Source organism: Microcaecilia unicolor, chromosome 10, assembly GCF_901765095.1.
Source record: "Microcaecilia unicolor chromosome 10, aMicUni1.1, whole genome shotgun sequence".
Classification (NCBI taxonomy): Eukaryota; Metazoa; Chordata; class Amphibia; order Gymnophiona; family Siphonopidae; genus Microcaecilia; species Microcaecilia unicolor.
The window spans coordinates 111,157,379-111,445,736 of NC_044040.1; the positions used below are offsets into that span (position 1 = coordinate 111,157,379).

Below are 288,358 nucleotides of genomic sequence, written 5' to 3' on the forward strand. Positions count from 1 at the left end.
AGAACTATATCTTACTTGGAAAAATTATATACATGCCCTTGCGCCTCGTGCCCGTAGCTATATTGTTAACCGGTTGGGGGACCCTCGCATTCCTACATGACAAACTCTGTAACATAAAAGGTGGCCTTACATCCCTGTGACTAAGGAAACTGATGCCTCAGGGGGGAGGGGGGAAAGGGGGGGGAGGAAAGAAGTACAATAAAGCTAAAGTGGATGAGGAGGGTTGGGGGGAGGGGAGAAGGGGGGTATTTCAATCCATATTGAGAATAAACATCCAGCGCACTGTGGATTTTGTTAAGGGCTGCGATAGGGTGTTATAATGCGCTGGGAATTAGTTGATGATGTTTTTGATAACTTTACTATCAGTTTACATACATAACATAGATGGATAGGGACAAAAAGGAGGTTCTCCTGTTAAAGTTTAAAAATTGATGGCGATTTTTGTTTATATTAAAAGATAACTTGTTGTATTAGGTAGAAGTTTACCTGTACATATTATTTACAATGTTGGCTTTGTGTATTTGGAACTGTCATCAATAAAAATTGTTTAAATAGTAAAGCACACTGTACGAGGGCAATGTCCTCTTCGTGGCCTGAAACGGGTGTCTTTTCTTTTCAAGAGATCTGTCATGCGGCTACCTGGGCTTCTCAGCTCTCTTTTGTGCGGCATGACAGGCTGGATGTGGCAGCGCGGCAGGATGTGCATTTTGGAGCGCAAGTGCTTGCTCGCGGAGTTGCCTGTTCCCACCCTACTTAGGGAGTACTTTGGTACATCCCATCAGTTAATGGATTCATCTGCTGTTGATGACAAGGAAGGGAAAATTAGGTTCTTACCTTGATAATTTTCTTTCCTTTAGTCACAGCAGATGAATCCATGATCCCTCCCTGTCTGACTTTAGTTTTGTACAGATGTTGCATACAGACATTGTGCCTCATCAGGAGTACTGAAGACAAGCTATCAGAGTTACTACATGCTGTTTTTATTGCAGGAGGTTGATAACATCCCTCCTTTGTTTGGTTATTGTTCCGGTTCAGGGGCGTTTGTTCTCTATGAGGAAAGTTTATGTTATTTTGCCTTTCTTATTCACTCTGCTTTGGAAATTTCATATACTGAAGGCAGGGGGGGCTGGGTGGCCAGGAACACCATGTGCTTTCAGTAGGCGGATACAACCCATCAGTTAATGGATTCATCTGCTGTGACTAAAGGAAATAAAATTATCACGGTAAGAACCTAATTTTCTCTTTTACTTTAGGGATGGGTGGTGGAGGTCTGGAGCTGAGAGAGTACCTGGGGTGACAGTGTTTTTTCAGGGTTCAGATGTGAGTTTTTTGCTGTTGAAAGGAGTAATTTAGTTGGGATTTTTCTGTTAAAAATAAGAGATCCAAAGCCCTAGACATAATCCATATCCTGCAATTTCTTTAAATGATTTTGTGGGAGGCTTACCTTTTTCAAGAGATTAATTGGGAAATGGCCTTGAATGCAGTTCTGCCACTTCTTTTCAGGGGTGTTCTTTGCCAGGCAGCTGCAGGGAGGAGGAGTGTGAGCCTGGAGCAGAGCACAGAACAGTTACACTGTTCCCTCATCTAGCCCCTCTGCTGTTGCTCCTTCCCCTGGCTCCACAATTTCATTTTCTTGTTGTCTACAAATTAAACTCTGCCTTTTCCCATATGAAGCCAATTATTTGTAGGCTAATGCCATAGGTTTGTTTGGGTGGGGGACAAATAAGTTGTGAGTTTTTCTAGAAAGGAGGGAAGGGCATTTGTGGGAGAAATGGGCAGGGACCTGTGAGTAGATTAAGTGTGTGGCTGTGGTTATCTTTAGAGACAGGGAGAGGTGGGGGAAACAATGGTCTGGATATCTGATAATCTGGTGGACGGTAGTACAACCCTACCTACTGGGGCACAGTAACCACAAATGCCCTTCCCTCCTTTCTGGATAAACTTACAACTTATTTGCCCTCCACCCAAATAAACCTATGGCATTGGCTTCATATGAGAAAACAGAGCTTAATTTGTAGAAGGGCAGTAGTATCTGATCTTGCTATCTTAATCAAATAGGACAATTGCAAAAATTACTATATTGAATATGGGGCAAATGAGAGAAAGATAAATCTACTGTGTAAAGATATAAAATAGAGGAATAGTCTATTAACCTGAAGATATTTTTTTTTTCTGGGGGGGTGGGGTGAATAGGATTTATTGATGACATCATTCAACCTTCTACTACGCGTTTGCGAATTTGTCGTGACCTGGATATGCTGGCAAGCAAAAAGCAGATCAACCCCTCGAAGAAGCATGCTAATATCCCTTTGTAGTTCCCCATCCTCCCCAAGCCCTCTGCTCCCACTAGAGGCACACTAGCATCCTGTGTAACCAGAAGATGCATTCTAGGAGGACACCCCCCCAATCATACACTTCGAAGAGCATACTGATGAGCTCTTCTTCCCTCATGGAAACTAGTCAGTATCCTGTATAATGCCACCCTCTCCCTCACATGAAACACAAGTAGAAAAACATCCCTCTGCTGTGGATCACAATGAAATCATATGAGTGGGGTAAGTGGCATGTCAAAATGGGGGGTGGGGGCTGATAAGGTACAAACCACATACATTGGAAAGGAAATTAATACCGGGGACCTACTAATTTGATACACTGGTCTGGCTAGTAGCACTTGCTATCTGGATAAGTGCTGCTGACTGGTGCCATCCACTGATTTTCAGTGGCACTATCAAAGAGAAGGTTAGGAAGATGGAATAGGCACAAGGAGTAAGGGCTTGGGGAACAGAGAAAGTACAAGAGAGAGAGAAACTATCAGGATAGTGCCAGGGTGGAGTAAGAACTGAGTTTTTCAATACATTTAATATTCACAATATACAATGATAGTTTGCAAATAATTTTTGCTTCACAGTTAAATGAAAGTTGTCATCACCCACAGTGGTGAACATGAGTTAGGATAATTTGATTCTCTTGTTACCCTTCTCACCTTTGGAAGTTTTCATGTAGGCTGAGTACCAGAAATGTGCTGCACAGCCCTCAGTTCCATAGGTGGGTGCATTTATGACTGCTTGAATGTGTTTTAAGGAAATGTGGTATGGGTATTAATAAATATTTAAAGTTTAAATTTCTTTCTTTCTCTTTTCTGCCTTTCTGTCTGTGTTTGTTAGGAATAAGTGAATCAGTCTGATTGTGTTTGTTTCTAAAGTTCAAACAATAAAAAATATTCTACTAGGAACAATTCTCAACCTGCGTGTCTTGCTGTTCTACCCCAGTTTTGTCTCCTTTCAGGACACTGCCGTCTCTACTGGGCCATTGGAGTGTCCTGTATGATCCCCCATCAGCCTTTGCAGGACAAGTGCATAACCTGTAGGAAATCTTGCTTCCACATCAGCCGTGGCTGTTCATTCCTTCTTTTGGCAGGTGAGCGTACTCAAATCATTCAGGCAGGCCCTACTCTAAAACTGATCTCAATCATCACAAGGTCAGCATCAGAGCTGGACCTACCATTACATGCACGTGCAGTTTTAGAGTAGGGCCTGCCTGCATGTTTTGAGTATGCTTACGTTCAAAGAGAAGGAAAAAGGTTGAGAACTACTGTACTAGAGAAAACTTTCACCCAGAAAGGTTAGGAAGTGTCTTATTATCTAGGAGATTAAGACACTATAGAGTCATGTTACATTCTAGATCCATACATCATGAAAAAAACATCAGTGATCCATTTTAGGAATATGATAGGTGCTAAGTTCCATACAGAGGAGATGGCCAAAAGAGCAGCTTGGTGCCAAGAAGGTCTTTGAAAAGGTCCTTTATTAACAACAGCTCACATAACATACAAAAGAAGAGTACATTTCCACTCAAGGGACTCAAAATGGGTCATGTTTCAGCTATACTGCTTGCATCAAGATTCCAGAATAAATCTAAACCAGAAAAAGCTAAATTAAAAACTACATACCCTGTTTCCCTGAAAATAAGACATCCCCTGAAAATAAGACCTAGTAGAGGTTTTGCTGAATTGCTAAATATAAGGCCTCCCCCGAAAGTAAGACCTAGCAAAGTTTTTGTTTGGCCCCGATGGGACATGGACACAGAAACCTTAATTTTTTTCGCTGCAACCCAAAGACAAAGTAACGTAAAAGAAATGCAAGAAACAAGACTGAGGTGGAAAATCTATCGTCCAGCGGACTCCTACCATCCTCCTTCACGCTTTTGTGAAGATCAACTACCGGTAAGTGAGCCCGGAAAGAAAAGAAACATCCCCCTTGCAGAAATAATAAAAGAAAAGAAATTGAGTAACCGAGCCCTTTCGGTGCTGCTCTATCGCCCAAGGGCTAAGTCAGACTAGAAGGATGGGAAGTGTTGCGAATGTACAGGAGGAGCGCATAAAGCACCACCAACGGGGAATGGAGCTACCATAGAATTTTTTTTTAAACATTTGTAATACGGTAGGGATGATCCTGCACCCTAAGCCCTCTCACAACCTCCCGAGACCCCCAGCCAGAGCAGCCCGGCCCCACATTCCATTACCTTCCCTAGTGCATACCCCTCCTCCATTCCCGGCCAGGGCAGCTCTGCTCCGCTCGAGTCCTGCGGTCACTGTGGGCAGATAGGCGAGCCACGGCCTACTCCTGCAGGATACCGCCCCCCACTTCAATACTGTTCCCGACCGCCACAGTCCCCCTACTACTCCCAAATAAGACATCCCCTGAAAATAAGACCTAGCACATCTTTGGGAGCAAAAATTAATATAAGACACTGTCTTATTTTCGGGGAAACACGGTAGATATCAAGCAAAAATGAGAAACAGGCTGACAGGCTTTAACAAACATACACAGCGTATTTAAAAGAAACAGATTAGAAACTAATCTTCATGATTAAAATAGTTTATGAATACATAAGAAACACATAAAAACTAGAATAAATAATATAAAAAATAGAATAATACATAAGAAAAAAAATATATATATATACATATGATTTAAAAAGTTGAAAACTGACATACCCATATGAGCACATATTGAATATAAAGTATGGAACCTATATGAAAAAACAAAAATGAACAATGACTAAAGCAAAATCAAGCCAAGATGTAAAATATATAGGCGCACAATGTGTAAAACAAAATTTCATAAGGGCTCCTTTTACAAAGACACACTGATTGCAAATAAGCCCAGAATTTCTAGCACGGCTTTGTAAAAGGAGCACAAATAGTATAAGTGCACGTGTTTAGAAACATTTTATGAAAAAAACGCTAAATGCGTAAGCACATAAAAAATAAGAATATATTCTTTAAAAATATATTAAGTCCACTATACTGAGAATGAGAATATGATGCCAAAAGTATAATAAAAAAAAGTGATACCAATTATGTAATAAACTGCGCACTCACAAAGATTTGTATAAAATATATACAAGTGTATGTGAAAGCGTGACTCAAAAATGGCAGTGTTGTACAGTAAAAGACAATGGTGATACACAAATGTAGTGCTATAATGCTTACAAAATAAAGATAATCCAAAAAGTTATTCTATGTGGACATGAAAATGGAATGGGGAGAGGGGCGCTAGGTGAACTGAACAACAATATATTTAAAACTGAAAAAGTTTTTCAAAAAAAGTCTGAAATAACTTGGGGCCCCTTTTACCAAGCTGTGGTAAAAGGGGCCTTGCAGTGGTGTCAGCACAAGGATTTGCCGCACCCCAAGGCTCCCTTTTTCTGCAGCAGTAAAAGGATTTTTTTTGAAACAGAAATGGCTGTGCGGTAAGTTAAGCAGATGCCGCACTGCCATTTCCTGGGGGAGCCCTTACAACCTCCTATTTAGGAGTCAGTAAGGGCTCCCACTCTAATCTGGCAGTAACCAGACTGAGCAGGGTGCTGCCCATTTACAAACAAAGGAAAAAAGTGGGTGATGGGCCACGAGTTCCAGAGTCTGGAGAGTTAATTTTGAGTTTAAAAAGTGTTTATTGAAAAAAGACTCAACACAACTCTGTGTTTCAGGCAACAGGCCTGCTTCAGGAGTCTAAAAACAAACATACATATATAGATAAAAAAAATCATATATAAATAAATTATTAAAAACAATCATAACATACATAAGTGAAAAGTTAAAAACAATTATAATGTACATATGTCAAAATAACTAGTAGAACATCAATTAGGCAATTATTTAAAAGATTAATCTATATGAAGATGAAAATATATATCTATACAAAATATATATCTATATATACAGTATATATTAGGAATATGCCAAATCCACACAGGTAAAATACGATAGAGATTGTGCAGAGAACCCCAGGGAAACTTACTAACCTGTCTTCAAGAGAGAATGGATAAACATCAAAGTTCCAAATCTGAAGAACTTCCGATATTTGAGCAAGCAGAGTGGTCTAAAAAAATATATTTAACATCTTATTGAATGCAATCTGTATATTTGCATGTGTGTATGTTGTTTGAACAAAGAAGAAGATGCAGATACAAAAATACAATGTGAACATTGGTATAAAACTTTAAATTACATAACACACTGTATGAAATAACCATATGTGCCTCTTAAATCTGAAGTGGAATAAGATATAATTTATTAGGATTTATTTACCGCCTTTTTGAAGGAATTCATTCAAGGAGGTGTACAGTAAGAGTAGATCAAACATGAGCAGGAGGCAATTAGAGCAGTAAAAATATTTGAACAACAATACAAAGTATGGCATGGTATACTACTTGCAATGACAACACAATATGTACTAGAACATTATAATTGGTAGTGATGGGTAAGGCAAAGTTGTAACATATAGATGAGTAAGAAAGTAGGAAGAACTAGAAAGTAAGGTGATTGATTTGAAGAAAGTTGCACATGAGGTCAGAGAGATGGTTAAATATTATCTCAGCTAGGGTAGGAGTGGATAAACATGTCCCGCTGCAGTATGTGCAGCCTGAGTCAATTAATGGATACCTAAGTAAATATATAGAAGAGAATAATACAGTGGGGGAAATAAGTATTTGATCCCTTGCTGATTTTGTAAGTTTGCCCACTGACAAAGACATGAGCAGCCCATAATTGAAGGGTAGGTTATTGGTAACAGTGAGAGATAGCACATCACAAATTAAATCCGGAAAATCACATTGTGGAAAGTATATGAATTTATTTGCATTCTGCAGAGGGAAATAAGTATTTAATCCCTCTGGCAAACAAGACCTAATACTTGGTGGCAAAACCCTTGTTGGCAAGCACAGCGGTCAGACGTCTTCTGTAGTTGATGATGAGGTTTGCACACATGTCAGGAGGAATTTTGGTCCACTCCTCTTTGCAGATCATCTCTAAATCATTAAGAGTTCTGGGCTGTCGCTTGGCAACTCGCATCTTCAGCTCCCTCCATAAGTTTTCAATGGGATTAAGGTCTGGTGACTGGCTAGGCCACTCCATGACCCTAATGTGCTTCTTCCTGAGCCACTCCTTTGTTGCCTTGGCTGTATGTTTTGGGTCATTGTCGTGCTGGAAGACCCAGCCACGACCCATTTTTAAGGCCCTGGCGGAGGGAAGGAGGTTGTCACTCAGAATTGTACGGTACATGGCCCCATCCATTCTCCCATTGATGCGGTGAAGTAGTCCTGTGCCCTTAGCAGAGAAACACCCCCAAAACATAACATTTCCACCTCCATGCTTGACAGTGGGGACGGTGTTCTTTGGGTCATAGGCAGCATTTCTCTTCCTCCAAACACGGCGAGTTGAGTTCATGCCAAAGAGCTCAATTTTTGTCTCATCTGACCACAGCACCTTCTCCCAATCACTCTCGGCATCATCCAGGTGTTCACTGGCAAACTTCAGACGGGCCGTCACATGTGCCTTCCGGAGCAGGGGGACCTTGCGGGCACTGCAGGATTGCAATCCGTTATGTCGTAATGTGTTACCAATGGTTTTCATGGTGACAGTGGTCCCAGCTGCCTTGAGATCATTGACAAGTTCCCCCCTTGTAGTTGTAGGCTGATTTCTAACCTTCCTCATGATCAAGGATACCCCACGAGGTGAGATTTTGCGTGGAGCCCCAGATCTTTGTCGATTGACAGTCATTTTGTACGTCTTCCATTTTCTTACTATGGCACCAACAGTTGTCTCCTTCTCGCCCAGCGTCTTACTGATGGTTTTGTAGCCCATTCCAGCCTTGTGCAGGTGTATGATCTTGTCCCTGACATCCTTAGACAGCTCCTTGCTCTTGGCTATTTTGTAGAGGTTAGAGTCTGACTGATTCACTGAGTCTGTGGACAGGTGTCTTTCATACAGGTGACCATTGCCAACAGCTGTCTGTCATGCAGGTAACGAGTTGATTTGGAGCATCTACCTGGTCTGTAGGGGCCAGATCTCTTACTGGTTGGTGGGGGATCAAATACTTATTTCCCTCTGCAGAATGCAAATAAATTCATATACTTTCCACAATGTGATTTTCCGGATTTAATTTGTGATGTGCTATCTCTCACTGTTACCAATAACCTACCCTTCAATTATGGGCTGCTCATGTCTTTGTCAGTGGGCAAACTTACAAAATCAGCAAGGGATCAAATACTTATTTCCCCCACTGTATGTATGTGTGCTTCTGTGAATATTGAGATGGTTTTTATATAGTGAGTGTACTGTAAGTGGAGGAAGTGTCTGAAATAATGATGCAAAGTAAAATTATGCCTTACCTGATAATTTTCTTTCCTTTAGTCACAGCAGATGAATCCAGAAACCAATGGGTTGTGTCCACCTACCAGCAGGTGGAGATAGAGAACCAAACTCAAGGGAGCTATACCAGCCGGCCAGCCCCTAAGCTTTTTAGTATATGTCCCATCACAAAGCTGTAGAAAATATAACTTTATAACAATCAAAATTGCCAACTTCCTCACAAAAATGAACCATAAACGAGCACTTTGCAGCGCAAACTGCCACTTAACAGGTTAAGTGGCGCAGGGCCGAAGCGACAGGCAGAGATCCGGAATCTCAATGCGTGGTTGAGACGATGGTGCAGAGATGAGGGTTTTGGATTTGTCAGGAACTGGACAGCATTCTGGGGAAGGGAGAGCCTATTCTGATCTGATGGGCTTCACCTTAACCAGGGTGGGACCAGGCTGCTGGCGTCAACATTTAAAAAAGAACTAGAACACCTTTTAAACTAGAAACGGGGAGAAGGCCGACTTGCTCAAAAGCGCATGGTTCAGGATAAGGTAGCTTTTGAGGATATCACCCAAACAGGGAAGGAAAAGTTCCTTATAGTTAAGGACGTCAAAGAGACTGTAGTGGATCAGATGGCCTTCAGTAAAAATAATAACAACCAGGCAGAAGATAGCGTATTAATAATGCCATGTATTAAACATGATATAAAGGAGTCACGTGATGCTAGGCAGCGGGTAGGACGCCGCAGGATAGAGCTCCGAGGCCCCTGTAGTAAAATCTACCCCTGACAGCACGAGAAGTGATTTTTGAAACCCAAATACAGCATAAACAGGTTTGGAACAGTGGAGCGGTCAAAACAGAGACAATCAATTATAAGCACGATGGCCTCCAAAGCGCAGAGGAAAGAAGGCACACGAGGGCGAGCAGGGGACAGCAAGATGGTGGACACCGGCCCCTCGGCAGAAACTGTGAGCTCTGTCTGGGCAGTGGAAATTGCAGCGGAGGTCTCGCAGTTGCTGGAGAGCTCTGTAGATTTAAAGTTACAAAAGATTGCGGAGAAACTGGACACAATGGATGGCAAACTGGAGGGGTTACGCACCGATATGGTGGGATTTCAGCAAAGACTGTCTGAGGTTGAAGATCGTTGCACACAGCAGGCAGGCCAGAACGAGGAATGGCGGAAGAAGTTTGTGCAGATGGAACAGAAATTAGAGGATTTAGAGAACAGGGCGAGGAGGAATAATCTTCGGCTGGTTGGACTCCCTGAGTCCCTGAGAGAGGTCGATCTAAGAGAATTCCTAGAATCCTGGCTGCCTAAAATATTGCAGCTGAAATCCCTGGAACAAACTTTGAAAATAGAGCGGGCACATCGCCTAGGTCAGCAGCGGCAAGAAGCTGGGCGCCCGAGGGTTGTAATATGTAAAATTCTTAATTACACCCATAAGCAGGAAATACTACGTGCCTGGAGACAGATTGGCAAAGTGATATATGAAACGCATAATATTTTATGTTTCCAGGACTTCTCTGCAGCAGTGGCGCTGCAGCGAAAACAGTATGGGGAAGCAAGCTCGGAGTTGTTCAAGAAGAGAGCTCGATTTGCTTTACTATATCCAGCAAGGCTACGGGTGCAGCAGGATGGTAAGCCCAGATTTTTCAATTCACCGACCGAAGCTCTGCAGTATGCTAAACAGCTGACTGGCAGTTCAGAGGCTGAAGCGGGAGAGAGGGCACACAGACCGAGCTGAAGCTGCGAAGAATGAGAGCAACTAGTTTGGAGCGGATCGAGAAGCACAGGAATGCAAGAGGAATTCATTTGAATGTTAAAAGGACAGGGCAAGAAGCTAGCCCTTCGCTATAAGAGTATGTAGCATGGGAACATTCATCTGTTACTGAGGGGAGGGGGCCTGATGTTGAAACTGTAAGCACATGCATATTGTTGACTGTTGGGGCAGGCATGTGTAAGTTTATGGTTGGTTTATAGAGATAGCATAGCAACGATGTTTTGTAGTAGTTCTAAGGAGATGGGGTTTCTACTAAGTTCAGCCCATAGTTGTGCTGTGAGGGAGGGGGTGGGGCAGAGCCATGACTAGTTCTCTAGAGAGAACACAGAGAGGAGGTTTAGGGGGAGGGGTCAGAGAGGGAAGGGGGAGGGGTTGAGAGGAGGGGGGATGTTGGGTTTGGTTTGTTGTTTTGTTTTTTCTTGGTTGTTGCTCTTCTTCCTAATCTTCAGGAAAATCATTTGGTGGCAGAAACAAGTACGGTGGGGATCGGGGAGGGCACCCAAGGGCTGGGGGGTGCACTCTCAAGATTGTATAGATAGAAGTTGGATTTGCAGTGTAATAGATGGGATTGGTGGGGCTCTTTAAATTAATATCTTGGAATGTGGGGGGGGGGGTCTCATCGCCCATAAAGCGGAAAAAAATTTTGCAGGCATTGAACCGGCATAAAGCGGACATCGCATTCTTGCAGGAGACGCACTTGACTGCCATGGAGCATGATAAATTTCACCAAGGTTGGGTGGGAGGAGTGGTGGGTTCCCCAGCTTGTAACAAAAAGGCAGGGGTAGTAATACTTTTTCGTAAGGGATTGCAGCCGTCCATTAAATTGATCAAGAGGAGTACAGAGGGCAGATACGTATTAGTAGAGGTGGAGTTGGGGGGACTTACCTATATTCTCTGCAATGTCTACGCGCCTAATGTATATGATAAAAAATTTTACAGGGAGCTTTTCGCATTGTTGTCCTCATACCAAGGGGGTAATATTATTTTAGGAGGTGACTTCAATACAGTGTTTGATCCATTGGTGGATAAGAGCAGTGGGTTGGGACAGGGGCAACGACACTATGAGAGAGGTCTGCCTTTTTTGTGTTCCACCTTGGACTTGGTGGATGTTTGGAGAGTCTTGCATCCTACAAGTAGGGATTATACCCATCTATCAAGGGCACATTCTTCCATGTCCCGTATTGATTACCTCTTTCTCTCTAAGGCTTTATTCTCAAAGGTGGTAGAGGCAGAAATCGGACCTTGTGAGATCTCAGATCACTCTCTCCTATGGGTGATGTTGGAAAGAGTAGGGGGGGGTAGGAAAGGGAGGAGGTTGGCGATTTCCACTGGAGCTCTATAGTGACACGAAGTTTCAGGAATTCTTGGGAGGAAAATGGAGAGAATTTGCGGATCATAATAAGGCACATGAGGAACAGGCTAGTTTATACTGGGAGACTGCAAAGACAGTGATGAGAGGAGAGATCATTGCCTACAAGGCGTGGGTTAAGAAAAGACGGGCTATAGAGATCATCTGTTTGGAGCGGGAGGTAAGATTCAGAGGATAAAGTTTGGAGGGGACCCAACGGGAGAACAGAAGCTAGCTTATCTGGCATCCCAGAGAGAATTAAATGAATTGCTGCATGAGAGAGTACAGAAATCACAACAATACTATAAACATCAGCTTTTCATGTATGGAAATAAGGCAGGGACTTTGCTGGGGCGTTTAATCCGAGGAAAGAAAGGGCCGTCTGGAATTCTGCAGGTGAAAGGGCAGGGGGGCACCATGCTGAGGTCTCCGCAGGAAATAGTGGCAGGGTTTCAGAGGTTCTACGCAGAGTTATATCAGGAACAGACGGAGTTGATGTCGGATAGCATGTTATTTCTGGACAATATGGAAATCCCGAGGATCTCCCCGGCTCAGGCAAAGTTTCTGAATGCGCCCATTGTAGAAGGTGAATTAATGTTGGCGTTGCAGCAGAGTGACATGCACAAGGCGCCAGGCCCTGATGGATATGGAACAGCGTTTTATAAGATGTTACGGGAGCAGGTGACACCTCCTTTGTTGAAACTGTTTAACTCCTTGGCCAGGTCAGAACCGGCGCTTGATGCCTTTAATACAGCGAAAATAATTGTACTAGCAAAGCCAGGGAAAAACCCAGAGGAGATGGGGTCTTATAGACCAATCTCCCTGTTGAACTGCGACACCAAATTGTATGCGAAAATTCTGGCAAATAGACTGGCAAGGGTGCTCCCAGATATCATAGCATCGCCACAGGTTGGTTTCGTGAGGGGGCGTTCAGTGGTAAGTAATGTGAGGGCTCTCATAGCTTCGTTGGAAAGGGTGGGGGAGCAGAAAACGCCTTCTCTGCTGGTCAGTTTTGACGCAGAGAAGGCATTTGATCGAGTTGCATGGCGGTTTATGTTTGCGGTTTTGCAGAAGATAGGTGTTGAGGGGTTTTTCAGAGATGCAGTGGGGGCCCTTTATTTGAATCCGCAGGCCTACATGTGGATCAATGGAGAAAGGTCCCAAGTATTTCCGATAAGGCGGGGCACGCGCCAGGGGTGTCCTTTATCCCCGTTGTTGTTCGTCCTTACGTTGGACCCCTTGATTAGAGAGATAGAGTCTCACCCTGAAGTGAAGCCGTTCAAGGTTTCGGCTTTTGCGGACGACATATTGGTACACCTTACTGATCCCAAGAGATCCCTGGGGGCTCTGATGGAATTATTCCAAGAATATGGGGACTACACTGGTTTTAAAATAAATGTCTCTAAATCCCTAGCTCTTACGGCCTCAGATACAGTGAAACGTGAATGGGGGGAATTCTTTCCCTTAAAATGGGCACAGCAACATTTTACCTATTTGGGGGTGCAGGTGACTCTGCAGACTGCAGATTTTTATCATTTAAATCTTACCAGGTTGTTGGAAAACATGCGAGAGCGGTTGAGAAAGTGGGCAGTATTGCCGCTTACGCTTCATGGGCGGGTACAACTGTTCCGAATGGTGGAGTTCCCCAGATGGCTGTATACGCTTCAGGTGTTGCCATTACGTTTACGTAGTGCAGACATGCGGCAATTTTATAAACATCTGCGAATTTTCATTTGGGGGGGAAAGAAGCCTAAGCTCCCCATGGGCTTATTGTTAGGATCTTGGAGAGTGGGAGGTATGGAGGGGAGGAAGTGACGTCAGCGGAGCGAATGGCTGCTTAAACGCTGAGCTCCAGCACACCCGCGACTAGAAAGCACTCTCTCTCTTCCCCACGGCGGCGAATTAATAGCCAACTGAGTTATGAGAGATACCCTGGTTGCGGCAAGGAAAAATTCGGGATGCAGGCGAACGGAGGAGCTGTGAATCTCACGCAATTCGCGTTTGAAGGCAGTGCGACGCAGAAAAAAAAGATGGCGGATCAGCATGCACTGACCTCGTGCACACAAGACTCGGCGCCAGAGTTATTCACCTCTCAAGAACAAACAGACAGGTTGGGAGAAATCCTGCCCGAGTTACGGGACTGGCTGCAGGAAATAAGATCTGATCTGAAGGTGGTTCGGGAGGAACTCACGAACCTGGGGGCCAGCTTGCGAAGAGAAATCGCGGAGATTGGCCAAAGAGTGGAAGAAGTAGAAACACGAATGGAAGACCACACGGAGGCTTTGACAGCAGTTGAATTACAAGTCTCTGATATTAGCTTGGGGCAACAACAAATCAATGATAAGCTTGAGGACTTAGAAAACAGGAGCAGGCGCTGCAACCTCCGTTTTCGAGGCCTACCAGAGACTCCTGCCTACCGCGAAGCTGAGATTGTGGTACAAAAAGTGGCTAGTGCTCTACTATTGATGGATGGAACTGAGGTGAGCCCAGATGACATCAAGCTGGAAAGGGCACACAGGGCACTGGGCCCGGCAAGACAGAACATGCCCAAAGATATCATCGTGTGCTTTCGAGAATACGGGATGAAGGAGAAAGTGTTACAAGCAGCTCGCAAAAGCACAGATTTTAAATGGGACGCACACCGCATAGAGGTATACCAAGATCTGGCAGCGGCGACATTAAAGCGGAGAGCTGAACTGAAGCCGGTCACGGCGAAGCTACGGGAGATGGGCATACGCTATAAATGGAGACATCCCTTTGCACTGGTATTCTACAAAGAAGGCAAAATGCAGCAGATCCGAACGAGGGCAGAGGCACAGCAATTTTTTCCAGAGGGGCTGGCCGAGATCCCACCGAGTGCAGGAGGAAAAAGAGGACACTCGGGAGGGAGGGCTACCCAGCCAAAATGGCAGCGAGCAGGGCGCAACAGGCTGCAGAGACAACAATCAGCAAACCGTCTGACTTGAGCTTCTCGGGGCTGAAGCGAGTAGACTCGGCGGTTGGAGAAGACAGCCCCCGTGGCGTGCTGAGGGGACTGAAAAGATGACTGAGTGGTATAAAAAGAGGGGTATTATAGAATTGCATGGGAAGAGGATTGGGGTGCTTAAAGTTTCAATCTCACATGTATATAGTTGAAGTTATGTGTTAATGCTAGGAAAGAATGACAATAGGGTGTGGGGGAGCCACTTCCTTCACGGGTAGCACCTAGCAAACTAAGAGAAGAAGGGTGCTTAAAATGTATGAAGAGGAAAAGGTGGGGGGGGGGGGGGGAGGGAAGAAGGGGGAGGGGGAGGGAGGGAGGAGCAGACAGATATGATATAATCAAAATATGGGGGATCTCGTTGAGATGGCAAAAGGGAGCCTGGTTGTACGAACAATATGAAAGCAAATGTCATGGCTATTAACTGTGTAACGTTGAATGTGAGAGGGCTTAACTCCCCGCAGAAACGCAGCCAGATGTTTAGAGAAATGTTACGTTTGAAGGCAGATGTTAGGTTCCTCCAGGAGACGCACTTGAAGCGCGGGCATGAAAGATTGGTCAAACATAAACGATATCCCTTAATATACTATGCATCTAACATTGCAGGGACCAAAAGTAAAGGGGTCTTAATAGCGCTTTCCAGTGCGTGCCCATGGAATGTGAACGAAGTGATACGGGATCCCGGGGGAGGTATTTGATTCTAGTGACCTCAGTGCTAAATGTGCAGTACACACTGATAAATGTTTACGCTCCCAATGAAGACCAAGGGGGGTTCATAAAAGAACTAGAGGGAGTGATTCGGAAGAGAGCTAAAGGCCTTCTCTTGATTGGAGGCGACTTTAATGTCACCTTAAATCCGAGCGTAGATAACTCGGGGGGGACAGCAGGATATGCCCAAAAGGATAGAGAGGCGATGAGTGAATGGATGGCCCGAGAGGGCCTTATGGATATCTGGAGGGAGATCCATGGGACTGAAAGGGACTATACATATTTCTCCCCTAAGCATAAAACGTACTCACGCATAGATTACTGGTTGGGGGAGGAAGCCTTTCGAGGCAGAATTTGTAAGACCAGGATCGAGCCTTGCTCCTGGTCAGATCACTGCTCGGTCAGTTTAGAGCTTAGCCTTATAAGAGAGAAGAGGGGTCGCAGGAATTGGCGTATGAATGAAGCACTTTTGTTGGATCCTCAGCATGCACGTACAGTGGAGAAATGTATTGAGGAATACATTATGTTGAATGACAATGGAGAGACACGTCTGGTGAGTGTATGGGAAGGTATGAAAGCGGTTGTACGGGGTCATATCATTGCGCTGCAGTCTCATATAGATAAGGAAAGGAAACAGGGAGAGGCCACAATGCGGCAGCAATTAGACGACTTGGTAAAGGCACATAAGGCAGACCCCGCGGATAATGCGCGAGAGGGGCAGATACAACAACTACGTAGACAACTTAATGAGACCCAGTTAGCTGAAATAGCAATTCAGTTACAAGCAGCGCAACAGGAACACTTTGAATTCGGGAATAAAGCTAGCAGGTTATTGGCCCGTAAACTGCAAAAGCGAACACAACGTAACTCTATAGCTGCTATAAAGTCTGAAGGTGGAGAGTTGTACACCTCCACAGGGGCTATACAACACGCTTTTTGGGAATATTATGGCCAGCTCTATGAGAGGGAGTAAACAGCAAATAGGGAAGAGCAGGAAGAGTATATAAAGGACTTGGGCATACAGGGGATCTCAGAGAGGGACCGGGAGGACATCTCAGCGCTAATAACAGTAGAGGAAGTGGAAGAGGCGATAGCGGGGATGCCTACACATAAGGCTCCAGGCACAGATGGCTTCCCAATCAGATTTTATAAGATGTTTAAGAAATGGCTTGCCCCCCTGCTAGTAAGGGCGATTAGGTCCTTCGACGAGGAGCACTCACTGCCATACTCTTGGAGAGTGGCAGAGGTAGTATTGATCTTGAAGCCAGGGAAGGACCCGCAGCAGTGCGCGTCATACCGACCCATATCTCTGTTAAATAATGACTATAAAATCTTTACTAAAATTCTGGCCAATCGACTGAGGGGGATAATGCCTCGCTTGATCCATCAAGATCAAACAGGGTTTATTGAGGGACGTCAAGGCAGTGACAATATAAGAACCCTGCTACATGTGATCCAACAGATTGAGGAAGAAGGGAGCCCAACGCTGCTGCTCTCGATAGACGCGGAGAAGGCCTTTGACCGTGTGGACTGGGCCTTCCTGCAGTCTTTGATAGAGAGGCTGGGCATGGGTGAGAGATTCGATAAGTGGATAAAGCTTATATATGACAAACCTTTAGCCCTACTAAAAATCAATGAGGGGTTATCCGAGCCGGTCCAACTACATAGAGGCACGAGGCAGGGGTGTGCTCTGTCTCCCTTACTGTTTGCATTGTCGATAGAGCCACTGGCCAGGAAAATTAGAGAACATGCTGACATTAGAGGGGTGGCTCGGGGCTCCCGCGAGCATAAGATAATGCTCTTCGCTGACGATATCTTACTGACTATATCGGACCCGGTGTTATCATTGCAGAGGGTGATGGAGATATTTGCGCAATATGGGAGGATGTCAGGATTCAAGATCAATATGACAAAATCTGAGATTCTAAACCTGTCAGTAGACCAAGATGTTATGCGAGAGATAAAGCAGCGTTACCCATTTGTTTGGGCACAAAACTCTATTAAATATTTGGGAGTGCAGATAACAGCAAAAATAGACCAGCTATATCAGGCAAACTACCCCCAAAAAAGTAAAGAACTATTTTTGGAACTAGATAGATGGGAAGCTATGACAGTATCATGGTCGGGTCGAATTAATGCAATAAAAATGATTATACTACCCAAGTTATTATATATGTTTACGGCCCTACCGGTGCCTATTCCGCGTTCCTTTTTCCAGCAACTACATAGAAAAGTGTTTGCCTACATCTGGAAAAAGAAACCACCGAGAATCCGTAGGAGAGCAATGCACCACCCCCCAGCATTGGGGGGGATGGGCGTCCCTGATTTCTTTTTATACTATCAAGCTGCTCAACTAAAAATTTTGGCTGAATGGCAGCCCAGTAATAATAAGAAATGGCTTCATTGGGAAAGGGCATGGATGGGCACTAAGTATTTAGGCAATGTGTTATGGGGACCGAGACAACAGATTTTAACAGCTCTTCGCAGGGTGCCGGGGGGACTAGCTCATCTGCTTAACACGTGGCTACAAATTAGAAATAGAGTGTTTCCTGAAAGGCAATATTTCTTGCAAACGGCTATAAGTGAAGCCCCTGGTTTTTCTCTAGGGGCGGAGGAAAAAACCTATCAAATGTGGGCCCGCAAAGGGTTATATAGGTTGGGTCAATTGTGGAAGAGAATGCGGTGAAAGATTTTGAGATAGTGAGGGAAGAATATGATTTATCCGCCAGGGACCTGGTGTATTACCACTGTGTGAGGGACTACATCCAGAAGAAATCAAGGGATGAGCTGGAACTGGCGGAGACGGGCTTAGAGCGGGCGCTAAGAGAAGGAGGAGGGAAGGGATGTATAACTAGACTCTATAAGGCTCTTTTGCTTATGTACTCCCCGATTGACTTTTACACAGACAGATGGGAGAACACGATACAAAAGAACTTTTCTATAAGTTGGTGGGCCAATAGCTTTAGGTTCCTGTTGCGCACATCAATCACTCAGCCGGTGGCAGAAAGTGGATACAAGATATTGTTCTGGTGGTATTATACGCCATTACGCCTCCACAAGATCTATCCGAAGGTATCCAAAAGCTGCTGGCGTGAATGTGGGGGACAGGGATCCTTTTTACACATCTGGTGGGAATGTCCCAAGGTACGCACCTTTTGGGAACAAATTATAAAGATAGTCAATGAGTTGGGTACAGGGGGCTATACACGCCAGATAGAGTACTGCCTGCTACACGCCCGTCCAAAAAAAACCAGAGTGCAAGAGCATAAGCTTGTAGTCCAGATATTTGCTGCGGCCAAAATGCAGCTGGCAAGGGCCTGGAAAACACGGGAAACTCCACCCTTGCAAAGAGTGGGATATAAAGTCGAGTATATATACCAAATGGCAAAACTGACTGCGATGAGGAAAGGTTTGCTAGGGGTGTTTCAGAAAATATGGGGCCCTTACGAGGAGAAACGAGAAAAAATCTGGCTCCGGGGGGGAGGGGATTGAAATGAGGGGGAGGAGGGAGGGGAGGGAAGGATGAGACAAATGTGAAGAAGGAATTATGTAATGTTGGTAAGATAGGATACATGATGTTTTTCAGTAGTAATATATTCCTTGTGTGACTGTATGAGCAGTGATGTCTCCATATTGGTGTAAAATTTACATAAAATCTTTAATAAAATATGTTTAAAAAAAAAGAGAGTGGGAGGTATGGGGGTCCCGGATATTAAGCGCTATAATCAAGCGTGTCTATTGCGGCACTTAGGGGATTGGTTATTAGATGGGCAGGACTACACGAACAGGAAATTAGAAAAGGAAAATGAAAATTGGTGCAAGAGAATAGGGCAAGTCGTGTTGGCAGCTGAGGTCTCATAGCTAACGTACTATGTTGTATAACCATTTATAGATGGGGGTTTGAGCTGGGAGACCTCTATGTTTGATGTTTGCTGATATATGTTTTTGATGTAGTGTATTTTTATTGATACAGTTTGTTCATGGCTACACTTGTGTATTTCTCTTGCCAATAAAGACTGTTAACAAAAAAAAACAAAAAAAAGAAAAGGATTTTTTCCATCCTATCATCTGTATTTTTTGTTACATGGTCCAAAGCGAATGGTGCCAGCTACATTTAAGGACAGTTTATTGTTAGGGCCCTTGAGGGCGGTCTGGAGTGATCTCACTGGATATTGGGGCTTGTCGTCGGAGGTTACAGATCTTTTGCCATTGCAGGGGAACCCATTATTTTCACCTAGCTCAGAGAATCCAGTATTTCGTAGCTGGGCCTCATTGGGAATCACACGGTTGGAACACGTGTTGGGGTTGAGGGGAGGATTACTGAGTTTAGGTGCTTTGGGAGTGGGGATAGATCTTAGACACGAATTTGCTTACCAACAATTGGCACATTATGTTAGGACCCTCAATCAAGATCAGTTGAATAGTGGACATGGGAGGAAGTTTAGAGAGTTCTTTAAGGCAGTGCCAGGGGACCGACTCACTATTTCGGGTATATATAGGATTCTATGGGAGGTAGGGCCTGACAAAGATGTGAGGGCAGTCGAGGCGCATTGGGCGCGAGATCTGCAGAGATCCAACTTGGAAGTAGATTACAGGAAATTAGTGTCCCGTATTCCGGCGGTATCAGTCAATGCTAATCTTAGAGAATGCCAATATAGAATTTTGTACAGAGCTTATATGTCTAAAGTGCAGGTATTTAAGATGGGGGGGGGGGGTGTCAGACCCTCTTTGCTCCAAGTGCAGGCGGAAGGAGGGGACATTCTTTCATTGTCTCTGGGACTGTCCTTTAATACAAGCCTACTGGAAGAAGATTTTTAAGTATTTAGAAGGGTTGTTGAAATCTAGGATTCCTCTTTCTTCATCAGGGATCTTATTGGACAAATTTGAACTATTTGGTTTCCAAAAGAGAGGCAATAGCCAATTCATACGTAAAGCTTGCACTTTGGGGAAGAAGTTGATCATGAATAGGTGGTTGAGTGCGGATCCCCCTGATTTTTGGTACTGGAGAAATCAGCTACATGATCTTTTGCTGCATGAGCGGCGGGCGGTGGGACCCTACCCGAAGACAAGAGTGGGATTTTTGAGAATCTGGCGACCTTATATACAATCTTTGTCTGTTCGGGCGCGTAGTTTAGTATTAAATGGTATGTGAGGGCGGGGAGAGGGAGCGGATTAGGAGGAAGAGGTTGGTTTTTTTTTTCTTTTCTTTTCCCTTTTCTTTTCTCCTTTGGGAAGGGGGGGGGGGTTGGATAGAAGTAAGGGGAGGGGGGGAGAGGGAGTTTTAGATGGTGGGATAGGATACCTGGTTAGGAAATTCAGTTCTTGGTTCCCAGACTTATATGGGTGGGCTCGATATTCTAAGAATCAGTAGTAATATCAACATTGTATAATATGAGATTCTAATTGAAATTAATATTTTAGGTAATCATTTTACAAAATATGCATCCATGTGGGCTCTGGAGATACCGATTTGAGAGAGGGGGAGGAGAGAATCCTACAAGGCATTGATGAAACACGCTCCTGATTACTCACATGAGAAGGCTAAGTTGTTAAACTAATTGCTTGTAGAATTTTAGAAGCTATGTTAGTCGAGTCATGTTGTTAATAGGATTTCTTTATCTCCTCATTTAATAATACAAATGTAAGTCTATTGGTTATGGCACAATGACGGGAGGGGAGGGAGGGAGAAAATGATAAAATATTGATGATACAGTTCTGGATATGTATATAAGTATGCTGTCTTATTTCAAATGTCATATTTCATGGTTAAATTATATAATCTTGAATCATCAATAAAAAAACTGTTGAAAATAAACATGATATAAAACTGAGCAACAAGCGTGCATTGAAATGTCTATACACAAATGCAAGGAGCCTGAGACATAAAATGGGAGAGCTGGAATACATTGCACACAATGAAAAATTGGATATTATAGGAATCTCTACAAATTATATCGTAGTGATAAGGTTGATAGGATTGGAGGAGGGGTAGCACTATATATTAATGAGAACCTTGACTCTGATAGGCTGCAAATATTGCAGGATACAAAACCACTATTAGAATCTTTGTGGGTCAAAATTTCACATGAAAAGGGAAAATAATGGTGACAGGAGTGTACTACCATCCGCCTGGCCAGGACAAGCAGACGGACGCAGCAATGTCAAAGGAATTTAGGGAAGCAAATAAAATGGGCAATGTAATAATAATGGGTGATTTCAATTATCCGGATATAGACTGGGTTAATGTAACATCGGTACACGCCAGGGAGGTAAAATTTCTTGATGAAATCAAGGACAGCTTCATGGAACAGAGCTGGTTCAGGAGCCGACAAGAGAAGGAAAAATACTGGACTTAGTCCTTAGTGGAGCTCATGATCTAGTGCAGGGGATAACAGTGATCATAATATGATCAGTTTTGATATTGGCATTGAAGTAAGCGAAGTTAGGAAATCAAATACACTAGCGTTTAACTTTAGAAAAGGTGATTACAATAAAATGAGAAAAACTGAAAAAAAGACTGAAAGGAGCAGCTCACAGGGTAAAAAACTTGCATCAGGCGTGGATGCTGTTCAAAAACACCATGCTAGAGGTACAGGAGAAATATATTCCGCGGATTAGAAAAAGAGGAAAAAAGACCAAACGTCAGCCGGCGTGGCTAAACAGTAAGGTAAAGGAAGCCATTGGAGCCAAAAAAACAATCCTTCAGAAAGTGGGGAAGAGAACCAACTGGAAATAACAAGATAAAACATAAGGAATGCCAAGCCAAATGTAAAGCGGAGATAAGGAGGGCAAAAAAGTACTTTGAAAAAAAGCGTTAGAAGCGAAAATACATAGCAAAATTTTTTTTAAATACATTAAAAGTAGGAAACCAGCCAAAGAATCGGTTGGGCCGCTGGACGAAAATGGTGTTAAAGGGGCAATCAGAGAAGACAAAGCCGTAGCGGAGAAATTAAATGAATTCTTTGCTTCGGTCTTCACCGAGGAGGATTTGGGTGGGACACCAGTGCCAGAAAGGGTATTTGAAGCGGGCGAGTCAGAGAAACTAAATGAATTCTCTGTAAACTTGGAGGATGTAATGGGTCAGTTCTACAAACTGAAGAGTAGTAAATCACCAGGACCGGATGGTATTCATCCCAGAGTATTAATAGAACTGAAAAATGAACTTGTAGAGCTACTGTTAGTAATATGCAATCTATCCCTAAAATCAGGTGTGGTACCGGAAGACTAGAGGGTAGCCAATGTTACGCCGATTTTTTTAAAAAGGTTCCAGAGGAGATCTGGGAAATTATAGACCGGTGAGTCTGACGTCAGTACCGGGCAAAATGGTAGAGGCTATTATTAAGAATAAAATTACAGAGCACATACAAAAACATGGGCTGATGAGACCAAGTCAACACGGATTTAGTGAAGGGAAGTCTTGCCTCACCAATCTACTGCATTTTTTTTGAGGGGGTGAACAAACATGTGGACAATGGGGAGCCGGTGGATATTGTGTATCTGGATTTTCAAAAGGCATTTGACAAAGTGCCTCATGAAAGACTCTTGAGGAAACTGGAGAGTCATGGGATCAGAGGTAGGGTTTTACTATGGATTAAGAACTGGTTGATAGATGGGAAGCAGAGAGTAGGATTGAATGGTTAGTATTCTCAATGGAGAAGGGTAGTTAGTGGGGTCCCGCAGGAGTCTGTGCTGGGACCGCTGCTTTTTAACATATTTATAAATGACCTAGAGATGAGAGTAACTAGTCAGGTAATTAAATTTGCAGATGACACTAAATTATTCAGGATCGTCAAGTCACAGGAAGAGTGTGAAAGATTACAGGAGGACCTCGCGAGACTGGGGGATTGGGCGTCCAAGTAGCAGATGAAGTTCAATGTTGACGTTTAAAACTTCTGCTCAGTGTGCTGCGGCGGCTAAGAAAGCGCACAGAATGTTGGGTATTATTAGGAAAGGGATGGAAAACAAACACAAGGATGTTATAATGCCGTTGTATTGCTCCATGGTGCGACCGCACCTCGAATATTGTGTCCAATTCTGGTTGCCGCATCTCAAAAAAGTTATAAAGGAATTGGAGAAGGTGCAGAGAAGGGCGGCAAAAATGATAAAAGGGTTGGAACGACTTCCCTATGAGGAAAGGCTAAGAAGGTTAGGGCTCTTCAGCTTGGAGGGGTGAGGGCTGAGGGGTGATATGATAGAAGTCTAAAGATAATGAGCGGAGTAGAGCGGATAGATGTGAAGCGTTTGTTTACACTTTCAAACAACAATAGAACCAGGGGACATAAGATGAAGCTAGAATATGGTAGATTTAAAACAAACAGGAGAAAGTTTTTCTTTACTAGGCGTGTAGTTGGACTCTGGAACTCGTTACTGGAAAATGTAGTGACAGTAGCTGGCCTTACAAAGTTTAAAGGGGGTTTAGACAGATTCCTTAGGGAAAAGTCCATTGAACATTATTAAAAATTAATTAAATTTTTTTTTTTTTTTTTGGGGGGGGGGGAGGAGGTTGCCGGGTTCTTGAAGCCTGGATTGTCCGCTGTCGGAGACAGGATGCTGGGCTTGATGGACAATTGGTCTTTTCCCAGTATGGCGGTGCTTATGTTCTTATGTTCTTACTAGTAAAACAGGCCCGTTTCTGACACAAATGAAATGGGTGCTATCAAGGTTTTCTTTGGAGTGTGTATGTTTGAGAGAGTATGTGTGAGATTGATTGTGTGTGAGAGAGAGAGAGTCAATGTGCGAGTGTGTGTGTGTGACAGAGAGAGAGTGAGACTACTGGGTGCAAGTGTGTCTCCTCTGTCCCCCCTCCAGCCACCCAGCAATTCTCCTCTGTTCCCTGCCCCCCCTCCAGCCACCCAGCGGGTCTCCTCTGTTCCCTGCCCCCCCCCTCCAGCCACTCCTCCACTTTAATCAGCATATATTAAATTCCCCCCATGTGCTACAGAAAAGCACCAGGCACATCCTAGATGATAAAACTGACCTCCAACGTTCTGAAGCCGAGAAAGTGAAGCCTTCAAGCCTTGAAGCATTCGTGCGCTCTGTAAGGCTCCATCTCCTCAATTGACAACACGTAGGTCCGGAACGTTGCAGGAATGCTTCAAGGCTTGAAGGCTTCACTTTCTCGGCTTCAGAACGTTGAAGGTGCGTTTTATTATATAGGATGTAACTCCAACATATTCCAGCTCCAAGAGACACAAAGTGTTCAGACCACTCATAAAATTCTTCGTTACTCCTTTGCTCCTTTCTTCTTAAAACAAGAGTTCTGATCTGCACAATGGAACAAAAAATTCAGGGAGGGATCCTGGATTCATCTGCTGTGACTAAAGGAAATTAAATTATCAGATAAGGTATAATTTTACTTTCCATAGCGTCGTCAGCAGATGAATCCAGAAACCAGTGGGATGTACCAAAGCACTCCCTAAGTAGGGTGGGTATTCGCTGCACCCTGCGCCAACACCGTCGCTCCAAATTGCACGTCCTTACAAGCTGAAACATCTATTCTATAATGTTTTGAAAATGAATGCAGCGATGCCCTAGTAGCTGCGTGACAAATCTCTGCCAAAGAAGAGGGTTCCAGTTTCCGCCCACGAAGTAGCCTGAGCTTAAGTCGAGTGAGCATGTAGCCCCACCAGAGGCAATTGACCCACTAGGATGTAAGCTGAAGAAATGGACCTGCTAGCAAAACGAAAACATGGTCCGAGCGTCTAAAATCGTTGGTCACCTGTAAATCTCGCATAAGAACCCTTCGAACATAAGCTTGAGGGAATGAAAATGGACTGGATAATCCTCCAGCTTAAAGGCAGGAAAGAAAATCTCCTGATTGACATGAAAAGCTAATGGCAGAAAAGAGGAAACAGTCCTCAACGTAACCCCAGCTTCCGAAAATCGAAGAAAAGGGTCCCAGCACGAAAACGCCTGAATCTCCGAAACCCTGCGCACTGACACCAGGGCCACCAAAAACACTGTCTTAAGCGTCAGATCTTTCTCTGATGCCTTACGCAGAGGTTCAAAGGGAGCCTGCTGCAGTGCTTTGAGCACCACATTTAAATTCCAGTTCGGACACGGAAGCCGACAGGGGGGCTTAAGATGGAGAACCCCTCAGAGAAAATGTGCAATATCCAGATGGGCTGCAAAGGAATTCCCAGCAAGGCGACCTCGGTAGCAAGAAAGAGCCACCAGCTGCACTCAGTGAATTGTAAGCCGAACCCTTCTGGAGGCCTCCCTGCAAAAAATCTAGCATCTGAGAAACCAAAGTCCGAGAGGGATCCCATCCCCAAAGGGTGCACCAAGCCACAAAGGTGCACCATACTCGAGCTTAAGCCGTCATGGTGGAACGTTTATGAGCCTGCAGCAATGTAGCTATAACATTCTCAGAATAGCCCTTTTTCCTCAATCTCGACCTCTCAAAGGCCAAGCTGTAAGACCAAAGTGGGAGAGATCTTCCATCAGAACTGGCCCCTGATGAAGAAGATCCGGTGCTAAAGGCAGACGAAGAGGTGATCCTACTAACAACCGGATCAGATCTGAATACCAGGGTCGCAGAGGCCAAACCGGAGTCACCAGGATCACCAACCCCTGGTTTCTGCTGATCCTGTGCAGAACTCGGCCAGTGAGTGGCCAAGGAGGAAAAACGTACAACAGTCTTGCAAGCGGCCACAGTTGAAGTAGAGCGTCGAGCCCTGCCAAGTCGATTTCCATGCGCCTGCTGAAGAATCAGGCCACTTTGGCATTCTGGCGAGATGTCATGAGATCCATCTCCAGCCAGCCCCAACGATTGTGAATCCGTTGAAATGCGCTGTCTGACAACTCCCACACTTCTGAATCCAGAAGGTGCCGACTGAGAAAGTCTGCTTGAACATTCTCCTGTCCTGCTATGTAAGCTGCCGAAAGAAGCTGAAGATGAGTCGCCACCCAAGAAAGAATTTTTCTCGCTTTGGCCTGCAAATCTGGACTGAGTCCCACCCTGCCGATTGATGTAAGCCACCGCCGTCTTGTTGTCCGAGAGCACTCGGACTGCGGTCCCCAGAAGACTGTCTCGAAACGCTAACAGCGCATTCCAAATCGCCCTCAACTCCAGTTGATTGATGGGCCAGGTCGCTTCTTCCGTCGACCAACTGCCCTGCCCCTGCGCATACCGCAAGAAACAGTGAGCCTCCCAACCGAGGAGGCTGGCATCTGTCACCACTACCACCCACTGAGGGGACGCTAAGGGCATCCCCCATTTCAAGTGGGCGGGTAGGAGCCACCAAATCATACTGGCTTGCGCCTTCGACAACCAAGGAAGACGTTGAGAGTAATCCTGCGAAACTGAAGACCCAACGGCTCAGAAGGGCCAGCTGTAGAGGACGCATGTGCACCCTGGCCCACGGTACCACTTCGATCTATCTCCATGGGCGTTTATGTCCGAAAACGGGTACGTGAAGAGGCGGGACAGACCGTGTTTTCGAAAAAATGGACGTTTTTCAGCTGGGCATTTGTTTTTTTTTTAGCAATAATGGAAACTAAAAAAGCCCAGCTCAAAAACGTCCTAATCCGAGCCATTTGGTCGTGGGAGGGGCCAGGATTTGTAGTACACTCGCCCCCCTGACGTGCCAGAACACCAACTGGGCACCCTAGAGGTCAGTGCGGTGGACTTCAGACAACGCTCCCACATGCATACCTCCCTTACCATGGGTGCTGAGCCCCCAACCCCCCTCCCCCAAAACCCACTACCCACAGATGTACAACACTACCATAGCTCTTAGGGGTGAAGGGGGACCTACATGTGGGTACAGTGGGTTTTGGAGACCTCCCATTTACCAGCACAAGTGTTACAGGTAGGGGGGGATGGGCCTGGGTCCACCTGGCTGAAGTGCACTGTGGTACCCACTAAAAGCGCTCCAGGGACCTGCATACACGCAGGCCTCTAGGACTTGTTGCTGCTATATAACATTGGCACACCAGTTGACAACTGAAGACTAATCTCTCCGAAAACGTCCTTTATTAGAATAAGCATGCTTACTCACAGTTAACTGCAGATTAGAGGTTGTGCCCCACTGGCAACGAGTCTCCCTGGTACTGAGATGAGCAGTAGGTCAGAGCTGGCAGAATGGTGTACAATCAAAAAATGATTTATTAATGGAAAAACAAATTGCACAATATGTATACACACAAACAGCCCGACACAGGCCGTGTTTCGCCCAACAGGGCTGCCTCAGGGGCTATAAAACAATAATAAGATAATAAATTGAAAATTAATAATAAAAAATAATAATAATAAAATATATAATAACATATATATTGTTTGTACTACATATATACAGCTGATTTCAAATGGTATCAAAACATATAGCAATATGTAAACAAATCATACACAGATATCTGTATAGAATATATGTGTGATTATATAACACCAAAATCCCAGCATAAATTTTACTTAACGTGACATAACTAGACAGACATATACAATTTGTGGTTTATAGTTTATGCCTTTATTGAAACCATAAAAGCCATGCACAATGTATAGAATATTGTGAAGATTATTAACATAATATAATGTATAAAATGATATTAAAATAATATTAAAACCATAACAAATAAATTGTCTTAAAACTTCCACAGACATAGCCCAAGTAGGCAAAAGACACCCACCTACACAACACACTTTTTCTGTGAAGTGTGATGAATATATGTTGAATGTACTCGTATTAACTAAAAAAATAAATAAAAAACCAAAAATAGGTTAGAAATAATTAGCATATGTACGAGCAAAAATGTATGAATAATAAAAGTGACGCAAACGTGATATATGTGTAGACAACTCACATATAAAGAAGCTCGCTTTGATATGAAAAAAACAGCTGGATCAGGGATGCCGAAAACCAAAATGCTGACCTAATAAAACAAGGGTTAAAATCTTTGTTTAAGTAGTATGTGCAAATCAAAGATTGCAAGCCCTGCTCATAGAAAATAAAGAATAAAGAATGCGTGTGTATATAGGGAGAAATTAAGTGAGAAAATACAGCATAATATATTGCAAAGACTAATGGCATCTTTATATACTGGTTGTGTTGATGCCCTAAACCAGATGCCTTACAGATTAAAAGCCTTAAAGAATAAATAACTATTTGCTTGTAGTGCTAAATCAAGCATTATATAAGCCAAAAAACAACAGTTACTTACTCCTAGTCAATCCAACAGTCACATATCTCTGATCGCGCTGAAAAAAAGTGATGACGAAGAGCAGAAGCTAAATAGTAAATCTAGAGGTCAAAGATCGAAGTTCATCATTCATACCGGCTCATACAAAAAAAGAAAAGGAAAACAAAACTTCTGTATCAAAACCTTAAGTATTCAATCGTGTAGTAAAAAAATGAATAGTACATCTAAAAAAAGTCGGATAGTTCATTTGAAAATTATATACTAATTACGGGTTATATTTGTGCATAATTAAATGATGTCACAATATATAATATAATATACGATAGAGGTCGAGCTATTCCAATAAAAAAAGAACAAACAAACATTTAACCTCCACAATATGAATAAAAAAGCCAAAGGGGCAGAGATGACAAATATCCTCCACAATTTTGACAAACCAGCCATATAGCGAAAAGCGAAATCAAAGAGGTTAGAGGTCAGAAACGCCAATAATAGATCCGCACAGAAATACATCAAACAAAAATTGCATCAATTGTAGAAAGGACAGATCTAGACTTGCGGGCATACTGAAACAATGCACTATTAAAAAAATACACTATTAAAAAAATATATCAATTTGATGAAATTCGCTCTAATGAACAAATTATGTGACGTCACACATATCGTAACCAGACTATAAACATAGAGAACATAGGGCACTGTTCAGGAAGGGGTGAAAAATAGCAAAAATTGCAGAAAACACCAGATGTAATAATGTTATCTGATAAAAAGGGGAAGCTAAGCGAACTGTGATTGGATAAAAATAATTAAATAATTAACGCACTTGATGAACGCTATTAGACAATCTGCTTTTTTTGGAGGATATATAGAATACCCAAAGTAATTTACTATGACATCTATAATTGGAATATGAATTGCTGTAAAAAAATGTGATATAAGCACTTCAGAGGCTACATTATATAATTCTCAACGCCAAACAGTGACATCAATAATGCTTGATTTAGCACTACAAGCAAATAGTTATTTATTCTTTAAGGCTTTTAATCTGTAAGGCATCTGGTTTAGGGCATCAACACAACCAGTATATAAAGATGCCATTAGTCTTTGCAATATATTATGCTGTATTTTCTCACTTAATTTCTCCCTATATACACACGCATTCTTTATTCTTTATTTTCTATGAGCAGGGCTTGCAATCTTTGATTTGCACATAATACTTAAACAAAGATTTTAACCCTTGTTTTATTAGGTCAGCATTTTGGTTTTCGGCATCCCTGATCCAGCTGTTTTTTTCATATCAAAGCGAGCTTCTTTATATGTGAGTTGTCTACACATATATCACGTCTGTGTCACTTTTATTATTCATACATTTTTGCTCGTACATATGCTAATTATTTCTAACCTATTTTTGGTTTTTTATATATTTTTTTAGTTAATACGAGTACATTCAACATATATTCATCACACTTCACAGAAAAAATGTGTTGTGTAGGTGGGTGTCTTTTGCCTACTTGGGCTATGTCTATGGAAGTTTTAAGACAATTTATTTGTTATGGTTTTAATATTATTTTAATATCATTTTATACATTATATTATGTTAATAATCTTCACAATATACTATACATTGTGCATGGCTTTTATGGTTTCAGTAAAGGCATAAACTATAAACCACCAATGTCTGTCTAGTTATGTCATGTTAAGTATAATTTATGCTGGGATTTTGGTGTTATATAATCACACATATATTCTATACAGATATCTGTGTATGATTTGTTTACATATTGCTATATGTTTTGATACCATTTGAAATCAGCTGTATATATGTAGTACAAACAATATATATGTTATTATATATTTTTTTATTATTATTATTTTTTTATTATTAATTTTCAATTGATTATCTTATTATTGTTTTATAGCCCCTGAAGCAGCCCTGTTGGGCGAAACACAGCCTGTGTCGGGCTGTTTGTGTGTATACATATTGTGCAATTTATTTTTCCATTAATAAATCATTTTTTGCTTGTTAAACGATCTGCTCTGTTCGTGTTCCATCTTGGAGTTTGCAGACCGTCTGCCTTTGTGCTTTCTTAGAATGGTGTACAATGCCCTCTTTCAGCCACATTCAAGGTAAGAACTAAGGGCCAGATGCACTAAACCTAACGAGCCTACAACTTGCGTTTTAAACTGGTTCCAGCCAGTTTAAAACACAAGTAGTTTACCGGGGGCATGCACTAAGGGCATTTTCCCTGTCACGGTAGCAGGCAACGAAAACGGAATGCAAATTATCCAAAGGCTATTATAATGAGATACACTACCGTTTTTCCGATTCCCTTACTGTGGGAACCCTAACGAGAGGTCTGCACCTCTCGTTAGGGCTCCTGTGAGGGAATCGTAAAGGAAAAGGGCCCCAAAAAAAGGTAAAAAAGAAAAAAAAAAGCAGCGAGCGCACGTGAGGGGCGTCCTTTATGGACGTACTCTGCCTGCGCTTGTGAGGGACGTCTTTTATTTGTCTTTTCGCCGTTTTTTTTTTTTGTTTGTTTTTCAGATTTGTGTCCCCGGCGCTGCTCACCTTCTGTAGCTGTGCGAGTCGATCCAGAGTTCGGGACGTCCCTTTCCATTATGCTCCTCTTCCAGGTCTCTTCAGCCAATCAGAGTGCGTTTAGCTGACACCAGCAAGCTAGATGCGCTTGATTGGCTAAAGAGACCTGGAAGAGGAGCATAACCGAATGGGACGTCCCGATTCTCCGACTGGCTACCGAGGTAATGGTGAATGCAACGGAGCTACAACGAGTAGCTCATTTGCATTCACTTTTCTTAGTGAATTCTTGTTCCCTACCGATTCCATAGCGAATCGGTAGGGAACGGGAATTACCGACGACTTTAATGCATCTGGGCCTAAGTTCTGTAACGTGGCTAACACGTGAAAGGGATCTAAAACTGGCTTACAAAAATGGCCACTACCTCATGGACTACCGGAAACAAAACAGGGCACACTCTGACCCAGTAAGCAGGTGGAAAAGCACCATGGGAGTAGAGCCTACCAACTACCAACATCGTGAGCATTTGCCACAAGCTAGTGGAATCACGGAGCCCAATACCCTACACCCACCACAATGCATTGCTGATGTGACTCTGCAGTGCGCATAACAGAAAAGGTGTCACACTCACCCGAGAGCCACATCAGAACCAGGGAAAGGCTGTCACAGGATAGAACACATTCTGCTGTCATGGAGGTGGGTACGGCATTTGAGGCTGGAAAAAAACGTTTTTTAAAGTGGGGGGGGTTTGGTGGGAGGGGGTTAGTGACCACTGGGGGAGTCAGGGGAGATCATCCCCGATTCCCTCCAGTGGTCATCTGGTCAGTTGGGGCACTTTTTTGGGACTTGTTCGTGAAAAAAAAGGGTCCACAAAAAGTGACCCAAAATCGCGGTAAAAACGCCTTTTTTTCGATTATCAGCTAAAGACGCCCATCTCTCGTCGGCCGATAACCACGCCCCAGTTCCGCGTTCACCACGCCTCTGACACGCCCCCGTCAACTTTACCCGTTTCCGTGACGGATTGCAGTTGGAAACGCCCAAAATCGGCTTTCGATTGTACCGATTTGGGCGCCCATCTCCCGATTTGGGTCGCAATATAGGCATTTTTCTCTTTCGATTATAAGCAGGATAGTGGAACTGGAAAAGGTGCAGCGAAGGGCGACTAAAATGATAGTGGGGATGGGACGACTTCCCTATGAAGAAAGACTAAGGAGGCTAGGGCTTTTCAGCTTGGAGAAGAGACGGCTGAGGGGAGACATGATAGAGGTATATAAAATAATGAGTGGAGCGGAACAGGTGGATGTGAAGCGTCTGTTCACGCTTTCCAAAAATACTAGGACTAGGGGGCATTCGATGAAACTACAGTGTAGTAAATTTAAAACAAATCGGAGAAAATTTTCTTCACCCAACGTGTAATTAATCTCTGGAATTCGTTGCCGGAGAACGTGGTGAAGGCGGTTAGTTTGGCAGAGTTTAAAAAGGGGTTAGACGGTTTCCTAAAGGACAAACCACTACTATATGGACTTGGGAAAAATCCACAATTCTGGGAATAACATGTATAGAATGTTTGTACATTTGGGAAGCTTGCCAGGTGCCCTTGGCCTAGATTAGCCGCTGTCGTAGATAGAATGCTGGGCTCGATGGACCCTTGGTCTTTTCCCAGTGTGGCATTACTTTTGTACTTATGATTTACCTTCCGGAGGTTGAGAACAGATCGGAACGACCCCCCTGTTTTCTTCTGGACCACGAAAAATATGGAATATCGACCTGTGTGTTCTTCGAGCTTCGGCACAAGCACGATGGCTCTGATGGACACTAAGTCTCACACAGAGGTTAGAATTGCGACAGAAGTAGCCTGCCGGGACTCCAAGAAAGAATCTCCAACCTGAGTGGCAAATTCTATTTTGTAGCCTTCCTTGATGACTTCGAGAACCCATTGGTCTGAGGTAATCTTGGTCCACTCTTGGAAAAATAGAGTCAACCGACCCCCTATTTTTAAGTCCAACGAGTGGGCCGGCGCCTCGTCATTGTGAAGGTCGAGAGGCTGCTCCCTGTCGAGCTCCGGACCCAGCTCCTCTTTTGTCTGAATGAAAGGAATTTCATTGCTGAAACCTAGGCCGCTGGAAGGCTGGAGAAGGTCTACTTGGTCAATATTGTCTGAAATCTCTAAACCGAGGCCTGAGCGAGCCGAGGGCTTGGGTCTGTCTTCCGGAAGGGGTTGAGATTTGGAATCCCCCAAATCCTTAACAATCTTTTCCAGCTCCTCTCCAAAAAGAAGTTTACCTCGAAAGGGTAACTTAGACGTTGCTTAGGTGCCATGTCTGCAGCCCAATGCTGAAGCCATAGCAACTTACGATTGGTGACTGCCAAAGCCACACTGTTGACCGAAGCTCTCACCAAACATATAATGCATCCACTAGGTATGCTAGAGCCACTTCCATCTTAGGAAGGACTGACATCTGGCAGGAAGTCCCGGGCTCCTACTCCGCCAACAGCTGTAACCAATCAAGGGAAGCCCGAGCAGCGAAGGAACTGCACACGGAAGCTTTAAGAGCCAAAGTCAAAACTTCAAATGCTCGCTTCAGCATCGCTTCTAGCTTTCTATCCTGCATGTCTTTAAGCGCCACCCAGCCTTCCACCGGAAGGGTAGTTTTCTTGGTGACCGCTGTCACCAAGGAATCGACACGGGGCAGTTCAAATCTCTCTGCCTGACTGGGTTGCACTGGATAAAGGCGAGCCATAGCTCTAGACACCCGCAGAGGGGCATCCGGCTCCAACCACTGCGCCGTGATAATCTCCTGGATGGCCTCATGTATGGGGAAGGCCTTGGACAGTCTCGTGCTAGCCATGTGCACATTCACAGCGGCAGCATCTGGCACCTCAGGGTCCTCAATGTGCAACACTTCCAGGGCAGAAGAAATGAGAGAGGAAAGCTCCTCCCTGGGAAAAATCCGTACTGCGGTCTGGTTCTTCCACGGTGATCTCCCCCTCCTCTAAATCCTCTGTGCCCGAGGCCCTTAGGGAAGATCCGGAACATCCAGGAAGAGAGGGGGTGACAGAAAGCAGTCCAATAGAACCCGCGTCTGAGCCAGAATCTCTGCCGTATCTTGCTAAGGATGTAAAAAGAATTGAAGCGGTGCAAAGAAAAGCTACAAGAATGGTATGGGATTTGCGTTACAAGATGTATGAGGAGAGACTTGCTGACCTAAACATGTATCCTGGAGGAAAGGAGAAACAGTGGTGATATGATACAGACATTCAAATATTTGAAAGGTATTAGTCCACAAACGAACCTTTTCCGGAGATGGGAAGGCGGTAGAACTAGAGGACATGAAATGAGATTGAAGGGGGGCAGACAAGAAAAATGTCAGGAAGTATTTTTTCACGGAGAGAGTGGTGGATACTTGGAGAATTTGTTTATTAATTGAAACGGAAAGCAAAATTCAATACATTCCATCATGCCATTAGAAACCAGCCCCGCTATACTTTTATACAAAATTACAAAAATACAAAAAATTCCCTCCCCCCAAATCCCCCTCTTCCTCCCAACACAAACAGTCAACACTATTTCAGTCTGACATGTTTCCACCAGACCCCAAAGGTATTTACCCCCACCTCCACCCGTTCCCATCGGGCCACGTCTTGTACCGCTCGGACCACGTCCCAGCTGACCTATTCAGCAGACCTACACTCCTGGCGCAGGGACACGCTGCAGCGGGCCATCCACAGGCAGTACCGGATTATAACCGATATCAAAAAGGCGGTACCTGGCTCCAGCCGCCCAGTCCCCTGCTGTCTCCCATACACCCAGTCTGCAGAGGTGTAGGATGTGAAGCTGGGGATGGCCAGCAAGGCAGCCACTCTCCTGCAGACTATAATGGAGAATGGGCATTACTTAAGGAAGTGGTCCATCGTCTCCACTTGGCCAACACATTCCCCCCTCGGGCAGTTTCGGTCCTGCATGCTTCGATACATATTTGCCCTGACATACAGTTTACCATGAAGGGACAGCCAGACAATGTCCCTGTACTTGTGCGGGATCCGTCTGGATGAAATGAAGCGCAGGCCCTGCCCAGCACGGGCCCCAGAGCATCCCGCAGAGTCAGGGGAGAGGAGAAGCGCTGGGAGCGAACCCTCTCCACCTGAATTTCCCTCTGCCCCGCCCTTACTTCCTCACATGTGATATCCCACAGCCGAACCAGCTTTACTAGGGTGCTGTAGTATCCCACGCCCTCCGGGAAACCCTTCCGCAACTGTACCACCCTCCCCCCAACCAAGGGCCCCAAAATCCCTCCCACCACTGTATGACGCTTTGCGCCTACCCTGGGGCATTCTGTCCCACCGCCCTTCCAAGATTGAACTGGATGAAGAAGGAGGAGAATAGCAACACTGGGTTTACCATCCCCACCCTCCCCTTCCTCCCGTGATCGGTAAGTAATATTACGTTTTACCGGGTTCATCCTGTTCCCCCACAAGAGTTGGAAGAACACGCTGTACAGTGCCGTAAAGCAATGTTCCGGCAGGAGACAGATGTAACTCAAGAAGAGGAACATGGGGACCACCTGGGTCTTCAACAACCGGACCCGGTCCGCCATGGGCATCCGCCACCCCTTCCAGCGGTCCACCTTCTCCCTCGCCTCCGATATCCTTTGTTCCCAATTCTCCTGCCTGTAATTCCCCCCCCCCCCCCAAAATACACTCCCAAAATCCGCATTCTTTCTATCCCTGCCGGAAACCCACCCCCCAGGTTGAACCGCCGTCCCTCCGGACCCACCCACAAGCTGGTACTCTTTTCCAAGTTTACCTGTGACCCCGAAGCCAGGGAGTACTCTGCAAGGGTCTCCCGCAGCATCCTCCCCTCCTTACGGTCCGCCACCCAGACTGTGACATCATCTGCATATGTGATGACCCTTAGCACCTTCCCTTTGCCTACCTCCACCCCTCTAAGCCCTCCCTCCCTCCCCCCCTTCCCAGCCTCCGCACCAGGGGATCAATGGTGAAAGCGTATAGCAGGGGGCTCAACGGGCACCCCTGCCGTGATCCCCACCTCCGCCCCCTCCATACATTCACCAGGGGAAAGAATCGCGCCTGCAGTTGCGCGATCCATTCCCCCGGAAAACCATAATGTTCCAGGACCTTCCACAAAAACCCCCACTGCACCCAGTCGAAGGCCTTGTCCTGGTCCAAGTCCACGACCAACCTACCTTCTCCCACCCGGCTACGTTCCAGGCCCTCCCTCACCCAGGCCACTGCCTCCAGCACCCCCTTCCCGGGACCCCGCACCCCTGCAAGACTGCCAGCACTTCCCCTGAGACCTTCCTCATCCATGCGAGACGCATGTGAGCGACGATCTTCCGGTTGCTATTCAATAGTGCTATCGGCCACCAATTCGCCACGTCCTGGGGGTCCCTGCCTTTGCTAAGGAGGACCAATGCCAATCCACCCACAGACACAGGCAAGGAGCCCCGTGTTCGTGCCGCCTCCCAGATTTCCAACAAGATCGGCGCCAGCTGATCTCTGAACCGTTGGAAAAACTCCGCTGGGAGTCCATCCGGCCCCAGCGCCGTCCTGTGCCGCAAGGCCCCAATGACCTCCTCTACCTATCGCAACGTCCATGGCTGCAACAAGACCTGAAGATGGGGCCCCCAGTTACCCACCCCCGGGGTTCCCTCGATGTACCTCCCCATGGCCTCCTTCCCCAACTGTTGGTCCGAGAAAACCCGCCCAAAGTGTGTCCCCACCACCCGCAAAATACCTTCCCTGGACTCTTGGAGCACTCCCCCCTCATCCCTTAACCCCTCCACCACCCTCCGCTCCCTTCTTTCCTTGCAGCAGTCATACGGGTCGGGGTTGAGCAGTTTTCCGAAATCCCGCTCATAGACGAGGGAAGAGTACCGGTTGTACTGTACCCTTTCAACCTCCTGCTGCAATGCCTCAATGTCCTCCCTCCTCCCCCCCCCCCCCCTGGAAATTAGATTGTCCCTTCACTTCCTCAGGGCGGTCCCCAACCGGGTGACCTCCCTTCCCTGCCGTCTCGCCTGACGAAGAAAGAACCCCCTGGTGCGGTGTTTCAGTACTTCCCACCAGTCCCCTAGGGAAGGGAAGACACCCTGGATGGACACCTGATCTGCCAGGAACTCCAGATACTCCCGGTGCAACACCCCCTCCCCCAACCATTTCAGATTCAATCTCCAGAATCCTTTCCCCAATCCGTGAATCCTCCCTCCCCCCAGCTCGACCATCACCATCCTGTGATAGGAGAAATAAACCTCCACCACCCTCGGTGCCTTCCCGCACGCCCTTCCCCAGACTAAAAACCGGTCGATTCTGCTTCTACAAGTGCCCCATGCAAAAGTGAAACCCAGCCCGTCCCCCACTATCCTCCTTCCTCAAAATTGTGTTAAAGTCCCCACACACACACACCAGCTGCCGTGAAGTGTATAAATACGGCCTAATCTTGCCAAACAGTGCAGACCTTCCCCGCTTGCTTTGTGGTCCATAAATGTTAATGACCCGCAAAGCCACCCCCCCCCCCCGCAGTATCACATCTAACACCAGACACCTACCAATTCCCAGCTCCACCACCCTTTGAATCTCTACTTTATAGTTCTTAAAAAGGATGCCTACCCCCCATATCGTTCCCCAGCCAGACCCCAGATAGAGGGTCCCCATCTCCAGGCCTGCTTTGCCCGCCGAACATCCTCCAGCATCTGCAGCCTGGTCTCCTGAAGAAGAAAGCAGTCCGCCACCACGGCAGAGAGGCCATCGAACGCCAAGCATCTTGCCCTCTGGGAGGCAACACTAGCCACATTAAGTGTGGCGAATGTGAGCAGCAGTCCCGCCATCATTGTGCCCTTCCACACCCCCTCCCTCCTGGCTGCCTTCCCTCTGCTCCAAACTACCTCCAGGGGTCCCTTCCCTTCCCCCTCCTCTTCCTCCTCCGCCCAATCCCGGACCCATAGCTCAAACATCCCCCCTATCCTTGCTTTCTTCCTTCCCTTCTTCTTCTTTTCTTCGCCCACCACCCTCCCTCCCTGGGAGTCGTCAACTGACCCGCCCCCCCCTCTCCCACCCCTCCTACCCCGTCTGCCACCCCTGCTTCAACCCCTTCCATCAATCCGGCCTCCAACCCTTCCTCCCCTCACTAACCTTTATCACTGCATCCTTTCCTACCTTCCTTTTCTCCCCCGCCCTCCCTTCGGCACCCCCCGACCCCCCAACCTCCCCCTCTACCATTTCCCCCTCTTCGTCCCTCAAAGCCTTCCCCCCCTTCTTCTTTTCCATCCTCTTACCCGCCATTCCCCTTACAGCCTCTGCCATGCTTCCCAATCCGTCCTGCCGGCTACCACCATCCTCTGCGTCCTCTCCTGCCAGTTCCTCACCCTCTCCCTCATCTTCCAATCCCCTGAATCTGTTCCCCACTTTGAACCCCATTCCTGTCCCCCTTCCCCCCTCCTCCCGTATCCCCACCCCCTTTTCTTGCTGTTGTTTTTTGGACACCCGCGTCCAACCCTCGTCTTCCCCTTCCTGCTGCTTCCGACCCCCCCCCCCCCCCCCCCCGCCACTCCCTGTCCCTCCTCAGATCCTTTCCCCCCCACCCCGGGACCCTGATCTCACCCTGCTTCCCCTCTCCCTCTGAACTGGGCCGCCCCTTCCCATGTCCTCCTCTCCCCCATTATGGGAGGCCCAAGGGCAAACTCTGAATGCATGCCCCAGACCCCCACACAAATTACACCGGATGGATGTACAGGACTCTGCGGGATACTCCTTAGACCCGTACTGGGCATGACATACTAAAATGCCTGAACGACCCGCATTTGTGACACTGCCACGGCTGCCCCTTATAAAAGCACAGGATCTGATCCCTGCCGATGAACGCCGCGGAGGGAATGTGCTGGGTCACGTGCCCTGCCTGCTTCAGCCTAACCTGCGCACCCCATCCCCCTGCCCACACCCTACTGGGGTCAGGGAGCTTGGACAAGGGGGTACGCAATTTTGCGTACCGCTGCAGCCAGAAGGCCAGGTCCGCCCCCGATATGGATTCATTTCGGACCAGCAGGGTTACCTGCACCAGGTCAGGTCTGCTGATTGGTACGGCCCTGAAGTTCTTCCAATCCCCTTTCCCCCTCACCCCCTCGTATCTCTACCAGAAGACCTCCATGCCTCGCTGGGTTAGAAAACTAATATCGTACTCTGGGATATTCACCGGGTGGATACAGGCATAGAGGTCCTCTGGGAGAAATCCTAAACCCAGGACCAACCTCAAGGCTGCATCCCTACTTGGCATCCCCCTCCCCCACCCATCTCAACTGTACCACATTCCTCCGTTTAGGAACCTAGCCCCCACCCCACCCTTCCCCCACCCTTCCCCACTACTTCCTGCCCCCCCCCCAGTTCCCCTGTGCCCGCCCCCTCACCTACTACCACTGCGAAAGACGGAGCCCCTCCCCCCCACCATCCCGTCCCCCACTCTCCCTTTCCCTCGGACCTCCCTCCTCATGAACAGTGCCCCCCCTTCTTGCCCCTTCCGGGCCCCCACCTTCCCCTCTATTCCCCCAAAAGCCCCCTGTCCCCCCTCCCCCCTTTCCATCATCATACATTGAGCCCCTTCCCCTTGAACCCTGATATCCATCTGCTCATTTTCTCCTTCCACAGCCTGCCTGCATCCCCAGCAACCTGTGTATTCCTTACCAGAGGACTTTCCTCGTCTCGATGCCCCTGCTCCCCACCCCCCAACCCAGCCCTCCCCCCAAGATCCAGACACTCTCCCTTCTCTGCCCTGCTATCCAGCCCCCTCCCCCTTCCACCCTATCCCCCTCCGCCTGGAAAGAGTTCGTATCTAAAGGACCCACAGTCAATGCCTTCGCTATACTCAGCCGGGCTGGCGCCTCCCAACACTCTCCATGACCTGCGATGAAAACTGCGTCTCTCTGTTCTTCCAGCTCCTCCAGCCTCTTTGCTCCAGTTTCGCTACCCTCCTGACAGGAACTCGCTCCTCTGGCGTCCCGATTGGCCAGAACCGACTGCTCAGTTGCACTGAGTGGGCGTGGCTTCCCTGCCTTAGGCTGTTCCATGGCTTGGCCTACCTCACGCAATGAATCCTCCAGTTCTATCACTGCATTGGCCATCTCTGCCCTCCGTTGCAGCTCAACCTTGTCTGCGTGTCCCGGAATTGCTCTTCCCTTTGCCACTTGCAAGGTTCCTCCCGCTAGGAGACCGCTATCATTCTCTCTTAGCACTACTGGCTCCCGATTGGCTGGGACCTCCTGCTTTCCCGGACTTTGTGAGCGTGGCCTCCCCGTTTGAGCTGGTGGTGGCGTTTTCAGCACGCCACCCGATCCTGATGCAGTCGAGGGAACGAGGACCACCTGTGGCTGCAACTGCTTCTCCATGCCACTTGCCAAATGTTCTTGATCTGGTAAGCTGCCCTCTTTGTCCTCACATGCCTCCACCATGATTTCTGCAGAAAACACTGTAACTCCTGAAACTCCTGTTTCTGTTTCTACAATTTGAAGTCTTTGCCTGACCTTCTCTCCGTACTGCTTTCTGTCACAGATTTGATGGACTGTACCACCTCCGCGGAGCCACCTCCAGTCCCGTCTGCGCCGGCAGCCGCCAGGAGAGACATGGACTGGCTAGCCAGGTACTGCATGTAGTTCAGTGTATGTTGGGTGCTGAGCCCAGGGAGCTCCCCTGATGCTTGAGTGTTCTGGGGTCCAAAGCCTGAGCTGATTCCCTCCTGCTCTGTATGCTGCTGCCACTGAGCAGAGGCTGACGGGGCCTGTCCCCCTGAGGCCATCCTTTCTCTGTTGATGTATACTTCTCTCAGAGGGTTCCCAGGGCCCTTTTTCAGTACCCCCATCTGCTGTTCTTTTTTCTGGAGAAGCTTGAGTAACCGGGTTACCTCTTTCATATAGTTCTTGCAGTGTTCTGCTGGGGCCAGTTTGCACAAGGCCTTTGCCATTTTAACACGCGTCCCCAACTCCATCACCTCCTTTTCTGTGCTCCTTATTTTCCTCACCACTTTAATCAGGCCGCTGGCTGGGTCCTCTGGATCCGGGCAGCAGTCTACGAGATCTTCCTCCTCTGAGGAGTCACTGTCCTCGCTGCCTTCCTCCTCCGACACTGGTAGGGCCTCCCGGCAGATCTCCATTACTAGGTTACCATTTTTTGTCCAACAAAAAGGAGGACACTTGCCCCGCCCCTGTCACACCCTCGACCAGCCCCCTGTCACACCCTCGCTCCACCCCCTGTCACGTTTTCCCCGCCCCCGTCACATACCCTGTCACCCCCCCCCCCCCCCACCTTATTACTGCCCTGGTGGTCTAGTGACCTCTTCAGGACAGGAAAGAGCCCCCTCTCTCCTGCCCAGAGCGCTGCCCTGCATGCATCCTTCCTGTTGGTGATCCTCAGCGCCGATTCAAAATGGCCACCGAGAGTTGAAGTGACCTCGCGAGACTTCAACTCCTGGTGGCCATTTTGAGTCAGCGCCGAGGATCACTAACAGGAAGGATGCATGCAGGTCAGCGCTCCGGGCAGGAAAGAGGGGGCTCTTTCCTGCCCCAAAAGCGGAAGAGGTCACTAGACCACCAGGGCACTAGTAAGTAAGAGGAGGGGAGGCTAGCAATTTGCCCATTTGTCCGGACAAACGGGCAGATTGGCAAAACCCACCCGGTTGCCTGGACATGCCCTCAATAAGAGGACATGTCCGGGTAAATCCGGACGTATGGCAACCCTATTCCTGTGTGGATAAGCTGATGGGACTAGAGTGAGTAAGTAAGTGAAAAAAACATGCAGTACTTCTAGAGCTCCTTCTAACCCGGGATAGTAGGACTGGGTTACACATGCAAGGAAGGACTTGTAGCCTTGCTTTTCTTAGGTAATCCAATGGGGACATTTCTTAGGGAATCCAGTGGGGAAATCAGAACCACAAGTCTCTTGCATGCAATGGGGTAAGCCCAGGAGTAGCAAGGGGGTCCAATGGCAGTTAGGAGAGCTGGCGCAGCCAAGTATTTTCAATCACCTGAAACAAGCTCTCATTCACTCTGGCAGTATTTATTTAACCTTAAAAGCTCCCTTCCCTCTTCTGTAAGGTTGTTATACAGCGCTCAGACCAAACCACTCAAAAAGCTTCTCAAAAATTCAACTAATGGTTTAACAGCTTTCAGAAAGCTCAGCTGCAGAAATGTTTTATCCTATAGATGTATACTATTTTTTTTTTCCTGAACTCAGGTTTGACACAGAACTTCCCTTTCCCTGGCTTCAAAACATTAGATCCTGGAATGCAATCCTTGAGAAACGAATGCAGACACGGTTCAACTATTTCACCTCCTCAGTTATCTCCCCCCCCCCCCCCCCCCCCCCCCACCCCCAAAAGACAAAGTAACCTGGCTGGTAGGTTTCCATATGAATGGAAATGAAGGTCAACAAACAAATGTATGTTATTTATATCTTACATGTATTTAAGAAATGCATCAAGTTTGCCAGAGGGAATTTATGGCCAGAAATGTTTTCCTATCATTAATTGTAATTCCCTCCCCCTTCCCAGGATACAAATGCACTGAAAGGCACCCAAACCTTTTACCTTTTGGCGGGGTTTTCCTGCACTAGTCCAGAGGCTCCCAAAGAAGGAGACCAGCTTAAGCCTTTCAGAGAAGACAAGTTTCTTTTCCTTTCCTTTCCATTGCTTAGGGAAGTCAGAAGCAGGAAGACAGCAGCATAAGAGAGGAAGCCATTGACTACTGTCTTGGGATTTATTTATTATTATTTTTTAATTCCAGAATTAAAAAAAAATTAGAAAAGCAAAAATCAACCCTGCTTCATGACATCAGCAGTGCAGAAGGCTGGTCCTCTCTCTCTCTGTGGTCAGTGAATACAGCTTTCTGCTTTTTGTTTATTGTGGTCAGAAATTAGCAGCTGCCTGCTGAGGGGCAAGGATAGCTCATTCATTCAGAGGCCCACTAGTCATTGCTGCTACTTAACTGTCCCTGTGGAAGGCTGAGGGACTGGAAAGTTTACATTTATCACAGGAGTAAGGGGCCTGCGTGCAGGAGGAAGGTCGGAGGATATCAGCAATCAGCTGACTGGGGCTGGCCACAGATGCTGCACGTCTCGTGCGTCTGTTTATACCATAGGGCAGGAGGACGGAGGGGAGGAGTCAGGACTCAGTAGGGTTACCATTTTGTGTCCTCTGAAAAAGAGGACACATGTCACGCCCCCTACCCCGCCACGCCACGCCTCATGCCCCGCCCCCCACCACGCCCCTTCAGGTCCTCGTTCCGCCCCTATTCCCGCCGCCCCCCCCCCCCCCCCCCACTTACTATCTAGCCCTGGTGGTCTAGTAGCGTCTTCTCTTCGGGGTAGGAAAGAGCCCCCTCTTTCCTGCCCGGAGCGCTGCCTGCCCTTGCCTGCTGCATCCTCCTCGGTCTGGCTGGGGATTCAAAATGGCCACCGAGAGTTGAAGCGGCCTCGCGAAAGAGTTCAACTCTCGGCGGCCATTTTGAATCCCCAGCCAGACCGAGAAGGATGATAGACAGGGGAGGCAGCGCTCCGGGCAGGAAAGAGGGGGCTTTTTCCTGCCCCGAAGACGTCACTAGACCACCAGGGAACATGGTAAGGAAGGGGAGGGGACGGGAGACCAGACCCACGGCGCCGATCGCCCGCCCACACGCCCACCACACGCACGCGCCTGCCCGCACCCGCGCCCACGTTTGTCCAGAAATCCGGACAAACGGCGCGGGCAAAATCCGCCGGACGCCCCGGACATGCCCTCAAAAAGAGGACATGTCCGGGGAAATCCGGATGAATGGTAACCCTAGGACTCAGAGAAGAAACCCAGACAAACCCAGCAAATTGAGAAATCCGCCCGGACTCCCCACAGTGTCCTCAAAAAGAGGACATGTCCGGGGAAATCCGGACAAATGGTAACCCTATCCATTACCTCCTCCCTCTCCTCCGACCAGCTCTTCTCTGGGCCCTCCACCAGCTCTCTCCCCCCCCCTCCCTCGCTAGATGGCATGCGGCTGTGAGGGGGGTACCGGTCTGGGTTTCTCCCTTGGAAGCCTGCTCCCTTCGGTCCACAGGACTTCTTTTTCTCCTCCCTGAAGCACCGCCGGAGAGGGGACCGCTTTTCCTGGTCCCTGGCCCCAGGGGGCCCCATGGCCTGGGGCTTTCCTAAGGAACTCTCCCCAGGACCCCTCCTCATCCTCGGGGAAGGAGCTAGGCCTCACTCCATTCCCCCCCCCCCCCCCCCCCCCGGAGACCTGCAGAGCCTCTGGCAGCACCTCCTCCTCCTTCCAAGTCTAAACAGCAACTAACTTGGAATGCCCTCCCGCGGGAGGTGGTGGAGAGGAAAACGATAACGAAATTCAAAAATCATGGGATAAACATAAAGGAATCCTGTTCAGAAGGAATGGATCCTCAGAAGCTTATCGGAGATTGGGTGGCAGAGCCAGTAGTGGGAGGCGGGGCTAGTGCTGGGAAGACTTCTACGGTCTGTGCCCTGAAAATGACAGATACAAATCAAGGTCAGGAATACACATAAAGTAGCACATATGAGTTTATCTTGTTGGGCAGACTGGATGGACCGTGCGGATGTTTCTCTGCCATCATCTACTATGTTACTATGATCTAGCCCAAGAGGCATCAGACCTCCATCCGCACCCTCTAGAGACACTACATGTCCCCCTAAACCAGCCAAGGGAGGAGGAGGAGGAGGGAGAGAGCTCTTCAGCAAAAAAAAAGTCTGACGCAATAAGAGGATGAATTCAGGAGAAAAGCCTGCCCCTGGATCAGCCACGCTGCCCTCCGCCGCAGCAATCATTCTAGAAGGACCAGATCCCCTAGAGACATCCTCAGTCACCACACCAGTGAAATCCCTACGTTTTGGGGTCACAGGAGTCTGAGCAAGCACCAGAGAACCAGGGGAAGAATCAGACGGTGATTCCAAAATGGCGGTCCCTGCGCAGGAAACTGGCGTGCCAGAAGAAAAGACCCCCGCATCTCCTCCGCTTAACAGCCCGCAGAGCAAATACCCACCGTCAACCTGCACTTCCCACAACGGGCACAGCGCTTAACATTTTCGGCTGCTATAGCGCGATAGTAAAGATGGTGGTAACAGAGAGAATCAAAAGCTGAGCAGCCAGACAAAATCCCTCAATCTCTGAATGCTGCCTCTGTAGAACAGCAGCCTGTCTGAGCAAAGGAAAACTCCCATACAGCAAAAGGAGCAGGAACAGAGCACTGTTTGAATCCTTTTTTTTAATTTTTTTTTAAATGAGGAAGTTAGCACAGAGAAGCCAAAGGCACAGGGGGAGGGACTTTCATAGGGTGAAGCAGGGACAACAGGCAGGCAAGCCAGTATGCTTCTAAAGGGGGTCAGAGGCCACACGGAGGGGCATAATTGAATGGGGATGCCCATCTATAAGGGCGTCAATCTCTGAGGAAGGCGCCGCGAAGGGGCAAGGCATCCTGTATTATTGAAACAAGATGGGCGTCAATCTTTCGTTTTGATAATACGGTCGGGGACGCCCAAATCCCAACATTTAGGTCGACCTTAGAGATGGTTGTCCTTAGGTCGTTTTTGAGATGGTCGTTTCTGATTTTCGGCGATAATGGAAACCGAGGACGCCCAGCATTTGGTCATGGGAGGAGCCAGTATTCGTAGTGTAATTAGACTCTGGAATTCGTTGCCGGAGAACGTGGTACGGGCGGTTAGCTTGACGGAGTTTAAAAAGGGGTTAGATAGATTCCTAAAGGACAAGTCCATAGACCGCTATTAAATGGACTTGGAAAAATTCCGCATTTTTAGGTATAACTTGTCTGGAATGTTTTTACGTTTGGGGAGCGTGCCAGGTGCCCTTGACCTGGATTGGCCACTGTCGGTGACAGGATGCTGGGCTAGATGGACCTTTGGTCTTTCCCAGTATGGCACTACTTATGTACTTATGTCCCCCTCACATGCCAGGACACCAACCGGCCACCCTAGGTGGCACTGCAGTGGACTTCAGATATTGCTCCCAGGTGCATAGCTCCCTTACCTTCAGTGCTGAGCCCCCCAAAACCCACTCCCCACAACTGTACATCACTACCATAGCCCTTAAGGGTGAAGAGAGGCACCTACATGTGGGTACAGTGGGTTTCGGGTGGGTTTTGGAGGGCTCACATTTACCACCACAAGTGTAACAGGTAGGGGGGGGATGGGCCTGGGTCCGCCTGCCTGAAGTGCACTGCACCCACTAAAACCTGCTCCAGGGACCTGCATACTGCTGCGATGGAGCTGGGGTAGGACATTTGAGGCTGGCAAAAATGTTTTTTAATTTTTTGGGGGGGGGGGGAGGGGGTTGGTAACCACTGGGGGAGTCAGGGGAGGTTATCCCCGATTCCTTCTGGTGGTCATCTGGTCAGTTCGGGCACCTTTTCGAGACTTGGTTGTGGGAAAAAAGGTACCAAGTAAAGTCGTCCAAATGCTCGTCAGGGACGCCCTTATTTTTTCCATTATCGTCCGAGGACGCCCAGCTCTTAACCACGCCCCCGACCCGCCTTCGGTACACTGCCGACATGCTCCCGTGAACTTTGGTCATCCCCGCGACGGAAAGCAGTTGAGGAAGGTCCAAGTCGGCTTTCAATTATGTCGATTTGGCCGACCTTGAGAGAAGGACGCCCATCTCCCGATTTGTGTCAGAAGATGGGCGTCCTGCTCTTTCGAAAATAAGCTAGACAGTCACCGCTGGTCTCAACTGGCTACCAGCCCAGGAGACTACATAGGCCCTGAAAATATCTAGGAGCTGAGACAGGTCCGTCTACCACCTACTGGAGATAGAGGTATACTAAAGAGCTTAGGGTCTGGCCGGCTGGTATAGCTCCCTTGAGTTTGGTTCTCTATCTCCACCTACTGGTATGCGGACACAACCCACTGGTTTCTGGATTCATCTGCTGATGACTCTATGGAAAGTATTCATAGTGATACTAGCAGGAACTAAGTTGAACCAAAATCATATAATCTAGAAAAGCAATACCAGGATACTGTCAGATGGAAAGGACAACTGTGTGTAAAATAACAAGACTGTGGAAGAAGTAAGTAATATGAGTGACATGTATTCGTGAGAATAGAGCCGCTAAATAAAAATGTGAAGCGCAAGAGTGTAACATGTAAAGAATGTCATTGATGATTGACGTAAAAATAGGTCCACTGAGGAACTGAAAATAGTGTTGTATAAACAAAAGTGGTGTAGGATATACAAAACCACTAGTTCTTTTGAAACTGAGATGCAGTGAAAAATAGAAAATCGTAAGATGATAAGAGTATCTAGCCAGAGCAGTTGTCATGTAATCTGACGGCAAATTCGGCAAAATTAAAAATAAAATGAAGCCAGAAAATGAGTGATTAGCAAAAACTGCGTGTCTGTGTCAAACATCTAAAGACAACCATGATAGAGGTGGACTCGGGGAGATGTGTAAAGCTCCGCTGTCGTATTACAGTCAGGACCATAATACACTGATGTGCGATAAACTATGTCAGATGCACAAGGCGGGACTGGTCGGATATACAAACAGATGTGGTGTTGGAAAAAAATAAAATGAAACGATCTTACCTTGAAAAGGTAAAATTATGTATCATACCTGATAATTTTCTTTCCATTAATCATAGCTGATCAATCCATAGACTGGTGGGTTGTGTCCATCTACCAGCAGGTGGAGATAGAGAGCAAAGCTTTTGCCTCCCTATATGTGGTCATGTGCTGCCGGAAACTCCTCAGTATGTCGATATCAAAGCTCCATCCGCAGGACTCAGCACTTAGAGAATTACACCCACAAAGGGACACTCTGCCCAGCTCACCACCGCCGAAACGGGGGAGGGGAATTAACCCAGCTCATCCCCACACAAGTGGGGGAGGGGAATCCATCCAGCTCATCCCCGCAGAGCTGGGGAGGGACACCACCCCGCCGATACGGGGGGATCTGGCTTATCCTGCAACCACGGGAGGAGCTGACTGACCCTAACACCGCCGAAGCGGGAGGGGTACAAAGCTGCCCTACAGCCGCACGAAGCGGGAGGGAGCGTCGGCAGAATTTAGGTCTCAATCCAGCCCCGTAAAACAGAGGGGAGAGGAATGCAGCAGCTCACTGTAACACAAACTCGTCTCAACTCTTGAAGAATCCAATTGAAAAAACTTGAACACGAAGTCCTCCTGAACAAGAACTGAAGACTAAACTTGACCCTGAAATGCAACCAGAATATAACCAGTACAGATATCTGGGAGGGGCTATGGATTGATCAGCTATGATTAATGGAAAGAAAATTATCAGGTATGATACATAATTTTACCTTCCATATCATCATGCTGATCAATCCATAGACTGGTGGGATGTACTCACCCAGGGCGGGACATTGAAATCCCTGACCGCAACACTGAAGCTCCAAACCGGGCCTCCGCCCGAGCAGCCACAGTCAAGCGGTAATGCCTGGAGAAGGTATGGGCCGATGCCCAAGTTGCTGCCTTGCAAATCTCTTCCAAGGAGACGGACCCGGCCTCTGCCATCGAGGCCGCCTGAGCTCTAGTGGAGTGAGCCTTCAGCCGGATAGGCGGCACCTTCCCCGCGGCCACATAAGCCGCTGCAATGGCTTCCTTGACCCATCTTGCCACTGTAGGCTTAGCAGCTTGCAGACCCTTACGAGGACCTGCAAACAGGACAAACAGATGATCCGACTTCCGGAAATCATTGGTCACTTCCAAGTATCTGATGATGACTCGTCTCACATCTAGATATTTGAGAGCAGAGTACTCCTCTGGGTAGTCCTCCCTACAAAAGGATGGGAGACAGAGCTGCTGATTCACATGGAAGCGAGAAACAATCTTGGGCAGGAAGGAAGGCACTGTGCGAATAGACACTCCTGCCTCAGTGAACTGCAGAAAAGGCTCTCGACATGATAGGGCCTGGAGCTCGGAAACTCTTCTGGCTGAAGTGATAGCCACCAAAAAGACAGCTTTCAACGTCAGGTCTTTCAGAGATGCCCTCGACAAGGGTTCAAAAGGCGGCTTCTGCAAGGCTCTTAGCACCAGGTTGAGATTCCACGCAGGCACCACTGAGTGCAAAGGAGGGCGCAGGTGATTAACTCCCTTGAGAAAACGTACCACATCTGGCTGCGAAGCCAGGGAAGCACCCTTCAGGCGGCCCCTGAAGCAAGCCAGAGCCGCTACCTGGACTTTAAGGGAACTGAGCGACAGGCATTTCTCCAGACCTTCTTGCAGGAACGCCAACACTGAAGAGATTGGAGCAGTGAAGGGAGAAAGTGAACCTGCTTCACACCACGCTGCAAAGGTACGCCAAACCCTGGCGTAAGCAGCAGAAGTAGAGCGCTTCCTCGCTCTCAGCATAGTGGCGATGACCTTGTCTGAGAAGCCCTTCTTCCTCAGATGCTGCGGCTCAATAGCCAGGCCGTAAGACCAAAGGGGGAGGGATCCTCCATCACCACGGGACCCTGATGCAACAGGCCCTGCTCCACTGGCAGACGCAGAGGGTCGTCCACTGAGAGCCTGATCAAGTCCGCATACCAGGTACGTCTGGGCCAGTCCGGACCCACCAGGATTATCCGGCCCGGATGCTTTGCCACCCGGTCTAGCACCCTGCCCAACATGGGCCAGGGCGGGAACACATAGAGAAGCTCCTGTGTTGGCCACTGTTGGAGAAGAGCATCTACTCCCAGAGATCGAGGGTCCCGTCCTCTGCTGAAAAAGCACGGCACTTGGCAATTGGCCGATGACGCCATCAGATCTAGGCTCGGCTGGCCCCAGCGCTTCGTGATGTCCAAGAACGCCTGAGCCGATAACTGCCACTCTCCGGGATCCAAGGTATGGCGACTAAGAAAGTCCGCCTTGACATTCATGACTCCGGCAATGTGGGCCGCTGACAGCTGTTCCAGGTTCGCTTCCACCCACTGGCATAGATTCATGGCCTCCTTGGCTAGAGGGGCGCTCTTGGTACCTCCCTGGCGGTTGACATAGGCCACAGCCGTGGCATTGTCCGACAGGACCCGTACTGGCTTCAACGCCAGTACCGGGAGGAACTCCAAAAGCGCCAACCGAATGGCTCTGAGTTCCAGGAGGTTGATAGACCACTTTGCCTCTGCAGGAGACCAGAGCCCCTACGCTGTCCTTCCCAAGCAGTGGGCTCCCCAGCCCGTCAAAGAGGCATCCGTCGTGACGACAATCCACTCCGGGGTCACAAGAGGCATTCCTGCAGACAACTTGTCTGTCTTCAGCCACCAGCTCAGCGCCTTGCGCACTGCTGGGTCCAAGGGAAGGCGCACAGCATAATCCTCCGACACTGGAGTCCAGCGCTGCAGCAGAGAGTGTTGTAGTGGTTTCATATGAGCCCTGGCCCAGGGCACTACTTCCATCGTGGCCGTCATAGAGCCCAACAGCTGCACATAGTCCCAAGCCCGAAGAGGAGAGGCTACTAGGAACTGGTCCACCTGAGCCTGAAGCTTGACAATCCGATTGTCTGGCAGGAACACTCTGCCCACTTGGGTGTCGACTCGAACTCCCAGAAACTCCAGGGACTGAGTCGGGCGCAGCTGGCTTTTCTCCCAGTTGATGATCCACCCGAGGGAGCTCAAAAGAGCAATCACCCGGTCCACAGCTTTGCCGCACTCTGCATAAGAGGCGGCTCGGATCAACCAGTCGTCCAGATAAGGATGGACTTGTACTCCTTCCTTTCGCAGGAAGGCCGTGATGACCACCATTACTTTGGAGAAGGTCCGCGGAGCAGTAGCCAACCCGAACGGGAGGGCTCTGAACTGGAAGTGTCGGCCCAGGACTGCAAAACGCAGAAAGCGTTGATGAGGAGGCCAGATGGGAATATGCAAATACGCTTCCTTGATGTCCAAGGATGCCAGGAACTCCCCTGCCTTCACTGCCGCTATAACAGAGTGGAGAGTCTCCATGCGAAAGTGCCGAACTTTCAAGGCCCGATTGACCCCTTTGAGGTCGAGGATAGGCCGTACAGAACCTCCTTTCTTTGGTACCACAAAGTAAATGGAGTAACTTCCCTTGCCAAGCTGATTTTCTGGCACCGGAACGACCGCACCCAGGTGGATCAGATTGTCCAAAGTCTGCTGCACTGCCACAGCTTTGACCGGAGACTTGCAGGGAGAGAGTACAAACCCGTCTCTTAAGGGTCGGCAGAACTCTAGCTTGTAGCCGTCTCTGATGACTTCCAGCACCCAAGCGTCTGAAGTTACCCTGGTCCACTAGCTCAGAAACGAGGACAGGCGTCCTCCAATCTGCACTGGGCCATGGACCAGGGCCCCGTCATTGGGTACGAGACCCTGGGGGAGGACCGGAGGGCGCACCTCCGGGACAGCGGTCTCTGCGAAAGGAATGCTGCTTGGGGGAGAAGTTCCTTTTGAAGGAAGAGGGAGCAGAGGAGCCCGACTTGCCCGGGCGGTACCGACGGGCTTCCTGAAACCGTCCTCTGGAGTTACCGGGGCGAGCACTGGCCCGAGTCCTGACCTCTGGTAACCTCTTGCCCTTAGACGTGCCGAGATCGGTCACAATTTTGTCCAGCTCGACCCCAAAGAGCAGCTTGCCTTTAAAAGGCAACTTAGCCAGGTGGGACTTAGAGGCGTGGTCAGCAGACCAATGCTTCAGCCAAAGCCACCGCCGCGCAGAGACTGTCTGAGCCATACCTTTAGCCGAGGCTCTGAAGACATCATACAGCAAGTCTGCCAAATAAGCCAAGCCCGATTCCAGGACCGGCCAATCAGCCCTCAAGGAAGGATCCGAGGGGAAGCCCGCTGCACAATCGTCAGGCACGCCCTGGCCACATAGGAGCCACAAACTGAGGCCTGCAAACTTAAAGCAGCCGCCTCGAAGGACGACCTTAAGGCCGCCTCCAATCTTCTGTCTTGGGCGTCCTTTAGGGCCGTGCCACCTTCCACCGGCAACGCCGTTTTCTTAGTCACCGCAGTGATTAAAGAATCCACGGTAGGCCAAAGAAAGGCCTCCCGTTCACTTTCAGGCAGAGGATAGAGGCGGGACATAGCCCTAGCCACTTTGAGGCTCGCTTCTGGGACATCCCATTGAGCCGAAATCAAGGTGCGCATGGCATCATGCACGTGGAAGGTTCTAGGCGGGCGCTTCGTCCCCAGCATAATGGCGGAGCCAACAGGGGCTGAGGGAGAGACGTCCTCCGGAGAGGAAATCTTCAAAATGCTCATGGCCTGCACTAACAGGTTGGGCAAGTCCTCTGAGCGAAAAATCCGCGCTGCAGAGGGGTCATCCGCTCAATCCGAGCGGGAATCCGTCTCCTCCAAGGAATCCCCAAAGGACTGTTGGGAGAACCCAGATACGCTGCCCTCATCTACATCAGAGGAGACAGAGTCCTCTAAGGCCTGGAAATCCACCCGAGGGCGTTTACTTCCGGGGGCCTCAACCCCTTTATCGGACAAGGGAGCCGGGGCAGCGTTTTGCATAAGGAAGGCCTGATGCAGCAGCAAAATGAACCCCCCAGACTGTGCACTTCAGCAGCCTGGGCCACAGCCCTAGACGCACCCTCAACCGGCGCTCGCAAGAGTGGGGGAGAAACATGCTGCGCATCCAAAATGACGTCCGGTGCGACACTCCGGAAAGGAGCCGCGCGGGAAGAACGGCGCTTAACTTTGGCCGCTTTTTTTTTTTTTTTTTTTGCCGTCGCCCAGATCAAGGGCGGCCATAGAATTAACGTCTCCCACCTCAAGGGCGGCCCAAGAAGAAGCCGTCCGAGCAGAGTGGCCGGCCAAGATGGCGGAGGCGAGCAGCGGGGGATGGGCGTTTATGGCGGGAAAAACCGCCGCACCGGAGGAAGAACCGGGACACTGACCGGCCTCCAAACTGACACCCGACAAGGGCGAATCAGAGTTTAAGACCCCCGCATCCCCGCTAGAAGCGCACACGCGGTCCGGGGAGCGATTCTTTGCGCCCTCGCCCTCCGACGCCATAGGCCACGTGGAGACCGATCGGGGAACCCCCTGCCCGCTACAAAAAGGTAAAAATTACCTTCTTCTCGCTCTGAGCTGTAACGAACTGGTGTCCCAGTGAGTAGCTGCAATAAACGTTGAAATAAACGCCCTTAAGGACGTCCAAAATTTTTTTTTTCCAACGGAGCCAGCGGGAGGGGGGAGAAAAGGAGGGACCTGGCACCACCAGGTTTGCACTTGCTCAAGAAGAGCCCTCAACCCCAGGTACTCAACAAAACCTAAAAATTAGGCTTGGAGACCTAGCCAGAGCTGCTGCTGTGTGTGACCACCACCTGCTGAGATAGAGAACATACTGAGGAGTTTCCGGCAGCACATGACCACATATAGGGAGGCAAAAGCTTTGCTGTCTATCGCCACCTGCTGGTAGATGGACACAACCCACCAGTCTATGGATTGATCAGCATGATGATATGGAAAGACCTTTGGTTGTGAGCAATGCATGCATTTAAAATAAAGCGCAAAAAATGCGAGCTGATGAGTTGTCTTTTTAAAGGAAAAAAGGGGACTTCCGGTGGAGCCAGGCTGCACTGCGAGCTCCATCGAGCTAGGACTGCAGTCCCAACCGGAATGGCACTGAACCCGCTCCTGTACCAAGCTCCGCAGTACTAAATGCACATAGTACATGGACATCAGTAACTGCCGATTAACGGCAGTCTCGAGCGTGGGGAAGACCAGAAGAAACGCAATACAGGAGACAGAATCCAAGATGGCGCAGTAAAACGGAGCGCCGGACCTAGCCCCGCTGTGTAGGTGGAACGGGCCGCGGGTAGTGGGAGAATAAGAGGGCCGAGTGAGCATGATCTGTCTGAGCAGGCGAAGGAACTGTGGGTTAGACGAGCCGACTTCTCCCCCCCACACCCCCCGTGAGCGCCACTGCCTGGGAACACCGAGGGCACATCATAAGAAACGCCCGAGAAATAGTGAAAAATACTGGCGGAGCAACACCCGTGAGGCTGAGAGGTGAGAGGGCGCGCACAGAATATTTGTCTGACAGTACAAGAAATTAGCAGAGGGCGGCCTTGAACACTGATAACGTTGTGCGGACTGCGCGAAGAGATAAAAGAAAGCACAACGCAACCCAAGACAGAGTGCAAGAGCTCATACCCAAAAAATACAGAGAAAACTTTACCTACGACAGCTGGAGCGGCACAAGAGACGTTGGAAGCAGGAAATACCTGCCACGCTGGGCGGAAGAACAGCATAACCTGCATCAGCCTCCAGAACGTAAGACCCCGACTACAGCAATACTACCAGACTTTATTATCTAGGCCTATAGCATAGGTCAGAGGGCAGTTCTATGTAATCTATGGAGCCTTTCCTACGGCCCATACCAGCAGGAACGACCCTCAGAGGAACAAAATTTGACAAAGGCAAAATCTCGCCTCCCAAATCCAGCCTAAAGATGGCGGAGGCGAAACAAGAGGACACAGGGGAATTCAGTGAGAAACAACTGGCACAAATCACGATGGCAGTAAGTGCAGCCCTAAACCCGAGATTTGATCTGTTGGCAAGCCAGTTAAAGAATCTGGAAACTTCTATGGCCGACACAGAGAAGAGGCTGGGAGAAGTTGAACAGCAGATTTCGACCGTGGAGGACGAGAGGTCGCAGAATGTACAAGAAGTCTCACACCTGAGGGAACAACTTAAATCACAACAGGACAAAATTGAAGACATGGAAAATAGAGCAAGAAGGTGTAATTTGAGAATGGTGGGGTTACCAGAAAAAATCCCAGACCAATCCTTGGGAACTATTCTAGAACAATGGCTGAAAAAGGAACTGGCCCTTTCGGACAGCTATGGGACACTGTGCATAGAACGAGCCCACAGGTTGGGCAAGCGACAATAGGGCCAGCAGAGACCGAGGATTGTCATCATCAAGGTCCACAATTACCTCCACAAAGAAGAAATCATACGGGGATTTCGTCAGAAACGAGACTCTCTAGCCTATGAAGGCTCCCCGATAAAAATCTTCCAAGATTACTCAGCGGGAGTACAAGAGCAACAACGCCGCTTTCACCCCTTGTGTGTATCGCTGGTCCATAAGAAAACGCGATTTATGCTGCTTTACCCCGCTATCTTGAAGATCCAGCAAGGGCAGCAGTGGCGGATTTTCGAGACGGTGCAAGAGGCTCAACGGTTCATAGACACCGAACTGAAAGCACCTGAGGGATGATATTCCCATGTTGGGACAATTTAATGGACACTATAGCAGACTCCAGATGTAGACGGCTGTCGCATCACCAATGTGTGATAGCGACAGGTAAGAGTAAAGGGTTTTAAGTTAAGGTGCACTACTGTTTAAGTTGGGGATGGTTGAGGATCTGTTCCGCATTTTATTTTTTGGGTTGCATAAATGTTACTTGTGATATGTTGTTTGGGGCAAGGCCATGTAACAAAGACACGAGCTACACTGACAATGGGGGGCGGGGAGGGGGGTTACATGCACTACACAGGTTCAGACCAGCCAGGGATTCTAGACTGGTGACAGAAGTCAAGACTAAGAAAGTAATGGGTAGGGAAGGTTGGGAAGGGAGGGTAGGGAGGGGATGTGGTCAGGCTGAGGGTAGGGAGGTAGGGAATAACACTGCACAGAGGAGTAAAGAACAGGAGGCGTCACATCACTTGGAGCTTAATGCTGATGGGGGAAACACAACACAGTTTATTAAGGTCGTCCCATGGGAATGGTTCATACCTACAGTGGACTATACCGAGAACAATAAGGGGAGCCTGGTGTAGGGCTGGGTCTCAGGGCCTCTGAATAAGCAGTGGAACTTGAGCAGTGCCAATTTCATGACTTACCACACACTGTAGAATAACCACTTGGAATGTGGGAGGTATAACCTCCCCGATCAAGAGGAAAAAGATCTTAACACACTTGAAACATATACAAACAGACATCGCATGCCTACAGGAAACTAGGTTAACAGACCTGGAACATGAAAAACTTGCCCGGGGATGAGTGGGACAGATCCTATATGCCTCCTCCGATGGACGAAAAGGGGGAGTGGCGATTTGCTTACACAAAAAACTAGCATATTCGGCAGAGAAAGTTATGCAAGATACAAAGGGGCATTATCTCTTGATCAAATTATGGCTGCAAGGCAGGGAATTATATGTATTGAATGTATATGCTCCCACGCCACCGGACCGCACCTTTTTTCCAGGGTTGGCGAAGCATTTGCTTCCCTACCAGGGTAAACCATTGATTGTTGTGGGAGATATGAATAGTCTGATGGAACCTATGATAGATTGTACTGGGGCCCAAGGTGAGAAAGTGGGGGGTCATAAGGAGTATAAAATTCTGAGGGAATTTGGGAACTCTCTCTCTGTGGTGGATGCCTGGAGGGTCTTACATCCCGAGGCTCGAGATTATACACATAGGTCTAGGGCCCATGGAACTTGGAGTAGGCTGGACTATGTTTTTATGGCAAACGATCTCTTCCCCAGTGTCAGAGAAACACAATTGTTGTTACATTTGTACCCCGCGCTTTCCCACTCATGGCGGCTCAATGCGGCTTACATATACAGGTGCTTATTTGTACCTGGGGCAATGGAGGGTTAAGTGACTTGCCCAGAGTCACAAGGAGCTGCCTGTGCCTGAAGTGGGAATCGAACTCAGTTCCCCAGGACCAGAGTCCACCACCCTAACCACTAGGCCACTCCTCCACTGCAAATTGAAGAAATAACGATTTCAGACCATGGCCCAGTATGGGTGGAATTGGGAGCCCCCGGTAGTTACCAGCAGGCCAGACGTTGGAGATTCCCTAGCCACCTGATAAAAGACAAATCCTTTCAAAAGTTCCTAATTGCAAAATGGGAAGAATTCACGTTGTATAACAAAGGCCATATGTCAAATCCCCAGTTATTTTGGTGCACGGGAAAGGCAGTGTTACGAGGCGACTTGATAGCCTACGTGTCTGCCAGGCGGAAGAGAAATGCTATGAGCCTCGTATTGCTGGATAAACAGATGCGAAAGGCCAAACGCCGATACCTAGCACAGGCAACAGAGGCCAATAGAGATAAGTACTTATCGGTTCAGGCAGCAATTAATTCACTCTTACATGAACAAACGAAGAGAAACCAGATTTACCAAAAAATACTAGTTTTATAGATTTGGGAACAGAGTAGGGGGACTATTAGCAAGTTAGTACAGAAAAAAGGGGGGAACAGGATGATCCCGGCATTAAAGGATAAGTTGGGGACAATCACTAATACTCCAGATAAGATAATACACATATTGGAGGAACATTTTAAAGATCTGTATACTGCAAATCAACCCAGGGAAGGGACAGAGATACGTGAATTATTACACCGGGCCCAGATGCCTAGATTGGGAGCAGCAGAGATCCCTTCCCTCAACACCCCACTACAACCCCGAGAGCTGCAAGAGGCGATAAAAAGTCTAAAATCATTTTCGGCGCCTGGAGTAGACAGCTACACGGGAGAATTTTACAAGCTTATGCAAACAACCCTGATAGGTCCGCTATTCGCCTATCACCAAGCAATTATCCAAGAGGGACAATTTCCCCAATATGAAAACACTGCAAGTATCTCATTATTATTGAAGCCAGGGAAGGCAACAGAAGAGCCAGAGTCGTATAGACCCATGTCCCTAATCAATGTAGATATTAAACTATTAGCAAAAATCTTGGCAACCCGCTTGGCGAAGTGCCTCCCGACTGTTATTGGCCCTGCACAAGTGGGCTTCATCCCAAAGAGGCATTCGGTACTATACGTACAGAGGGCCTTACTGGCAATGGCCCAATGTGGATACAAGCAAATTCCAGGGGTGGTAGTAAGCCTAGACGCCGCCAAAGCATTTGACAAAGTTGGCTGGGACTTCTTATTTGAAGTATTAGATTGGGTGGGACTCCCAAGTGGGGTACGGCAGGCAATAAAAGCGCTATATACAAATATGTCTGCACACGTGACGGCCAATAGCGGAATATCGCAGAGTTTTCAAATTGGTCAAGGAACGAGACAGGGCTGTCCCCTTTCCCCTCTGCTGTTTGATTTGTCTCTGGAGCCTTTGTTAAGGCTGCTGAATTCAGCGCCAGAGATTAGTGGGGTAACGATAGAAGACCACGAGATACGAGCTTTAGCATATGCAGATGACATTCTCCTGATTCTTACAACTCCACAGAGATCACTTCCAGCTCCCTTGAGGATAATCGGGGTTTACCCTTAATTATGATAAGTCAGGGGCACTGCCAATGGATGACGACATCTGAGCACAATGGAAGGGGGAATTCCCCATTAAATGGGTTGATTCCAAAATGAAGTATTTGGGGGTATATCTTTCTAGAACCCAGGCCTCCTTGTACAGGGATAATATTGACCCGTTACTAGACATAACCAGATGTAAATTAACTATGTGGAGGGAACTGCCCCTCACAGTATGGGGCAAAATTGCACTATTTAATATGGTGATTGCGCCAAAGTGGCTGTCCGTATTCCAACAACTGCCTTTATTTTTGAAACGTAAGGATGAAAGCAGGTTGTAGCGGCTGATACAAGAGTATCTATGGCAGGGGAGGAAGCCAAGAATTCCATATCAGCTGATCGCGTCCCCCCGGGAGGGAGGAGGCATGGGTTTACTAAATGTTAAGTTCTTGGCGGTCGCCTGCTCCATGCGACATATTAATGATTGGTATAGAGGGTCTTTTGAGTTCTCCTTAACGGAGATCGAGGTTTCTAGATACCCAGGGATACATTTTAGCCACTTATTACACACTGGAGGGGCCATGCCTAAAGATACTTTTAAAATACACCCATTACTACAGGCCCTCAGGGAAACCTGGCGCTGGCTGTGTAAACGTCGTCATTTTTCAGCCTGGGTGACCCCGTGGTTGTCCATATGTAATAACCCGGCATATTTGACAAGTGGGCAGAGAAGGGAATAGTATACCTAGCACACATAATGACTGAAGAAGGGAAGATGTATTCTTACCCAGAGCTACAATTGAAATATAAGATATCGCTGGGCCACTTTTTTGCATATTACCAATTAAAACATTACGTAGCCTCACTGGAGTGGACAGACTTAACAGAAGACATTGTGGAGGTTCTCTCAGAGGACTTTACCTTGGGGGCTCAACTACCGGTGCCGTTGAAATTCCACCATCAACAGTTAAAAGATATGACGGTGGAGCGAGATACAGTTAGTCTGGCCTCGGAGTGGACCAGAGACCTTGGGTGTGAGGTATCTGTGGACACTTGTGAACTGTTTATAAAATCACTATATAAGTGGAGGCTTTCCATACCACAAAGAGAGAGATTATATAGGTGGATACTACGGACATATATCCCCACACAGAGCATACCGGGCAGGGTTTACGGAAAGTGGTGAATGCCCAAAATATAAGCACGGTTCAGCTACCGTAGGGCATATGTTCTGGCACTGTAAACATGTAGAACGCTTCTGGCATAGGGTAATCGGGGGGATAGAGGGGATGTGGAATTGCACTATCATCTGGGACCCCTTGTTGTTATTTAATATATTTATGTATTCAAAGGACCCTCCAGAAGGATTTAAAGCCTTTACTAGGCTAGCAGTATATTTTGGAATAACAACCATTTTACAATACTGGAGAAAGGGAGAAGAACCCCCAATGCAAGTATGGAGATCATAGTTAATAAAACAAATGCGAGTGGACAGGTGTGAGATTTACAACCTGGATAGTTTACCGGGCCAGAGGTTCCGGGCCCAATGGGGAACCCTTATGGGATACCCTAACCTCTAGAGGGAGAAGCCTACTGTTGAACTTTTAAGATTCTTGGGAACGGGAACTATTACTTGCTTAGGGTGTAGGCCACTGTGGTGCAGAACTATAACTGGGTATGAGGTCATTCTTTGATACAGGATTCAGGGTACATTTTATTTATTTATTTTGTTGCATTTGTATCCCACATTTTCCCACCTCTTTGCAGGCTCAATGTGGCTTACAATACATCATGAATAGTGGAGAAGTATAGGAAAAACATTTAATATAGCAGAAGGATCTTGGGTAACATGATGGTGAAAAAGCATGATATTAGTATAGCAAGCAAATGTTGTGAGACATTTCTGTGGAGGGGTTCACATTTATTACTCTTTGTGGTATGCCTTGTTGAAGAGTAACATAGTAGCATAGTAGATGACGGCAGAAAAAGACCTGCACGGTCCACCCAGTCTGCCCAACAAGATAAACTCACATATGCCATTTTTTGTGTATACCTTACCTTGATTTGTACCTGTCTTTTTCAGGGCACAGACTGTATAAGTCTGCCCAGCACTATCCCCACCTCCCAACCACCCGCCCCGCCTCCCACCACCGGCTCTGGCACAGACTGTATAAGTCTGCCCAGCACTATCCCCACCTCCCTGCCTCCCACCACCGGCTAAGCTTCTGGGGATCCCTTCCTTCTGAGCAGGATTCCTTTATGTTTATCCCACGCACGTTTGAATTCCGTTACCGTTTTCCTCTCCACCACCTCCCGCGGGAGGGCATTCCAAGCATCCACCACTCTCTCCATAAAAAATACTTCCTGACATTTTTCTTGAGTCTGCCCCCCTTCAATCTCATTTCATGTCCTCTCGTTCTACCGCCTTCCAATCTCCGGAAAAGGTTCATTTGCGGATTAATACCTTTCAAATATTTGAACGTCTGTATCATATCACCCCTGTTTCTCTTTTCCTCCAGGGTATACATGTTCAGGTCAACAAGTCTCTCCTCATACGTCTTGTAACGCAAATCCCATACCATTTTCGTAGCTTTTCTTTGCACCGCTTCCATTTTTTTAACATCCTTCACAAGATACGGCCTCCAAAACTGAGCACAATACTCCAGGTGGGGCCTCACCAACGTCTTATACAGGGGTATTAAAACCTCTTTTCTTCTGCTAGTCACACCTCTCTCTAGCTACAGCCACCGCCTTGTCACACTGTTTCGTCGCCTTCAGGTCCTCAGATACTATCACTCCAAGATCCCTCTCCCCGTCTGTACCTATCAGACTCTCCCCGCCTAACACATACGTCTCCCGTGGATTTCTACTCCCTAAGTGCATCACTTTGCATTTCTTCGCATTGAATTTTAATTGCCAAACGTTAGACCATTCTTCTAGCTTCCGCAGATCTTTTTTCATGCTTTCCACTCCCTCCGGAGTGTCCACTGTTGCAAATCTTGTTGTCATCTGCAAAAAGAGAAACTTTACCTTCTAACCCTTCGGCAATATCACTCACAAATATATTGAATAGAATCGGCCCCAGCACCGATCCCTGAGGCACTCCTCTACTGACCTTTCTCTCCTCTGAGCGAACTCCATTTACCACCACCCTCTGACGTCTGCCCGTCAACCAGTTCCTAATCCAGTTCACCACTTCGGATTCTATCTTCAGCCCTATCTTCAGAGATGTGTCTTTAGTAGTTTGCGGAAGTTAGTTAGCTCGTAGGTCGTTTTTAAGTTGCCTGGTAGCGCGTTCCAGAATTGTGTGCTCAAGTAGGAGAAGGTTGACGCGTGCATTAGTTTGTATTTTAGACCCTTGCAGTTGGGGAAATGAAGATTGAGGAATGTGCGGGATGATTTTTTAGCATTCCTGGTTGGTAAGTCTATCAGGTCTGACATGTAGGCTGGGGCATCTCCGTGAATGATTTTATGAACTAGGGTACATATTTTGAACGTGATATGTTCTTTAAGAGGGAGCCAGGGGGTAGCTTTTCTCATAGGGGTTTAGCACTTTCATATTTTGTCTTACCGAATATGAGTCTAGCTGCTGTGCTCTGGGCTGTCTGAAGTTTCTTGATTATTTGTTCTTTACAGCCAGCATAGAGTGTGTTACAGTAGTCTGGATGACTGAGTACCATTGATTGTACCAGGTTACGGAAGACATTCCTGGGGAAGAAAGGTCTTACTCTTTTTAATTTCCACATTGAGTGGAACATCTTTTTGGTTGTGTTTTTTGCGTGACTCTCAAGAGTTAGGTGTCGATCAAAGGTGACTCCGAGAATTTTTAGGGTGTCCGAGATTAGAAGATTCAGTTTTGGTGTGTTGATGGTGGTGAATTTGTTCGTATTATGCTGAGAGGTGAGTATTAGACATTGGGTTTTTTCTGTGTTAAGTTTCAGCTGAAATGCATTCGCCCATGAATGCATGATATGTAGACTCTGGTTGATGTCATTGGAAATTTCTTTTATATCTTGTTTAAATGGGATGTAGATCGTTATGTCATCTGCGTATATGTATGGGTTGAGGTTTTGGTTTGATAGTAATTTGGCCAAGGGTATCATCATTAAGTTGAATAAGGTCGGTGAGAGGGGGGATCCCTGTGGAACTCCGCATTCAGGTATCCATGTGGCTGATGTAGTCGAGTTAGATGTCACTTGGTATGATCGTGTGGTTAAGAACCCCCTGAACCAATTGAGAACGTTGCCTCCGATTCCGAAGTACTCGAGGATATGTAGTAGTATTCCATGATCAACCATGTCGAAGGCGCTGGACATGTCAAACTGCAAAAGTAGTATGTTCTTGCCAGTTGCAATCATTTGTCTGAATTTAGTCATGAGAGTAACTAATACTGTTTCAGTGCTGTGGTTAGTCCGAAATCCTGACTGGGAGTCATGTAGTATTGAAAATTTGTTTAAATAATTTGTGAGTTGTTTGGTCACCATCCCTTCCGTTAGTTTGGTTATTAAGGGAATGGATGCTACATGGGACGTACAAGAAGAACCTCATCGACGCATAAGACTAATTAGGGCTAGAAGCTCAAAACAGACTCCTTCAACACACTTAGGAATGGGAATTACAAGGGGGGAGGGTAAGGCAGGGGAAGAGTAACGGGGGTGGGGGGTAGGATATGAATCTTATAAGATATTAGGTATTCGGAATGATGATGTGCTACGAGATCACTCAGTGAATGTGAGGCAGACTTACCTCTAGTAGGAAGTCACTTTGCAATGTTACATGGAAGATTACATTTTCACTGATTAGAATAAAGATTCACGAATACACAGGCACTGAAGGCATAGCGGGGAGGGAAAGGGTACGACGGGAGGGAGAAAATGTTTAAAAAGTATGATGATCAACTTCATTGTGTTACAGTTATTTACGCCATGCCGTTATGTTAAATTTGATTTTGCAGTAATTGTATATCTTGTCATTTGTTTGTCATCAATAAAAATGATAAACCATAAAAGGAAAAAAGGCGCCAAAAAGTAGGTTGTGATGTGTAAATGATGTATGAAACAGTGGATAACTGTAAAAGAATAAACCAATGAACTAATTTACTATCCAGCTTATAATCGAAAAAGAAAAACGCCTATATTTCGACCCAAATCGGGAGATGGGCGTTTTTCTCGCAAAGGCGCCCAAATCGGTATAATCGAAAGCCGATTTTAGGCGTTTCCAACTGCACACCGTCGCGGAAACGAATAAAGTTGACGGGGCGTGTCGGAGGCGTGGTGGAGGCGGAACTGGGGCGTGGTTATCAGCCAAGGAGAGATGGGCGTCTTTAGCTGATAATCGGAAAAAAATAAAGGTGTTTTTACCGCGATTTTGGGTCACTTTTTTTGGACCCTTTTTTTTCACGAACAAGTCCCAAAAAAGTGCTCCAACTGCCCAGATGACCACTGGAGGGAATCGGGGATGACCTCCCCGGACTCCCCCAGTGGTCACTAACCCCCTCCCACCAAAAAAAACCCCACTTTACAAACTTTTTTCCAGCCTCTATGCCAGCCTCAAATTCCGTACCCACCTCCATGACAGCAGAATGTGTTCAATCCTGTCACAGCCTTTCCCTGGGTCAGATGTGGCTCTCGGGTGCAGTACAGGGTCACATCAGCATTGCATTGTGTAGGGTGTTGGGCTCCATGATTTCATTAGCTTGTGTTACAGTCTCACGATGTTGGTAGTTGGTAGGCTCTTCTCCCATGGTGCTTTTCCCCCTGCCTACTGGGTCAGAGTGTGCCCTGTTGTGTTTCCTGTTGTAGTCCATGCGGTAGTGGCCATTTTGTAAGCCAGTTTAGTTCCCTTTCCTGTGTTAGCCACGCTAGACAACTTAGTTCTTCCCTTGAATGTGGCTGAAAGAGGGCATTGTACAGCATTCTGCCAGCTCTGACCTACTGCTAATCTCAGTACCAGGGAGACTCGTTGCCAGTGGAGCACAACCTCTGATCTGCAGTTAACTGTGAGTAAAGACGGTTATTCCAATAAAGGACGTTTTCGGAGAGATTAGTCTTCAGGTGTCAACTGGTGTGCCAGAGTTATATAACAGCAACCAGTCCTAGAGGCCTGCGTGTATGCAGGTCCCTGGACCACTTTTAGTGGGTACCGCAGTGCACTTCAGCCAGGTGGCCCAGGCCCATTCCCCCCCCCCCCCCCCCACCACCTGTAACACTTGTGCTGGTAAATGGGAGGCCTCCAAAACCCACTGTACCGACATGTAGGTGCCCCCTTCACCCCTAAGAGCTATGGTAGTGTACATTTGTGGATAGTGGGTTTTGGGGGAGGGGGGTTGGGAGCTCAGCACCCGTGGTAAGGGAGCTATGCATGTGGGAGCTTTTTCTAAAGTCCACCGCACTGACCTAGGGTGCCCAGTTGGTGTCCTGGCATATCAGGGGGGGCCAGTGTACTACGAATCCTGGCCCCTCCCACGATCAAATGGCTTGGATTAGGACGTTTTTGAGCTGGGTGTTTTTAGTTTCCATTATCGCTAAAAAATAAACAAACGCCCAGCTCAAAAACGTCCATTTTTTTTCGAAAATTCGGTTCGGCCCGCCCCTTCACGGACCCATTCTCGGAGATAAAACGCCCATGGAGATAGGCGTTTCCGTTCGATTATGCCCCCCCCCCCACGTGTATAATATGCATGATTATTAGGAAAACAAAATATATATATATACAGTGCAATCCGCTTAAGTGCAAGGGTCTGGGACCAAAGAAATACATGCAGTTAACCGGAGCGTGCACTTAACCGTTGTGACCCAAAGAAGCTTGACATCTGATAAACAAATGTACAGTACTGTTTATTATATGTACAGTATACAGTCTCCGTTAACTGACGTTAGTCTTACTTGAAGTAATCAGTCATAGTCCTCTGTACACTCTTGTGTCTGTGAGTTCCATAGACTACGTCTGCCAGATGGTAAAAACTGCCATAGCACTGACATCCAGTGGCCTCCAGATAGGCTCTCACGGTGTTGAGACTCTCCAGCGCTCTTGCAAAAGTGACAGGAGGTTGTTGAATTTCGTCAGCATGTGCCTCACTGCTCATTTCATCATCTGTTTCATCATCAGCCGTTGTTGCCTGCGTGTAGGCGCATATCTCGACATCAGTGCTGTCGTCAGCTGTTTGTAGATCGTAATCAACAGCTACATAGTAATGAAACTCCTCTTCAGTAACACCGGCTGGGATGTCAATAGCCTGTTCATCTGATGCGTTTGCAACAGCTGCATCTGTTTCGTCTCTCTCCACATCCTTAACAAAGCAGTTCACAATGGTTGCCTGTGTAACATGATTCCAGGCTTCTTTCTGCATATGTAGGGAATCCAACAGTGATAGATTACGAGCCAGTTCAACAGCACGTTTATGCTTGCCAGTCTGGTCATCCATAACGCTCATCAGACGACGTAGCACAATTGGCTATTATGCCCTGATCCATAGATTGGATCAGAGAGGTAGTGTTTGGTGTCAGGAAGACCACCTTGACGTTAGACAGCCCAACATCATCACTGTGTTGTGCAGCACAGTTATCACAAAGCAACAAAATCTGATGCTTTTGTGCCCGCATTCTAGTGTCTAACTTCTTTAGCCACTGCTTCCAAATTTCTCCAGTCATCCATGAATTTGCGCTAGCCTCGTATGACACAGGAAGTCGCTTAACGTTCTTGAAGCAACGGGGCTGCTTGCTCTTTCCAGTGATGAGGGGTTCCAACTTCTCACTCCCATCCATATTGCAGCAAAGGAGGATCGTCAGTCGGTCCTTAAACGCAGGGGCGTAGCTACAGGTGGGCCTGGGTGGGCCCAGGCCCACCCAATCTCAGCTCAGGCCCACCCAGTTTGTCCTGCTCCTCCAATCGGTGCCGGTCCTCTAGGCACCGATTAGGCTGCAGCAGGAGAGAGAGTGAACAGTCTTCTGCCTCATCTGAGCAGCTGCAGCAGCAATGTCTAAAGCCGGCAGAAAAAACAGCAGCTCACCAGATTTTAGTCCTCCGGAAGTTCCGGCATAGTTTGGAGGGGCGAGGGGGGCATTGCCCCCCCCAAACGCGTGGCTGGAGCAAAGCTGTAGGCAGCTCTTCCTGCCCTCAGCTCCCGGACAGGCTTCTCCCTTGTTCCTTCCTGCCCCCACCCCTCGCATGTGTCAGTAGTAGTTATAGTAGTGGGAGGACATGTGCCTGCCGAGCTCCTGGGCTCCCCTTCATATTTATCAGCATTTTGTCTTGAGCACGGATTTCTCTCAACAAAGCTTGCTTGAACCTATGGACAAATTTGTGGAGCGACTGACCGATCCTAAACCTGCTAAATCGACCCGCAGATCGAGCTCAAAGTAAGCAAGGGAATGAAAAGAACCGGAGCGGTAATTAAGTTTACAACAGGCAGTTCCTCTGCTGTAAACACAGCCTGAGAAGTGAATTTGCAGGCTGTGGTTTCCACTGTAGCTGCACTAATTGAATCAGAATGCATTCTCCAATTGTAAAACCTTAGGAATTTGCTAACATCATCCTGTTAATGGCTCATTACCTTTGGGCCCTATTTGGGGGCTTTCTCCTGTTCTATGCTAGTAGCAAAAATGATTTTTGCTACTAGCATAGAACAGGAGAAAGCCCCCAAATAGCCCCCAAATCATTGAATCCTTTTTTTTGTTGTTGTTGTTTAATTGACTGTGTATTATCAACCTTACAAAATGTGAAATATGGGTAGAAGAGCCGGAGTATATAGTTTAAAGCTAAAACCTGCTTTAAGCCTTAAATCTCTACAATCTCTTTGGAAGAGAGTCAGTTTCTTAGAATCCTGTAGATTATATGACTTTTTCCAGCAAGTGCTTCTGAAAATCCCATGAAACCAAGCTGCTTCAGTTTGTATAACTCTTCCCTACAGTTTTACATAATATTGTGCAGAGATGGTATTGCTGGGGGGGGGGGGGGGGTTCCCTTATTTTTTGTTTTAAAGGGTAAACTACTTTTTCCAGGGGCAATCCTAAAAGGATGAGTGCTGTGTGTTTAAATAGGGTTGTCCTTGCTATACTTAAAATTCAATTGTCAGATGTGGCATATAGAACTTTGCATGCCTTGAAAAGTTTGTATTTATGTTTTGCAGGCAGATATATTCTAATTCCACTATATCTTTTTTGAGATGTTTATCCCCTCCTCTTTAATTCTCCTTACCCCTTAGTTGTTCTGTCTGTTACCTGAGTTACAGGACAATTTAAAAGTTTTGGTCCTTTATTCTGTAATTGATGAGGGTTGATCTGTGTTCTGCATGTGACCGAGGTGAAAGATTCTTCTGGCATGTGGCTTGTGAGGGGATCTATATCAGTCTGACTTGTTTGGCTTTTCCAATAGGACATGGATTGCTGTTGTGTATATTCACCGCTGCCTTTTTCAAGGTGCTGTTATTGATATTTGTGTGTTCAGAATTGGTGGTGTTAAGGTTTGCAACATAGGCTCCAAGTATTTATGTGGTTTATGTTGATGCAAGACACTTGTTGGGCAGACTGTTCATTAGAAATCCTTCATCAAGTGCACTCTAAGGCATTATTTAGGAGTGTCCCAAGAAATGCTACTCACACCTATATACATAGTGCCCACCCATAGCTCTGGGCCCACCCAAAATGTCAGGTCTGGCTACGCCACTGCTTCAACGTTTTACTTCCCGTAGTTTTGGCATGCTTGAATGCAAGTGTTCCATCAGGAATCGCTCGCCAGTAGAGACCGTTTTTGTCAGCATTGAAAATGTCACGAGGTGCAAACTAATTCAAGATGGTAGGAAGAACTGAAATAACCCAATTTTCAGCACCAAAGTCATCAGCATCTTGTTTTTCATCATGCTGTTTCTTGAATGTTATGTTGTTCCTCTCCTTCCATCTTTCCAACCATCCAACAGTGGCTTTGAATTCAGTTAGTCCAAGACTTTCAGATAGCTGATTATCTTTCTCCATAAGCAGTGGACCACTGACAGGAAACTGTCTGCTCCTGACTTGAGAAAACCACCGAAGAAGAGCACCTTCTACATCCTCAGCTTTTCCCGCCCGTTTTTGTTTCCTGTGTGGATTTGTATTGTTTTGCCAGTCTTCCAGAAGCTGATCTTTCTGCTTCAAGATACGTGCATTTTGACTGGGATTGACACCATATTCTTTAGCAATAGATACTTGACTTTGTTTGTTTTGTAATTTTTTAAGAACTTCTATTCATTCAGCCAGTGCTAAAATCTTACAGTTGCGCAACGACGACTCCAGTGTACACTCTAACAACATTCTTTCGCTTCTTCTGCCTGTGGCAGTTAACCAACGAGATTTCAAATTTACCGCCCCGTTGTCACGCGCCAATCAGCTTCCATATTCCCTGCAAGCGTGTATGCGGAGTCTTTCCTGCAGAGGAGCGGTCTTAAACCATAAATATAAGCAAATCTTGCACTTATCAGTGGTGCGCTAAACCGAAGTTTGCCCCATAGAAATTGATGGCACCAAAAACGGGACCAAAGTACGGCATGCAGTTAAACAGAACATGCACTTATCCGACATGCACGTAAATGGAGTGCACTGTATATAGTGGAGGAGTGGCCTAGTGGTTAGGGTGGTGGACTCTGGCCCTGGGGAACTGAGTTCGATTCCCACTTCAGGCACAGCTCCTTGTGACTCTGGGCAAGTCACTTAACCCTCCATTGCCCCAGGTACAAAATAAGTACCTGTATATGTAAGCCACATTGAGCCTGGCATGAGTGGGAAAAGCGCGGGGTACAAATGTAACTAAAATAAAATAAAATAAAAATATAGTAAAAAAATATAATAGTAAAAAAATAGTAAAAAAATATAATAGTCATTAGCAAATTACTTGGAAAAAAATGTAATTTGTGTGACATATGAGATGAGTGAGAAAGCTAACAGGCTTCCTAGGAAGGGAACAGTGATTGGTCTATGGAAATAAAAACCATATGAAAAGAGAGAAAAGAATGAGTAAAGGTTGGTCAAGGACATGATTTAGAGTTTGCAGTCACAGACGTGCTATAAGAGAATTGAGTGACGGTCAATACCGTCAAACATTCTTAATAGGAAAATATCTCCGATAGACTGTGATGATGAGATGTAGTGTTGAATAAAATTTGTACTAATTGAACCAAAGGTGGTTATCAACAGTGATTAAAATGTGATTGCAGAATATTGTCAGATAATGTACAGTGGAATAAATGGTGGAAATACCATAAGAAGGGGAAAAAGCATATGGTGCAAATAAAAATATACATGACAAAACCCGATATGTAATACAAAAAATGTGTAACTACTTTTTATATATAGTTATAATTAATATCTCATGCAATCGGATATTTTGAATGTATGGTGATAAAATAAAGAAAAATAAATATAGAAATAACAATAAAAGTAAAAACACTTAACTGTGACAGTATTGAAAACTAAGGGATGCATAACATGCTTTGTGCATAGAAATGTCACATAAACTGTGTGATTAAAATTGATCGGTTATAAAACAGATAATATAGCCATAATGATATTAGTAAACACTAATGAATTAAATAATGACCATGTAATAAGTTTTATAATAATAAAATAAAAATAGAAACACATAACTATAGCACTAATAATTCGAAGATTGTATATCATGCTTTGTGCATAAAAATTATTATTATATCAACTTTGTAATTAAACCCAATCGATTATATGATTATAAACTGCCCTAAAATGATAATGGTAAATACGTAATAAATGATAAACATATAGTAAGTTATGTAAAATAATAATTCCATAATAAGTTATGTAAAGTAATAAACAATGCTACAGCAATATGTGTTTAAAACATGACTTGAAAAACAAATTAATAAAAACATACAAAGTGTGACAGTCTTATGGGATGTATAGTGATATATATGCACTTATACGGGGTATTATAGACTGATACTACTATATGTAGATTTGTAGAGAGATGGTATTGTTATAGGAATGGATTGAAAACAATTTCATTGTTTAGACCATGGGGTGTCAAAGTATGTAGGTCAAAAATGAGTTTCTGTTCCTCTTGAAGAATAAAATTGTCCAAGTTGACTCCCCTCCACTTGTTTCTGAAAGTTTTGAAAACAAGAAATCTCAAATCTGTTGTGGAGTGATTGGCTGTATGCCAGTGATTGACCAAGGGGGCAGATTCCACTCTTCTGTTGATAATAACTCCTTTGTTCAATGATTCTTGCTTTTATAGCCCTTTTTGTTTTGCCCTCATACAACACTGGGTATAGGATGATATAAATGACGCAAAATATATTACAATCAGAAAAATGTTGTAGACTGTATGATTTACATGTAATGGGATGAATGAAGACAGATGTCTCGAGACATAAGCTACACACACTTCAGCAGCCACATTTACAGTGTCCCAGGGGAGAAAGTAGTGATGCTGTTGTTAATTCTGGTAGTGTTCTCTGAAATTCTTGTTTCTAAAATATGCGACCACCAATTCTTTATTCTTGAAACATTCTAAACCTTCCAATATGTGCCAATTTTTCCAAATAGAGTGTGAAATGTATTTGGCCAAAAAGGAGTATTGCCAAACTGAGACAGACCAATGGTCCATCAAGCCCAGCGTCCTGTTTCCAACAGTGGCCAATCCAGATCAAAAATATCTGGCAAGATCCCCAAAAAGTACTAAACATTTTATGCTGCTTATCCCAGAAATAGTGGATTCTCCAAGGACAAGCAGGCTGCTTGTTCTCACATGTGGGTCGACGTCCACGTAGGCCCAGGAATCAACAATTTGCAAGCTAAATATTTAAAAATTTTGCCAGAGTCTTCTGGCACGTGTGCAGCGCACACCGATTTCCCGCCCGTCGCATGAACGCATTCCTCAGTTTACTTTTTTCCACGTTGAGGTGCGGTAGAGTTTTTCTGTGCTTCTCTCAGGCCCGGGAAAGAGTCTTCAACTGCTTTTTGGCTTTTTACCTTATTTTTCTTTATTTTATTTTCAATTCTACAGTTAAAAAAAAAAGGTTCCTGTAGTTTCCTTTACTTTTGTCCACCTTTTAAAGTTTCCTCTGTTTTTGACACGGCCGGGTTGTTCCCTTATTTTTGTGCCCTTTGTTCTTTTAACAGGCACAATCGCGCCTTTTGATTTCGCTGAAGCCTTTTTCCTTCCATGTCATCGAAGACACCCAGCGGCTTCAAACGTTGTACTCGGTGCAACCGGACTATCTCAGGTACCGATACCCATGCCTGGTGTATCCAGTGCCTTGGGCCCGACCATAGCCCAGCTGCTTGTAGTCTGTGCCTTCATATGAAGAAACGAACCCAAGTGTCTCGAGAAGCCCGAGAAAAGTTTTTTGGGGCTCGGTCCGGCCCTTCGACATCGGTACCGAGGTTGGCGGCATCGACATAGACTTCGAGGAAGCATCAATGTCGGGAGCAGAGATAATGGCTGCTGTAAGACCTATTCGCGCTGGGAGCAGTGAGGCATCGAGTGGGTCTCCACCTGCCTCGAGGCCTCTTTCTATGCAGGCACCCTTGGACCGACCTTTGTCGAACCCGGCCCCTAGGAGGCGTGAGGATGCCACGTCCTCAAAGGTACTGAGGAGTCTCGATGACGTGCATCAAGCGAAGGCAAAGAAGCACCGTCATCGTTCTCCTTCGACACATGGTGCCGGGAGCTGTGGGCGTCGAGGGAATCGGCACCCGAGAAGTCTTCTGGCAGCCCTGTACCTGCTCCCGAGCCTCAACAGATTCTGCCACTGGCTCCTTTATCGACCCCGCAGCCTTGTCCGACAGCGGCTCTCGACGAGCTCATCAGGGCCCTGCTTCCAGAACTTCTGGAAGGATTGCGCCAGTCTGCTTTGGTGTCGGGGTGCTTGCGCCTTCCGTACTGTCTGCTGTAGCTGCATTTGGCCCTTCGCCTGTGGTGAGATCCCTGACCTCGGTACCGCCTGCGGCATCGGTGCCACACAGGTCGACTCTCCGACGTCGGTGAAGGAAGCTTCACCGGAGTCCAGGCGAGCGTCGACTTCTCGGCACCACCATCGAGGATGTCGTTCCTCGGCGTCGAGGCAGGCTCAGCTTCGGACTGCTCGGAGGGATGTCTTGTCCGATACTGAAGATGAGCGTTCGTGGGAAGAAGAGGAAGATCCTGGATCATTCAGTTCAGCAGCGATGGCGGATGTTCCTTGCCGGGGGATAACCTTTTTGGTAAGAAAGTAGAGGATCTTGTTGACCAGATCAAGAAGCACAATGATGCTATGGATTCTCTCTCCCACCGGGTGTCTTCTGCTACTACCTCCTCATCTAGGAGGATTTTTGGAGGGAAGAGGAGTGCTCCCTATTCCTATGCTAGGTGTAGGTACACTCCTGCTTCTCAGCAGCCTGCCCAGGCTCAGTCCCAGCGTGCTCATTTTCGTCAACAGTGTGCGCCTAAGGCCACTGCGGCTCCACAGCAAAAGCAAGGGACAGGCTTTTGACTGGCTCCAGTTCAGCATAGCCTCTGTAAACGTGTCCATACTGGACGACTTGCCGGTTGGGGGAAGGTTAATGTTTTTTCACCAAAGGTGGCCTCATATAACCTCCGACCGGTGGGTTCTTCAAATTGTCCGGTTAGAATACACCATCAATCTGGAATCCAAGCCTCCAAATTGCCCACCAGGAGCTCAGTCCTACAGCTCCCAGCACAAGCAGGTACTCTCCACCCTTCTACAGGCCCAAGCGGTCGAACCTGTTCCACCAGGGGAAGAAGGGCTGGGATTCTATTCCAGGTACTTCCTAGTGCAAAAGAAAACATCCTAGACCTAAGGGCCATGAACAAATTTCTTTTTCTAGAAAAGTTCAGGATGGTTTCACTGGGCACCCTTCTTCCCATGATTCAGGAAAATGATTGGCTATGCTCTCTGGACTTAAAGGATGCTTACACACACATCTCGATACTTACAGCTCACAGGAAGTATCTTTGATTTCGGCTGGAAACACAGCACTTTCAGTACCGTGTACTGCCTTTTGGCCTGGCATCTGCGCCCAGAGTGTTTACAAAATGCCTAGCTGTAGTCACAGCGTCGCTATGCAGGCTGGGAGTGCATGTGTTTCCTTATCTCGACAGTTGGCTGGTGAAGGGCACCTCCAAGGAAGGTTCATGCTCTGGAGTCCATGCGAATGACTACTCGGGTGCTGGAGCTACTGGGGTTCGTCATCAATTATCCCAAGTCACATCTCACCCCAGTCCAAAAATTGGAATTCATTGGAGCTCTGCTGGACACTCAGACAGCTCGAGCTTATCTTCCCGAGGCAAGGGCAGACAACCTTCTGTCCCTGGTGTCCATGGTTCGAGCGTCTCAGCAGGTCACGGCTCGTCAGATGTTGAGATTTCTGGGGCACATGACTTCCACAGTTCATGTAACGCCCATGGCATGCCTACATATGAGATCAGCTCAATGGACCCTAGCTTCCCAGTGGTTTCAAGCTGCGGGGGATCTAGAGGATGTAATCCCACTGTCCACCGAATTTCAAAATTCTCTTCAGTGGTGGATGATTTGATCCAGTTTGACCATTGGGCGACCATTCCATGTTCCTCAGCCACGAAAAGTGCTGGCGACGGATGCATCTCTCCTGGGGTGGGGGGCTCATGTAGATGGGCTCCACACTCAGGGAGCCTGGTCCTTTCAGGAAAGAGGTCTGCAGATCAACCTCCTGGAATTAAGAGCGATCTGGAACGCTCTAAAGGCTTTCAGAGATTGGCTGTCCAATTGAGTAATCTTAATTCAGACAGACAATCAGGTTGCCATGTTTTACACCAACAAGCAGGGGGGCACTGGATCTCGCCCTCTGTGTCAGGAAGCCGTCCAGATGTGGCTTTGGGCTCGCCGTCACGGCATGTTTCTCCAAGCCACTTATCTAGCAGGCGTAAACAACAGTCTGGCCGACAAGTTGAGCAGGATTATGCAACCTCACGAGTGGTCACTGAACATGGGCGTAGTACGCAGGATCTTCCGAGTGTGGGGCACCCCCTCAGTGGAGCTTTTTGTCACTCAGATCAATCACAAGGTCCCTCAGTTCTGTTCGAGGCTTCAGGCCCACGACAGACTAGCATTAGATTCCTTTCTCCTACATTGGGGAACAGGCCTTCTGTATGTGTATCCCCCATACCTCTAGTAGGGAAGACTTTTGCTGAAACTCAAGCAAGACTGCGGACCATGATCCTGATTACATCCTTCTGGCCGGGTCCGATTTGGTTTCTCTCTTCTTCTGGAGTTTTCCTCCGAAGAACCGTGGAGATTGGAGTGTTTTCCAGTCCTCATCACTCAGAACGAGGGGTCGCTTCTGCATCCCAGCCTCCAGTCTCTGGCTCTCACGGCCTGGATGTTGAGAGCTTAGAATTCGCCTCCTTGGGTCTTTCAGAGGGCGTCTCAGGAATCTTGCTTGCTTCCAGAAAAGATTCCACGAAGAAGTGTTACTTTTTCAAATGGAGGAGGCTTGCCGTCTGGTGTGACAGCAAGGCCCTAGATCCTCTTTCTTGTCCTACACAGACCCTGCTTGAATACCTTGTACACTTGTCAGAGCCTGGTCTCAAGACCAACTCCGTAAGAGTTCATCTTAGTGCAATTAGTGCTCTCCATTATCGTGTAGAGGGTAAGCCTATTCTCTGGACAGCCTTTAGTTGTTCGCATTCATGAGAGGTTTGCTTTTGTCAATGCCCCCTTTCAAACCTCCACCAGTGTCATGGGATTTCAATGTCGTTCTCACCCAGCTGATGAAAGCTCCTTTTGAGCCACTGAATTCCTGCCATCTGAAGTACTTGACCAGGAAGGTCATTTTCTTGGTGCCTGTTACTTCAGCTCTTGGGACAGTGAGCTTCAGGCCTTAGTAGTACATGCACCTTATATCAAATTTCATCACAACAGAGTAGTCCTCCGCACGCACCCTAAGTTCCTGCCAAAGGTAGTGTCAGAGTTCCATCTGAACCACTTAGTTGTCTTGCCAACATTCTTTCCCTGTCCTCATACCCGCCCTGGCAAAAGCAGTTTACACACCTTGGCCTACAAGAGAGCATTGGCATTTTACGTGGAGCGGACAAAGCCCTTTAGATAGTCTGCCCAGTTGTTTGTTTCTTTCGATCCCAACAGGAGGGGAGTTGCCATCGGAAAACGCACAATCTCAAATTGGCTAGCAGATTGCATTTCCTTCACTTATGCCGAAGCTGGGTTAACTCTAGAAGGCCATGTCACGGCTCCCAATGTCAGAGCCATGGCTGTATCAGTGGCTCACTTAAAGTCAGCCTCCATTGAAGAGATTTGCAAGGCTGCAACGTGGTCATCAGTCCACACATTCACATCTCACTACTGCCTTCAGCAGGATACCCGACGCAACAGTCGGTTTGGGCAGTCGGTGCTGCAGAATCTGTTTGGGGTTTAGAATCAAACTCCACCCCCATAGACCCATTTTTGTTCTGTTCCAGGCTGCACACTCAGTTAGTTGTTTTGGTTTCAGGTCAATCTAAGTTATGTCCTCGCCGTTGTGAGGCCCAATTGACCAGTGTTCGTTGTTTTGAGTGAGCCTGGTTGCTAGGGATACACCACATGTGAGAACAAGCAGCCTGCTTGTCCTCGGAGAAAGCGAAGATACTTACCTGTAGCAGGTATTCTCCGAGGACAGCAGGCTGATTGTTCTCACCAACCCACCCACCTCCCCTTTGGAGTTGTTATTTGTTTGTTTTTATGCTTTTGATTTAACTGAGGAACGCGTTCACGTGACAGGCAGGAAATCGGTGCGCGCTGCACGCACGCCAGAAGACTCTGGCAAAACTTATTTTATATTTTGCTTGCAAAATGCCGATTCCTGGGCCAACACGGATGTCGATCCACATGTGAGAACAATCAGCCTGCTGTCCTCAGAGAATACCTGCTACAGGTAAGTATCTTTGCTTTTTCCCCGTCCAATTTAATAATGGTCTTTGGACTTTCCTTTAGGATGCCGTCCAAACCTTTTTTAAATTCTGCTAAGCTAACTGCCTTTACCACATTCTCTGGCGACGAATTCCAGAGTTTAATTACACATTGAGTGAAGAAATATTTTCTCCGATTTGTTTTAAATTTACTACTTTGTAGCTTCATTTCGGGACACTTAGTCCTAGTATTTTTGGAAAGCGTAAACAGACGCTTCACGTTTACCCGTTCCACTCCACTCATTTTATAGACTTCTATCTATAAAATAATGAGTGGAATGGAACGGGTAGATGTGAAGCGTCTGTTTACGCTTTCCAAAACATGCAGACTATATCTGGTATCTTCATATGATTAGGTTGCAGTAAGGTACCTCAATCCTTTTCCAGTGCGTTGGTGTACCCTCTAAATACATGTCTCACAGGATATCCTCTTGTTAAAAATCTGTTGCTCATGCAGTGGCATAGGAAGGGGGGGCGGTCCGCCCCGGGTGCACGCCGCTGGGGGGGGGGGGGGGTGTCGGCTCCACTGGTTCCCTGCTCCCTCTGCCCCAGAACAGGTTACTTCATGTTCCGGGGCAGAGAGAGCAGGGAACCAGCGGAGCCGACGCAGCTCCCAGCAACGTGCAGTCGGGGCGGATTGGCCCTCCTGCCTGTCCCTCGCCGCTTTCTGATGTAAGTACATACTCCGGGGGGGGGGGGGGTGCGCTCCAGAGGGGGGGGGGGTGCGCCGTGCTGCACCCGGGGGGGTGCACAGCGGCGACCCGCCCCGGGTGTCAGCTGCCCTCACTACGGCACTGTGCTCATGATTTGTGCTTGATAATTGAATTCTTCAAAGTCGGAGCAAATGCGATGAAGGCGAAGAAACTGACACAGGAGGAGATTGCTTTTGAGTCTTTGATTATGATTAGAGTAATGTAAGAAGGCATTTCAGTCTGTAGGTTTTTTGTAAATAGTGTCTTGTAAAAAATAGTTGTTCTTGGTAACTAAGAGATCCAAAAAATGGATTTTCTGCATGTTATATTTCATTTGAAATTTGAGATTAGAATCTCTTTTGTTGAGTCACCGATGAAAATGTATGAGTGTGTCTTCATTCCCTTGCCATAAAATGAAAATGTTGTCTATATACTGTTGGTAGATTTTGACATGATGTGAAAAGGGGTGGGGCGTGAGATACTGTTTCGAAATTACCAACATACAGATTTGCCTGATCTGGAGCCATGCTGGTATCCATGGCAGCGCCGTTTATCTGTTGGTAGTTTGTGTTTTCAAAACAAGAATAATTTTTAGTAAGGGCAGTGGTGGCACAGGTCAAAATTAAATGATTGGGTATCCATCGGTGTATTTTCTCGGTAATCTGAATGGCTTCTAGCTCTGGGATGTTGGTGTACAATGATTCGATGTCCATAGTAACCATAATTGTATCTGTTAGCGGGCCATCATATTTTTGTAAGATGTTGATCAGGTGAGAAGGAATGAGCGGGACAAACAGTTGTAGGAAAAAATCAACAAAGATAGATAATGGTTCCAAAATCGATCTGTTGCCAGAGATGATAGGCCTACCAGGTGGATTCTCAAGGGACTTTTGGATCTTTGGTAAAATGTATATGCCAGGGATAACTGGGTATGTGATTTGTAGAAATTTCTTTTCTTTATGGTTTAAAAAAAAAACATTCTTGATGCAATATCAATCAATTCTGCAATGTCTTTCTTAATTTCATCTGTTGAGTCTTGTTCCAGAGGGATGTAGAACTCATGGTCAGCTAGTTGCCTCCTTAGTTCTTTGATGTAATCGGTTCGGTCCTTGATAACTGTTCCGCCACCCTTGTTGGCAGGTTTGATGACAGTTTGAATTATGGGCCAGATCTTTGATCGCATTGCATTCAGAAGTGGTGATGTTGTAATATCAAGGTTTCTTATTTTTCTCAAACTTCTTGAGGTCACTCTCAATGCATGAATTAAAAGCTAATATCAGTGGATGAGGAGGACCTGGAGGGATCCAGGTGGAAGTTTTTTTGACCACTGAAATGTCATTGTATGGAACATCGTTCTTGGAAAACGAATGTATAATCTGAAGCTTGTGGTTGAATTTGAAATGCATTATATCTAGCAGTTGGAACGAAGGATAAACCCTTTTTGAGAACACTCGGTTCAGATTAATTCGGATGGTGATGTGAAAGATTAAAGATGAGAATGGACTCTTCTAGTACTTGTTGTGGTATGACTGGGAACCCCTGCCTCTGTCTCTGCCCCTGCCTCTCAGAGTAGATCTGTCTTGGTAATGTGGTCGTTGACTTAGTGATGTGTCCTTGAATCTTTTTTCCACAGTTCTTCCAAAAAAGTGTCAGTGTGGGGAACCTGTTGTACAACTGGGGAAGTATCACGTTCTATTAAATGTCTTGAAGATCTCGGAAAGTTTGGACATGCTATAGGGCTACCCAAGGGAGAAGTATAGAGATCACCTCAATCATTCCTCACTCTCTTATGGCCATGTTCAATGGGGTTATTATCATCAGGGTTCTTTGGAGGGAGAGATCTGACATTAACTTTGGAGACCTGATTGGTTACTTTTCTGTGTGAGAAGTATGGTCTCGCTTTGGAAAAAGGATAAATGGAGCCTCTTTTATAGTCGGCCTCGTCATGCTTAAATTTTCTATTTTTTATTTCTTTTGTATCTCTTCTGAATTTGTCTACTTTGGTATTTATGTCCTTTAATATTGTGTCGTAATTAGGATCATGAATATGTAGAGATGTTTGTTTTGAATCTAATGTTTCATGCAATGTTTTGCTTTTAGATCTAGAAGGTTCAGCTATCAAAATCATGAGGTCTAGGCTGCATTTATTAAGAATGGAACACCATTTATCTAAGAATATCTGGTTATTCAGAAACATTGTGGGTGTTTTAGATATCCTCAACCTAGGGATTCTTTGGATCTACAGTAATTAAACATAGTACAGAAATGTAAATCATTTCTAATGTTCTATTTTATGTTAATAATGTCCAACCACTGTTCCAGAAGGGATTTTGCGGATTGTTGATTGTAATTGTGTTCTTGATCCAAATGCTGTAGAAGTTGATTAAGATGTTTGTCGCTATAGCTAAGAACATTGTCCCAGGTCTGGAAAGCCATAGTCTAGTTCTGAGGAGAAAATACAAAGAAATCTGCGTGCACAGAGAACCTGTAAGGACCCACAGGAATATACAAAGGAGGAAAGTGGATGATGGACCATGGGTTCCAGAGAGACAATCTTGAGTTTAAAAAGTGTTTATTGAAAAAAAGACACAGTGTGTTTCGGCCAACAGGACTGCATCAGGAGTCTAAAAACAAATATACATATGTAGGTAAAAATCATACATAAATGATTTAAAACAATCATAACATACATAAGTGAAACGTTAAAAACAATCATAATGTACATATGTCAAAAGAGCTCGTAGAACAATTACAGCCGGGTGGGATCAGCCCTGTTCAGCCACCTGTTGAGAATTGGTGCACTGTAAATGGACTAAAATAGCCTACATCTTTCACACAAGCTAGCTAATTAAAAATGGAGATAGGAAATGTAATTAATAAAGGCAGAGGTAGAGCACTGCATGGTGTTTTACTGGTTCATTATGGACAAATATATGCAAAAGCACAGGATACAAGATCTGTCTCAGGCAAACAGGCCTATTTAATCAACATTTAACTGGCCAGGTAAATGTTGACTAAGATAGTCAAGGTTACTGAACAGGGGAAGGGAGTACAAAAAAACTTGGTCAGATTGCCATGTAATGATTTCAAATGTATTGACAGCCACGGCTGTCGGTATTTGGTGCATATGAATTCTCTTGGCTGTGGTCCTCAGATCTGAGGTATGATGGTGCAGAAAGGCTCATTGACATGCTCTGCAAGGGAGAGATCTTTGAAGAGAAGGTCAAGAAACTGGTGGATCAAGTAAGTTACCACTGTGGCAAGTTCCAGACTCTTTATGCAATCATTTCTGACCTGACCGCCTCATCTTCCAGGAATTACCCAAGTGGAACACCCAGGAGATAATTTCTGTCAACTGAAGAGGTGTTCTCCTCTGCCCTGTTCAATTGCATCAACTAGAACAAAAAGTTGCTCTAATTGAGCAGCTGACCACTGGAGGGATTAAAGGATAACCTCTCCTTAATCCCCTAGTGGTTGCTGTCCCCCTTTCTCTCCCCCTAAATGTGAAACCAGAAAGGAAAACCAGGCTCTGTAGGGATCTTTTACTAAGCCACGGTAGGGTTTTTAGCTCACGGTAGAAATTAGCTGGTGATAAATACCAAGACACCCATAGGAATATAACGGTCATCTTGAGTTTACCATCAGCTGATTTCTACTGCGAGCTAAAAACGCTACTGCTTCTTAGTAAAAGACTCCCTATTGGGCTCATTTTCGAAAGAGAAGGGCGCCCATCTTTCAACACAAATCGGGAGATGGACGTCCTTCTAGGGTCGCCCAAATCAGCATAATCGAAAGCCGATTCTGGGCACCCTTAACTGCTTTCTGTTGCGGGGACGACCAAAGTTCCCAGAGGCGTGTCAGAAGCGTAGCGAAGGCGGGACTGGGGCGTGCTTAACACATGGGCGTCCTCGGCAGATAATGGAAAAAAGAAGGGCGTCCCTGACAAACACTTGGCCAACTTGGTCCTTTTTTTTTTTTTACGACCAAGCCACAAAAATGTGCCCTAAATGGCCAGATGACCACTGGAGGGAATCAGAGATGACCTCCCCCTACTCCCCCTGTGGTCACTAACCCCCTCCCACTCTAAAAAAAAAAAAAGTTTTAAATATTTTTCCAGCCTCTATGCCAGCCTCAGTTATCATACCCAGCTCCATGACAGCAGTATGCAGGTCCCTGTAGCAATTTTAGTGGGTACTGCAGTACACTTCAGGCAGGCGGACCCAGGCCCATCCCCCCCATCTGTTAAACTTGTGATGGTAAATATGAGCCCTTCAAAACCCACCACAAACCCACTGTACCCACATCTAGGTGCCCCCTTCATCCCTAAAGACTATGGTAGTGGTGTACAGTTAAGGGGAGTGGGTTTTGGGGGGCTCAGCACACAAGGTAAGGGAGCTATGCACCTGGGAGCAATTTGTGAAGTCCACTGCAGTGCCCCCTAGGGTGCCCGGTTGGTGTCCTGGCATGTCAGGGGGACCAGTGCACTACGAATGCTGGCTCCTCCCATGGCCAAGGGGCTTGGATTTGGTCGTTTCTGAGATGGGCGTCCTCGGTTTCCATTATCGCTGAAAATCGGGGATGACCATCTCTAAGGTGTGGAGATTTGGGCGTCCCCAACCGTATTATCGAAACGAAAGATGGCCACCCATCTTGTTTCGATAATACGGGTTTCCCCACTCCTTTGCGGGGCCATCCTGCGAGGACACCCTCAGGAAAACTTGGGCGCCCCTTTTGATTGTGCTCCTCCACGTCAGCTGCATGGTATTCTGGCCCTTCTGAACAAAGCAGCAAGCAGGTCAAGGGACCAAGGTTCAAATCCCACTTCAACTTTATATATATGTATTTTTTTTGAGCCTTCCAGAAACAGAAAATACCTAAATATATGGCACCTGCAAGCCTGAAGGCTATTGAAGTGGTGTACAGTAGGAATTTTTCAAGACCTGGAGGGATAATGTTTACCAAAAAAAGAGTTACAGCTAGGTTTGAACCTGTGTCCCTGTGTTAGTCCACTGCACTAACCACTGTGTGGCCATATTTTGAAAATAATGCCAGAAAGATGTTCATGTCCCTTTTTTTACCGTTCAAAAGTTGGATGTTTCACTTTGGAAAATGGCTATTCATTTTGGATGCTTTCAGAACAAAAACGTTTTTCCTCTTTGTTTATGGCTGTGAGATGGATGTTTTTTTTGGGTTTTTTTTACATGAGCAGGACAGATTTTTGTTTCTGTTTTTTTTTATTTGAACATGCCTATATTCTATAAAATATGGGACAAGCATGTTGAATTGTGGCTACTAAACCTTGAAAAATACCACCTCACAAGAATATGACCAATGTAAACTTGCATTCTCTATTGTTTATTCTCATGCTTGGATATTACATTTGAGTTGCTATGTATTCCACCACAAATCAAGCTGGTCAGTCATTAAGCATCCATTCCAGTTAAGCAGCTCAGGTCAGAGTCTGGCATTGCTCTGGTTTAGTGGACTTGCCACCTTACATGCCTTTAATCATGCAAGTTTCATGTGCAGTACCATCTGCAGGGATTGAGAGTGATTCCTATTCCCCAAGTTGATGCCACACAATATTTTCTCCTTCTGAGAAGTTGTCTTTTGAATCTGGTGAAACTTTATCTTATTGTCCAATATTCGTGAAAGTAATACACCTGATTTCATTTTTTTTCCCTTTTAAAACCAGAAATTGTTTAACAATACAAACCCTTGAATCTCCAATCCAATTCCCGCTGATTAAAGTAATCCCAGTTTCACAGGCTTCACTCCTTTTGAATTAATATATTAAGAGGAATCATTTCAGAGGAAAAAAAACATTAGGAGTCATACCCGGAACTCTGGGAAAACAACAATCTCGATATTAATCATCTGTAACCATATTCATTTTGTTCAAATTTTTCTGGTCTTTTATCATTTTCAAATCTTAACCGTTTCCTACTTCAGTAGAACTTCATTTGCTGTATATTCTCAAAGGATTCGATTAGATTATCCATGTGGCTCATTAACAAGACTATATCTGAAGCAAAGTCATTCTCTACCACCGTCAGGTCCTGGAGCACCCTCCAAATGACATTCAATGCAACCTCCACGGGAGCCAAAAACTCCAAGCTGATAACTCTTAAGGGTTTAGGAGTAGCACCGCCAACACGGGTTCAGCTGTAAACGACTTCCGTTTCAGCATACACTCCTGACTCACTCCTCCACTCCTTTGGGCATGGTGGTTAAATGATTTTTGAGCGATGAAGTTGTTTCCAGGTCCAAGAGCATCGACGCTCCTTCGTCGGCGCTAATCAAAGGACTCATCAACCCAGTCATCTATGGGCAGCTCGTCACACAGCGGTCCCACACTTGCTGCACAGGGGACAAAACGCTGGTCATCGGCGGCTGACCCCCATTGTCCCCTTCCTCTGTTAAGGCAACTGCAATGCAGAGAGGACATTTCAAGTGAACAAAAAGTGAACTTCAGAGGTCAGCTGGGCCGTTGAGTGTACGAGCTTCAGGTCACCATCTTTCCCCTCTCCCTAATTTGGAACACTCTTTGTCTGGTTTCTCCTCAGAGGCCTGTCTGATATGGGTAACCCTTCAGCATAGCCCTCTGAGTCATTGAAACACGGAAGCCCCTCCACCACTTACAAGGTGGTGTCCCTTTAAAAGGGAAAAAAAATGAAATCAGGTGTATTACTTTCACTAATATTGGACAATAAGTATGTTTCCAATGAAATTGATGGACTATGCACCGTTATGGTCTTGAAGAAACCAACCAGATGATCAATGTGGAATAATGATTTAGATAAATAATAACGGGATAATCGGGTTAATACCACGTTTTCTTTGTTTGCTGTTGTTTAAATTGATCTCCTTGTCTTGTTTCACTCTCCGTATTTATTTTGTGGTCTAAGAAAGAGATAGATTGTATAAAATCCATTTATCTTGTTGAGATTGTTTTCTTCTAATATTGTTTTAATGTACAATCATCTGTGTATTACTGTTTTGCAAGTGATCCTTGTAAAATGAAAAAATTATAAATAAATGATTAAAAAAAAAAAAACTTTATCGTAATCTAGCATGTAATCCAAGTCATGAGCATAACCAAATTAGGATGCAATAATCTGTGTAGTACACTATTACCAATGTATGACTTTCCAAGGAAAGTATCCCACCATGTACATATCCTCCAAGTAAAACATTTTTTTTAGGGGGGGGAGAAATAATTTCAATAATGTAAAGACTAAAAATGTACACAATTCCATAAATATGAAGGGCCCAATATTCAGCCAGTGATGATCAGCATTTTACTGATGGCTGCCAGCATTAACCCTGAATATTCAATGCTGGACCATGTCCAGGCTCCAGTATTGAATTTCTGGGTTTCTGGAGCCAGCTAATACATAACTGAGTCATACGGGCGGACATAGGAGTTAGGGGAGTGACCAGAGGGAAGAGGGAACACAAATTGATGCTGTTTGTGGATGATATCCTGCTGACCCTGACCAGTCCAGAGTAATCGGTGAGGACAGCGATAGAGCTAATGGAGCAATACGGGGAGAGGTCAGGATTTAAAGTAAATGTAACAAAAACAGAGGTGCTTAATCTAACAGTCCCACCATAGGGAGTGCCATGAATTCGCGCAGCCTTCCCCTTTGTATGGGCGTCTAAGTCTGTTAAGTATCTAGGGGTTCAGATAACACAGAAAATGGAGGACCTCTATGAGGCAAACTTTCCAAAGAAGGTAGTAGAGATATTTGCGGAGATTGATCGATGGGAGGGGCTGAATATATCTTGGATGGGGTGTATCCACGCAGTGAAAATGATGATGCTCCCTAAATTACTCTATTTATGGCCCTGCCTATTCCGATTCCCAAGAGCTTTTTTGAACAATTAAACCGAAAACTCTTTGCGTATATCTGGAGGAAGCGTCCACTGAGGATAAGACGGGATATTATGTATCAACTCCATGGGAGGGGGGTATGGGAGTCCCAAACTTCTATTTATATTATCAGGCGGCTCAACTGAGAATACTAGCGGATTGGAATCCCAGGGAAAAAAAGAAGTGGTTACAGTGGGAGAGAGCATGGCTGGGAAGGCATTCATTGGGTGATGTATTACGGTTAACGGGGAGGGAATTGAGGGAGGTAGGGCACAGGGTCCCGGTAGGAATCAGTCACATTCTCTCCACGTGGTATCAAATTAGGAAGAGCTGGTTCCTGGAGCGAAAATACTTTCTACAAACAGCTATATGTAGGGCACCGGGCTTCTCATGGGGCGAAACAGAGAGTTTATCGCGAATGGGCACAAGGGGGGCTGTATACACTTGGCCAGCTGTGGGATAGTGGCAGGGTGGTAAGCTTTGAAAACCTTCAGGAGCAATATCGGTTGCTACCAAGGGATCAAGTATTTTATAGCAGTGTCCGCAATTTTATACACACGCGGGCCTGGGAGGAACTGGGGCTAGTGGAGACAACAATGGAAAAGGCATTAAGGGGTGGGAGCAGAAGGGGTTGTGTATCACGTCTCTACCTTGCCCTATTGCAAAGAGCAGACCCCCAAACACTCTATACAGACAGATGGGAGCAAGCACTGCAGAACACATATATGCAGGCACACTGGAGGAACGGGTATAGATATCTGTTTAAGCCATCCCTGGCACAATCAATGGTAGAGAATGGATATAAAGTGTATTGTTGGTGGTATTATATGCCAGACAGACTACAACGCATATATCCGGATGCTTCGGCTGAGTGCTGGCGGGAGTGTGGAAACAGGCGGATGTTTATGCATATCTGGTGGAAATGCCCAAGGATACAAGATTACTGGAGGTCAGTGACATCTTTGATTAGCCAAGTCCTCCAACAGCCATTTCCATGCAAGGAGGAAAATTGTTTTACTGAACTTTAAGCCAGGGACAATGGCAGTGGAACATCATAGACTCGCAAGCCACTACCTCACTGCAGCAAAAATAGCAATAGCAAGAGGGTGGAAACAGCAAAAACCGCCAGATGTGCAGAAGATATTGCAAAAAGTGGATTATCTATATTTAATGTCAAAACTAACAGCAATGAGGAAGGGCAAGTTGGGAACCTTCCAAAACATTTGGCAGCCATATGAACAATTGCAAACACAAAGCTCAGCCACACCATGATAAGGTCAAGGAAGGGAGGGGGGTATAAGGTTAGCAAGGCGATGTATTAGGATATGGTTCGAAATGTGTGTTGTATGACCATGATTTCAAGGTACAAGGTTGTTAATTTTGATAGGGGCACAGTTTAGTACAAATTGTAACATGTAGCACTTGGCATTAATAAAATAAAAAAATAAAAAGTTGAAGCCAAGTCGTCATCTAGTACACGCAAAACAAATCAAGCAAACCTATGAGCTGCTGCATCCTTGTTGTTCTTTATTGTTGATAGCATTTTTATTTAATCTCACATATTTTCAAACATGCTGGCTGCAGCATACGGATGTACACAGAGGAAGTGTTGGTTTCATCGATTAGAGTATTAATTTGTTCTACATTTTAAATCGTGATATTTGGAGGGGTTGGCTATAGGGACTCCCTGTATTCATGTGGGAATGTTTTCACCTAGTAAAGGGCCACCAGAACCAACATGTTATAAGTACAATTTTTTTTTTATATCTTTATTTTAATCCAGAACAATTTACGCTATGCAAGACAAATCAGATAATCAACAATCTAAACTGGATAAAGTTTTACATATGTGTCTATCTACCTTACTCCCCTTAACATCTCTTCTCTGCACCCCCGTGCCCTCCCTCTATCCCACCCATACCTCCCCAAACCTTGAAACCTAACAGTTCAAAATTTTACTTCTAGCTACTGGAGTGAGAGTATCCCAAAATGGGGACCAGGATTTACAAAATATATCACCTCTCTTGGAGGCTATGTCACTGATTCCCCTCTTTTCTAATGAACAGCATTGAATCATGGCCATCCTCCAATGTGCCACACTTAGTCCTTCGGTCTCCAGCCACAGCTGGAGAATGGTACGCTTTGCCATTAAGGTGGTGAATTTCAAGAATGTTTTGTATCCTTGTGGTATTGGTTGCTGCAACTTGAAACTGTCAAACAGTAAATCTGGACCTGGACTCCATTTGCAGGACCACATCCGTGAAACATGCATGCAGAGCGACTTCCAAAAGATTTGAATTCGTGGACACCTCCAGAAAATGTGCCCTAAATCGGCACCACCCCTTCCACACTTCGCACAGTTGCCTGTCTCTCTAAGGGAAGCTCGGAAAGCTTTATGCGGGGGGATGTGTATTCGCAGCAGGAATTTATATTGGATTTCACACCACGCTACATTTACACTAAGTTTGTGTGCGGAGCGAACGCACTCCGCCATGTGCTCCTGCTGAAGATGAAGACCCAACTCCTGGTTCCACCCCTGTTTCACCTTGGTGAGGTCCACATTTTTTGATGAATCTCTGAGATGTTTGTGGAAATAAAGGAATCTGCAGCTGCGCCTCAAGACCCAACAGTTCATCAAGTTCCTCCCATGACTCTTGGCTCAGCGCTGCCGATGGGAGTGAACCGACGTAGTGCCGGATCTGGTAGTATGCAAAAGTGTCTCTCGCATCTAGACCATACTCAGTGCACAAATCTTTAAATGGTTTAATGACCCCTTGCTCTGATATCACATGGTATAGATGATGAATTCCAGAGGAGGCCCACCTTTTAAAAGCAGCTGAGGAGGTTCCCGCTGGAAACTCAAGGTTCCCCTGAATCGGCAGCAATAGGGAAACCTCCCCGTTCCTACCACCCTGCCTGCGCACCCACTTCCAGGTGGCTCTCAAAGGTGCAAGAATATACTTGTAGGGGCCCAGGTTTGGCACCTTCCCTGGAGCAGAGTGTAACCAGTATGCAAAATGTAGTGAGTTAAGTAACGAAGTTTCTGTGTTGGTGCAAGAGAAAAATTTTTTGCCACAAAACCAGTCTGATATGTGTCTGAGACTACTAGCAATAGCAAATAAGCGCAGATCTAACAAACCCATCCCTCCTCTAGGTCTGGGAAGCATTAATGTAGCCAGTGGTAACCTAGCCCTCTTCCCCCGCCACAGGAAAAATTTTAGTCGCTTGTGGAGCCACTTATCTTCCGCACCATGCCACCACAAGGGTAGCATTTGGAGCACATAGGTCCATTTGGGGAACAATATCATGTTATATAGGGCAATACGACCTGATAAGGCAATCGAGAGCGCCTGCCACCGATGGAAAAGCTCCATGGTACGTTGTTTCAAAAATCCCATGTTAAGCCCATGAAGCTTACTGAGATCCGAGGGGATATGTACACCCAGGTACTTTATTTCCGTGCTTGCCCACTGAAAGGGAAGGCTACCTGTCCAATTTTTTTGGATCTCAGTCTGGATGGGTAGTGCTATTGATTTTTGAAAATTTAAAGTAAACGCTGTAAGAAATTCAAACTCAGCTAGTGCATCCAACAAGTATTTCACTGAATGTTCTGGGCGGGTGAGTGTCAGCAAAATATCGTCGACGAAGGCCAGTACCTTCACCGACTGCGAGGGCAAGGAAATCTCAGTTATATCAGGGTCTATCGTAATGGTTCTCAAAAGTGGCTCCAGGTACAAAAGAAATAGTGCGGGCGAAAGGGGACAGCCCTGCCTAGTCCCTCTTTGTACTGCAAACACTGATGACTGAATCCCATTCACCACTATGCGTGCCGATGGTGAGTGATATAATGTTACTATAGCCTCTCGGAACCAGCCCTCCAGCCCAATATAAGACAGGACTTGAAATAGATAAGTCCATTGCACTTTATCAAATGCCTTTTCGGCGTCCAGGCTGATCAGGAGGAGGGGGTCCCGAGTGACCTGGCTGTGGGCTATAGAAAGTAACACTTTGCGCACATTTATATTAGGGTGCCGGCCACGCACAAATCCCACCTGGTGTTCACCCACCAACTGGGGGAGATACCGTGCCAGTCTATCTGCCAACACACGCGCCAAAATTTTGAGATCCACGTTTAACAACGAAATTGGTCTATAGGATTCCACGTGATCAGGGGGCTTGCCCGGTTTCGGTATCAAAGTGATTAATGCCTCATTTTCTCTCGATGAAAAAAAATCCATGCTCTACCACCGAATCATAATATGAGAGAAGTGGGCCCACCAGCTCATGTCCTAGAATTTTATAATAATCATTTGAGAGCCCATCCGGGCCCGGGGCAGACCCTGACGGGAGCAGTTTAATAACCCTTTGTATCTCTTGAGCCCCTATGGAGGTGGCCAACTGATCACTTGCATTCTGTTCTAATCTGGGCATGCCCGCAGCTGTTAGGTAGTCCTCCAACAAATGTCCCTGATTCTCTCCATTCTCTGAATAGACCTCAAAAAAGTACGAAATGAGTCCGCTATTTCGGTTGGATTACTAATGTGTCCCATCAGACCTTCTCAGCAATGGGACATAACGGGGTGACTATTTCGCCTTGGCCGCACGGGCTAACAACCTACCCGATTTGTTACCAAATCGATAAAAGTTCAATTGTCTTGCAAATAGGTGTTTTTTTGTTTGCTCGTGTATGAGTGAGTTTAAGGCAGTCAGAGATGCGGATACTCTTTCTCTGGTTTCTTTAGTGGGGTTGCTAAGGTGTGCTTGTTTAGCTGATTTGTAATCTGTCTCCAATCTTAAAATGCCCGCTGCCAACCTCGTAGCCCTTGCACTCAAGAAAGCTAACACTTCCCCTCTCAAAACTGCTTTAGAGGCCTCCCAAAGGACTATAGGCGACGGGGCGGAGGCTAGATTAGTTTCTATATATTGAGTCCATTTTGCCCTAAGATGTTCTATGAAGGGTTTGTCATTTGACAAATATGAGGGAAATCGCCAAAATCTGGCCGGCTCCCCACCTATGTCAAACTCAAGCCCCAATCCCAGTATAGCATGGTCTGTGACTGCGGCCGGTCCAATGGTCGCTTCCTTAACTCGAAAAAACCACGATTGGGACAAAAAAATGTAATCTATCCTCGACCATGTCTGATGCGCCTTAGACTGATGTGAGTAGTCTCGGACCATTGGATTCAAGAGTCTCCAAGGATCTACCAAATTGAGAGCTCTACATAGGGACGGGAGGCCCGTCCCCCCACCCGCCACTGCCTTAGAACTAGTGGAGGACCTATCCATGAAGGGATCCATAACTTGGTTGAAATCACCCGCCCACACCCATGGTGCGTCTGTATGTCTCTGTCCCAACACAACCAAAGATTGGAAGAAAGCCGGATTATATTCATTAGGCCCATATACTGAGCAAAGATAAAATTGTTTCCCTTGAAACATTATCTTTACCAATACCACCCTACCAGCATTATCTTTATATATCAATTTTGACTGACAGGGTATCCCTTTGCGAATTAATATCGCCACCCTGCTTTTGCGGTTGCCCGAAGAAGAGTAGTGACACTCACCCACCCATCGTTGACATAGTTTCATGTGTTCAGAGTCTGATCATTTTGTTTCTTGTAGACACGCTATCATGGCCTTGTGACGCTTCAATTGTGCCAAAATTTTACTGCGCTTTATTGGGGATGTAATCCCAGACACATTCCAAGAAAAAATTTGAAGGTCTGAATTACCCATTCTCTCTAATCTCCTCCATTCTTTCCAAGTTTCCTACTATGTCTGCAGACAAGAAGGCCTCCGGAGGCCCAGCCCCCTCCGGGTATGCCCCCACTGCAATCAGAGCAAGGGATGACCATCTTACCAAAGTCTTGTCCTCTTCTCTACCAGGTCCCCAACACACATGTACTCTCACTCCAAACCGATCCCAGACTTCCCATCCCCCACCCCCTCCCTCCCGCCCAATCTTGCCCCTGACCCATAAGATCCCCTGAAACATCCACCCAGGCTACTAAGCCTGTTAGAATGGAAGAGTCACGCGGAATCGCTGTGAGACCCCCACCCCCGATTGAATCATAAACATTATTAACTTTGTGAAACCAACATTTACATTTACAGCCTAACTGCTCTTGGTTACCATCAAGTCCTTTGCTCAAGTTCCGTCCAGCACCTGGCAGCCTCTCAAAGCTGTTTTTGCTTCCTTCACCGAGGAATAGGTTTGCCAGCAATCCTGCAGGGAGACGCGCAGCTTTGCAGGGTATTGCAAATTAAATTTTATCTTTTTCCCTGCTAGCGCTGCGCACAGAGGGTGAAATTTCCTGCATTGCTCTTGGACCCTTTGAGTGTAGTCTGGAAATATCAAAACAGGTTGCCCGCCATATTTAGCGAGTCTCTACGTTGTTTAAAGCCCTGCAATATCTCCATTCTGTGCTTGTAGTTTAAGACCTTCGCTATTACCACTCTCTGTCTAGCGTTCGCCTCCGCCTTCCTTCCCACGCGGTGCGCTCGTTCTATAATTAAGGGGCCGCAGGAGTCTGTAAGGGCCAGCTCTTTTGCCAGCCAGGTTTCCAGCCAAGTGTCTTCTTTCAGGGAGCTGCTCCGGCAGGCCAACAATGTGGAGATTATTTCGGTGAGATCTGCCCTCAAGATCGTCTAGCCTGTCTCTTTGTTCCCTCAGTTGTTGTTGCAAGGCACTCAGGTCAGGCCTGTATCCTCGGGTTTCATCTTCGATAGCAGACACTCTAGTCTCCAAATCGCTAGTGCGTGTCCCCAATCCATCCATCCTTGCTTGGAAACTGTCCAGTTTATCATGCAGGGCTACCCACTTCGGGTCCCATGCCTGTGGAATTGCTGCCGTTAACTGTGTTAGTTGCTGCTCGCTGAAGCACATGGATGGTGGGGCCTCCGCGAGTTCATCAGCCATTTTCCCCTCTGCGGCGCTTGTTTTGCTTTTTTCTTTTTTCCCCGATCTAAGTGCCATTTCAACCGGCGGTTTTTGGAGATATTTGTCCATAGGCACTTGGTCTACGTAACCAGAGGGTGCTCAGGCTCGCACTGCTACAATAAATTAGCGATCTTGGGGTGGAGGTCTCGGAGCTGAAGCAATGTGCGGCTTGTTCAGCTCATAGCGTCACGTGACCCCCCTATAAGTACAATTTTTAAAAAACATTAAGGTTGAAACTGGGAGCATTTAACATTTTTTATTCTTGTGCCTACATCAAAAGGAAAAAAAGATGGCATATGGGAACTTGCTCCTTCTCGTATTGTGGAATGCAGTAGTATATTATATAAATGCACTTGCTTTTTTTATTACTATTGTTTCACAGATATGTATTGAATAATATCATCCTCAAACCCATAGGAATTCTTTTGGATCTACAGTAATTAAGCATAGTATAGAAATGTAAATCATTTCTAATGATGTTCTTTTTTTATGTTAATAATGTCCAACCCACTGTTCCAGAAGGGATGTTGCGGGTTGTTGATTGTAGTCTTCTTCTTGATCCAAAAGCTGTAGAAGTTGATTAAGATGTTTGTCGCTATACCTAAGAACATTGTCCCATCTCTGGAAAGCCATGGTCTAGTTCTGAGGAGAAAATCCAAAGAAATCCAAGTGCGTGGAGAATGGGAATACGAATGGGAAACTAGTATTGCAGTATGATTTAGAGTCTAAAATTCGTAATCAAATACAAGTGAATAGTGTGACTCTAAAATACGACTAAAGTACATAAACAGTTAATAAATCCCCCAGGCAGACCTATTTTGTCAGGGAGGAATTCTGTCTTAGAGCCACTATCTTCATTTGTTGACACCTTTTTGAAAGTGGAAGTTCCCAAACAACAATCCTACATCAGAGATAGCACACATTTCATTTGTAAACTAGATGAGGTTGTTTTTGAACAATATTCAATAACAATGGTAACACTTGACGTCTGCTCTCTTTATACTTCCATTCCTCAGGACGATGCCTTACAAACAGTATTGAATACACTCAACAATAGACAAAGACCACATCAAGTTCCCACTGAATTTTTACTAACTCTTACCAGGATTGCTTTGAAAGAAAATTATTTTCTGACAAGTTCTTTTTACAAATTAGTGGAGTTGCAATGGGAGCTACATTTGCTCCCTCCATTGCTAATCTCTACATGTCAGAATTCGAAAAAGAGTGGATTAATCATTCTCCTTTTTCTAAAGCCATCATCACATGGTGGCGTTACATTGATGACGTCTTCATGTTATGGGGAGGTTCCCTCACAGAACTTAACAGCTTCATGACTTGGCTTAATAGCTGCAGCGACAGCATTAAATTCACAGAACAACATTCTGCTGAACTAATTCATTATCTAGATGTAGAAGTTAGATTGATTTGCAATCGCTTCATTACAAAGGTGTATAAAAAAAGAACTGACAAGAACACATTCCTTCATAACTCTAGCTGTCATCCGGCACATTTAAAGAGTAGTTTACCTTTTTCTCAAATGCTAAGATTAAGGCGTATCTGCACGGACTTCTCCACTTTCAAACAGCAAGCTAAAGCTTTAATGGATGATTTAGCTGAAAGAGGCTACTCCAGATCTATACTTTATAAAGCTTATCGAAGAGCTAAATTCAATAGTAGAGATTTACTTCTAACAACTACCACTAAAGATAAAGAAGATGCGGACACTTGTACAATGGTTATGCAGTACAATGAGGACAGCCCGTCTTTATCCAAATTAATTAGAAGCAGATGGGACATTGTACGTTCTATCCCCGTGTTCAAGAACAGCAATTTAAGGATTGCTTATGCCAGGAACAACAACATTAAAGAGATGATCAGTCCAGCAGATCTTAGATCTATCAACAAGAACACATTACGACTGCAGGGGCATTTTAAATGTGGTCTTTGCCCTATCTGCTCTATTACTCAACAAATCAAGCAGATACATATCACGAAAATCAATAGACATCATGTTCTTCGTTATTTCACCAACTGTTTATCAGATCACGTTATCTATGTGATCAGTTGTCCTTGCAATAAATCATACGTTGGGATGACCACTAGAATGCTAAAAACAAGAATTCTTGAGCATCGTTCCAATATACGTAGGCAAGCATTTAAAGAACCTTTGGTACAACATTGTATTGACAAAAAACATAAATTTGAGGATCTCAAATGTTTTGCAATTGACAAAATCAATGCATCAAACAGAGGAGGGGACCGCAAACTTAAATTACAAAGAAGAGAAGCACAATGGATTTTTAATTTGAATTCATTAGAACCAAACGGTCTCAACAGTTCAATTGATTGGCATGTTTTTTACTAGTTTATTAGCCAATCTCTTGCAATCAATGAATTACAAGCAACCTATTTCAATTTGCATAAATATCAGATAGCAGACTGACTGACGTTGAGACGCCATTTTGTAAGAGTTGGCGCTCCGTCAAGCTGTAAGCTTTACCAAGTGTTCATGCCTTTTGTGCGTTTATGTACAACTTAAATTTGATTGTCTAAGCTTATATCTTTTATTTTCACAGAATTACAGTATTACGCTTTCAAACCCTGTCCCTGAGGAAGCTCCGTTGTAAGAGTGAAACGGCAGTGGCCCCCGTTGGACATTAAGATAAGAGAGCGTTTATTACAATTTGTTATTTAAGTCAAATGCCGTAAGCTTAGCAGTGTTATTATTTAGAATTACTTTTTCACATGCCTGATAAACACCATACAACAAGAAAGTTTAGGAATACAGGCATTTGTGTCTAATATAAGTTCACACTAGTGGAGTTTTTTACCCGATGATAGAATCTGGGCGAGGATTACTTTCAAATATCAGTAAACCCCGCTCCAAACCTGTGACTGTCAGTCTCAGGTTTCTGAGGGTTTTTTCTCCACTTTATGAGCACATTTTTTCAATTAGTCGTATTTTAAAGTCACACTATTCACTTGTATTTGAGAATGGGAATACACAAAGGAGAAAAGTGGATGATGGACCATGGGTTCTAGAGACTGGAGAGACAATCTTGAGTTTAAAAGTGTTTATTGAAAAGAGACTTGACACAATGCTGTGTTTCAGCCAACAGGCCTGCATCAGAAGTCTAAAAACATATATACATATATAGGTAAAAATTCATATATAAATAAATGATTTAAAACAATCATAACCATAAATAATTTGCGTGTTCCCACCAATTATCTCAACCTCATATTCCCCCAGACTGCTCCTACGCAGTCCAGGAATTAACAAACTCCATAATCAGAAGGACTCGCTGGGATATAAGAAGATAGTTTATTACAATCTCACCAACAGCAGTACAGGCAAATCAGGCATTCACATAGTGGAACAGCTCTTCATGACACGTCCTCCCTCCCCAGCCTTCTGGAGTCTTCTGTCTTCTTCTGATCTAATACCCTCTAGGCTGCCCTTTTTATACCATTTTTACCCTATTCATTTCAATGGACAAAAGCTTTCTCACCAGAGCTCTTTGGCCTTATCAGTTGATAAAAATGACTTCACATGTTCCCAAACTCTAAGTATAAACAAATTATGTTTAGGACAACATCTGCGAAGAAATAACATCACAGGTCATTTTGCCCTCCTCAGCTCCCCCTCCCTCTATCTGCTCCCATCAGCTATCATCTTTGATGTCAATGATGTTCAAGATTCTATGTGTTCCCAAACTTCCCTAGCCCCCCCCCCCCCCCAGATGATCTCATCCGGGGTGCAGCTGACCCAGTACTATCTTTCATTAAGCCAAAACATCTTTGCTCGTGACTTCTCACAGGTGCCAGTCTTCTTATTGTTTATAGAGTAGATTTTCCCCTCCCCTGTCAGTTCTCAATTACCTCATTTCAGCACTTGCTACAGTGAAATGTAATTTGTGTCAGAAGTGATCTTTGATTTTTACAGGCCTAGTTCTTAGCCTAAACCAGAGCCATTGACCTGTATTTCAAGCAAGTGACAGCATATTTCTACATACCCCTCATGCCGGGCCCCGTCAGGGGGGGGCGGCACAAATGACTACTAGTGTGTGGCCGTCCTTTCCAGAGGGCTCTTAGAGTCCTGTGGGGGGGGGGGGGGATGTATATACTAGAGGTGACATGGGTGGTCTGGCACAATAAGAGACAAGGCCCTAGCAAGAGTCAGCATGTGGATACATAATTTTATACTGGATGAAATGCAGCATTGGGATTCCCCTTTTACCATAACCAATCCAAGGGGCCTAACTATCCTACACCTACCCCTCTAGAGCAGAGTGAAGCTTAGAAACACAAGAATTCAATTAAGTCCATTTGACATAGGGTAAAGTCAACAAATTTGAATACATATGATTGCAGACTTCATTATTACAAAGCTGATCATTAATCAAACTGGTTGTGTAAATACAGCTAAACCTGGTGTTAGGGCAGCAATGTTTCATTTTAGCTTTAATAAAAGGGTTGATATTGGCGAAATAAAAAAAACTCACTAGAGCAAATGTAATGAATAACTACTGCTTGCTAGGGAGCATTATGTTATGAGTGAGGCAGTGGCAACACTCTGGGTGTAATGGGCCTAGATCGACTATGAAGGCACTGTTGAGTTATAGTGTTTTTGGATGATACATAGGAACATAATCGTCTTCTTCCTTGGTACAGAAAATGAAGCAAATCCATATATTTCTCTCTTGATGATTAAGAAATCATCAACAGTAGAAAACAGTCTGCTTAGTTACCACTCAAAGTCCAATGATGAAAGGTACAACAGTCTAAAAATGAAAAAAAAAAAACAATCTAAATGTGTCTATACAAATTGGCAGAATATAACAAACTGAAAAGAAACGTATAATAGTTCAATTAAACAGCATAAGCAGAATAAATATCTTCCTTAATAAAAGAGGTGTACTTGCGTTACAGGCAATAAAAGTAAAATAAGTAAAATAAACAGCAGTAGTTCTACACAAAATTTATGGTGGAAATGTAGTTTGTCTTGTACTGCGAGTAATAACAAGGAGGCTTAAGACAAACCTCCGAACATAGGGAATAATGCACCAGACAACAGTATCAACACCTGATTTAGTAGCTAATTTTGTTGGCTAAGGCAAAAAGGTCTTGTAATGCCTTTATAACAGAATCATCAATGTCATTATTATTGGGAATGTAAGTGCAACAATGATTTCTGGCTTTAAATTGATCAGGTACCCCTCTTGACACTTCTATTGCATTTATAGTGACAGTAGAGGTACGGCACCTGTCAATCCACATGCGGAGTAAAGTTTATAAATTTCAACATATTTATTTCCAATTTTCTGGATGAAAAACCAAGGATGCCACCCACTTTGATCAATGTTATAAGTGGCATACCTAAAATATACAGGTTCTCCGGTAGAGAGTCTGATTATTGGATGTGTAGTCTGTTCAATTTTAATTTGTCCACATCCCTGGAAAATTTCAAAGTCATCAAACACGGACCTATTAGATCCAGTAGACCATGTATCAAATAAAGGGTAACAGTTAGGATCATCATCCATTCCAGGATCCCAATCTAGGGGATGAGTAGGACAGGCACCATTCAGAGGCTCATTAGAGTGAGTACCAGCCAATTGATAACAAAACAAATGATGGGGGGTCACGTGATGTCACTGGACTGAACGGAATAGCTCGGCTCCCTTCCCCTGCTTCTTTTCGGACCTGCCAATGGTACCTATGCCCCCTAAATCGAGTTGAAATAGGAAGGAAGCTATGAATAAAAGGCAGAAGTGCAGGCAGGTGGGTTTTTTTTCTAGGGCAGAGAGGAGCGGTATGCCAGTTAAATCTCTGAGATCAGGGAAAGAAAAAGGCAGTGCGCAGAAAAACAAGATGGCGTCGCTAAACACGATGAGCCCGCCAACACCACCGAAGCAGTCTAAAAGTATTGCATCAGGGCACGATGATCTGGTCCAAATTTCCTTAAAGAACATGTCGCAGCTGCTGGACGACAAGCTAGCAAAACTGCACGACGGCATGGAGGAGATTAAAGAATGCATTGCTACGCATGGTGCTCGGCTGCAAGAGGTGGAAGAACGAATTTCATCGCAGGAGGACCATATGTTGGCAGCTGAAAGCAGGTTGCAGGAAATGGAGGCACAAATAAATACATTGAGAGACCGGGTGGAAGACCAGGAGAACAGAGGACGGAGAAATAACATCTGGATTGTTGGCATACCTGAATCTGTTGCCGAAGCAGAGCTGCGAGATTTGATTGAGAACTGGCTTCCGAAGCAGTTGAGGTTGAGCCCAGAACATAGCCAAGGACAAATAGAGCGTGTTCACAGAGTCGGGCCAAGGAGAGAGCCTAATGGGAGGCCACGAGTGATAATTGCACGGTACCTAAATTACATGATTAAAGCTGCAATTCTAGACAAATTCAAGAAGATTCGCAGCGTGGAATACGAGGGTGCAAAGGTTCTGCTGTTTCAGGACTTTTCAGTAAGAGTTATGGAGCAGAGAAAGCTCCTAGCCCCGTATTGTACCAAACTCTTTGAAAAAGGAGTTAAATTTGCATTTCAATACCCTGCGAGAGTGCGAATTACTTATAACAACAACACCTGCACTCTGACCAAGATTGAAGAGCTGCAAGCATTCCTGGAGAAAGTCCCCAGTGCTCAGGCAGGAGGGCAGGATGAAAGATAAGGAGTCGGGGAGGATCAAATGCGCAGAGGCTAAGCTGCAGGAGCCCTATGAAAGATGTTTTCAGTTGTTTCTGACGGAGTTTTTCACACTGTTTTAATGTGTAGCTGTGCGTCTCTCCTGATTTCCGAGCAGGGAGCCAGTGCACTGCAGCAGGTCACTTCTTTGTCGGCATGTGGGTGGAGGTCGACAGTGGAGAATTATTTTTAGCTTGGCCACTAAGCCATATGGACACTGCAGGCTACACCCGCAGGAAGAACAGTGAGAGCTGGAGTGCCTGCTGAACTTGAAGCTGGCAGAAGGAGTTGCAATGAGGTGAGAAAGGAGGGCACAACAAAAACAGCGGGATGAGAGCGCACAGCAGTTGGACTAGAATTTACAAAGCTCCCTGATGTTGGACTTTTAGAGTTGTTGTTGATAAGGTCTGTTCTGAGGGAGAGTGAGTAACTGGAGGGAGGGCAGGGGTGGTGAGAATGGGGGGATTTATAGTTTGTATATATCGGTGGGGAGCTGGGGAAGGAAATTTGAAGCTTCTTTGTTATATGGTTGGGTTCTGGGGTCTGCAACCGTGGGGGGGGGGGTGGGGAGGGGAAGCAGGGGGGGTTCAAGTAGTAGTAGTGTTATTAAGGAATAGGGGTGGATGGATGGGGGCATGGCTGTTTTTGATTGGCTGTGTGGCTGGCCTTGGGAGAAGAGAGTGCGAAGAGAGGGAGGGGAGGGGGGCGGTTTCTTTGGGAAGAGACTGCTGAAATACTCACCAATGGCACTACAATGGATGATTGATATACAGGAGGGGGTTGGTTGTGAGAGAACGTGGGGCCCCGCTGCTGGGACGGGGCCTCGCTTCGGAATGTTGATTCAAAGGTGGCAGGTTAGCTTGCTGACTAATGGGGACAATGGGTAGTATCCAGGTGGCTACACTTAATATAGATAGAGTGCATTCCCCAATTAAAAGGAAGAAAATATTATAGTATGGGAAGCAAATGAAAGTGGACGTTTTTATGATACAGGAAACACATCTATCTGCCCCAGAACATCACAAATTGCGACAAGGCTGGGTGGGAGACATGGTGTTTTCATCATACACTAGTAGACAACGAGGTGTGGCTATACTTCTGCGCAAGGGGTTGGACATGGTTTTTCATAGATCCATTAAGGACCCTGAGGGAAGATGTGTGGATGGGGGTCATCCAAGGGTTAAAAGTAGCAATTTGCTCAGTGTATGCCCCTAATATCTATTCTGGGAAATTCTTCTCACATCTGTTATTAACCCTCACGCAGTTGCAAGACTACCAGTTGATAGTGGGGGGGGGGGGGGGGGAACTTTAACATAACGGCGGATCCCCTCATTGATTGCAAACCCCCAAAGAGTAGGCCAAAGGGCCTGGAGGAGAGGGGGTTAGGACTCTTACATAGGGACTTGGGATTGGTAGACATCTGGAGGGCCCTACACCCGGATGAAAGGGAGTACACATATTTCTCCCATGTTCATAACTGTCGTGCCAGACTAGATTACATAATGATTTCTCCGACACCCTTCTCAGCGAGCAGATCAGCAGAAATTGAGGTGGGAGTGGTTTCTGACCACTGTCTCATATGGGTGGAAATAGGCACTAAGGGAGAGAGACCACAGTCAGGGTGGCGTATGAACCCTACTTTATACAGGGACTTGGAGTTTCGGAAGCATATACTACAGGAGTGGGAGCTATTCCTGGCAGATAATAGAACGGAGGAGCTCGAGCCATTGTTATTAAGGGAAACAGGGAAGGTGGTCTTGAGGGGGAAGATTATAGCTTACACAGCGAGAGCCCGAAAGCAGAGGGAAAAAGAACTGTTGGAGCAACTAAGACAGTTACAAGAGGTCAGAGGAGCAGCCCATAGGGGGGATGAGAAAGCTAAGAACAACTTCAAGGAGATAAAAGCTAAGATTAATGATATCTTAAATCAGAGGGCAATGGGTGACATCCAATTGTATAAGTATAGGTTACACAGGTGGGGAAATAAAACTGGTAAGCTGGCTAATATGGTGAGAAGCAGAGCTGCGAGGCAGGTAATCACCCATGTTAGGGGTGGAAATGGGCAGCGGGTTGATAAGGAAGCAGACATACAGAAGGCCTTTGTAGAATTTTATAAGGCATTATATGATCAGGGACATTGTGATAGGGTCAAAAGGGAGGAATTTTTTCGAGGCTTGCATCTTCCATCGTTGACACAAGAGCAAAGAAATTTCCTCAATGAGCCAATCCAGGGGAAGGAGATACAACAAGCGATAAAGAAACTTAAGCTAGCCAAGGCTCCAGGCCCAGATGGCTTAGGTCCCGAGTTTTACAAGATTCTGGGAGGGCAGTTCATAGGCCCATTTAGTGAATTATGTGCGGCGTTATGTAAGGAGCAGCAGAGTACGGGGTCTTTGACACATGCCTCAATTATAGTGCTGCCTAAGCCGGGGAGAGACAAGGAGCTTTTAGGCTCCTATCGCCCAATCTCCCTTTTAAATCAAGATATTAAACTCTTTGCCGGTATCATGGCTGCACGATTGGGAAAGATCTTACCCTCGTTGATACACTCAGACCAAACAGGGTTTGTACCAGGAAGATATGCTTCCACTAATATCTTACGAGCACTGAGTGCAATTCAGGAAAAAAGGGGTGTTCAGGGGGACGACCTTCTAGTGAGTCTCGACGCGGAGAAAGCGTTCGACAAGGTACTTTGGGATTACCTCTTTTGGGTTTTGCCCCAATTTGGTATCATGGGTGAGTTTCTTCATGGGGTTAGAGCCTTGTATAGACACCCCACAGCACAAAGCTTAATCAACAATAAGCTGTCACCGTCCTTTGACCTACAAAGAGGTACGCAACAGGGGTGCCCTCTGTCACCCATGCTTTTTGTGTTGGCCTTGGAGCCCTTGGCAACGACAATCCGCCAATCAACAGAGGTGAAGGGAATAAATGTGGGGGACAGCGAATATAAAATCAGTTTGTTCGCGGATGACATGCTAATATTTTTAGGGCAGGCGTCTAGAGGGATACCCATACTAATTGATCTAATTCAACAGTTTGGAGCTTTTTCCGGATTGCGAATTAACTTTGACAAATCGGAAGCTATGGCACTGTCTGTCAACTGTGCTTGCAGGGGGCAATCAGATTTTCCTTTATCTTGGACTAAAGGGGCAATGAAATATCTAGGAGTGTACCTGCATCTAGACTTCTCAGTCATGTATAAGAAAAATGTATGTGACAAGTTAGCCCAGATCAAACAATTATGTGCTAGGTGGAGGGAGACACCAGTGTCATTCCTGGGAAGAGTGGCTCTTGTTAAAATGGTGGTGTTTCCCAAGATACTCTACACTTTGCAGATGATGCCACTGTGGATAGCTAGTAAGGATGAGGCCGCTTACAGGGGGGTGATCCTTTCTTTTATATGGCAGGGGCGTAGAGCCCGAATAGGATATCAGAAGCTTGTTAGGGCAAGACGGGATGGGGGAGTCATCTTACCAGATCTTAGATTGTACAATGTATCTGCACTCCTTAGATGGATACACGAGTTATATACGGGGCACCATAGATTTGTGCCACCAGAGGTCTGGGAAACTGCTGCCTGACCCTGGTCAGTTTTCAATGCACTCCATGCTCGGAGAGGGGGGGACTAAACTCTCACCTTTGCTGAGACCGCTCCGCCTGGCGTGGGAGTGGTGGAGGCAGAGGGTGGGGGGAGCTAGGGGACCTTCCCCGTTTATAGAATTTCAGGATAATCCAGGCTTTTACCCTGGGCAAGGTATATCTCAATTTCGAATATGGGCACAAAAGGGCTGCAGATTTGTGGGACAGATGTGCTCAGAGGATGGGCTGGCAGTCCCAGCCTTTGAAGAGTGTCAACATAGATGGAATATTCCTAAAACATTCTCCTTCTCGTACTTGCAGCTTAGGCATTATCTATTTTCTGTGCGTACTAAGGACAAGCAAATACCTGCATTCACAGCACTAGATGTAGTTTTCAAGCAGATGCCAGAGGGTAGCAATAGGTTATCGAGCTGGTACCAATTGGGAAAACAGTGGTTACCTAATATAGCCCTTGCCTCGCTAGCAAACCAGTGGAGTGACATGATAGGGGTGGAGGTCTCAATAGACGAGCTTCAGAAAGGGTTTGACTTGGCATTTCAGATAACTCCTAATGTAAGCTGCCATGAAACACAGCTAAAAATATTACATTGTGCATATATTACAAGGAGCAGGGGAAAGGCAATGGGATTGTGGGACTCAGCAGATTGTGGCAAATGTGTAAATCACAAGGGTACTTTGGTACATCACTTTCTAGAATGTATGGTCCTGAGAACATACTGGAGAAATGTCCTGGCACATCTGGAGGAGGTTATCGGGTTCCAAGTAGAGTGGAACTATAAAATATTACTGCTGGGCTTAGAAACTGAGCTGGCAGGCCAGGGAATAACTGTATTATACTGTAGGTTTGTGCTATTGGCCTTGGTGCTCGCCAAAAGAGTTATTCTTCTACTACTATTTAGCATTTCTATAGCGCTACAAGGCGTACGCAGCACTGCACAAACATAGAAGAAAGACAGTCCCTGCTCAAACAGCTTACAATTCTACAACACTGGATAGATAAAGCTCCCCCGCCTATTGCTAAATGGTATGCTGCTATGAAACAAATGGCTATATGGGAAGGAGGGAGGACAATGGAGCTGGAGGGTGAAAGGGAAAGATTATCTGTGGGACATAAACAGGCTCATTTTCAAAGCACTTAGCCTCCCAAAGTTCCATAGAAACCTATGGAACTTAGCCTCCCAAAGTGCTTTGAAAATATGCCTCAAAGTGTGGAAAAGAAGCTATGACTGTATCTCACAGCTTCCCCAGGACAGGAAGGAGGCATAATAGTCAGGTGAGTGAGTAGTCATGTAGTTGTGTATGACAGCAAGTTTCTGGGTGGGGTGGGCGAAGGGGGGGGTTGCTGGCTGGAAGGGGAAGGGGGGTGAAAAATGGAAAAGTGTGCAAGAGAAGAGTGAGAGGATATCACTTGTGTTAACACATGCTATTGATAAGGAGGAGTTGAGGAGAGGTGGAATTAAGTTATGCTGTTCCCTACTTCTCGCTGCTCCGTGAAAATGGGAAGTGTATTGGCATATATGTGCAGTGGGAAGAAATAGTGTGTACTAGTTTTGACGCTGTGTATTTTTGTGGATGCAAGTCATGTTGATGTTTCTATTTTGCATATTTCTTGCCAATAAAAATTATTAACAAAAACAACAACAAAAACAAATGATGATTCGTATTGTCAGGAATAATAGAATTAAAAGGGCAAGTAATGATTAGATACAGGGTTTCAATTAAAACAGGGTAAGTCAACTTGTTGTGGTACCTGGGGTGGATTTTTATGATTGAGGCCCAAGATAGGGGTTGGGGGGTGTCGGCCTGAGTCATGCAGTGGGGAATACCTGCTTAAGTCAGGAGAATTAAACAGGGAAAATTCGGGAGCCAAGTAACAGTAAGGAAAATAGAGAAGGTAGGCAAGAGTATAGTAACAAGAAATTCAATAGCAGTCTAACATTAGTCTAGGTCCAGGTGATTATTACTATGTAACATTAATGAGTATACTGAAGAAACCTGTGAATCTTTTCAAGTGTATAATAGATTAGTCCCAAAACCCAAATTAGGAGTAATATAAGTACAACAAGTCCCAACACAGTTTTTGGAGTACAGAGCACAGTGTCTTCTTGTGGGTTGCTCTGAGTTTCAGAGCAAAAGGTTGGACTTGCGTCACACGGTTCCACTGGAAAGATGGCAAGTGCAGCGGTGGGCTTGCTTTGATGGGCAATGTTCCGTTCAGGTAAGGTGATTTCTTTTTGTAAGGTAATATCTGTAGTTGTTAGATACTTGGTCATGGGAGTGAGACATTTTGGAAAATGTTCTTTTAGTCCATCAACTTGAAGTGGTGGCGGAGGCTACAGAACCAGTGGTAACTGCTGATCTGGTGGGGGTGGCTGATTTATTTGTGGTGATGGATCTGGAATCATCAAGTGGCTTGAAAGGGACTGAATCAGGAACCTTGTAGATGCGGATGTCTTTTAGGTGGACCCAGGAAGTGTGGTCTCGTAACTTGACTAATTTGGAAGGGGCCTACGTAAATAGGGGTGTAGTACTTCCGGTGAACCAAATCTCCAACTTTGAGAGCTTTTGGATGGCAGGGGCAGGGCTATCATTACCCTCCTCTCTTCTGACTGAGATTGCCTGTGAAATCGAAGACAGAAAAGTAATGATATTTGGTAACACATCCTAATATACAGAATATTGGCAGACAAGTGGTTATCAGGATTGGCTTTAAGGAGGCGCATAGTGCGGCCTATACAGAGCTGAAAAGGAAACAGCTTTAAAGAGGCAGATGGGGTGGCTTGAAGGACTAACAAGGCCAGTGGCAGAGCATCGAGCCAATTTCAAATTCCATTTACTATAAGTTGTCTCAATTTAGTGTCTAAAAGGCCATTGTAGTGCTCAACTAGGCCATTGCTAGTAGGTTTGTAAATACAAACAGTGTGATGTGAAATACCCAGTGCAGGAATCTTATATACTGCTTAATAAAACAGAAAAGCAAAGGAAGTCAATCCTGGTCTCCCAACATTATGACCAGAAAAAAATGTATAGAATTAGGGAAATACAGTAATGGGTAAATTCTAAGGGATACCCCCGCTTGTGAAATAACTGATCCAGGAAGGGTACTTATTTATATGAAAAGAGCTGATATGTAAATAAGTAGTTTGTTTAGAGACTCCAACTATTGTGTGTGCAAAGAAATGTGAGCTGTTTTAGAGCATATACAGAGAAATAGAAACACAAAAAAGAAGATATAGGTATGAAATGGACAGAACACTGCTTGTTGTGTAGACAGACAAAAAACATTGTAACTCAAAAAGACTGTAGGTGACACTGTATGTAAAATAGACGGCCTCACATCATGCTTCAAAAGGAGGCAAAAATCAGAATAAATAGAGCACAGAGGACACCAGATACATTACCCCATTCAAACTTTTCCAACAAGCCTCTTCACCGTCTACGACTTTCTCTCACCATCGCGACATGCGAAATTCTTTCTTAATATTCTGTCATGTGAGTTTCTAACAATATGCACTTATAAAAAGCACATCCAAATTACACATAAACAGCCAACCTATTTTACAATACAAACATCTCTGAAACCTCTCATATGGAAATACCATCCCTGTATATCCTTTAACATATAATTACCCCAACATGAATGGGATTCTCACATCCATTAGCTTTCCACCGCAACTTAATCAAAACTATACTGGAAACTATACTCCTTTCCCCGAGCTTTCCCTGTATGCCTGAGGGCTCAGGGTGGACTGTGGTCCGTTGCTGGCCTCAACCCCTTTGAGGGAAGGGAGTTTGCAGAGCCGCAGCGAACATTCACTATGATATTAAAAAGAAAAAATTTAACAAAACTGTGCAATGGCTTTAGCCTGCTGTCATGGCTGTCTCCCTGCAGGGTCTTGGGCTCAGGGCATGTTATAGTTCCTCTTCCTCTGTTCTGGTTTGGGTTCAAGCACCAGGTGGTTGTTCTGGACAGGTGTTAGTTCAGTTTAAAAAAAAAGGAACCATGGGGTTCTGTTTAAACAACAACAACAAAATCTGGAGGCATGAGGACTTCTCAGTTTAGCGAAGTGGTGCCGGTTTTCAGTATGGCGTCAGCGGCTTTCTACACCACTTGGGTTTTCGGCGGGAAACTCTGCCATTTTGTTTGTAGCTGTGGAGGAGCAGCGTAGACCTTTCTGACAGCAGTCTGCTATTGTTCTGGCGGCCTCTTCGGTAGTGCTACAAGGTCTCCTCTGGAGGTGGGAAAGATCTCCTCTGCCTTTCGTGCTAATTTGAAGGATGAACAGCCATTGTAGAATGAGAGGTTTGAGTGTGCGGGAGCAGACTCTATATTTTCTTCTTTCAGCTGCTTTATGGTAAAGTGAGCTAGAGTGCAGACTACCATGTTTTGTGTTTGTCTAGAGCAGGAAGCTCCGGTACTGTCTTCTAGTTTCCCTTTCCTTGCATCAAAGCTGCCAGAATCTGATACAATATGAGTGTAAATAAAACTATCTCTGGTAAGGATTCTTTTCTGACATCCAGATTCTGTATAATGCAGGATAAAATAAATAATTTCTCTAGATTCTGGGTGTGGCAAGGACACTATATACTATTTTCTCTGGCATCTAAATGGGACATGAAAACTGTCTGTACTTCTCTACAGATTGTATGGTGCATGGATAATATCTAATATTTATTTTCTGGAATTGGAATTCTGCAAGGACATAACGTATTGGTTTTATACTAGTACAGTTTACTTGTTGATGGTGTGTCGTTTGCCTACCAAAAGCTGCCTAATGCAGATACAAGTTATTTAGTATTTCTCTGGTCTCTATATAATGCCATGGTTCAGGGTTCTTTCCCTTTTGTATTCTCCTGGAATTTACACCCTTATTTATTTATTGAGGGTCTGTTTTTACAGTTTGTTTTATTGTTTTGAACAGAATTGGCCCCAGCACCGATGCCAGAGGGTGGTGGTTAATGGAATTCGCTCGGATGAGGGAAAGGTGAGTAGTGGAGTGCTTCAGGAATCGGTGCTGGGGCCAATTCTGTTCAATATATTTGTGAGTGACATTGCCAAAGGGTTAGAAGGTAAAGTTTGCCTTTTTGCGGATGATACCAAGATTTGTAACAGAGTGGACACCCGGGAGGGAGTAGAAAACATGAAAAAGGATCTGCGGAAGTTAGAAGAATGGTCTAAGGTTTGGCAATTAAAATTAAATGCGAAGAAATGCAAAGTGATGCACTTAGGGAATAGAAATCCACGGGAGACGTATGTGTTAGGCGGTGAGAGTCTGATATGTACGGATGGGGAGAGGGATCTTGGGGTGATAGTATCTGAGGATCTGAAGGCGACGAAACAGTGTGACAAGGTGGTGGCCGTATCTAGAAGGTTGCTAGGCTATATAGAGAGATGTGTGACCAGCAGAAGAAAAGAGGTTTTAATGCCCCTGTATAAGTCGTTGGTGAGGCCCCACCTGGAGTATTGTGCTCAGTTTTGGAGGCCGTATCTTGCTAAGAATGTAAAAAGAATTGAAGCGGTGCAAAGAAAAGCTACGAGAATGGTATGGGATTTGCGTTACAAGACGTATGAGGAGAGACTTGCTGACCTGAACATGTATACTCTGGAGGAAAGGAGAAACAGGGGTGATATGATACAGTCGTTCAAATATTTGAAAGGTATTAATCTGCAAACGAACCTTTTCTGGAGATGGGAAGGCGGTAGAACGAGAGGACATGAACGAGATTGAAGGGGGGCAGACTCAAGAAAAATGTCAGTAAGTATTTTTTCACGGAGAGAGTGGTGGATACTTGGAATGCCCTCCCGTGGGAGGTGGTGGAGATGAAAAAACGGTAACGGAATTCAAACATGCGTGGGATAAACATAAAGGAATCCTGTTCAGAAGGAATGGATCCTCAGAAGCTTAGCGGAGATTGGGTGGCAGAGCTGGTGGGGGGAGGCGGGCTGGTGGTTGTGAGGCGGGGCTAGTGCTGGGCAAGACTTCTACGGTCTGTGCCCTGAAAATGGCAGATACAAATCAAGGTAAGGTATACTCAAAAAGTAGCACATATGAGTTTATCTTGTTGGGCAGACTGGATTGACCGTGCAGGTCTTTTTCTGCCGTCATCTACTATGTTATTATGTATCTGCCTTGACACAGAGCCGAAGCTGTAGTCCATGCTCTCTTTCACGTATACTTCCCATGAACAGTACTTTAAAGAGTTGGACTTCTTCTGGGAGACGGATCAGGACCCAAAGGACATCTCAGCTATCCTATGACATCCCATCAATCCTTCACCACCTGAGAGAGGTAGGTCTCCACCGGAAAGCATATCCTTTCCTGGCTTTGTCTGTGAAATGGCTCAAGCCATATCTTTCAAACTAGAGACAGAGGAGGAACCTAGTTCAGAACTTTTTAAGGTTGTAGATGGACACTCCTTCTAGATAAGGAATCACTGTTCTACTTTATACAATTATGAAAAATACTCTAATCAAAAACAGGGAGACTCCATTAACAATTGAGGTTGCCAAAAAGAAAATTGATAAAAATTGGGAGACTCTACTGCTGGTTCAGGTTGCCCCAAAGAAAATCAATACAGTGTACAGGATAGAGAAATGCACTGGGTTTGAAAAAACGCAGTTACTATTCCTTAGTTGTGTGTCATTGCTGAAGGGTTAGAAGGTAAAGTTTGCCTTTTTGCGGATGATACTAAGATTTGTAACAGAGTGGACACCCAGGAGGGAGTGGAAAACATGAAAAAGGATCTGCGGAAGCTAGAAGAATGGTCTAAGGTTTGGCAATTAAAATTCAATGCGAAGAAATGCAAAGTGATGCACTTAGGGAGTAGAAATCCACCGGAGACGTATGTGTTAGGCGGTGAGAATCTGATAGGTAGCGACGGGGAGAGGGATTTGGGGTGATAGTATCTGAGGATGGCTTACAAGGCGGTGGCCGTAAGTAGAAGGTTGCTAGGCTGTATAGAGAGGGGAGTGACCAGCAGAAGAAAAGAGGTTTTAATGCCCCTGTATAAGTCATTAGTGAAGTCCCACCTGGAGTATTGTGTTCAGTTCTGGAGGCTGTATCTTGCTAAGGATGTAAAAAGAATTGAAGCGGTGCAAAGAAAAGCTACGAGAATGGTATGGGATTTGCGTTACAAGACGTATGAGATGAGACTTGCTGACCTGAACATGTATACCCTGGAGGAAAGGAGAAACAGGGGTGATATGATACAGACGTTCAAATATCTGAAAGGTATTAATCCGCAAAAAATCCTTTTCCGGAGATGGGAAGGCGGTAGAATGAGAGGGCATGATATGAGATTGAAGGGGGGCAGACTCAATAAAAATGTCAGGAAGTATTTTTTCATGGAGAGAGTGGTGGATGCTTGGAATGCTCTCCCATGGGAAGTGGTGGAGAGGAAAACGGTAACGGAATTCAAACATGCATGGGATAAACATAAAGGAATCCTGTTCCAAGGGAATGGATCTTCAGGAGCTTAGCTGAGATTGGGTGGCAGAGCCGGTGGTGGGAGGCGGGGATAGTGCTGGGCAGACTTCTACAGTCTGTGCCAGAGCCGGTGGTTGGGAGGCAGGGATAGTGCTGGGCAAACTTATACTGTCTGTGCCCTGAAAATGACAGATACAAATCAAGGTAAGGTATACACAAAAAGTAGCACATATGAGTTTATCTTGTTGGGCAGACTGGATGGACCGTGCAGGTCTTTTTCTGCTGTGCTATCTTCTCTCTGGTATTCTAGGGTTCTAGACATGTGCCAGCCCTGATAATTTTCTGGGACTGTGTTACCTTTCACCCATCTGTTCTGCTATTTGCTCATGCCTTTCAGGTTTGCGGCCAGTAGCTGCACTGGTACTGCCTGGCAGTTCGACACATGCTCCTAACCTTCCTCTAATGGGGGGGGGGGGGGGGGGGGGGGGGGGTTCCGAAGCGCTGTCTTACTGTTTTGGTATGACTAGTGAGTTGTGCTCTTTTAGTTATAGCAACTGTTTGGGCACCTGTCTTTGTGGGTTCAGCTCCCACTTATTATATATTATGGTATGCTGTCTTGGAAGATCCTTACTGTTGGAAGATCTTACTTTCTCTGGTCTGCTACATTAGGTGCTCATCTCCTCTCATTCCTGAGTTACATTCCCCGTAGCCCAGTGGGCAGTTTGGGGATGATTGTCCTATTCTGTCACGATCCTACTGAGATCATAGTTTACAGTTTGTTTCTCTACATACCTGGTGTGTCAGTGGTCTTTCCTCAGCTGTTTGCAAGGAATTTATAACTGTCATTTTGAGCCAAAGCATTTTTTTTTGTGTGTTCATAGTTTCCACTTTGTTTCTCTCCATACTTGGCATATCAGTATCCTTTTCCTGGTTGTTGGCACAAGTTTGCTAGCTATCACAGCTTGCATATATTGCCATTAGTGGATTTTGATTCACTTTCGCTTGTTTAATATCTTTTCTCCTTTGTGATCTCATTTCTCCTTAGTGACCTCATTTCTTTCACCATTTGAAGCAGCTAGCTTCCTTCTTGTTGTCGTTCCTCTCTGAGATCCTCAAACTTTAAATAATTCAAAGGCTTGATGGTGCCTTTCTCGGCATGCTGCCTGCAGCCCTCACTCTCTCCTATGGTGGTGATTGCATCCCGGATGGCTTAGCCTCGCCAGGGTTTGCTATCTTCAGCATTTCTCTTACATCCTTCCTCTGCTCTGTTTAACCCTGTCTAGCTGAGATCCTACAGTGAGGGAATGGTGCACCAGGACTAACTGTTCCATCTCTCATTCCCTCAGTCAGATATGTTTTTGGTGGCTATTCTTGATTATTTTTTTTCTGACTCCTACAATTTTCCTGGTGGCTTCCTAATGATTTGGGAACTCCCCAACATAAGATGTTAGGCATTTCTGCAGATTTCCTCCTGTAAATTTTTTTAAATCAAACAGCTCCCCACAGAGACAAGAGCAAATGAAACTATCTCCAAGAACAAATCAGATACCGAATAGGGAGGGATCTGGGCTGGTCCGGAGGGACTAAAGGAAAGCAAATTATCAGGTATTACCTAATTTCTCCTTCCTTAGCATCCCTCTGGACTGTCCCAGTATGACTGATGGGAAGTACCAGAGAAGTAAACCTCAGGAGGGACAAAATTAGAACCATTGCCAGATCCCGGTAAATGAAAACTGAGACCTGACGCACCTGGACATCTGTCCAACTATATCAAACAAATAACAATGTCCAAGACACCCGAACACTAGAGCTCAATTCCCACCATGTGGGCCGCTAAAAGAGCAGCCAGATGCAATTCTGTCCAAATCATAAGCTGATCTGAGCACTAGAATACCAAAACCTAGAATACGCCTTGTCAGAGTTGCCAAAGAATGCTTCTATCAATTGGAGACCTGAATCCAAGGAAGAAACTGTACACCAAGACAGCAGGAAAAGACCTGTCAAAATACCAAACAACGGACGCACAAGATAACTCCAGAAGTAAGCACTCTCTCCCTATAACGCATAGGCAGTTACTGTGTAGACTACCCTGCCAACCGTCTTGAGGAATGAAGTGCCTGCAAAACCCCTGACAGGTCCTAGAAGAATAAGGAGCATAGACCGGAAATACTAAGGAATGACCAGACTTTCTGAAGAAAGAAACTGGTACCCAATGTTCTCAAGGGCCCAAGCCACCAAAGAAAAGAGAGCCCTCAGAGAGGGAGAGACCATCTAGGCCCCCTAACTCATCCATGAAATGGCTTATTTAATTTTTATTTTATTTTTCATCACCGTTTTGTTTTGTTTTCTTTTTTTCTTTTATTCAATTTTACTGGTATCCATCTTTGTGTTTCACAACTTAATCATATCATTTTTTCATTTTCATTTTTATTTCCATTTGCAGTTTATGCGTTGCTCATTTTGAGAGATTAAGAAGCCAATCTGTATACGTCAAATTGTTGGTATGTAAAATTGTGAGAGATTTTCTGTTTTTATTCCATTTTCTATTTGAAATTGCATAACATATATTCGTGTATGAGGCTATATATGTACATATATTTATATATTTATATTTTCATAGTATACATTTTTAATTTACCACATATATGAAATGCATGTGGTATGGCTGCTATAAGTTTTTAAGCTTTTACATGTGTCTATGTATGTGTATAAACATATATATATATATATATATATATATATATATATATATATATAAGTGTAGGTGTAGGTGCGTGTATGTATATATATATATATATATATATATATAATTTATTACATCTTTTATAATATTTCTATGCAAATTCATAATATTTTATGCAATTCATATTATATGTCCTGTGCAATATAATATATTATGCGATTTTATATATATTTTTTATAATTTTGTTTTCAATGAATTGTATATTTATGTATTTATATATGTGATGCATTATGACTTATATGTGTAGTACAATTTAAATGAAATGTTGTCATTTCTTATGTTTTTAAACTATTTGATTTTATGTTTTTAGACCCCTGATGAAGGCTTTATAGCCGAAACACGGACCATGTAGGGTCCCAATAAACTTTATCTTGGTGCTCTTGCTTCCGTGTCTTCTGGACTGGTCTTTTTGGATTTTGGCGTTCTTCCACTCTTTTGTGTTTTATCTCTGGTTTGGTTTGTGGAAGTATTGGACCTCTTTCTTCTTTTTTGGGGTTCACCTCTGCTTATGTCTTTTAGATTGTACACTTGTCTTTAGATTGTACACCTGTCTTTTAGATTGTAAGCTCCTTGAGCAGGGACTGTCCTTCCATGTTCCATGTTAAATTGTACAGCGCTGCATAACCCTAGTAGTGCTTTAGAAATGTTAAGTAGTAGTAGTAGTTATGTTCCACTCCCTATGATCACAGAACAACACCCTGATTGTAGAGGCAGAACAGCACCATAACCCTACACCAGCTCATAGCTGACATTAGGGTTGCGCCCCTGTTCCCCCCCCCCCCCCCCCAAGTAGAGTCTACCAGCCCAGGCTGCCAACATGTCCTGGGAGGCCTTTGTGCCCTCCTCCCCTGCAAAAAAGTGAGACCCTAGTGGCCCGGCCCAAGCATCCCTCCAAATAGTGACACAGGGATCTGTAGGTCATATGGAACTATAAAGCCCTGCAAGGGCTACAGGGGCTGTAGTTCCATTGGATCTCCAGCACCCCTAACCCCTCCACACACACCAAACAAATCCATAGGTGGCCCAAAAGGGTTCCTACCTCTACCCCCAGTCAACCTAATGATGTAGTCAAGACCTCCCCCATCCCTCCGTGTAAGAAGAGGGAATATCACACTCCCTCCTCTTTAAAGCTGCCTTCAATAATGTGGACATTGTGCTCATCCATTGGAGACAGCAGTTTTACTATCATGTCTTAACAAATGACAAATACGTGCCATGCCCATGTGACATTCACAGACACACATACACACCACTTTCTCCCACAGCTTGATGACAGCACCCCCCCCCCCCCCCCACCCCAAGCAATTGGTCTCATCACACAGCCTTCCCAGTACACCATTCCCTTTAAAGGGACACTTCCATGTCTGATCTGTTTTGTCACACACAAAGCCGCATACATTAACACGCGCCTGTAATGCTTACCATATGTGGTATGCATACGAGTTAGCGACAACACGCCTCTAGACATGCTGCTTGCAGATGCACTAATTTCTAAGATAGCGCACGTCGCGTCCAATTCCGCATTGTAGGTATCTAAGGTAGATTTCATACTGCAGCTTAGTAAAAGGGGATCTCAATGGGGTGTCCTCACACCAAGTAGATTCTATTTTCCACCAAAATGGAGTATCCATTTCTGAATTTGCCGTAATCCATAATGCAGATTGTCTCATTATAAATGCATAATGGTAGTCTTGGAAGCTGGGAAAATTCACTTCTCCATAGTTCCTAGGAGCTTTAAGTTTTTTAAAGGCTATTCGAGGAGTCTTGTTAGCCCATAAGAATTTTGCAGTTCTTTTTATATACATTAATAGGAAACATTATTGGAAGCATGCTTAATATGTAGTTAGCTTTAGGAACTATCATCATTTTTATTGTTTCTAATCTCACCCACCAAAATAATCTTAATGGGGCCATTTTGTAGTTAATTCACTGGTTTTCTTAATAATACAGTACATTCTGTATTGAATTTTAGTGTGTCTTCTAATGTGGCGCCAAAGATTATTCCCAAATATTTTATAGACTTAGGATTCCATATAAAGCCATGTATGGTTGCCATTTCTTTTTCCTCTGAGCAATTAAGGGGTCAAATTTCTGTCTTGGATTTGTTAAGTTAACATTAACACCCCAGGATACACCCTCCCTATCTCAGACAGCCTGAAACTTCTCGGAGTAACAATCGACCGTAACCTCTCACTAGAGTCCCAAGCGAACTCCACCATAAAGAAAATGTTTTTCTCAATGTGGAAACTCAAACATATGAAACCATTCTTCCCGAGGGAAATATTTCGTAACCTGATACAATCAATGGTACTATGCCACGCAGACTACTGTAATGGAATCTATGCAGGATACAAACTCATTAAAAAACTTCAGACCGCCCAAAACACAGCAGCCAGATTTATATTTGGAGAAACGCGTTTTGACAGCGCCAAACCACTCTGAGAAAAACTGCATTGGCTACCAATCAAAGAATGTATCACTTTCAAAATCTGCACGACTGTTCACAAAATCATTTACGGCGAGGCACCTGGATACATGACAGACCTTATTGACCTGCCAACCAGAAACACCACAAAATCTGCACGATCATACCTAAACCTCCACTACCCAAGCAACAAAGGACTCAAATACAAATCCACTTATGCATCCAGCTTTTCCTACTTAAGTGCACAACTATGGAACACACTGCCAAAAACAGTAAAAACTACGCTAGACCACCTAAATTTCTGGAAAGCACTAAAGACAGACCTGTGCAGAAGAGCATACACCACCGACCCAACATAAAAATACCTGGACACCTGCGGCACAATGTAACCAAAGGCCGTAATGGACATTACCTGACTCTTCCTCCCCCTCTCCCTCTCTAAGTTCCCCCCAATTGTACCCACCATACATGTACCTTATCTACCACAATATCACCTTGTATTTGTTCAGACCGGAATTGGCTAACGCCGTTAACGGTAATATGTAAGCCACATTGAGCCTGCAAAAAGGTGGGAAAATGTGGGATACAAATGTAACAAATAATAATAATTAAGTTTATATACAGATATTACAGAATATTCATTGATAATTGTCAGAATCTAAGGGATGGAGGTAGGTAACGTGGAGGGGCATAATTGAAAGATCGTCCAAGTACGAATTAGGACGTTCTTACGAAAACGTCCAAAAATAGACATGTATAATGGGAAAATAGTGTGGGCGTTTTTCGATAATCAATTATCCCTGTAAGAAAACAATCAAATGACGAGCGCATAAGCATGACTAAATTGGGCGCCCTAAGACGGTCGATTATTGCAGGTGCAAACGACCAAATCACGTGGTGTGTAAAATAATGTACATAGGTGTATTGCAAGTACAGTACATGTTGTTCAGGCCATCCAGGTACGGGAAAATATGAGGAACGCGTATATGTGTCAACTACAGACATATCATGCTGCTCCACCCATACTTTCATCATATGTGCCCATCTGCATGTCCGGATCTGCATGCACTGTACACCTACTGAACATGCAGCTATATTGTGTATATGTGAAAAGGGTCGGGTGGGGTGCGTCATACTCATCTATATAAGGCACGTTCCACACACGTGCAGGCATGTGCACGTCAAAGACGTCTATGCTTACGAGGGCGTCCACGTGCTGATAGGGGCCATATATGGAATGGACATCCATATATGGAGCTGTGCATGAAACGACGTCCCTCACGCAAGGTCGTCTATATAAGGCACTTCTTTTCCAACACGTGGAAAAATGGCACAACGAAGAGAACCCAACTTCGGACAGGAGGAGAGCCTGCTGCTGGTGCGGCTGTGCCTAAGGCACCGGCACAGGCTCTTTGTGCAGCACCACCACCTGCCCCCCAGGCTCCAGGCCATGCGAGCCTGGTCCCGCATCAGGGACAGGCTGGAAAGGTAAGGTTATGGGCCAACCCCCCTCCCCTCCTGTACCTACACATATAACAGCTCCGTCATCAATGTTACCAGCAGTAACTGGAGTGTCCATGCAAGGATCATGAGTAATATAGGAACATGCACAATCACTAATAAATTGTATGTTATTGAAACGACGACCATTCCCATATCCCTACAAGTATGTATTTCGTTAGTTATGTGACTATTATATTAGTGTTATGTGACAATTTCGTTAGTTATGTGAAGGCCACATTTTCCAACTCCTCTTTGCAGCCTCTATGTGGCTTACAACGCATCCGAATAGTGGAAACATGAGACCAATGAAACCTATACCATACTTTATAACATGGTCATGATAACACATATAAAGTAGTTTAACAAGCATACATTATAATGTATACAAACGGTACTGTCTGGCCTCATGGCGACCTCTCTGGCATCATCTGCATAGGAACCAACTCGGTGGCTGCTGTGGGTGCTTGACCACCCGACCCCCAATATCAAATATGTATGGAGGGAGGGGTCATCTCCACTGGGGGTTCCACCCCCCCAAAATGTTAAAAAGGTGGCTCCTATGATTCACTACCAATGGAGGTGGCCCCCCCCCCCCCCAACACTGTTGACCCTCTCTCTCTGGTATTTGAATAGCAAATGAATGTGTGCAGAGGACAAAAAGGACCATCCCCCCCTGACCCCTGCTCTACAAACTTATATCTTACAGACGCTTTGGAGTCCACCAGGACCTGGAGTCCCTCAGGAGGCGGTTCCACCGTGTGAGGCGGGAGAGGCCCGACCTCATCCGGGCGGTGCGAAGGCACCTCAGGGCTCGCCGTAAGTATTCAAAAACAGGACACCTGTACAGATTAGTACATACATTTCTTGAATAATGCAAATGTGTTGTACAATATCAATTTCCATGTGCCTAATAGCCAACTAGTAAGTAATAACATATCTGTCTCAGATCAAGGATGCAGGTTGCAGGGGTTTTCCCATGAGCGTGCCTGCAACTTCCGACCATCCCCCCGAGATGAATGAGATGATATGCCTCACTTTACTATTCCCCTTTCTGTGGTGGCTGATTAGTGTGTCCTGGTAGACCTGCCTGAGGCCATACTTTTACTGCATGTCATGGCCTAACTCACATAAAAGATTTGTGCTCAACACCCTTCCCAGTGCCCCCCCCCCCCCAATAAATCCTACAACAACTGCCCATCAACCCCTCGTTGCATCTCACAATGCAAACATGCTGGTCAGCAATGAATTTGGTATGGCAACATGTCCTATGTGGTGTGTGTCAGAGGAGGTTCCAGGGTTCTGTGTCATGTCATCTGATGCAGCTCATTCCCCATGGGCATAGGCTACGCCTTACCACACCCTGCACCGTCCCCTGCCTCACGCCACCCAGCTACTGCACTATGCAAGCCATGTTGTATGCGCTGATCTCAATCACACTCCTTTTACATACACAGGGCTCCACCAGCAGGAAGCCGAGCGGCAAGATGAGAAGGGCCACCACCTCCAGGAGGAGCAGGAGCAGGAGGAGCCGGAAAGGCATGAGGAGGAGGAGCAGGAGGAGGAGGAGCAGGAGGAGGAGGAACGCCAAGAGGATGAGGAGGCGCAGGAGGAGGAGTCATCGGGCTCGGAGGAGGGGGTGCTCATCATAGATGAGGACTATATGGAGGCCCCCTCCCCACCTGTACCAGCAGCAGAGCCCTCTCCCTCCCCTCAGCCATCCACATGCCCTGCGGCAGCAGCAGCAGCACCATCACCTGCCCCACCGCGTTCCCCTGGGTCTGCTCCGTCCCCTGGGCCTGCTCCAGCCCATGCCCCACCTCCACCAGCCCTAGGTGCAGGGGCCATGATGCGCCTCCTGCAGCAGCTGGTAGATGGCCAGCAGCAGCTTGTAGTTGGCCAGCACCAGCTGCTGCAGGAGGTGAGAGCCCTACGGCAGGACAATGAGCAGCTCCAGGGCCCACTAAGGGTACTGCTGGGCCTGCTCATTGCCCTGCTACAGAGGGCCTTGGTCAGAGGGCATGGCCGCCCTTAATTTAAATTGGGGGGGGCCTGTTGGGGGTGTGGGGAGTGGGTGGGGGAGGGAAATGTTGGGGTTGTGTGTGTGGGAGGAGAGAATTGTTGGGGTTCTGTGGGGGGGGGGAGGGAATTGTTGGGGTTCTGTGGGGAGTTGTGGGGGGGGAGGAGGGCATTGTTGGGGGTTATTTTGTGGGGGTGGGGGGGAAATAAATGTTTCTCTTACACTATAACTATCAGGGTGTGTGTGTGTGTGTGTGTTTGTCTCCCTTGTGCATTACATATCACCAAATGGTGCTGTTGAGTTGAGAGGAAGGAGGCAGCAATATCCATAGCATTAAATGTGCTGTGTGAATGAGAAGGTGATGTATGTCTGAGAATGTTGGCCATACAGAAGGCCACCTGTTCATTCCAACCTGCATGGCCATATGTGCAGGGGGGTTGGGCCGGGGAGCCTGGATGGATATTTGTGTTCATGAATACAAATGGCCAGCCAGCATCTCTCCCTCCCTCCCTCCCTCCCTCCCTCCCCTCCACCATACTGACCCACAACACAGAGTTCCATCAATAAGAGATTAATAGTGTACCACATGTGATCTGCCAAGTAGACACTTCCACATAACCCCAGGTACCACATACACAGTGTTTGCTGTGTGATGGACACATATCCTTACCCACAAGCCACATTGGTGGGGGTGGGGGAGGCCAAGAAGGACCTACAAACAGCTGGCTCATATTTTCACATTGAATACATCAGCTATGGTATATAATGCTGAGGAGAAAAGGGGAAACAATGGGAAACCCAATAGATGGATGGTTACTTCATCACAGTTGCAATGTAATACTTGTGTTAGAGAAGGGCACAAATAAAAATGGTGCTCATTATTTGCAGCTGTGATCACACTTTCTCCAGTAGTAGATCAAGGTGTGTTACATTCAGGTATTCTGGGTTTGTGTCAAAGTTTGTCCCTGAAGTGACTTGCCTTAGGTGGGATTTGAACCAGCAACCTTATGATTATAAGGCTGGTGCTCTAACCAGTAGGCCACAGCAGCCACCAGGTTTTAGCCACCTGCAGGTTCTTTGGGTTGGGACCTGTACACACACCCCTCTCCCTCACCACCACGTCTTAGGCCTCAGTGGCAGTACCTGTAGCCACCTTGAGCATTTTGTCCAGGCTACCGATTAAAAACAATGTTCATGTTCCCTACTACCTATGGAGCAATTTAGGAAGGTGTTCCATAATGTGCTATACACATCCATTGCATTAATCATTCTCCCCTCCCCCGCCTATGGACCTTGAGAATGGGTGGCCACTTCATAAATGGGGACTGGGGTACACCACATAAACAAGGAAGATGGAACCTACCGGGAACCAATACAGCACTTCCAACAGCTGGCCCACACCACTGAGGACCTGCCAACCCCACAGTACAGTGCACAGGAACCTGGTGAAAAGAGAGCTACCTAAGATCTGACTCCAGACTACATACATACAGTGAATGCACACTCCTTGACTATGAGCACAAAGAGAAGAGGTGTCAGACAAATGAGAGCTTACCATGAACGTCTGTTTCAAGACTGTGTAGTGCGCCTTTTATCTTCTGGAACATTAGCTGCACATCTCCCTGATTGAAATGACCCTTACCGAGGGGTGCTTGATTTGGGCCGACTGTAGTAAATTCTTGGCCCCCACACACTGCCTGCTACAACCAGGCAGAGAGAATGGGAGAAAGGAAGGGAGCATCAGGGGATGTGGAAGAGAGGAAACGGAAGGCGTGGTGGCTGAGGGCCAACAATAATCCCCTCCCCCCCCCCTAAATACACAGGTGTACCCAAGCATACATTGCTAAACACATACCTTCATATAAGTGAGGGTAAAACCCTGTAAATGATTATTACGAACAACCGACAAGGTCTCAGTGCAGGAAATGGCAGGTTAAATGGCAATGAAGAAAGGGAAGGCAGGTGGAGACGCCCATACTTATCTACTCATAATCGAAATCATGTGTTCCTAATCGCTATCTGAGCTGGGCACGCTTAGGAATTATGTGTATAATTGAAAAAGAAATGCCCATATCAGAAACGCCTATTCCCCCGTCTCAATGGGCGTTCTTGGCGACTATATAAACGCCCACTCCGTATTTTCGATAACCCCATTGGTACAATGCCACCACGTATGCCCCCGACCCGGAAGGGTAATTTTTCTGAAGGTGAGGTGGAGCTCCTGATGCAGGAAATACAACAGCAGCACCGGAGTCTGTTTGCTCCCACAGGGCAGAGGCTGGCTGCAACGACAAAGCAGCGCGAATGGGAGGCAGTACGGGACAGCCTGAATGCTGTCTTCCATGTTGGGAGAGACGTGGAGGATTGCAAGAGGAAGTGGCGGAAGCTGAGGAGGGATGTTAGGAGGAAGGCGGGGGCCAATCCCCCAGGCAATGACACAGCCAACCTCACCCCCATGGAGCTGGTGGTGCACTCCCTCCTACCCCAGGAGGGCATCCACGGGATTGGCTCCCTGGACACCTCGGGCTAGGCTGAGGACTCAGGTAGGTGTTTCATTATGCAGTTGGGGTATCTGTTGTGCTGCAGTACACTTGTGTTATAGAAGTTGGGGCCAGGGGGAGGGAGGTGAGGAGTGGGGGGCAGGAGGTGGGGGGGAGTGTCGCTGGCTGTCTTTATGTACATTAACAGGCCACCTTTATGATGCTGTTGTGACCTGGTAACCCCTACTCACTAGCTCTGTACCCTTACTCCCTATCCCTACCATTGTCATTGGGTTTCCTCTTACTTGTCCTGTGTGCCCATCTTAATTGAATTGTAAGCTCTATTTGAGTAGTGGTAGTGGTCATGTGTGTTATAGGAGCAAGCAGACAGGGTGGGTGCTGTGGGTGTGTGAGCACCCCCAATATTGAGGAAAGATCATGTAGCTGTGCAGGGAGGAGTGTTGGGCACTGGGCTTAGCACCCCCAATACTACTTTCCAGTTGGCTCCTATGGGTGTATGTAGGTTACTACTGTGGCAGAACTTTGGGGACCTTCCTTCCCTACTACTCCCTCCTATTTTCCCATTAACAAACTGTGCCTAGTTCCTTCTGTGACCTCTGTGCTCTACTGAGTGTGGGCCACATGCATTCAACTGAAGGAGCCTGTAATGGGGGTCATAAAGCAGTTCTATGCAGTCTAGCAAGTCAGTAGTAACACAACACATGCTGCAATGTTGTTCAATTTAACAATTATACAACTAACAGCTTGTCCACAATGTTGTGAGTGGTGTCCTTCTCTTGGCTGCTCATCCACCACCTCTACCCAGCTGCCTGTGGGCCTCTCTCTTTCACACCCGTGTCAATTCCATTCCTCCTCACCATCTCTTTGCTGGGTCATCAGGTTGGGGGACATGCCAATGTATATGAATGCTGAAAGACAAAAGTGGGTTATTTGCACCAACACTATTCCTCACTCTTGTGCTATACAGGTGATGACTCAGAGGAGGCTGGCCCTAGTGGCCTGCAAGGCCAACGCCCTACACCAGCAGTCCAGCCTCAACCTCCACAGCCTGCAGCACCAGCAGTCCAGCCTCCACCACCTGCACCAGCTGTCCAGCCTCTGCCACCACCACCACCACCTGCACCAGTCCAGCCTCTGCCTCCACCACCTGCAGCACAGGCACATGCACCACCAGCAGAGGTCGCACCTCCAGCACCGGAAGACTTTGGTGAGGAGGAGGAGGAGGGCCCAGCTCCTCGCCAGAGGCCATCCGGCCAAAGGAGGCAACTCCTGCGGCTGGCCACGGAATTACTCCGCCACAACGTGCGCTTGGAGGAGTACCGGCACCAGAAACTCGAGCTGCAACGCCAAGCACTGGAGGCACAGCAGCGAGCCCACCAGGAACTCCTCCAGGCGCAACATGAAGGCCACCAGGAGGTGCTCCAGCAACTGAAATGGCTGGAGCAGAGCATCCAACACCTGCGCCCTCAGGGCACAGCACCTACTCCAGCCCCTGTGCTGCTGGAGCAGCCCCTGCCATCAACGTCCTCCTCCACTGACCACCACCAACCACCAGCTAAGAGGTGGGCGTTGCGATCATCGGCCTCCGCACCCACTCCTGCAGCACCCACCAAATCTGCTCCCATTCTGGGTCCTGTGGCCAGACCATTAGAACCAACAAGGTGGCCCGATTTCCACGGTGCAGCCGAAGCCGCAGGCTGCCGTGGGGATAGGGAGGAGGACACTGGGAGCAGCAGCTCAGAAGAGGGTGAAGAGACTTCCCGTGCAGCACCAGCTGCAAAGGAAGGGCGTAGGAGGGGACGGGGGAAGGGAAGGGGAAAGTGATGGGACATGCTGTAGGGTGAGGGTTGGTGGGAGGGGGGTGGGTGTGGGAGGGGGGTGGTGGTGGTGGTGGTGGGGTTGAACACAGTAACACATGCACTTAATGTAAATAAATAAATGTTCACTTACTTTCACCTAAAACTTGTTTCAATGAGTCTTTGTCTTGCTCTTACGCCAAGCTGGTAGGCATTGAGCTCTGCTCTGTGGGCTGGGGGTGGAGGGGGCTCCTCTTCCAGCTCATCTGGGGCCTCTTCTGGTGGTGGCTGTGGCTCCTCTGGGAGAAGCTGTCCTCTGCGCTGGGCCAAATTGTGTAACATGCAGCACGCCACAAAGATCTTGGCCACCTTTTCTGGACTGTAGAGCAGCTCTCCTCCAGACAGCGGAACCGGTTTTTCAATAAACCAAAGGTGCGCTCAATGATCCCCCGGGTGCTGCGATGTCTCCTGTTGTAGGTTTCTTCTGCCCCTGGTTGTGGGTGGATCAGGGAGGTCATGAGCCATGTCCTCTGCGGGTAGCCTCGGTCACCTTTGGAGAAAAGCAGAATGAGATAGATGAGTGTGTATTGCTTGGAGCAGGTACAGGAGGGACGGGGGGATTTGGATAGTGGGTTGTGGAGGAAGCCAGGGCGGAGGGTTGCCCAGTGGAGGAGGTATAGTATGGGTGGTACATGCATGTTGCACTTACCTAGTAGCCATCCACCAATGAACTCCCCTCGCTCGAACCTGCGGAAGATGCCCGAGTGCTGTAGGATGTAGGCATCGTGGGTGGAGCCGGGGTACCTGGCACACACGTCTAATATCTCCCCCTGGGCATCACATACAACTTGCATGTTCATAGAATGAAATGCCTTCCTATTTCTGTAGGTGGCTTCGTGTGCCCGGGGGGGTCTGAGGGCTACGTGTGTGCAGTCTATCACACCGATGACCGAGGGGAATCTAGCAAGAGCATAGAAGGCGGCCATGTTGTTGTGCAGGGCCTGGGGGGTGGTGGGGAAAGTGATGTAGTGTGAGGTGTGAGTTATGAAGGCATCCAGGAACTGGGTGAGACAGTGTGAAATAGAAGCCTGGGTGAGGCCTGTGTTAGCAGCTAATACGGATTGAAAACTGCCAGTGGCCAGGACAGAGAGAGAGGAAGTGATTTTGAGGTGGGCAGGGATGGGGTTATTCCTACGTGTCTGGGGCTGAAGGAGGGGTTTCAGCTGCTCACACAGCTGACGAATGGTGGCCCTATCAAACCTGAACCTTGTTAGACACTGCTGGTCAGTGAGTTGTAGGAAGGTGGTGCGGGGCCTAAACACTCGGGGCCGTGAATACCTCCTGCGGTGGGTGGCCTCTTCGTGTAGCATGCATGCCACAAGTGCATTAAGTGCATCCATATCCCCACCACCAGTGCAAGTATTAGGACTAGTAGTCAAACAGCAACACACACAGATCTGTCACTTCCAGCCACCACGCCCTCTGGCCACTCACTCGCCAAACAGTACAGGAACACAGAGACAAACGGAGGTCAGGGAATAGAGTATACACGTGGGAGGAGTGAATGGGGAGGGATAGGGGGAGGGGAAGGGGGCGATGGAGCAAAGGAGTAGGAGTAAGGAACGGTGAAAGGGTATGACACAAAAAGAGGCAGGGCGCACAGACGACCGTCACAGGTACTCAACACGCTCGGCTTTCTCTCTGCAACCACCACTTCAGCTCTTCCACCAACAATGTCGCCACTCTCCAACTACGCACAATCGCTAATGGGTCTAAAGACGCTTTCCCCCTTGCTCTGGTCGCTTTTATTTCGGGTCCATCATATTACGCCCATCTTCCCGCTCAACCAGAGCCATTTCGCTATTCGTTATACGTTGTACACGTCCACGTCGTATCACCGCCCCTAACACGCCCCCGACACGCCTCTTATTTGGACGTTTTTACGTGAACGTAAGAGCGACACGGACGCACTGAAACATTCGTTTCCATTATATTGATTTACTCGTTTTTGTGAGATTAACGTCTATCTCCCGATTTAGGTCGTAATATAAGCGTTTTTGTCTTTCGATTATAAGCTGGATAGTAACATAGTAGATGACGGCAGAAAAAGACCTGCACGGTTCATCCAGTCTGCCCAACAAGACAACTCATGTGTGCTACTTTTTGTGTATACCCTACTTGTACCTATGCTCTTCAGGGCACAGACCGTATAATTCTGCCCAGCACTATCCCCGCCTCCCAACCACCAGCCCCGCCTCCCAACCACCGGCTCTGGCACTGACCGTATAAGTCTGCCCAGCACTATCCCTGCCTCCCAACCTCCAGTCCCGCCTCCCACCACTGGCTCTGGCACAGACCGTATAAGTCTGCCCTGCACTATCCCCGCCTTCCAACCTCTAGCCACGCCTCCCACTACCGGCTCTGCTATCCAATCTCGGTTTAGCTCCTGAGGATCCATTCCTTCTGAACAGGATTCCTTTATGTTTATCCCACGCATGTTTGAATTCCGTTACCGTTTTCATCTCCACCATCTCCCGCGGGAGGGCATTCCAAGCATCCACCACTCTCTCCATGAAGAAATACTTCCTGACATTTTTCTTGAGTCTGCCCCCCTTCAATCTCATTTCATGTCCTCTTGTTCTACCGCCTTCGTATCTCCGGAAAAGGTTCGTTTGCGGATTAATACCTTTCAAATATTTGAACGTCTGTATCATATCACCCCTGTTTCTCCTTTCCTCCAGGGTATACATGTTCAGGTCAGCAAGTCTCTCCTCATACGTCTTGATACGCAAATCCCATACCATTCTCGTAGCTTTTCTTTGCACCGCTTTGATTCTTTTTACATCCTTAGCAAGATATGGCCTCCAAAACTGAACACAATACTCTAGATGGGGCCTCACCAACGACTTATACAGGGGCATCAACACTCCCTTTCTTCTGCAGGTCACACCTCTCTCTATACAGCCCAACAACCTACATAAGTACATAAGTACATAAGTAGTGCCATACTGGGAAAGACCAAAGGTCCATCTAGCCCAGCATCCTGTGGCCAATCCAGGTCAAGGGCACCTGGCACGCTCCCCAAACGTAAAAACATTCCAGACAAGTTATACCTAAAAATGCGGAATTTTTCCAAGTCCATTTAATAGCGGTCTATGGACTTGTCCTTTAGGAATCTATCTAACCCCTTTTTAAACTCCGTCAAGCTAACCGCCCGTACCACGTTCTCCGGCAACGAATTCCAGAGTCTAATTACACGTTGGGTGAAGAAAAATTTTCTCCGATTCGTTTTAAATTTACCACACTGTAGCTTCAACTCATGCCCTCTAGTCCTAGTATTTTTGGATAGCGTGAACAGTCGCTTCACATCCACCCGATCCATTCCACTCATTATTTTATACACTTCTATCATATCTCCCCTCAGCCGTCTCTTCTCCAAGCTGAAAAGCCCTAGCCTTCTCAGCCTCTCTTCATAGGAAAGTCGTCCCATCCCCACTATCATTTTCGTCGCCCTTCGCTGTACCTTTTCCAATTCTACTATATCTTTTTTGAGATACGGAGACCAGTACTGAATACAATACTCCAGGTGCGGTCGCACCATGGAGCGATACAACGGCATTATAACATCCGCACACCTGGACTCCATACCCTTCCTAATAACACCCAACATTCTATTCGCTTTCCTAGCCGCAGCAGCACACTGAGCAGAAGGTTTCAGCGTATCATCCCTTTCTTGATCCCTTTCTTGATCCGTAACTCCTAACGCGGAACCTTGCAAGACGTAGCTATAATTCGGGTTCCTCTTACCCACATGCATCACTTTGCACTTGTCAACATTGAACTTCATCTGCCACTTGCACGCCCATTCTCCCAGTCTCGCAAGGTCCTCCTGTAATCGTTCACATTCCTCCTGCGACTTGACGACCCTGAATAATTTTGTGTCATCGGCGAATTTAATTACCTCACTAGTTATTCCCATCTCTAGGTCATTTATAAATACATTAAAAAGCAACGGACCCAGCACAGACCCCTGCGGGACCCCACTAACTACCCTCCTCCACTGAGAATACTGGCCACGCAATCCTACTCTCTGCTTCCTATCTTTCAACCAGTTCTTAATCCATAATAATACCCTACCTCCGATTCCATGACTCTGCAATTTCTTCAGGAGTCTTTCGTGCGGCACTTTGTCAAACGCCTTCTGAAAATCCAGATATACAATATCAACCGGCTCCCCATTGTCCACATGTTTGCTTACCCCCTCAAAAAAATGCATTAGATTGGTGAGGTAAGACTTCCCTTCACTAAATCCCTTCTAGATACAGCCACCGCCTTGTCACACTGTTTCGTCGCCTTGAAATCCTCAGATACTATCACCCCAAGATCCCTCTCCCCGTCTGTACCTATCAGACTCTCGCCACCTAACACATACGTCTCCCGTGGATTTCTATTCCCTAAGTGCATCACTTTGCATTTCTTGGCATTGAATTTTAATTACCAAAGGCAATTCTGGGTATCCAACAAAAATCGGTTTCAAATTTCAAAATTAGCAAACTATAACAGAAACCCTGATTAGAACTTTAAAGTATTAGAAATATTCTCATTTACTCATATTGTATAAATAATTACTGTTTGTAAAAAGCTCAATAAAATTGTATAAATATTTAGCTGTTGTGCTCAGTTTTTTTGGTGTATTGCTGTGGACTAAAAGTCCAAGCTTTGCAGGGACACCGCATTTACATCATAGCACATCCTACCTCCATCCTGATCACAATATTTAATTAATGGACAATATCCAGAAAATTATGTTAAAAAACTAATGTTCAAAAAAAATATTGAATAACAGCTACTTAGCTTAGGTAGATATTGTGCAGAACCAAAGATCTTCTTCCTGCAAAGTTCTTGTCCACTGCAATACTTAAAAAAAAAAAAATCACTCCGTGCAAGACATAAGATCAAAAGAATCACTGTTCATAGATTTTAGTTCCCTACATGGGCCATGTTTCGCCAGACTAGTGGCGTCTTCAGGGGAACTGATTTTTCAGCAAAACCAGGAAGGAACAATTCTTTAGAGAAACCATACCACTGCAAAACAGAAAACAAAGAACCATTCGACACAGACAAATGCTCTCTCAGCATCTAATCCTATAGCAATGACTAGTTCAGGAGAGTTTTGTGCACCTACAATTATATTAGTAAACAGTCTGGTATTATGACACGATAGTTTCCCATGCATAAATCCAGATTGATCATTCTTAATTAGTTTGAGAAGAACACATTGCAAACGTTCTGCAATTAGTTCGGCCTAAATTTTCGCATCAATATTAATTAATGAGAGTGGTCTATAGTTTTGTATTAACAAAGGATCCTCGTCTGGTTTTGGGAGTACTATTATATTAGCTTCTGTGAATTGTGATAAACATAGGCCTGCCCTAACCTGAGGAGGCCACTAGGGGGCGCTCTCCTACCAGAAACAGGGAAAATGCCGTGAGATGGTCCCTAAAGGGAGCTTCAAGTGGGACATCAGGGTAATGTCCTGAAGGGGCCAGCAGAGGGAGCTCCAGCTAAGGCCTATTAAGAGGAGGGCCCACAGAATGTGCTGGACTCTTCCAGAACTGGGAGGAGGGGCCCAGAAAGGGTGTGGTGGGCTATTAGCTGCCCTATATAAGCAGTACCTCCTGAGGAGCTAGGGGAGATGAGATGAGAGCCTGGAAAGTCTGCTGGAGGAGGAGTACCGGGAAGATGGAAGAGAAAGAAAAGGAGACTCTAAAAGTCTAGGAAGGTACTTACCAGACCAGGTTGTTGATGGACTTGTGAATTAGGCCATGTTGTGATGGACTTGTGACTTATTTAAAATGAACTAACAGCTGTGGGGTGGAGCATAGGACTGTAAGGTCAGTGAGAGTGAAGAAAGTCCTATCCAGGGGTGGTGGCTGTTTTATACTGAGACCTCTGTCTCTCAAAGCAAAGGGGCTCAGTCAGTGTATTTGCGAGTGAATGATACTTGGAAAGAAGTTGTTCCCCACAAGACTGAATCCAAGTCCTAATAAAGTGAATTTGCATATGTTGACTGCCAAATTGCATATATGTGAAATCTGGAGAATCCATGTGAGAGTCCCAGGGAAAGTACCGTAGGTCACTGGCCGTGAACCAGAGGAGTGACTGAGGCACACGGGACATAACGGAGAGGGATTTTCAGCAGGAGGAAAGTACGGCAGAGCATTCACCTTGAGTAAGGGAGGAGCCCAGGATATTGAGGTGGGTGCTTGCCAGTGACTGGGAGAAGACCAGCTGGAGTTCTGCTCAGGAGCCTGGGGCTAGTGAGGCCAGGTGGAGAGCAGGAAGGGCACATGTCTTTACAAACTGTCCTGAAGCCAAGTGTTAGAGAGCCTCAAGAGGGCTTTGCTCAAGAATACCCTGATGGGGGTTATAAAGGAAACCACTTTGTTTTGAACTGTTTGCTTCTGTGCTGTTTTTGCTGGAGTTACCAGGGATTTACCACTGATTGTTTTGAACTGCTTTGGTTGGAACTGCCTGTGGCTGAGCAGTTTGCCTGGCCAATTGCAAGATGTAGCTTGGCTTGGGAGCCAAGGGAACGCCAAGGAGACTGGCAAGTGAGACTCCGGCCAGCAGAGAGCTGCATTTCCAAAGCCCCAGTGGCCGGGAGCTTTACAGAATGTATCTCTAATATCACCGGATTCAATAAGATATTTTTAAAAATAGGTGCCAGCTTGCGTATAAAAGCTGTGTAAAATTCGACTGTTAGTCCACCAGGCCCAGGGGCTTTTTTTAGTGCCATTTTTTAAATGTAATTTCAATTTCTTTTACAGTTATCTGCTTCGTTAGTAGAGAATTATCTTCTTCTAAAATGGGATGGTCTAGGATTTTGAGAAGTGATGAATTACCATGATTATCAGATATTTCAGACTTATATAAGGATGTGTACAAATGTCTAAAACATTCAACAATTATTTCTGATTTAGGTTGTACTATATTATTACTGTCTAAAATAGCCAATATATTTTTCTTTTTGGCTTTGGATTTTAGGTATTGTGCTAGTAAATGTCCACATTTATTATTATCAGAATAATATGTAGCTGACTGCATAAAAATGGAGTCACTAGCTTTTTTACTAAGTATTAAATTATACTGGAATCTAGTTTTGTTCAGTTGATTTAAGATATGCATATCTGTTGAGTTGGCTTGATTAAGTAATTCCAAAGATTTAATAGAATTTTCATGTTCATTTATTTCTTTAACAGTTTTCTTTCGTTGAGAAGCAGAGTAGGATATTATGACACCTCTGATGTATGCTTTGAAGGAATCCCATAATGTGATCCAATTTGTGTTTTCTGGCTTATTGAATTTTAAAAAACTCATTAATTGCCTTTTTAATGGTAGATTTAAAAGTCAGAGTTATCTAACAATGATGCATTAAATCTCCATAATTTTGTTAACTGTTATGTTTGTAGTTATGTTGAGAGTTGTAGATATGGGTGCATGATCTGATAAACATAGAGGGGCATATTCGAACGCAAGCGCCCATCTCCATGGGCGTCTATCTCTGAGAACGGGTACGTGAAGGGGCGGGACAGACAGTATTTTCAAAAAAAAAAATGGGCGTCCATCTTTTTTTTCGATAATACGGTTTGTGCCAGGCAAATGCATCGTATTTGTGTGGATTTGAGCTGGGCGATTTCGTTTTTCAGCGATAATGGAAACCGAAGGTGCCCAGCTCAAAAATGAACAAATCCAAGGCATTTGGTCATGGGAGGGGCCAGAATTCGTAGTGCACTGGTCCCCCTCACATGCCAGGACACCAACCGGGCACCCTAGGGGGCACGTAACAAGTAAAAAAAAAAAAAAAAAAAAAGTTAAATACCTCCCAAGTCCATAGCTCCCTTCCCTTGGGTGCTGAGCCCCCCAAATCCCCCCAAAACCCACTGCCCACAACTCTACACCATTACCATAGCACTTATGGCTGAAGAGGGGCACCTAGATGTGGGTACAGTGGGTTTTTGGGGGCAGTTTATAGTGCTCGCATTTACCACCACAAGTGTAACAGGTAGGGGGGGATGGGCCTGGGTCCACCAGGGTGAAGTCCACTGCATCCACTAACAACTGCACCAGGGACCTTCATACTGCTGTTATGGAGCTGGGTATGGTATTTGAGGCTGGCATACAGGCTGGAAAAAAAAGTTGTTAGTTGTTTTTTTTTGGTGGGACGGGGTTAGTGACCACTGGGGGAGTCAGGGGTGGTAATCCCTGATTCCCTCCAGTGGTCATCTGGTCATTTAGGGCACTTTTTTGGGACTTGTTCATGAAAAAAAAGGGTCCAAAAAAGTGACCCAAATTCACGGTAATTCTTTTTTCGATTATCAGCTGACGGTGCCCATCTCTCCTCGGCCAATAAACATGCCCCATTCCCGCCTTCACCATGCCTCTGACCCCCCCCCCCCCCCCCCGTCAACTTTGTTCGTTCCCACACGGAGTGCAGTTGAAGACGCCCAAAATTGGCTTTCAATTATACCGATTTGGGCGCCTTTGCGAAGCGGGCACCTATCTCCCGATTTGGGTCGAAATATGGGCGCCCATCACTTTCGAAAATATGATAGTGTACCACATAAGAACAGATGGTTCACAGTAGGCTCAGGCAGACTTCGTCATGTGACACAGAAGCATCCGCCCGCACAAATGTTGCCACTAAAGAATTCTTTTGCTCCATTACAGCACTGTGATGCTCCTGAAAATAGAACTGAGGCAGAAGAAAAAGCAATAAAGTTGGAACAAAAAGACATGAAGGTACCCAAAGTGAAAAGACACCCCCAAATCACTAATGTTGAAACACATACCAAGAATTATAGATGGAAAGCGATGGCCACAAATGCTCGTAGTCTAAGCAATAAAGTTCATTACCTTCAAGCCCTGATGTTGGAGGCAGACTTAGATGTTGTTGCAATCACGGAGACGTGGCTCAACGGTTCCCACGAATGGGATGCAAGCATCCAGGCTATAATCTATTTAGGAAGGATAGAGAAGGTCGTAAAGGTTGAGGAGTAGCTCTGTATATGAGGAATGATATCATGGCGACTGAAATGACAGGGACCTGGGGAAAGGAAGAAGCGATATGGATCACCTTAAAAAGAGATGATAGAACCTCTGTCCACGTGGGTGTTGTCTACAGACCCCCGACACAATTAGAGGAACTAGATAAAGATCTGATCGCAGATATTCAAAAATTAGTAAAGAAAAAAGAGGTTCTCTTGATGGGAGATTTCAATCTGCCGGATGTAGATTGGAAGGTTCCGTCTGCCAAATCAGAAAGAAGTAGAGAGATCGTGGATGCTTTCCAAAGTGCTCTGCTCAGACAAATGGTGACAGAACCCACGAGGGAGGGAGCCATGCTGGATCTGGTGCTCACAAATGGGGATAGTGTGTCAAATGTCCGAGTGGGTGCACACCTGGGAAGCAGTGACCATCAAACGGTTTGGTTTGATATAACAGATGAAGTGGAGGGCAGCCACTCTAAACTCAAAGTCCTGGATTTCAAGCGTGCTGACTTTAGTAAAATGGGGGAATACCTGAGGAAGGAGCTGATGGGCTGGGAGGACGTACAAGAAGTGGAAGGGCAGTGGTCCAGGCTGAAAGAAGTAATAAATAGGGCCACAGACCTTTATGTAAGGAGAGTAAATAAAAGCAAGAGAAAAAGGAAACCGATATGGTTCTCCAAGCAAGTGGCTGAGAAAATAAAGGCTAAAGAGTTAGCATTCCAGAAATAAAGAAAATCTCAAGAAGAGGAACAAGGGGAGGAATACCGGATGAAACTGAAAGAAGCCAAGAGAGAGGTACGTCTGGCGAAGGCGCAAGCGGAAGAACAAATGGCTAGAAATGTAAGGAGGGGCGACAAAAATTTCTTCAGGTATATTAGTGAAAGGAAAATGACTAAAAAGGGAATTGTGAGACTAAAAGATACAGCGAACTGCTATGTAGATAATGATGAAGAAAAAGCCAATTTGCTAAATAGATACTTTTGTTCTGTTTTCACTGAAGAAAATCCTGGAGAAGGACCGCGAGGGACTGGCAAAAGTACACCTGAGAATGGAATGGATATAGCACCGTTCACGAAAGAGAGTGTGTATCAACAACTTGGAAAGCTAAAGGTGGACAAAGCCATGGGACCGGACGGGATCCACCCCAGAATATTGAGGGAGCTCAGAAAGGTTCTGGCGGGTCCTCTTAAAGATTTGTTTAATAAATCCTTGGAGACGGGAGAGGTTCGAGAGATTGGAGAACGGCGGAGGTGGTCCCTCTTCACAAAAGTGGTGATAGGGAAGAAGCTGGAAACTACAGGCCGGTAAGCCTCACTTCGGTTATTGGAAAAGTAATGGAAGCGATGCTGAAGGAAAGGATAGTGAATTTCCTGGAAGCCAATAAGTTGCAAGATCCGAGACAACATGGTTTTACCAGAGGGAAATCGTGCCAAACAAATCTCATTGAATTCTTTGATTGGGTGACAGGAGAATTGAATCATCGAAGTGCTATAGACGTAATCTACTTAGATTTTAGCAAAGCTTTTGACACGGTTCCCCACAGGAGGCTCTTAAATAAACTAGATGGGCTGAAGATAGGTCCCGAAGTGGTGAACTGGTTGACGGACAGACGACAGAAGTTGGTGGTAAATGGAGTTCGCTCGGAGGAGGGAAAGGTGAGTAGTGGAGTGCCTCAGGGATCAGTGCTGGGGCCGATTCTGTTCAATATATTTGTGAGTGACATTGCCGAAGGGTTAGAAGGTAAATTTTGCCTATTTGCGGATGATACTAAGATTTGCAACAGAGTGGACACCGGGGAGGGAGTGGAAAGCATGAAAAAGGATCTGAGGAAGCTAGAAGAATGGTCTAAGGTTTGGCAATTAAAATTCAATGCGAAGAAATGCAAACTGATGCATTAAGGGAGTAGAAACCCACGAGAGACTTATGTGTTAGGCGGTGAGAGTCTGATAGGTACTGAGGGGGAGAGGGATCTTAGGGTGATAGTATCCGAGGATATGAAGGCGACAAAACAGTGTGACAAGGCGGTGGCCGTAGCGAGAAGGTTGCTAGGCTGTATAGAGAGAGGTGTGATCAGTAGAAGAAAGGAAGTGTTGATGCCCCTGTACAAGTTGTTGGTGAGGCCCCACCTGGAGTATTCAGTTTTGGAGGCCGTACCTTGCAAAGGATGTTAAAAAAATGGAAGCGGTGCAAAGAAAAGCTACAAGAATGGTATGGGATTTGCATTCCAAGACGTATGAGCAGAGACTTGCTGACCTGAACATGTATACTCTGGAGGAAATGAGGAACAGGGGTGATATGATACAGACGTTCAAATACTTGAAAGGTAGTAATCCGCAAGCAAATCTTTTCCGGAGATGGGAAGGCGGTAGAACGAGAGGACATGAAATGAGATTGAAGGGGGGCAGACTCAGGAAAGATGTCAGGAAATATTTTTTCACAGAGAGGGTGGTGGATGCTTGGAAAATTCGTTTATTAATGGAAACGGAAAACCAAATACATAAAAGCTAAAAGGTACATAAAAACCCCTCAATCCCCTATTTACAAAGACAGACCAAACCCCCTACCCCCCCAACACAGTCAAATAAATTCAAACAAATTCAAGGTGGCTTCAATCGCACATGTTTCCACCATTTGCAAAATGTACCCCTCCCTACTTCTACCCGCTCCCAACGTGCCACTTCCCACACAGCTCCAACAATATCCCAGCTAACCCGTTCTACTGACCTGAACTCCTGGCGCAGGGAGACTCCGCACCGTACCATCCAAAGATAGAAACGGACAATGACCGAGATCAAGAACTCCGTCCCTGGGTCCAAGCCCCCCGACCCCTGCCCCCGCCCATACACCCAATCCGCATAAGAGTAGGTGCAAAAGCTGGGGATATGAAGCAGGGAGGCCACACGTTTACACACCAGAATCGAAAATGGACATTCCCTAAGGAAATGATCCATCGTCTCAGTACAACCAACACATTCCCCCCTTGGGCAATCACGATCTTGTACGTTCCTATAATTCAAGTTTGCTCTCACATACAGTTTCCCGTGTAGGGACAGCCAGGCAATGTCACGATATTTGTGTGGAATCCGCTTTGATGCCACAAACTGCAAGCCTTGTTGCAGAACTGGCTCTGGAGCGTCCCGAAGTGCCAAAGGAGAGGAGAATCGCTGCATCCGCACTCTCTCTACCCATACCTCCCTCCTTCCCTCTTTAACCTCCTCCACCGTAATCCCCCACAACCGCACCAGTTTAGTCAATGTCCTGTAATACCCAACGCTTCCTGGGAAACCCCTCCGTCGGCCCACCACTTTCCCCCCTTCCAACCACGGACCCCAAAACTCCTCCCACCACTGCACAACACTACACGCCCATCCCGGAGCATCTCGCCCCACCGCCTTCCCCAAATTAAACTGGATAAAGAAAGAACTGAACGTAAGAACCGGATTAACCATCCCAACCCCCCCCTTTCCCCGTGGCAGATATGTGATATTCCTCTTTACAGGGTTCATTCGGTTCCCCCAGAGTAACTGAAAAAAAACACTATAAAGCCCTGTATAACAACATTCCGGCAACAAACAAATATAGCTAAGAAACAAAAACATGGGTACCACCTGCATTTTCAGTAATCTCACCCGGTCAGTCATCGACATCCTCCACCCTTTCCACCTCTCTACCTTAGCCTTGGCCTCCAAAATCTTCCGTTCCCAGTTCCACTGTCCATAATCCCCCCCCCCCCCCAAAGTAAACCCCTAGAACCCGCATCATTTCCACCCCTGGTGGAAACCCTCCCCCTAACTCAAAACGAGCCCCTTCCGGACCTACCCACAAGGAAGTACACTTTTGCAGGTTAATCCTGGATCCTGTCGCCCGAGAGTACTCCGCAATCTTCCTGTGCAAAACTTCCCCTTCCCCTTGATCCGCCACCCAAACTGTTATGTCATCTGCATATGCCACCACACGCAGAGACACCCCCGTACACACTTCTATCCCTCTAAGCCCATCCACCCCCCCACACTCTAACCGGCGCACCAGGGGATCAATCGCGAAAGTGTACAGCAGGGGGCTCAACGGGCACCCCTGTCGCACCCCAGCCGTGATGTCAAATTCCCTTCCTTTCCACCCATTAACTAATGGAAAGCAGCGAACACCGATGTACAACAACTGGAGCTGCTCAACCCAAGCCCTCGGAAAACCATAGTACCGCAAACTCTCCCAAAGAACCCTCCACTGCACCCGGTCGAAGGCCTTATCCTGGTCCAAGGCCACTACTAGACGACCCTCCTGCCCCCCCCCCGGCTCCGCTCCACCCCCTCCCGAACCCAGGCCACTGCTGCCAACACCCCCCTCCCTGGGACCCCACACCCCTGAGACACCGCCAACTCCCTCCCTGCCGCATACGTGCCAACAACATGTGAGCAAAGATCTTACGGTCACTGTTCAATAAGGCAATGGGCCTCCAATTTACTATGTCTCGAGCATCTTTCCCCTTACTGAGAAGAACCAAGGCCGATTTCCCAAAGGACTCTGGCAGAGAACCTCCCTTCCGGGCCTCCTCCCATACCTCCAACAAGATAGGTGCCAACTGAACTTTAAATCGTTGATAGAACTCAGCCGGGAGACCGTCGGGCCCCGGTGCCGTCTTGCGCCGCAGAGCCTCAATGGCCGCCTCCACCTCCCTGACTGTCCAAGGCTGCAGCAAGGCCTGAAGATGGGGCCCCCCCTGTCCCACCCCCGGAGTCCCTTCCACATACCTCCGTATGTCTTCCTCATCCAAATGTAGATCGGAGAAGAAATGTCCAAAATGCTCCCCTACCACCCGCAAAATCCCTTCCCTCGAATCCTGAACAACCCCGTCCCTGTCCATTAACCCTTCCATAACCCTATGTTCCCTTCTTTCCTTACAGCACTCAAACGGGTCCGGACTCAATAATTTGCCAAAATCCCTCTCATAAACTAATGAGGAGTACCGATCATACTGAACTCGCTCAATTTCCACCTGTATAGCCTCTATATCCTCCCTCTTCCCCCCCCCTGGAAATTAAATTATCCCTCCTCTTTTTTAATGCTATTCCCAACCGTGTCGCCTCCCTCCCCTCCTGCCTTGCCTGTCTAAGAAAAAACCCCTTCGTGCGTTGTTTCACCGCTTCCCACCACCTCCCTACCGAGGGGAAGATGCCTAAGATAGTCTGCTGATCCTCCAAAAACTCCACATACTCTCTATGCACCTCCCCCTCCTTTAACCATTTCAAATTTAATCTCCACAACCCCTTTCCTGGCCTATGGACCCCCGACCCCCCTACTTCTATCCGCACCGCCCTGTGGTCCGAAAATTCTACCACCACCAACTCGGGTGCCTGTACGCAGGTCCCTCTCCTAACCAAAAACCGGTCGATCCGACTTCTACAATTCCCTCTAAAAAAAGTAAAACCCCCTTGCCCACCCCCGTGCTCCAAGTAGACATCCACTAACCCTGCCCCCCTCATTATCCCCACTAAACGAACTCCGTCATACCTCACCTGTGCACACCTGCCCCCACTGTCCTCCTTCCTCAGAATCGTGTTAAAATCGCCCCCCCACACTAACTGACGTGAAGAATACAAATAGGGTTTGATTTTCCCAAATAACTGTGACCTCCCCTTCTTAGTTTGTGGCCCATACACATTTATCACCCTTAACGCCACCCCGTGCAACACAACATCCACCACCAAACACCTCCCTACCCCTAACTCCACCACCCGTTGAATCACCGCTTTGTGAGATTTAAACAAAATTCCCACCCCCCCATACTTCTCCCCTGCCAACCCCCACACAGAGGGTCCCCATCTCCAAGCCTGCTTTGCTCTTCTCACATCGGCCAAAGACTGCAGCCTGGTCTCCTGCAGGAGAAAACAATCAGCCGACATGGAGGAAAGGCCCTCAAAGGCCAGACACCTCGCCCTTGTGGAGGCAATACTTGCCACGTTCAGCGTGATGAACGCCAACAAGGAACCTGCCATCATTATCAATTAGAAAACCGCCTCCCCTGGCCCTGCCTCCCCATCCTTCCTTCTCTCTGCTCCAGACCTCCCTTTGAAGGCCCGGCTTCTTCCTCCACCTCTTCCTCCGCCCAGTCCCGAACCCCAAACTCAAAGGTCCCCCCCTTCCATCCTTCCCTGGTCCTTGCTTTCTTCCTCCCCTTCTTCTTCCTCTCCTCCCCCCCCCTCCCCCTTCACCGGAAAAACCCCGGTCTCTCCCCCTTCCCCCACCCCCTCCCCCCCCCACCCCACCCTCCATCCCCCCTCCCTCCCCTCCACCTTCCTCCCCCCTCTCTACCCCCTGCTCCCCCTGAACCTTACCTAACTTCCTCTTCTCCCCTTCTCCCCCACCTACCTCTGCTCTCCCTCCCTCCTCCTGCACGTCCATACCATCTCCTATCTCCAACCTCCCCATCCTCCCCCTTCCCCTCCTTGTACCCTTCCCGCCCCCCTCTGTCCCTATCTCCCCCTCTTCACCTACCCCCTGCCATGCCTCACTGTCCTCTCTTCCGTTCTCCTCTCCATACTCTTCCCCCCGTCCCTCATCTTCGAGGACCCGAAATCTATTCTCCACCGCTATTCCCTGCCCTAACTTCCTTCCAGCCTCCACCAGAAGTCCCCCCCCCTTCCTCTTCCTAGAGACTCGCGTCCACCCTTCCCCCTCCCCTCCTTGCCTCTTCTCACCCTTCCAAGCGTTTGCCCCCTGCTCCCCCAACTCTTCCTCTACCCTCCGCCCCCGTCCAATCACTTCTACTGCCCGCCCCAAACCTCCACCCCTCCCCCCAGCACGATCTCCCCTTTCATCACCCTCCCCTCCCCCTTCCTCCCCCCCCCCCCCCCCCCCCATTATGAAAGGCTTGCGGGCAAGCCCGAAAGGCGTGCCCCAGATCCCCGCACAAATTACACCGGATGGAGGTACAATGTTCTGCCACGTGCTCCCTCGCCCCACACTTTGCACACTGAACCACTGGGCACGACATACTATAATGCCGGAAGGAACCACACTTAAAACATTGCCTAGGCTGTCCCTTATAAAAACACAAGATCCGATCTCTTCCGATGAAAGCCGCTGAAGGAATGTGTTGGGTGACGTGCCCCACCTGGTATAACCTCACCGTCGCCCCCCACCCCCCTGCCCATACCCTACTAGGGTCTGGAAGCTTGACCAGAGGAGTCCTTAACTCTGCATACCTCTGCAGCCAGTAGGTCAAATCCGCCCCCGAGATTGACTCATTCCGCACTAACAGAGTCACCTGCACCAGGTCAGGTTTACTAATAGGCACAACTCGAAAATTTCTCCAGTCCCCCCCCCCTTTAACCTCCCCGTATTTCTCCCAAAAAATCTCCATTCCCCGTTGGGTCAAAAAACTGACATCATACTCTGGAATGTTCGCCGGGTGAATGCAAGCATACAGATCTTCCGGGAGAAATCCTAACCCTAGAACCATTTTTAACACCACATCCCTACTTGGCATCCCCCCCTCCCCCACCCACCTCAATTGAACCACATTCCGGCGTTTGGTAACAGACCCCCCAGACCACCCCTCACCCACCCCCTGTCCCCCCCTTCGCTGCCCAAATCCCCCCCTACCACTCCCCATACCAACCACCGCGGCAAAAGAAGGAGCCCCCCGCCCCCCCCCACCCTTGGCGCTCGAGGCTTCCTGCCCTGCACACACCAAACCCCCCTTTACAAAACCCTTCTGGCCCCCTCCATCCCCTTCCTTGCTCCTATTATCCCCCCCTCCCTTCCCCCCTTCTCCAAACTGAACCTTATCCCCCGGAGCCCCCACACCTGCTAACCTATTCCCCTCAACAGGAGGAGACATGCCAATCACATCCCCTCCATTCCGCAATCCCTGCCCCCCTCCCCCTTCCTGCACACCAAGCCTCCCCCCATCGTCCTTGCCCAAACATGGAACAGAGTCAACAGTCGGACACAAACCCTCACAGTTCAACACTCCCCCCACTTGAGTCACAGCAATGTCAGGAAAAGTGTTCAGCAACTTATCTGCCGTCTGTTGTAAAGCTGGCTCAGCATGCCGCTCCTCAGCCGACAGGTCCTGCGCGAGACGAACAGGGAGTTCCGTTTCAGTCAGTTCCTTCTTCTGATCCAAATTCCCTGTTGCCTGCCTGCCAACGACCAGCAAGTTTCGTCCTTCTCCTGCTGCCTGCTTGACCAGAGTCTCCTGGTGCTCCGTGTCAGGTGGGTGGGGCCTCTCCAATCCAGCAATCGCCGCCACTCGCCCCTCTGTACCGTCTGAAATGCCACCATCCAGTAATGAACTGCCAGCCTTTCCCGGTGCCTCTGGAAACCATTCTCTGCCGGGGACAGCGCATCCACCACCCGACTCACTGTTTGCCAGCTCTCCCTCCAGAAGACTGCCGTTGTGCACCCCGGACGCTGCGCGGGGGCAGGGCTTCTCCAAACATAGAGGCAGAGATGTAGCTGCAGATAAAGACACCTGCTTCTGCTGCAATCCTTCCGGCTCTGCTTCCGCTGCTGCAATCTTTCTTTCTGGAGGTTCTAATATTGGTAAGTCACCATCTCCTTCACTGGACACCTCTGCCACTACTTCTGTAGAAAAAAGCCGACAGCCTGAAGCTCCCTCCTCTGTCTCCACAATCTGGAAGGTCTTAACCAGCTTTTTAATTACTTTCTCTTCTCCAACAGGTGCAGGCACCAACCCTGCCCCCGAACCACATCCTGCTGCTGCCTCCCTGCAGTCTGCCTGCTTAGTAAGTCCCCTGGACTGAGTTGCCAGGTTTTTCATAAATGCTAAAGTGGATGTACTAGCAGAGTCTGGCAAGTCTTCTGGTTTAGACAAATCCTGAGACAAGGCCCTGGGAACTGCAGACTCTTGCTGGGACACAGTTCTCCCTTGACCTGAAGACTGTGACCTTAAAGCCATACGTTCTTGATTACAATATAGTTCTCTTAAAGGGTTCTCAGGTCCCTTTTTTAAACCCCGCAGCAACAGTTCTTTCTTTTGTATCAGTTTTCTCAAACGGGCTTCCTCCTTCACATAACCTTTCTTGTGCTCTGCTGGAGCAAGTTTACTCATAACTTTTGTCATTTTCACACGCTTTCCCAAATCAACCAGTTCTTTCTCCACACGTTTAATTCTTCGCACTGTACAGATCAAACTACGTGCTGGGTCCTCAGGGTCATAAGGAATATCTAGGAATTCCTCCTCTTCCTCCTCTGAAGACCCACTCTCTTCACTTTCTGCCTCATCAAGTGCAGGAAAACATTCTGAGCTAACTTCCATAGCTTCATTTTCCTTTCTCTGCTTAGGGTGCCCTTCCAGGGCCTCCACCAGCTTTCTCCCCTCCCCACAATCTTCACTCTCACCTCCCAGATGTTGCTGGAGCGTGGGGGGGTTACTGGACTGGCTTCCACCCTTGGGCCTCTGCTCTCTGCGATCAACAGGACTCCTCTCCCTCCTGTCAGAAGCTCGACCGGAAAGAGAGCTGCTTCTCCCGGCCTTCTGGTCCCTGGCTCCAGGAGGCCCCATGGCCTGGGCCTTTCCTGAGGACCGCTCCCCAGGGACCCTCCGCATCCTCAGGGAAGGAGCTAGGCCTCACTCCCTTCCCTGGAACCTGCAGAGCTTCCGGCTGCACCTCCTCCTCCTTCCAAGTCTGAACAGCAACTGACTTGGAATGCCCTCCCGCGGGAGGTGGTGGAGATGAAAACGGTAACGGAATTCAAACATGCGTGGGATATGCATAAAGGAATCTTGTGCAGTAGGAATGGATCCTCTGAAGCTTAGCCGGAATTGGATGGCGGAGCAGGTGGAGGAAGAGCGGTTGATGGTTGGGAGGCGAGGATAGTGGAGGGCAGACTTATACGGTCTGTGCCAGAGCCAGTGATGGGAGGCGGGACTGGTGGTTGGGAGGCGGGAAATACTACTGGGCAGACTTGTACAGTCTGTGCCCTGAAAAAGACAGGTACAAATCAAGGTAAGGTATACACGTATGAGTTTATCTTGTTGGGCAGACTGGATGGATCATGCAGGTCTTTTTCTGCCGTCATCTACTATGTTACTATGTTACCACTGTTTGAGTTTGATACTGAACTAAGTAAAGATTTATTTTTTTTTTTTTGTTACATTTGTACCCCGCGCGCCAAGATGGCCGTCTGACCAGACGTGTGTGCAAGAGCTCCAAAGTTTTCCGTTCGAGGGCTAGCGACACGGAGCGCTCCCTGAGAGTAATGGGGAAGAGGAAAGGCAAAACTGTGGCTCCTACCTCCTCGAGCACAGTTAATGTGCCCACCAAGTCACAACCCATGCTGGAGAGCTATGGAATCCGCCCACCGGGAACGCCGGCTCTTGCTTCTAGAAGCTCCACAACGCTATCTTTGGAGCACAGCACAGAGGGAGCCTCATTGAGCTCCCTTGCCAGTTTGACCCCTCCACAACCTGGGAGAATTAGCTGGACTGAGAGCGGGCCGTATGAGGGAGCGACCGGAGTTGTCAACTTTCCGACAGCTGTGGGAGGACCAGCCCTCGTTTCAACCCCAGGTACTGTAACAACAGAAGGGGGTTATTCACCCCTAGGAATAATCCAGGGAGAGCTTTCTCCCGGATTAGGAAGAGGTCCGTCAAAACCGGAAAAAGTCACTATGGACACTCTCTGGGAGGCCATCCAAGGGGTAAACACGTCTCTACAGCAGATATTTAACTATGCTCAAACAGAAATAAGTCAAGTGAAAACTATTAATGCACAGATATCCACTAAAGTTGAAAGCCATATTTGCAAACTGGAAACTTGTGACTCTGAGTTAAAATCTTTGCAAGCTACTGTGGTCTCTGTAATTAAGGAAAATAAAGCCCAGGCACGCAAATTGGAATATACTGAAAATCAGTTAAGAAGGAATAACTTAAGGTTTTTGAATTTTCCATTTTCTTCATTTATTACAGCTATTGAACTTTTAAAAAATATTTCCTGGAAATTCTAGATATTTCAATAGAAAGTCACCCTTTGGTGACTCGAACACAATATCTTAAAAAAATCACTTGTCCAACTAATGGAACACCAGAACCTCCGCAGGAACTGAATTTAACTGATTTTCTTGAAAGATCCGAAATTTCAGATCGAGCTACATTGCTCGTTACCTTCGCACTGGAGTCGGATAAAAATCTGGTATTGCGTACTTATTTCCGAAAAATGAATGCCATCTTTATGGGAGCTAAAATTCAGATTTTCCCAGATCTAGCTCAAGAGACTCAAGCCAGGAGGAAGGAATTGATGGTTTTTAAACCAAAAATTCTTTCACTTGGGGGAACTTTTGTTATCAAATTTCCTTGTAAATGCATGATCTCTTTGCATGGAGTCCATTACCTTTTTTCCTGTCCTAAAAGATTACAAGAATTTATTACTGCTAGAGAGAATGTGAGGGTTACCCCTGAAATGGTTTCTTCCAGTTAATGTGCTGTCTAGGCTGCATGATCCTAAAATCCTTCTGGTCAGTTTGAATTATGATATAATTCTATTTATGTATTAGATGTTTGGATTTATTTCCTATTCTTGGATCCTTCTATTGTGGACAAAATATATTTGTATCTTTTCTTTATTTTTATTTTTGCTGTAGCTTATTTAGTTAAGCAAAATATTGTGAATTTCTAAACATTTTGATGTAATATCATCTCTATGTAATTAATTGAAAATTAATAAAAGATTTAAATAACATTTGTACCCCGCGCTTTCCCACTCATGGCAGGCTCAATGCGGCTTACATGGGGCAATGGAGGGTTAAGTGACTTGCCCAGAGTCACAAGGAGCTGCCTGTGCCTGAAGTGGGAATTGAACTTAGTTCCTCAGTTCCCCAGGACCAAAGTCCACCACCCTAACCACTAGGCCACTCCTCCACTCACGAAATCTAATCGTGATTATGAGTTGTGTAGATTATAGAGTAAAAAGTATATTCATGTTCTAGTTTGTGTTGATACCTTCATATGTTAATCAGTGCAAGCTGTTTAATGATGTCATGAAGAGTGTTTATTTATTTGTTGCATTTGTATCCCATATTTTCCCACCTATTTGCAGGCTCAATGTGGCTTACATTGTTCCGTCATGGCGATCACCATTTCCGGAGTGAGAGATACAAGTGGTATTACATTAAAGATCATGATTGACATAGTAGATTAAGCAGTCAAGTATAAAGAGTTCATATTCGGAATAAGAGATAAAATGGTATTGCATTAAAGTTGTCTGGTAATTAGGATGGATCGTTGTGGTATGCCTTGTTGAACAGGCTGGTCTTCAGTGATCTCCGAAAGTTAGTTAGGTTGCGCATTTTTTTCATGGTTAGTGGTAATGCATTCCATAGCTGCGTACTTATGTAGGAGAAGCTGGATGCATATGTTAATGTGTATTTTAGTCCTTTGCAGCTGGGGTAGTGGAGATTCAGGAGTGTGTGTGCTGATCTTTTAGTGTTCCTGGGTGGTAAGTCTATGAGGTCTGACATGTAGACCAGGGCCTCTCCGTAAATGATTTTATGAACCAGAGTGCAGATTTTGAACGTAATACGTTCTTTAAGTGGGAGCCATGATTTTGTACATTTTGTACATTTATATGATCTAGCACACTTCCTATCTATAGATGGATACAGCACTAGATTAAAGTCACCTCCAATTATACATTTGCTTGAACTTTCTTGAATACATCGATCAGCAATTATTTTAAAGCAGTCTGAATTATCTACAATTGGAGCATATTTGTTAATAAGCGTTAAATATATGTCATTGATTTTTATATTAACTTTAACCCATTATCCACAGGAGTCTGCCAAATGTGAAAGGATACTGATATCAGATCTTTATGTTATAAGTGTTGCTACTCCATTTCTTCTCCCATCTGCTGGAGAGAAAATGGGAGGGTGAGACCAAACAGTTTTAAGTTTAGCAGACTCACTTGTAGATAGGTGGGTTTCCTGTAGAAAAAAAATGTCAGGTAAATCTGTATTTAAGCTGGTTAATATTTTCCTCCTCTTGATTGGATTGTTAAAACCTTTAACATTTAGAGAAATAATCTTTAAGCTCATCTTTACATGTAGTAATGATATGATCAGTTGGCTGTAGTGATGTTGATATTGCATTTATAAATACCCTGAGCAGTATGGTAATATACATGGTATATCTCAAAAACACAAAAATCACTCCTTTTATACAGTTCGCGATGGATTGAAAAGAAAAAAACATTTTTTTGTTTTTTGATATTTCTCCTGATGAAGGTTGCGAAACAGTGGGGTCCCTTGCTGTCGGGAAAGTTTGTAAGACATTGCGAGTGTGGAAGATTACTTATTACTACCCACTTTGAAAAAATTGGATTTGATTTAATTTCATGACCGGTGCAAACATTTGACTGGAAGAAACGAATCAGCTATTTGAAATTCTTTCACTGCCGAAGTCTGGGAATCAGGATGCTCTGACTTCAGAGGCAAAAATCAGCGTTTCAAGCTAAGTGATTGATTTTTTGAATGTTGTGGCTGATCCTTGTTGAATAGTAAACACTACAATTGTGCTCTATTTTTGAATTTTTCCAGTTCACTTTATTAAGAGGTCTATGAAGGGAATTTATAAGTTCTTTACATCCATTAAGTACTCTGTAGAGGGGTGCACAGATTTGGACTGTTCTTTAATAATTGAAAACACTCCGCTTTCCGTTTTTTGTTCACAGAACCTTTTTCTCCCTGAGTTAGGGAGTTTTTTTGTTGTCTGTGAGTTTTTTCGGAAGGTAGGAGGAGCCCATGATGTTGGCCAATTCAGTGGAGTCCTAATTATAGGTTCCCTGGGCTATTGAGGCTATTTTATTTATATAAATTTTCTATTATAGTTCAAGGTCTTGCGCTCATCTACAGACTGTATAAAAGGAGTGATTTTTGTGTTTTTGAGATATATTATTGCACTCCGGGCAATTTAAGATTTTTTGAATATACACGGTATACCAGGTGAAAACACCTCTAGACAAAAATGTGTTAACTAACTTACCATCATGCTGAACTTAACTAACAATTGCATGACGGTAAAGAAAAAATACAGGTTACTGAGTAAGGTGATGCGCTTCTTACCTCAGCTGATTCACTGATGTTATATAGCTTCATATATTATAGTTAGTAGCATCCTATATTTATAGCAGTAATTAGAATTATATATTTATGAACATCATATATGATAATGCCACACTGGGAAAAGACCAAGGGTCAATCGAGCCCAGCATCCTGTCCACAACAGCGGCCAATCCAGGCCAAGGGCACCTGGCAAGCTTCCCAAACGTATAATGATAACCTTGTATTTAATTAACATAATTGTTGAACTGTAGTCTAACTGTGGTATAGTATATGCTTCTTTACTTCATTTTAAATAGATAGTATAGAAACAATTATACATAAAACAGCAACCAATAGTGTGAAAACACTATTAATAGCTGTTTACAGGTCAGCATAAGCATATTCAGACAAATCATTGCTGGATATAGGATTCTCCGTCCGTCATCTGCAAATAGCCAAATGATTGTAAATGTTAATTCACTACTTTACATTATACAGTATAATATGACAAGGTGTGAAGGGACTCTTAAATTTGACATGCAAAATCCAGAGAGATTGCTTACGGATGTACATTGCATTCCCAAACAGGATCAGCAGGAGTGGAAGGTTTATATTGCTGTCCCTTTCAAATGCAGTATAAATTTGAGCACGCCGTATACCGGCAGCAACTGGATTACTGCAAAGTAACTTGTCTTGCCAGCCTTAGGATGTTGTTTCGAGGCAGAAAGACAAGAAGGAATCCAAAGGTCCCATTAACAACAAAATAGTTGATACACATAAAATCCATTCATGATGGTATGAGTGTTAACATTCAATTCTAAACATATTTCCTGGACGTTTGACTGTTACAGCCATACATTAGATATTACTGTTTAAAGTACTCCATTAGCGATAAATGATTCTTTTTATACCTCTTCTGTATTGGAAGTTGGATGCACACATACAACAATATGTGATGTAATAGAAAGGCACCTTTGTGATTGGAACCAAGTGTCAGATCTACTGGCTCTGGACCTCCTGTGCAAATGTGAGCCTGAATTCATTCTAGTCTCACTCCCAATTTCACATCTATAAACCTATTTACACCCTGAAAGCTGCAGCACAGATTGGGCCTGAATGAGTTTCACCTTGGTCCAGAGAAGATTGGCAGTGCAGTGGTTCCCAAACCTGGTCCTGAAGGCACCTTAGCCAGTCAGGTTTTCAGGATATGCACAATGCTTAGTGCTGAGAGAGATTTGCATGCACTGCCTCCATGGCACGCAAATCTCTGTCATGAATATTCATTATGAATATCCTGACTGTCTGGGGGGTGCCTCCAGTCCCAGGTGTGGGAAACACTGACAGTGTATATACAGTTGAAACATCTGACTAGTCAAGCTGAACATCAGCATAGTTGGCCAGGTTTCTCTGGACCTCAGCTAAAGTGGCAACACACCAGGGTATGTCATCTCAACATTCTACTCTAATTGCATTACAACAAGAAGGACACATTGCACTGTAGATAGTGCGCTCATATATACATTTTTACTGTGATGAAAAATAAATGTAACAAAACAAGGTTAGAAGAACAAAAACCTTGCAGAGATGGTCACACTCAGGAGACAGTGAAGGTGACTAAAGTGATGATGCTGTATGGTCTAGAAGATTTATTGATCAGCAAGAGCGACTCGACATGGCTGTATTTCAGCCTAATGGCCTGCCTCAGGCGCCTATATATAAGAACATTAAAATTACATCAATGTGTGAAAAATAAATAAAAATAATAAATACAGAGAAAAACATTGTACAAATAAATGTAAAAGCTTAAAAGTAAATTGACACAGAAAAATCTAAATGATAAAGTTTCAAACAAAATTACCATCAGGATCCCAATACCATCAAATTAGGCCAATTGACATCAAAATGATAATGAATAAATGAATACAGACATCCTCCTCCTATATAATAATTCTCACCTCCAACGTTCTTGCTGTCTGTGTCCATGGCTTCTTCAGAGTTGGTCTGCTAGGCTCTGTAGCTCAGGCTGATGTCACCGTAGCCATTGTGGCCACACCCCTGGGGGTGGGGCTGTCCTGGGAGGGGGCGGGGCACATGACGAGTCCCTTGTCCAGCCGGCTCGGTGCTCTGTGCAGCCTGGGAAAAGCAGGGCGGGCGACAGTAGCCAGGCCGCAGCGATCAGGAGCAGTAACCCCCCCCCCCTCGGTGCATCAAACCCCCCACCCCTCAGCGCATCACCCAAGCCTCCCCCCCCCCCCCCGAGTGCATTCTTGCCTGCCGTGTATACGCCACTGGGGGGGGGGTGTCAGTTCTGTTGGTTCCTTGCTCCCTCTGCCCCAGAACAGGAAGTAACCTGTTCCGGGGCAGAGGGAGCAGGGAGCCAGCGGAGCCGACACCCCCCCCAGTGGCGGGAGATGCAGGTGTGTTAGAATTAGAAGGGCGGCGGGGAGGGAAGGAAGAAAGGTGAGATGCTGGGCCTGCGAGGTGGCAGCGAGAGGGAGAGAGAGACACTAGGCCCCCCGGTGAGGGAGAGATGCCGGGCCCGCAGGCGAGAGATACTGCGCTCGCCCCTAAATCTGAGAGGGAGCACGCCCTTTTTCTGCTAGCTATGATCCTACGACCCTGACACTGGGAGGGAGGGGACGACCCTGACACTGGGAGGGAGGGAAGGGGCGACCCTGGAACTGGGAGGGAGGGCACGTGGCACACACTCTCTCATTCTCACTCTCACACACACACTCTCGCACCCAGTCTCACTCTCTGTCACACACATACACTCACACGTTCACTCTCTCTCACACAGTCACTCTCACACACACTCTCACAAACATACACACTCCGAGGAAAACCTTGCTAGCGCCCATTTCATTTGTGTCAGAAACGGGCCTTTTTTAACTAGTTATACATATAGATAACATATTATAAAAACTTGTATGTTCAAACAAATGAGTTGAAGAAGAGCTAATATGATTACACAATAAAGACAAAATATGATAATGATAATGTCATAAATAGTTATAAACATATCTCCATTTTAATAGTTTCCATAACCATAGTTTGAAAAATAGTTTACCTTTGTCACAGTTTCTTTACCTTTGCCAGCTTTGTACCAACATGGACGACTTTGAAATCCAAGCTACCTCCTCTATGGCACAACATTTTAGAAACAGGATATGCAGAGGATTATATTGACTACAATCTCAAGAAGGCCAGGATAGAAGTACATTGCTCACTACTAAGAAGAAGAAAAGCATACCAGATCTTGTTTGCACACTAACAGTTTCACACTTTTCAGATCAGTTTCACAAGATAATTTTGAAGAATTGGCACATTTTAGAAACACACCCCTGTTTCAAGGATAAGAAACCTGTTATTGTACATTTAAAAAACCCACCAACCTCAGAGAGAAACTTGTCCCCTCGACTTTTCCAGAAGAACATATTTTAGAGTTCACACAAGATGTGGCAGATGTACAATTTGTCAACATAGTCTTGAATTCATACATCCAATCACAAATTGTAACTATCAGCTCAAACACACAACAGACTGGTTGTGTGTTTGCTAAGCCTTTCCTCAGCTGAGAGGTGCCCAGCTCTACCACCAGCTGCCTTTCAGGTGCTGTGGAGGACTTGCAGCTCATCTGCATATCCTTACAGCCTTCTCCGGGGTGACACCCAGGTCCACTCTGATCCACTCAGGGCCTCCGCTCTAGGTGCCCAGCGCTCCCACCAGGTGCTGTGGAGGACTTGCAGCCCTTCTGCATTTCCTCACAGCTGTATCCGGGGTGACTCCAGTTCCACTCCGATCTTCCCAGGGCCTTCTCTCCAAGTGCACAGAGTTTCCAGGTGCTTTTTGGCTAGGATCAGGCGACCCTCAGGGGGAGGAATGCTGGCTTCGGCCTAACCCCTGGTAAGCCTTTCCTCAGCTGAGAGGTGCCCAGCTCTACCACCAGCTGCCTTTCAGGTGCGGTGGGGGACTTGCAGCTCATCTGCATATCCTTACAGCCTTCTCCGGGGTGACACCTCATTTCCAGGGCTGCTATAATTTTCCTGAGATTTTTAGCTATAGTTCTGCCTTCTACAAAACCTGCTTGCGCCTCGTGTATTAACTTGGGCAATACTTTCTTCATCCGATTGGCCATGACTTTTGCTAGTAATTTAACCTCTACATTTAATAACGATATTGGGCGATATGACTCCGGCAACAGTGGGTCCCTCCCTGGCTTGGGTAACACCACGATCTTTGCCAGGGACAAATCCCCCGGGAGTCGCTCATTGTCCACGATTTTGTTGAAATATGTAGTTATGTTTAAATTTTTTTATTGGTAAACGACATAAATTTTGAGACAGTTGTCAACATAGTGTATAAAACCAAAAGTCATTCAAGAAACTGAACCCAGTAGGTAAAGTACAACTGTAGAAATTTCAGTATTTTCATTTTCTCCCCTCCTCCCTCCCTATGCCACCTATTTTAACTTGTTATATTCCAATAATTTATAATACCACTTTGCACTGTAACTTGTATTAATCTATTCAACTGTTTCAAGGTCCCTGCCCCCCTTTCGCCAACCCCCTCTCCCATCTCTCTCCTTACCTACCCCTTTTACCCCCCCCCCCCCCCCACATCTTCCCTCCCCATCCCCTTCACCCCTCCCTAACCCTCCCTCCCTCTCGTCCTCTATCTTAAGTCTCTATAAATTCAGTAGGTAACTCCTGGCCGGTGTTGACAAAGTGTTCCAAAAAGGGGACCATATTTGTTGCAATTCTTCCCCTGCACTCGAGTCCATGTCCTTGATTCCAATTCGTTCCATACGCATCAAGTGTATCATCTGTGTTCGACATTGTATCACTGTGGGATATTTGTGCATCAGCCATTCTTTCAAAATGACCTGTCTGGCAACCACAATAGCTTTATTGATGAAGTTTTTGTATCCTTTTGGAATTGGATGTCTAAGTTTTAGTTGACCAAATAATAAAGTTGGTTCACATTCCCATTTATTCTGCCATAATTTAGAGATATTTTGTACCAAATCTTTCCAAAAATTGTAGATTCCTTTACAGGACCAAAACATGTGGCCCAATGTTGCACCATCCGATCCACATTTGGGGCACTCTCCCCAAGGCGAGAGTCCCATATGAAAGGCTCTCCAGGGTGGTATATAAAGACAAAAGGCAAATTTGTACTGTTGTTCCCAATGTGCCACCCATACCGAGCGCTTAGGAATGGACAGGATGTATGTCTTAATTGTTTTTGTCATTATGTTAACTTGCAAGTCTTGTTGCCAGTCAGCCTCCAATTTTTTATAGTTTGGTTCTGGCATTGTGTCTCTAATATGCTTGTGGTAAAAGGATAGGGGCACTTTCTGTTGCGACTCCAGTGAAAAGGCTGCCGAAAGTTCTTCCTCGATGTCCTCTGCCAAATGCTCCCAGTGCAGAGATGTCACATAATGCTTTAGCTGAGCATAATAAAAGGTCTCTGTGTCTGGCAAGGCAAATTCCTCCCTCAGGGCCAAAAAGGGTTTCATGCGTCCCTCTTCTGTAACTACTTGCAATACATATTTTATTCCCTTTCTCTCCCATCTGCGAAAGACTGAGTATAGCTGCCCCGGGGTAAATGCTGCATTATCGCATATAGGGAGGAATGGGGTTGTATTTGGGGCAAATTTATGCATACGACAGATCCATCTCCACGCTGCCCGGGCCGTCTGCATAATGCTAGTTTCTCTTACTATGTCTGGAATGCGTGCCCCTGTGCCATGTAAATAATTGCTAAAGTGTACCCTCGGTGTTAATTGCAATTCTAAGTCAGTGTTGGAATTTTCTTGGGTGGATCTGAACCAATCATTAATATGTCTCATGCCGCATGCCACATTGAAATATCTGACGCTAAGCAGCCCCAGCCCCCCATAGTCCACCGGGATCTGTAGTGTCTCTATTGGAAGGCGTGCCCTCTTTCCCTGCCACAAGAATCGTTGTAACAGTGAATTTAATTTTTTTTCATCTGACCTTCTTAAATATACTGGTATCGTCTGAAGTACATGGGGCATAATGGAAAGATCGTCCAAGTACGAATTAGGACGTTCTTACGAAAACGTCCAAAAATAGACATGTATAATGGGAAACTAGTGTGGGCGTTTTTCGATAATCGATTATCCCTGTAAGAAAACAATCAAATGACGAGCGCATAAGCGTGACTAAATTGGGCGCCCTAACACAGTCGATTATTGCAGGTGCAAACGACCAAATCACGTGGTGCGTAAAATAATGTACATAGGTGTATCGCAAGTACAGTACATGTTGTTCAGGCCATCCAGGTATGGGAAAATATGAGGAACGCGTATATGTGTCAACTACAGACATATCATGCAGCTCCACCCATACTTTCATCATATGTGCCCATCTGAATGTCCGGATCTGCATGCACTGTACACCTACTGAACATGCAGCTATATGCATATTGTGTATATGTGAAAAGGGTCGGGTGGGGTGCATCATACTCATCTATATAAGGCACGTTCCACACACGTGCAGGCATGTGCACGTCAAAGACGTCTATGCTTACGAGGGCGTCCACGTGCTGATAGGGGCCATATATGGAATGGTCATCCATATATGGAGCTGTGCATGAAACGACGTCCCTCACGCAAGGTCGTCTATATAAGGCACTTCTTTTCCAACACGTGGAAAAATGGCACAACGGCGAGAGCCGAATTTTGGAGAGCAGGAGAGCTTGCTGCTCGTCCGGCTGTGCCTAAGGCACCGCCATCGCCTTTTTATGCAGCACCACCACCTGCCCCCCAGGCTGCAGGCCATGCGAGCCTGGTCCCGCATCCGGGACAGGCTAGAAAGGTAAGGTTATGGCCCAACCCCCCTCCCCTCCTGTACCTACACATATAACAGCTCCGTCATCAATGTTACCAGCAGTAACTGGAGTGTCCATGCAAGGATCATGAGTAATATAGGAACATGCACAATCACTAATAATATGTATGTTATTGAAACGACGACCATTCCCACATCCCTACAAGAATGTATTTCGTTAGGTTAGGTATGTGACTATTCTATTAGTGTTATGTGACAATTTCGTTAGTTATGTGAAGGCCACATTTTCCAACCCCTCTTTGCAGCCAGTGGGTTACAACGCATCCGAATAGTGGAAGCATGAGACCAATGAAACCTATACCATACTTTATAACATGGTCATGATAACACATATAAAGTAGTTTAACAAGCATACATTATAATGTATACAAACGGTACTGTCTGGCCTCATGCCCACCTCTCTGGCATCATCTGCATAGGAACCAACTCGGTGGCTGCTGTGGGTGCTTGACCACCCGACCCCCAATATCAAATATGTATGGAGGGAGGGGTCATCTCCACTGGGGGTTCCACCCCCCCAAAATGTTAAAAAGGTGGCTCCTATGATTCACTACCAATGGAGGTGGCCCCCCCCCAACACTGTAGACCCTCTCTCTCTGGTATGTGAATAGCAAATGAATGTGTGCAGAAGACAAAAAGGACCAACCCCCCTGACCCCTGCTCTACAAACTTATATCTTACAGACGCTTTGGAGTCCACCGGGACCTGGAGTCCCTCAGGAGGCGGTTCCGCCGTGTGAGGCGGGAGAGGCCCGACCTCATCCGGGCGGTGCGAAGGCACCTCAGGGCTTGCCGTAAGTATTCAAAAACAGGACACCTGTACAGATTACTACATACATTTCATGAATAATGCAAATGTGTTGTACAATATCAATTCCCATGTGCCTAATAGCCACCTAGTAAGTAATAACATATCTGTCCCAGATCAAGGATGCAGGTTGCAGGGGTTCTCCCATGACCGTGCCTGCAACTTCCGACCATCCCCCCGAGATGAATGAGATGATATGCCACACTTTACTATTCCCCTTACTGTGGTGGCTGATTAGTGTGTCCTGGTACAGCTGCCTGAGGCCCTACTTTTACTGCATGTTATGGCCTAACTCACATAAAAGAATTGTGCTCAACACCCTTCCCACTGCCCCCCCCCCAATAACTCCTACAACAACTGCCCATCAACCCCTCGTTGCATCTCACAATGCAAACATGCTGGTCAGCAATGAATTTGGTATGGCAACATGTCCTGCGTGGTGTGTGTCAGAGGAGGGTCCAGGGTTCTGTGTCATGTCATCTGATGCAGCTCATTCCCCATGGGCATAGGCTACGCCTTACCACACCCTGCCCCATCCCCTGCCTCACGCCACCCAGCTACTGCACTATGCAAGCCATGTTGTATGTTCTGATCTCAATCACACTCCTTTTACATACACAGGGCTCCACCAGCAGGAAGCCGAGCGCCAAGACGAGGAGGGCCACCACCTCCAGGAGGAGGAGCAGGAGCAGGAGCAGGAGGAGGAGGGGCACCTGGATGAGGAGGAGGAGGAGCAGCCAGGCCAGGAGGCGGGCCACCAGGAGGAGGAGGAGGAGGACTCGGAGGAGGGGGTCCTCATCATTGATGAGGACATACATCAGGACCCCTCCCCACCTGCACCTCCGTATGAGGCATCTCCCTCCCCTCAGCCATCTGCATCCCCTGAGGCACCTCCATCACCTCAGCCAGCGCCATCGCCTGTCCCACCTCCATCTCCTGGGCCATCTTCAATGTCCCCTGGCCCACCTCCAGCCCTTGGCCCTGCAACAGTGGTGCGGCTCCTGCAGCAGCTGGTAGATGGCCAGCAGCAGCTTCTAGTTGGCCAGCACCAGCTGCTGCAGGAGGTGAGAGCCCTACGGCAGGGCAATGAGCAGCTCCAGGGCCCACTAAGGGTACTGCTGGGCCTGCTCATTGCCCTGCTACAGAGGGCCTTGCTCAGAGGGCGTGGCCGCCCTTAATTTAAATAGGGGGGGGGGCCTGTTGGGGGTGTGGGGAGTGGGTGGGGGAGGGAATTGTTGGGGTTGTGTGTGTGGGGGGAGGGAAATGTTGGGGGTTCTGTGGGGGGGGAGGGAATTGTTGGGGTTGTGTGTGTGGGGGGAGGGAAATGTTGGGGGTTCTGTGGGGGGGGAGGGAATTGTTGGGGTTGTGTGTGTGGGGGGAGGGAAATGGGGGTTCTGTGGGGGGGGAGAGAATTGTTGGGGTTGTGTGGGGAGTTGTGGGGGGGAGGAGGGCATTGTTGGGGGTTATTTTGTAGGGGTGGGGGTGGGGGGAAATAAATGTTTCTCTTACACTATAACTATCAGGGTGTGTGTGTGTGTTTGTCTCCCTTGTGCATTACATATCACCAAATGGTGCTGTTGAGTTGAGAGGAAGGAGGCAGCAATATCCATAGCATTAAATGTGCTGTGTGAATGAGAAGGTGATGTATGTCTGAGAATGTTGGCCATACAGAACGCCACCTGTTCATTCCAACCTAACCTGCATGGCCATATGTGCAGGGGGGTTGGGCCAGGGAGGCTGGATGGATATTTGTGTTCATGAATAAAAATGGCCAGCCAGCATCTCTCTCTCCCTCCCTCCCCTCCACCATACTGACCCACAATACAGAGTGCCATCAATAAGAGATTAATAGTGTACCACGTGTGATCTGCCAGGTACACACTTCCACATAACTCCAGGTACCACATACACAGTGTTTGCTGTCTGATGGACACATATCCTTACCCACAAGCCACATTGGTGGGGGGGGGGGGGGGGGCCAAGAAGAACCTACAAACAGCTGGCTCATATTTTCACATTGAATACATCAGCTATGGTATATAATGCTGAGGAGCAAAAGGGAAACAATGGGAAACCCAATAGATGGATGGTTACTTCATCACAGTTGCAATATAATACTTGTGTTAGAGAAGGGCACAAATAAAAATGGTGCTCATTATTTGCAGCTGTGATCACACTTTCTCCAGTAGTCGATCAAGGTGTGTTACATTCAAGTATTCTGGGTTTGTGTCAAACTTTGTCCCTGAAGTGACTTGCCTTAGGTGGGATTTGAACCAGCAACCTTATGATTATAAGGCTGGTGCTCTAACCAGTAGGCCACAGCAGCCACCAGGCTTTAGCCACCACCAGTTACTTTGGGTTGGTACCTGTACACACACCCCTCTCCCTCACCACCACGTCATAGGTCTCAGTGGCACTACCTGTAGCCACCTCGATCATTTTGTCCAGGCTACCGATTAAAAACAATGTGCATGTTCCCTACTACCTATGGAGCAATTTAGGAAGGTGTTCCATAATGTGCTATACACATCCATTGCATTAATCATTCTCCCCTCCCCCGCCTATGGACCTTGAGAATGGGTGGCCACTTCATAAATGGGGACTGGGGTACACCACATAAACAAGGAAGATGGAACCTACCGGGAACCAATACAGCACCTCCAACAGCTGGCCCACACCACTGAGGACCTGCCAACCCCACAGTACAGTGCACAGGAACCTGGTGAAAAGAGAGCTACCTAACATCTGACTCCAGACTACATACATACAGTGAATGCACACTCCTTGACTATGAGCATAAAGAGAAGAGGTGTCAGACAAATGAGAGCTTACCATGAACGTCTGTTTCAAGACTGTGTAGTGCGCCTTTTATCTTCTGGAACATTAGCTGCACATCTCCCTGATTGAAATGACCCTTACCGAGGGGTGCTTGATTTGGGCCGACTGTAGTAAATTCTTGGCCCCCACACACTGCCTGCTACAACCAGGCAGAGAGAATGGGAGAAAGGAAGGGAGCATCAGGGGATGTGGAAGAGAGGAAACGGAAGGCGTGGTGGCTGAGGGCCAATAATAATTCCCCCCCCCCCCCTAAATACACAGGTGTACCCAAGCATACATTGCTAAACACATACCTTCATATAAGTGAGGGTAAAACCCTGTAAATGATTATTACGAACAACCGGCAAGGTCTCAGTGCAGGAAATGGCAGGTTAAATGGCAATGAAGAAAGGGAAGGCAGGTGGAGACGCCCATACTTATCTACTCATAATCGAAATCATGTGCTCCTATTCGCTATCTCAGCTGGGCACGCTTAGGAATTATGTGTATAATTGAACAACAAACGCCCATATCAGAAACGCCTATTCCCCGTCTCAATGGGCGTTCTTGGCGCCTATATAAACGCCCACTCCATATTTTCGATAACCCCATTGGTAGAATGCCACCACGCATGCCGCCGACCCGGAAGGGTAATTTTGTTGAAGCAGAGGTGGAGCTCCTGGTGCAAGAAATAGTACAGCGGCACCGGAGTCTGTTCGCTCCCACAGGGCAGAGGCTGGCTGCAACAACAAAGCAGCGCGAATGGGAGGCAGTACGGGACAGCCTGAATGCTGTCTTCCATGCTGGGAGAGACGTGGAGGATTGCAAGAGGAAGTGGCGGAAGCTGAGGAGGGATGTTCGGAGGAAGGCGGGGGCCAATCCCCCAGGCAATGACACTGCCAACCTCACGCCCATGGAGCTGATGGTGCACTCCCTCCTACCCCAGGAGGGCGTCCACGGGATTGGCTCCCTGGACACCTCGGGCCAGGCTGAGGACTCAGGTAGGTGTTTCATTATGCAGTTGGGGTATCTGTTGTGCTGCAGTACACTTGTGTTATAGAAGTTGGGGTCAGGGGGAGGGAGGTGGGGGGGGGGGAGTTTCTCTGGCTGTCTTTATGTATATTAACAGGCCACCTTTATGATGCTGTTGTGACCTGGTAACCCCTACTCACTGGCTCTCTACCCTTACTCCCTATCCCTACCGTTGTCATTGGGTTTCCTCTTACTTGTCCTGTGTGGCCATATTTATTGAATTGTAAGCTCTATTTGAGTACTGGTAGTGGTCATGTGTGTTATAGGAGCAAGCAGACAGGGTGGGTGCTGTGTGTGTGTGTGAGCACCCCCAATATTGAGGAAAGATCATATAGCTGTGCAGGGAGGAGTGTTGGTCACTGGGCTTAGCACCCCCAATACTACTTTCCAGTTGGCTCCTATGGGTGTGTGTAGGTTACTACTGTGGCAGAACTTTGGGGGCCGTCCTTCCCTACTACTCCCTCCTATTTTCCCATTAACAAAATGTGCCTAGTTCCTCCTGTGACCTCTGTGCTCTACTGAGTGTGGGCCACATGCATTCAACTGAAGGAGCCTGTAATGGGGGTCATAAAGCAGTTCTATGCAGTTTAGCAAGTCAGTAGTAACACAACACATGCTGCAATGTTGTTCAATTTAACAATTATACAACTAACAGTTTGTCCACAAAGTTGTGAGTGGTGTCCTTCTCTTGGCTGCTCATCCACCACCTCTACCCAGCTGCCTGTGGGGCTCTCTCTTTCGCACCCGTGTCAATTCCATTCCTCCTCACCATCTCTTTGCTGGGTCATCAGGTTGGGGGACATGCCAATGTATATGAATGCTGAAAGACAAAAGTGGGTTATTTGCACCAACACTATTCCTCACTCTTGTGCTATACAGGTGATGACTCAGAGGAGGCTGGCCCTAGTGGCCTGCAAGGTCAACGCCCTACACCAGCAGTCCAGCCTCATCCTCCACAGCCTGCAGCACCAGCAGTCCAGCCTCCACCACCTGCACCAGCTGTGCAGCCTCTGCGTCCACCACCACCTGCACCAGCTGTCCAGCCTCTGCCTCCACCACCACCTGCACCAGCTGTCCAGCCTCTGCCTCCACCACCACCTGCACCAGCTGTCCAGCCTCTGCCACCACCACCACCTGCAGCACCAGCTGTCCAGCCTCTGCCACCACCACCACCACCTGCAGCACCAGCAGAGGCCGCACCTCCAGCACCGGAGGACTTTGGTGAGGAGGAGGAGGGCCCAGCTCCCCGCCAGAGGCCATCCGGCCAAAGGAGGCAACTCCTGCGGCTTGCCACAGAACTACTCCGCCACAACGTGCGCTTGGAGGAGTACCGGCAGCAGAAACTCGAGCTGCAGCGCCAAGCACTGGAGGCACAGCAGCGAGCTCACCAGGAACTCCTCCAGGCGCAACGTGAAGGCCACCAGGAGGTGCTCCAGCAACTGAAACGGCTGGAGCAGAGCATCCAACACCTGCGCCCTCAGGGCACCGCACCTACTCCAGCCCCCGTGCTGCTGGAGCAGCCCCTGCCATCAACATCCTCCTCCACTGACCACCACCAACCACTAGCTAAGAGGTGGGCGATGCGATCCTCAGCCTCCGCACCCACTCCTGCAGCACCCACCAAATCTGCTCCCATTCTGGGTCCTGTGGCCAGACCACTAGAACCAACAAGGTGGCCCGATTTCCACGGTGCAGCCGAAGCCGCAGGCTGCCGTGGGGATAGGGAGGAGGACACTGGGAGCAGCAGCTCAGAAGAGGGTGAAGAGACTTCCCGTGCAGCACCAGCTGCAAAGGAAGGGCGTGGGAGGGGTAGGAGGGGACGGGGGAAGGGAAGGGGAAAATGATGGGACATGCTGTAGGGTGAGGGTTGGTGGGAGGGGGTGGGTGTGGGAGGGGGGTGGTGGTGGTGGTGGTGGTGGGGTTGAACACACATGCACTTAATGTAAAAAATAAATGTTCACTTACTTTCACCTAAAACTTGTTTCAATGAGTCTTTGTCTTGCTCTTACGCCAAGCTGGTAGGCATTGAGCTCTGCTCTGTGGGCTGGGGGTGGAGGGGGCTCCTCTTCCAGCTCATCTGGGGCCTCTTCTGGTGGTGGCTGTGGTTCCTCTGGGAGAGGCTGTCCTCTGCGCTGGGCCAAATTGTGTAACATGCAGCACGCCACAAAGATCTTGGCCACCTTTTCTGGACTGTAGAGCAGCTCTCCTCCAGACCGGTCCAGACAGCGGAAGCGGTTTTTCAATAAACCAAAGGTGCGCTCAATGATCCCCCGGGTGCTGTGTTGTAGGTTTCTTCTGGCCCTGGTTGTGGGTGGATCAGGGGGGTCATGAGCCATGTCCTCTGCGGGTAGCCTCGGTCACCTTTGCAGAAAAGCAGAATTTGATAGATGAGTGTGTATCGCTTGGAGCAGGTACAGGGGGGGGCGGGGGGATTTGGATAGTGGGTTGTGGTGGAGGAAGCCAGGGCGGAGGGTTGCCCAGTGGAGGAGGTCTAGTATGGGTGGTACATGCATGTTGCACTTACCTAGTAGCCATCCACCAATGAACTCCCCTCGCTCAAACCTGCGGAAGATGCCCGAGTGCTGTAGGATGTAGGCATCGTGGCTGGAGCCGGGGTACCTGGCACACACGTCTAATATCTCCCCCTGGGCATCACATACAACTTGCATGTTCATAGAATGAAATGCCTTCCTATTTCTGTAGGTGGCTTCGTGTGGCCGGGGGGGTCTGAGGGCTACGTGTGTGCAGTCTATCACACTGATGACCGAGGGGAATCTAGCAACAGCATAGAAGGCGGCCATGTTGTTGTGCAGGGCCTGGGGGGTGGTGGGGAAAGTGATGTAGTGTGAGGTGTGAGTGATAAAGGCATCCAGGAACTGGGTGAGAGAGTGTGAAATAGAAGCCTGGGTGAGGCCTGTGTTAGCAGCTAATACGGATTGAAAACTGCCAGTGGCCAGGACAGAGAGAGCGGAAGTGATTTTGAGGTGGGCAGGGATGGGGTTATTCCTACGTGTCTGGGGCTGAAGGAGGGGTTTCAGCTGCTCACACAGCTGACGAATGGTGGCCCTATCAAACCTGAACCTTGTTAGACACTGCTGGTCAGTGAGTTGTAGGAAGGTGGTGCGGGGCCTAAACACTCGGGAGCCGTGAATACCTCCTGTGGTGGGTGGCCTCTTCGTGTAGCATGCATGCCACAAGTGCATTAAGTGCATCCATATCCCCACCACCAGTGCAAGTATTAGGACTAGTAGTCAAACAGCAACACACACAGATCTTTCACTTCCAGCCACCACGCCCTCTGGCCACTCACTCGCCAAACAGTACAGGCACACAGAGACAAACGGAGGTCAGGGAATAGAGTATACACGTGGGAGGAGTGAATGGGGAGGGATAGGGGGAGGGGAAGGGGGCGATTGAGCAAAGGAGTAGGAGTAAGGAACGGTGAAAGGGTATGACACAAAAAGAGGCAGGGCACACAGACGACCGTCACAGGTACTCAACACGCTCGGCTTTCTCTCTGCACCACTTCAGCTCTTCCACCAACAATATCGCCACTCTCCAACTACACACAATCGCTAATGGGTCTAAAGACGCTTTCCCCCTTGCTCTGGTCGCTTTTATTTCAGGTCCATCATATTACGCCCATCTTCCCGCTCAACCAGAGCCATTTCGCTATTCGTTATACGTTGTACCCGTCCACGTCGTATCACCGCCCCTAACGCCCCCGACACACCTCTTATTTGGACGTTTTTACGTGAACGTACGAGCGACACGGATGCACTGAAACATTGGTTTCCATTATATGGATTTACTCGTTTTTGTGAGATAAACGTCCATCTCCTGTTTTAGGTCGGAACTTGGGCGTTTTTCTCGTTCGATTATAAGCAGGACAGCCATCTGGGAATAATCGTCATATTATATAACGCTATTCTTCCCCTTAGGGAGAGTGGCAATGAGGCCCAAGTTGTGAGTCTCAACTCAGTATCTTTGATCAGTCGACGTATGTTTTGGTCGTATAGCTTAGTAAGGTCTGAGGGGATGTGTTCTCCTAAGTATTTTATTGTTTCTGTTGCCCTTTGCAGTGGCATGGTCTTGTCCTTAACTTTCGGTGTTTCGGGACCCAGTGTGAGATCGTCAGATTTAGCCATGTTTAATTTGAACCCCGAGAGTTGGCAATACTGATCTATGCTTTCCAACAGCACTTCCAATGAGTGGTCTGGATTGGTTAGTGTTATCATCAGATCATCCGCTTAGGCTAAGATCTTCACCTCCTGATCCGCTACTCTTACACCCTCAATTCTCTTTGTAGCTTTCACCACTCTGATTAGCAGTTCCAGCGCCAGTAGAAAGAGCAAGGGCGACAACGGGCAACCTTGCCGTGTTCCTTTCCCAGTTGTAAACTCCTCCTCGCTAATTCCATTCACAATCACCTTTGCCCCTGGGTTACAATATAAGGCCTTCACAGCTTGTACAAACCAGCCTTGTATGCCCATACTTTCTAAAGTTGAGAATAGGAAGTCCCATCGTACCTGGTGTTGAGAATTGGGGGGTCCCGAGCCCCCCCAAGAAGGCTAGAGTGACCTCAATCTGACTCCATCTCTAAATAACACTAGTAACGGGGTAATCAAGGAGTTATTGCCTCTAAGGGAGACGTTAGTCTAAGGAAAAGATACCAGCCTTATGACAAACTGGATTTAGATTACAAGTTATACAATGCATTTATACTTACAGCCTTTGATCATTAAGTGAAGCCCACAAATCATCATTTGGAATGAGGAGTTTATTTGCTAAGGTATGAGTCAAATCAGTGATTGACAACAGGCATGTACAATCAATTAATTATAGGAATATAATAAGCTGCAAACAGATGTTAATTATTTCCTAATCTTTTATAATCTCTTTTACCAATTAGAGGTTTTACAAGGGAAAGCAATTAGGTAATTTGTTAATTCTGCTGGACACATTGGTTTCCCTTGGAGAGAGAGTGGCAACCCTTGTCTCTCTAACTCAAACCAGGAAATACCCGGATTTTTATAGGTGCCCTCAGGATATGGGTAATATGACAGTAGATATACCTGATTGGATCTATGCTAATGTCATGGTTGTCACTGATTGGCTCATGCTAATGAGTAGCTTCTATCTTGCTAACAAGACCCTGCTCACAGGAAAGTCTCCCTCCTCTCTTGGAAAGCTAGTTCCCTATTTTCTCTGCACCTGCTATGACTCACTCATTGCTCAACTTGTTTTTCTAACTTACATTAGAGAAAATTCCACTTTGTAACTTTGTTTCCATATCTATTAACTTAACTTTTAGGCCTCAATCCGGGCTACAAACTAGGCCATACTTTTCCAGTAAGCTCCCAGTTATGTCAGCCATCAGATTTCTGACTCAGCCAAGGTCTGTAATGGCCTGAGCTCTATGACTGGGCCCTCCACCATTCCAGTGGGGGGGTCTCTGGCTGTACCATAATTATACACTGGTCAAATGCCTTTTCGGCGTCCAGACTAATCACCATAGCAGATTCTCCCGTGTTGTGGCAGGATGCTATTGCAAGTAGCAACTTCCTGACATTATGTGTTGACTGCCGTCTCCGTACGAACCCCACCTGTTCTGGGCCTATAAGCATGGGAAGCCACTGGGCCAATCTCTCAGCCAGCACTTTAGCTAGCAATTTCACGTCTAAGTTTAGCAGGGAAATTGGCCTATAGGAACCAACTTCATTGGCTGGTTTACCGGGTTTGGGGATCATTGTGATAAGTGCCGTATTTGCGTGTAGGGGAAATTTTCCGGTTTTTACTACCTCTTCATGATATTCTAAAAGTGATGCCAGCGCGTCTGGAGGTAACATTTTGTAGTATTCCCCAGAGTACCCATCCGGACCCGGGGCCGAATGTCGTTTTAGGGATTTCACAGCCACTTGTATCTCTAACAATGTTATTGGGCTGTTTAACCCATCTAAACCTTCTTGGGGTATCTGAGCTAGTCCTGCATTTTTAAAATACTCAGAGAGGTGTTTACCCGCTGGCCCTTGCTCCACCGAATACAGCGCCGAAAAATATTCAGTGAACATTTTCCCAATTTCTTTCCTATCTGTGGTTATGTTCCCGTGTGTATCCTTTAAGGCCGCCACGGACCTGGGTCCCCCCCAAGTTTTAATAAGCCTAGCTAGGAGTCTCCCCGGGCGGTTCTCGAATCTCTGTAACTTATATTTGTAATATAGTGCTGATTTGTTCTCTCTCTCATGTAAAAGTGAATTGAGCGCCACTTGCGCAGCCTTCAAATTTTCTAATGTAACTCGGGTTGGGTATTGTATGTGTTTTCATTTGGCCCTCTTCATCTGTTCCTCCAAATTTAGTATGGTTTGTGCTCTTATCTTCCGTTTTAAGCTGCAAAAGGCAATAACTTCTCCCCTTAATACTGCCTTTGAGGCAGACCAAAACAATATGGGCTGGCTATGCGCGTGTTCTTTATTATTCTTTGCATAGTCCTCCCACTTTTCCATTAAATACTTTTTAAATTGGGGATCGGTGGCCAGGTGAGCTGGGAATCGCCATCCTCTCCCTCCCCTCTCATCGGCCAACATTACCAAGTCTATCCATACCAACGCATGGTCAGAAATTACCTCGGGACCAATAGTTGCAGCTCTTACTTGGGGGAACATTGTGCGTTCTACTAAAATGTAGTCCAGCCGGGCTAATGTGCCATGGGCTCTAGACCTGTGAGTAAAGTCCTTTTCCCCAGGATGTAATGTTCTCCAAACATCTATGAGATCAAGAGTCTGAGAAAGGGCCTGAAATTCCTGTACTCTATATCCCGCATAATGCTGGGATGTTGGGTTCGTACAGTCGATCTCGGGATCCGCTACCATGTTAAGGTCTCCCGTTATAACCAGTTGTTTGTTGTGATTTCTCATGCAGTGACCTATTATTGTTTTATAAAACTGTGGGTCATGTGCCATTGGTCCATATATTCCTACTAAGATGAGTTCAGTGCCTTGTAACCACACTTGTAAAATTATGTACTTCCCGTGTACCCCTTTAGCCAACAATTGAGCTTTGTAATTTAGCCCCTTTCGGAACAATATTGCTACCCCTCCTCTCCTGCCTTGTGGAGTTGCCGCGAAACTCTCCCCTACCCAGGACCTCTTTAATTTAGTATGTTCGATCTCCGTAAGCTGGGTTTCTTGTAGGCACGCTATGTCGGCTTTGTGCCGCTTTAATTCAGTCAATATTTTGGATCTTTTTATGGGGGAACTAATGCCTCCCACGTTCCAGGTCACTAATCTGACAGGCATGATGTTGTTTGATTAATATCAAATAGGATGGTGCCCACTCCGGGTTTTCCCTTTAAACTTCTCCCGTCTCCACCCAGGGTCTTTTGCAGTTGGGTTGTTCTATGTACTATCATGTTCTTTACTGCTTTCTTGAGCCAACTATGCCACCTCAGTCTTTCGCTTTGTATTTGACCCTTTTTACATCGATATCGTCTCACCCCTAACCAGGTTCCCTCTCTATTATACCAGTGCATGGACGTGCTCTCCCCCCCCTTCCCCCCTCCTCCCCCCATCACCTGTCCCTTCCCTCAGTCTCCCTTCTCTCTTCTGCCCCCTTCTGCTCCGTAAGCTACTTACGGATCTGGTATTCCGGATTTTGCAGAGGGGTGCCCCCGCCCACCTCCAAACAGTCTAAATTATTTGCAGTCACCTTTTAGTCTCATTCATACTTCGCTGTTTCTTCTGCCCTCCGGGTACTTCGCTTATAGCTTTTTGGTGAGTTTTTGGTCCACTGCAAAGGCCTGTGCCTCTGCCACGGTTTGAAAGTGTTTCCACATGTCCTGGTGCCGTATCTTCAAGTGTGCGGGATACATTAACGCAAATTTTATGTTCTTCTGTGCTAATTCCGCACAAAGCGGGTGAAACACCCGTCTCTGTTCTTGTACTTTCTGAGAGAAGGTCTGAAAATTCATTATTTTCTGTTCTTCAAAGCATAGGGAATCTCTTTTCTGGCGAAAGCCTTGTAATATCTCCACTTTGTGTCGGAAGTTCATGAGCTTTGCCACGACCACTCTGGGGCGCCGGGAATTTTCCAGTCGGCGCCCCACTCTGTGGGCCGTCTCGATAACTAAGTGGCCTGTGGAGTCAGTCAGGGCTAACTCTTTTGAAAGCCAATTCTCTAGCCAGTCTGACAGATTTCTTTCTTGTATTTGTTCTGGGATCCCTACGATCCTAATGTTATTTCGTCTGGACCTGTTTTCTAGGTCCTCCAGCTTAGCGGTTTGGTCTGCTAGTTGTTGCTGTAATTGGGCGATATCAGGGCCTTGTGCAAGGGTGTCATCTTCGAGCGCTGCCACTCACCTCAAGATCTCCCGTTCTGGTTTCCAAGCCATTGAGCCCCCAGCCTGGATAGCCTCCAGATGCTTTGACAGCACATCCCAGCGTGGATCCAAGGCGCAAACTACTGCAGCTGTTAGCTGTTCCAGCTGTATCTCCGTGAATGCCGGCGGCGCTAGCGTGGAGCCGTCCGCCATTTTGTTTTCTCCGCCTCCAACTTTCCCCCTCGGTTTTGTGCCGGTTTTCTGTGCCATTTCAGTGGGGGATTTATGGATGAACTTGTCCATACAGCCGGTCGCTTAGATTTGTCCGATGGACGGCACGTTGCGCGCGATGTGACTTTTAATTGCCCGATTTGGAGCGGGGGTTTCCGGAGCTTCTGACAGCTGCTGCCGCTTCGCTCACTGCATAACCGGAAGTCTGAAATATGTAGTTAATGTTGGTGCTATATTATCACCCAAAATTTTGTAAAATTCTATGCGTAGGCCATCGGGGCCTGGTGCTTTGAGTGCGTTCCCCTGTGCTGTAGCTAATTGTACTTCATCAATCTGGATTGGCTGATTCATCATATCTTTGTCCCGGGAACTAAGAGATGGAAGGTCTATATTATCTAAGTAAAGGGACTCTGATAATCCCTCGTCCCCTTCCTTCGCATACAAGGTACGGTAAAATTGAGCAAAGGCCTCGCAGATATTCCCTTCTTGTCGTTCTACCACCCCCCGGGCCCCCCAAATTTGTAATACTGGCTTTTTATTACCCCGCAGATTAGCCAATCTAGCCAAAAGGCGGCCAGCTTTATTGCCAAACCTATGGAGCTGGTATTTATAATACAATTGGGATTTTGATGCTCTTTGGTGTAGTAACATATTTAAGGCAGCTTGCATCTCCAATAATCTACTGCGGTGGATTTCTGCATGTGTCTGGCCATATGCCCTTCGGGCTTTGCACACCAGTGCACTCAGCCTGAGGATCTCTCGGTTTCTAGCCTTCCGTACGTGGTGATAGTAGCAAATGATCTCTCCCCTAAGTACAGCCTTTGCTGCCTCCCAGAATAAAAGAGAGTCGCCTTCATGTTGTTTGTTTAAGGTCGCGTAATCTTCCCAACTTTTTTAAGGTTCTCCTTAAAGATCCCATCTCCCGACAATTCCAATGGGAACTGCCATGAATTACCCTTGGGTTTTCCAGGGTCTATGTCCCAGCCCATTAGTACCCATGCATGGTCTGAAATCGTATATGGGCCGATACTCACTGCCTGCACCATCCCAAATAAAGCTTCTGAGGTAAGTATATAATCAATTCGGGCTTGTGATGCATGTGCCCGCGCATGGTGAGTATAGTCTCGTTCTCCTAGATGTAATACTCTCCATGTGTCCATTAAATCTAATATCCGTCCTATCCGTTTCAAACCTTAATTTGATGCTGCAGTGTCACTCCTCTTCCCTTGGGAACTGTCTAGTGAGGGGTCCCAAACTGTGTTAAAATCTCCTCCCATTATTATATGGGTCCCTGTGTAACTAAGCAGATGACCAATGATCTGGTTGTAAAACTGTTTATCATAGTGGTTGGGGGCATATACATTGCATATTATAAATGGTGGGTGGAGGAGTGTATTTCAGCAGGAGCCCAGGGGAAATACACTCCTCCACCCACCATTTGTTCAATTTAGCATGTTCCTCTGGCGTTAAGTGCGTTTCTTGTAGTAAGGCAATATAGACTTTGTGCCGTAGTAGTTGTTGTAAAATTTTTGTTCGTTTTATTGGCGAATTGATTCCACGTGACCAACCTAACCATAGTCTCTAGGTAATCTAGTACACAATTGCAACTCTACAAGATTAGTTCTTCCCCCCAAGAAGGCACCCCAGCCTATGCCCTCCCAGGTTCTCCCACGTCTTCCATCTGGACCTCTTCCTATGAACCTCATCTCCCCTCGGCAGATTGGTTGACTCCCCTCCCTCCCCCACTCCCGTCTATCCCCCCTTCCCAGTAACCCCGTTCCAGCGCTCCCAAAATGGGAACCAGCCACGTTTAACACCTCCTGATCTCTCCTCCCCTTTTAATTATACCAAAGCAAAATCCAAAACCCCCTCCCCCTTGATGTTCTATGGTGCATAGTGTTCCTTTGCATATCCAGTCACACTTTCATCTTGTATGTACACATCCCCTCATACAAAACAACATTGCATTAACATAACACCCCTTCTACTTTGCCACAAGTAGTTAATCTAATCTTTTATACATTAATATTATTGTCTGTCCATTGAGTCCCATTGCGCCCAGTAACTGTGGAATTTGTCTGGGCCATGCATCTCAGGGCTCTCCAAGCATCCATCTGCAGCGCGAGCCAGGAACACCTGCGTTCAGTCTCCCCTTCCACTCAGTCTGGCAGACCGTTGCCTGAATATGTCTCAATATCTGGGACTTACATAAAACAACATCTCTTGATAGTCTGCTGTGCTTATACATCCCTATGTAGTCCATTGTTACGCGGAGTTCCCATCTGCCTGGCCCCTCAGACACCTTAACAGCTATGAATCTACATGTGTCATTATTTAACTGTAAAACAACATATTTATTAACTTAACTCTCATAACTTGAAGCAGTGTCAGTCCCGTGCCTCCTAGACCTCTTCTGGTCCTGCAATATAGTAACGTGATTCAGTCTTTCCTCCTGCTGGGATCCTGGTATCCCTGTCTGCTACTCGAGTTAGTGGTTGTTGGATATGGTTCTCTCTGCCTGCTCAGGTCTGGGTTGCATTGCTTGGTCCCGCCGCGCCTTCTCTCTCCAGTTGCCGCAGGAATCCTTTCGCCTCCTCGACCGATTCAAACACTTGTGTTGTTCCATCATGTGTGATTTTCAGTACAGCCGGATAGATTAACGCAAAGCATACTTTCATGTTGTATAGTTGTGAGCATATCGGAGTAAAAGTCCGTCTCTTCTCCGCGACCCCTGCGGAGTAATCTTGGAAGCAGAGAATCCTCTTCTGCTCATATAACAAGGTATTCTCTTTCCTGGATGCCTGCAGGATCTTCTGTTTGTGAGCAAAGTTCAGTATCCGCATAATTATCACTCATGGTTTGGTATCTGTATCTGGGCGGGTGCCAAGGCGGTGGGCTCTTTCGATCCGTAGCGGCCCCATCTCAGCCGGAAAGTTCACTCTCGCTGTAAGCCAGCGTTCTAGGATGGTGACCAGGTCTCTGCCTCCCAGAGCTTCAGGGAAACCGACTAGCCTGAGGTTATTCCGTCTGGATCGATTTTCAAGATCCTCTATCTTCTGCTCCAGTGCTGCCAGACGTTTAGAGTGCTGTTTTTGTCCCTCCTCCACCTCCAGCATTCGGCTTTCCACCTCGCTCGTGCGTGTCTGAAAGGCCATGCATTCGTGAGCCAGATCTTCCATTCGAGCATGTAGTTTTTCTAGTTTGGTGTCGATCGGGGTGAGCCTTCTTTCTAACAAGTCCTCCAGGACCGTGGTCATTTCTGCCGTGATTTCGCTTACCCACGTGGAGGAGACCGTAGTGCCTGCGGTTCCAGGTGAAGCCGCCATTTTGTAGTCCGCCAGCTTTTGTCTTAAGCGTTCTTTTGCGGCCGATTTCATTGCCATAGCCGCCCGCTGTTCCCGCAGTCAACTGACAATGCTGCAGCTGAGCTTCCGATACTGTGCAAAGTTGCGATTTTGAGGGTCTAATGGGTTGAATCTCGAGGGAAGAAGAATTGGGGCTGGAGAGCGTCTTACTTGCGACCGTTCACCAGCATAGCGTCACGTGACCCTAATTTTTAATTTTTAAATCTTTCAATTTTTCTATCCATAGAGTGTTATAAATGTCATTTATATGTGTGGTTAGGATATCAATTTCTTATGCACCTCACATTATGTTTATCTTGAATTAAACCAGAGACCATAGACATACGCAAAAAAACCATCTCAAAATAGCAACCATTCTCTATTTGCTTTAATGACGGATTTTGTATTATACAGTGATAACATTCTGATCTATGTAGCTACTAGTGTACCTTATTGATATATACTAGCACAACTTATGCTGCCTTCATAGAGTCTGTTCTATAGTAAGACAAATTTCACAATAAAGAAAGAATGATGGCTGTATATTTTAATACATGTCAAATGTCCTTCAAACTACTACTACTACTACTATTTAGCATTTCTATAGCGCTACAAGGCATACGCAGCGCTGCACAAACATAGAAGAAAGACAGTCCCTGCTCAAAGAGCTTACAATCTAATAGACAAAAAATAAATAAAGTAAGCAAATCAAATCAATTAATGTGGACGGGAGTTTGACAATATTTGATATGTATAATGTAATACCATTTTTACATTTATCAGAGGAGATTTTGCTTTTCCTTTCGGTTCAATAGATTTTAGTAACAGAATACATATTCTTCATGACACATATAAACGCTGTATCGATCTCATACGTTGTTTCTCTAGATCACTCGTATGTGCAACATTATACACCACATTAGAAAATAATGATTCTATACATTAACCACCACACCAAGCTATAGAAAGTCAGGTTTTTATAATTCTCATTTTAGTGTGTGTGTAGTGAAATACTAGCCACATAGTTTACAGTTAAGAACAGTTTTCAACTGCACATAGTTACACTGTTTCCTCAAATCGTGCAGTTTCAACAACTTTATCGATCACTGTAGTAACATAAAGAATGATGTCACCTCACATATTACATCAGAGATTTAAATACTACGTAGCAGTATCTAAACCAGTTTGTTTGTCTTTGGACTGCAGACTAATTGTCACAAGTCGAGAGAAGATTTTAAGTGGTGAGTAAGCACTGATATTTATCGCTCAAATGCAATGAATGTGGGATTATGCGTTTTGCTTCAAAGATGAATTCGTTTTGTTGTTGTGCTTTTTAAAGTGTGTACCAAGACTGTTGTTTCAGCATATTGTGTAGCCTCATCATGCCCATGAGTACCACGGCTCCCATTGATCCGACACATCTTGTTTCCTATGAGCACCATGGCTGTTCACGATTAGACACCAGTATATTACTGGTTTTCTGTATAGCAATTGTTGAAAGCATGTGGTGCTACCAGCAGTGTTTCCCACCTTTTTCATACTATAATAGCTAGCAAGCTTTTATATTTTACACCTTACAGCTTTTATTATTCATAGTTACCTATACTATAATTTTCATCATTGTTCGAGAGATTTGTACAATTAACACACACTTTGGATTCATTTGTAAAAAAGTAAGGCAAGCGACGTCACCATATGCATTGTTTATTTTAAATAGACTATCACCTGATTAGACCTTTGTTATAGGTCTTGTAGATTGCTTTGTTAATGTTTTCGCTCCGCATTAGCTCTTATGTTTGGTGGGCACAATTGTATTAAGATAATTTTCTCATTGTGCAGATTAGGTCTTATGAATTCACAGAAAATAATAGCTATACTGCACATCATTTACGTATTTCTTTAGTTGAATGTCCAATAGAAACATTGGCTTACAGACAATTAGGCGTGTTGTACATCTATAATGCTTGCCGTGTATAGCACTTTCGGCTCTCTCCTCTCATGGCGATATACAGTAGATTCAAGTTTCTTTACAAGAATATTTTGTTTTAAGGTGGTGATTACACTCAGTGTAATTTTTAATTCTTAATTTTAATTTTTTGATAGCACTTGAAATACTTTATTACTGCAAGTGATACTGGCAAACCTATCTACACAACTTAGGAAGGTATATCTTGTATGTTTATTTGTTGGATGCACTCTGTTTATAATTCTGTTTATAACTATTTATGACTTTATACGTTCCTTTTCCCTCGCGGCACCTTATGCCTGGAATAGACTTCCTGCGCCTGTATGTCTAGCTCCATCTCTACCTGTTTTCAAATCTATGCTGAAAACCCACCTTTTCACCACTGCTTTTGGCTCCTAGCCTCTACTCAGTTGCCCTCCCCTTGTTCCTTCTCACCCAGTACTTCCCTCACCCTTAATTGTCTTGTCTGTCTGTATTTTTTAGATTGTAAGCTCTATTGAGCAGGGATTGTCTCTCTGTGTCAGGTGTTCAGCACTGCGTGCGTCTGGTAGCGCTATACAAATGCTAATAATAATAATAATAATAATGTCAGTTGACCTAATTTGATGGTATTGGGATCCTGATGGTAATTTTGTTTGAAACTTTATCATTTAGACTTTTCTGTGTCAATTTACTTTTAAGCTTTTACAACATTTATTTGTACAAATTTTTTCTCTATATTTATTATTTTTATTTATTTTTCACTCATTGATATAATTTTAATGTTCTTATATATAGACTCCTGAGGCAGGCGATTGGGCCGAAACACAGCCATGTTGAGTCACAAAAAAAAAGGTTATCCTCACCATAAAAAAAAAAGACTTCAACACAACAGAAGGAAACATAAGTAAAAATAGTGCCTTCAGACCCCTTTGGGATCCAATTTTGGGATCTTTCGGGGGCATCCATGGGATCGGCGCTGTGGTGGTGCTGGAGGTGCGGGGGTGGGGGTGGTTTCGCTGCTGCTGCAGACCTCTCTCCCCTTGCCAACTTGGCCTCAATTCCTTGCTGCAGAGTTTCATTGAGAGCTCCCAAACCAGTAGAACTGGCCTCCTGGTTCTACTGTACCTAGTTTTGGATGGCAAGAAGGTGGCCCTCCAAACCCTCCTGGTGTGTTTCCTGCCTTGCCTGCATAGCCTGAAGGATATCACAGCTGCAGGTGGGGCTAACACAGGTGGCTGGGGTCCCTATCTCCCATCCACCAGTACCTGGGACTCTGGAGCCTCTGACCTCCCACATAATAGTGCCTCTGACTCCTTCCCCTCGGCCCACAGGGAACATAGGAGCACAGAGTCTAGAAGAGTACTCCTTTCAGAGCTGCTGTCTGTAGAGAGGTAGGTAATTACAGGCTCACCCTCCTCCTGCTCTTCTTCGCCTTCCTCTGTCTCCTCATGCTCCTCCTCCTGCTGCTGTGCCTGTTCAGGCTGTGCCAAGCCCAGTGTGAGTGGGCCTGCAGGTATCCTGGGCCTTGCTACACTAGATGTCGCACCACTGGGTCCTGTAGAGGAGAATGTAAAACACAACTCTCAGGACTGAAATCATCAACTGCTTTGGGAAATTACTTGCATAACATATTTCTGGGTACTTCTCTTATATAATTAAGGTAACATGATATGGTCTGTCTTCACTGGATTAGCAGGTAGGTAAGGACTGACTGTTTTTGGGAGTAACTGACAATGTCTAATAACCAATTTAACCGATCCCACACCTACTGCCGACCACTTAGATACTTATTTTAAACAGAAAATAGCTAAAATCAGACTAGAACTTAACAATATCCCTTCATCTATAGACTATTTCCTCTATTTACATGATCCTTTACTGCCTCATTCTCAAGCCGATAGAATCTGGTCTGTTTTTCATCCAGTCACTATTGATCAGGTCAATCACGCATTATGCAAATCCTTACTGTCTGCTTGATACTTGCCCTACTTATCTCCCAAGTCAGCTGCTGATTTATTCTTATATCATTTGCACTCAAATCTTATTTTGATGTTGTCTCAAGGTTTCTTTCCCTCTGACAATGGCTATATTATTTTTACTCCTATACCTAAAAATACCCAAACTAGCTTAAGTTTAGTTTCCAACTATTGATCAATAGCCTCAATTCCTTTTCTTGTTAAAGTAATGGAAGGACTTGTCATGCACCAACTTATGGAGTATCTCCAGCTTCATGCTATTTTGCATAGTTCACAATCTGGTTTTAGGCCCTTTTACAGTACAGAAACTGTGCTTACCACTCTCTTAGCTAAGTTTAGGAGAGAATTAAGTTTTGGCAACAAAATATTGATACTTCAATTTGATCTATCCAGTGCCTTTGATACTGTTGTTCATAATAATCTTTTAAATATTTTTGTCTATTACAGAATCTGTGGAGTTGTCATGAAATGGTTTTCTGGCTTCTTAAGATCTAGGTCGTATCAAGTCAAACAATCAGGTGTGCTTTCTTCCACTTTGTCTCCTAGCTGTGGGAGTCCCTCAGGGTTCCCCTCTTTCCCCCATCTTGTTTAACATTATAATGATACCTTTTTTGTCATCTTTTAGAAAAACATGGTCTTTTGACATACATATATGCTGATGATCTCAACATTTATATCCCACTCTGTAAGGAATTACTTGACGTAATTCGCATGATTAGCCTAGAGATAAAACTTATGGAATCATGGACTTCTAATTTCAAAGAAAAAATTAACATGGATAAAACTAAATTTCTAATTATAAATCTTAGTAACTTTACTATTAAGAACAAAACATATTCCCTTGAGTCATCAATGAAAATCTTGGGAGTCACAATAGACTGTTTCCTCACCCTTGAAAACCAAGTCTCTAAGTTGATCTCCAGTGTCTTATACTCACTTTGGAAGCTAAATAGATTGAGGCCATTTTTCTCTAAATCTGTCTTTTGTACTTTGGTTCAATCCCTTGTCCTCACCAAATTTGACTACTGCAATTCCATCTATGCTGGACTTAAAGGTGGTCTTCTCAAAAAATTACAAGCACTCAAAATAGATCTCGCTTCGCCAAAGCCACTCCTCTTTTATATAAGCCACATTGGTTACCAATAAGGGAGAGAATATCTTTCACATTGTATGTTTTCATTCACAAACTCCTGTTTGGTCAAGTCCCATCATATATGAATAATCTTATTGAATTACCCCCTCGTAATGCTGTTTCATCATCTAGAGAATATCTTGCCTTACATTTCCCTATCTGTAAGAATGTGATATATAAAACAATTCACTCTGCTAATTTCTCCTATCAAGGCACCAAAATTTGGAATTCTCTTCCTAAATGAATCAAGTTTACAGATGATTACCTTAGTTTTAGAAGTCTTCTAAAAACACATTTCTTCAGTCTGGCCTTTCTGAATACAAATAACTATTTGAATTTTACCCACACCCTTTCTTAAACTCATTTCTCCTCTAGTCCTGCCTAATTATGCTCTCACCTATCCACCCTTAATTATTTGTTTGTCCTTGAGATAGTCTAAATCCCTGGTTACTTACTGCACATGTATTAATTTGCTTCTTGAAGTTATTGTAATTTGTGTTATATTCTGTACATTTTTACGTTTTATTCACTTTATTATTTGTTTGTTCGATTGTAAGCTCTTTGAGCAGGGACTGTCTTTCTTCTATGTTTGTGCAGCGCTGCGTACACCTTGTAGCGCTATAGAAATGCTAAATAGTAGTAGTAGTAGTTTGTAAGACACATTGAACTTGAGTCTAATTTGGGCTAATGTGGGGTATAAATGTAATTAATAAATAAATCATTGATGATTGGAAACTGAGCAAGAGCAAGGTTACCTGAGTTGCCATTACACACAAAGAGCAGATGGGGGAATTGAACTCAGGTTGCCAAAGGCAGAGAGTGTTGTGCTGGTCACTGTTCTATGCCTGCAGTCCCTTATTGTTTGTTCTCCAAGTGCTTAACTAGAACATATATTCAATATGTTACAAGCAGGGAAGACCCTGAAGGCTGGGTTCATTCATCAGAATGGCAAGCATTAACAGATCTCCTATCTACCTTGTGAAATGGTATTTCATGCGTGACATCTGACCATCTGGGGGAAGGGTGTGGGCACAGGTTATTCATATTCTGGGCCTCGTGTGGGAGTCAGGAAGGCCTTTTCCAAGGTAGGGGTGGAAAGGTATTCAGCTCCTTCTACTATGTGATATGGATGGGTATGTGATGCAAACAGTCTCTCCGAATATGCATCAGCTACCAATATTTGACCATAAAATGTAATATGTCCTTAAGACATAGCTACAGATGACTTTGTACTGCAGGCTGCAAAGTTACTCTAGGGCAGCATTTCCCAAACTGTGCACCATGGCACCCTGGTGTGCTGCAGTGACTTCTCTGGGGTGCCACGGCAAATCGGGGCCGGCGCAACACGGTAAGCATGGCAGGGGGGTGCCACAAGCCATGCTTACTTCTGTCACAGTTCTAGCCCCAGCTGCCTGCCGTCAGCTCCCCCACAGCTCTCTTTTCATTCCTTCCGCCCTGCATTTTTGAAATCTTTTATTTTACCTCAAAATCAAAGCGGCGGCGGCAGCAATGAAAGAAACAGGCTCGCCTCAAGCCTTCCCTTCCCTCTCAGGGTCCCGCCTTCCTCTGTTGTACTTTCCTGTTTCTTCGAGGGTGGGAAGGCTCAAGGCGAGCCTGTTTCTTTAGCTGCTGCCTCCGCCGCCGCTTTGATTTTGAGGTAAAATAAAAGATTTTAAAAACGCAGGGCAGCAGGAATAAAAGGGGGATGTTGTGGGAGAAGAAGGCGGGCAGGTGGAGCTTGAGTTTGAATTGGAACTCGGGAGCTGGGGCGAGTCACTGGACATGGATGGGAGGGGAGGATGGGGGTAAAGGAGAATCAGTGGACATGGATAGGAAAGGAGGTGTCAGGCCTCTCAAGGGGAAACAGGATTTGTGAGCCGTAGAGCGTCAGTAGCAGGCAAAACCCCCAACCAGTACTGGGCAACACACCAACACGGCAGAAGCCCACAAACCGACACACTAAAGCAGGAGGCAAAAGCCCACAGACCGACACACTAAAGCAGGAGGCAGAAGCCCACAGACACACACACTAAAGCAGGAGGCAAAACATAGTAACATAGTAGATGACAGCAGAAAAAGACCTGCACAGTCCATCCAGTCTGCCCAACAAGATAAACTCATATGTGCTGCTTTTTGTGTATACCTTGATTTGTACCTGTCCTCTTCAGGGCACAGACCGTATAAGTCTGCCCAGCACTATCCCCGCCTCCCAACCACCAGCCCCGCCTCTGCCACCCAATCTCGGCTAAGCTCCTGAGGATCCATTCCTTCTGAACAGGATTCCTTTATGTTTATCCCACGCATGTTTGAATTCCGTTACCGTTTTCATCTCCACCACCTCCCGCGGGAGGGCATTCCAAGGCAGTTGTTGGAAGGAGGAGGAGGTGCGATTGGAAGCTCTGCTAGTTTCCAGAGAGGAAGGGAGCGAGGCCGGCTCCTTGCCCCACCATGCGGCAGGCCCGGGGGGGAGCATGCCTTAGGAAAGGCCCAGGCTCTGGGGCCTTCGGGGGCCTGGGACCTGAGGGCCGGGAGGAGTGGTTCCCTCGCTGGGAAACCCCCGGAAAGGAGGGAGAGGAGCCCGGTAGATCGAAGGGCACTGCAACCCAGGGCGCCCCCCCCCCCCCACTGCCTCGCAATATCTGGAAGGTGAGGGGGGAAGAATGCTGGAGCCGGCTCAGAAGGAGAGTTTGGAAGACCCGGAACGGGTAGTGGATGCATGGAGGCCAGAGGCTGGGGAGAGTGAGGAGAGCGAATCCTCAGATGACGATGAGGTGGACTTGGTGGAAGGCTGGTATGATCCGGACGACCCAGCAAGCAGGATAATTGCTATTGTGAGGTGCATTAAGAAGGTGGAAAAAGAGGTGGTCGAGCTGGGGAAAAGAGTTAAGATGGCGCACACGATGTGCAGGTTAGCCCCCGAGGAACATAAGCGGACGTATGAGAAAGAAGAAGCGCGGCTAGTGAAAATGCTGGCCAGAAAGGAACGGTTAGTGAGAAAGTTGAAAAGGGGCTCAGGAAACCCGCTGCAGGAACTTTATTGTAACCGGGATCGGATGTCCTCTATGCTAACACCAGGGGGGCTGGGATCCCGGCAGGCGCAGGCAGGGGTTCACAGTCCCTCCCTGTTATACTTCATGAGGCAGCTGGCCACTCAGTCCGGTGTGGGGGAGCAAGGAACAAGTAAGAAGGAAAAACAGCAAGTCCAGATACTGGAAGTAGCAGATGGGAACATGGAGTGTGCCCTTTACACAGCGGAGGTGGAGGTACCTGGAGATGATGATGGCGTGGGGGACCAGGCGGATGAAGAGGCACCACTTGAGGGGACGGTGCAGGTGAGCCACAGAAGGCAGAAGCCGTTGTTGCTGTTGGTGGAGGAGTCCGGACAGATTGCTGAGCAGCTGGAGTTGACTGGGCACCAGAATCCTCGCCCACTACACTCGGAGGAGAGAGCGGTTGATGCCGGGAAGGCAGAGGATGGAGGCCTTCAGGGCAGTGGACACGGAGAGCGGACTGGTCACCAGTCGGCGAGGGATGATTCCTCGCCGGGTGAAGAGCAGGCTGGGAGTTCTTCAGCATTGACGGGGGTGCATGCAGAGGACCCGGGAGAAGAGAGGCAACACCCCGGCGACGCATCCCCAGGCATGGAGACGGAGGTAGCAGGCCAGGAGAGCTTGGCGGTGGAGAACCCGAGGAGGGAGCAGGAGAGCCCGAGGAAGGAACAGGAGGAGCTGGCCTATGGGAACAGTGGAGTGTCTGAGGCCCCGCCCCGAGGATTGGACGTCAGAAGGAGTTCGGGGGCAGGGTGCCTGGAAGCTCCGGTACTGGACGGCATTGCACAGCTGACGAGGGACAGTTCGGCCCCAGAGTGGACCCTGGTTATCGCAGGGGCAAGTATGGATGCTGTGGGGGACGATGTTCGAGTAGTAGAGACACGGGAAGGGGCTGTAATAAGGGGCGAGGGGGGAATGGAAGGGGGCAGGGGAGGGGGGATGTGGTCGGGTTGGGAGAGAAAGGGGGAGAGAAAGGGGGAGGCAGGGGTAGGGTGGGAAGTAGTGGAGGGGGAGGGGGCGTTGGGGGCAGGGGTCTCGGTCTTTTGCAGCAGTGGTTCAGGGGAAGGGGGGGAGGACAGAGTGGAATTGGGAATATGGGCAGGGGTTTTGAGGGGTCAGGGAGGGGGTCTGGTCAGCTGCCAAAAAGGCGTAATGTGGTGCAGTTGAAGTGGGTAGGGGAGGGGGCTATGTCATCCCGGGAGTTGGTTCTGCGGCAGGTGATGGGGCTGGGATTTATCCCGGAGGATTTCTATGCCTGCATCCACCCCGTCAATGTCTCAGAATATGATAAGTTTCCTGACCCAAAGGAGCTTGGAGGAGTTTTGGGAAAGGTATGAGGGAGTTAGGGGGTGGGGGAATGGAGGGGTTTTAAAGCTATCCCGATTAGTCAGCCGGACCTGGTGCAGGTGACCCTGCTGGTACAAACTGAATCCCTGTCCAGGGCTGACTTGGAGTATTGGCTGCAACGGTATGCAGAGCTGCGATCCCCATTATCCAAGTTGCCGGATCCTAGCCAGGTTTGGGCAGGGGGATGGGGAGCGCTGGTCAGGTTGCGGCAGGTAGGGCACGTAGTGCAGCACCTCCCCTCGGCGGCTTTCCTCGGCCGTGATAGAATACTATGCTTCTATAAAGGACAGCCACGACAATGTTTTAAATGTGGTTCGTTCAGACATTTTAGTATGTCGTGTCCTGTGTTAAAGTGTGGGAGGTGTGGGGATACTCGACATGCCACAGAGGATTGCATTTTGTCCACAGGCATCTCATAATGGGGAGGGGGAGGTAGGGAGTGAGGAGAGCGATGGGGGGGTGGATGGGGAAGGGGTGGGGGTTTGGCAGGGGCCGGAGGCAAGGGGGGCACTGGAAGGTGGGGGAGGGGGATTGGGTGCAAGTTGTACGGAAGAAGAGGAAGGTAGGGAAGGTGGGGGGTCGGGAACTGAAGGGGCAGAAGGGGTCAGGGGGGGAATAGGTATCAAGTGCTGGGGGAGGAGGCAGAAGAGATGCAGAGGGAGGAAGGGGAGCAGATGGGGGGAGGGTGGAATGGAAACGGAAGTTGGGGAGGGACGGGTGGGGGGTAGGAAGAAGGGGGTTCAGGAGGGAGGAGGAGGAGGAAGGGGGGAAGGAAGGGGATGGAGGGCAGGATGGGAGGAAGGGGAGTAAGAGGAAGGCGGAGGGAGCGGAAAGTAGGGTTCTGGACCCTCCGAGGAGTTTGTGGGAGCGAGTGGAAGTGAAGGAGGGTTTGGGAGAGGTTGTGGAGAGGGGGTGGGGAGGAGAGGTGAGGGGTTGGGGGTGATGAGGAGGATGAACAGGAGGATGGAAGGGGGGAGGGGGCGAGCTTGAAGGGGGGGATGGGGGTGGGGGGGGGATTGAGGATGAAGGGGGTGGTGCGCAAGTGGCCCTGGATCCGGGGGGGGAACGGGGGCGGTCTGGAGGTGGTGGTACAGAGGAGGAAGGAGGGTTCGGGGGGCTGACGGCTTCTACGGCTGACAATGGCAGGGCTTCTTCTGACGTTTGCCTTGCTTAATGTAGCGAGTATCGCCTCGCCTAAGGCACAGTGTCTGGCGTATGATACGTTTGCTCGGGTGCGGGCTGATTGTTTTCTGCTGCAGGAGACGCGGCTGAGGTTGCTGGAAGAGATTCGGCGAGCAAAACGGGCCTGGAGGTGGGGACCCTCGGTATGGGGGATAGCGGGGGAAAGGTATGGGGGGGTCGGGATTCTGTTTAAATCCCAGGAGGTTAACATCCAAAGAGTGGTGGAATTGGGGGTGGGAAGATGTCTGGTAGTAGATGTGATTTGGGGGGGGAAGAGCTTTGAGAGTGGTGAATATATTTGGGCCCCACAGCAAGAAGGAGAGGGTGGGTTTGTTTGGGAAAATCAGGCCCTATCTCTGCACATCCCGCCAGATTCTTTGGGGGGGGGGGGATTTCAATACCATTCTTCAGAAACAGGATAGCGAGGTAGATCGGCGCAGGTACGGTATGACGGAGTACGATTGGCGGGGATTATGAGGGAAGCAGGGTTGATCGATGCACATATGGAGTTTTGTGGGGAGGCGGAGGGGTTCACGTTCTTTCGAGGGCAGTGTAGGAGCAGAATACATTGGTTTTTAGTGCGGCGGGGGGTGTGTGCTGGGGGCCGTGGGTAGTGAATGTGGACTTCTCAGATCATCGTATGGTCCTCCTCCGGGTTGGGGGGGGGCAGCCAATAGGCCGGGAAGGGGGTTATAGCGGTTGAATCTGAAGTGGTTGCAAGATGAGAGGATACGGGAGGATTTTTTTGGGTTTTTGGAAGACCAAGTTACGGTGCAGGGAGCCTTTCGGTCGCTTGGGGGATGGTGGGATGAGGTGAAACGACGGGCACAGGGGGTTTTCTTACGGCAGGCCAGGAAGGATGGTAAGGAGCGGACGAGGTTGGGACTAGCAGTTAAACAGAGGAGGGATAAGCTGATTTCCCAGGGGGGACGGGAGGAGGAGATCAGGGAATTGCAGGACCTCTTGGAGCAAGTGCAATACAACCGGTATGCCTTCTTGGTATACGAACGGGACTTCGGGAAGCTAGTTAGCCCGGATCCCTTTGCCTGTTGTAGGGAACGATGGGAGCACAGGGTGGTGGAAAGGGTGAGGGATGCTAGAGGGATTTTGCAGGAATCTAAGGAAGGGATCCTTGGGGCAGTGGGGGCTCATTTTTCGGGATGTTTTGCTGCCCAGGGGCTAGATGAGGAACTGATGGAACATTACGTGACAGGTACCCCGGGGATAGGGAACTGGGGTCCTCAGCTTCAGGTCTTATTACGGCCTTGGACATTGGGGGAAGTGGAGGAGGCCATTGGGGCACTTCACAAGCAGTCATCGCCGGGGCCGGATGGCCTGCCGGCTGAGTTTTACCAGGCTTTCCGGGCCTGGTTGGGGCCGATTTTGTTGCAGGTATGGGAGGCGGCCCGCGTGGAGGGGTCCCTTCTGAAGTCTTTGACGGAGTCGGCCCTGGTCCTGCTCAGCAAGGGGAAGGACCCTACGGAATTGGCCAATTGGCGGCCCATCGCGTTACTTAATACAGATCGTAAGATTTTTGCACGTATGCTATTCCAGAGGATGAGACAGGTGTCCGGGCCTCTGTTGGGGACCTCGCAGGCGTGTGGGGTACAGGGACGGGGGGGGGGGGTTCTAGAGGCAGCGGCCTGGGTGCGGGAGGGGTTCGAGCGTAGCAGGGAGGGGGGAGGAGGGAGACTGTTAGTAGCCCTGGACCAGGAGAAGGCGTTTGATCGGGTGCAATGGTGTTTTTAATGGAGAGTGTTGGGGCATTACGGATTCCCGAAGGAGTGGGTAGGGCAGCTACAGCTTTTGTACCATCAGGCACGGTGTTTTCCTTTGGTTAATGGCTGGCAGGGGAGGGGGTTCGGAGTAGGGGCGGGGGTGCGGCAGGGGTGTCCACTTAGTCCGCTGCTCTATGCCTATGCTATTGACCCCTTTGTGAGACGGGTGGAGCGGGGGGGGCAGGGTCTGCAGGGGGTAGAGGTGGGGGGGATAGTCGGTTAAGTGTGGTAGTGTATGCCGATGATGTCACAGTATGGGTGGCAGATCAGCAGGAGGGGGTACAGTTGTTGGGCTTGATTAGGGAATATGCAAGAGCAACGGGGTCGAGGGTGAACCGGGAGAAATCACAGAGTTTGTGGGTGGGGGAGCGTGGGAGGATTTTTGAGTTGCGGGGGGGGGGGGGTTCCCTGCCCCGGGAGAGCGCCTTAGGGTGCTAGGGATATATTTTGACTTGGGGGATTATGGCCTGTACAACTGGGACAGGTGTCTGGAGAAGGCCGAGACCCGGGTAAATCGGTAGAAGGGGTGGAGAATGTCCATGGGGGAACGAGTTCGGCTGATTAAGGTTCATCTGGTTCCCCTCTTTTTGTTTGTCAGGTATATTTGTTTATTGCCTGAAGGCAGGTATACGAGGTTATACAGTGTTTTTTTTCAACTGTTGTGGGGGAACCGGATGTGCCTTGTCACACTGTTTCGTCGCCTTCAAATCCTCAGATACTATCACCCCAAGATCCCTCTCCCCGTCTGTAGCTATCAGACTCTCACCGCCTAACACATACGTCTCCCATGGATTTCTATTCCCTAAGTGCATCACTTTGCATTTCTTCGCATTGAATTTTAATTGCCAAACCTTAGACCATTCTTCTAGCTTCCTCAGATCCTTTTCCATGTTTTCCACTCCCTCCCGGGTGTCCACTCTGTTACAGATCTTAATATCATCCGCAAATAGGCAAACTTTACCTTCTAACCCTTCGGCAATGTCACTCACAAATATATTGAACAGAATCGGCCCCAGCACCGATCCTTGAGGCACTCCACTACTCACCTTTCTCTCCTCCAAGCGAATTCCATTAACCACCACCCTCTGGCGTCTGTCCGTCAACCAGTTCCTAATCCAGTTCACCACTTTGGGTCCTATCTTCAGCCCATCCAGTTTATTTAAGAGCCTCCTGTGGGGAACCATGTCAAAAGCTTTGCTGAAATCTAAGTAGATTACGTCTATAGCTCGTCCCTGATTCAATTCTCCTGTCACCCAAAGAATTCAATGAGATTCATTTGGCACGATTTCCCTTTGGTAAAACCATGTTGTCTGGGATCTTGCAACTTATTGTCTTCCAGGAAATTCACTATCCTTTCCTTCAGCATCGCTTCCATTACTTTTCCAATAACCGAAGTGAGGCTTACCGGCCTGTAGTTGTCGCGTCCGCAGCTCCCTCCTGCTTCTCCGCCGCGGGGGGCGGGAGCCGGCGTCCTCCTCGGCGAGGGTCGATGATCCGGAAGCCGCAGCTGGGAGCCGGGGCCCGCCGCGGTGAGGGCCGCCGAATCCGGGGCCGAGGCCGGCGAGTGCAGCCGCCGGTCTCGCGGTCGCCGGCTGTGGGGGCGGTGTTTGTGCGGCGGGAGGAGGCGGTGCCGAGGCGTGATGGCCGGCGTCCTCATCTCTCCTGGGCGCGGAAGTCCGGAGCTCCGCCTCTGAGGTGCTGGATTGGGCAGACAGAGCCAATCAGAAGGGCTCTGTCAATAGCCAGGTTCGGGTTGGTCGGCTATACCTGCGGGGGCGGGGCAGCTGATGCTGAACAGTACTTAAGGAAGAGAACTGAGTTAGAACTTTGTTTCAGGTTCTGTTCCCGAGGCCCGTTTCCAGTTTGTTCCTGTGTTCATCTGTGTTCTTCTGGTTTTGACCTCTGGACTGTTCCTGGTTTTTCCCTGCCTCGCTGCCGGCCTCGACCTCTTGCCGGATCTTGACTTCGTTGTCTGCTGCCTGCCCTGAACTTTGACTGTTGTTGGATGTTCTCGTTCTCCATCTACTGGTCCCTGTCCGGGTCAGCTCGGCACCCTGCGGTTCCTGAAGTCCTGTTGACCGCCTGCAGCTGGGGGCTCAACCCTTGGTGAACGGCGGTCGCCGCGGGTGAAGACTTGGGGTTGCACGGCTGTTCTTTAAGGTCCCTCGGGGCCTTACGGGACCTAAGGGCTCACCGTCCTTGCACATAAGACAGGAACCTGAAGCCATGAGCTCGCCTATGCAACCCGATCTACGGGACCTGGCTAAAGTTCTCCAGCAGCAGCAGGAGCAGTTGAACGCCCTGTCGGGGGCCCTACAGAACGTATGCTCTTAGTTATCCTCGGTCCAGGTACAGAACCAGGCCGCTGCGGTCCACCAGGTCGCTGCAGCGGTTCCCCGTCCAGGAGGGTCCTTCCCGGGACCTCGGTTCCCTGAGCCTGCACGGTTTGATGGTGTTCCCGGAAGCTGCCGGGGTTTCCTCAACCAGTGCAACTTATACTTCAAGATGCAACCAGAGGCTTTTGCATCAGACCAGATAAAAGTGGCCTATGTTATTTCCTTGCTTATGGGACGGGCCCTAGCCTGGGCGTCCCCGTTATGTGAACAGCAGGATCCGCTCTTGGACAACTATGCAGAGTTCCAACGCCGCTTCCGCATGGTGTTTGATCTTCCAGGAAGGCCATCTTCCGCCGCGTCCGAGCTGCTGCGGATTCAACAGGGTGAAGGGACCGTGGCAGACTATGCTATTCGGTTTCGGACTTTGGCAACTGAGTTGCGCTGGAATCAGGAGTCCCTATCTGCAATCTTCCTGGAGGGACTTCAGGATCGAATCAAGGACGAGCTGGCTGGCCGGGAGGTCCCGGGGCAATTGGATGCCTTGATCTCGCTCTGTGTCCGGGTAGATTCCCATTTTCAGGAAAGGGCTAGAGCCCGAGCGGACCGGCGGAAGGGACCCGGGGGTGGGTCTCGGTCTAGTCGGGGACCGTCCCCCTGCCGTGGCTCCAGAGAACCCAGGGAGACCTCTGAAGAACCAATGGTTATCGGCCGCCAACGACTGACTCCGTCTGAAAGGACTCAACGTCTTCGGGGCGGTCTTTGCCTGTATTGTGGCGAGGCTGGTCATTTCATTCGCACTTGCCCCGCACGGCTGGGAAACGCCACTCCCAAGGCGCCCTGAGGGGAGGGGTCTTGGGGCACTCTACTCCCCTACCCGACCATCTGATAACTCTTCCGGTGACTCTGCGGTGGCAGGAGACGATGGTTCACACCCGTGCCCTCTTGGATTCCGGGGCCGGGGGGAACTTCATTTGTCAGGAACTCTTGCGGCAGATGAGATGGCCCACGCTGCCCTACCGACCTGCCCTGCAAGTGACATCCATCCAGGGTACAGCGTTACCCCAGCCTATCACGGAGGTGACTCCATTTTTGGGGCTTCAGGTGGGGGAGGATCACCGTGAGGAGGCTCAATTTCTGATCTTACCCCGCACCATTCATCCTGTGGTATTGGGCCTGCCCTGGTTACGGCGCCACACTCCTGTAATAGACTGGACTTTAGGGAAACTACAGGCCTGGGGTAGTGCCTGCACTGAGGCCTGTTTGAAGGGCCGGGAATCCAGCTGTCCCACGGTAATAGCCACCCCTAGAGCTGTGTCAGCCTGTCAAGCTGCCCTGCCAGAGGAGTACTGGGAGTTCGCTGATGTGTTTAGTCCCGTGGAAGTGGATGTTCTACCGCCTCATCGGTCTTTTGATTGTGCTATTAATTTGATGGCTGACAAAATGCCACCACGGGGCCGTCTCTATACACTGTCCCGGGAGGAATCGAAGGTCATGCAAGCTTATATCCGGGAGAATCTCCAGAAAGGGTTCATCCGTCCCTCCACGTTCCCTGCCGGGGCAGGATTTTTTTTCGTGACCAAGAAAGATGGCTCTTTGAGGCCCTGTATTGACTACCGGGGCCTGAATGCCATCACCGTGAAAGACCGATACCCTCTGCCCCTTATTCCAGAGTTGTTTGATCAGCTGCAGGGGGCCCAGATCTTCACCAAGTTGGATCTCCGTGGGGCCTACAACTTGGTCCGTATCCGGCAGGGGGACGAATGGAAGACTGCATTTAATACGCATGAAGGACACTTCGAGTACCGGGTGATGCCCTTCGGCCTGTGCAATGCTCCCGCGGTGTTCCAGAGGTTCATAAACTTCGCTCTATAGGACCTGCTTTACGCCACGGTAATTGTTTACCTGGATGACATCCTGATATTTTCCAAAGATCCCCTGGAGCACGTGACCCACGTTCGAACTGTGCTTCAGCGCCTAAGACAATTTCGCCTGTTTGCCAAGCTCAGCAAATGCTCCTTTCATCAGCAGTCTCTGCCCTTTCTGGGACATATTCTGTTACCGGGAGGTTTGCAAATGGATCCAGATAAGCTCTGCGCTATCTGGGAGTGGCCTCAACCCCAGGGCCTGAAGGCGCTGCAACGGTTCCTGGGGTTTGCGAATTACTACCGTCAATTTATTCCGCACTATTCGCAATTGACAGCTCCACTAACAGCGCTCACTAAGAAGCATGCGGATGTCCGGAACTGGCCAGCCGAGGCGCAAGCAGCATTTGACCTATTGAAGAAAGCCTTTGCATCTGCTCCCATTCTTCAGGCTCCGGATCCTGACAAGCCCTTTGTGGTAGAGGTGGACGCTTCTGCTCTGGGTGCCGGGGCAGTCCTCTCTCAAGTTAACGCCAAGGGCCGGCGTCAACCTTGCTTCTTCTTCTCCCGAAAGTTCTCCCCAGCGGAACGCAATTACACTGTGAGAGTCAGAGAACTGCTAGCCTTGAAGTTAGCTCTGCAAGAGTGGAGACATTTGCTGGAGGGGGCGGAGCACCGGTTTACGGTAATTACTGACCATAAGAATCTTTTGTATCTGCAGGAGGCCCAAAGGCTGAATCCGTGGCAAGCCCGCTGGTCGCTGTTGTTCGCCAGATTCCGGTTTCAACTTGTCTTCTGGTCCGCTGCTCAGAATACCCCTGTGGACTCCCTCTCTCGAGCTTTTGAAGCTTCAGAGGACATTGAAGAGCCTCATCCTATGTTGGACCCAGTCTGTCTCAGTGCAGCCCCGGGAGGGGTCACTCCGTTGCGGAAGCTTGTGCCTCCTCAGGACCGAGGTAAAGTAATGCGTTGGGGTCATTCTTCTGTATGGGCCGGACACTTTGGGTTCCAAAAGACCCTCCGTCTGATTTCTCGACAGTACCAGTGGCCTCATATGAGGCAAGATATCCTTCAGTTTGTCACGACCTGCCCTACCTGTGCCCGGACCAAGTCTGTGGTGGGGCGCCCCTGGGGAGAGCTGCAGCCTTTGCCCGTCCCTGCAGCCCCCTGGGAGGAATTGTCTATGGATTTCATAACGGACCTTCCTCGCTCCCAGGGGCACACCGTGATCTGGGTTGTGGTAGACTGGTTCTCCCGTATGGCACATTTCGTTCCCCTGCCAGGGCTTCCGTCGGCAGCACTGTTAGCCCAACAGTTCATCCAACATATTTTCCGGCTCCATGGGCTACCAGCCAAGATCATCAGTGACCATGGAGCCCAGTTCACTTCACGATTCTGGAGAGCCCTGTGTTCTGCTCTGGGGGTTGTTACTCATTTCTCCTCTGCCAACCATCCACAGACCAATGGAATGGTTGAACGGATTAACCAAACGTTGAAGGGGTTCTTGCGGGCCTTTGTCAACAAGCGGCAAGACAACTGGGCATCCCTTCTTCCGTGGGCCGAGTTCGCCTATAACCACAGTGAACATTCGGCCTCTGGGCAAGCTCCGTTCTTGGTATATGGACAACACCCGCAGCTTCCATCACCCATTCCCTCTGATTCCTCTACGCCCATGGTTACCCGAACCCTGGCGGACCTGCAGGAAGTCTGGAATATGGCCCGAGAACAACTACAGAGAGTGGCCGCCAAGTACAAGTCGTTTGCTGACCGACACCGGCGTCCCGCCCCGGTATTGCAACCGGGGCAAAAGGTATGGTTAAGCACGAAATACCTAAGGCTCCGGGTACCCTCTCGGAGGTTGGGGTCACGGTACATCAGGCCGTTTGCTATCCAGTCTCGGATCGGAGCTGTGACATACCGCCTGCGGCTACCTAGTACTCTACGGATCCATAATGCCTTCCATATTTCTCTGCTGAAGAGTTTCCGGGGGTCCAGATGGCATCCACAGAATAGAGAGTCAGTTGTTCCGGAGGCTGACCCCGATCCCAAATACGAGGTGGAAGAAATCATTGACTCCAAGAGGCGTGGGGGAAAGCTGCTCTACCTGTTATCATGGAAGCATTTCGGTCCCAAAGACAATTCCTGGGAACCGGCTACCAATGTACATGCCCCGGAGTTGGTAAGGACCTTCCATGAGCGATATCCTCATAAACCTGGCCCCAGGAGGAGGGGGGCATCCGGGGGGGATACTGTCGCGTCCGCAACTCCCTCCGGCTCCTCCGCCACGGGGGGCGGGAGCCGGCGTCCTCCTCAGCGAGGGTCGACGATCCGGAAGCCGCAGCGGGGAGCCGGGGCCCAATCCGAGGCTGGAGGCCGGCGATTGCGGCCGCCGGTCTCGCGGTCGCTGGCTATGGGGGCGGTGTTTGCGCGGCAAGAGGAGACAGTGCCGAGGCGCGATGGCCGGCGTCCTCGTCTCTCCTGGGTGCGGGAGTCCGGAGCTCCGCCTCTGAGGTGCTGGATTGGGCAGACAGAGCCAATCAGAAGGGCTCTGTCAATAGCCAGGTTCGGGTTGGTCGGCTATACCTGCGGGGGCGGGGCGGCTGATGCTGAACAGTACTTAAGGAAGAGAACTGAGTTAGAACTTTGCTTCAGGTTCTGTTCCCGAGGCCTGTTTCCAGTTTGTTCCTGTGTTCCTCTGTGTTCCGTGTTCTTCTGGTTTTGACTGGACTGTTCCTGGTTTTTCCCTGCCTCGCTGCCGGCCTCGACCTCTTGCCGGATCTTGACTTCGTTGTCTGCTGCCTGCCCTGAACTTTGACTGTTGTTGGATGTTCTCATTCTCCATCTGCCCTCTGCTCTCCTGGTCCCTGTCCGGGTCAGCTCGGCACCCCGCGGTTCCTGAAGTCCTGTTGACCGCCTGCAGCTGGGGGCTCAACCCTTGGTGAACGGCGGTCGCCGCGGGTGAAGACTTGGGGTTGCACGGCTGATCTTTAAGGTCCCTCGGGGCCTTAAGGGACCTAAGGGCTCACCGTCGCACATAAGACAGTAGTTTCCAGCTTCTTCCCTATCACCACTTTTGTGAAGAGGGACCACATCCGCCGTTCTCCAAAACCTCGGAACCTCTCCCGTCTGCAAGGATATATTAAACAAATCTTTAAGAGGACCCGCCAGAACCTCTCTGAGCTCCCTCAATATCCTGGGGTGGATCCCGTCCGGTCCCATGGCTTTGTCCACCTTTAGCTTTTCAAGTAGTTCATACATACTCTCTTCCGTGAACGGTGCTCTATCCACTTCATTCTCATTTGTACTTTTTCCAGTCCATTGCGGTCCTTCTCCAGGATTTTCTTCTGTGAAAACAGAACAAAAGTATCTATTTAGCAAATTTGCTTTTTCTTCATCATTATCCACATAGCGGTTCGCAGTATCTTTTAGTCTCACAATTCCCTTTTTAGTCATTCTCCTTTCACTAATATACCTGAAGAAATTTTTGTCACCCCTTCTTACATTTCTAGCCATTTGTGCTTACGCTTTCGCCAGACGTATCTCTCTCTTGGCTTCTTTCAGTTTCATCCGGTATTCCTCCCCTTGTTCCTTTTCTTGAGTTTTTCTATATTTCTGGAACGCCAACTCTTTAGCCTTTATTTTCTCAGCCACTTGCTTGGAGAACCATATTGGTTTCCGTTTTCTCTTGCTTTTATTTACTTTCCTTACATAAAGGTTCGTGGCCCTATTTATAGCGTCTTTCAGCCTGGACCACTGTCCTTCCACTTCTTGTACTTCCTCCCAGCCCATCATCTCCTTCCTCAGATATTCCCCCATTTTACTAAAGTCAGCACGCTTGAAATCCAGGACTTTGAGTTGTGAGTGGCCGCCCTCCACTTCAGCTGTTATTTCAAACCAAACTGTTTGATGGTCACTGCTGCCCAGGTGGGCACCCACTCGGATATTTGACACGCTATCCCCATTTGTGAGCACCAGATCCAGTGTCGCTCCCTCCCTCATGGGTTCCGTCACCATTTGTCTGAGCAAAACACTTTGGAAAGCATCCACGATCTCTCTACTTCTTTCCGATTCTGCAGACGGAACCTTCCAATCTACATCCGGCAGATTTAAATCTCCCAGCAACAGCACCTCTCTCTTGTTTCCCAACTTTTGAATATCTGCGATCAGGTCTTTATCTAATTCCTCCAATTGTGTCGGAGGTCTGTAGACAACACCCACATGGACAGAGGTTCTATCATCTCTTTTTAAGGTGATCCATATCGCTTCTTCCTTTCCCCAGGTCCCTGTCATTTCGGTCACCGTGATATCATTTCTCACATATAGAGCTACTCCTCCACCTTTACGACTCTCTCTATCCTTCCTAAATAGATTATAGCCTGGTATGTTTGCATCACATTCATGGGAACCATTAAGCCACGTCTTCATGATTGCAACAACGTCTAAGTCTGCCTCCAACATCAGGGCTTGAAGGTCATGAACTTTCTTGCTTAGACTGCGAGCATTTGTGGCCATCGCTTTCCATGTACATTTCCTGGTATGTGCTTCAGCATTTGTGATTTGAGGTTGTCTTTTCTCTTTGGGTACCTTCATATCCTTTTGTTCCAACTTCATTGCTTTCTCTTCTGCCTCAGTTCTATTTTCAGGATCATCACCATGCTGTAATGGAGCAAAAGAATTCTGTAGGGGCAACGCTTGTGAGGGCGGATGCTTTTGTGTCACATAACGAAGTCTGCCTGAGCCTACTGTGAACCATCTATTCTTAGGTAGTTTTATTCTTTGAGGCAGTGGTGAGAAGATGGTATGATTCTGTGCAGTCTTAGAAGTTGCTTTAAGTGCATTCAATTCCTGCTTTACTTTACTGAGCTCCTGTTTTAAGTTTCAACATTTTTTATTGACGAGAAAGCATCTAGAATACAGACAACATCTGGCTTGAACAAAATGCCAGCAAACAAACAAACAAACAGTCACAGCATCTTAACTGACATCAACTTATTTTAGACATTCCTCCCCCCCTCCTTTCCCTATCCCCCTCGATCCACCCTCCCCCCCCCTTTAGTATGCTTGTTAAAGTTGGTGCTAAGTATGGCAAAAAAAACCAACATTATTCATCACAATACATTGATTGACCTAAAGATATACCAACATTTTTGATAGTTAACTGTTTTATATGGTTTCATTTGACAAAATAACAAAGATAGAAAGAAACAGAACTTGGAGGCATAGCACGATAGCCATGCCACAGTAGTTATTCTCTCATTAACACTTAGGACAATCCATTCTGCCCAGCATTCCCTGTAAAGCACCCCCCTTCTCACCATTAACTGCTTGATCCCCAATTTGAGGACCTGTTTTATAATTGTAGAAAGAAAGAAGAGGGTCTTCAATTATGTAAACCAAACCCTTATTTAACAGCTAAATACTGGGGCTGCTTGATAACAGTGATCATAATATGATCAGTTTTGATATCAACCTTGAAGTAACTATACACAGGAAATCAAATACGTTTAACTTTAAAAAAGGAGACTATGATAAAATGAGAAGAACGGTGGAAAAAAAACTTAGTGGGACAACTGAGAGGGTAAAAACTGTACAACAGGCATGGACGCTGTTCAAAAATACCATCCTGGAGGCCCAGGCCAAACATATTCCACAAATTAGAAAAGAAAGACTGAACTCCAAAAGACAGCCGGCCTGGATGAAAAGTGAGGTGAAGGAAGCTATTAGGGACAAAAGAAATGCCTTCAGAAAATGGAAGAAGGAACCATCTGAAAATAACAAGAAGCAGCATAAGGAGTGTCAAAGCAAATGCAAGGCGCAGATAAAGAAGGCCAAGAGGGATTACGAAAAAAGAAAACATTAGAGGCAAAAAAGCATAGTAAAAAAACTTTTTGGTATATTAAAAGCAGGAAGCCGGCAAAAGAATCGGTTGGGCTGCTGAATGACGGGGGCGGATCAAGGAAGACAAAGACGTAGCGGAGAGATTGAATGAATTCTTTGCTTCGGTCTTCACCAAGGAAGATTTGGGTGGGATACCGGTGTCAGAAATGATATTTAAAGCGGACGAGTTGGAGAAACTTACTGACTTCACGGTAAACCTGGAGGATGTAATGAGGCAGTTCAACAAACTGAAGAGTAGCAAATCTCCTGGACTGGATGGTATTCATCCTAGAGTACTGATAGAACTGAAAAATGAGCTTGCGGAGCTACTGTTAGTGATATGCAATTTATCCTTAAAATCGAGCATAGTACCGGAAGATTGGAGGGTAGCCAATGTAACGCCCATTTTTTAAAAAGGTTCCAGGGGAGATCCGGGAAATTATAGACCGGTGAGTCTGACGTCGGTGCCGGGGAAAATGGTAGAGGCTATTATTAAAAACAAAATTACAGAGCACATCCGAGGACATGGATTACTGAGACCGAGTCAGCACGGCCTTTGTGGGGGGAAATCTTGCCTGACCAATTTACTTCAATTCTTTGAAGGAGTAAACAAACGTGGACAAAGGGGAGCCGGTTGATATTGTGTATCTGGATTTTCAAAAGGCGTTTGACAAGGTACCTCATGAAAGGCTACAGAGGAAATTGGAGGGCCATGGGATAGGAGGAAAAGTCCTATTGTGGATTAAAAACTGGTTGAAGGATAGGAAACAGAGAGTGGGGTTAAATGGTCAGTATTCACAATGGAGAAGGGTAGTTAGTGGGGTTCCTCAGGGGTCAGTGCTAGGACCGCTGCTTTTTAATATATTTATAAATGATTTAGAGATGGGAGTAACTAGCGAGGTAATTAAATTTGCTGATGACACAAAATTATTCGAAGTCGTTAACTCGCGACAGGATTGTGAAAAATTACAGAAGGACCTTACGAGACTGGGAGACTGGGCGGCTAAATGGCAGATGACGTTTAATGTGAGCAAGTGCAAGGTGATGCATGTGGGGAAAAAAGAACCCGAATTATAGCTACATCATGCAAGGTTCCACGTTAGGAGTTACGGACCAAGAAAGGGATCTGGGTGTCGTCGTCGATAATACACTGAAACCTTCTGCCCAGTGTGCTGCTGCGGCTCGGAAAGCGATTAGAATGTTGGGTATTTTTAGGAAAGGTATGGAAAACAGGTGTGAGGATGTTATAATGCCGTTATATCGCTCCATGGTGCGACCGCACCTTGAGTATTGTGTTCAATTCTGGTCGCCGCATCTCAAGAAAGATATAGTGGAAGGGCGACGAAAATGATAGCGGGGATGGGACGACTTCCCTATGACGAAAGACTAAGGAGGCTAGGGCTTTTCAGCTTGGAGAAGAGACGGCTGAGGGGAGACATGATAGAGGTATATAAAATAGTGAGTGGAGTGGAACAGGTGGATGTGAAGCATCTGTTCACGCTTTCCAAAAATACTAGGACTAGGGGGCATGCGATGAAACTACAGTGTAGTAAATTTAAAACAAATAGGAGAAAATGTTTCTTCACCCAACATGTAATTAAACTCTGGAATTCATTGCCGGAGAACGTGGTGAAGGTGGTTAGCTTGGCAGAGTTTAAAAGGGGGTTAGACGTTTTCCTAAAGGACAAGTCCATAAACCGCTACTAAATGGACTTGGGAAAAATCCACAATTCCGGGAATAACATGTATAGAATGTTTGTACAATTCCGGAAATAACATGTATAGAATGTTTGTACGTTTGGGAAGCTTGCCAGATGTCCTTGGCCTGGACTGGCCGCTGTCGTGGACAGGATGCTGGGCTCGATGGACCCTTGGTGTTTTCCCAGTGTGGCATTACTTATGTACTTATGTACATTACTTATGTACTTATGTATTTGGTTTAAGGTAGTGTCCCTCTATCACAAAGCAACCCGTAGGCTGACAAGATCTGATAAGAGTACCTGTTCATCTCTAATCCATTGGCCTCATCGTTCAGATCTTTAACATTATATCTAATCTTAACAATTCCTTCTTGCCCAACCACCTCCCCTCAACATTCCCTGTCCTCCACCCCCTCCCCCCTACTTGACTGCCCCACCCTCCCCGGAACCTTAGGGAATCAGATTTGTTCGAATTAGGAAGCTCCCCCTTCACTTAGTAGTAGATTGCGGCCTCTGGAGCTTAGGATTTGCAGGTAAGGATCCCATGTCGCCAGAAATGTAGTTCTCCTCCTCTGTGTAGTCCTTGCATCTCTAGCCTCCCAAGATACCAGTAAGTGTAACTGATTTCTCCAGTGCCAGTATGCCGGAGGTTCTTTTACAGTCCAATACTGTAATATACATTTCCTAGCCACTAGGCACATCTTACGGAGCAGAGGGGTCTCAAATTGATTTTTACCTCTAAAGGCCCCCGGAGCATCTAATACTAATTGTTCTACCGTTCCCAGCACCAAAATCCCCAATTTGTGTTCCCAGAGCTGCCGTATCTGGCTCCAAAACTTTTTCAAAATTGGACAACTCCAAAACATATGTACTAGGGTACCCGGACTCCTACCACACTGAAGACATTTAGGGCCCTGAACCCCTCCCATATGTACCAATTGAGATGGCGCTATATATCCTCTATAAATGCATCTATACCGTGATAAGTATGAGGCTGTCCTATCCGGGGTAGGCCACTAGAGGGTGCTAGGAGAATAGGTGGAGGTCGCTAGGACCGGGGAGAGCCCTGGGAGGTCCCCAGGTGTAGGAGGTTATGGGCTGGGTCCTGTGTAGCTAATTAACCACTTTAAACCCCACCTGAGAGGTGAAAGGAAGAGGAGTGAGCTGGCAGCAGAAGAGAGATCCCCCTGGAAAATACCGGCTAACCTTATGGAGTTGTGGTGGACTGGGTGTCCAAAGGAGACAAGCAGGCTGAAAATCCTGGGGTAAGAAGGCCCTAAAGCATTAGTGTTGGACTGTGTCCTCAGTACTTATAGAACTGTGTGTTCAAAGGAGGAGGGACTGTGTGTCCCAAGTACTGGTAAAGAACTGTGTGTTCAAAGGGAGGACTGTGTGTCCAAAGTACTGAGAGAAGCAGGCTGCAAAGCCTGGGGTTGGGAGTCCCCAAAGTATTGAAGCTAGTACTGGAATAAAGAGTTGCCTGAGAAATATGCAGCTGGTGAGACCTGTTTAATTTGCTTAGTGGGAACCAGGTCACCCTGAGCGAGAAGGGGTAGCACACTAATTTGCATATGATCTGCATAGTGAGAACCAGGTCACCCTGAGTAAGAGGGGGATATCACAATACGCACATTCTCTCAGTCGGGTATCAATAGTTAACAGAGGTATTCTAGCTACTGTTTTAGTGATATTCCACTGCCCCACCGATGTCCCCAGCTCCTTCTCCCAAGTCCTCTTTAGGCCATCATAATCCCTGGGGGGGTTGCCATTTAGTTATTGCTTTAAAGAGCAGTGAAATGGTAATCTTTCTCTCGCCAAAAGACTGAAAAAAGTCTTGTAATTTGGTCCCCAACCTATTCCGCAATGCGTCCTTGGGTAGTGAAGCCATGTAATGTCGCACCTGTCTTATAGCAAATCTATCCCCCCAAGAGCCTCCGACCAGACCCTCCAGGTCCTCAGCTGTGACGCATGTGATCCCCCGTTGGGCCCACCCAACAAAATGGCAGCTCGACAGCCCTGGTAAAAATTTGCAGTTACCACGTATGGTAAGCTGATCTGTCACCTCCAGGTCCCCACCAAACTGATAGATTGTCACCCTCCACACCTCACGAAGCGGCCGCAATAGCACGTTTTTGCGTAAGCCTTCAGGAAGCTGTTTTATTTTATGATGTAGTAGCGAAAAAAACTGATATGGTGCAAAGTGTGTAGCCTCTAGTGACGTGGGGGTATATAACTGAGTGCCTAAGCACCAATCCCCTAAATGTCTTAATTGGCATACTTGGTTGTAAAGCGCTATGTCTGGCATGCCTACCCCTCCTCGACTCCATCCTCCTATTAGGTGCGAGAAACGAATTTTCGGTTTTTTACCCCTCCAACAAAACTTCGATACAAGTCTATAAAAGCTCCTCAGTTCTTTACGCCGTAACCAAAGCGGTGCTATTTGTAAAACATAAAGCCATTTGGGAAATATCACCATTTTAACCAAATTCACTCTGCCCAACAATGATAACGGTAAATCCTGCCATCCTTGCAATACCCTGCATGTCTCCTCCAGTAATCTAGTAACGTTAAGGTCCTGTATCATTAGCGGATTCATAGGCAACCTTATTCCCAAGTATCTAAACGAGGTATGTGTTCTCTTCAAAGAAAAGTCCCCCCTCCAACCTCTCCAAACCTCCTCCGAAGAAGCCATAGCCTCCGATTTCCCTAAATTTAATCGTAAGCCTGCATATTCCCCATATTCTGCAAAAATCTCCAGTAAAAAAGCTAATGACTCTTCCGGTTTTGTCAAATGAACCAAAATGTCGTCGGCGAACGCCACTTAAAGATCTCCTTTCCTATCTCCACCCCGGCCACCGCCGGTTGCTCCTCAATATCTCTTAACAGCGGGTCTAATGTCAGCACAAACAGAAGAGGTGAGAGAGGACAGCCCTGTCTAGTTCCCCGATGAATTTCAAAGTCCTGTGTTTCGACCCCGTTAACTGATATTCTAGCTTTTGGGTTCAAGTATAAAGCTTTTATCCCTGATAAAAATCTTCCCGAGAATCCATACTTTTGTAGTACAGCGTATAGGAAACCCCAATACACTCTGTCAAAAGCTTTCTCAGCGTCGAAGCTTACCAGTAGGGAGTCTATATTCCCCCGACGCCTGACCTCTAACAAGGTCAAAACTTTCCTCACATTTTTAGCAATCGTCCATCTTCTCACAAACCCTACCTGTGAATCCGTTAGCAATTTTGGCAGGACTCTCGCTAATCTGTTTGCCCAAATTTTGGCCAACAGCTTAACTTCATAGTTTAACAGCGAGATGGGTCTGTATGATTCGGCTAGTTCTGGGTCTTTCCCCTTCTTAGGAATCACTATGATGCGAGCTGTATTTAATACAGGGGATATATGCTCTGCATCTATTAAGGCGTTAAACATATTTGTCAGTGGTTCTGTTATCTCCTGTCCCATTATTTTATAAAATTCTGCCCTGTATCCATCCACCCCCAGCGCCTTCGTCAGTGGACTCTGGGTAATCGCCACCGTTACCTCTTCTTCGGTTATAGGGCCGTTAAGTTTTTGTTCATCTCACAGTGAAAGCATTGGCAGGTTAAATTGGTTTAAGTATAGAGCCCCTGGCAATCCTTCTTCTTGCGGGGTCTCATACAATCGTTTATAGTAATTACAGAAAATCTCACTGATTCCCCTGTCCGTATGAACTCGAGTTCCCTGACTCGTCCTCATTGTTAAGATCCTGGTCCTGCCCTGCCATCAGTCGACCCCCCTTGTTCCCATATTTATAGAGCTGGTATCTATAGTATGTCTGCGACTTCAGTGCTCTTTGATGTAAAAGCTCATTTAATGCTGTTTGCAATGTTAATAAATGCTGCTTATTTGCCCCAGAGGGTGCTTGACCATATCGTCTCCGAGCGTTGCCTACTAATTTAGTCAGTCGTAGTACTTCCCAATCTCTAGCCTTACGTTTATGTGACATATAACTTATGATCTCGCCACGTAGCACCGCTTTGGCTGCCTCCCAATATAGTATCCTATCTCCCACATGTTCTTGGTTATGAAGCTTGTAGTCCTGCCAACTGTTATGGAGGAAAGCCTTGAAATTTTGATCACAATATAGTTCTAGGGGAAATACCCAACGCCAATTCGTGTCCCCACCCCCCCTTCCTGTGGTGTCCAACTCATTTCCACCCATGCATGATCGGAAATCCCGTATGTCCCCAATTCCGATCCCGTTACCGACCCAAACATTTGATCCGAAGTTAGCAGATAATCTATACGAGCTTGGGTACCATGTGCTCGAGAGAGATGTGTATAATCTCGCTCCTGGGGGTGAGGTGTCCGCCATACATCTACTAGCCCCACCTGGCGGCAAAGATTAGGCAGCCCTCGAGTCTCCTGTCCAGGTTCGTGCCTTCAAGTCCCCATGCTATCTATCAATGGATTCATCACCATATTAAAGTCCCCTCCTAATACTATGGGTAAGGAAGCCCCCGTTAACAATTTAGCTGTAAGCAGCCTATAGAATTTCCGATCATATTGGTTCGGAGCATACACATTTCCCAACAGTATTTTTTTACATTTAATTGTGACTTCACATAGCACATATCTCCCCCCCCCCCCCCCCCCAGGTCAGTATATCGCTGATCTACCTTATCTACTACTCCCTTTTTAAACAAAATGGCAACCCCCCCCCCCCCCACTTTTTTCCCCTGTGCTGCGGCAGACACACAGTCCCCCACTCACCATGTTCTTAATTTATCGTGTTCAGAAGTTGATAGGTGGGTTTCCTGTATTAGAGCAATGTCAACTTTATGTCTTTGCAAGTGCTGCAAGATCTTGGTTCGCTTAATAGGGGAATTAATGCCTCCTACGTTCCAGGTAACCACTTTCAGAGTCCCATATTTTTATGGGATGGGATTCAATCATGTTAGTTGCTAACCATTTCTGTACTAGAGAGGGGCGTTCCAGCAACCACCCCCCTCCAGCCGGCCTAAGGAGCTTCCTGTTCTCCAACCAATATCCAACCATTGTAATCCCCCAGGTTCCTTCCCCATCCCTTCTCCTTTCCTCCCCTCTCCCTCCCCTTTTATCCCTACCTAAGTGCCCTACCCCCGAATACCCCTTCATAATCCCCCTGTCTCTAAATGAGACCATCACGATTGACACCACTTACCCCCACCCCTCTTTTAAACAACCTGTAAAAGTGTCCCCTCTTGTCGATGGTCCCCATCAATACCAACATCATTAAGTACATAAGTACATAAGTAATGCCATACTGGGAAAAGACCAAGGGTCCATCGAGCCCAGCGTCCTGTCCACGACAGCGGCCAATCCAGGCCAAGGGCACCTGGCAAGCTTCCCAAACGTACAAACATTCTATACATGTTATTCCTGGAGTTGTGGATGTTTCCCAAGTCCATTTAGTAGCGGTTTATGGACTTGTCCTTTAGGAAACCGTCCAACCCCCTTTTAAACTCTGCTAAGCTAACCGCCTTCACCACTTTCTCCGGCAACAAATTCCAGAGTTTAATTATACGTTGGGTGAAGAAACATTTTCTCCGATTTGTTTTAAATTTACTACACTGTAGTTTCATCGCATGCCCCCTAGTCCTAGTATTTTTGGAAAGCGTGAACAGACGCTTCACATCCACCTGTTCCACTCCACTCATTATTTTATATACCTCTATCATACCTCTAGCCGTCTCTTCTCCAAGCTGAAAAGCCCTAGCCTCCTTAGTCTTTCTTCATAGGGAAGTCGTCCCATCCCCGCTATCATTTTAGTCGCCCTTCGCTGCACCTTTTCCAATTCTACTATATCTTTCTTGAGATGCGGCGACCAGAATTGAACACAATACTCAAGGTGCGGTCACACCATGGAGCGATACAACGGCATTATAACATCCTCACACCTGTTTTCCATACCTTTCCTAATAATACCCAACATTCTGTTCGCTTTCCTAGTCGCAGCAGCACACTGAGCAGAAGGTTTCAGCGTATTATCGACACCCAGATCCCTTTCTTGGTCCGTAACTCCTAACGTGGAACCTTGCATGACGTAGCTATAATTCGGGTTCTTTTTTCCCACATACATCACCTTGCACTTGCTCACATTAAACGTCATCTGCCATTTAGCCGCCCAGTCTCCCAGTCTCGTAAGGTCCTCTTGTAATTTTTCACAATCCTGTCGCAATTTAACAACTTTGAATAACTTTGTGTCATCAGCAAATTTAATTACCTCGCTAGTTACTCCCATCTCTAAATCATTTATAAATATATTAAAAAGCAGCGGTCCTAGCACAGACCCCTGAGGAACCCCACTAACTACCCTTCTCCATTGTGAATACTGCCCATTTAACCCCACTCTCTGTTTCCTATCCTTTCCTTCAACCAGTTTTTAATCCACAATAGGACATTTCCTCCTATCCCATGACCCTCCAATTTCCTCTGTAGCCTTTCATGAGGTACCTTGTCAAACGCCTTTAAAAAATCCAGATACACAATATCAACCGGTTCCCCTTTGTCCACATGTTGTTTACTCCTTCAAAGAATTGAAGTAAATTGGTCAGGCAAGATTTCCCCACACAAAAGCCGTGCTGACTTGGTCTCAGTAATCCATGTCCTCGGATTTGCTCTGTAATTTTGTTTTTAATAATAGCCTCTACCATTTTCCCCGGCACTGACGTCAGACTCACCGGTCTGTAATTTCCCGGATCTCCCCTGGAGCCTTTTTTAAAAATCAGCCCCTTTATGCCCCTTTATCACTGTTATAATAGTAAGAATATCATCACAACAGTAAACAGAGAAAAAAAATAAAAGAAATAAAATAAATGGGAACTATATGACAACTGGTCAACATCCTCTGTGAACTTATCAAGCCAAGCGAACAGTTAATGGGGTTGGGGGGAGGAGGGGGGAGGGAAGGGAGGTAAGGGATTGATGGGAAGGTTACAATAATAGACACAGACTGTAAATTTGCATTTTGTATAGACAACAGAGCCAGTTCGCCCTGTGTTAGGAATTGGCTTCAGTTTTGATTGTATAAGGTTATGAAAAATGTATAAATAAAAAAATTAAAAAAAAAGAAATAAAATAAAATGATCTCTCATTTTTGTCATCTCACGTTCTCTGGGTCCTTCAGTTGTTACTTCCTTCGAGCTCGGTAGTCGTAGAGGCCTCATTGCTCAGCAGATGCTATACTCATAGTATAGTTTCTTCAGCCACCCCTAGCGGCCATCTCCATCTCAAATGTGTAAAGTCCAAATATTCTCCACCCTAGCTCGGCCATTCATGAAAATCTCAGTGGTCTCAGCAGGCGTCCATATCACATAAGCATCTGTCTATTCTGCAGTGGCGTATCAAAACGGCCTCAGATACCTGCCCTGGGCTATTGTTCGTTCCGCGTCTCTGCCTTGGCTTCTGCACTCCTCTGAATTGCGCCAGGCCACCCAGGGGATCCACCAGCTAATCGCCAACGTGAGGCCAGTAATACAACAATTTTGTAGCTGCCACCACAGCCAGGATAGTAGGATTCTGTGTCAGTCTCTTCTGTACTCCTTTAATCGCCGTATCGATCTTCACTCTCACTTAGGCTCCACCGAGTTCAAAAAGGAGTGTGCTTGTTCTACTGTAGTATAGATCTTCGTTTCCACCTGATAGGTGACTCTTAGCTTTGCCAGGTATTGTAGAGCAAATCTAATTTTCATGTCAAACAGCCTAGTGCAGATTGGCGAGAATTTTTTCCTCTGCGCAGCCACTGCTGCTGAATAATCTTGGAAACATAATATTTTGTTATTCTCATAGCGCAGTTCCTGGCCTCTTCTCAGGGCTTGTAAAATAGCCTCTTTATGGACAAAATTTAACAAGCGGCATATCACCACTCTCGGGCGTGCCGTTCCTGCAGGCTTTGGGCCCACCCGATGCGCTCTTTCCACTCGGAGAACTCCCAAATCTGCTGGGAGTTGTAGTTGCTCTCGCAGCCATTTTTCCAGAACAATCCTTAGTCCTGTGCCCTCTATCGCCTCTGGCAGTCCCACAAATCTTAGATTGTTTCTCCTTGAACTGTTTTCGAGGTCCTCAAGCTTCTCCTCATAGTTCACTACCAGTGATCTTAGCCTGGTATTTTCCTCCTCCACCGTCTGAACTCTGTCCTCCAGGGCTCCCTGGCGCTGCTGAAATTCTGCAAGGTCTTTATTGAGCTATCCTAGATTCTCCTGGACTTGGGCTAATTTTACATCAATTGGACCCAATCTTCTATCCAGCAGAGGCTCCATGTCGCTCGTCACCTCTGCTGCTACCTCCGCAACCCACGCTGAACTTAAGGTGTTTGCGGCTGGACTTACCGGAGCCGCCATTTTGTCTTCCCCCGATTGTGCCTTCTCCTTCTCTCTCCTGCCTCCTTTCGCCGCCATCGGGTCTTTAATGTTGAAGCGGAGCCGCTGCGCCGTTTGATCTTATGAAGCGGATTAACTGAGCCTCGATGCGGGCTTAAAATCGCCGATTTTGAGGGGTGTACGGGTAAGCTGGCAGGAGCGAAGGTTTTTACCTGCCGCTCCTGATCATGGTGTCACGTGATCTCTGAGCTCCTGTTTTAAACTAGATAGCTGAAGACAGATAGGACAAGACTTGTCTCCAGATGATTGGCCTTGAAACTAAAGCACCACAATTATTACAGAGAATAAAAGTCATCCTGATTGGTTGAAATGGGTATGAATAGGTGTACTATGTTGGGTGAACAGTCTGTAAGATTGCCTGTGTATGACTGATGAGTAAAGTTAATGAGTTTTGGCTTGTTAATGAATGGAAAACCCTGGGGTGGGTGGGACTATAAGTCCCAGTGAGTCAGCTAAGTGTTGTATCAATGAAAGTTCTCTAGTTTGACCAGAAAGTCTGATCAAGGAATTTTCAGTTCAAGATTAAACTTTCAAATTCCCCTGGAATATAACTTTCCTTTTGTAAATAAATTTAAATATTCCCAATAAATTATAGCAGTTTCATCAATGTAAAAAGCAACTTTATAACCACAATGCAGTTTGTAAACCCTCTCCTCTATCAGAGCTAGGCAGGAAAGGAAAGAGGGTTCACAAAACAAATTAATTAAGCAATAAGCAATAAATTAAATAAGCATTAAATTAAAGAAAATATCAGGTATCTAAACCTCTAGCCAAAAAGTTGTGAAATTAGAAAAAAATAATCAGAATTTACTTAGCAGCTATTTGGTTCAGGTCCAGCACATGGAATGCAAAAGCCCACAGACAGACACACTAAAGAAGGAGGCAAAAGCCCACAGACAGAACACAGAAGCAGAAGTCCACAAACAGAGCACAGAAGCAGAAGTGCATAAACCCACAAACAGAGCACAGTAGCAGAAGTGCAGAAGCCCACAAACAGAGCACAGAAGCAGAAGCACACCAACTGACCTATAGCGATGCAAAGGCCAACTTAGAAAGTTCCCAGGTGGTAATAAAGGCAGTACAAGTGAGGTCACCAGCAGGGTAGGGCTCAGCAACACAAGAGCAGAGCACAGCCTAGCTGGAACAGGATCCCAGAATTGACTAGCCTGGACTGGAACGGATTTCAGGATTTTCACCCAGGCTTCAGGATTTCCACGCCGACTTAGCTTGGCTGGAGGAACCCCAAAGCAAGTCCAACAGGAAATATAGTCACAATCGTGACAGTACCTCCCTCTCAAAGGCCCTCCAGTCTTCCCAGAGGACTCGGGTTTCCACAGATAACTATGGTGAAACCTCCTGATGAGTTTTGAGACATGAGCCTGGAGTATAAGACTGGACTCAGCATCTTGACTGGCACTGGAACTCACACTGGACTCGGCATCTGGGCTGGAACTGAAACCTGGACTGGGCTCAGCGTCTGGGCTGGAACTGGAACTCAGCTTGAACTCAGCACCTTGGCTGGAACTTGAACTTGGAGTAGCCTAAACAGCTAGGCTGGAACTGGAACTCGACTTGGACTCAGCATCTTGGCTGGAACTGGAACCCGGACTGGGCTCAGCGTCTGGGCTGGAACTGGAACCCAGACTGGGCTCAGCATCTGGGCTGGAACTAGAACTCAGCGTGGACTCAGCATCTGGGCTGGAACTAGAACTCAGACCGGGCTCAGCATCTGGGCTGGAACTGGAACTCGACTTGGACTCAGCAACTTGGCTGGATCTGGAACTCGGCCTGGATTCAGCATCCTGGCTGGCACTGGAACTCGAACTTGACTCAGCATCTCGGCTGGACCTGGAACTCGGACTGGGCTCCAAAGGCGGCAGGCGAGCCCGATGCACTCTTTCAGCGTCTGCTTCGGGAGTATTCTGCAGGTTTCGATCAAAGAAAAGTCTGCCACGGTACTCCAAGAGCGTGATAGACGAGTCAATAGCAGACACGATATTTATCCAGAAGCAAAGCCACCTGACAGGCTCTCTCTCAGCAACCACTTCGGGGGTATACTTCAAGGCTGGATCAGAGCAGAGTTTCTTACGGTAGGTCTGAAGCGTCATTAAACAATTAAGATCAGAAACTGGGTCAAGACGGAATTTCAAACTAGGAGCTGCACCCGGGCTGAGACCCGGATTGCCAACAGGGGAAAAAGTCCTAGGCTGGAAGCCCAGCTGGTAGGATGATCTTGCCGAGCTCATGGCCTTTGCATTCTGTCAAGCATCTCAAGGGGAAACAGGATTTGTGAGCCCTTGGGCCACTGCCGTAGAGCGACAGTGGCAGGCAAAACCCCCAACCAATACTGGGCAACACACCAACACAGCAGGGAACTGCAGAAGTAGATAATCAGGAAGAGATACAGGACTGGAACAGACTCACCTACACTTGACCACCCTTCCCCAGGGGTTGAGCCCCCAGGTGCAGGTGGCCGGCAGGACTTACAGGATCCAGGAACACAAACAGGGGAAAGGACTCAAGAGCAAGCTTGACTAACAGGGCCAAGAATCAGAACTGGGGAAACCTCCCCAGGTAACAGGACTCAGCAACAAGCTTGCACAAACAAGGCCTGGAGGGAAAGGCAGAGGGAAACAAGAACACAAAATAGACAGACAAGGCTAAACCCAAAGCTGGGCTACAACTACCACCTAATACCAGAACACAACAGAAGGCTGAACACCAGGCAGCCACCAACACACAGGGAAATAAAACAGAAAGCCCACAAACAGACAGAACACTGAGGCAGAAGGCAGAAGGCAGAAGCCCACCAACCAACACACGAAGGCAGTAGGCAAAAGCCCACAAACAGACATACTAAAGCAGAAGGCAAACGCCCACAGACAGAACACAGAAGCAGAAGGCAAAAGCCCACAAACAGAGCAGAAGTGCAGAAGCACACCAACTGACCTATAGTGATGCAAAGGCCAACTTAGAAAGTTCCCAGGTGGTAATAAAGGCACTACAGGTGAGGTCACCAGCAGGGTGGGGCTCAGCAACACAAGAGCAGAGCACAGCCTGGCTGGAACAGGATCCTGGAATGGACTAGCCTGGACTGGAATGGATTTCAGGATTTCTACCCAGGCTTCAGGATTTCCACGCCAACTTAGCTTGGCTGGAGGAACCCCAAAGCAAGTCCGACAGGAAATATAGTCACAATCGTGACAGGAGTGCAGGGGTGAGAGGAGAAATTGCTGGACATGGATGGGAGGGGAGGGCAGGAGAAAGGAGAAATCTTTAGACATGGAGGGGGAGGGCAGGGGAGAGAGGAGAATTGCTGGACATGGATGGATAAAGGGGGCAGGAGAGAGAGGAGAGTTGCTGCTGGCCATGGATGGATGGGTGGATGGATGGATGGAGGGGAGAGCAGGGGAGAGAGGAGAGTTGCTGGACATGTGTGGATGGAGAGGAGGGAAGAAATGCTGGACATGGATGGAGGGGAGGGAAGATGCACAAGCCAATGAGTAGCTGCATCCAAGTTGTCATTCTTTTTTGTTGGTAGCATTTTTTTTATTTAATCTCACTTTTAATCTCATATTTTTAAACATGTTGGTTTAGGCAGCATACAGATGTACAAAGAGGAACTATAATAATGGAATGACTTTTCATAAAGTAGAATAGTAATTTGTTGTAAATTGTAATCAGTGTGTTATTTGGAGAGACTGGTTATAGGGACACCCTAGCACTGATATATTTGCGCAGATAAAAAGATGGAGACCTGTGTTGTGGGGGATGGGGTGCGGAGACCTATGTGGCCAGGGGGGCGGAGGTTGTTGGGTGCCGTGAAAAATTGCTTGGACACGAAGGGTGCCGTGAACTGAAAAGGTTTGGAACCACTGCTCTAGGGGATGAATGCACATTTGGCATCCATTGAACATCAACTCCTTTGATGGGAGTATTGCAGCACAATCCATTCCACATTGCCACATCTTTACCTTGTAAGTGATTTCACAACAGAGCATGTCCAGCATACAACAATACCCACTACAATTCCCTTTATATAAGTACATAAGTACATAAGTAATGCCATACTGGGAAAAGACCAAGGGTCCATCGAGCCCAGCATCCTGTCCACGACAGCGGCCAATCCAGGCCAAGGGCACCTGGCAAGCTTCCCAAACGTACAAACATTCTATACATGTTATTCCTGGAATTTTGGAGTTTTCCAAGTCCGTTTAGTAGCGGTTTATGGACTTGTCCTTTAGGAAACCGTCCAACCCCTTTTTAAACTCTGCTAAGCTAACCGCCTTCACCACTTTCTCCGGCAACGAATTCCAGAGTTTAATTACACGTTGGGTGAAGAAAAATTTTCTCCGATTTGTTTTAAATTTACTACACTGTAGTTTCATCGCATGCCCCCTAGTCCTAGTATTTTTGGAAAGCGTGAACAGAAGCTTCACATCCACCTGTTCCACTCCACTCATTATTTTATATACCTCTATCATGTCTCCCCTCAGCTGTCTCTTCTCCAAGCTGTATAGCCCTAGCCTCCTTAGTCTTCTTCATAGGGAAGTCGTCCCATCCCCGCTATCATTTTAGTCGCCCTTCGCTGCACCTTTTCCAATTCTACTATATCTTTCTTGAGATGCGGCGACCAGAATTGAACACAATACTCAAGGTGCGGTCGCACCATGGAGCGATACAACGGCATTATAACATCCTCACACCTGTTTTCCATACCTTTCCTAATAATACCCAACATTCTATTCGCTTTCTTAGCCGCAGCAGCACACTGAGCAGAAGGTTTCAGTGTGTTATCGACGACGACACCCAGATCCCTTTCTTGGTCCGTAACTCCTAACGTGGAACCTTGCATGACGTAGCTATAATTCGGGTTCTTTTTTCCCACATGCATCACCTTGCACTTGCTCACATTAAACATCATCTGCCATTTAGCCGCCCAGTCTCCCAGTCTCGTAATGTCCTCTTGTAATTTTTCACAATCCTGTCGTGATTTAACGACTTTGAATAACTTTGTGTCATCAGCAAATTTAATTACCTCGCTAGTTACTCCCATCTCTAAATCATTTATAAATATATTAAAAAGCAGCGGTCCTAGCACAGACCCCTGAGGAACGCCACTAACTACCCTTCTCCATTGTGAATACTGCCCATTTAACCCCACTCTCTGTTTCCTATCCTTCAACCAGTTTTTAATCCACAATAGGACATTTCCTCCTATCCCATGACCCTCCAATTTCCTCTGTAGCCTTTCATGAGGTACCTTGTCAAACGCCTTTTGAAAATCCAGATACACAATATCAACCGACTCCCCTTTGTCCACATGTTTGTTCACTCCTTCAAAGAATTGAAGTAAATTGGTCAGGCAAGATTTCCCCACACAAAAGCTATGCTGACTTGGTCTCAGTAATCCATGTCCTCGGATGTGCTCTGTAATTTTGTTTTTAATAATAGCCTCTACCATTTTCCCAGGCACCGACGTCAGACTCACCGGTCTATAATTTCCCGGATCTCCCCTGGAGCCTTTTTTAAAAATGGGCGTTACATTGGCCACCCTCCCTATGGAACAGTCATCATCATAATTACAAGAGTAGCCTAGTGGTTAGTTAATGTGACTTTGCTCTTGGAGTACTGGGTTCAATTCCCCCCTGCAGTCCCTTGTTATTTAGGCCAACTCACCTAATTCATTTTACCCTATATCCCACATAATTGCATGTATATAGTAGCTATTTTGTTTGGATTAGGAAGGAGGGTAGGGGAATTGTGCAGCCTCTGACTGTTCCCAGGTGTGCAGCCCTCTCCTCTGATATGAGAGTTGTGGTCACCTTACTTATTTGGCCCAATACACTCTAATCTTGTTTTATGTGTCTTCCAATACCCTTAATGGATAGTGTTCTGTCTGCAATGCTCATGGCTGGTAAAAGGGGTGTGGCTACTGTGGTGTAGCTACCATAGGGGTGGAGCCATAGATGGTGACCCCACCCCTAAGGTTACTCATAATGAGTACCAGTATCTTTTTTCCTACAAAAAAAAGCACTGGTTTTCCCAGTCCAGTCCTAGAGTACCTCTTGGCAGTCAGGTTTTCAGGAGTTTCACAATCAGTATGCATTAAAGAGATGAGCGTATACTGCATCTATTATAAGCAAATCTATTTCATGCATATTCAGTGTGGATAGCATGAAAACTTGACTGCACAGGGGTACTCCAGGACTTGACCTGGGAAACACTGTCTCAGAGCACAGAAAGCGTAAGCTAGGCATGTCCCCTTCCCACACCAGAATACTCTTTTGTGTCCAAATATGAAACAGTTGGGGTTGTGGAAATGTGATACCATGTTCACATGTGCGCAGGGATACTCAGAGATGCCAGGTTACCTACGTCTGGGCTGGAGATTTAGGGAGAGTCCTGGGTTTAAAATGACATCTGACAGCAGTGTGGAATTTCTGGTGCCTGATCCTGGCCATTGCAATCAGTGCTGCAAGTCCCATAATGCACCAGGTTGAGGTGGTCAGACATCCCAGACTGGCAAAAGTCTCCAGCCTAAAACTGGGTAACTTGGCATCTCTGGCTCCATTGCAAACAAGGTAGAACATATGACCATCACTAACAGTATTAACAAAGGTAATGCTAACACATACCTGCACCTTCATGGGCTGAATCCAGATCCTCACGGAGGCCCTTAAAGTGGGCTGGGCCCAGCCTTTGGAGCAGCTCCTCCTCCAGCTGGGTGAGCTGGATGTCACAGGGCGGTCCTCTCCAAATCTGGGATTCATGAGCCCTGATCATGGCCCTTTTTTTTTATTGCTGATCTTTAAGTCCTGGTATTAGTGCTTAATCTGGGCTGTGGTTTGTGGAGCTATCCCTAGGTTATTCATGGCCCTGGTTATTGTGCCCAAAATTAAGTCCTTTGATGCAGAGGACATACGCACACTCAGGGTCCCAAACAGTTCTTCAAAATTAGCTAGGACCATGTGTTAGATGAGAGTGTTTTCCTCCTCAGAAAAACACAGGGCTCTTATTCTCATGGTCTACTGGTCCTAACATAGTGGCATGCAATGTGAAGGCTACAGATCATACCACACAGGAGAATGCATCAACTATCTCTGCACCTCCCATGTTGTGTAAGGTAACCACATTATATAAACATACCTTACCTGTTACATCAGCATTTTAAGAAATGTGTGGGCCAGTGAAGAGTGTCCAGAAAGGTTCACATGTATAGCACCTCCTGCAGGTCAGTGTCAACTTTGGGACTTTGTTTTGGGAATATTTGCGTGTTGATGCTTTGCGCGCACAGAATGTGGGCGTGTTATTATGACATCTTTTGTACACATGTACATACATGTATATAAAGCGCCGCATGGCACAACCATGTCCTTTTGGTAGAGTGGTGTGCATGCTATGCTGTCTGTCTCCAGGTAAGTTCTCTCTGCTGAAACTTTTGTTTAACATGTCTTGTTTTCGCTTCCTTCTTTTGACTTACACAGGTTTGATGCTTTTTACCAGTACACCGGTATACTAGATGCTATGTTACTGGAATCAGTGTTTGCCTAAAGGTTGTGTCCTATGTTTGTAGAACATTGGGTAGAGTAATGTGTGGGTATAGGCCTTTAATGCTTGAGACTGGTGCTATGTTTTAACCCTTTTTGTGTTTTTAATTTCGCTCACCTTCCTTCCAGCTTAGGTGGTGTGCTGGTAGCTGTGACCTTATGGCTTCTCTGCACAGATGAACTTGTGGGTGTTTGAGAGGCACCTACACAGGTGAGATGAATGTTTGAGGTAAAGTGCTTGAATTACTGTTTGGGACAATGGCTGTGCATATTGGAGAGGGGTGCCTCAGCACTTATAAACCTCCTCAGATACTCCTTATTCACTTCTCTGACCAAAGAATGTGCCAAGTCTTTACTGTGACCTAGGTAGCAATGAATGTAGTAGTAAGATATGAAACAAGTGTGGAAATGTTAATGTGTTTGTAAGTATACTCTGTGATAGAGAGTTGCATGGGGACAGAAATCTTACCCATCCCCGCCCGTCCCTGCTGGAATCTTACCTGTCCCCACCTATCCCCACTGGAATCTTACCCATCCCCACCCGTCCCCACAAGAATTTAACCCATCCCCACCCATCACTGTAAGAATGTAATGGTACATAAAAGAAAATTCCAGTCAGCTCCCTCAGGATTTGAGCCACAGCACTGTAGGCAAGGAAGGAAAATGGAAGCTGAAACTTGGAACACTCTGGTGTGCACATGTAAGATTTGTCTCTGATTTACTGGCACTGTGTGCTGAGAGGTCACCACATGCACGCGCCAGTAGGTCAGGTGACATCTGATGCTCATGCCTGTGTCAGAGCTGAGGTCTGCTCATCAGCCCGGGAGCAAAGAGGATTAATTGTAACATAGTAAGTGACGGCAAATAAAGACCTGAATAGTCCATCCAGCCTGCCCAATAGTCACACTCAATATCAATTCATGATTAAATCAATGTGTGATATTATATACTTGATTATGGTCTTTCTTTTGTGTTTCTGGAACATAGACCATAGAAGTGTATCTGGCCCTATTTATGTTCCAACTGCTGGAGTTGTCGTTGAAGCCCACTCCAATCTATGCGTCTTCTCATTTGTGGGACACAGATCGTAAAAATCTGTCCAGAACTGTCCTTATGTTCCAGCCACTGAAGTTGCTGTCTAAGACCTTTCCAGCCCATCCTAAACCAGGCTTCCATATATTAGGCACAGACCATACAAATCTACCCGGTATTGGCCCTAGTTAATCACAGCTAGAGTCGCCATCTAAGCATTACTTCACACATCCACACAAATGCAGCCATTTAAGGTTAGGTTTTTTATAACTTCCATTTTCTAATTAGAGATCCTCTGTGTTCATCCCACGCCTTTTTTAATTCCATCATCATTTGTGTCTCTACCACCTCCTTAATGGAAAATTTTCCACATTTGTGCTGTTAAAGCAAGGAAGAAGAGGAGGAGACAGCACTCAAAGAACTTGGTACTCGGTAGATGAGAGGCTGGTGCAGGTGTAGCTTACACTTCCATGGGAACCCCGCAGAACTGCTTCCATCCCTGCGGGAACCCCACAGGAACTGCTTCCGTCACCGCGGGAACCCCACAAAACTGCTTCCGTCCCCGCAGGAACCCCACAGAACTGCTTCTGTCCCTGCGGGAATCCCGCGGGTTCCGCGGGATTCCCGCAAACCTCGTACTCGTGCAGCTCTCTACTCTGTGATTAACCTTTCCATCTGTTAGGAATTTTGTGGTACAGAGTAATGTGTAAGTATGGGAGTTGAAATATTGTAGATGGTGATGTGTACATGATACATTAATGGGAGAGGGAGGTGGTAAATTGTAGTGTTTGTTTGCTAGGCACAAGAAGTCATAATGAATTTTTTTTTTACTTAAACAGTACTCATCATGAATGTAACCAGGAGCATTATATTGCTGTGCATTATACTGTTTTGGCAGAATTAAACCATATGACTAGCACAAAAGGCAGTAATGCATGGACCTTCAGTGTTGAAATGTTGAACTATGCAATTGGAGACTGGTAAGATATATAAATGCTGTTTGGTTTGTGGGGATCCAATCAAGTGGGATAGGTACTGTAGCCCTCACTAAGCGTGAAGAAAGTGTATGGAATATGTCAAGATTTGGTTGTCCTCCCCCCCCCCCCTATTCCAACATAGATATGAGGTGTCCTGGTATTATTCTAGCATTTGAGCCCCACATGTGAACCACTCTCTGACCTAGGAGGATTAGGCAGACTAAGCAGTGTAGTTTGTGTGTTTTATGTTTTAATTAGCAACAGATGGCGCCACATAGTTGTGTGGGGAAAAGGGTGGGTGCTGTAAAGCTATCCCATTTTTTATCATAATGAGCTAGAAAAGCAGTACTGGGGGAAACCTGTGTCATTACTAAGTACATAAGTAATGCCACACTGGGAAAAGACCAAGGGTCCATCGAGCCCAACATCCTGTCCACGACAGCGGCCAATCCAGGCCAAGGGCACCTGGCAAGCTTCCCAAACGTACAAACATCCTATACATGTTATTCCTGGAATTGTGGATTTTTCCCAAGTCCATTAAGTAGTGGTTTATGGACTTGGCCTTTAGGAAACCCCTTTTTAAACTCTGCCAAGCTAACCGCCTTCACCACGTTCTCCGGCAACGAATTCCAGAGTTTAATTATGCGTTGGGTGAAGAAATATTTTCTCCGATTTGTTTTAAATTTACTATACTGTAGTTTCATCGCATGCCCCCCTAGTCCTAGTATTTTTGGAAAGCGTGAACAGACGCTTCACATCCACCTGTTCCACTCCACTCATTATTTTATATACCTCTATCATGTCTCCCCTCAGCCATTGCTTCTCCAAGCTGAAAAGCCCTAGCCTCATAGGGAAGTCGTCCCATCCCCGCTATCATTTTAGTCGCCCTTCTCTGCATCTTTTCCAATTCTACTATATCTTTCTTGAGATGCGGCAACCAGAATTGAACACAATACTCAAGGTGCGGTCGCACCATGGAGCGATACAATGGCATTATAACATCCTCACACCTGTTTTCCATACCTTTCCTAATAATACCCAACATTCTATTCGCTTTCCTAGCCACAGCAGCACACTGAGCAGAAGGTTAGTGTATTATTGACGACGACACCCAGATCCCATTCTTGGTCCGTAACTCCTAACGTGGAACCTTGCATGACGTAGCTATAATTCGGGTTCTTTTTACTGATTCCAAACAGCATTTTTTTGCACTAGGATGCCCCACTTGTCATAATGTGAGTGAAAAATGACCACTCACCTTATTAGGTGTGAGACTTTCCCTCCTCACCTGCTTCTCCTCAGTGTTACTCATTTACACCATCCCCCACTGGCAAAACCTCAGGTCCAGAAGTGGCACACAGCTTAATGCTCACATAATGCCATTATGGCCTGAAGCCAAGTAGGCAGTGGTGTACCGAGGGTGGGGGCGGTGCGCCCCGGGTGCACACTGCTGGAGGGGTGCAGATAGCAGCTGCGTGCCTGTCGGCTCCACTGGTTCCCTGCTCCCTCTGCCCCGGAACAGGTTACTTCCTGTTCCGGGACAGAGGGAGCCAACAGCTGCGCGGCTGCTCCCAGCAGCTAAGAATGCCCCCGGGGGGGGGGGGGGGTTGCGCCGGGGGGGGGGGGGGTGGGATCATGCTGCACCCTGGTGGGACGGATGCTGCTGCACCCCGAGGGGGGTGTGCAGCAGCGATCCGCCCCGGGTGGCAGCCGACCTAGGATCATCACTGCATGTAGGTACTTTTTAGCACTGTAAAGGGTGTTGCAGAAACCTTTAATATTGAGGCTTTCTTCCAATGCAGGGGTACTTCTATTTGGCGGAAAAGTGGTTTAGAGGTGTGTGTTTTAACAAATGTCTCACCTGTGTTCATTTATAGATCTGGCATGAAGGAAAGTAAGTGGCTTGTTGAAGAATTACTACCATCTGAATGAAGATAGAAAATATGTACTACAGGTGGTCTCATCCATGCCCCCCTCCTCCAGCACTTGTTTAGTAATCGGAAATGGAACTGTTAATTGAAGTACAGATGCTGTGACCCCTCACACCAGCACCTGTTTGTTCGTTGCCAGTTTCACTCTTATTTGGATTGATTAGCATCTGATAAGAGTTGTCATGTGTTTGTGATATTTTCTACTTGTTCCTAGCAGAGCTGTGTAATAAAGGTTACATTGAACCGTGTGTAGTATGCTTGATTTGCTTCCTAACCCAAGGCCCTTTTTCACCCCTTCTGAGAAATCCCCACTGTGTACTTTAAAGCACCATGGAGTGATTTATCTGAGAACACCAGTGATACAAATCTAGTCTAATGGGGTGAGTTGCTGAAAGATTTGAGAAGCTGGCTACATGTATTATCTTTCAGGAACTTACTTTTTTTTTATTTTTTTTACCATTTTATTTATCATACACAGGCAGTCTTGCAGACTGTTAGCCCAACATAGTACACCTGTTCATACCCATTTCAACCAATCAGGATGACTTTTATTCTCTGTAATAATTGTGGTGCTTTAGTTTCAAGGCCAATCATCTGGAGACTTAAAGCTTGTCCTATCTGTCTTCAGCTATCTAGTTTACAACAAGAGCTCAAAGAATAAAACCACATAAGAACAGATGGTTCACAGTAGGCTCAGGCAGACTTCGTCAGGTGACACAGAAGCATCCACCCGCACAAGTGTTGCCACTAAAGAATTCTTTTGCTCCATTACAATACTGTGATGCTCCTGAAAATAGAACTGAGGCAGAGGAAAAAGCAATAAAGTTGGAACAAAAAGACACGAAGGTACCCAAAGTAAAAACACCCCCCGAAATCACTAATGTTGGAACACATAACAGGAAATATAGATGGAAAGCGATGGCCACAAATGCTCATAGTCTAAGCAATAAAGTTCACGACCTTCAAGCCCTGATGTTGGAAGCAGACTTAGATGTTGTTGCAATCACAGAGACGTGGCTCAACAGTTCCCACGAATGGGATGCAAACATACCAGGCTATAATCTATTTAGGAAGGATAGAGAGGGTCGCAAAGGTGGAGGAGTAGCTCTGTATGTGAGGAATGATATCACGGCGACTGAAATGACAGGGACCTGGGGAAAGGAAGAAGCGATATGGATCACCTTAAAAAGAGATGATAGAACCTCTGTCCACGTGGGTGTTGTCTACAGACCCCCGACACAATTAGAGGAACTAGATAAAGATCTGATCGCAGATATTCAAAAATTAGGAAAGAAAAAAGAGGTTCTGTTGATGGGAGATTTCAATCTGCCGGATGTAGATTGGAAGGTTCCGTCTGCCAAATCGGAAAGAAGTAGAGAGATCGTGGATGCTTTCCAAAGTGCTCTGCTCAGACAGATGGTGACGGAACCCACGAAGGAGGGAGCGATGCTGGATCTGGTGCTCACAAATGGGGATAGTGTGTCAAATGTCCGAGTGGGTGCACACCTGGGAAGCAGTGACCATCAAACGGTTTGGTTTGATATGACGGCTGAAGTGGAGGGCAGCCACTCTAAACTCAAAGTCCTGGATTTCAAGCGTGCTGACTTTAGTAAAATGGGGGAATACCTGAGGAAGGAGATGATGGGCTGGGAAGGACGTACATGAAGTGGATGGGCAGTGGTCCAGGCTGAAAGAAGTAATAAATAGGGCCACAGACCTTTATGTAAGGAGAGTAAATAAAAGCAAGAGAAAAAGGAAACCGATATGGTTCTCCAAGCAAGTGGCTGAGAAAATAAAGGCTAAAGAGTTGGCGTTCCAGAAATATAGAAAATCTCAAGAAGAGGAACACGGGGAGGAATACCGGATGAAACTGAAAGAAGCCAAGAGAGAGGTACGTCTGGCGAAGGCGGAAGAACAAATGGCTAGAAATGTAAGGAGGGGCGACAAAAATTTCTTCAGGTATATTAGTGAAAGAAGAATGACTAAAAAGGGAATTGTGAGACTAAAAGATACTGCAAACCGCTATGTAGATAATGATGAAGAAAAAGCCAATTTGCTAAATAGATACTTTTGTTCTGTTTTCACTGAAGAAAATCCTGGAGAAGGACCGCGAGGGACTGGCAAAAGTACACCTGAGAATGGAATGGATATAGCACCGTTCACGGAAGAGAGTGTGTATCAACAACTTGGAAAGCTAAAGGTGGACAAAGCCATGGGACCAGACGGGATCCACCGCAGAATATTGAGGGAGCTCAGAGAGGTTCTGGCTGGTCCTCTTAAAGATTTGTTTAATAAATCCTTGCAGAGGTCACGTGACGCGATGAGCGGGAGAAGACTCTTTATCAAAAATTTGTCTCCAAAATTTGATACAACACCCCACAAACGAAGGTAAACGAAAGACGTTTGAGCGGAGAAAAGATTAATACTACTTTGGGTGAGAATGACGTCTAAGATCACCAGAAAAGAGAGAGAAAAGACCCGGCCACCCGACGACAAGATGGCGACTCCTGCGAGTCCGGGGACATCAGCGGTGGGATCCGCGTGGGCAGCCGAGATTGTTGGGGAAGTCACTCAGGCACTGGAAGCCATCCTAGAGAAAAAGCTGGGAGCGCTGGATAACAAGTTGGAACAACTACATAACAGCGTAACGCAAATACAACTGGACATGGGGCAATACCAACAACGGGCAAGCGATACGGAAGATCGTGTGGATAAGATGGAAACAGAAGTAAGTCGCTTACAAAAGCTGATCGCTACTTACACTGACAAAATTGAAGACCTCGAAAATAGATCGAGGCGTAACAATCTTCGCCTCGTAGGGCTCGCTGAAGATCAGGGAGAATGAGATCTGGCCAAATACCTTGAGACATGGCTTACCAAAGAACTACAGTTGCACACCGACTGGGCCTTAAGCAGGGAGCAGAAGGGCGGCCCAGAGTAGTTATATGTCGTATACTGAATTTTGCCCACAAGGTAGCCATTTTGCAGGCGTTGAGAAGCGGGAAAGATCTGCACAGCGGTAATAGGAAGATCTTATGCTTTCAAGATTACTCGGCCGCGGTAGCAGCGCAACGAAAGAAACTTTCTCCAGTGTGCTCGGAGCTGATACAGCGAAAAGTTAAATTCGCATTGATGTATCCTGCGAAGCTGCGAGTGACTCACCAAACTGGAAATAAAATATTTACTACAGCAGAGGAGGCGAAAGAATTCCTGGAACAACTGGAAGGAGAAAACTGAAGCGCCACTATGCTTGCAAGAAGAAAGTATAAAGCTAGAGGAGACAAATGGCCAGTGCACCAATTGATAGCACTAAATTCAAGAAACCTCAACTGAAGGTTAACAGTAATAATTAATACTTTCACCCTAAAGTTGAGACTGTGTTAAATTAAACATAACAAAATGGATATGGGCAAATACAGCGGAAAACATCACCCAGATGCAGAAAGGATAAAATACAGTATTCAATTGAGAACAGGGTCCCAATGGATGATTCAGTGTTTCTAGTGGAAACTGAAATTTCAAAAGACGATACAGTAAGATAGCACTGAAACACAGACTGAACAACTTTGAAGAGGGACATTGCAAACCATCTAAGGTCACTAACCTACCCACAACAGATATCTCGCTCTAATCTGGCAGCAGGTAATATAGAGTTGAAGAAAGATATGGTGAATAAATGTGTCAAGCTTTACTGCTGCTATTATTAAATTGATTTGCAGGATTTTAGATTAAAGAGAGATACAACGATTGTGGAAATAGCAAAGTATAAGAAGCAATTTTAAGGAGAGCTATAATGTGGATGTTAGAAGGGCCCACAATATATATGGGAGACTATAATTGAAATAGTTGATTATGCTATCACTACAGAAGCCTTGGATTACAAATGAAGCTGCAACACGACAGCAACGGGACATAGATGGTGTAACACTGATTTGGGCCTGTGGAAACCGTATAAGTTTATGAGATTGACCTTCATAGACTTACTGAGTTAGCCTAAAGCAGATAATACAGAAATGAAGAGAAGAATGTTGAATAGTTATAAAACACTGCATTGATGTTCGTGTTAATTTGCACTGTATGGTTTAAGTTTGAAATCTGTAATCAATATAGGGGTCAAAAAACATATAAAAGACTCATCAGGGAGTAAATATATAGAGGGAAGCAATAGCAAGACACATAAGATAGAGGATAAATAATATGAGGGTAGGAACTACAGGGATTGGTTAGAAGACTATAAGGAGGAGGAGGGGAACTAAGATGAATAGAAGATGACGAATATACTAAATACAAATTAGAAAAAACAAGGGAAAGGCATTGATGGTGACCTAATTCCAATAGGAATAGAAGGGGGGGAGAGGGGATTCACAGGGGAAAGGAAGGAACTGGGGAGGGGAGGAGGGAGGGGGGCACTAGGAGAACTTACCAGAAAACACAAATGATACCTGAAAAGAAAGATAGACAACTAACTTGAATATTAGGAACGGGGGGGGGGGGGGGGCTGGAGGCTGGGCTGGCTCCTCTCGGACATCAAGATCACGCAAATATGAAGATGGATAGGCCAAAACAGACGCACTAATTAAGGTTATTACATGGAATGTTGGAGGCATCCCTTCGCCTATTAAAAGATCAAAAATCTTAAGGCACCTCCAACGGCTTAGAGCTGACATAGCATTTTTGCAAGAGACACATTTATCTGCAGAAGAACATGCTAAGCTAAATAAATGGTGGGTGGGGGAATGTGTGTCAACAGCAGCGATAGGGAGAAAAAAAGGAGTGGCAATTCTAATTAGAAAAGGAATAGCAAGCCATGTTCACAAGATAATTCAGGATCCAGAGGGACGATATGTGTTAACTATTGTCACAATTAATAGACAAAATCTCTTACTGGGCAGTATATATGCTCCAAATGTTCTAGACCTTAAATTTTACAAAAAACTAGTGGCAAAAATAGTACATTTAGAATCACTACCCATAATACTGGGAGGAGACTTTAATATGACCTGGGACCCACAATTAGATCGCTCGCACCCTCCGGCAACAACCCACAGGACACAAACTAGAGGGTTACCTGAACTATGCACCACACTAGATCTCATAGATATATGGAGGACACTACATCCTGGGATCAGAGAATATACACATATGTCAAGAGCCCATGGCACCTCTTCCAGGATTGATTACCTATTAACATCAAGCACACTATTTCCCACAATTAGAGATGCTGATATAGGACCGTGCGTTATCTCGGATCATGCGACGGTACATATGAATTGGATGGGGGGGTTGGAAGAAGAGAAGTTTCGGGGGTGGACGTTCCCAACGTATTTAGTAAATAATGTGAGATTTCGAGAACATTTACAAACGAAATGGGCAGAATACAAACATTTTAATGAGGAATCAGTACCAACTTCAACAAATTTTTGGGAAGCCGCTAAGGTGGTCTTGCGGGGAGAAATTATCAGTTTTACCACCCAATACAAACGTGCAAGAGATAGGGAAATACTACGACTAGAGAAGCAATTGCGAGAAGTGAATAGAAATTATGGCTTAAATCCTTGCCCCCGACTTAGACAGGAGGTACTGGAAATACAGGCGGCTCTTAACTCCTTGCTTCATGACAGGGAAGTGAAATCCCAAACGTACTATAGATTTCAACTATATAAATTTGGGAATAAGGGAGGGAAATTTCTGGCAAAAATCATTGCCCCTAGATATGCTTCCAGAAATATCACTAGTTTAAAAACACAAGAGGGGAGTTTGATACATTCTAATAAAGAAATTAGACAGGCATTTAAAACATATTATCAACACTTATATAGCCCCACAGAACAGGAATGACTATCAGGCAAGCAATATCTTCAAAACCTTACGATCCCAAAGATAAATGAACATGACCACAATCTACTGAACGCGGAGATTAGTGAGGATGAGATCACATGGGCTATAGGACACAGCAAGATGGGTAAAGCACCAGGCCCCGATGGATACAAAGCAGAATTCTATAAAGTAATGGGAGAGTCGATTGTACCTACATTAAGTAAAGTGTTCAATGAATGGATATCAAATGGCACACTACCCGAGCATTTAAATTTAGCACGTATAATCGTGTTTCCAAAACCTAACCGAGATGCGCAACTAGTAACATCGTATCAACCTATATCGCTTATTAACCATGAAGCAAAACTATTTGCAAAAATTCTAGCAAATAGACTAGGCCGTGTTCTACCAAAAATAATTCATGAAGCTCAAGTTGGCTTTGTGCAGGGCAGGTCGGTTGCCAAGAACCTCAGACGAATTTTAACATCATTGGAATATCTAGAACACACTAATGAACAAGCTTTAATGATTAGTTTTGACGCAGAAAAGGCGTTCGATAGAGTGGAATGGTCTTTCTTATATGAGGTGATGGAGGGGTATGGTATAAAAGGCGAGTTTGTACAGGCGATTAAAGCTTTATACGCTGACCCTCTAGCGCAGGTAATGGTTAATGGGAATTTATCTGAGGTAATTCATATAGGCAGGGGAACGAGACAAGGTTGCCCGCTATCGCCCTAACTGTTTGCATTATATTTGGACCCTCTAATTAGGGATATTCAAGACTGCCCAGCGGTGTCTGGAGTGGACATCCACCATCAGAAGTTCAAATTGGCAGCATTTGCTGATGACTTGCTAATTATTTTAAAGAACCCAAGAGAAGCGCTGGGTAATGTATTAGAAATTTTTAGGGAGTTCGGAGATTACTCGGGATTCACGCTAAATCTTGACAAATCAGAAGCCTTAGCTATAAATGCAGACGCACATAGTATATGGCCCATAGATTTCCCGTTAAGGTGGGCAACCAAATCTTCTAAATATTTAGGCATCATACTACCGATAATTACAAGAGACCTATATGATTTAAATGTTAGCAAACTCAAAGAGCAGACCATGTACCAGTTAAATTCTTGGCATAACCTAACGATATCTTTGACAGGGAGGATATGTTTAACAAGGATGGTGATAATGCCGAGGTGGCTGTATGTTTTACAGGTTCTACCACTAAAACTCAAGCAAACTGACATAAAATACTTTTATAAACTTCTGAGAAAGTTCTGTTGGGCTGGGAAAAGGGCCAAATTTCAACAGAAATTTCTATTAGGAGGGTGGAGACAAGGGGGAATGGGACTTCCAAATATTAAATACTATAATATGGCTTGCTTGCTATGACAGGTTAGAGATTGGCTAATGAATACATCGGATCATACACCACTTGAGTATGAGACGGTGTACTTTGCCCCATATAATTATATAGCGTTATTACACACTCAGAATAAAATACTCCCCCATAGATTTAAACATAGTGTTCTGCTCCAACCTATTAGGGAAGCGTGGAGATATATAGGGAAACTTCTGGGGGGAGACCCCTCTATCACTGAAATACTAACTATTAGGGGCAACCCGATGTTTAAGCCGGGGATAGAGAATCAAACCTTTGTCACATGGGAAAGAAATGGTATAGTAACCATGCAAGATATAATGGGGGCTGATGGGCATATTAAAGCAGTAACACAAATGCAAATTACTGGAGGGATCATTTTGCGCACCGCCAACTTACGCACTATGTGCGCACACTAAATACAGACGAGATTAAGAAGCAATTAGGTGAGAAAGTTAGAAGATTTTTTTGAAGAAATAGCCGAAGAGGTCCCGTCAATTTCCAGCATACATTTGAAATTGTGGGGACTGATGCCTGGGAGAGAGTTTAGCCAACTTCGTCAGAAATGGGAAACAGATATAGGAAGGGCACTGACAGGATGGAATATTATAAAACAAATACAGGACATACCCAGAATAGTAGGAGGGGCAGGCCTTCGGGAATGTGCGTTTCGTGTGCTGCATAGGGCTTATTTTACCCAGACACAACTATACAAGTCAGGGGGCATCCATACCGCTACCTGCCTGAAATGTCAGAGAGCAGAGAATACGCTATTTCATGCGCTGTGGGTGTGCCCTTTAATAAAAAGATACTGGAGACATATAGCGGTATTTTTGTCTACAATTGTCAATTGTGATATAGCATTGAATCCCTTATGTTTAGTATTAGATAAACATGACACCTTTCCCAGATTAAACAAAGACAAAATAATGATGTGTCGCAAAGTATGTCTCATAGCCAAAAAATGCATAATGCAGCACTGGACCTCTGCACTCCCTCCGACCTTCTGGCATTGGCGGAACCAGGTACACCAATTGCTTACATGGGAAGCGAGAGAGGCAAAAGGAACATACAAGCGAAAAGAGCGTTTTTTTAAAAATTTGGGGATGTTATTTGGATGGGATGACTCACAGAGGGAGAAGTCAAATTCTTAATGCTCTGTAATATTCTTGGGTATCAGTTGTGATCACAGAAGACTCATTTATAGGGTAATAGAGGGGGAGGGGGGTCTTTTGATTGAGATGTGATATTGGCTATATTATACAGCTGAGACCAAAGGGTAACAATTGAAGAGGAAGAGAAAACATAAGACAATGGAGGTTGATATTATTATACTTTATTATGTAAATGATGTTATTCTTTTCTTCTGTCAACAATTTCACAATCATATGTCAACTTTTGGAGGGGAGGAATGGGGAGGGGAGGGGGGGGAAATTATTACAAAAATATTGTTGATGTTATACTTAGCTGACTGTGATGTACATATACTAAATGTGGTGTTTGTATAACGGTCTACTATTACGATAATACAATAAAAAAGTTGAAACATAAAATATATATACAAATCGTTTTGGATTACTTTAGAGACGGAGGTGCGTAGTAGCATTTTTAACTTCCCTTAATTTGTTTCTTTATATATCCGATTGTACTCCTTGATATTTCTTTGCAAACTGTATTGTTAAAATATCCCTATAAGGGCAACAGATGGGACAAAGGAGCTTTAGGGGAGTGGAAGAGGGGGGTGGGCAAGGGAAGAAAGAGAGAGTACTTAAATTGTATTGTTAGTTTCAGCTTATTCTTTATCTGTGTTATTGGTTAATTCCCTGAAACTAATAAAAATGATTTAGACAAAAAAATATATATATACAGAACGAAAAAAAATAAATAAATCCTTGCAGACGGGAGAGGTTCCGAGGGACTGAAGAACGGTGGAGGTGGTCCCTCTTCACAAAAGTGGTGATAGGGAAGAAGCTGGAAACTACAGGCCGGTAAGCCTCACTTGATAGGGAAGAAGCTGGAAACTACAGGCCGGTAAGCCTCACTTCAGTTATTGGAAAAGTAATGGAAGCGATGCTGAAGGAAAGGATAGTGAATTTCCTGGAAGCCAATAAGTTGCAAGATCCGAGACAACATGGTTTTACCAGAGGGAAATCGTGCCAAACGAATCTCATTGAATTCTTTGATTGGGTAAATGGAGAATTGAATCATCGACGTGCTATAGACATAATCTACTTAGATTTTAGCAAAGCTTTTGACACGGTTCCCCACAGGAGGCTCTTAAATAAACTAGATGGGCTGAAGATAGGTCCCGAAGTGGTGAACTGGATTAGGAACTGGTTGATGGACAGACGACAGAGGGTGGTGGTAAATGGAGTTCGCTCGGAGGAGGGAAAGGTGAGTAGTGGAGTGCCTCAGGGATCGATGCTGGGGCCGATTCTATTCAATATATTTGTGAGTGACATTGCCGAAGGGTTAGAAGGTAAAGTTTGCCTATTTGCGGATGATACTAAGATTTGCAACAGAGTGGACACCCGGGAGGGAGTGGAAAGCATGAAAAGGGATCTAAGAAAGCTAGAAGAATGGTCTAAGGTTTGGCAATTAAAATTCAATGCGAAGAAATGCAAAGTGGTGCATTTAGGGAGTAGAAACCCACGAGAGACTTATGTGCTAGGCGGTGAGAGTCTGATAGGTACTGAGGGGGAGAGGGATCTTGGGGTGATAGTGTCCGAGGATCTGAAGGCGACGAAACAGTGTGACAAGGCGGTGGCCTTAGCGAGAAGGTTGCTAGGCTGTAAAGAGAGAGGGGTGATCAGCAGAAGAAAGGAAATGTTGATGCCTCTGTACAAGTCGTTGGTGAGGCCCCACCTGGAGTATTGTGTTCAGTTTTGGAGGCCGTACCTTGCGAAGGATGTTAAAAAAATGGAAGCGGTGCAAAGAAAAGCTACGAGAATGGTATGGGATTTGCGTTCCAAGACGTATGAGGAGAGACTTGCTGACCTGAACATGTATACCCTGGAGGAAAGGAGGAACAGGGGTGATATGATACAGTCGTTCAAATACTTGAAAGGTATTAATCCGCAAAAAAATCTTTTCCGGAGATGGGAAGGCGGTAGAACGAGAGGAGATGAAATGAGATTGAAGGGGGGCAGACTCAAAAAAGATGTCAGGAAGTATTTTTTCACAGAGAGGGTGGTGGATGCTTGGAATGCCCTCCCGCGGGAGGTGGTGGAGATGAAAATGGTAACGGAATTCAAACATGCATGGGATATGCATAAAGGAATCCTATGCAGTAGGAATGGATCCTCAGAAGCTTAGCCAAAATTGGGTGGCGGAGCAGGTGGGGGAAGAGGGGTTGGTGGTTGGGAGGCGAGGATAGTGGAGGGCAGACTTATACAGTCTGTGCCAGAGCCAGTGATGGGAGGCGGGACTGGTGGTTGGGAGGCAGGAAATACTGCTGGGCAGACTTGTACGGTCTGTGCCCTGAAAAAGGCAGGTACAAATCAAGGTAAGGTATACACATATTAGTTTATGTTGTTGGGCAGACTGGATGGACCATGCAGGTCTTTTTCTGCCGTCATCTACTATGTTACTTTGTTTATTTAATATAAACATAGCATAGAAATAGAGCTGCCAAAATACAAAACAAATACTTCCAGCTTCCGTTATTAAACAGCTTCAGATATGCTTTTACATATTTCCCCCTCCTTCCCCCCCTAATTTACCGGCAAGGTAGGGTCAGGCTGTGCCGACCACTCAATGTATGGATCCCAAACATGATGGTAAGATATCAAGCGGCCCAAGCGCATTGCTGTTAGCTTGGACATCAACTGAATATAGTCTAGCCGCTGCAGGATCACCCGTAGTCCAGGCAAGGACTGTTGCTTCCTTGCTGCTGCCAGCACCAGTTTGCTTGCCACCAATATCTGCGTGGCCAGCTGATGCACATACTTTTTACTTCCCGGAGGATGCACATGTAGAAGGCAATGTTCAATTTTCATAGGGAAATCAATTTTTGTTATATTGGCAATCAAATTCACTACCCTCGTCCAATACTGTTGAGCTTGAGGACAAGCCCACCATATAAATGTCAGGAAGTATTTTTTCACGGAGAGAGTGGTAGATGCTTGGAATGCTCTCCCGTGGGAGGTGGTGGAGAGGAAAACGGTAACAGAATTCAAACATGTGTGGGATAAACATAAAGGAATCCTCCTCAGAAGGAAGGGATCCCCAGAAGCTTAGCCGGTGGTAGGTGGCAGGGCTGGTGGTTGGGAGGTGGGGATAGTGCTGGGCAGACTTATACGGTCTATGCCAGAGCCGATGGTGGGAGGCGGGGCTGGTGGTTGGGAGGCGGGGATAGTGCTGGGCACACTTATACGGTCTGTGCCCTGAAAAAGACAGGTACAAATCAAGGTAAGGTATACACAAAAAATGGCACGTGAGTTTATCTTGTTGGGCAGACTGGGTGGACCGTGCAGGTCTTTTTCTGCCGTCATCTACTATGTTACTATATATGAGACATATCACCCTCCATTCCACATTGATGCCAACAGAGAGCAGATCCCCTTTTAAACATTTTGGCTAGTCTCTGTGGTGTATAATACCAGCTGTATAGTATTTTATAGCCATTTTCTACAAGTGCATTAGAGACTGACACTTTAAACAAAGATGTAAACGCCGTTTCCCATGTAGAGTGTAAACGCCCTTTCCCATGTAGAGTATTCATAGGAAACCCCCAATATGTTTTCCCACTTATGTAGGTAGTGTAATATGGGCTGGGTTTGTAGCAAGAGTGCTTTGTATAGCCTAGATACCCCCCCTACCACCTCCACCAGCTATAGCCCGCTCCAATAGCGTTTCCTCCAAGCTCAACTCTTCCTTCACCCGCCGCAAAATAAAGTCCCTTAATTGACAATATTGAAAAGCATTTGAGGCAGGAATCCCATATTCCTCCTGCAGTGCCTCAAAGGTGAGAAGTTCTCCATCCACCCACACCTGTCCCAGCTCCCACAAACCTCCCCATTCCCAGTTCCTAAAACAGGGATCCGAGGATCCTGGGATAAAACCCGGTGCCAAACGGATTGTCATGTGTGAAAAGAACTTGCGCCCCCATAGAAAACTAGCGCGAACTTTACTCCACATCATAAGTGGCCACCCCACAAGTGGTGGTACCTCCTTTATGATATCTTTTAACTCACAATCAGGCAACCAGGGTATGGCTCTTAATGGATATGAGTGATACTAAGACTGCTCCATAGCCTTCCAAACCTTCGCTCCCCCACGCAGCCACTCCGCCAGTATTCGGAGGTGAGCCGCCTGGTGATAAAGCAAAAACTAAGGCACTCCCATGCCCCCATGTGCTCGTGGCTGATGCATTACTGACCGGCGCACCCGCTTCCATATAAAGGAGAAGACCCTACTTTGCAGGCTTCTAAAAAACTTGTCAGGTAAAGATATAGGAAGCACCATGAACAAATATAGCATCTTGGGCAACAGGATCATCTTGATTGCACTGATCCGCCCCATCCATGAGATTGTTAAACCCTCCCACCTGTCAAGCTCCAAGAAAAGCTCCCGTACTTTCGCTGGGAAGTTGGCCGCATATAAATCCTCCAAGCGCTTTGTTATATTTACCCCCAAGTACTTAATGCTCTTGGGGGCCCAGCGAAAGGGAAAAGTAGCTCGCAATCTTTCCACCTGATCTTCGGGGATAGTGATGTTTTATGCCTCTGATTTGTCCATGTTAACCTTAAACCCCGAGACCCAACCATAGTCGCGCAAGACCGCCCCAATAATTGGAAGTGACTTGATGGGGTTTGTCAGTGTGAGGAGAATATCGTCCGCAAATAAGAGGATCCAAGATTCAGTTGTTCCCATCCTCAATCCTCCAATATCTGGGTATGATCTAATGTAAGCTGCCAATGGTTCCACTACCAGGGCGAAAAGGAGAGGCGACAAGGCACAGCCCTGTCTCGTCCCTTGCTTCAGCGCGAACGCTAGCAACTGACTCCCATTAACCCGTACTGACACTGTGGGTGCCCTGTACAACAAGGTAAGCCAATGCAAAAAAAAACCCTGAAATACCCATCTTCTTCAGGGTTGTAAACAGGAATGGCCAATGTACCCTGTCGAACGCCTTTTCTGCATTTAGGGAAATTATACATAGCGGGAGCTTATTTTTATGGGCGGACTGTATCAGGTGGAGCGTCCTGCCAATGTTATCAAACGTTTGGCGCTCTCGCACGAACCCTGCCTGATCTTCATGAACTAGTTGCGGAAGGTACTGCTGCAGGCGAGACGCCAATATTGCAGTATAAATGTTATAGTCCACCCTCAGTAAAGGTATTGGCCGATACGAGCTGCACAGCTGCGGGTCCTTGCCCGGTTTGGGCAGGACTATAATATTCGCCAGATGCCACTTCTCCGGAAGGGACCCCCTCTCCCCCAGATCATTGTATACCTTCCACAACATTGGAGCCAAAGGTTTCTAAACGTTTTGTTGAACTTGTTTGTAAAACCATCGGGTCCAGGGGCCTTGCTGGGTGCCAAGTCTTTAATTGCCTGTAGGACCTCTTCATAAGTACATAACATAAGTAATGCCATACTGGGAAAAGACCAAGGGTCCATCGAGCCCAGCGTCCTGTCCACGACAGCGGCCAATCCAGGCCAAGGGCACCTGGCAAGCTTCCCAAACGTACAAACATTCTATACATGTTATTCCTGGAATTTTGGATTTTTCCAAGTCTGTTTAGTAGCGGTTTATGGACTTGTCCTTTAGGAAACCGTCCAACCCCTTTTTATACTCTGCTAAGCTAACCGCCTTCACCACTTTCTCCGGCAACGAATTCCAGAGTTTAATTACACGTTGGGTGAAGAAAGATTTTCTCTGATTTGTTTTAAATTTACTACACTGTAGTTTCATCGCATGCCCCCTAGTCCTAGTATTTTTGGAAAGCGTGAACAGAAGCTTCACATCCACCTGTTCCACTCCACTCATTATTTTATATACCTCTATCATGTCTCCCCTCAGCCATCTCTTCTCCAAGCTGTATAGCCCTAGCCTCCTTAGTCTTTCTTCATAGGGAAGTCGTCCCATCCCCGCTATCATTTTAGTCGCCCTTCGCTGCACCTTTTCCAATTCTACTATATCTTTCTTGAGATGCGGCGACCAGAATTGAACACAATACTCAAGGTGTGGTTGCACCATGGAGCGATACAACGGCATTATAACATCCTCACACCTGTTTTCCATACCTTTCCTAATAATACCCAACATTCTATTCGCTTTCTTAGCCGCAGCAGCACACTGAGCAGAAGGTTTCAGTGTGTTATCGACGACGACACCCAGATCCCTTTCTTGGTCCGTAACACCTAACGTGGAACCTTGCATGACATATCTATAATTCGGGTTCTTTTTTCCCACATGCATCACCTTGCACTTGCTCACATTAAACATCATCTGCCATTTAGCCGCCCAGTCTCCCAGTCTCGTAAGGTCCTCTTGTAATTTTTCACAATCCTGTCGCGATTTAACGACTTTGAATAACTTTGTGTCATCAGCAAATTTAATTACCTCGCTAGTTACTCCCATCTCTAAATCATTTATAAATATATTAAAAAGCAGCGGTCCTAGCACGGACCCCTGAGGAACCCCACTAACTACCCTTCTCCATTGTGAATATTGCCCATTTAACCCCACTCTCTGTTTTCTATCCTTCAACCAGTTTTTAATCCACAATAGGACATTTCCTCCTATCCCATGACCCTCCAATTTCCTCTGTAGCCTTTCATGAGGTACCTTGTCAAACGCCTTTTGAAAATCCAGATACACAATATCAACCGACTCCCCTTTGTCCACATGTTTGTTTACTCCTTCAAAGAATTGAAGTAAATTGGTCAGGCAAGATTTCCCCACACAAAAGCCATGCTGACTCGGTCTCAGTAATCCATGTCCTCGGATGTGCTCTGTAATTTTGTTTTTAATAATAGCCTCTACCATTTTCCCCGGCACCGACGTCAGACTCACCGGTCTATAATTTCCCGGATCTCCCCTGGAGCCTTTTTTAAAAATGGGCGTTACATTGGCCACCCTCCAGTCTTCCGGTACCATGCTCGATTTTAAGGATAAGTTGCATATCACTAGCAGTAGCTCCGCAAGCTCGTTTTTCAGTTCTATCAGTACTCTAGGATGAATACCATCTGGTCCAGGAGATTTGCTACTCTTCAGTTTGCCGAACTGCCCCATTACGTCCTCCAGGTTTACCGTGAAGTCAGTAAGTTTCTCCGACTCGTCCGCTTGAATTTAGATCCTGCAGTGGCTGTTAGATTCTATCTGTTAATGCTGTGGTACAAGGCTTTTAAAACTTGATTGAGGTCACTGGATGAGCTAACTCTCCAGCAGCCAAGGTAAAGAAAAATAACTGCCGTTTAGAACAAAGGAGTTTCTACCTCTAGAAAAGGTTTCAGTTTAAAACTAGGTCACTGGATGAGCTAACTCTCCAGCAGCCAAGGAAAAGAAAAATAACTGCCGTTTAGAACAAAGGAGTTCCTACCTCTAGAAAAGTTTCAGTTTAAAACTATGTGGAAAATGCCTATTTCTAGAGAAAAGTTCAGTTTAAAACTGTGGGGAAGGGGTTTATACACTATGGCAACTAGTTAATGGTGCTTGCTTTTCTCTCTCTCTCTCTCTTTTTATTCCTCTAAACTAGGCCCTGCTTGCTTTTCCCCCTCTCTCTCTCTTTTTATTCGCCCTTAATACTAAATTAGATCCTGCAGTGGCTGTTAGATTCTATCTGTTAATGCTGTGGTACAAGGCTTTTAAAACTAAGTGGAAAAGACTATGGAGATTAGCTGTTTTCTGTTAGCTGTTGAAATTTGCTTTTTAAGTTTGCCTAACACTAACCTACAATTTCTCCTTTAAACCCTAATCTTTAAGTTCCCAAAGCACAAGCAAAGTAGCGTTCACTTACCAGAGAAATGTCCTCTTCTCTTAGAACTTCTCAGAAACTCAGTGGGTCTAGATAATCTATTTTGAGCATTCTCTGTGAGTGTAGGTAATGTGACCCCATCCAGAAAAGCTGTGATCTCTATCTCCTCAGGTCTAATATCCGGGGTATAGAGTTGTTTATAAAACTGCCTAAAGGTTGTTTGCATGGCTACCGGGTTCGTTATTCTATCCCCTCTTTCAGTTCTCAACTGGGTAACATGCACACGATGCTTGCTAGCCTTGTTGCCAAACTCAAAATGCGTCTGGCGTACCTTTTGCAACTGCTTTGAAATATCCGCCAATTGGAGCTCTCGGATCTCCTGTCTAAATTTATGTGCCTGATCAAGTATAGTTTGTGATGATCCCCTTGGGTTTTGGCTGCTTATGCTTTTCTCCAATTGTGCTAAACGCCTACGCCCTGACTCTTCCGCCTGGGTTCTTTCCTGTCGAATATGAGCTTTTAAGGCAATAAAGTGGCCCCGCATCACTGCTTTAAAGCCTTCCTTCCCAAAGCACCCCCGGAGAGATCTCTCCATTATCATTGAATTGGATATATTCTTTTATATTTTTTTCCAGTTGAAGCACATGAGTCACCTCAGCCAGCAATGCATCATCCAGACGCCACTGTGGAGTACCCCGTCTCCCCTCCGGAGGCCGCAAAACAAGAATGACCGGGCTATGATCCGACCATGTTCTCGTCTCAATGCTCTGGTCCCTGACACTACCTAATACAGCAGTGTCCCCCAGCCAAAAATCAATACAAGAGAACGAGTTATGGACTGGTGAAAAACACGTATACTCTCTTTGTGTTGGGTTGGCCTGCTGACAAAGATCCCTTAGGTGCCATTTAGCTAAAAAAGCATGAAGAGACTCCCGCCCCTGCCGAGCATATTGAATTGATGTGGAGGAGTTGTCTAAGCGTGGATTAGAGGTGACATTAAAGTCTCCTCCCACTAGCACATTTCCCTCCCCATGTGTCAGTAAGATTTGATCAAGTTGATGGAAAAACTCTCGATGGTCCGCATTAGGCCCATAGACATTAACCAAAGTGTACTTTTGTGTGCCCAATTGCATGATTATCAAAATAAAACGGCCTCCCTTATCTCTAATGACCTTTTGGAACTGCCATGGGCGGGAATCATTAAATGCTATCATGACCCCCTTGCTTTTGGAGCCTGATTTGTTAGATGCAAAGAAAAGGTGCGGATACTGGCGATGCCTGCACAACACCTCATATTGCTTTTTTAGATGAATCTCCTGAATCAGAGCTATATCTATTTTCAGACGCGCCAACTCCCTAAACAGAAGCTGGTGCTTCATAGGCACATTTAAGCCTCTGACATTCAGGAGCACTAATATTACATCCTGCATCTCATCTCCTCCCCCGCGCGCCCCAAGCCCACTCTGACATCCGCATAGCCACCCTCATCCATACATTCCTCACCTCTAGTCCTTCCCCCTCCTTTTACCCCCCCTTCTCTCTTTCCCTCCCTCTCACCCACCCCCAACCCCCAAATACACATTGATCCTCCCTCATAGAAGAAGAAGAATCTGATGAAGGAAGCAACTCACTCCTCCGCTCACCCTAATGGTTCAACTATACAACTGGTCAACCGTTCTCCCACTAACAACCACCCAAATTGGTTCAAACTTTAACTGAATAAATCTATGTAGCAATTGTCTTATAGCTTTTACCAGTCCAGAATTTGACTCATACTGACACCGCACTGGTGCCTTTTACCCACAGTCATGTAAGATGGCCAGTCGACTGTTGGCGTTGCAGTCGCTTGTGTCCTTTCCCACATGCTGCCACTTCCGAGTGGGATGTTTGAGCCCCGTCCTTTCTGGTTCTACCAGGGGTCTCCTGGGGTGTTTCCTGTTGTGCCTCCGGCAAAACTGCTCGCGCTTCAGCCAATGTTCTCACTTGGTGCATGCGGCCCTCCTTGTAAAATACCAAGGCAAAAGGATGTTTCCAACGGTACCGGATGCCCATCTCCTGCAACCTCCGTGTTACCGGTTTCAGCTCCGCACGACGCTTTAAGGTGGCCGTCGCCAAATCTTGGTATATCTTCACTGGGTATGTATCCCATTTGAAGCTTTGCAGGCGCCTCGCAGCTTGAAACACCCTATCTTTTAGTTTATATTCTTGGAAGCAGGCGATAATATCCCTAGGCAGATTATTCCGAGCTGGGCCTAGGGTTGTGTGAGAGCGCTCCAGCCCAACCATAGTGGCCTCCAGCGGGGTGCCCGCTTCTTTCATGATAGCACTCACCACTTGCTGAACCACTGATTCACAGTCTGCATATTCCGGGGTTTCAGGTATACCCCTAAACCTCAGATTTTGACGTCGGCTGCTATTTTCAAGATCCTCCATCTTATCTGTTAATTGTTGGTGGCCTAAGCAGATATCTGCAACCGCCCGGTCCAGCGAGCCAAGCTCCTCCGTATGTTCCTCCACGCGGGACTCCATCTCCTCCATCCTGCTTCCCAGTTCTTTAATTTCACCGTGTAAATCGGATCCCAGCTTCTCCAGCTCAGCCCGAACCCCCTTTGCATCCGTCTGAATCTCCTGCAGCCATTCTTTGAGCTCCGCTAATGGATCCGTGGCCAATTGTTCGTGGTCCTCTCCAAAAAGGCATGAACTTTGTTGGGACACCCCGTCCGATGGCTTGCGGGTGCATGCGGGCTGATTTGCCGAGCCCGTCTCGCGATTCGCCGCTATCCCACCTTTAAAACCAAACTGGCTGAGTTCCGCCTGCGTGCTCATAGCCACCCGATTCTCCGACATTCAAGCTGTATCTGAGTCCCAAAATCCAGCAAACAGTGCGCTGCCAACGGGAGAACCCTCGCTTTTTTTTACTCCGGTGAGCGTGAGCTAGATCTCTAAGCCGCCATCTTCTACGGTGACGTCACTTCCTCCTCTTTCAGCAACTTACTTTCAGTTAAATAGATCTGGCATGAATGAAAGTGTGTGGCTTGATGAAGAATTACTACCATCTGGATCAAGATAGAAACGATGTACTACAGGTGGTCTGAACCTTGCCTGCCCCCTACAGCACTTGTTAAGTAATTGGCAATGGAACTGTTAATTGGAATACAGGTGGTCGACCCCTACCCCCAGTACTGGTTCAGTCATTGCCAATAGAACTATTAATTGGAGTGGTTAACATCTGTTAAGAGTTGCTATAGAAATGTTAAATAGTAGTAGTAGGCATTGCTATGTGTTTGTGATGTCTTCCACTCTACTTTGGTTCGTAGCAGAGCTGTGTAATAAAGGTTACATTGAACCATGTGTAGTATGCTTGATTTGCTTCCGGCCCAAGGCCCTTTTTCATCCTATCTGAGAAATCCTCACTGTGTGCTTTAAAGCACCATTGAGTAATTTATCTGAGAGCACAAGTGACACAAGTCTAGTCTGGTAATTGTCTAGTGGAGTGAATTAATGATTAGAGAAGCTGTCTACTAGATAATTCTTTCAGGAACTTACTTTTCAGCTAAAGTTTAATGTTAGTGCATGGCCACCAAGAGTGGGGGGGGGGGGGGGGGCGGCAAAATTCCCTTTGCCTGGCTTCCAAGGGAAGGCCTAGGCCTGGTACTGGCAAGCTTCTTCCTGCCTGCCTGCCTGCTTCCGGGTCTGTCCTCTCCCCTGCTCCGTGGAAGCAAACAAAAGAGCAGATCACTAGGTGGTATTAATAAGACTTTATTGGAGAAATAATCGCCCGACACAGACTGTGTTTCGCCCACAAGGGCTGCGTCAGGAGCTCTAAAATAACGAACAGTAATAAAATAAATGAATCAACAACATATATATAACACCACTCATAATATATATAGAAAAATAAACAAAGAACTTAAGAAAGTTAAGAAAAAATACATAGAAGTACATAGAATACTATGACATGTGGAATAACAAAATCTCAAATAAATACATCTAATTCACTACAAAAATACATAATCATAATTTAAAAATAATAAATACAGAGGAGGAAGTGACGTCACCAGCTAATATGGTCGTCTGAAACGAGAGCTCCCGCTCCCCTAAGCATTAAATGGTAGCGTTACCCTACTTGGCTACCTGATTTGAACAGGAAATTGGCTGTCTGAGGTATTTAAAGTGTGGAGGAAGTGCAGGACATATGAGCGCGGCGGCGAATCTCTCTCAGTTCGCGTATACGGGCAGTGTGGCAGAGAAGCCCACCTCTTTAACATTGCTTTTGACTCGTAACCACTTGCCTCCACCTTACCCTCCTATCTTCCTTCCCATACACATTAATTGATTTGATTTGCTTACTTTATTTTTTGTCTATTAGATTGTAAGCTCTTTGAGCAGGGACTGTCTTTCTTCTATGTTTGTGCAGCGCTGCGTACGCCTTGTAGCGCTATATAAATGCTAAATAGTAGTAGTAGTAGTAGTAGAAGCACGTGGCGAATATGGAGCGAGTTGTGGAGGAACCAGCGCGTGTGCTAGCAGGGCCTGCTTCTCAAGATCTGTTTCTGTCGGAGCAGGACCCGGGAAATTCTGAGGTAGTTAATTACTCGGAATTGTGGGATTGGTTGAAGGAGATGCGCACGGACTTAAAAGCAGTCTGCACGGACCTCGCAGTCATGGAGGCTAACTTATGGAGTGAAATCCGGAACCTTGGCAATAATTTGGACGAGCTAGAGGGCCGAGTTGAGGAGCATGAAGGCGCTATCGGAGGCCTTAACCAGCAGGTCGGCAAGGTGCACGTGGAGATCCGACAGATCACAGATAAGCTGGAGGATTTAGAAAACCGCAGCAGGAGGTGTCATCTCCGATTTAGAGGCTTACCGGACACTCCATTATATGCAGACTGTGAGGATGTGGTACAGCGCATTGTGACCGCCCTACTCACGGAAGCGGGATCGCCCATTGAGCCCACAGAAGTACATCTGGTGAGATCTCATAGAGCATTAGGTGGGGCGAGAAACAATATGCCCAAAGACATAATTGCCTGTTTTCAAGATTTTAAGCTTCGAGAGCGGGTAATGCAGGTGAGTCGCAAGCTTGACAGCTTTAAATGGGATTCGTATCCTGTAGCAGTTTTTCAAGATTTGGCTGCAGTTACGCTAAAGAGAAGGGCAGACCTGAAGCTGGTTACTGCACGGCTGTGTGAGATGGGCATTAAATACAGATGGAGACATCCATTCGCCTTGGCGTTTTACAAGGATGGCCATCAACATCAAATTAAATCAGTGGAGGAGGCATGCCTGATTTTGCCAATAGAGGAGAGAGCAGCATCTACTACAGCACCTAACAAGCATAGATCTGCATCGTTGTCAGCTCCTCCGAAATGGCAGCGGGTTTGCGAAGGGAAATAAAAGACTAGAGTGGCAAAAGTCAGCTAGTCAGCTGCCCTGAGAACTAAGCTCATTGAGAGAGCAGCACTGCAATATGATTTTTGATATTTGGTTCTATGTTGATTAACAGTTATAGTTTCTACTAGGCTCATGATATAGACACCTGTTAGTAGGTATATGAGCTCACGAACCTGGTTAGACATAAATGTTAAGGGGGGGGGGTTCTGATATTTTAGGGTAACTATGTTGATGCAATGTATTATTTAATGTGAAATGTGGGGGCGGGAGGAGGAGGAGGGTTCACTTTCTCGACTACATGTCCCTTTTTATAGAGAGGGGTCTCTACAGTTGGGGAGGGGTAGTGTAAAAGGTACAGTGTGGTTGGTGTGGGAGGGGGGGAGACAGGATGGAATCTGGTGGGAGGAATGTGAAGGGAGTAGCTGGTATCTGTTTTTTCTTTTAGAATGAGTAATATAAAGTTGGGGCTTCTGAATGTTCGGGGGCTGAATGTTTCTATGAAGCGTCAGCTTTTATTTAGGGAATTGATTCGTTTAAAGATCGATATTGCTTTCATTCAGGAGACACACCTGAAGACAACTCATGAATCAATGTGTAGGCATCGCAAATATCCGCAGCAATATTTTGCCTCCAATTGTGCTGGCACCAAGTCCAAGGGGGTAGCGATATTGTTTGCCGATTCCCAACCATGGCAGATTAATAAGATCATTCGGGATAGAGGGGGGGGAGATACATCTTGATTATTGTACTTTTGGGAGGGCGGAGGTACACGCTGCTGAATGTATATGGCCCAAACTCAGAACATAAAGCATTTTTTGAACAGTTAGATCAGGTATTGCTCCAACATAAAGATGGCTCTCTCTTGGTGGGTGGGGATTTTAACTTAAGAATAGATCCCAGTCTAAATAACTCTACCAGGGGAGTACATTATGTGTTGCGGGATTGAGAGGTGTTTCGGGCCTTTTTGGAGAGATGGCACCTGACAGATTTCTGGCGTCAGGCTAATCTTACTCGCAGGGAGTACACCTACTTTTCTGCCGTGCATAATTCATTTTCACGCATTGATTTGTGGTTGGGAGAGAGGGGACATTCGTATGGTTTCCATGATGTGGGAATTGAGGCGCGCACCTGGTCAGATCATAGCCCTGTGTGGCTACAAGTTCGGTTGATAGGGTCTCCACGGGCTCCCCCGAGTGGCGGCTGGATGATTCTCTGCTTGCAGATATGCCACATATATTTCAGATTGAACAACATATTAAAGACTACCTTCATTTCAACGATAACGGAGAGGTCTCACCTGGTATTCTTTGGGACGGTTTAAAGGCGGTACTCAGGGGGCATCTTATCGCACTACGGGCACATGTGCGGAGGGTGAGGAGTCAGCAGGAAAGTTCTTTGCGAGCGCGCTTGTTGGCAGTGGAGAGACAGATACATCAGAGTCCGGCGTCGCAGTCAGCTCGGTTGTTGGAGCAATCCTATAAACTTAGACGTGAATTACATTATTTACAATTGGATGTCTTGTCGGAACAGCTTCAACAGGGTCTGGCAGGCACATTTTGAATTTGGCAATAAATCCAGTAGGCTTTTGGCTCATAAATTGAAGCAGCAGTCTACACGTAATTTTATTGTGGGCTTGAGGGATGAGGGTGGGGGGTTGACCTTTGACTCCTCTCATATGCAGCACCTTTTTCAGCAGTTTTATGAACAGCTATATACTTCTGATACAGTGGGGGAAATAAGTATTTGATCCCTTGCTGATTTTGTAAGTTTGCCCACTGACAAAGACATGAGCAACCCATAATTGAAGGGTAGGTTATTGGTAACAGTGAGAGATAGCACATCACAAATTAAATCCGGAAAATCACATTGTGGAAAGTATATGAATTTATTTGCATTCTGCAGAGGGAAATAAGTATTTAATCCCTCTGGCAAACAAGACCTAATACTTGGTGGCAAAACCCTTGTTGGCAAGCACAGTGGTCAGACGTCTTCTGTAGTTGATGATGAGGTTTGCACACATGTCAGGAGGAATTTTGGTCCACTCCTCTTTGCAGATCATCTCTAAATCATTAAGAGTTCTGGGCTGTCGCTTGGCAACTCGCAGCTTCAGCTCCCTCCATAAGTTTTCAATGGGATTAAGGTCTGGTGACTGGCTAGGCCACTCCATGACCCTAATGTGCTTCTTCCTGAGCCACTCCTTTGTTGCCTTGGCTGTATGTTTTGGGTCATTGTCGTGCTGGAAGACCCAGCCACGACCCATTTTTAAGGCCCTGGCGGAGGGAAGGAGGTTGTCACTCAGAATTGTACGGTACATGGCCCCATCCATTCTCCCATTGATGCGGCGAAGTAGTCCTGTGCCCTTACCAGAGAAACACCCCCAAAACATAACATTTCCACCTCCATGCTTGACAGTGGGGACGGTGTTCTTTGGGTCATAGGCAGCATTTCTCTTCCTCCAAACACGGCGAGTTGAGTTCATGCCAAAGAGCTCAATTTTTGTCTCATCTGACCACAGCACCTTTTCCCAATCACTCTCGGCATCATCCAGGTGTTCACTGGCAAACTTCAGACGGGCCGTCACATGTGCCTTCCGGAGCAGGGGGACCTTGCGGGCACTGCAGGATTGCAATCCGTTATGTCGTAATGTGTTACCAATGGTTTTCGTGGTGACAGTGGTCCCAGCTGCCTTGAGATCATTGACAAGTTCCCCCCTTGTAGTTGTAGGCTGATTTCTAACCTTCCTCATGATCAAGGATACCCCACGAGGTGAGATTTTGCGTGGAGCCCCAGATCTTTGTCGATTGACAGTCATTTTGTACTTCTTCCATTTTCTTACTATGGCACCAACAGTTGTCTCCTTCTCGCCCAGCGTCTTACTGATGGTTTTGTAGCCCATTCCAGCCTTGTGCAGGTGTATGATCTTGTCCCTGACATCCTTAGACAGCTCCTTGCTCTTGGCCATTTTGTAGAGGTTAGAGTCTGACTGATTCACTGAGTCTGTGGACAGGTGTCTTTCATACAGGTGACCATTGCCGACAGCTGTCTGTCATGCAGGTAACGAGTTGATTTGGAGCATCTACCTGGTCTGTAGGGGCCAGATCTCTTACTGGTTGGTGGGGGATCAAATACTTATTTCCCTCTGCAGAATGCAAATAAATTCATATACTTTCCACAATGTGATTTTCCGGATTTAATTTGTGATGTGCTATCTCTCACTGTTACCAATAACCTACCCTTCAATTATGGGCTGCTCATGTCTTTGTCAGTGGGCAAACTTACAAAATCAGCAAGGGATCAAATACTTATTTCCCCCACTGTATCTCTCTTTCAGAGGCGGAAATAGCAGGTTTCTTGGATCGCCTTCCGTTGCCTAGGCTGGGGGAGGGGGCATGGGGACAACTTTCTAGACCTATTGAGTTAGACGAAATTCTCCAGGCTATACGAACCTTGTCGCCAAAAAAGGCACCGGGGCCGGACGGTCACTAATAAGTTTTATAAGACCTTTGGTGGGTTGTTGGCCCTGGTGCTTTTACAGGTTTTCCGCTCTTTCACTGAGGGTCATGGTATTCCATCATCTTGGAATCTGGCGACCATCACTGTCTTGTTAAAACCGGGTAAAGATTCACAGCTGTGTGGCTCTTACTGCCCGATTTCTCTATTGGGGGTAGATTATTTATTTATTTATTGCATTTGTATCCCACATTTTCCCACCTTTTTGCGGGTTCAGTGTGGCTTACAATATGAGATGAGTGATGGAAATACAGTTTGTTACAAATTGGTTATGGATTACATTGTGCAGAATTATGCGAGACAATCGAGGTGTCGTTAAGGAATGTAACAATGGAACACAAACATTGAAACATTGGAAGGAGACAATGAGAGCTTAGAGGGCGATAATAAGGCATAAAGACATATGGTATGCATATTTCTGTGAGTTAGGGTATGAGTGATGTGAGATTACGGGGGATGGGAGTTCAGAAGTGGATGCATGATGCATTAGTGAACAGTGAGTGTGGACTTTATGTGTTTTGGCTCTTTCCGTAAATTTTTTCAAAAAGATGGGTCTTCAATAATCTGCGGAAGGAAGCTTGCTCGTGGATCGTTCTTAAGTTGCGCGGCAGTGTATTCCAAAGCTGCATGCTCATGTGAGAAAAGGTTGACGCGTGTAGCGTCTTGTATTTCAAGCCCTTGCAATTGGGGAAGTGGAGGTTGAGGAAGGTTCGGGATGATCTTTTGGCGTTTCTGGGTGGTAAGTCTATTAACTCAGACATGTAGGCTGGGGCTTCGCCGTGAATGATTTTGTGGACTAATGTGCAAATTTTAAAAGTAACGCGTTCTTTGAGTGGAAGCCAGTGCAGTTTCTCTCGTAGTGGTTTTGCACTTTCATATTTTGGCTTTCCAAAGATGAGTCTGGCTGCCGTATTTTGGGCCGTTTGAAGTTTCCTCAGTGTTTGCTCTTTGCAGCCTGCGTATAGTGAGTTGCAGTAATCCAGATGGCTGAGTACGAGGGATTGTACTAGGCTGCGAAAGACGGATCTTGGGAAGAATGGTCTTATCCTTTTCAGTTTCCACATGCAGTAAAACATCTTTTTAGTTGTGTTGTTTGCATGATTTTCGAGCGTTAGATGGCGGTCGATAGTGACTCCAAGGATTTTTAGCGTTTCTGAGATTTGAAGGTTTAGGTTTGGTGTGTTTAAAGCGGTAAATTCCTTTGTGTTGTATTGGGAGGTAAGATCTTTACCAAGATTCTAACTACCCGTTTGCAGCACTACTTATCCCAATTGATTCATGAGGATCAAGCGGGTTTTGTCCATGGGCGTCAAACTTTTGACAACATACGCCGCGCCTTACATCTTATATCTTATGCCGAGTCTGCACAGGTGCCTTTGTGTATTCTATCATTAGATGCAGAAAAGGCGTTTGATCATGTGCACTGGCCATATATGTTTGCGGTGTTGCGCCGAGCTGGAATAGATGGGTCTTTTCTGCATTGGCTATCTCTTATTTATAGGGCCCCTTGTGCTTCGGTTCGTGTTAATGGCGGGCGCTCGCCCTCATTTCCTCTGTTTCGGGGCTCGAGACAGGGTTGCGCTCTCTCACCTTTACTCTTTGCTCTTGTGATCGAGCCATTGGCAGAATGTATTCAGACTCATACTGAGATTCAGGGCATTAGGCGAAGAGAGCTTGAAACTAGATTGCTTTTGTTTGCGGACGATCTTTTGCTGACTCTTTCGGATCTGCTGATCGCTTTCCCTGCTTTGACCCTAGTTCTCCAAGAATATGGTAAGCTATCAGGTTTTAAAATTAATCTGAACAAGTCAGAAGCACTGAATGTGTCAGTTCCAGAGGACCGGGTGGTTAGACTAAAGAGAGACTATCCCTTTAGGTGGTCTTCCACAGGTATTAGATATCTAGGGATTATTCTAACAAGGAAGGTTGAGGATCTCTATGCTGCTAATTTCCCAGGGAAACTAAGGGACTTTTTTTTGGAGCTCGAACGTTGGGAGGGCCTAACGATTTCTTGGCTGGGTCATATTGCAGCGGTCAAGATGATCTTGCTTCCTAAGATGCTCTACTTATTTATGGCACTGCCTATTTCGTTGCCTAATAAGTTCTTTAAAGGATTACAACGGAGGGTTTTTTTTTTCATTTATCTGGAAGAGGAAACCCCCTCAGGTTCGGAGGGAGGTAATGTACCAGCCACGGGCGAAGGGAGGGATGGGTGTTCCTTGGTTTTGGGCTTATTATCAGGCTGCTCACCTTCGTATCTTGGCGGTTTGGATGTAAAAGTCGGGCAAATTCTGGGAGCGGATAGAGCAAACTTGGCTCGATACTTATCCATTAGCTGCTGTTCCATGGCTATCAGATCATCAATTAGAAGGCTTAATTCGAGACCTACCTCCATTGTTGAGCTGGCCTCTGTCGGTTTGGAGGGCGGTGCGATGCAATTGTTTTCCGAGCCGTCAATATTTTTTGCACATGTATATTCGTTTTGCACCACAGTTTACACCAGGGACAGAGACAGAGGGGTTTAAGAGCTGGGAAAAATTGGGACTATATGAATTGGGACAGATTTGGGAAGAGGGGGAGGTGCTCTCTTTTCAATATATACAAGAGGAATATGGGATCCCTCTTTCCCATTCTTTTCAATATCATCAGGTGCAGGATTTTATTCTGAGAAAGGCTAGGGCGGATGTGAGTTTGCCTACTACGCTATTAGAACAAGCATTGGTGAGTGGGGGAGGTAGGGGTGGGATAACTAGATTATCCCACCCATCACTGGGTGGGAGAGCGTTTGGCTGGAGGCGGCCACTTCACGATTTCTGGGTGTTTCGGGGGGGGGGGGGGGGCTGGAGACCCACCGGATCTCCAGCCCTCCCTGAACATGGGATGGGATCGTCGGGGGGACCGAAGGTCCACTGGACCTCCAGCCATCTGTTCGCGTTTGCTTTGGGGGGGGGAACGGGGGCCTGCCAGCATGCAACTGCATGCTGGACAGGGCTCACCATTCCTCCCCAATGATCCGCAAGGTCTAACGCCAGCTTGGAGCTGGCGTTGATTTTGCCGCGGCCAGCGACCCAATCTTTGGCGCGCTGGACGCTGATCATTGGGGATGAATGCGTTAAGCGCTGATTAGCATGCATTTGCAAGCTAATTGCGCTAGAAGCCCTGTTTAGCATGCATTTGCATGCTACTTGCGCTAAGAGCCCTCGAGTGGGTTGTTTCAGGCTCTCGAGGGCTCTGATCATGGGTCGGCAGCAAACTCTGGCGCTAGTATGGCGTTAACAGCCTCTAGCACTGGAGTTTGCTTTTGATCATGAGGGCCTAAGCCTTTTCAGAGTATTTGACCAGTTTCCTCTTCAGAGATCAGACAGGGGCGTTATTCCATTTACTTTGTTGTCTCAAAGAAAGAGGGACCTTTCCGGCTGGTTCTGGACCTCAACGCTGTCGATCGGGCTCTCAAGTTCACCAGTATGGAGACTCTTCATTTGGTCATATGGCGGTTTGGTCCGGGGAGTTTTTGACCGCACTAAGTCCTATCTACGTTCCAATTTTCTTCGCTTTGCAGTTTGGGCAATCGTTATCAGTTTCGAGGTCTGCCTTTTAGTCTCGCGACATACTGCAAATACTATCAAATGTAATCTCTTTCAGTTCCCACACACCTTTAACTGATCAATGAAACCCTTTTTAGTGTATAACAATTTTTATTGATGATAAAGCATCTTGATTACAACCATCAGCTATGAACATACAAAATCAAGTGAAGAATTAGCACATGTAAACAGCATGATATCCGTCATCAAAACATTAAGTATACAAAGTTTCCTACCCCTACCCAACCCTTCCCCAACTCAACAAACTCAAAGAAAAATCCCCATTAAGAAAGAGATATTAGGTATTTGTTACTAATGCACCAACTCAAAGAGTGTGTTCTTATCCCTTCCAGCAGCACCTGAAGGACCCGGAAACCATGGGAAAAAAAACACATCCAAGGCATGCGCGGTATGGGGACTCCTCTCCGAAAAGGATGCGAGAAGGCGCTTTCACTCCCCCCCCCCCCCCACACACACACAAAAGCAAAGGGAGGAAAGAGAGAACACCAAGGACAGAAATTAAAAAAAAAAAGTTACCTCCCCCGTCTTGCTCCCTTCTCCGCTAATGAAACCCTTTTTAAACCATGTGCCACTAGTGACTGACTGCTAGATGCGTTGTGACATTAGTTAACTGTTAATGTCACTAAAATTATAGTAGTACTCAGTTTTATACTACCAATAACTGGCCTAATAACTGCTTTTGCTTCCTTTAGAAAGTTTCGTAAATTTCCTCAGATTTCAAGACACTTCTCCGCACATGTTTGACCTCTTCTGTACCCCTGGTTAAGAACCCCTGTATTAGTGGAGCACACTTAGTATACTGATCCATAATATTGGATTCTCCTTAAGAAGCACACAAAAGGAGTCCTTTGGTTACATATTATGAGTTTTGTCAGGCAATTCCCTGGTCACTGAAAAATTGTATTGATGTTCCAAATAATGCTGACAGCAGTTATTACTCCTAGCTTTTATATATTTGCCTTTGCATTTTTAATTTCATTTGGCTGGTTTAACGAGATGCTGAGCTGTGAGTAATGTTTTGTTGCATAAGAGCTGTCCTTTATTGTGTCGGTTGATCAAGAGATTCTGATAGCAGTGGTCCTTTTTTTTTTTTTTTTTTTTTTTCTTTCTGTCTGCTTTAACTTTGGCAAAGCAGAATTCCCACCCTTGTCATCACTTACTTTGGAGAATGTCTAAAAGTCTATGGAACAATCCATTGTTGTGGTATAATATCAGTTTGGCTATATGATTGGCCAAGTAGAGTAGAATGCAGTTCAGTACAAATCAAACTCGGGTACACATATAAAGTATCACATACCATGTAAAATGAGTTTATCTTGTTGGGCAGATTGGATGGACCGTACAGGTCTTTATCTGCTGTCATTTACTATGTTACTGTGCTGAGTTCTGTGCACTGCTGGGGCTGTTTAAAAATGAAAAGCACAGCCTTATGGGGATAGTGCTGGGCAGACTTATACGGTCTGTGCCAGAGCCGGAGGCGGGGCTGGTGGTTGGGAGGCAGGGATAGTGCTGGGCAGACTTATACAGTCTGTGCCCTGAAGAGCACAGGTACAAATCAAAGTAGGGTATACACAAAAAGTAGCACATATGAGTTATCTTGTTGGGCAGACTGGATGGACCGTGCAGGTCTTTTTCTGCCGTCATCTACTATGTTACTATGTTACTATATAGAGGCTTGATCTCCTACAGTAGGCCAGTTTTATATTAAATGACAAAGTGGGAACGAGCTATGGGAGTGTCTTATGAGTTTTCACAATGGGAGGGGGTTTTCAAATTATTGCTTAAGGTTTCTGTCTCTAGTGCTTTAATGGAAAACGGGTATAAGATATTGTATAACTGGTACTACACCCCTCACAAGCTACATAAGATGTTCTCTTCGGTATCAGCTTTGTGCTGGCGTCAATGTACAGGGGTGGGTGATATGTATCATATCTGGTGGGAGTGTCTCAAAGCTCAGACATTTTGGTCAGATGTTATACGATTGGTGCATAGTATCACTAAGCAGTCATATCCCATGAAAATGGAACATTGCCTTCTTCATGTTAAACCGAGAGAAGTCAAGCCACACATTCATCATTTGGCTTCATTTGTTTTTGTAGCCAGCAAGCTGGTTTTGGCGGCGGCTTGGCGACAGAGCACATTGCCAGGCCTTGGGGTGTTGGCCCGCAAACTAGAACACATTCATCTGATGTCTAAATTGACAGCTAAATGAACTGGTCATATTATAGCGTATCAGAAAATTTGGGACACTTATGTGACATGGTCTTCCTGTCCGGATTCCTCTCTTGGACTTCCATAAAAGGGGGGGAATGGGGGGGTTTGGGGTTGAAGTTGAGGTTAGTTGCACGTTTAATTGCAGTAGAAATCTGTGTTATGAATATCAGATGTTCAGTGGCTATATGTGAAATAATTTGTGTTGTATTGGCATGGATTTCTAATAAAAAAATCTCATAAAAAAATAATAATAATAATAATAAATACAAATTATATAACCAAAGGAAGACTACTCAATATTAAAACAATAATCCTCCTAGTAAAATGATCACATATTCAAATTGTATATCCATAAATATAAAAGACAGCATAATGACCATATACAAGTGATCATATACTACAGCATAGCGCAATAAAAATATCAAAATTACAATATATAATAAAAGATATTGGACATTCTTCTAAACTAGTATAGAAGACAGTAACGTTATCCATAAATATAAAGGATATACAAGCGATCATATACTACAGCACAACGCAACAAATTTTAACAAATAATAAAAGATGATGGACATTCTTCTAATCTAATATAGAAGACAGTGACATGAGAGGAAAAATAATTAATCTAAAAGTATGAAAAAGTATATAATGTATAGTGACTCACTTCAGTTGCTGTAATATCAAACAAAGCAAAAGCATATAAACAGCAGGTCAGCTTCTTCCCAAGCAATATCTAAAAAATAAAATCAAACAAACTGCTTGAATAAAAATAAATTTAAAAATCTATAAAAAATATGACTACAAATAAAAATAAAAAACAAAATGAAAAATACAAAATGATTATTAAAGCCATAAACTAATAAAAAGAAAAAGAAACAAAATAAAATAACCTGTGCACACCAGATCCCTCTCATACGGGGCCGCAAGGCCAAACTGAAGCCCAAACACAAAGGCAGAAGGCAAAAGAGAAGGCACGTACACACAGGCAGAGGCAAACACACGAAGGCTAAACACACACAAACAGCAAAGAAACACAAGGTAAAGCCAAGCATACAAACAAGGACCTAGGCAGAACTCAAGGCAGAACAGACAAAGCAGAACACTGTGGATTGAAATTCCATGTTGAAAGAGGAAAAGGATAGTGATAGGAGTGTACTACCATCCGCCTGGCCAGGATGAACAGACGGATGCAGAAATGTTAAAGGAAATTAGGGACGCAAACAAACTGAGCAACACAATAATAATGGGTGATAATTACCCCAATATTGACTGGGTAAATGTAACATTGAGGCACGCTAAGGACAGCTTTATGGAGCAGCTGGTTCAGGAGCCAAGAGAGAAGGAAAAATTCTAGACCTAGTCCTTAGTGGAGCACATGATCTGGTGCGGGAGATAATGGTGCTGCGGCCGCTTGATCGGATTTGATATTAGCTTTGAAGTAAGTATACATACGAAATCAAATACATTAGCGTTTAACTTTAAAAAATGAGACTATGATAAAATGAGAAGAACGGTGAAAAAAAAAACTTAGAGGAGCAACTGTGAGGGTCAAAAATTTACATCAGGCGTGGATGCTGTTCAAAAACACCATCCTGGAAGCCCAGGCCAAATATATTACGCGTATTAAAAAAGGAGGACGGAAAACCAAACCAGCCAGCATGGTTAAAAAGTGAGATGAAGGACGCTATTAGAGCTAAAATAAAATCCTTCAGAAAATGGAAGAAGGAACCGACTGAAAATAATCAGAAACAGCATAAGGAATGTCAAGTCAAATGCAAAGCACTGATAAGGAATGCTAAGAAGTTTGAAAAAAAAAATTGCGTTGGAGGCAAAAACAGATAGTAAATTTTTTTTAATGTATATTAAAAGCAGGAAGCTGGCAAGAGAATCGGTTGGACCGCTAGATGACCGAGGAGTAAAAGGGGCAATCAGGGAAGACAAAGCCGTAGCGAAGAGATTAAATTAATTCTTTGCTTCGGTCTTCACCGAGGAAGATTTGAGTGGGATACCAGTGCCGGAAATGGTATTCAAAGCTGACGAGTCGGAGAAACTTAATGAATTCTCTGTAAACCTGGAGGATGTAATGGGGCAGTTCTACAAACTGAAGAGTAGCAAATCTCCTGGACCGGATGGTATTCATCCCTGAGTACAGATAGAAATGAAAAATTAACTTACGGAGCTATTGTTAGTAATATGTAATTTATCCTTAAAATCGAGCGTGGTACTGGAAGATTGGAGGGTGGCCAATGTAACGCCAATTTTTAAAAAAGGATCCAGAGGAGTTCCGGGAAATTATAGACCGGTGAGTCTGACTTCGGTGCCAGGCAAAATGGTAGAGACTATTATTAAGAACAAAATTACAGAGCATATTCAAAAGCATGGATTAATGAGACAAAGTCAACATGGATTTAGTGAAGGGAAATCTTGCCTCACCAATCTACTACATTTCTTTGAAGGGGTGAACAAACCTGTGGATAAAGGGGAGCCAGTTGATATTGTGTATCTGGATTTTCAGAAGGCGTTTGACAAAGTACCTCATGAAAGACTCCAGAGGAAATTGGAGAGCCATGGGATAGGAGGTAGTGTTCTATTGTGGATTAAAAACTGGTTAAAAGATAGAAAACAGAGGGGGGGTCACGTGATGCAGCGCTGCTGAACGGACATCTCAAGTCCTGGCTCCTCTTGAATTGTGAAATTAACCTGCAAAAAATTCTCCAAAGCAAACTAAGCTGATCAGAGGTGTTACACAATATCCGCACTTCAACCCGGTCGGGGAACGAGGCTGATTGAAGCGGGGTGCGACTAGTATGCCCGCGAAAAGCCGGTACAGCAAGAAGAACCGCGTGCAGGACGTGAGACCTAAAATGGCAATGGTAAAAGAGACCGCGGGGCGGTGAGTCAGCCTGCTGCAGTAATGCAAGAGCTCATATCCCAGGTCACAGCGATATTGGAGGAAAAAGCTCTCAAAATTTCAGGCATCAGTCGAGCAGATTCGGGAGGAAGTAGAACGGCAGAACACCAGGATTCAGCAAATGGAGGAAAGGATATCAAGGCAAGAAGACAGATCGGAAGCCGCAGATGCAAGAATAGAAGCGTTAGAACAAAAATGCTCGCGCCTGATGCAACAGGTAGATGAACAAGAAAATAGAAGCAGGAGAAACAATTTGAGAATCATTGACTTACCCGAATCTGTTAAAGATAAAGACTTATGGAAGCTGGTGGAAAGCTGGCTGCCTGAGCAATTGGGTATACAACCATCTGAAAAACCTCTGAGGATTGAGAGAGTTCACAGAATCGGGCCAGTGAGAGAGGGAGACCAGCGTCCACAGCCAGTAATCGCTAAGATTCTTAATTATGCGGACAAAGAAAATTTGCTGCAAGCTTACAGAGGAAGAAAGTGGTGGAGTATGAGGGGAATAAGTTACTCCTCTTACAGGATTATTCAGCTGTGGTTTCAGAGCAATGCCGGAGGATGGGACAGCAGTGCAAGATAAAGGAGCTAAATTTGCACTGCTGTTCCCAGCTAAAGTGAGGGTCCTGCAGGATAATAAAGTACTATTTTTTACTGATCCTAAGGAACTTGGCTCTTTTGTGGACAAGCTACAAGCGTAAGGTTGGAGAAGCTGTACTGAAAGTAAGATCCGGGTTCTTTGACTATAACTGATTACTAAGAAAACACCAGGAGCTGAGAGGCCTAGGATGCCGCAGAGAAGTTAGCCTGGCAACACGTCGGAAGAGACCTAGACCTGGTATGATTTGTTAACTGATGGTGGAGGGGAGCTGAGGCACATGATTAAAACAGCAGCATCCCAGTTATAGCAACCTGAGTCAGGGGCCTCCAGCCAGTTATTTATTTATTTATTTGTAGCATTTGTATACCACATTTTCCCACCGATTTGCAGGCTCAATGTGGCTTACATTTGACGTAATGGCGGTTGCCATTTCCGGTTAACAGAATTACAAATGGTATTGCGTTCAGGTGCATACATACATGGTAACATAATATATATGGCACAGTTCATGGTATATATATATATCATGTGCATACATACATGATAAGGAAGAGTTCATTAAGGTATTGCATGAAGGTTACTGTGTAATAATTGGATTGTAACGTACATTTGGTCATTTAGTGATATTTTTTTTTGTTACATTTGTACCCCGCGCTTTCCCACTCATGGCAGGCTCAATGCGGCTTACATGGGGCAATGGAGGGTTAAGTGACTTGCCCAGAGTCACAAGGAGCTGCCTGTGCCTGAAGTGGGAATCGAACTCAGTTCCCCAGGACCGAAGTCCACCACCCTAACCACTAGGCCACTCCTCCACTGATAGTGCTTGATCATTCATAGCAAGAGGATAGTCAGTCATGTGATAAGAGTTCGGTTTTATATAGCTCGTGTATAATGTTATTAATTAGTATTTAAGATGGATGTTTGTGGTATTCCTTCTTGAAAAGATCTGTTTTCGGAGGAAGTGACGTCACCATAGAAGATGGCGGCTTAAAGACTCAGCTCCCACTCACCGGAGCACAAAAAGCGAGAGTTCTCCCGCTGACCGAGCCCTCCTTGCATGATTTTGATCCACAGGGAGAGAATAAGTGGCGGCGATCCGAGTGGGGATGAGTACACAAGCGGAACTCAGTCAATTTGGCTTTAAAGGCGGGATGGCGGCAAACCGCGAGGTGGGCTCGGAAAATCCGCCCACGCGCACCCGCAAGCTGACAGACGGTGCAACCCAGCAAAGCCCATGCCTCTTTGGGGAGGATCAAGATCAACTAGCCGTGGATCCACTAGCGGAGTTAAAAGAATGGCTACAGGAGATTCGAGCAGATGTAAAGGCGGTCCGGGCAGAGCTGGAGACGCTGGGCTCCGATCTCCGTGGTGAAATTAGAGAACTAGACACCCAGATGGAAGAGATGGAGTCCCATGTAGAGGATCACACAGAAGAGCTCGGATCGCTAGATCGGGCAGTTGCAGACGTCCATTTGGGACAACAACAATTGGCAGACAAGATGGAGGATCTAGAGAACAGGAGCCGGCGACACAACCTGCGCTTTAGAGGCATACCTGAAACACCGGAATATGTTGATTGTGAAGCAGTGGTGCAGCAAGTGGTGAGTGCTATCTTGAAAGAAGCGGGTACCCCGCTAGAGGCCACCACAGTTGTGCTGGAGTGCTCCCACAGAACGCTGGGCCCAGCGAGGAACAACCTGCCAAAAGACATCATTGCCTGCTTCCAAGACTACAAGCTAAAAGAGAGGGTGTTTCAGGCGGCCAGGCGCCTGCAAAGCTTCAAGTGGGACACATACCACGTGGAGATCTATCCAGACCTAGCGTCTGCCACGTTAAGGTGACGAGCGGAGCTGAAACCGATAACAAGAAGACTGCAGGATCTCGGCATCCAGTACCGCTGGAAGCATCCTTTTGCTCTGGTATTCTACAAAGAGAGCCGCATGCACCAAGCAAGATCATTAGCTGAAGCCAGAGCAGTACTACCAGAGATACAACAGGAAGCCCCCCCCCCCGGAGACTCCGGGGAAAGCCAGCAGAGACAGAGCCCAGACATCCCACTCAAAATGGCAACGAGTGGGCAAAGGACACAAGAGGCTACAGCGACAGCAGTCGGCTGGCCAGCTTTCATGACTGTGGGTATAGGGAACAAATGCTGTGTTAACATGAGCTAGGCTCGGGCCTTGCATGAGCCAAGAAATAACAGCTCGCTAGAATTATTCAGTTTAAGTTTGAAAATGGTTTGTAGATAACGGGAGAATGGTTGACAAGTTGTATAGTTGTAATATGTGGGTGAGCGGAGGGGTGAGTTGCTTCCTCTTTTGGAAACTTCTTCACTTATGAGGGAGGATCCATGCAAACATGGGGGGTGGTGGGTAGAAGGGAGGGAGGGGCAAAGAGAAGGGGGGTAATGGGGAGGGGACAGATGAGAGGCGAGGAGTATGTGGATGAAAAGGATTGGGAGTACAATGGGGTAGGCCTAGGGCGACTAACGGGGGTGCTGAGATGCAAGATGTAACACTAGCGCTCCTGAATGTCAGAGGCTTAAATGTATCAATGAAGCGTCAGCTTCTGTTTAGGGAGCTGACTTGCTTAAAAATAGATATAGCCCTGATTCAGGAGACTCATTTAAAAAAGCAATATGAGAGGTTGTGTAGGCATCGCCAGTATCTGTATATTTTCTTTGCATCGAACAATTCAGGCTCCAAAAGCAGAGGGGTTATGATAGCGCTTAATGAATCCCGCTCATGGCAGATTCAAAAAGTTATCAGAGACAAAGGGGGTCAATATATCTTGTTGGTTATTCAATTGGGAACACAAAAGTACACTTTAGTTAACATATATGGGCCTAACGCAGACCACCGGGAATTTTTTCATCAGCTCGATCAAATATTATTGACACATGGGGAGGGATCCGTGATAGTGGGAGGAGACTTTAACATTACTCCTAATCCGCAGCTGGATAACTCCTCCTCCTCCTCCTCCTCAGTACAATATGCCAGGCAGGGGCGGGAGTCACTCCAGGCCTTTTTAGCCAGGTGGCAACTGAGCGACCTTTGGAAGCAAGCCAACCCAACACAAAGGGATTATACTTACTTTTCCCAGGTTCATAACTCTTTCTCTCGTATTGATATCTGGCTGGGGGACTCGGCGGTGATGGGATGTGTCAGGGACCAGCAAATAGAGCCGCGAATGTGGTCGGATCACAGTCCGGTCCTTCTTGTTCTGCGGCCTCAGGAGGGGTGAAGGGCTAACCCACAGTGGTGCCTGGATGATGCATTGCTGACTGAGGTGACTCATGTGCTTCAATTTGAGAGGATAATCAAAGAATATATCCAACTTAACGACAATGGAGAGGTTTCCTCAGAGGTGCTTTGGGAAGGTTTTAAGGCGGTGATGAGGGGTCATTTTATCGCTTTGAAGGCTCATGTGCGAAAGAAAAGAACTCAGGCGGAGGAGTCAGAGCTTAGGAGATTAGCACAATTGGAAAAACTAATAAGTAGACGAGGCAATAAGGGCTCAACACAAGCTTTGCTGGACCAAGCACATAAACTTAGACAAGAGATCTGTGAGCTCCAATGGGCGGACCTCTCCGAGCAGTTGCAGAGGGTGCGCCAGACACATTTCAAGTTTGGCAACAAGGCTAGCAAGCTTTTGGCGCACAAACTAAAACAACAAGTAAAAAAAGCGCATGTTACTCAGTTGAGAGATGAAAGAGGGGATAGAATAACGGATCCTGGGGCCATGCAAGCAGCTTTTAGGAGTTTTTATGAAAAACTTTATACCCCGGACATCAGTCCGGAAGAGGTTGAGATCGAGGCCTTCTTAGATAGGGTCATACTCCCTACACTCACAGAGAGCGCTCAACACAGACTCTCTAGACCAATTGAGTTAGAAGAGGTTTTACAGGCAATAAAGGAACTAGCACCAAGCAAAGCCCCAGGACCCGATGGTTTCATGAATAAATTTTATAAAACCTTTGGGCCCCTGGTGGCGCCTATGCTGCAGAGGGTATTTAATGATCTGGAAAAACAGAGGTCTCTACCGGAGACCTGGCATCAGGCGAATATCATAGTCATACCCAAATTGGGCAAAGACCCACAATTATGCAGCTCATATAGGCCAATCTCCCTCTTGGGGGTGGACTACAAAATTTTCACCGCAATACTGGCATCTCGTCTACAGCAGTATCTTCCGCAACTAGTTCATGAGGATCAAGCGGGGTTCGTGCAGGAGCGTCAAACATTCGATAACATTCGCAGGACACTGCACCTCATTCAAGCGGCTCATATAAAAAAGCTTCCGTTATGCATAATCTCATTAGACGCAGAAAAGGCGTTCGATAGGGTGCACTGGCTGTTCTTGTTCACAACTCTGAAGAGAGTGGGTATATCAGGAGGTTTTATGCACTGGATCTCTTTACTATATAGAGCGCCCACAGCCTCGGTGAGGGTCAATGGGAGCCAGTCCCCAGCGTTTGTGCTGTGGCGGGGGACGAGACAGGGCTGTGCCTTGTCACCTCTCCTCTTTGCTCTGGTTGTGGAGCCATTGGCAGCTTACATTAGATCACACCCAGATATAGGGGGGTTGCGGATGGGAACGACTGAGTCTCAGATTCTATTGTTTGCGGACGATATCCTTCTCACTTTAACAAATCCTAATATTTCACTCCCAATCATTGGGGCGGCCTTGCGAGATTATGGCTGGGTGGCTGGATTTAAAGTTAACATGGACAAATCAGAGGCGTTGAATATCACTATCCCAGAAGACCAAGTAGCAAGATTGCGAGCTACCTTCCCCTTTCGGTGGGCTCCCAGAAGTATTAAATATCTAGGGGTAAATATAACAAAACGGTTGGAAGATTTGTATGCGACTAACTTCCCAGCAAAAGTACGGGAGCTCTTCTTGGAAATGGATAGATGGGAGGGCTTAACGATTTCATGGATGGGGCGGATAAGTGCGATTAAAATTATCCTACTGCCAAAACTGCTATATTTGTTTATGGCGCTTCCCATTTTTATACCTGACAAGTTCTTTAAAGGCCTACAACGCAGGGTCTTCTCCTTTATATGGAAACGGAAGCCACCACGGGTGCGCCAGTCAGTAATGCATCAGCCGAAAGCTCATGGGGGCATGGGAGTGCCGTCATTTTTGCTCTATCACCAGGCGGCTCACCTTCGCATAATAGCGGAGTGGCTACACGGTGGAGCAAAGGCATGGAGGGCTATGGAGCAGACATGGTGCTATTCACACCCATTACGAGCCATCCCCTGGCTATCTGACCGAGAGCTGAAAGAGATAATAAAGTAAATGCCGCCGATTGTTAGGGGGCCACTTGCGACCTGGAGTAAAATTCGTAGCAGGTTTTTCCGGGGACGCACACACTTTTTACACACGACAATTCGCTTTGCACCAGGATTCACCCCAGGATCCTCGGACCCCTGTTTAAGGAACTGGGAGCGGTGGGGCCTGTGGGAGCTGGGGCAGGTGTGGGAGGATGGGGAAATATTAACCTTTGAGGCAGTGCAGGAGGAATATGGGATTCCGGCCTTCAATGCATTCCAATATTGCCAATTAAGGGATTTCATCTTGAGGCGGGCGAAGGAAGAATTGTGCTTGGAAGAAACGCAGTTGGAGAGGGCAATGGCTGGTGGAGGTGGTAGAGGGGGGGATCTCCAGGCTGTATAGAGCACTCCTGTTACATTCACAACCCATTTTATATTACACACACAAATGGGAGAAAATAGTGGGGGTTTCTTATGAATATTCATCGTGGGAACGGGTGTTTGTATCACTGCTTAAGGTGTCAATTTCTAATGCTCTTGTAGAAAATGGCTATAAAATATTATACTGTTGGTATTATACACCACAGAGACTAGCTAAAATGTTTAAAGGGGGGGTCAGCTCTCTGTTGGTGTCAATGTGAAATGATAGGCGATACGGTTCACATATGGTGGGCCTGCCCACATGCTCAACAATATTGGACGAGGGTTGTGAAATTGATTGCTAGTATATCGGAAATAGCTCTCCCCATGAAAATTGAACACTGTCTCCTACATGTGCGACCCCAGGGAGCTAAGAAATATGCATATCAACTGGCCACACAGATATTGGTGGCTAGCAAATTAGTGCTGGCAGCGGCATGGAAGCAACAAACTTTGCCGGGACTAAGGGTGATCCTACGTAAACTGGACTATATTCAGCTGATGTCTAAGCTAACCGCAATGCGACAAGGTCGCCTGATAGCGTATCATCATGTTTGGGATCCATATACTGAGTGGTCAGCACAGCCCGACCCTACCTTGCCAATTGAATAGGGGGGAGGGAGAGGGGAAGGGGAAATCGGAAGGGGGATAACACAAGGGGGTTAAAGAGTAACCAAAGTTTTGATATTTGAAGATGGAAACATTTTTATTGTACGTTTGCAGTTATGTTTGTATGCTATGATTATACTTAATAAATATAAATAAACATTAAAAAAAGAAAAGATCTGTTTTCAGTAACCTTCGGAAGATGGTTAGGTCTTGCGTTGTTTTTATGGCCTTCGGTAGTGCATTCCATAGCTGCGTGCAGATGTATGAGAAACTGGTCGCTTATGTGGATTTATATTTTAGCCCTTTACAGTTAGGATAGTGGAGATTGAGGAATGTGCGTGATGATCTTTTTGAGTTCCTAATAGGCAAATCTATAAGGTCTGACATGTAGGTCGGGGATTGTAGACGATTTTGTGGACCAGGGTGCAAACTTTGAACGCAATTTGTTCTTTTAGTGGGAGCCAGTGTAGTTTTTCTCTTAGAGGTTTGGCACTTTCGTATTTCGCTTTCCCAAATATGAGTCTGGCTGCTGTGTTTTGAGTGGTTTGAAGCTTCTTAATGATTTGTTCTTTGCATCCGGCATAGATGGCATTGCAATAATCTAGATGACTTAGCACCATTGATTGTACTAGGCTGCGGAAAACTTCCCTTGGGAAGAAAGGTTTGATTCTTTTAAGTTTCCACATTGAGTAGAACATTTTCTTTGCTGTATTTTTCACATGGTCTTCGAGTGTGAGATTTCGGTCAATTGTGACTCCCAGTATTTTCAGGCTGTCTGAAACCGGAGGTGTGTAGTCTGGGGTGTTTATGGTATTGGTTTTGTTTGTGTTGTATTGTTAGGACAGGATGAGACATTGTGTATTTTCTGCGTTTAGCTTTAATGCATCCACCCATTATTTGGAGGCTGTGTGTGATTTCATTTGTGATTTCGGTTATGTCTTGTTTGAACAGGATGTACAGTGGGGGAAATAAGTATTTGATCCCTTGCTGATTTTGTAAGTTTGCCCACTGACAAAGACATGAGCAGCCCATAATTGAAGGGTAGGTTATTGGTAACAGTGAGAGATAGCACATCACAAATTAAATCCGGAAAATCACATTGTGGAAAGTATATGAATTTATTTGCATTCTGCAGAGGGAAATAAGTATTTGATCCCCCACCAACCAGTAAGAGATCTGGCCCCTACAGACCAGGTAGATGCTCCAAATCAACTCGTTACCTGCATGACAGACAGCTGTCGGCAATGGTCACCTGTATGAAAGACACCTGTCCACAGACTCAGTGAATCAGTCAGACTCTAACCTCTACAAAATGGCCAAGAGCAAGGAGCTGTCTAAGGATGTCAGGGACAAGATCATACATCTGCACAAGGCTGGAATGGGCTACAAAACCATCAGTAAGACGCTGGGCGAGAAGGAGACAACTGTTGGTGCCATAGTAAGAAAATGGAAGAAGTACAAAATGACTGTCAATCGACAAAGATCTGGGGCTCCACGCAAAATCTCACCTCGTGGGGTATCCTTGATCATGAGGAAGGTTAGAAATCAGCCTACAACTACAAGGGGGGAACTTGTCAATGATCTCAAGGCAGCTGGGACCACTGTCACCACGAAAACCATTGGTAACACATTACGACATAACGGATTGCAATCCTGCAGTGCCCGCAAGGTCCCCCTGCTCCGGAAGGCACATGTGACGGCCCGTCTGAAGTTTGCCAGTGAACACCTGGATGATGCCGAGAGTGATTGGGAGAAGGTGCTGTGGTCAGATGAGACAAAAATTGAGCTCTTTGGCATGAACTCAACTCGCCGTGTTTGGAGGAAGAGAAATGCTGCCTATGACCCAAAGAACACCGTCCCCACTGTCAAGCATGGAGGTGGAAATGTTATGTTTTGGGGGTGTTTCTCTGCTAAGGGCACAGGACTACTTCACCGCATCAATGGGAGAATGGATGGGGCCATGTACCGTACAATTCTGAGTGACAACCTCCTTCCCTCCGCCAGGGCCTTAAAAATGGGTCGTGGCTGGGTCTTCCAGCACGACAATGACCCAAAACATACAGCCAAGGCAACAAAGGAGTGGCTCAGGAAGAAGCACATTAGGGTCATGGAGTGGCCTAGCCAGTCACCAGACCTTAATCCCATTGAAAACTTATGGAGGGAGCTGAAGCTGCGAGTTGCCAAGCGACAGCCCAGAACTCTTAATGATTTAGAGATGATCTGCAAAGAGGAGTGGACCAAAATTCCTCCTGACATGTGTGCAAACCTCATCATCAACTACAGAAGATGTCTGACCGCTGTGCTTGCCAACAAGGGTTTTGCCACCAAGTATTAGGTCTTGTTTGCCAGAGGGATCAAATACTTATTTCCCTCTGCAGAATGCAAATAAATTCATATACTTTCCACAATGTGATTTTCCGGATTTAATTTGTGATGTGCTATCTCTCACTGTTACCAATAACCTACCCTTCAATTATGGGCTGCTCATGTCTTTGTCAGTGGGCAAACTTACAAAATCAGCAAGGGATCAAATACTTATTTCCCCCACTGTATATCGTGACATTGTCTGCATAGATGTACGGGTTGAGTCCTTGGTTGGATAATGATTTGGCTAAAGGTGTCATCATTAAGTTAAAAAGGGTTGGTGATAGCGGTGATCCTTGTGGTACTCCACATTCAGGTTTCCATGGTGTTGACGTTTTTGAGTTTGAAATCACTTGATAAGATCTTGCTGTTAGGAAGCCTTTAAACCATCTTAGTACGTTTCCTCCAATCCCGAAGTAGTCTAGGATGTTCAGGAGTATTTGGTGGCTGACCATGTCGAATGCGCTGGACATATCAAATTGTAGGAGTAGCACATTGTTTCCAGTTGCAATTAGTTGTTTACATTTGGTTATGAGAGTGTTTAACACTGTTTCAGTGCTATGGTTGGACCGAAATCCTGACTGTGATTCATGTAGTATTGTGATTTTGTTTAGGTAACTGGTTAGTTGTTTGGTTACCATACTTTCCATTAGTTTTACTATCAGGGATCCCCCTGATGCTACTGGTCGGTAGTTGGTTGTGTCATTTAATATTTTCTTTAAGTCTTTGGGTATAGGTGTAAGTAATATATTTCCTTTGTCCTTGGGGAAAAGTCCATGTTGTAGGATGTAATTCAGGTGTGACGTAAGGTCTGTTATGAAGCGTTTGGGGGCGAACCTTATTAGGCTGCTGAGGCAAATATCCAGTTTGGAGTGGGTTTTGGAGAATTTGTTGAGTGCTTGAGTGATGGTATCTTCGGTTAGCAGATCGAAGTCTATCCAGGTTCGGTCTGCTGGGTATTCACCGGGAGTAGGGTCCAGACAATCCATAAATTTATCGTGATCAGTGGTATTGAGTGGTAATGTGGATCGAAGTTTTATAATTTTCTCATTGAAGTATTTGGCAAGTTGGTCTGCCGATGGGGTGTTTGTGTTGGCTGTGGTAATCGGTGTGGTGTCTATTAGTTTATTCACGAGTTGGTAGAGTTTGTGTGCGTCTTTGTATTCTGGTCCTATTTTGGTTTTGAAGTATGCTCTTTTGGTTTGTCTTATTGTACATTTGTATTTTCTTTGCATTTGTTTCCAAGCTTTGAGTGTATGTTCATTTTTTATTTTTTGCCATGCGCGTTCGAGTCTCCTGACTTTAGCTTTTTGGTTCTTCATTGAACCAAGGTATTGAGCTGTGTCTTCATGTGTAGTGATGCAATTTCGTCTAATATGTTCCTGCATCTGTCGTCCCAGTTTTGGAGATAGTGCTCGGAGTTTGTCTGTGCTAGCCATTCAGATTTGTAGATCTGTTGCCAGAATGTAACAGGATCAATCTGTCCTCTAGTGGTGTAGGTTGTGCATTCTTGCGTGGGTTGTGTGTCTTTTTTTACGCCATTGTAGGGCTACGTTTAATTTATGGTGGTCTGACCATGGTACGGCCATCCATTTTGTATCTGTTAGTATAAGGGTTGAATCTGGGGATAGTTTGTATGTAATGAGGTCAATTGTGTGTCCTTTAACATGTGTAGCTTGCATATTAGGCAAGTTAAGGTCCCATAGTTGTAGGAATTCTTTGCAATCACGTGTATTGGTTGCATTAGGGTCTTCCAGGTGTAGGTTTATGTCACCTATTATGAGTAAGTTGGAGTTGGATATGCCTATATTTGATATGAAATCCATAAAGTTTGACTGGCAATCTTGCCAATTTCCTGGTGGTCTATAAAACAGGATCACGTTTGGATGGTGAAGCAGGGTAGCATGGTGGATTCTAACTGAGGCAATTTCGAGTTTTGGTGTTATAGACTCAGCAGTTGTTGTTACGGTGAAGTGGGATCTATAGATTATTGCTATTCCACCTCCTCTTTTTTCTTTTCTTGTCAAGGAGATCAACAAGGAGATCTAGTTGTGACTTTGAGTAACATGTGAGACGCCAATGGCGAACTAGGAGCGCCTCTGTTGGAGGGCGGTTCTCTTCAACTGATATAAATTGGTTTGCTTTTTCTTACTTTTATCTCTCTCGCTGTTATTTTTCCTATCCTGATCACTAAGTGATGTAATGGGTACATGATCTATTGTTAATGACAGTTTCTAAATTGATTTATGAATGAAGGGCCGGAGGCGATGGGGTGTGAGGTGTGGAAGCTATAGAAAAGGAGAGATGTATGAGATAAGGGGGGAAGGGAGGAGGGTGGGGAGCGGGGGACAGGGTACTTAAGGGGGAATGAATGGTGTGAACTGAATATGGGTGTGGATGGTGTGGTTTCAGAGGGAACTGTATGAAGGGAGGGAGGGGGACGGTGGCCAGAGGGGGCATGGCCTCTGTAGGGGGGGAGGATATGTCCACTGTAGTGTTGTTCAGGGTTCACTCAGATTCTGAAGTGGGAGATAGGTCATCTTGGGGGGTCCAGCTGGGAGGCCCTCTGAGGGATGTTAGAAGATCACCAATTATGCTTGTTAAAACACGACTCATAGTAACATGGTAGATGACGGCAGAAAAAGACCTGCACGATCCATCTAGTCTGCCCAACAAGATAAACTCATATGTGCTACTTCTTGTGTATACCTTACCTTGATTTGTATCTGCCATTTTCAGGACACAGACCGTAGAAGTCTTGTCCAGAACTAGCCCCATTTTCAGGACACAGACCGTAGAAGTCTTGCCCAGAACTAGCCCCATTTTCAGGACACAGACCGTAGAAGTCTTGCCCAGAACTAGCCCCACCACCCAAACACCAGCCCCACCTCCCAATCTTGGCTAAGCTTCTGAGGATCCATTCCTTCTGCACAGGATTCCTTTATGTTTATCCCACGCATGCTTGAATTCCACTACCGTTTTCATCTCCACCACCTCCCGTGGGAGGGCATTCCAAGTATCTACCACTCTCTCCGTAAAAAAATACTTCCTGACACTTTTCTTGAGTCTGCCCCCCTTCACTCTCATATCATGTCCTCTCATCCCCAGACGGCTAAGCTGAAAATTGTCACTTTGAACGTGGATGGAGTCCATTCGCCAGTTAAGAGGTTCAAGATACTACAAACATTAAAGAAGCATTATGCAACCCTTGATGGCAATACACAACTGTAAGGGGAAAGGAGGGCTGGAAGCAATTATAGGCTTAGATATGGAAAAGGCCTTCGACAGTATCTCATGGCAATATTTATTTAGGGTTCTGGGTAGATTTGGCATTTCCGGGGCATACATAGACTGGGTAAAGGCTTTATATACACGTCCTTTAGCCAGATTGCTGATTAATTGAAGGCTGAGAGTTTCTCCATATATAGGGGAACAAGACAGGGCTGCCCCCTCTCGCCTCTCCTTTTCCTGTTAGCTATTGAACCATTGGCTATAAGACTTCAAAGTAGTGATGTGATCAGGGGTCTAAGAGTGGGGGGTAGAGAACTTCGCTTGAACCTTTTTGCTGATGATATCCTACGGAGTGGAGGAGTGGCCTAGTGGTTAGGGTGGTGGACTTTGGTCCTGGGGAACTGAGGAACTGAATTTGATTCCCACTTCAGGCACAGACAGCTCCTTGTGACTCTGGGCAAGTCACTTAACCCTCCATTGCCCCAGGTACAAATAAGTACCTGTATATGTAAGCCGCATTGAGCCTGCCTTGAGTGGGAAAGCGCGGGGTACAAATATAACTAAAATAAATAAATATATGTGGCCAACGCGCCTAGGGACCTACCACGGGCACTTTCCATAGTCAGTGAGTATGGGGAACTATCGGGATTGAACGTTAATTATTCTAAATCGGAGCTACTGCCCCTCTCGGGAAAGCAGGAGGAACGGGGGATGGTGGGACTCCCTATCAAGCCGGTGGGAGAGGCAATGAGGTACTTGGGCATTTTCTTAAGCACTAGCAGCCCCACATTTTATAGGCAGAATGTGATAGATCCCCTGGATAAAATTAAGAGATTGTGTGATGGCTGGAAAGATCTGCCTCTTTCTCTAATGGGTAGGATAGCTCTAGTTAAAATGGTGCTATTACCAGTTAGGGTCTAGGTGGATAAGAGAATTAGGGTCTAGAGTAAAGGGTGCTCACTAATAATGAAGGGATATGGTGGGGACAATAAGAGAAGAGAAAATTGTGGCAGCAATGTTATCTTTTTCTGTTTTGAAAGACGGTTATACAGTGGAATTAGGGGTTATCAGACATGGGCATATGTATTTTCTGCCACGATTTCTAGAAAACTATTGAAAGTTAAAAGTGTTCGATAATGAACAAGTTGATATTTTATGTTTATTTGGGTACATTTGACCCTCACAAAAAGTTGCAGTCTAGGGGAGGGACCACAAGAGTAAGGGTTCCCTTCCTGACAAACAAATCTGTATTAGGCTATTAGTGGCAATTGGAATGGTTGAGCTGAGGGGAACCTAGGAACCTGGGCTCATGGCAGAAGACTAGAGCATAGCTATGTCTGCAAAGGGTCTCTGCCAGTATACTTAACAGCCTAGTACATTTTTTGGGCGGGGGAGGGGAGTAATGGATGAGGAGGGTTCTTTGGGGGAGGGGGGAGGAAAACCAAAAATATTTGATGGTATAAGTTTGTTTCTCTTGTAATTACGTAAGACATAACACCTATTATGCTGTACAATGTGTTTGCTGGTTATGTATTGTGAATGGCTCCATCAATAAAAATTGTTGAAACATAAAAAAAATGGTGCTATTACCTAAGATCTTATACCCGTTGCAGGCAGCACCAATATGGGTACTTAGGCGGGAGGAATGCTTGTTTCGCTCTACCATCATTTGGCGGGGGAAAGGAGCACGAATTGGGGTTTCTAAATTATCCCATAACAAGGATAGGGGAGGTTTAGGGTTACCAGATCTCCGCCGGTACAACTTAGCAGCTCTGATGTGCTTCATATATGAGGAAATGGGGGGGGGGGGGGGGGGGGGGGGGGGGGGGGGGGGGGGGGGGGGGGGGGGGGGGGGGGGGGGGGGGGGGGGGGGGGGGGGGGGTGGGGGGGGGCGGGGGGGGTGGGGGTGGGGAGTTCTCGTTTTCTGCCCAGAGAAGGATTGGAGGAATGGAGTCACCCATGGAACTTCCTTAATTTACTTCATATGGGATCTGGCACTGACCCTAGACTCCCTAGTAAACTGGAGTTTTTAAAACCCATGAGGAGAGCATGGATGTGGTGAAGGCGGCAGCAGCAGCGCTCCCCGGATGCCTCTCCATACCTGAGTATGATGGGCAATACGGGATTTCAGGCGGGCATGGGATACTCTGTTTTCTCCAAATGGGGGGGACTTAGGCTGCAGGATATTGGGCCAACTCCTTGACGAAGGGACGGGCGTTTTCATAACTTTTGAGCAAGTGAAGAAACAGTGGGACATCCCGAACAAACATTTACTACAGTACTTGCAGGTCCGGCACTACTGGTCATCTATTAAGGCACAACATGGGGATAAATGGTTATGGGGCCCCTTGGACAAAATCCTGTTGCAGCTCCCCACCAAAGCTAATAGTTTATCTACCTGGTATAAGATTCTGACGCTGAATGGGCAAATGGGGGACATGGAAAAGTTGGTAGCTCACTGGAATGAGGAACTTGGAACTGGGTATACGGGGCAAGAATTTGGAAAGCTCTTTACTACATTATATAGGATAGTTAAGGCAGCAGACCTGCAAGAGACGAAATATAAGATACTACACAGAGCACATATTTCTGGGGCAAGGGGGGCAGCTATAGGCTTGTGGATAGATGATAGGTGTAGTAAATGTAAAAAAGTGGAGGGTACTCTCATTCACTCTTTTTTGGAATGCTCGGCTTTGATTCTGTGGAATGAGGTGTTCCAGATATTAAGCGCTGTGTTACAACGGAACTTGGAATGGGACTATGCGACCTTATTGTTGGGGGACCAGTCATTGCTGGTGGCTCAGGGACTTAGATATCCACACCGCAGATTTGTGTATGTCTCCCTGCTGCTGGTCAGGAAAACTATATTGCACTTTTGGATCTCCGACGAGCAAGTATCAGGGGAAGTATGGAAAGCAAAGATGAGGGAAATGGGCAAATATGAGACCCAGATTTATCGGGGATCCTTTAAATTGACCAACCGACAATATGCCTACCCGTGGGCCTCTTGTTTAAACATAATCGGATAAGACCTCTTGCTCACATGTAAGTGGATAAGACCTCAGCGGGAGGGGGGTAGGAGGGGGCACGGGTAGTTGGGTGCAATGGAGTGTGAATGATGTGATGAGACGTTTACGAGTGAAGAGAGCATTGAGTGTGATTGGATAATGGGGGTAAAAAGAAAACTCAAACATGTAATGCGCCATGCTTATAAACTTGTTATTGAAAGTTATGTTTAGATATGCACCACTGTTGGAAAGATGAGTGTACTGTTGTATTATTTTCTTCCTGTGAATGCATTATGTATTGAGAACAATAAATAAAATATTTTAAAAAAACCATTAAGGAACAACATACCAATATTGCACTTCTTCAGGAAACACACTTAGGAAACACAGAGCCTGTCAAATTGAAACGTGATTGGGTGGGGATGTTTATTATGCTTTGTACAATAACAGACAAAGAGGAGTGGCTATATTAATCAGGAAAAATCTGGTATTTGAAATGCATAAGTTATAGCGAGGCTGGAGGGGGCGTGGCCTCTGTGGGGGTGGGGGGAGGATACGTCCACTGTAGTGTTGTTCAGGGTTCGCTCAGATTCTGAAGTGGGAGATAGGTCATCTTGGGGGGTCCAGCTGGGAGGCCCTCTGAGGGATGTTAGAAGATCACCAATTATGCTTGTTAAAACATGACTCTTATCCCCAGATGGCTAAGCTGAAAATTGTCACCTTGAACGTGAATGGAGTCCATTCGCCAGTTAAGAGGTTCAAGATACTACAAACATTAAGGAAGCAACATACCGATATTGCGCTTCTTCAGGAAACACACTTAGGGAACAGAGAGCATGTCAAATTGAAACGTGATTGGGTGGGGGATATTTATTATGCTTCGTACAATAACAGACAAAGAGGAGTGGCTATATTAATCAGGAAAAATCTGGTATTTGAAATGCATAAGTTATATCGAGACCCAGATGGACGCTTTGTGATAGTAGCGGGAGTCCTACAAGGGGCAAAAGTGGCTTTATGTAGCATATATGCACCCAACATATACTCACACAGATTTTTCACTCCTGGCCGCTAAACTAGTTACGTTTAATGAATCCCCACTTGTATTGGGCGGTGATTTCAATATCACAAGCGACCCACTGATAGATTGTAGGCCCCCAAAGAAGGTGGGGAAAGACCACGAAGGAAAAGGGGTGAATTTTATATCAAGTGAGCTGGGGGTGATCGACATATGGAGACTCCACCACCTAGAAGAGAAGGACTATACCTTTTACTCCCATCCCCATGGAGTCCGTGCGCGCCTTGACTACATATTAGTGGCCCAATCTCTGGTGAGAGGGGTTGAGAGCACAGAGATTGGGGGGTCAGTTGTATCAGATCACGCGTTAGTGTGGGTCCAGATAAGGTGGGGAGAACAGACAGGTACGGCAAGGTGGCACATGAATCCAGCCTTGTATCAGGACAGGGATTTTTGCAAATATTTAAGACAGGCCTGGATGGATTATGTAGAGGAGAACAAGACCCAGTCAATGACAGAATATTTTGGGAAGCTGCTAAAGTAGTGGTACGAGCCACGATCATGGCATATACAGCGGCTATGCACAAAAAGAGGGAGTCAGAGTGTTGCAGGAATCACCACTATTGTTAGCAGAATCTGTGGTACTTCAGGAGTCAAACACCACACACCAGAATGAGAGAGAAATCTTCTTTATTTGCCAGCAAACAAAGTAGGACATCAGCTCTAGCTCTCTCTGTGTCCTGTCCTTCTGTGTCTCTTCTTCTGAGCTCTCTGGATCCTGCCTCCTGTCTTCTCCTGTCTGTTGTCTCTCTCATCTCAGCTCCTTCTCTTCTAACGTAAGCTGCTTCTGTTCCCATTTATATAGGGTCCTAAACCCTTCTAGCCCCCCTTTCTCACCAGATGGTAAGGAATAGATTGATTACCCTGTCTTGAACTAATTATCTCTACACATTTACTCAAAAATATCAGTTACATAGGTTTGAGATATTTCCTAAACTGACCTATGACCTGGGGCCTCTCAAACTAGACAATGTGGCACCTATCTCCTGCATTTTATTATTATTATTAAATTCTCAGATTCCCAGTTATAGCTTCATACTAACTGCTAACTGGACTCTGGCATTCATTAAGGGGTCAATCTTGCTTAATGGCACACAGACATGGTTTGTTATTACTTTCAGAAGACCAGTCCTACACTTAGCTATAATCAATCAAGGAGAAAACTTGACTTTTCCTGACCTCTTTCACCTAGCTAGGACTGTGGATAATTCAAACCAGATGATGACCTCTTAAACTGCAGACAAATCTCACTTGAAAAGTCAGACAAAGATGTAACACTGAATTGAAAAGATATTTACATAGAAATAGAACTTATTAATTAAACAGAATAAAACATATTTTAAAATAAGCAGAAATCAGAATTCCTTATAAGACAAAATCTAAATTATCAAGAATATCTATATCTAAACTATCTTCTTCTAAACAACATTCAGCCTAATCTTTTAAACTGCCTGCGAAACTGTCCAGTATGCCTTGCTCAGAATGGCATCCAGATGTGGTAAATAATACCTATGAACAATCCATCACTCACAAAGGGACAAAGAAAGTTTCATTTCTCACTGACCTTTCTAACCTCTAGTCTAGCAAAAGCTAGACATTTGAGCAATTAAAACCAGATGGCATTCTACCACTTTCCAGGACTGCAAAGTTAAACAGAATTAACAAATATGATTTCTCTGTCCAAGCTGCCTCAAGAGCTTAAGAACTTGTTGATAAAACTGAAGGAGATGAGGAGACTGTTTATACTTTCCCCAAATGTGTCAGCAAGAGAGGAGTACATGGCGGTACGGAAACAAGTGCAGGCAATATTGGACGCATGGGCAATGTATGATATCAGGCTCTACAAGTATCGCCACACCGCTGGGGTAGCAAAACGGGTAAACTGTTAGCGGCCTTGATTCGGCAGAGATCCGGGAAAAGCTTTATCACTAAGATTAAGACTGGTGCTGGGGGAACCCATCAGGGTGGGAGGAGTTTCAACAGGAATTTGTTCGCTTTTATTCTACTTTGTATGCCAAAGACTCCTTTTCTGAGAGAGACTGCCAGAAATTTTTTGATAAAGTTCAGTTGCCGTCTTTGACAGCAGAGCAAGTGGCGAGCCTTAATGCGCCGATGCAGGGCAAGGAGGTACAGAGAGTCATAAAGCGGTTGAAGTTGGCAAAAGCACCAGGCCCAGACAGTCTAGGCACAGAGTTTTACAAGATACTACAGGATCAGATAGTCCAGCCTTTTGTTGCTATGTACGATGAGGTGCGAGCATCAAGGAATATAGGGTCATATCTGAATCCTGTGTTTATTACAGTATTGCCGAAGCCCGGTAAAGATCCCGAATTGGTGGGATCCTATAGGCCCATCTCACTCCTGAATCAGGATGTCAAAATCATGGCAGCGGCACTGGTAGAGTGGTTAAGCGAGTTCGTACCCTGTCTGGTACACAGTGACCAGGTGGGCTTTGTGAAAGGGGGATACACTTCAGCCAATATTTTGAAAAGAGTAGAGTGTTGTTCGAGGGCAAAATGAAAGGGGGAGATAAGCTCCTGGCCAGCTTAGATGCAGAAAAGGCCTTCGACAAAGTAATATGGGAATATCTGTTTTGGGTGTTAGGGTGGTATGGGATAGAGGGAGAGTTCAAGGATTGGATCAAGGGGTTGTATCCAACGGCTCAAATTGTGATTAACGAATCGCTGACTCCGGTGATGCCCTTGTGGGGAGGCACGAGGCAAGGGTGTCCCTTGTCACCTCTGCTATTTGTTCTGAGCTTGGAGCCGCTGGCAGCGCGAATCAGGCAAGACCCATCTTTGAAAGGGAGTCTGCATAGGAGAAACGGAATACCGTATCAATTTATTCGCGGATGACATGCTGCTGCTTCTTGACAACGCGTTCACAGGAATCTTCTTAGTAATGAAAATCATAAAAGAGTTCGGAGCTTTTTCAGGGCTTAGCATTAACTTTGGGAAGACTGAGGCGTTACCGATCAGCAACCCGTGCAATAGTATGGTAGTGTCCAATTTTCCATTAATTTGGGCAAGGACTGGGATAAAGTATTTGGGAGTAAACTTGAGTGCAGACATAGAGTGGGTTTATAAGAAAAACATTGTATAGAGACTGGAAGAACTTAAGAGGTTATGTGTGAAGTGGAAAGAACTTCCGGTTAGTTTTTCGGGGAGGGTAGCGTTGGTGAAAATGGTAGTGTTGCCCAAGATTCTATATTCACTACAAATGTTGCCGTTGTGGGTGCGGAAAAAGGAGGAAGCTCAGTATAGAAGTTTAGTTACAACCTTTATTTGGCGAGCACAGAGACCCAGAATCTCCTTTGCTAAATTGTCACTGGACAGAGGAAAGGGCGGACTCCGATTGCCGTACATTAGAGCTTATAATGTGGCTGCACTCATGAGGTGGATACATGAGATATAAACGGGGGCAGTTTTTTTCTCCCCGGCAACATTCTGGCATAGTTGGTGCGGGCCGTATGATCCATTTGCAGTTCTGGAGTGTAGGTCGATACGCAGCATGGGTGAGGTAGTGGCGAATCCCTTCTTTATGACACTACGGAGGGCTTGGAGTTGGTGGAGAGAAGTGGGAGGTGTCCCGAAAAAAAGAGGGGCTCTTTTTTGCCTTTGATAGGTAACCCGGACTTCCTGGCGGGAATGGGAGTATCTGTTTTTCAAAAGTGGAGAGACAACGGGTGCCTATTTGCAAGTATGAGATTATGTCTTAACGCTGGAAAGGAAACAGGGAGGGCCAGTAGTGTTCCAGCAATTAGATTCCCTGTTGTTGAAGCTCCCAGCTCATTTGAATAAGCTTTCAGTGTGGCACCAGGTAATCAGGACAAATAAGAAACCTGTTTACCTTCAGAAGCTAGCGGAAGATTGGAGTCAGGGTATAGGGGGCAATGTGACTGAAGAAGTTCTGGGGGAAGTTTTTGGGGAGCTTACCAAAATAACACCCAACGCGGCATTGCAGGATATTCAGTTCCGTGTCATCCATAAGGTGCATATCTCAAGAGAAAAGGGACAGGTAATGGGGCTTTGGCCTGACGCTAAGTGCGTTCAATGTTACACACATGTAGGAACATTGCTACATTCATTTCTAGAATGTCCACAATTAGCAACGATATGGACAGGAGCGCTGAGAGAGATAGAACGTATTGTACAATGTACGTTTGAGTGGACATAGTCAGTAGTGTATTTGGGGAGCTCCGAAGGCCTAAGGGAGGAGGGTGTGGGGGAGGCGGAATGCAAATTTATCCTACTAGCTACGATACTTGTGAAAAAATCATTCTGCTAGCCTGGCTGGATAGGGTCCCTCCTAAACTGGCGATGTGGTTGGGAGCTATGAAAGAGATGGCCAGCTGGGTGATAACATCCCTCAAATTTTCCACTTTCGTAGGGCAACGCCAGTATAGAGCATTGTGGGAAAGGGTTGATAATGTACCTACATTTGATCCTTAACTTAGAGAGAGAGAGATGAGTCATGTAGTAAAACCCATAACTATCAGAGGTATTAGCTTGGGAATGGGTCAGTTGCGGACAGTGGACGGGGATGTGGGGAGGGGAATGTATTTAGTAGGGGGTAACACATTGCTACAATTTGTAATCACAGGGGGGGAATAGGAAAAACATGATGGGTCAAGGATAGATATGCAATTTGAGGTGCTAATGATGTAGGATGTGCATGAAGCTTAGAGATGGATGGCAGCATGACTGCCCTAAACTGTTGTAAAGTCTGTGTTATCAGATACTGTTTGAATGTTGTTTTGATTATGTTCTATTTTTTTTTTACCATTTTTGACTCAATAAAGATATTAAAAAAAAAAAAAACAGAAAACAGAGAGTAGGGTTAAATGGTCAGTATTCCCAATGGAGAAGGGTAGTTCCCCAGGGCTCTGTGCTGGGACCGCTGCTTTTTAACATATTTATAAATGACCTATAAATTTACTAGATTGCAGCTTCATCGCATCCCCCCTAGTCCTAGTATTTTTGGAAAGCGTAAACAGAAGCTTCACATCTACCCATTCAACTCCAGTCGTTATTTTATAGACCTCTTATCATATCTCCCCTCAGTTGCCTTTTCTCCAAGCTGAAGAGCACAAGCTGCTTTAGCCTTTCCTCAATCCGTTTATCATTTTCGTCACCCTTCTCTGCACCTTTTCTAATTCTACTATATCTTTTTTGAGATGTGGTAACCAAAATTGAACACAATATTTGAGGTGCGGTCGCACCATGGAGCAATACAAAGGCATTATAACATCCTCATTTTTGTTTTCCATTCCTTTCCTAATAATACCTAACATTCTATTTGCTTTCTTAGCCGCAGCAGCACACTGAGCAGCAGGTTTCAATGTATCATCAACGACGACACCTAGATCCCTTTCTTGGTCCATGACTCCTAACGTGGAACCTTGCATGACGTAGCTATAATTCGGGTTCCTCTTTCCCACATGCATCACTTTGCACTTGCTCACAATAAACGTCATCTGCCATTTAAACGCCCAGTCTCGTAAGGTAATTTTTCACAATCCTTTTGCGATTTAACAACTTTGAATAATTTTGTGTCGTCAGCAAATTTAATTACCTCACTAGTTACTCCCATCTCTAGGTCATTTATAAATATGTTAAAAAGCAGCAGTTCCAGCACAGACCCCTGGGGAACCCCACTATCTACCCTTCTCCATTGAGAATATTGACCATTTAACCCTACTTTCTGTTTTTTATCTTTTAACCAGTTTTTAATCCACAATAGGACACTACCTCCTATCCCTTGACTCTCCAATTTCCTCTGGAGTCTTTTGAAAATCCAGATACACAATATTGACCTGCTCACCTTTATCCACATGTTTGTTCACCCCTTCAAAGAAATGTAATAGATTGGTGAGGCATGATTTCCCTTCCCTTCGCTAAATCTATGTCTCATTAATCTATGCTTTTGAATAGAAACTGATGATGCCAAAAACGGGACCGAAGTACGGCGTGCAGTTAAACAGAGCATGCGCTTATCCGATGTGCACTTAAATGGAGTGCACTGTATATATATATGAATTATAAATATATTTTTTAATATTTATAAAAATGTTGAAAAAGACCAAAATCAAAATATAAAAAAAAAAAAATCAAAATAATGAATTTGATTTAAAAATCATGTTGGACCTCTGAAGAGGCAAGGCGAGCTAAGAGATACTCTGGCTCTTATGAAACAAATCACCGCTGAGGTCCATAATTGATTATATCATAAATTTATATATATACAAAAAAAATAGGGGATTTAAAATTTTAGATGCTGGGCTCGTTTTGGACTAAAGGTTACATCCCATGCATGTGAACATAGGTGAGGGTGTGTCATAATGTTTCCTAACCACCTGCAGTTGTCAACTTACACAGTTGCTGTCTTCCCTAGACCTGCCTGCATTTATCAGAAGTAACTATTTGGCTGAGGGGTGTGAGAATGGAGGAATTAATTTAAAAGGTAGTGTAGAACTTACAGCAAGTACATACATCCTGAGTCAGGATGAGTATCAGTACACAATGGCCACTGTGCACACATGTAAAGACATAAATGTTTCAACATTTTTTATTGATGACAATTAAAAATAAACACTTTTACAAAGATAAAGGTTATTCAAGAATAGCATCTGTCATCAAACTTTTGACCATTTAACACCCCCCCCCCCCCCCCCCGTAATTGTTAACATAGAACAAGTTCCGTAAGGGTAAAATAGTGTTACTCATATACACACAGTCCTCAACCAGAAGCATGTTCAAAACCAAACTCCGAGAACCACACCCAACATAGAAACAAGCTATTATCAACCCCCTTCCCCCCACCCCGTTCTGTCATCAAACTTTTGACCATTTAACACCCCCCCCCCCCCCCCCCCCGTAATTGTTAACATAGAACAAGTTCCGGAAGGGTAAAATAGTGTTACTCATATACACACAGTCCTCAACCAGAAGCATGTTCAAAACCAAACTCCGAGAACCACACCCAACATAGAAACTACTACTACTACTACTACTTAACATTTCTAGAGCGCTACTAGGGTTACGCAGCGCTGTACAATTTAACAAAGAGAGACAGTCCCTGCTCAAAGAGCTTACAATCTAATAGACAAGTGAACGGTCGGTCCGATCGGGGCAGTCAAATTGGGGCAGTCTGGATTCACTGAACAAGCTATTATCAACCCCGTTCCCTCCCACATCTCCTAAACCCAAGGCTAAACTGCGGTACATCTCACTGAGAGCTGATATAAGAGCGTCTCACTGACTACTGAAGAAAAAAATCGCACTACCCATCTCAAGCAGTAAGTATGCACCAACTATAAATGGAACTAAACTCCTCAATAAATCCCTCCCCACCCCACCTTGAATCTTACATAGAGGTAACTTTCTATGATCACAACCATATCTAGAAAACAAACAAGCCCCAGCTTCCCAGGGATATCAAAGAGAAGTAACCACTAGACTTCTGCCCCTAGTGTGCAAAGATTGTGTATATGGCCCCCAAATGTCAAGAAATTGTTTTCGTCGCTTAGGATATCCCCGTACTCCCCAACGCTCAAATAGCATGAACTCGTGAAATTTATTTCTCCAGTATCAGAAGTCTGGAGGAGAGTTGCTGACACCATTGACTCAAAATGAGCCTCTTGCCAATCAAGCAAGCCTTATGAATCAGTTGCCTGGCTGGGCCGCCCTGCAATGCAAAAAGCTCATACTTGTCTAATAGAATTCCAGAAGGAGTGCGCAGAATCCTAGAACCCAGTAGAAACATCAGGTATCGAAGAATAGAGGCCCAAAAATCTGCACCAGAAAACAATCCCACAAAGAGTGAAAAAAAGAGCCCAGCACTCTTCCACACTTCCCACACAAAGGAGTGTCCACCCCCCCCCCCCCCATCTTGAAAATCTAAGCTTTTGTAAGATACACTCTATGAAGAATGCGGTATTGACACTCCTGCAATCCAGCATTAACAGTCAACCCAGGAATCCTGGAAGTCAAGACATTAAAATCCAAGGAGAGGATGGGCCTTGAAAAGTCTCGGGTCCAACACTGTCTAATCAGCTCCCGGTCTTTACAAAGAGGCAGTGTTCCCAGGGCCTTATAAAGGCATGAGACTGACAGCCAATCTCCCCGCACCAACTGAAAAAACTGCCTCTCTTGATGACTATGCTGAGAACGTAACGCGGCAGCACCTAAAGAATTGACACAATGTGCCAGTTGATTTTATAATCTCGTATCCAATGCCCAAGGCTCCCAGGTTCAACAAAGAACCCTGTAAAGTTAAAACATGTTCCAAGCGAGTTATGTCCATCTGTGCCCAACGCTGATGTTATCAGTCAACAAGTTTCCACAAATTGGCAACAAATCAGATGTGCGTAAGTCCAATCCCCAAGACCTCACCAGGTCCCTTCAAAGCACACGTAATGAAGATTACAGTAGGCTAGTTTGCAAGTGAACCGAGATAACAGGACCCGGCGCTTGTAGCAAAAAATAAAAATGACAAAGGGTGAAATAATGGTGCTTCAGCTGCCGAGGCGTATAATCCTCCCTGTCCAAAAACCAGTCACCTAGATGACGTAAAAGATATGTCCGATTATACCGCCTTAAATCTGGCAAACCTAACCCTCCTTCACCCCACGAACCCACTAGCAAGGACAACGGGAGCTTAGCCTTCTTCCCTCCCCAACAATAACGCCTTAGCAAACTATGAAGCAATTTAAGATCTCACTGATGAATATAAAAGGGCATTAGCTGTAGCAAGTATAGCCATCTAGGGAACTCCACCATACAAAACAACTGAATTCGACCATATAACATAAGAGACAAGGACACCCATGCTCACAGTCGCGTCTAAGTAGCCCGTAGTGATCGCGTAATATTTAGATGATATATGTCCAACAATTTCATGGACAGAGGCCCAAATAAAGAAAATAACCCTTTGCCCACCGAAGAGGAAAATCCGACCCCCCACTTCTTTTGTATGTCATCCGTAGAGGCCAACGCCAGGGATTTAGAGTAATTAAGCTTAAAACCAGCAAAGTTCCCAAACTTGGAAGAGTTCCAACAACGTGGGCAGTGATCTAAAGGGGTCCATAAGATGCACCAGCAGGTCATCCGCAAGGCCGACAAAAGAAACCTCAAAGAACCTACAGGTACTCCTGTGATGTCTGGATGATGAGCTATCTCTCTAACCAGAGGATCTAATGATAACACGAACAAAAGAGGCGACAATGGGCATCCCTGCCTCGTACCCCTAGAAATCCAAAACCGCTGCGAACATACCCATTCACCCACACACAAGCCTGGGTTCTAAATAAAGAGCGCATACTGCATCCAAAAAAAACCCCTCAAAACCATAATGCCACAAAGTAGCAAACAAAAATGGCCATCTCACCCGATCAAACGCCTTTTCTGCATCAAAGCTAACTTCAAAGGAAGACAAACGTTCCTGACCCACCACTTCCAGAGATGCCAAGATGGAACGAATATTTTTAACCGCTGCCTGCCCTTTCACGAACCCCACCTGGGCCACATCAACCAGATCAGGAAGTACTGTAGCCAGTCTATTTGCTAAGATCTTTGCATATAATTTGACATCAACATTAAGGAGAGAGATAGGCCTATAGGAGCCTGGGTCCTCTAAATTCTTCCCCTCTTTAGGTAGCATAACTATCTGGGCTAACTTGAAGGTCTCTGGAATAGTCTGACCTGTCATAATCGAAGTGAACAAAACCAATAACGGTGCTTTAACCCGTTCATAAAACTTTATAAAATTCTGTGTGGTATCCATCCGGACTCGGCGTTTTATGAGAAGCACTTTGCTGCAGAGCTAACAAAAGGTCTCCTTCCGTAAATGGCTTATTCAAAAAACTCAACTGCTGGGGAGAAAGCTTGGGCAACACTAGATTATCCAAATTCAAGTCACTATCCAACCCATCCTCATCTGGAGTTGCATATAGACTTCACCTGAAGAATCCGAGAGAACCCACCCTTTCTCTTTACCATACAGGCCATCAGTTGCCCAGCCTTATTACCATAATGAAACAATTGATATTTGTACTAAATTTGGGACTTAACCGCCCTTTGATGTAACAATTCATTCAACTCCTTTTGAGCTACCAACAAAGTCTCTCTTTGCGTGCCAGAGGGAGAACCTCCATACTTAATTTTATGGCTCCTAACCAATTTCTCCAGACGAAGGATTTCTTTATCCCGAAGCTTCCGGGCTCTCGCTCGATAAGAGATTATATCTCCCCGCAACACAGCTTTCGCCGTTTCCCAAAAAAGAGCAGGCTGCTGTTTATGAATACCATTATGAAACTCATAGTCATCCCACTGTTCGGACAAATAAGCCTGGAACCTGTGGTCTCCTACGGTCCTACCAGGTCTAAAGGGTGCCTCCAGAAGCGACATCCCCCTACATTTGGGGGACAGTCGAGCAGTAACCAAATTAGGGCATGATCCGACACAACATAAGGGCCAATTTCCGCCTGAGAGATCCAAGAAAAAAGGAGACCCGAGACAAAAAGATAATCTATACAGGATTGAGAAGATGGGCTCTAGAAAGATGAGTAAAATCTCTTTCAGCAGAACATGCCACACATCCAGTAAGTCTAAAGCATTGCAGAGCAGTAATAGGGCACCAAGGCCCCCCCCCCCCCCCCCGGAACTCACCACACCAGAGCCCAACCTATCTACAGCAGGATCGAACATAAAATTAAAATCTCCCCAAGAATTATATTCTCATCATTATAAGGGATCAACTTGGCAATCAACCCTTGGAAAAAGGCCTTATGAATAACATTTGGGGCATATACATTGCAGAGCACTAGGGGGTGACCCGCTACCTCCACCGATTAAGATATACCTGCCCTCTGGGCCTACCACCGTAGCTTAATCAGAATCTATAACCCCTTCCGGAAGAGAATCATCACTCCCACTTTGCAGCCAACAGGGGCCTCTACCAAAGACCCAACCCACCCTCTTCTAAATTTAGCATGCTCCCCTGAAGATAAATGTGTTTCCTGTATAAAGGCAATATCTGCTTTATGTCTCTGCAAAGCCTGCAACACCTTAGTTCTTTTTATAGGGGAGGAAACCTCACCCCCACATTCCAAGAGATTATCTTAAGTGATCCCAGAGACCCAAAAATCGCACACAGCCATTGCAAAACATTGCTGTCCAAAAAGCAAAGAGGGATGCCCCCCAATCTGAACCCTCTAAGAGCACTCTAGTTACCTTCACAGAACAAACCCAAAGATACCTCACACACACACATACACACACCACAACTTCGACCAACTAACCCCCTCTTTCCCTCCCACCCCCTACCCCATCCCCTTAGAATTCCCCACATACCTCTTGCGAAGTAAGATCACGTGAGGTCCCGCCCCCACACGCCAATCCCCCCCCCCAAAAAAATCCTCGTCATTCATACATTATTCCCAAAATAACCCCCCATATAAACACATCCAAACATTATGTAATACATGTACACCCTCCTCAGGGTACGCATAGACCTCCCATAACTCAGTCCCAAGTAGAGAAGAGTCTACAGCTCCAACATAGTCACTTCTGGTTTCACATATCAACAACTTCTGCTGGAAGGAAAAGAACATCTTCTACTGGGACCAATCTTCTACCCAGCTAAATACTGCATCGCAAATGAACATCATGCATGCAAGCTCCACATCCCAGTGACTCATATCCAGCTCAAGCAATGAGTGTGTCCAAAATATTCATAGGCCCATCCAGGTGAGTTCTGGCAACCAGAGCCAAACACAGACAGTCCCGCACACTTCAGGGCATCTCTCCTTTCTGCCCATGCTGGATGGTTCTTACCACTGCACACAACAAAAAAGAAACAAAAAAAAGGCTTCCAAACTCCACAGGCTTACCACAAAATGTCAAAACATCGAGATTTTGTCTCATATTGACTTACTCCCATCTGAACAAATACTGATCTTCTTAATTCTGTCCTCAACCCAACAGGTCATGTCCGATTCAAAGTGCCCACTGCCTGTTGTGCAAACTGTAATGCCTCCTCCGCCATAGTAAAGAGTTTCTGTGTCCCAGTAAATTTAGGGGTCCAGAGCCCCCCCAAGAAGGCTGGAGTGACCTTAAATCTGACTCCATCTCCAAATAGCACTAGTACTGGGGTAATCAAGGAGTTGTGAAGTTCTAAAAGGAATTGCCACTAAGAGAGACGTTAGGTCTAAGGAAAAGATACCAGCCTTATGACAAACTGGATTTAGATTACAAGATATACAGTGCAGCGAAAGATAGCCTGATACAGCAAAAGCATTTATACTTACAGCCTTTCATCATAAAGTGAAGCCCACAGATCATCATTTGGAATGAGGAGTTTATTTGCCAAGATACAAGTCAAATCAGTGATTGACAACAGGCACGTACAATCAATTAGTTATAGGAATATAATAATCCAGCTGCAAACAGGTGTTAATTAGTTCCTAATCTTTTATAATTTCTTTTACCAATTAAAGGTTTTACAAGGGAAAGCAATTAGGTAATTTGTCAATTCTGCTGGACACATTGGTTTCCCTTGGAGAGAGAGAGTGGCAACCCTTCTCTCTCTAACCTAAACCAGGAAATACCCTGATTTTTATAGGTGTCCTCAGGATATGGATAATATGACAGTAGATATACCTGATTGGCTCATGCTAATGAGTAGCTTCTATCTTACTAACATGGTTTTGTCTTTAGCTCGCTTGACCACAAATCTTAAGCAAGACCCTGCATCCAGCTACACCTTTCCTTTCTCACACCATGGCTGACCACAATCCTGCTCACAGGAAAGTCTCATTTCTCAACTTGTTTTTCTAACTTACATTAGAGAAAATTCCACTTTGCAACAGATACGGCTTCCATTTTGTGCTGAAATCCTCCATTTTGTTTCCATATCTATTGACCTAACTTTTCCTAATTTAGCTTATTTAGGCCTCAATCCGGGCTACAAACTAGGCCATACTTTTCCAGTAAGCTCCCAGTTATGTCAGCCATCAGATTTCTGACTCAGCCAAGGTCTGTAATGGCCTGAGCTCTGTGACTGGGCCCGCCACCATTCCAGTGGGGGGGGTCTCTGGTTGTACCATAATTATACATTCCCCACTTGTCACCCCAACTGGGGGGGGGGGGGGGGTGACACAAAGCTCGTCAAGCTTGTCATCATCCATTCCAGAAGGTGGCAAGCTATCAAACGAGAGGGTGAGTTTTGGTCTTACAAATTGCTAGAAGGTATGGTGCAAGATAGGAAACATCATTCTCAGGTGATATATTATTTGGGGCGTATGGAATTCCCGTTATATTACCCAACCCCTTGGGCCTTAATCCTGATGTCACCTCTCTTGAGACTTACTCAAACCTGTAGTGAGAAATGTTTTATGAATGGGACAAATCCATGAGTTCATCTACAAAATCCCATGAAGTATAGGTATGTGGGTAATAGCAATTTCAGGTGGATCATACTAATAAACACTTTCAGGTCTTTCTATGGCTTCTATTGTATCTGTAGCATAGTGCATGGGGAAATAATCTAATGTATCTGTCTCAATGGTCAATCCTAGGAAAATTTATATTAACAAAGGTCATGCATGGATCTTGACATATGCATAATGACCTGGAAGTATGGGAAGCATTTTATATATCCGTTACCCCACTTGGAGCTTAGTCAAAACTACAGAAAGACATGCAGCTTAAGTAAGCCTACACCAAAGTTAAACAAATGCATAACTGGTTGATACTAACAGGGTTTACACCTACATTATGATATCTTAGCCAGTATTAGGGTTTGATGTTACCCTTGTATCTGAGCAATATCAACTTCAATTTAAATTACATAAACAGAAATAAGGGGGAAACTCTTAGAAAAACAATAAGAACAATAAAGGAAATAATAGGAAAATAAAAATAAAACCTTTTCAATATATAGACAGGATTACTGCTAAACTGAAAATAAAACAAAATATGAGTCTATAATCCTGCTTATAATCGAACGAGAAAAACGCCCAAGTTCCGACCTAAATCGGGAGATGGACGTTTATCTCACAAAAATGAATAAAGCGGTATAATCGAAAGCCGATTTTTGGACGTTTTCAACTGCACTCCGTCGCGGATGCGGACAAAGTTGATGGGGGCGTGTCAGAGGTGTGGCGAAGGCGGAACTGGGGCGTGGCTATCTGCCGAACAAAGATGGGCGCATTTCACCGATAATGGGAAAAAAGTATGCGTTTTTAGCTAGAATTTAGGACACTTTTCCTGGACCCTGTTTTTTCACGAATAAGGCCCCAAAAAGTGCCCTACATGACCAGATGACCACTGGAGGGAATCGGGGATGACCTCCCCTGACTCCCCAAGTGGTCACTAACCCCCTCCCACCACAAAAAAATGATGTTTCACAACTTTTTATTTTCACCGTTAAATGTCATACCCAGCTCCCTGGCAGCAGTATGCAGGTCACTGGAGGAGTTGTTAGGGGGTGCAGTGGACTTCAGGCAGGTGGACCCAGGCCCATCAACCCTACCTGTTACAATTGTGCTGCTTAATGCTTATTAGTCGTCCAACCCCCCCAAACCCACTGTACCCACATGTAGGTGCCCCCCTTCACCCCTTAGGGCTATAGTAATGGTGTAGACTTGTGGGCAGTGGGTTTTGAGGGGGATTTGGGGGGCTCAACACACAAGGGAAGGGTGCTATGCACCTGGGAGCTCTTTTACCTGTTTTTTTGTTTTTGTAAAAGTGCCCCCTAGGGTGCCCGGTTGATGTCCTGGCATGTGAGGGGGACCAGTGCACTACGAATCCTGGCCCCTCCCACGAATAAATGTCTTGGATTTATTCGTTTTTGAGCTGGGCGCTTTCATTTTCCATTATCGCTGAAAAACAAAAACGCCCAGCTCACACATTGTTGAATAAAACATGGGCGTCTATTTTTTCCCAAAATACGGTTCGGTCCACCCCTTCACGGACCCGTTCTCGGAGATAAACGCCCATGGAGATAGGCGTTTTCGTTCAATTATGCCCCTCAATGTCAATTAATAGCAACTGTAGATCTCAAATTAATTATCTCTTGATCTTGCCTGACGGTATTTGTTGGAGGTTCTAGTTCTGAGATGTTTTCAACCGGTATCGGAATTGCACGACAGTATCCTCATGGATGATGGAACTTTTCTGTATCCCTAGTGAGCTAGTGAGCTGGTCTGATCATCAAGGTGTAGTCACCTTGAAGTGGGTCGAGGGAGAGTTACACTGTCCAACTTGACATGGTTATACCATGCTGAGGATCTCTTGCTAAGGAATGTCCTGGAGTGGATGGAAGCTCTGAGGAATTAGGAAGAGCTGAAAACTCAGAAGGGTTTAACAGAGCAGGATTTCCACGATGACCTTGAATCGGTTGGCCAAAGTCTCTTATGCTCAGAAAACAGGCATTACCAAAATGTATCCCCACTTCTGGCTTGCACAATGAGCAAGACAGATTGGTGATGAGTAATTATATGTAAGGGCAAGGAACAGTAGAGGTTAAGTATGTTTAAATCCTTTTTATTGATGGCAAGTATAAAACACAACTCGTACATCATGGCAAAGCATCAAAAACTTGTTTCAATAAACAATCAAGGTCAAGATGTTCAACGCCATCATAACATTTTCCCCCCTGTGTTACTCCCCTCCCATCCCCTTCCTCCCCCTATTCGACATTGAACAATATAACATTTCTTGTTTAAGTCTGCTTGATTTTACAGCACTCAGCCTCTGGGACATCCTCCAAATCTGGCAGTGCCACCCACTGACTACAACTCCCACTTGGGGCCTGTTCTCTTATGACCCCCAGTAAGTGATCAACAGCTCAAACAAATATGAGCCACTATGCATTAATCCCAGCTTTCCAGGTGTACATCTGAGTCACTGTCAATGACAATCCCTCATAAATACTTCCAAACATCAACCTCCAAGATCTCTTTAGCTAAGTGCGAGGCAACTAAAGAAAAGCCAACAGACACTATCAACTAATGGGTCTCAAACCAACCCTACACTACTAAACCCACTCCCTTCAAACCACCCTAGCCCCCTACCCACCCTCTCCCTCCTGTGTTTCCATGGTGTGCTGATCAACAATTCAGAACCCTGCTGCGCGCCACTGGGGTCAATGAGTCCCAAAAAGGTACCCATCTCCGACAAAATTCTTCTCCTTTGGCCGATGTCAAGTCCCCCACCCCCCTGCGCTCCAGCGCACACAAACAAATCATCCTGGATCTCCATTGCTGAAAAGTTGGGGGTTCCGCCACTATCCATTGATGAAGTATCACTTTCTTGCCCATGAGCACCACCCGCTTTAGGAAAGGCTTGAGCCCCACTGCCCCCGGGGTCGCTACTCTGGAATTCGTTGCCGGAGAACGTGGTACGGGCGGTTAGCTTGACGGAGTTTAAAAAGGGGTTAGATAGATTCCTAAAGGACAAGTCCATAGACCGCTATTAAATGGACTTGGAAAAATTCCGCATTTTTAGGTATAACTTGTCTGGAATGTTTTTACGTTTGGGGAGCGTGCCAGGTGCCCTTGACCTGGATTGGCCACTGTCGGTGACAGGATGCTGGGCTAGATGGACCTTTGGTCTTTCCCAGTATGGCACTACTTATGTACTTATGTACTTATCAAATAATTGGGATGCATGTGGCGTCCAGGCCACTCCCCAGAGAGCTGACACATGCCCCGCCACTTGCCTCCAAAACTCCATAACGCTCGGGCATTGCCAGAACATGTGGCCAAGGCCCGCCGGGGAGTAGGCGCACCTCGCACAGGCATCATCTGTACGCATGGTTGCTCTCATTGCCCGGTGCGGTGAAAAATACATTCGCATTACAAACTTGTAAAGGGTTTCTCTCAGCGTCACATTCTCCGTTACCCTGGAAATATTCAATACATAAGTCTTTAGCTGCTCCCCCCGAAGCCTCAGGGATAACTCATTGTTCCATTGAGTTGCCAGCTTTTCATAATCTACCTCGCCCAGCTGACCCCGTAAACATAAATGATAGTATTTGAGGGGGACTGCCGATTGCGCATCCAAGGCAAATAGTTCAAGCAGCTTTTCCCACACCACAGCGGACAGGGAAGCGGACGGGATCGACCGAACATAATGTTGTAGCTGGAGCCAGGCAAAGGAATCTCCCGTCACCGTCCCAAATTCCAGTCTCCAATCATCCAACGTCCTCCTCTCGCCATCCTCTGTATATAACTGATGTAGATAGTGCGCACCCCTGCCTCTCCAAGCTACAAATTGGGCTGACGTCGAGCCCGGAGGAAAATCTGGATTGCCCTGCAGGGGCAACAAAGGAGAGAGTCTCGACGATAACCCGAAAAAGCGACACACCCACGTCCACGCCCGTCGCAATGGTAAAAACAGAGACGCGTATGGCCCCAATGACCGGCACCCGCGCGACCGTGCATGCAACCAAGCGCTAAAATGCATCGGACTCAACAACAACTTTTCCTCCTCCGACAGGGTGAAGTGACTCGTTCCTCTGAACCAGTCAGAGATATGCCTCATATTTCCAGCTACCGACAGTAATTTGACGTTCAGTAATCCCCAGCCCCCCTGACTCTTCGGCCGATAAAGTTGCAACGCTGCCATCCGCGCCCGCTTGCCCTGCCAGATGTAACGTGCCACCAGCCGGGTCACCAGCCGCTCATCCTTCCAACTGAGCAGTATCGGCACCATTTGTAAAATATAAGTCCATTTGGGCACTAACACCATATTAAATAAAGCCACCCTGCCCAAAGCCGACAACGGCAAAGACTGCCACACCCTTATGTTTCAACGGTTTTTATTGATGACAAGTCAAAAAGTACAAATCCACCTTAACATGGCGGCATCAATGCAGTTTTACAGAACTCAACGAAGTAACATTTCAAGAATACAGCATTGCGTACAGTCATCAAATTTTTATATATAACTTTTATCCCCTCCCCCTTTTTACTGTACTCTATATTTAACTTTTAATATTTCAACAATTATTATTGATGAGATCACATGGTAGACAATTCTGTATCCATCAGCATAAATCTAATAACAAATAATTCCGTCATATATTAATGAACCTAAAACTTCTATCATCCAATTCCCCCCCAAGCTTCCCCCCCTTCCTTTCCTTCTTAAGTATTCATGAATGTGGTCCTGTACTATTACCAGACAATTGCATAACCAATAAACTTTTTATATTAATCTCCAATAATTATGTCTCTTGTTTTACTCTGTGTATTATTGATTTGTTTATATATAAACGGTTTTTATTGATGGACATACTCCAGTTCAAGCATATGAAATGTTTACATTTTATATCTTTTCCAATATTTCTATATTAACAACATAACTTACAACATGCCTATCCCATCATTTTTTTAAAACATTTACTGCCTCCCCCCTCCCCCCCCTTCCCCCCTTCCAAGAAATGAGAAGCAACAACCTCTGAGTTTGAGCTTCATGATTCCTACTAACATTCTCGTCAAACCTTGCCTAGTCCTTAATTGCTTACACGTGGGCTTCTGGCTTCATTATATCGACCCCAGCCTGTTAAGTACAGCACTTCTGGCTTTGTGGGATATATTTTGTAAATAATGATTCCAAACGTTAAGAAATTTCTTTCTTCTCCTCAAGTTGTCATATGCTTCTCTTGCCTCCCACAACATTAGCTCATGTAGCTTATTCCTCCATAACCATGCAGATGGTGGTTCTTCCTGCATCCAATGTCTCAATATACATTTTTTGCCCACTGCAAATGCTTTACATAAAAATACCTCCAAATTTTTATCCGATATCCCATATGCATTAGTTTTGTTCAAAAGTACTCCTCTCCAAGAGGGGTGTAACCTTTGTCCCAATAGTTGTTCTAAGTACTCCTGTATCGCTCTCCAGAATGTTTTTATTTTATCACACCACCAAAGACTGCCACACCCTTAAAGAAGCCCTCGTACTCTCCCGCAATGGCTCGACATTCAACTCATAAAGCTGATTTAAATCCCCTGAAATCCACACTCCTAAGTATTTAAGTGGACCTGATGTCCAGGACAAGGGAAACTCTCCCTCCCACCGGCTTCGTATATGATCTTGAATTGGGAACGCTACTGATTTTTGTAAGTTAAGGGTAAAACCAGAAAAATAGCTGAATTCTTCGATTTCACTCAGAAGGGCAGGGACCGATCTTTGTGGATTCGTCAAGGCCACTAAAATATCATCCGCAAAAGCTAATGTTTTCATTGAGAACAACGAGAAGTCCACACCTCAAACATCTGGATCACCCTGAATGGATCGCAACAATGGCTCCAGGTATAAAAGAAACAATAGAGGGGACAAAGGGCAGCCCTGCCGGGTTCCACAACACACCTCAAAGGGGGCGGTGCGCATTCCATTCACCACTAAAGACGCACTAGGCTTTTCATAAAGCGCTTCTACCGCTCTTCGAAACCATCCCGTGATCCCAATAAAGTCTAACATTGCAAACAGATAGTCCCAGTGCACCTTATCAAACGCTTTCTCCGCATCTAGGCTGACTAACAGCAGAGGCTCGTTAACTACCTGGCTCCGGGCTATTGCAAGACACACTTTCCTCACATTCAATGAAGAGTGTCGTCCTCGGACAAAGCCTACCTGCCCTTCCCCAATCAGCGCTGGTATGTGTGGAGCTAATCTATCCGCAAGGATCCTGGCTAAGATCTTCAAATCTACGTTTATCAGGGAGATCGGTCTATATGAACCCGGCAGGTCTGCCGGCCTACCCGGCTTAGGTATCAGGGTAATCAGGGCATCGTTTGAATACTTGGGAAAGGAACCCTGGAACAGTGATGCTTCAAAATAGTCAAGCAATGGGCCTGCAATTTGTGGGAGCATACATTGGTAGAACTCAGACGCATAGCCATCAGGCCCAGGCGCTGTGCCCCTTTTTAACGCCTTGACCACCCGCTGAATCTCTGTCCCCCTCAGAAGGGCATCCAACTGAGCTACGACGGAAGCCGAGAGGCGGGGCATACCCGAACCCTCCAAGTATTCTCTCATCGAGGGCCCCTCTTGAGGGGCTGGCGACGCGTACAAGGCAGCATAATAGTCATGAAACAACTTCGCTATATTCGACGTCTGCGTCTCCCGTCGCCCATCTGGTGCTGTTAATGACGAAATAAACCGATTGCCCCCCCCCCCCCGGTTTTCACAAGCCGCGCCAACAACCTGCCCGACTTGTTCCCGAAGCGATGAAACCTAAAGGAGCGGTAAAAAAGGTATTTCTTGGTACGTTCATGGATGAGGGCGTTCAGCGCCGCCAGAGCTGACAACATCTGCTCTTGACTCTGCGCTGAAGGGACCGCCAGATGTGCTCGCTTCGCTTCCTGATATATCCGCTCCAGCCGAACCAAACCCTGTGAGAGTCGCCTCGAGCGTGCACACATATATGCTATTATGTCCCCATGCAACACCGCCTTGGCAGTGTCCCAATACAACCTAGCATCCGAAATATGGGAACCATTCGCATCAGCAAAGAGCGACCACTTTTTCTGCAAATATTCCTTAAAGTTGTCATCTTCTATCAAGTATGACAGGAATCTCCACAATCGCTGTCTCAGCCGCCCCTCCCCCAGATCCATGTCTACCCAAATTATTGCGTGGTCCGAGACCTCCATCGGGCCAATTTCCGATCGTACAACGTGTGGAAACAGAGGTTCCGACACCAATATGTAATCCAATCTGGACCAAGTGCCATGTGCTCGTGACAAATGAGTATAGTCTCGGGCGCTGGGATTACACAGCCGCCACGGGTCTACCAAATTTAGAGCTTGACACAAGTAAGGTAAGCCTTTCCCCCTCCCATTACCGTCCCCGAGGTCTGGGCCGAGCGATCCTGGAGGGCATCCAGCACCTGGTTAAAATCGCCCACCACTACCCAAGGCGCTGATGCATGTTGTATTCCCAGGCGCACCAGGTGCTGGAAAAACGAGTGGTCGTACAAATTGGGTCCATAAACATTTAATAGATAGAAGTCCTGCCCCATAACATTCATCCTCAATAAAATATAACGCCCATTCCCATCGCGTGACACCACCTTGACATTACCTTGCATGTTCTTGTGCACCAATACTGCCACTCCCCCCTTTTTACCTGTGGCTGACGCAAAAAAGCAGTCCCCCACCCATCGCTGTTTTAACTTTACATGTTCTACGTCAGATAATTTAGTTTCTTGTAGACAGGCTATGGACGCATTGTGACGCTGGAGAGCCGCTAAAATTGTTGTGCGCTTAATAGGAGAAGTGATGCCACACACATTCCAAGATATTATTCTAGGCAATGGTAGCTTAGCCAGGATCTCGGATCTGCACTTCAACAAAGACCCAAGCTCTCTGATGGTCCAGAACTCCCGGGCGCCCAGCCTTAGCCCTAGAGCCCAAGACCCTGACCCCTCTTGCAAAGATCTCTCTTACCCCACCAGCACCCAACACAACACTAAAACCTCCATCAGACACCATGGAATACACGAGACCCAACTGCCCTTCCCCCCTCCCACAATCCAACCCCCCACCCCCCCCCTTCCCCAATCCCCCCCCTACCCCTCTCAGAACCATTCCTCTCCATGTAGCCACAGAGAAGCCTGTCCGTGATCACACAATGATGCCAGGAGGAGTCCCATCCTCCCTCATAACCAATTCGTGCCCATTGGCCATGCCTAAAAGTGTAAGGCACCCTCTTCTGTTTATTACACACACCCCTCAGCTCTCCCAACATTCCCACTACCTATGTTGCATAATTCACTCTTTATTATCCCCGCACACCTCACTCTCCATACACCACCTCTTCTCTCTTCACCGATCAGACCGCATTACACCCTTCACACTTAACTTTACACACTATCAGACACTCATTCACCCCCCCCCCCCACGTACCCACCCCCCCAAAAATCTTTAAGGTACAGTAAAAAGAACTCAGAGAAACAGTGCCACAAAAGTGTCCAAATACAAGTCTTTCTCTGTCATTACCAACTCCTCGGGGCAATACGCTCAGTTTCTTTAATCCGGTCACCGTTGTGTCCTCTCCGAGCTCACTCTCCTGCCTCTTGCTGCTCCGGTTCTCCATTGAGCCAGGCCATCGCACTCTCCGGTGTCTCATGTGAGCGCCACTGTCCGTTATGCAGAATCTTTAACACCGCAGGATAACGGACTTGAAACTTGTATTTCCTCTCAATCAAGCGCGTGCAAACCTCAGAGTACCGGCGGCGCTTCGCCGCAAGAGCCGCTGAATAGTCTTGATAGACCCGCACCTGGGCTCCCTCATAGCAAACGTCCTCCTTATGCTGGTGATAATACTGAAGGAATGCTTCTTTCTGAGCCGAGTTGAGGAACTTCGCTATTACTGTTCTAGGGCATCTTTCACCAGTTCGAGCCACTCCCAGGCGATGCACACGCTCGAGCTTGACCGGGTCTGTCTCTTCATCTCTCACCACCATCGGGCTCATCCAACTCTCCATTACCCGACGTAGGGATCTCTCCGGTACAGTCTCAGGAATGCCTAGGAAACGAAGATTATCTCGCCGAGACCTGTTTTCCAGGTCCTCTAAGTTATTCTGCTGCTCCACCACCAGCTCCTGGAGTCTTGTCAGTTCCGCGCTATTCCCCTGGGCGCCATCTTCCAGATCTGACACGCGGCACTCTAATTCTCCCGTCCGCCGGGCCAAGTCCGTCGTGATTTGTGAAATACCGGTCAGCTGCTCCGATAGACGTTGCAGGCGCGGTTCTAAAGCAAGCACCACCGCGTTAGTCAATTCTGTTATTGCTGCCTCGGTACAGGTAAGCTGCGGGACCTGTCCCTGGTCCGCCATCTTGTCCTCTGTGGCTTTGGCTCTATCTGCCCCTTTTTTAGCCGTTTTTGCAGCCATTCTGCCTTTCGGTGTGAGATATCTGTCCATATGCTCCACCAGGTTTCACTCCAGGCAAAAGGCAGGCCAATTCGGGTCTTTCAGTGTCAATTCCAAGGGATTGAGGATGGGACCCTCGAGCAGAAGGCAGAAAACACGTCTGCCTCCTCTCACTGCATCACGTGATCCAGTAGAGGTTAAGTATATGGAACAAAAGAAAAAAAAAAGTACCAAAACAATAACGAAAATGACTAATGTATGCAGGTTAAGAAATATATAAAGCATAAAATCGAAGAGGCCTAGGGAAAGTCAACGTATGCACATAAAACAAGGCAAGTAATGTGGATATTAATGTGAGGCCTGGAAATTCTTCACCTGCAAAGACTACCATCCACCAAGGGTTGGGCCCTCAGCTTCAGGAGGCCTGTAGGACTTACGAGTTAGATGATTCAGAAAGAAGGGTAGCTTAGGAAATAGTCATAGTCAAAGCAGAAGACTAATGTGCAGAAATTTAAAACTCATAACTAGTCCAGGTGATGGAAGTATCTTCTGAAATCATGGCCACTGTCTGTTGTAATAGAGAGCTCATACGTAAAGTGCCATGTAGGTTCTGGAAAAGATGCGCAGCCTGCAAAAATATTTAAGACAATAGAATATTTAAGAGCATAACCAAGAAGGTCTAAATTAATGACATCATTCGGACAAAAAAATTCTCATTGGAGGAGTTGGCGCTGCTTTCTCTTGCCAGGGGTCAGTTGTAGCAGAAGTACCACACTGGAATGGAGGCAGTAGATCAGGAATTGGATTAGCAGTCTTCAGTCAACCTACAGGACTTAATAAATAGAGCTGATATACAAGTAAAGCTTGATAGTCAAATCTCAGCACAGGATCATTAAATTGAAAACACATATTTCTTGTGGATAATAATGATCAAGATTCAGTGTACTGCCTGAACCTTCCCAAACTCAGTATGTTTAACATTAAAATAATCAGCAATAACACTAGACAGAGAAACATAGATGTGAGTAGCTCTTTGGGGCACCAGTAGGTGGAGCCTAGTTTCAATATTCCGATCTGAGGAAGAAGGGCAACCTTCGAAAGCTAATCAAGAAATGTATTAAGTTATGTCCAATAAAAAAGGTATCATCTTATTTTCTTTTCCATGTTTTATTTTGTTTGATTTCTATTGATAACCTTTCAAACTTTTTTTTTTTTTCCTGTAGAGAAGATTGCATTCCAGCACTGCTAGCACAGGAAGTCAGCAGAGTCTGAGGAAACATTGTGGTCAGAGACTGCTCCAGGAAAATACAGCTTTTAATATGATATTTAGAGAGATAGAGAAAAGCCAATATCTGAAATGTAAAAACTATATATTTCTGGGGGGTCACGTGATGCTGTGAACGACAGCGGACGCAGGTTAGCTCGTGGAGGGAACCCGATCCACTTTAATGCCCGTGAGGCTTGAAACCCGACACTATCTGCGGAGAAAAAAAGGGGTGAAAGTGTGCAGCCTCGTATGGACAAGTATTTATCTGCCCCAACGACCCGAATGTCGGTAAAAGCGTCGCGAAAAGGAGCGGACCGCGCCAAAGCCAGCGAGGACAAAATGGCGCCCAGCCCGCCGCCTCGAACAGCCTCCGCGGAGTTCCTGGCCGAAATAACAGAGGCAGTAGTCAATGCACTGGACTCGCGTTTCCAGCAACTTTCGGAACAAATAGCGGGAATCGCTCAGAACACAGCAGAGTTGCAGCGCCGTACAGGCGAGCTAGAGGTTAGGGTCTCGGACACTGAAGACACGATACAGGCCCAAAATGAGAAAATAGAGCACCTCGAAGCACTGGTCCAGTCTCAGCATGGAAAGCTGGAGGACCTAGAGAATAGAGCAAGGCGCGAGAACTTACGGTTCGTGGGCTTCCCAGAATCAATCCCGGAGGCAACTCTAACAGCTACGCTGGAGACATGGTTGGTGGCACGATATCCGGAGGTGGCTAACAGTGGGAAAATCTGCATGGACAGAGTACATAGAGTGGGACCA

General features: G+C 46.2%; 1 long non-coding RNA gene across 2 annotated transcripts; it reads left to right on the forward strand.

Moving 5' to 3' along the window:
• The first annotated feature begins 98,681 nt into the window (after positions 1-98,681).
• On the forward strand, positions 98,682-213,336 carry LOC115478827. 2 transcript variants are annotated; one of them, XR_003943579.1, is made up of 5 exons: positions 98,682-98,763; positions 173,389-173,459; positions 209,278-209,359; positions 211,020-211,160; positions 213,035-213,336. It is a non-coding gene; the product is annotated as an uncharacterized LOC115478827 (long non-coding RNA). The 2 variants fall into 2 exon arrangements; XR_003943580.1 differs by lacking the exon at positions 211,020-211,160.
• Positions 213,337-288,358: the final 75,022 nt, after the last annotated feature.